General features: G+C 43.8%; 6 protein-coding genes, 1 long non-coding RNA gene and 3 pseudogenes across 17 annotated transcripts; 5 read left to right on the top strand and 5 right to left on the bottom strand.

Moving 5' to 3' along the window:
* Positions 1-5,042: 5,042 nt before the first annotated feature.
* On the bottom strand, positions 5,043-5,159 carry LOC136642253 (5S ribosomal RNA; annotated as a pseudogene).
* A 45,189-nt stretch (positions 5,160-50,348) lies between these two features.
* Positions 50,349-50,465, bottom strand: LOC136642423 (5S ribosomal RNA; annotated as a pseudogene).
* Positions 50,466-75,893: 25,428 nt separating this feature from the next.
* LOC136642093 (uncharacterized) lies at positions 75,894-77,910 on the bottom strand. Of its 2 annotated transcripts, none has more exons than XR_010793953.1 (3): positions 77,793-77,910; positions 76,610-76,768; positions 75,894-75,957 (listed from the first exon to the last, which is right to left on the bottom strand). It is a non-coding gene; the product is annotated as an uncharacterized lncRNA (long non-coding RNA). The 2 variants fall into 2 exon arrangements; XR_010793954.1 differs by lacking the exon at positions 77,793-77,910 and adding an exon at positions 77,143-77,379.
* A 3,944-nt stretch (positions 77,911-81,854) lies between these two features.
* RNF38 (ring finger protein 38) lies at positions 81,855-168,890 on the top strand. 4 transcript variants are annotated; one of them, XM_066616724.1, is made up of 12 exons: positions 81,855-82,473; positions 129,931-130,001; positions 150,570-150,763; positions 152,317-152,527; positions 154,624-154,791; positions 156,001-156,171; positions 156,707-156,868; positions 157,331-157,437; positions 157,977-158,061; positions 159,823-159,944; positions 162,713-162,812; positions 165,325-168,890. In XM_066616724.1, the coding sequence occupies exons 1-12, from the start codon at positions 81,957-81,959 to the stop codon at positions 165,385-165,387; spliced, it is 1,971 nt and encodes a 656-aa protein (XP_066472821.1). In that variant the 5' UTR covers positions 81,855-81,956; the 3' UTR covers positions 165,388-168,890. The 4 variants fall into 4 exon arrangements, with proteins under 4 accessions (XP_066472821.1, XP_066472822.1, XP_066472823.1 ...); XM_066616725.1 differs by lacking the exons at positions 81,855-82,473; positions 129,931-130,001 and adding exons at positions 140,898-141,141; positions 143,445-143,510; XM_066616726.1 differs by lacking the exons at positions 81,855-82,473; positions 129,931-130,001 and adding an exon at positions 140,898-141,058.
* Positions 125,306-125,422, top strand: LOC136642496 (5S ribosomal RNA; annotated as a pseudogene).
* A 2,664-nt stretch (positions 168,891-171,554) lies between the features above and the next one.
* On the top strand, positions 171,555-189,824 carry TRIM14 (tripartite motif containing 14). Its single transcript, XM_066617563.1, has 6 exons — positions 171,555-171,621; positions 174,870-174,965; positions 179,199-179,432; positions 182,756-182,918; positions 183,533-183,622; positions 189,289-189,824. Exons 2-6 carry the CDS (start codon positions 174,876-174,878, stop codon positions 189,822-189,824), a joined length of 1,113 nt encoding a protein of 370 aa, XP_066473660.1. The 5' UTR covers positions 171,555-171,621; positions 174,870-174,875.
* Positions 189,825-195,536: 5,712 nt separating this feature from the next.
* On the bottom strand, positions 195,537-207,320 carry NANS (N-acetylneuraminate synthase). The gene is made up of 6 exons (XM_066616794.1): positions 207,089-207,320; positions 203,658-203,873; positions 203,127-203,226; positions 200,969-201,123; positions 198,049-198,315; positions 195,537-197,884 (listed from the first exon to the last, which is right to left on the bottom strand). Exons 1-6 carry the CDS (start codon positions 207,218-207,220, stop codon positions 197,675-197,677), a joined length of 1,080 nt encoding a protein of 359 aa, XP_066472891.1. The 5' UTR covers positions 207,221-207,320; the 3' UTR covers positions 195,537-197,674.
* A 6,317-nt stretch (positions 207,321-213,637) lies between these two features.
* Positions 213,638-215,413, top strand: CCIN (calicin). The gene has a single exon (XM_066617828.1). It carries the CDS (start codon positions 213,638-213,640, stop codon positions 215,411-215,413), a length of 1,776 nt encoding a protein of 591 aa, XP_066473925.1.
* Positions 215,414-219,780: 4,367 nt separating this feature from the next.
* CLTA (clathrin light chain A) lies at positions 219,781-247,563 on the top strand. Of its 2 annotated transcripts, XM_066617829.1 has the most exons (6): positions 219,781-220,147; positions 232,320-232,357; positions 235,047-235,164; positions 236,536-236,647; positions 245,925-245,960; positions 247,112-247,563. In XM_066617829.1, exons 1-6 carry the CDS (start codon positions 219,946-219,948, stop codon positions 247,281-247,283), a joined length of 678 nt encoding a protein of 225 aa, XP_066473926.1. In that variant the 5' UTR covers positions 219,781-219,945; the 3' UTR covers positions 247,284-247,563. The 2 variants fall into 2 exon arrangements, with proteins under 2 accessions (XP_066473926.1, XP_066473927.1); XM_066617830.1 differs by lacking the exon at positions 245,925-245,960 and having other exon boundaries at positions 219,783-220,147.
* Positions 247,564-250,040: 2,477 nt separating this feature from the next.
* On the bottom strand, positions 250,041-288,097 carry GNE (glucosamine (UDP-N-acetyl)-2-epimerase/N-acetylmannosamine kinase). 6 transcript variants are annotated; one of them, XM_066617823.1, is made up of 13 exons: positions 275,669-275,753; positions 273,525-273,597; positions 265,813-266,021; positions 264,345-264,796; positions 263,200-263,352; positions 262,390-262,602; positions 259,815-259,902; positions 257,726-257,936; positions 256,299-256,428; positions 255,315-255,536; positions 254,118-254,300; positions 253,705-253,821; positions 250,041-251,988 (listed from the first exon to the last, which is right to left on the bottom strand). In XM_066617823.1, the coding sequence occupies exons 2-13, from the start codon at positions 273,546-273,548 to the stop codon at positions 251,753-251,755; spliced, it is 2,238 nt and encodes a 745-aa protein (XP_066473920.1). In that variant the 5' UTR covers positions 273,549-273,597; positions 275,669-275,753; the 3' UTR covers positions 250,041-251,752. The 6 variants fall into 6 exon arrangements, with proteins under 6 accessions (XP_066473920.1, XP_066473919.1, XP_066473922.1 ...); XM_066617822.1 differs by lacking the exons at positions 273,525-273,597; positions 275,669-275,753 and adding an exon at positions 288,000-288,097; XM_066617825.1 differs by lacking the exon at positions 273,525-273,597 and having other exon boundaries at positions 275,669-275,784.
* Positions 288,098-288,358: the final 261 nt, after the last annotated feature.

Raw genomic sequence — 288,358 nt, 5'->3', positions numbered from 1 at the left:
TTACTCACAGTTTCGTAGTTGTACATCCACCTTCTAAGTATCAAAGGTTCCTGATACTTTGGAGCAGAGAACCCTAGAGCTGTTGTCTTCTTTGTGGAAGTGCAAGGGAGGAGGTGGTGTGCCATTCTCTTGCTACAATGGCGTGGAAAGACTAGTGTGGAGAAGGAAGGAAATAGTATTAAGGATAATAGAGAGCAGGTAAAGGGTCTCGGGTGTCTGGATAGTGGACTGCCATCTGGAGTCCCACAGGTAGTGTTGCATCCAAAATGCCAACATTGGGGACCTGATCTCTGCCACATGCAAGTAGTCAATAACCACAACTTACCCAATTCCAACACCAACACTGCCAGGGTGAGTTGAGCAAGAAGAGGTGGTGGGGGCAGGTGCAGGTCCATTGAGCATGTCACTGCTGGCTTGATCAGCCCCCCCATGACCCCCAGGAAAGAGTAACACAGCAACTGCCACCAACCATAGAGAGATGCCCCCATGATACCCCAATGCACAACACAAGAATACTACAGCACCATCTCCTGCAGGAGTTACTGCGGCAAAGAAATAAAGGAAGCAAAGTAGAGCAACTGCCAAGCATTCCAGAGGCCAAGTCTCCTTCTGCCGCTCACACAAACACACACTTTCAAGAAATATCTGTGCAGAAGACCAAGGGAAGAAAGCTAGAAAGCTAGTCTCTCTCTCTCTCTCTCTCTCTCTCTCTCTCTCTCTCTCTCTCTTTCTCTGGAACTAAGTAAAATAAACACACAAGTCTCTCTTCAGCAAGGGTTTGAGTCCCTATGGGGCAGACCATCAGCTATAAGGAATACAAACACACTGCCCCCCCATGGCCAAGAGCAACCTCCCCCCAGGGAATGACTAGGACTCCAACCATTGGACTTGCTGGCCACTCACTAGAACCCCTCTCACCATGCAGAGGCTGAACAGTGATGCTTTGCAGAAAAGAAAAGATCCAAGCCACCATGCCCCCACCCCCCACTGGGTACCACTGCATGCGCACCCCGATGGCACTACACACTCTCCTAAACACCAAGCATGCATCTCAAGTCAGGGGAAAAGCGTGACAGATGCCATTGTCTATATACCTTGCTACTTTCTCTGTGTTTCTCCATGATCTCCACAAGCAGCTGTCCCACAGGTGAAGTCCTGTTCCCTGCCACTGAGATGTTCAACAAGAAGATGCAGTAGGACATAGAGGGCCGCAAACCCATGGCCATGCTGCCAAGCAGCCAAGAGGGTGCCCAGTTCCTGTGCCTGTGGGCACATGGTAAAGAGACTGATCGCTAGGGTTCCCTTGTATCTTCCTTTGCCTCTGTCTTATTCCCCTTCCATGAATCCCATCTGCAGCCTCAATGTGGCTTGGCAGTGTGCTGGCATGTGTCAGGGTGTCACTGCCACGTGCTTCAATCCTGCAGTCATTGGTGGGCTGCCCTGCAGCATGTGGCAGATACACAGGGTATCCTGTGGGTGGGGCTGTATGGGCACAGCAGTGTCTGCTGGGTTGTGGTCTGTGTGGGCCCTAATCTGGCTGCCTTCCTATGGGCATGGTGGCCATAGGTCTTGGCAATGGTGCATCTTCCCTGGTCTCCTCCGCCTAGTATTCTGGTGATGGCCACTGGAGTAGGTGGTTTTAAAGATGGCCACCCATCAATTTTTGCCACTGAAAATGGGTCTCACACTTGGAACATGGGCGTTTTTGGTATTGACACTCTGAAGACGTACTTGCCTGCAAGCAAGTCTTGGAATAAACAAAACTATCTTAGAATAAATAAACAGAACATGTGCAAATACTTGAGAGCAAGTTAAGAATCTCTAATTAATTCAGGAAGAAATGAATGCTGTGGGTTCTTAGTGGGTAAATAGTTCAAGCAGCAGGGGAAAAAAATCAGTTAGATCAGGAACACCTTTGCATTCCTACTGATTACATTTCACACTGAAAAGACTATAAAATGCCTCTCTGTGCAAACCTGCAAATTAATACGATGACTCAACTCAGAAATAGATGTGCAGCGGCAAGCACAAGGATCCCAAGCCTGCATTTGCCTTCAGTGTGCAAATAGGTGGGGGCATTTCCAGGGGAGAAGTTGTGGACAGGAGGAGTGACTTGACTCTTCCCTACCTATCACTTTTCCTCTGTGACCTCACCCGCCCAGATGCTTCTTCCCCACTTCTCCAGGAAACCCAGAGAAGGGTTGCAGACAAAAAGAGCAGGATAAGGGATAAAGGCACAGGAGACCAGCCACCCCTCCCCGTATTTGCACATTGGAGGGAAACATTCAAGAAGAAACAAATGTTCTGGTTCTAACTGGACAGTATTTCGAAGGGTGTGGGAAGACATTAATTAGATAAGGAACACTTTTTGCATTGCTACTGATTAAATTTCACACTGAACAGCTTATAATGTGACTTTCAGCATCAACCTGCAAATTAATATGACAATGGCCTCATCTACATAAGGAGCAGAATAAAATAGAACTGAGCCATTAAGGTACACTTTTGCACACTTTCATGGGAGTGAGCCCCATTCCATTCAATGGGAATGACTTTTGAGTAGATATGCATAGGATTGTGTTGTAAGAGCCTGAGGCTGCAATCCTAACCACCCTTTCCTGCAAGTAAGGAAATTGAACAAAATAGAACTTGCTTCTGAGTAGACCTGGTTAGGATTGTGCCCTGAAGACAGTAAACTAGACCTTTCTTTTTGAACTGTAGGTGAGAGAATCACACTACATTGGGGGGGGGGGAGTGTATGCAAGTAAGTGAAAACACAACAACAGAACAGCTGGGAACAGACTGGACTAGAACGTCAATCCCTGATGCATTATATTTTACTTTGAAGAACGTTTTTAACATCCCCTGACTGCAGTCTGAAGTGGAACAGTCACCTGGTATACGCTGTTAGGATTCGACCACCTAGTTCTGCTGCATGTATAGACCAGGTCTCCGTTTATAATTTATGAGGGTATACCCCCCCCCAAAAAAAAGAACAGATAAAATAAACAAAACTAAAATGATATACGAGTAGTAATTCATATTTAAAAGAATAATGTGTAATAAGATAGTTTTGAAAGAAAGTGTTCCAAAAGATAGTAAAGAGGAATCAGCTTCCTGTTAAATCCATTTATGTGTCTTCTTGGAATCATATATAGCGAGTCAATTCTGTCTTTAGCAACAGCCTAGGTGCTATGGAATCATTCCAGTGAGGAAGAAGGAATTTATACCTTCCAATAATAAAGTATAGCAGAGTCCTGCTGTCCTCAGCTGGCACAGGGACTGGATCTGGCCCAGGTGAACCAGCAAAGGTCTCTGTGATGGCCCAGTTGACTCCCAAGTCAGCACAAATGTGCTTGTTGGCACATTTGTGACACTCAGGAGCCAGTGCAGGGGGTCTGCACCAGCTCAAGTACAGGTTTGGAATGGGCCTCCCATGAAAGGGCTACACAGGCAGAAGGAAGCCTTGCAGCTCATCAGACACAATTACTTTAGCCTTCCCAAGTTTCCAGTGCAATCTCTCCCACCTGTACTGGCAAAATACTTCATGAAGAGAAGGCAGGCAGACAGATGCACATGACAGGTTACAGGAGACGATTAAAAATTAGTTGCAAAATGAGATGTGTTCAAATGTTGTGTGCACGTGCCGTGTGGAGATGTAACTGTATCTGTGAAATTGTGCTATCTTCATTCTTAGCTGTTTTGCTCAGATGTAATACATTTAATACAGGCTCCCAACTCATTCCAATAGAGGCCTGTAAGATGCAAGTGCATATTCTGTCACACAGTGCATAACAAATTGTGCGGGGGTTTTTTTTCTTATTGTTAGCTGCTATAGACTTTGTAATAGAAACACAGGCGTTGATGCACAAATTCCCATCTACCACGACAGATGCGAAATCTATACTATACTTGACACATCAGAGCTTTTCTACAAGGAAAAGATGAATATTGACATTTCATTTAGTGACCATCACAAATTTTTTAAATCAATAATCTAACTGGCTGATTGCTACCCATCATTGACGGGAGCCAAACTCAGCAGCTGCTGTTCCAATGGAATTGAAATCAATGAAATTTCTCTTGTTTAAATCTCAATACATTCCACGGGGGTTGTTCAATGTGACCATTTTACTTCAAAAATTTCCCAGCTTGCATATCTGTAGCTTCAGAATCAGGAGAAGCTTTGCAAGCATTCTAAGTTGCCTTAAATGGAATCATTTGGATGTATGGTGCTCAGCTGCAGCAACAGGGTGCCCTCAAGGGAGGGCACCAGGATGAGGTCTCTTGTTATCTGGTGTGCTCCCTGGGGCATTTGGTGGGGCTGCTGTGAGATACAGGAAGCTGGACTAGATGGGCCTATGGCCTGATCCAGTGGGGCTGTTCTTATGTTCTTATGACAGGCCAACCCAAGAGGCTGTCCTGAGAAGCCCAATTCAAGAAGCATGAACTGGAAAAAGCTTGAGTGTTAATACAATTTGCCCCATCCCTACACCAGCCACTGGGGACAAGAGGGTCTCTAGGACCAGGAGATCATGCAACCCACCGCTTCTCACAGATTGCTTCCCTGATTGCAGCCCCTCCCTATTACTCTGTTCACTTACAGGGAGCAGAAAAAGGTGACTGCATTTTGCAACACCCTCGAGAAGGGAACATAATTGTCTCCATATATAATTGTCCCATACAACAGTAAGAGAGGGAGAGATCGGCCATATCGATTGTCACCTGTGCCAGCCCGAGCCCAAGATGAGCTGCCTTGCCATAGGACAGCTTAGTAACAGTCTGTGAAGCAGTCAGGAGAATTTCACCACATATCTGGTGCAGACTGTGGTAAGAATATGTAGTTCCAAGGTCGTTCTGTATGGACTCTCTATTTCAAAGTTCTGAGTTTCATTTTATCTCAGACTGACTGGCCATTTCCCCATGATCTTGTAGATGGAGATGAGATCATACAGGAAAGCAGGCTACTTTTGAACTGTGTGAATAAGAACAGAAGAAAGCAGAATGGCTGGCAACCTTCAGTCTCGAAAGACTATGGTATAAGCCTACAGCACCCGCTATTCCCAGGTGGTCTCCCATCCAAGTACTAACCAGGCCTAACCCTGCTTAGCTTCTGAGATCAGACGAGATCAGGCATGTGCAGGGTAACAGTTGCATTACTGGATCAGGCCAAGGACTCATCTAATTCCAAATCCAGCATCTTGTGGGGTCTCCCACAGTGGCCTACCAGCTGCCTCTGAGAAGTTCACAAGCAGGAGAAAAAGGTATACCTCTCTCCCCACCATTGCTGCCCTGGATACTGCCATTGAACCTCAAGGCAGCACATAGCCGTCATGATAGTAGTGATGGATAAACGTATCTTCTGATAGCTTTTTAAACCAGGTAACGGTCACTGCTTCTCAAGACAGATGCCTCCCTTGCTGTTGCTATATCTTGAGATGCTCTGAGGAGCAGTCCCGCCAAGGTCAAGCACCTGAATGAGGCCACATTTCAGGGAGTTGCATCACCCCCCCCCTTTTCCCTTTAAGTATTCTGCTTAAAAGGGGCTTGGAAGGTCTCATTGGACATGGACCTGGCATCGCTGTAGATGGCTGCAAGCACACAACACAACTTGCCCATGAGAGGAACACAACTTGCCCATGAGAGGAACTTGCCCATGAGAGGAACTTGCCCATGAGAGGAACACAGGTATAGGATGAGGCAATGCTTGTTTTTGGAGACATCAGAGCCTTGTATTTCATTCCGTCTTTTGGGAGGTTTTGCTGGTACAGAGCTCATAAATCTGGTTTCTGTCTTCATTCACTGGTCTGTTGTTTCCATATCTACAATGAACGTCCATCTTCTGGCAATACACCTGCTATATCTATGTTCTCTTTTGTGATCAAACACTCTTAATTCCCACATTTTGGCTTGAAGTCTTCTGGTATTTGCATACTAGCACCTATGCATTGTGCCGTCTTTCAAACCAGCACTTGGAAACTACACTGCCTGTTATCAAATGCATACAATTCTTCCTCCAGCTTTGGTGTGAAGAGGGGAAAAAGAAAAATGATGTTTGAGTTCTCTAATCACTTCTCATTTATAAACCCTGGAGAGGGCCACTATGTTAAATAACAATTATAGAGGGGTTCCCAAATTGCAGCTGAGTGATCTATAATATTGTCACTTTCAAGCATCGACATTCATATTTTGCATGCTCTAAATGGAACTGTCAAAACATAGCAATATTATGAAATTGATTTGGCTAATCAACAGAATTTTTATGAGCAGAAGATCAGGAATCTGCAAATTATGAGTGTTTGGCATCAGCCTGATGATGCATAAAGCACGACAGCTAATAATGATTCATAAATATTTTCTATACCTGGGGCATGGAGTGAAATAATTTCCGGTAAATTGTAAGCCCTCAGCTACAATCAAAGACCTTGTTTCAAAACTCTAGGTCAGCGATTTTCAATCTTTTTCATCTCACAGCACACTGACAAGGCACTGAAATTTTCAGGGCACACTATCGGTATTTTGACCATTGCAAAGGCACACCACACTGCTGGTGGGAGGCTCACATACCCCAATGGCCCAACAAATAAATGACCCTCCCCCCAAATCCAGCAGCATACGTGTGGACCATGCACTGGTTGAAAATCATTGCTCTAGGCCAGGGGTGCCCAAACCCCGGCCCGGGGGCCACTTGCGGCACTCGAGGCCTCTCAGTGCGGCCCTCAGGGAGTTCCCAGTCTCTAATGAGCCTCTGGCCCTCCGGAGATTTGTTGGAGCCCACACTGGCCCGATGCAACTGCTCTCAGTGTGAGGGTGACTGTTTGACCTCTCGCATGAGCTGTGGGATGAGGGCTCCCTCCACTGCTTGCTGTTTCACATCTGTGATGCAGTAGCGCCAGCAAAAGAAAGGCCAGCCTTGCTTTGTGCAAGGCCTTTTATAGGCCTTGAGCTATTGCAAGACCTTCATTCATTCATATAAGTTCATCTTTAATATATTCATTTATGTAAACTTATGTAAACTTACTCAAATTTTAAATGTAAATTAATTATTTTCTTCCCCGGCCCCTGACACAGTGTCAGAGAGACGATGTGGCCCTCCTGCCAAAAACTTTGGACACCCCTGCTCTAGGCAAATAGATACTTGAGGGGTGATAAAAATGGTAAAATAGTTTTCTGAATGCTACAGTGAAATACTTTAGTATGACAGCTTCTAAGCAGCCTGGGAGGTTATCAGTAAATAATTAAATGTGAGCTTTAAAAAAGAAATCTGTTTGCATCTCCCAGTTCCCTCTTACAGATCCTCATACTTAAGGAATTTACTGCCCCTTCAGTTCTGGATAGCTTCCACTTTACCCTCAAGAAACCTAACATCAAACAGACCACTGCATCCTCCCAGAAATTCAACTGTGCCCAACCTATAATCACATATGAGGCACTCTCTCTCTCTCTCTCTGCCTCTTGCATGTTTCCAAGGGGTGCCAGTCCTCCCTTGGCATTGCTGGTGCTTAAAAGATGGCAAGAAACAGATGTGCACCAACTGTGCATCTGTCCATCTTCAAAAATGCTATCTGGATGTACCCATAGCATGAATATGTAAACATTACTGTGTAACGTAAACAGTTGGAGAGTCTACATTGTGAAGCAGGCTTGTCCGTTAAAAAAAAAAAATGAGCACGTCTGAGTCTCTGCCCATAACCTGCTCCATTCACAAATTTATCCACATTGAGAAGCACAGCATAGTTTGATGGGGGTGGTACCACCAGCCCAAAAAGGGCACACGACCTGGTTCTGAAAAAGACATGAAATTTTCAAGAGTGCTGTGGAAGGAGCAGTCTGTTTGTTGCCCAAAGAGTAGACGGCAGGGTCGGTGACAAAGCAGCAACCAAATGGAAATGCCATCTGTTGTGTAGCCTTTCGCTTCCTGCCTCTATCAAAGTACACATGAGAGTCTGCAGCTGTCTCTCTGCCTCAGCTCCCCAGAGGTAAGGTTAGAATGAAGGCATTTTTCCTTCCACACAAAGACGGTACAAAATTAACAGTCCAATCCTATCCTTGGCCAGCCTGTGGGACACAGCAGTGTTGACACAGCCTCCATCCTGTAGGCTGGCCAGGGACCACAGCATGATAGAGAGGTGAGTCAATGAAATTCTTACTTACCTATTCTACTGTGCCATAGTCCCCAATTGCGGCAGTGGCCCAGCCTTTGTGCCACCAGAATGCACCCTGTGCTGCTGGAACAGCACACAAGTTCCAGCAGCATGGGTCTAAGATAGGATTGGGTAGTCTGTGTATTGCAGCACAGTCCTAGGTGCATTGCCTCAGAAGTAAGTTCTGTTGCCGTATGGCCCATCAGCCATCTTCCCTGCCTGCCTGGTAGCCATCTTTTGTGCCTGCCAGCCATCTTCTTCCAATCTCTTCGGATAAAGAAAGCCGAGTAGTGTGAACTTGGGCTAGTATGGCTTCTCAAGAGCAGAATGAGTAGGACAGCATGCCAGAGGTCTCAAGCTGGGGCCTCCGAGAGGAATTTTATCAGGGGGTACAAAGTTTCTTTTGGGCCCTTTCCCAAAGAGGGGGCGAAACAGAATGGGGGAAGGGGGCAATGGGGGTGGGCAGGAGTGAAACAGGTTGGGGAGGGTGCTGAAGGTCGGAATAATCTTTGGAGTCCAGGTCTACTAGACTTCCCAATGCAGAGCCCAGGTCTACCTGCCCACATGGCATCTGCAGCTAGATACAGTAATATGAAAAACCAAACACACCACTAAGACTCCCTAAAATCATTTAAATATAGAAAATCTTTGCAGAAAATTAGCAATATCATATTTAGGTTCACACTAGAATGGAAAGTGTCCGTTGTGTATCAAAACTTACTTCTGCAGCTGTGTCCCTGAGCTCCTATAGACTCTTTCATGGTAAGCGGATCCACAAGCCAAAGAGCTATTGTAGCAGCCCAGTTTCCTTCCAAAGTTGACACTGCATTGAAAAGTGTTGTGTGTGCATTCCTTGCACCTGTGCATATGGCTTGCGAAAGCCACGTGGCCATGTTTACTCATGAGTAGGCGGACCTGCCTTAGTCAAGGCAGGCTGAGAGGCAGGCTGAGAGGCTCCAAGGACGTCAGAATGGTCCTGATCCAATGAATGCAGCCCCCAAAAACACAGAGAAGGAGGTCCTCCCTCCCAGCTGCGAGTCTATGGAGCCCTATGGAAAGTGAAGCAGCCTCATGTTGCATTTACTCGCGAGTAGGCAGACGTGCCTTGGCTGGTGGTCAGGCCAGACAAAGGGGAATGTGAGGACACCAGAATGGTCCCAATCTGATGGAACTGGAGTGCAACAAATGCTCCAGAAAGCAGCCCCCCCCCCACTAAAAAGGACAAAAAAAGAGGCTTCAACTGGTAAGGGGAAGTTTTCTATTTTGCACTTGTAAAGCCAGGTGGGTCTTTATCTTGATGTGCTTGAAATAGAAGAACTTTAAACTGGGCACTGGGGAGGGCTGGAAATCTCACTGATTCTTTTGGGGGGTGTTATTGCAGGCAGACTACAGAGTAAGCCCCATTGACCACTATGGGACTTACTTCTGAGTAGACATGCATAGGCTTGGGCTCACAGGCTGCAATTCTACCCACATTTTCCTGAGAGTAAGCCCCATTGACCACTATGGGACTTACTTCAGAGTAGACATGCATAGGATTGGGCGCACAGGCTGCAATCCTACCCACACTTTCCTCAGAGTAAGCCCCATTGACCACAATAGGACTTACTTCAGAGTAGATTCACTTGGTGGAACAGGACTGACTCCCCCTTATTTATTTCTTTTATTTTAATATAATTATTTATTTTAATTTGCTTGATGATGTCACTTCTGGCCATGACATCACTTCCAATGGGTCCTGGACAGATTGTCATTCTGAAAAGTGGGTCCTGGTGCTAAACGTTTGAGTACTGCTGCAATAAGGTGTTAGTAAGTTGACACATGTGTTTGTGTGTGTGTGTGTGAGAGAGACTCTACAAGTTTTCAAAATCACTAAAATCAGAATTTGGAGGAATAATACCATCATGTTATATAGCAATCAATGCATAATTTCATGCAGAATGCAATGAAGCAAACCACATTGAAATATCTGTGTTATAACAAAAGGTACAGCCAAAAAACCGGTGGGGGCGGGGCGATGGCACATCACCACGCCCACCAGGGGAGTTGCCCCGCCCACTACATGGGGTGATGCGCAGGCCTCCCGCAACGGGTGATGCAAATCCTAATGACGCCACTGCCCCCACCATCCCACGAGGGCAGTGAGTTCATATGAGATCAGAAAATGTAAGATCCCAGGAAATTTCTGGGCCCCCTCCTTTGGCTCCTAAGCCCCCTTTTTGACCCTGGGCCCAGGTACAAATTGCCACCTTTACCCCCCTCTCATGGAGCTCTCTCAAGCATTCTCTTGCTTTGTCTGCTCTTGATAGCAAAGCGAAATAGCCCCAATGACCACTCTTCTCAGGAGGCAGAGGATCCTGCACACTGCTATCCCAACTGAAGGGCCAAACAGAGCCAGCCCAAGGGCAGGTCATGCTTGCAGAGCAGAAAATATGCTACTGCCCTCCCTATTTATCTTTTTTCCCTTACATTCAAGCAGGAGGGGGGCAGCAGCATCAGCACCACCACTGCCAAGCACACACATGCTGGGAAAGCAACAATCAGCTCCCCCACAACCTTCCTTATGTGGTCCCGCCAATAAAACAGGAAGTGCAGGACATGAAGGAAACAATCCCAGCACATCCAGTGATTCCTATTTAAGCGGCCATCACCTCACAAACCACATCATTTACACCACATGGGGCTGGCCCTGGTGCCAAAGCGCACAATACTTTTGATGCATCTGCTGGGCTTTGTTTCTTTATTTTTTTTTTCTTTTTAAATAAAAATAGCAAAGGGGGACACCTGACATGGGGAAGAACAGCAGCAGGGGGCTGGGGGGACTTTAAGACATGACCCCTGCCATGGTTCCAATCCTGATCATGAATCCCCCATGGACTTACCAACCCCTTCAACCAAAAGCCAACTGACATTTCTTTCTAATTTAAGCAATGCACAGAGGGTTGCAATTGAGATCGGAACTATGGCATGGGCAAAATCATAAAGCCCTCCACATCCTCTGCTGCAACTTCACCCCTGTTTTGGCACACACAAGCATCCCCAGTGCTATATATATAAGCAAAGAACATCCTGTGGAACTCCTTGCCACAGGATGTGGTGATGGCATCTGGCCTAAATGCCTTTAAAAGAGGATTGGACAAATTTCTGGAGGAAAAGTCCACCATGGGTTATAAGCTATGATGTTTATGTGCAACCTCCTGATTTTAGTAGTGGGTTACCTCAGAATGCCAGATACAAGGAATGGCACCAGGATGCAGGTCTCTTGTTGTCTTGTATGCTCCCTGAGGTATTTGGTGGGTCACTGTGAGATACAGGAAGCTGCACTAGATGGGCTATGGCCTGACCCAGTGGAACATTTTCTGGTTGGCAACCTTCAGTCTCGAAAGACTATGGTATAAGCCTACAGCACCCGGTATTCCCAGGCAGTCTCCCATCCAAGTACTAACCAGGCCTGACCCTGCTTAGCTTCCAAGATCAGACAAGATCAGGCATCTGCAGGGAACTTTTTCTAATGTTTTTACATTCTTAACACCAGATCCTGTGAACACAGTTTGGTCCTCACACATCTATTGCAGCATATGCCTTTGTGGAAGACTTCATCTGGTGCAGTAAATAATGACGTCATCTCCCCAAAAACATGTGCTGCAATAAATCGGTTGGTCTCTAAGGTGCCACACAAATCTTTGCAGAAACTCTTCTGTTGGGGTAGACATAATTATCTAATGGAGAAAATGGGGGGGGGGGGGAGAGAGAGTAAATGACAGAGAGAGAATGTTGGGAGCTTATTGTTTCAGGCAGGTAGCTATGCTACCGCTATCCCCATTCAACAGAAGTGAAGAAACAACTCAGGCTCCCCTGAGTCCTAGCTTCATGCTTCTTTACCAGCTGCCTGGCTAGCTACCACTGTAACCTTGCAATGATGCTGCTCGCTTGGCATTTACATTTTCAACGAAAGCTCTGCATAAAATTTGTGAACAATTTCACACTTGCACAGAATGTGCTGTCAAAAGAAGCTATCCTCGTGCAAGTGCTACTTTGTCTGGATCAGAAAACAACTTCTATTTATTGATATATAAACAGACCCACATATACAGACCAAATGACAGCCAGCTGCACACGAGTGCATGCAAACCAATTTTCTTCAATATCTTCCATATGCTCACTTCCAAAGCCCACAGTGATGTGTGGGCCTTCGCATTAGGATTTCATGTTACAGGCTAGGTATCCCTTATATGAAGTGCTTGGAACCAGAAGCATTTTGGATATCAGATTTTTCGGTATTTTGGAATACTTGCATATACCTAAAGAGATACCTTGGCAATGGGGCCCAAGTCTAAACACAAAATTCATTTATTTTTATATACGCCTTATACACAGAGTCTGGAAGTAATTTCATACAATATTTTTAAGAATTTTGTGCATTTTGTACAACCTGTCACATGAGTTCAGATGTGGAATTTTCCACTTGTAGGGTCATGTCGGTGCTCCAAAAAGTTATGTTTTTTGGAATACTTTGGATTCTGGAATTCTGGATAAGCCCAACCTGTATATCACGATGGACTGCTTTTTCAATCTTAGTAATTTAAAAAAATTGTAAAGATTAAGCAGGAAGCTTACTTGTTACTCTAAACATAGCTCTCAAATTCTGAATCTGAGTTCATCTCTTTTTCTACTTCTTAACATTTGGGTTATCAGTGCATTGCTCATCACAGGCTTGGTTGTTACCACAAGAAACACAGGCTAATGAAAAGACAGTAAAATTCCAATAATCCAGCCTCCTATACTACAGCAATCCCAACAGTCTGGCATCAAACTGAACATGGAAGTGATTGAACGCCTGCAAACAAGTCCCAAGGCAGCAGCGGAAGCAGCTGAACCACAGAAAATCTGATCAAAACCAGATCAGCCTGCCACTGGAATGGTGTGATGACAGACAGTGCTTGTGCTTTCTCCAGCTGTTTCAATTCCATGACTGAATATATGCATTAAGGTATGCACCTCCCAGCAGTCTTGGAAATCCGATAGTCTGGAACCACCAAGGGCAATGCCAGATTATCCGAATGTTACTGTACCACCAACATGTCCTTTCTGGTTGAGCTAGCCTTTCATTGCTCGAGCTCCATTTAAAAGCATAGTTGCCTATTACAACAGTTTCTAAGAAGAGAGATATCAAAGTCAGTGCCCTTCAAGGACCATAGAACTGCCAGTTGCAATCGATTTTCTCAAGAGATAGAAGACGCTTGCCTATTCAGAATGTGCATGAGATAGCAGGACAACAATACGTTTCTGAAACATATTATGCACACGCAAAGATTTATAGCTTCTATTCCTCATAAGCGCAACTGTGAGCAAACATTTCTACCATTATTAAAGTTTCATGCTGCTGCTTGGGCCAGATAATGTGGCTTGGGGATATGATCCAGCCTGCAGGCTGCCAGTTGGCCACCCCTACTAGAAAGCATTAAATAGCCTTGGGCCTGACATCCGCTTCCTTCCTTGTACTCTGTTCTTATCTCAGGAATCAGCCTTTCAATGGTTTGCTCTGCACATTGAACACAACAGTGACCGAATGCTCTCAAGAGCATACACGTGTTTGGTGAAACGTTATGTGCCCCAAAGCCGTTGTTAAAGAAAAGGCTGAGTATTTTCAGCTCCTAGTGCTTTATGTCGTTGAATGAAGTCATGAAGCTCATGATAAAACCGTAGAAACATTAACCAAGTTGACAGTATTTTTATTTTGTTTTGAAAAGCACAGGTCCATCTACTAAATTTACGGTGTGCTGAAATTAACAGAAACTGGAAGTAAACTTGCCAAGAGAACAATTTATGCACCCCATAAATGCTGCCACATTGGATTAAGTTCTAGACCTTCTTCAGGTGCCAGATTTGCCTTAGTTCTTTTTCTCCAAGACTCTCATGCTGCCTTGAGACTGTGCATTCATGATGTGCCAATTTCCACCCTGAGGTTCTCCCCCCACTCCCCAAATGCTGGCATCAGAATAATGCAATGACACACAAGACAGGAGGGAATGTGTCCAAAGTAAGTATTTGAAATAACAAGGAGGCAAAGGCAAAGGAAGTAGTCAGAAGCCAACAGGCAAAAGAAGCAAAGAATAATGGGAAAAGGAAACAGTAAACACCAGACATCCTTGGTGGATATGCTCAATTAGCCTCCTTCAGGGCTAGGGGACTTCTTGACTGTCCATATTTGGAAATGTCTTCAGCATGGCCATCATACTTGGGTTTACTTCAGAACCACCAATTCTTCATATATAAGGCCACACGGCCTGCTCTTTCAGGTCCTTCAAGTGTCTTCACAGCTTTCCCTGTCCAACAGTCACACCCACAGACATATTCCTGACAAAGCTTTATGCCACAATCCCATACGCACTTTCCTAGAAGTAAATCCCATTGAGCACAATGGGGACTTATTTCTGAGTAGTCATGCAAAGGCCTGCATTGTTTGTCTCACTGATGAGACGATGTGCTTCCTATTCCACAGAGGTTCAGGTCTACCTCAGCCAGCTCACCTATCTTGAACTCTTTTTGCTAAACACAGCACACTTTGTTGCCCTGGTTATAGGAGGATCACCATTTACTAATAGGCAATAGGTGTGGGCAACGGTAAATATGAAATGAAACACATACATACCAACTACACAACAGTGATTACAGCTGCAACCCTAACCACACTTTCCTGAGAGTAACCCCCACTGAACAAACTAGGACTTACTTCTGAGTAGACCTGGTTTGGATTGTGCCCTACACTGATAAAAATGCTTTGAAATTGATTAAAATATTTTTAAAACGCTTTCACCAATTTTTAATTTTGCATAACACCGACATCCCCCCCCCAAATAAAACCATTTTAGACTGCCTCTAACAAGAGGCAATAATAGGCAACGTTTACTTCTGTAAAGTGTACATTGCAACATTACGTCAGAAAAAATAAAACAGAAATCAGTAGAGCTAGGACAAAGCCTACAGGGTCAATATGCTCAGGAGGATCATTCAGCAAATGAGGACAGGGACACCCTTGTTCTCCCTCATGCTCATCATTTGCATCAGAATAATAGTCTCTCTCTGAAACTAGGCTGAGTCCTTGAACAAGATATCAGAATGCCAGATGCGAGGGAGTAACAACTGAATACAGGTCTCTTGTCTTGTGTGCTCCCTGAGGCATCTGGTGGCAGGGTGACCAGATACAATGGAGGACAGAGTGCCTATACCAGCCATTTTGAACCACTGTGCCATGGCACACTGGTGTGCCACGAGTGGTCCACAGGTGTGCCACATGAATTTTGGGGGAGATCTTTCATTAGTAGAGCCAATGAGAGATGTGAACCCCCCCCCCCCCCGGCAGCATGGTGTGCCTTGTCAATTGTCAAAAACCTAATGGTATGACTTGACCATTTTAGTGCCTTGTCAGTGTGCCCTGAGATGAAAAAGGTTGAAAATGGCTGGCCTATACCCTTAACCAGGAGTCTCCAAACCCCAGCCCGGGGGCCAGATGCGGCCCCCAGCAAGCCTCTTTCCGGCCCGCAGCCAACCTCTTGTCCCCTGAAAGCCTCTGGCTCACTCAACTTAACATGACCAGAACTGTGGCCTGATTCTGTCTGGAGGGTGTTCTGAGGGCCAGAGAGATTGAATGAATGAGCCCATTCATTTGTTTATTCACTCATCTAAGTTCCAGCTCTAATTTATTTATTTAAATTTTATATTTAAATTTTTTTTTTCTGGCCCTCCACACCACACCAGATATTTGATGTGGCCCTTTGGCCAAAAAGTTTGGAGACCACTGCCCTTAACCATTGTATAGAAGAGGAAATTTTGGCAGGTGCAGCTTTTTAAACCCTTCCATGTTGAGCTGCAAATGCCAAACCTTCCTCACCTATACAATATTTAAAGGTGTAAGCACTCTGTCTTCCACTGTATCTGGTCACTCTGTCTGGTGGGCCAATGTGAGATACAGGAAGCTGGACCAAATGGGCCTCTGGCTTGATCCAGTAGGGTTCTTCTTATGTTCTTATGTCCTTATGGTGCAAGGACATGCACATTGCCTGTTTAGAGACACTTGTTAGCATCATAGAGAAAGATTCATTTCATAAATCAAACTAGACCAGCGGTTCTCAAACTTTGAGGGAGTTTTACTCTTTCAGTCAGTCTTTGTGGGGGAGGGGTTAGGGCAGTGATGAGATCCCCAGGATCACATTGCTAAGGGGGGCACTTTCCACTTATTTGTAAGTAGGTAGGGTTGCTAGAGGCTGCAGAAGGTGCGGGGAGCCCTTCTTTAAAAAAGAAAAAGAAATCAACATTTTCAAGGAAGCAGCTCACTAAGAATTACCCACTGGGTCAGGCCAAAGCCCATCTAGCCACATAACATAATGAACAAAGCGTTGAACAGTGTTGAACTTTCAAGCATTGAAAGTCCCTACTCAGCCACAAAGCTTGGGTGATTTTGGACTAGATGTAGTTCATCTTAAACTGTGGTTCATGATCCAGCAATGAATGATCAGGGGTGGGAAGGAAAGCAAGCAAACCCAACTTATTTAGCCCTCTCTTACCCCACCCCAGAGGCAGGTCTCCTGGCTGCCACCAAGTTCTCTCCACTAAGGCAGCCTGCTACACCTTGAGAAACCTTTTGCTTATGGTCCAGCTACTTTACCAGTACTGGTTGGGATTAGTTATTAGACATGGGGTGGGAAAACCTCAAACCCGCAACCGTCAAAACTAAGGTAGATGAACAAGAAAATAATTGTTTACGAGAGGTTTTGAACACAAGGGCATATAGAGTAAGAAAATGAACAAGAATAAATGGATCCAGACAATCGTAACTGGACTTGTTCCTTGCAGTAGCCGGATTGCAAACTCAAGCAATATTCATCCGTGATTCAGCTTTCAGTCCACCTTGCCCATTTCCAGCCATCTTCTTTGTCATCTGGCTTTTTCTTTTCCAGCTGCTTTGTGCTCCAGTTTATGCAAACTTGTTCAAGAAAACACTGATCCTTCCTCCCAGATGGTAACTGCTCAAGTGGCCAGTTTTAAGTTCCATTTCATTTTCCAAAACAGTGTTTTTAGCTTACAATTTCCCCAAAGTCTTTTTTACCCATTTTTCTGACCAATCCTTTCTGATCGAAATGCTGTTTCCTGGGCTGACTTATTAACTTCCTGCCTCCAGCTAAAGTGAATCTTACAAGAACACTTTTTTCCTCAGGCAACCATTTTTCAACACACTATATAGAACATAACACAAATACAGAATGAAGCAAAATTGCACATTCCTTCACAGGCCTGTAAGGAGAAAATGGGATGACACAACAAACACCGCCTTGAGGTCCTTGCGGGAAGACACACATTTGTGATAAATCTAGTAGTGTGTTTCCAATAAAAGTCTGCCAGATGACTCTCAAAGTTTGGCACTCAGATGGTTCTTAGTGAGGGCATCAGCGCAATGTCCTTCTCCTGCTGTTTCTCTTCAGCATTTGGTATTCAAAGGTTTACTGCTTCTGAACATGAAGGTTCCAGCTAGCTATCATGGCTAATAGTGGATGACAGTCATGAAAATCTTCCATGAATTCCCTTTTAAAACCATTTTAGGTTTGGTCTACACATGCAGCAGAATAAGAGCCTGATCCAATCCCAGGCAGCACCTGTCACCAATTCCAGGAGATGGACATCTCAAAAGTGCCATAAGGCACTTTGCAGTGGCCAGAACAACAAAGGCACTGGTGGGGAGGCCAGGGCAGGTGAGTGCTGCACCTTCACGCTGGTCAGAGGAGCCCCAGGAGCAATCGGTGGTAAGTATCCTGCCAAACATCAAGAAGGCATTCCAGGGTGAGGGCAGGGAGGATGGTGTTCAGGCCTGGGAGGGGGCAGGGACAGCAGCAGAGGCTGCCACCACATCTTATCCCCCCCCCCATGCCTGAAAGCCTTACACAGAGCTGGTCCAGATATGATTAAACCCATAGCTGCTGCCCACCTTGACACAAGGAGATCTGAGCTGCCTCCCTGGCCCTGCAGGATACAGCGGTGACCATTTTGGGGCTGCTGCACTGTAACACAGGCAGCCTGGATAGGATTAAAATTCTGATGTGGTAGAATGGTGTGCATCAAACTGAATATTCCGGCATGAAAAAACCCTGTGTGTGTGTGTGTGTGTGTGTGTGTGTGTGTGTGTGAGAGAGAGAGAGAGAGAGAGAGAGAGAGATTCCCCACCTGGAGTTGGTCTGAAGCGGTAGTCCATTCTGCTGCCTAAAACTCAGCCTTGTCAACCTTATCTCATTCTGCTACATGTGTGGACCTGGCCTCAATTTGTGGTTACCATCACACATTGTAGTGGTGAATTCCATAATTTAAAGATGAGTTGTGTGATGAAGCATTCCTTTTGTCAGTCTTGAACCTACCGCCAGTCTGTTTCACTGGGTAAACTTGAGAGGAGAAAAAAATTCTTCTCCACCCAGTTCATTATTGCAGTCATCTCCATCACATTCCTCCTTAGTCACCTTTTTTTGAAACCTAAAAAGGTCAAAATGCTTTCGTCTTTCCTTATTGGAAAGGTGATCCAAACCCCTTGATCATTTTTGTTGCCCTTTTTCTACCTGTCTCTGATGTGAAAAAGTTCTTGTACACTACAGGGTAACAGATTCACACAAACTGTGTGGTCACTTTACCCAGCTGATGGCTATGCTACAAACATAACCCTGGCCCTTTGTGCATTTGAATGGATTTTAGAGAATCTAGTAGCCTAGCCATGGAATTTTTTGCAACATGCAATAGCTGCAAGGAGCACTTTATATGGATAATTCCATAATGTGGTTCTGGAATCAGCTGCCAGCTATTAGTACATTTTGGTACATGTGCATTCTGAACTTCTGTTGATGGGGATGCTGTAAAAGTTGGTATAATAGTCAATTTATATATGTAATACTTTATATTATGCCTGTGATAATTAGTGTTATTAATGTTTTTTCTCTAGGTTCATTAAAACATATTTTATGCTGCACACGAGCATTTAATAGTATTTATGATGCTGTGGATTGGGCCACAGAGACAGCAGAAAAAAGATTTCAGCATAAATACAGTAGTTTTTATTTTAAAAGCAATAAGTCTCACTCTTTTTGGAAGATGCAAATTCTGTACTGGGTTGAAGGTTATTTGAAGGATGTAGTGGGAAGAGTAAACTTTACTGTCGAATGTGTACTACAGCCATGAAACTACATGAAACTAGCCGCCCTGGGTCCCTTTGGGGAGAAGGGCGGGATAAAAATAAAGTTTTATTATTATTATTACATCCTGTTGATTTTTTTTTTAATGCAAAAGAACTACTGAAACAGAGCTAAGGACTGGCTTCATGATGTAAGGAAACCTACTTCCTCACAAGAACTTGTTTCCTGAATCAAACAAGGTCAGTTTAGTCCAGGATTCTGTCTTCAACAGTGCTTCACCCATGTGAAAGACAGGAGGCTTGTGCGCTCTGCGCATCAGGTCTCCGTGTTGACTCTGTCCAAAGACTTGCATCTACACTTCTAATATAATGCTCAAAGAGGACACTTGCAGGTCTAACCCTCGGTACAGTCAGATTACTTTAGGTGACCTCTGGAGGTCAAGATTTCACTATGGTGAATCCCATTAATTACCTGATCTTCGTGTTCCATTAGAAGCAGGGGCTTCCAAGACCATGAAGACCTCTGCAGATCACGACTGAGTATCCAAAGTGGTTCTAGGATACTGTTTTAAAAGAAGAATACAAAAGGTATTCACTGACATTGCTGAACGATCTGTAACTTTTCTACAGCTCTGGCTGTAAGGGATTAGAGATATAGCTCGGTGCAAGGTCTTAATATCATTATGGAAACTCACCAAGAAGGCTCTGAACTGGTATTCTATGCACTTGGATCTCACCAATATAGCAAGATAGAAAGCAGTGCTGCAGCTTACTGTTCACTGGGTGTCAGGAGATGGAAACGAGTTCACCTAGCCTGGTATAGCCTCCATCGCTAGTCTAGGTCCTCTGTGTACTAATTGAAGGAAATTTCCTTTGGAGGAAAGGAGGTTGATTTGGAGTGAAGGATTTTTTTTTTTTTTAGGAAACCACAAGCAGGCAGCAGTCTAGTTTTGTCAGTTTCAAGATGGTTGTATATCCTGTTCCTATATCTACAGAAAGAGGCACCAAAATATATTCTGAATGAAATTTATTGTCCAGTCACAATGCACAATGTTTTCCTGTCCTCCCCTACCTACTATGCCTGGGCTCTGCTCATCTTGGATTGAGAGATTATATCATCAGATAGTCAACAATGGAAATTTCAAACAAACAGGTCAGTACATGAGCATGTGTAGGTACACACACCTTTGGAATGAGGGCATAAAGCTGAAATAATTATTCTTAGCATTAAACATCTATATTAAACAAGCAAAGAAAAGCTTGATCATAATTCAGATGTCAGTTCTACCAAATATCACCCTTAGTTAAAGATAAGTTAAAAGGTGAGAAATAGGAAAAAGCAAAGATCAGAGAAGAGAAGGAAAGGGTAAAATTACAGGGAAATCATAAATAACAGACCATTCATCTCTAGTTAATAGCCATTTCAAAACGACCCATTATCCCCTGGAGTATCTCTAGTGCAGTAAATTTGCACAGCCCGAGTAGCCTCTATGTATGAAGGATTATGTTCTATTATTTAATTTAAATTTACACATCATTAAATCCCTCTGAATAAAGTCATAATTTTCATAATAATGGAAGTTATGAAGAGGAAAGACTGATTAGCGTCTACAGTTCATGTCTTAGACTTTGAATATAGAAATTCATTTTTTAAAAAAGGAACAGCAGATAATGCATCGCTCTTTAAATTTCCCAGAGCCAGAGCTGTGGGTGGGGGAGTATGGGGGGGAAGAGATTCCAGCCCCTTTCCCTGAACTTTTAGCTTTTCTTAAAACAAAAAAGTAGGACTCGGTGTGGGGATTTAAGGGACATCCTCCTCTTACCTTCCCCGTTTCTGGACAAGCACTTCTCAAAACAAGGAAGAACAGTCTAACCACAGTCCATACCTGTCCTTATTGCCCAGCCATACCACTGTACTCAGATAAGTCACACTGTCTCTGTCAATAAATGTGACAATGTTAATAAAGTATATAGAAGGGAGGGGAATATGAGTGGCAATGACATTGAGTGAACTGCCTGCGAAGAATGAGTAGCCAAGGTGTGACAGACTTAACACCCCATTTGAAAGTCCTCATTTTAAATTTACATGTTAGCATATACATCATCATAATCTTAAATTTTCCAGCAAAAGTGTTATAGGAGGCTGAGAGAGAGAGAGAGAGAGAGACAGACAGACAGAGAGAGAGAGAGAGAGAGAGAGAGAGACTCTCCAAGATTAAAGACACACATCCATTTTTCCCCCACAATCAAAATGACTTTTGAAATTGACTTGCTGCAGAGCTCCCTGTGGAACCAAAGTCACATGAAAACCATTCAATTCATCTGAATTTTTTCCTCCAATGTTGACACAATCTACCCCTTCCTGTGCCTGCATGGGTGGGAACAAATCCCCATAAGTCATTACTGTATAGCAGGGGTCTCCAAACCCCGGCCCGGGGCCAAATGCGGCCCGCTGCGAGCCTCTATCTGGCCCACGGCCAGCCTCTTGTCCCCAGAAAGCCTCTGGCCCACTCAACTGAACATGACCAGAGCTGTGCTCTGATTGCATCTGGAAGGTGTTCTGAGGGCCACAGAGGCTGAGTGAATGAGCCCACTCATTCATTTATTCATTCTAAGTTCCATCTCTAATTTATTTATTTAAATTTTATATTTAAATTTTTTTCCAGCCCTCAGCACTGCACCAGATATTTCATGCAACCCTCTGGCCAAAAAGTTTGGAGACCCCTGCTGAATAGTGTTCTCTCCCCCTCCCTTTCTCCTACCAGTTCATGGTTAAATCTATTTTCTGCCAAGAGAACTGTGTCTATCATCTGCAGCAGGACAGAGAGTTGGGCCCCCTCCAGTAGTATGACTAAGATCACTCCAGCATCTGTGTCCACCTGCAGTAATGGTTGCAGCAGAGACAGAAGTCAGACAATGATTTTTATGCTATGTGATTTTATGATATATTATTTTTGCAAGCAGCTTTTAAAATCAGAGGGTAAAATAATTTTATCAATAACAACAATAACAACCACATAATGTATGCTATACAACAATGGCAGGCATGCTCCTAGTAGTTAGTATGTAGAATAATGTTAGCATTTTGTAAGTACCTTTTAGGGCACAATCCTGAACCACCCTCGGGCCAATGCAAATCCCTTGCACTGGCCCTGAGGTGTGGCAAAAGTACCATAAGGCACTTTTATGCCATCTTAGGAGTCAGAAGGCCAAATCTGCGACAGCTCAGGAGAGAGATATTGGGGTGCTGGTGGACAACTCAATGAAAGTATCGAGCCCCAGCCCCAACCCAATATGCGGCAGCAGTGAAGAAGGCCAATTCCATGCCAGAGATCATTAAAAAGGGGACTGAGAATAAAACAGCTAATATTATAATGCCATTGTACAAATCAATGGCACAGCCACACCTGAAGTATTGTGTTCAGTTGTGGTCACCACATTTTAAAAATGACATAGTGGAACTAGAAAAGATGCAGAAGATTGCAACCAGAATGATTACTGAACCGGGGCACCTCTCTTATGAGGAAAGGCTGCAGCTTTTGAGGCTCTTCAGTCTAGCTCCACTTCAGGAACTGGCACAGAACTGAGGAGACCCATTGGGGCCAGCGACGGGTAAAGAAACCGATGTTCCCTTACTCCGAGGAGACTCCGGCAGCTGCTCCAGCCCACGGGATATAGCAGCAGCCATTTTGGCATTGCTGTACCGCATGGCACTGGCAGCCCATAGAATTGGTCTGCCTTAAGGTTTGAGAATAATGGTTGGTTGGCAACCTTCAGTCTCGAAAGACTATGGTATAAGCCTACAGCACCCAGTATTCCCAGGCGGTCTCCCATCCAAGTACCAACCAGGCCTGATCCTGCTTAGCTGCCAAGATCAGTCAAGATAACAGCATGCCAAAGATCATTCAATTCTTCTGAAACAAATGCACTTGATGTGGGGATTCAGTTTTGCTATTACACTATGCTAACTTTCAGTGTCTTAATGTTGGTCTCGGATGAAGCCTAGCATTTGTAATAAATTAATTCCCGCTAAATGCCAGCAATTTCCTGAAGCAAATGCTCTGACAAGTTTTTTAATTGCTTTCACTATCGTTAGGAAAGTTTCATGTATTTTGTGTTTGTGCTCGGAATCCTCAGCTGAGAAGCCAGAACCCTCTTCAAATTGCTAATTAATAGAAAGAATTCATATCTTTAAAAAGTAGCTGGGATTGAAACATCTATCCAAAGCAATTTTTATCACAGGCTCTTACTATTGCTTCTGACCATTTGCCCTAGAATTGGGCCAGAAAAGAAATAACTGGCAGGGGAGGGAAAAAGACATTTTATTGATATTTTGAATCGCCTGTTTTCCCATACACTCCTAACTTGGAGGTTTAATTGCTCCCTGAACTCTAAACCCAATCCTCATGGTTATTAAAGATTTATGCAAGATAATTCAATATATAGAGTAACAAAATATGTTTTATTTTCACATCCAGTTGTTAATAATTTAGTACCAGATCCTCAGCTGGCGTGAATTATTGATGCCAATAGAGCTACACTGATTCACACTAGCAGATTAACTAGTCGTTAATGCCATAATATCCACACACACATAGGACACACAGAAGCGCTGTATAAATACATATTGATGGAGATCTGCCCTGGCAATTACTGCCGATCGAAAAAGTGCTACTATAAAGAAGGTGAGGAATCCAAGGTAACAACTTGAGGCATTTGAGTTAGAATGAATTGATCACCTGTCCAGTGAGGCACTTCCAAGATATAAGGTCCAATTACTCTGCACTATTGAACGACTTCTTAATTCTTAGAGCATGCCCAGTTCCTTTTTTTTTATTCACAAGCATGGATCGATCTGCATCCAGGTTCTTCTGTAGCAGAAGGGTCCCTACATCTCAGGCTATGACCTGAAGTTTCATTCTTCTTCTCAGGGTCTCCAGGAGGAAAAGCAACATCTCAGGAGGAAAGTCCAGGATCAAAGAGCTAGTCTGTTTTCTGAGCTTTTGTTAATCTCTATGCTCTTCAGAAATGAATCACAGCCAGTTTTTACCCCAACTCAGTGGAGTGCTATCTTCTGCCATCACTAGCATCCTAGCATCATGTCTGTCATCCCACCTTACAAACTCCACCTCTGATTTGCTAAGCACCACCCTTTCCGCTCCCAGTCTCCACCCCCTGGGCCTCAGGAAACTGAAACTCAACAAAGCCAGCAATATTGGTTGCTATCATTTTTACAAAAAGAATTACATTAATCCTATACAAATTTATCCTATACAAATTTATATAAATCCTATACATATATCCTACGTATCATACACAAGAAGAATTTACATATATCATTTTTAAATGACATATTTTAATTGTGGTGGTTCCGGGTGTTTTAATGTTGTGCAGCACAATCCTAACTTGCACTGGAACAGGCAAGCCAGGAGGCTTGCGCTGTATCCAGCGCAAGATAAGGCGGCAAAGTGGCTCAGTCAGAGGTAAGGATAAACTCTTCTCCTTACCCCCCGGGTAAGCTATTGAAGCCCCTATGGGTCTCCTCAGACTTGCGCCACCTAAGTCTGAGGAAAGCAGAGCAGCTTGAAGCTGCTCCGTGCTGCTTGGGAATGGGGGTTGGCATCAGGCATAACAGCCGGATCCCAGCCCCGCCTACCGCTCCCCACCCACTCGTTCCTGGGACCAGCTTCCACCCACCTTCCCCCCACCCCGGAAAACCTCCCTCCCGCTTCCTCCCTGCCTCCTTCCTGCCCACCCCAGAGCCTTGCATTGGCCGAAATCAGCGGATGCAAGGCTCACCCCGCAAGCCGCCACAGAGGCTGGATGCAGCCTTCATGTGCACGGCTTGCTCCCAAGGAGGCGCAAGGGACTTTGTGCCCCTCCTAGGCTGGGGAACTTGCGCCAGCCTAACTCATGGTTAGGATTGCACCCTTTTAATGTTTTAATTGTTTTTAATATATTGTTTTATTTTATGTTGATATTTTTAGCTGCCTTGAGTCCCCTTTGGTATGGGAGAAAGGTAGGATAAAAATCCTATAAATAAATAAATAAATATTCTAAAATTCGAAGTATCCCTATCCAAATCCTTACATTATATAAACCTGTTGTATCCTATATGGAAGTAGTTCTCACTCCTTTAGCACCGGGACCCACTTTTTAGAATGAGAATCTGTCAGGACCCACCAGAAGTGATGTCATTACCAGAAGTGACATCACCAAGCAGGAAAAATTTTAACAGTCCTCGGCTGCAATCCTTCCCACACTTACCCAGGAGTGTCCCATTAACTATCATGGTTAAAAGCATCTTCATAGTAGCGGGTGAAACATACAGATCTGTGACATTTTCCCAGATGCAGTCACTTACCAGGGTAGCATCAAATCTAATGTATTAAAAATAAAATATTGAAATGAATGGGGACCCACCTGAAATGGGCTTGTGACCCACCTAGCGGGTCCTGACCCACAGTTTAAGAAACACTGCTATATGGTTTTAAGTAAGATATTGGTACTGAACTATTGTATCTTTATAGCTTTCACCCTTTTCCATTTTTTCTCCTCAGAAGATTGTCCTGAGAGGGTGCTTGCAGAAAGGGAGAGGGAAGGAGGAAGAAGAGAAGCAGCAAGTGGAGATGGTGAACAGGGGGAACAGAAAGGAGTAAGGAGGCAGAAGTTGCAACCAGGTTCAATAATAATAACTCTCTTGTTCAAATCTTATCTGCTGCATCCTTCTTACCAGGAAAAAGGTACCAAGTAACCCTCATGTAGGTATTTGGGAGCAGGGTAACACCACATGTAAGCCCCTGTTCTGGTCCTGACAGATCAGGAGAGAGATCTTGGGGTGGTGGTGGACAGGTCGATGAAAGTGTCGACCCAATGTGCGGCGGCAGTGAAGAAGGCCAATTCTATGCTTGGGATCATTAGGAAAGGTATTGAGAACAAAACAGCTAATATTATAATGCTGTTGTACAAATCTATGGTAAGGCCACACCTGGAGTATTGCGTCCAGTTCTGGTTGCCGCATCTCAAAAAAGACATAGTGGAAATGGAAAAGGTGCAAAAGAGAGCGACTAAGATGATTACGGGGCTGGGGCACCTTCCTTACGAGGAAAGGCTACTGCGTTTGGGCCTCTTCAGCCTAGAAAAGAGACACCTGAGGGGGGACATGATTGAGACATACAAAATTATGCAGGGGATGGACAGAGTGGATAGGGAGATGCTCTTTACACTCTTGCATAACACCTGAACCAGGGGACATCCACTAAAATTGAGTGTTGAGAGAGTTAGAACAGGCAAGAGAAAATATTTCTTTACTCAGCGTGTGGTTGGTCTGTAGAACTCCTTGCCACAGGATGTGGTGACGGCATCTATCCTGGACGCCTTTAAAAGGGGATTGGACAAGTTTGTGGAAGAAAAATCCATTACAGGGTACAAGCTATGATGTGTATGTGCAACCTCCTGATTTTAGAAATGGGCTATGTCAGAAGGCCAGATGCAAGGGAGGGCACCAGGATGAGGTCTCTTGTTATCTGGTGTGCTCCCTGGGGCATTTGGTGGGCCGCTGTGAGATACAGGAAGCTGGACTAGATGGGCCTATGGCCTGATCCAGTGGGGCTGTTCTTATGTTCTTATGTCCTAGAAAGAGCAGACCTAGGAAAACATGAGTATTTATTTTTATTTATGTATTTAAAACATTTATGCCCCACTTTCCAAAAGCTCCAGGAGTAGAAGAGTCAGGGCCTGAGGAAAGCAAAGTTTTTAAAAGGCCATAGACCAAGCAAGCAGCAGCTGAAAGAAGTGTTGGAAGCAGTTCAGACAAATGAGGGGGAAAGACAAAGGCCAGTGAGAAGAGGGGAAGGAAAAGTGGGAGAGATCATGGATGGGGGGGGTCGTACTGCCAGCAGAAGCTCCAGAGATAAGATGGCTGAAGTGACATGGCAGGGAGGGCCAAATGCAGGCTTTGCCCTCAGACTGGTTATTTCAACTGGTTATTCATATGAATGAATAAACAACCCCAAGTCTTGTTTGGCGGCCCCCTCCCCCCCAACATCAGGTTGGCACTCATTTTCACATTCTGGCCTGATCTGTGGTACCTTGAACCTGACACACCCCTGTGACAGTCCATAGTCATTTTCTATTTAAAATAATTTCACAGTGTGGGCGTTTGGGCCAACTTTATTCTAAACAAACAACACTTTTCCCCATTATTGCCAGCTATAGTCTAGCATTCACTGTGCATGTTAAGTTGAAGTCCCCTCTGACTGACATCAAATGTCAGAAATCCCACTGACATTTTATCCCGCATTATCACTCTGTGTAGGTATGGGATTCTTGTTTTGCTTTTTCAAGATTTTAAGAGTTTAACTACACCTGCCCTGAAGAATAATCTGATGTTGTTTTCTGAAACATTTTTCCAAATAAGTGCCTAAGAATATACACACATACACAAAATCCATAGTGCATTCCCCCCAACTGCCTTTTGTTCCCAATCTTTGCTCATGTGGCAAAAAAAAAAAAAAAAAAAACTGTTTTAGAACCACATGGGGATCCAAGCTATTCAGATTAACAGTTTGCTATGTAGAAAAGTGTGTGAACCAGTTCTCAGTCTCCAGATTCTGCTGACTGTGTGATGGGGATTGTACTAACAGTCTTTATGAACTTCCCCCACCCAACTATGTTGAAGGAGAGGCAGACAGCCGTACCCTTAATGCAGCTGTTCTCACATTTGGGAATCCCAAGAGAACTCACTGCTCATGGATCCATTTTAATTCAACACTAAGGACTGTGCAGGAGGTAAGCATAAAAGAAATTTTAAAAACCACACAGTTGCCACTAAACAGACATCTTCTTTAAGACTGATACAATCCAGCTGTGGAGGGCGTGCTCAGGAAATGTGTGATACTATCAGGCTGAATAAAGTGCAAGTGTTTTGCATGAATAACAGAAAGTTCCCAAGAGGATGCTGAACTGAAGACATCCCACACCATTCCTCTCCCACATGCTATGGAGTTGAAGCCAGTGGGGGAGGAAGATGGAGGAACAGACCAGTGGAAGGACAAAGTGGGAGATTCTTGATGTTACTTGATGTGGGAGATTCTCAAGTTACTAAGGTGCAGGAGTTCTGCATTTCTCCATGTGGTAAGCCACCAAAAAAAAGAAGTAAACTCCTTTTGTAACTGCAATGTCATTCCTGCTGTGTGTGCGTGCGCGCGCACTTTTTTTAAACAGTAGCCACAACATTTACTGAAAATTATGTAGTTAAAAAGATGGCCAATTGTGGACAAGCTTTTCAAATCATTAATGTATATTAAGAGATCATCTTGTACAGTTCACATTTAGTATATTTTAAAGGTTGGTCTTCATAATCTTAAAGCCCAATTGATCCCTGAGGTGCTGCCTTAGGGAAGCTTTTATTGCAAAGTCCAGAGGAGGGGAAAAATCACTTTATTATTATATTTATGATGACAAATGTACCAAACAGAATGATGAGCACTCTTATTGAATAAGACATGTGTACCTATAAAATGGGTAAGAAAGTCTAACGTATTTCTTCGGCTGCTTGCTGATCATTCATTATTACAACAGATTTATTAAATGAAGCATTCCAGTCCACAAATTATATGTGGTCTCTCTGGCCGCAATCCAGCACTTATTTAGGTACTGTATACTTAAATCCATTGAGATCAATTGGCTTCAGCACATCTAACTCTTCACTGGGTTTTTATTTATAATATTTGTACTTTGGGACAAGGCAGATAAGATGATGGAGATCCATGACTGGAACTTTAAATACTAGCAAAGAGCAGCTGCAAAGGGGCTCAATCCAGAATGGGGCCTCCGCCTCATCCTAGAGGAGTAGGTTGACATCATAAAGGGTAATATAGGATGTGGGGCTTCACTATGTGGCCACAAGAAATAAAAAAGGACTTACTGTGATCAGTTTCTGAATACTCCTTCAGGCCCTTTTCTGGTCTTTGGTTTTCACAGCTCTCCTGGCTTCTTCACCATCACCCTTCAAGCAGAATTCCTTCACCTTCGCATGCAGCTGTTTGCTTTGGGGACCTTCTGCACCCAACAAAACTGCCTCAAGAGTGATTCAAGATCTGGCCTCTGGTGTACAAAATCTGGAAATAAATTGGGTTTCCCAGTGTTAGTGGCTGTGCATTGTGCAAAGGCCTTATATCTCCTGCACAGAGACCAGCTGTGTGCTGGTCAGGGACCCAGGGAAGGGTTGCCTGCTTCCTTTTCACCTAGTCCTGCCCCCCACTTCACAGTTCTTGCCTTTTTTCTCTCCTTCTGGAGATGACAGCTAGAAGGCACTTAGTGCTTCGCTAGACGCTGTTAGGATTGGGTCCCTAAGAGTGGGAAAGTTTTCTGTTTCACCAGATTTGTACAAAAGCAGGTCACTTGCCACCCAAATTGATCCCAGATCCAGATTTTCCTGTGTGCTATGTACCCTTTCTACAGTTCAATGGATGCACTTGGAATTAATCATCCTCTGCCTCATTATCTGATCTCTGAATATGATCAAAATATTAAAACCCATAAGAAAATGTGAATGCTTCAGCGTGTGCATTTCATTATGCATGCTGTATCCTAAAATCAATAGCTGGCAAAGGTACATTGTCAGGCTGGAAAGACATCTGAAGACACAAGGGGCACTCGTTTAATCAGATTTGTGTACCACAGTGTTTTTCCTCAGAAATTTCAGGCCTCAGTCAACAGTACACATGAACAGCATCCTGTAATGAGGCAACAGAAATAAGCCACTCCTTTCCTTTAGAAAGAGAAGTTTTAACAGTTGAGCTGAGCAGGAGGATTATTGTTGTTACTTCTTGCGTGCTTAGGACTATAGTGACACAACTCTGGTCCTGAAGGCTTATAGTCTACAAAAGAAAGACAAGACAGATGCTGTCATCTGATGGAAGGTGAAGTGTGAGTGATGGCTTGCCTATGAGGATTCCTCAGTACCATTAGAACATTATTTGCAGGGTTCTTTGAAGCAGTAGTTTTGAGACAATTTGCCCCCAAAGCAAATGGCTTTGAAGGAAACAGCAGCTTTGGGGGCAAACACCTGCTTGGAGGTGATCCATTTCCATAAAAAAACAGCAAAAGGGAACATTAGGCACACATGCACACCCCTGTAGTCCAGATCAGGGTGAAAGAAGAGGTATTCCGTTGGAAATATACCTCTTTAGCACACTGTGCATGTCTTGTTGTCCCTTGGGAGACCTGACGTTCCTTAAAAAGTGATCAAGCACCTCAGTGAGCAAGATCTCCTGAAAGACAACTGGTCCTTTGTTACTGAATAGCCACCATGAGGTAGTATTGGTAGGACGGGGTGATTACCAAGCTTTAAATGTTGTTTTTTTAATCTGCTCCCGGACAATCAAAATTCTGCACCAAGAAACAGATTATGTGACCAATATAAATATCCAATATAAAATATGGATATTTTCATTTTCTTATTTTCTAACATTCTGCAGTTTTCCATTTTTATGTAGCACACAGTGCAATCCTATCTTGTGCTGGAACAGGCAGGCCAGGAGGCAGGCGTTGTATCCAGTGCAAGATAGGGGCCCAAAGTGGCTCAGCCAGAAGTAAGGGAACTCTTCCCCTTACCCCCAGGTAAGCCTCCGCAATCCCAATGTGTCTCAGACTTGCACCATCTCTGGAGGTAGCATAAGTCCAAGGAGTGCGGAGTGGCTTGCAGCCGCTCTGCGCTGCTCAGGGAACAGGGTTGGAATTCAGCATAACAGCTGGGTCCCAGCCCCACCTCCCTCTTCCCATTCCCCCACCCCTAGGACCACCCTCCCCCGCCCCTATATGCCTCCCTCCCACCTCCTTCCCACCTCCTTCCTGCCCACCCCAGACCCTTGCATTGGCCGAGCTTGGCCGACGCAACCCTCCCCGTCAAAGTTGGCGTAGAGGCTGGATTCAGCCTCCATGGGCCAGCGTGTGTCCCTGCGCCAGCCCGGCTGACTCTAGGGGAGGTGCAAATATGCTTTACAGCACATTTGCAACCCTCCTGGGCTGGCGCAAGGGACTTGCACCAGCCCAAGGCGCATTTAGGACTATTCTGCAATGTTAATATTATTAAGACTGCAGAATAAGGCGCACTGGGCTCTTATTCTGCAATGTTTTACTATTCTGCATCATTTGGTTTTAGGGATCATGTGGAAGGATAGGAAGTTCAGCAGAACCCTGAAGTCCTCCTGCTCCTAGCCACTGGGAATCTGGCTTCGACAATTGTACTGAAGCCACCCACTTCCTTCCAAACATGTCTTGAATATCTAAATCTTTTCATTAACCAAAAAATTAATGAAGAAAAAAGAAAGTTGAGATTCTCAGCAAGCCAATGAAAATCATTACAAATCAATGAAAGCTTTTTCCTCTTACTAGAAAAAACACTAAAGACCACCTAGCCTCTCCAGCATGGTTTTCATGGCTTCCTTTGACATTGTTTGTCAAAACTACCCTACTCCTATTCAGCCATCTTATGCAAATAGAAGCATGTCTAGTTATTCCTGGCCTCTTCACCCAATACCACATTATCTGTTTTTATTTGATGCTCCGGGATCATGGTATACACACACAGAGGCAAACTCTGGGCACAATCTAGGATGTACCCTCCAATTTTCATTAGCAGCTGTGAGGCTCATCAAGCATGGCTGATGCTCCACATGAACTTGGAATGCACCCAAGAATGCACTTCAGAAAGGATGTGCACTTCAGAAAGGATGCACTTCAGAGAATAACTGAGTATATCCCACATGAATTGTGGCCCCACATGCACCCCACATTCTTGGAATGCAACCAAGAATGCACTTCAGAAATTTCTGCAGCGATATGTTATTGGGGTGTCTGAACTGGCCCCATGTTGTGCAGGCCACAGCTTCCTCAGAAAGAATCAGCTGGCATGCACACAAACCACATCTCAGCTGTCCAAGACCTCAAGAAGCAAAGGCTAGACTCCACACCTGGTGTACAGATGCATGCACAAAGCATTTATTTCTGGTAAGACACTTAATGTTCCACAGTGCTAAAAACAGCCCTGTGGCTGCTTTTCTGTGGCAAGATGTTATGCATAGTACTGAGAAGGGGAAAAAAAACACCCCATTGCACATATGGTAAGGAGCACCACACCAGCCACAATCTGTAGATGGCAGCATGATGCCCTGTGCAAGCTGTATCTCTTTCTGTGGATATATATTTTATCTCCATGATTTTTTGAGAGGGGTGAGGGTTGGGGATAACCATGTCCCTTTCTGGAATCTTGGTACGGAATTAAACACACATTGAATTATGATGCAGAGTTCAATATAACATTCTGTATTCCCAAGGTACCCAAGCATTGATTTTTCCAATAGATGAGGAAATGACAGATTTCTCTGCATTTCCTCTCAGTGAATCTCACAGAAATATCTCAGTGTAAAATTCCTTCCCTATTCTGGAGGGATGTGGTTGCGTATGTGAACTTGATATATCTTAGCTGTTAGGAGGCACTAGGAAGCACAGTCAATATTGGGCCATTGCTTCTTCATTTAACTGGGGAAGTCACATTCTAACAGGTATAGTTTTACCTCTGATTCATTTATTCACATTAGGACTGTATCATGAGTAAGAGAATGGTATGAAGAGATTCAGGGTGACAGCTGGGAAAGCAGCTGGGAAAGGCAGTGGGAAATTTGGGAGCAGCAAATCTCAGTATGGAGCCAGACCCTCAGTGAAGTTTGAAGACAACAAGTTTGTGGGAACAGACCTGGAACACAAACCTTTATCTTACTTCCTGTCTAATGTCTGCAAGTGCTTTATGCTAATGAAACCAGGCTGGTGCTGGATTGAAACATTTATAACCATAACATTTATAACCAACTTTGAACATAACATTTGTGTTGAAAGTTGGCAACCAGGCTAAAGTAATCCGATGAGCTTCATGGCAAAGTTGGGATTTGAACTCAAGTCTCTCTAATACTAAAATGGCTACATGCACATTCCCCACATCCAGCAGGGCTTAGGCTGCAATCCTATACACACTTACATTGGAGTGAATTCCACTGATTGCTGTGTTAGGGCCCAATTCTATCCAGTTTCCCATATTGAGCCAGATTTGGCCCAAACTGAAGTCTCAAAAGGCAACTAGAGCTGTGCTCTGTCTGTCTCTGAGAGTGTAGAAGCCTCCACAGGCCTCAGAAAGCTATCTAAGACCTCTGGGAAGCCTTAGAAGGCTACGTTTGGTTTTGAATTAAACCCAAGTGTGATGTTTTAAGGCCTTATAAAGCTTCATCCGCTTGCAGCGAGACCAGCAATGCAACACTACAAGCAGCAGTAGGAGGCTTGACTTGGTGGGCAGAGAGCCAGCATGCACTTTTCATGGGCTCAGGAAAGTCCTCCTGTCCTGAGCCTTACTGGTGTTCACTGTGTTGCATCTGGCTTCTCAGTCAGGAAGTAACTGGCGATGATATCACCACCAGTTACTGCTGGTGGTACTTCCAATAGGTGGACCATGCAAAGTGGTAAGGTGGGAGACAAACATTGAGAAATGTGGAGCCACAGTTGAGCAGTCCCATGCACAAGGCACAGTGGCATCACTACAGCTTAGAAGTACATGCCCAATAGCTTGGGTGTGTTGACCTTCAGAGATGGAGCTGGCCTTGTGAACTATTCCCAGAGATCAACAGGTTATATGAGTTTCAATTACAGAGCATACTAGGCTGAAGCAGGTTTTTAATGCAAATTTGCACCCTGATGAACTTTGCTTCCCCCAGCTTTAAACAGAACAACGTTCAATAAGTGCATTCTGTAGCCTGCCTGCTATCTCACTGATATTTCCTAAGTGCTTTGTTAGGGGATTGATTGACCTCCTTCACTTATGGGCTACTGGCCACAGCTGTGCAAAAGATAGGAGACTCAATGGTTCAATGGCCCCCCTTCACTGAGTTATATCCATAGTCTGCAGCCTCCGGGCTCCAGAATCCATTCTGGTAACTTTCACTAAACGTCTTTTAATTGCTTGGCATTACCATTTTGTGCTACTTTCTTTTTTATTTCGAACAAACACCTTCATTTTCTGGTACCTCATGAAGGACAGAACCTTGTTTTTAAAAACCAACAAAATTTGTCCATTCCCCTTGCTTGGTATTCCCTGAACACAGCATTAAAAGACTGGTGATGGATTCCTCCGTAGAGGCCAAAGACCATGACAGCAGTAATCCATTCCCTTCATAGTCCCGGCCCTAGTTACGGCAAATGACTTGACAACCAGTCGAAAGGCAGCTGATGATGACTACAAAGCCAGGCCGTTACCCCAGCCCAAACAGTATCTAGTTACACAGCTACAAAGGGGCAATGAGAGAGCAGCCTGTGTGAGAGATTATAAAAAGGAGGACTTCAGATGGGAGAGCTCCCAAGGACCCAAATGAGATCAAAGCGAACCAGCCAGAGAAAAAGAAGAGGCCTGAAAAAGCAACAGTAAAAAACCTCTTGAGAGAATGACTGAAGCTGCTTCCCAAGGGAAAGTCAGCTCATTGCAAAATTCAACCAAGCTATTTCCTACCCCGTGACTGTAACATCCTACAACTATTTGCCATTTTAAAAATAAAACAGGATAATAGAACAGTGTTTTTTTTTCCAAAAAGCCCTTACAGATGTGGCTAGAGAAAAAGAACTCTTTCCAGTAATTGTTTGGGATGAACGTCTGGTGGCAAATATGTCTTTTAAAGTGCAATGGAAAGCGTTGCATTAAAACATTGGCCTTCTATTGGAGAGTCATGACTGCATGGAGGGGGGAGATCAAACAACAAGGATCCCTAAGGAGGGTTGCTCCAGTTGTGCTACTACCATTAGGGGGAAGGGGACATTTTTTTATAAAGAGGAAGAAAAGGACACCACACAATAAGCAAGCTATGATAACAGCAGTTCGAACTGTACACTTTGTGAGAGGGAAAGCATGAAACTTGGGATACCCTATGGATCTCAAATTAAAGTGGGAAGACATTCCTAAGATTCTCAGAAGTCTTCCCAATAGTTTTGGAAGTTTTGCTGTGTTCTATAATACTTACTCCCAGATATGTCATGGACTCATGTCGTGGACTCTTCGCTCACAACAGGAGAAGAAGCTGAACGCTTTCCACATGTGCTGCCTCCGACGTATCCTCGGTATCACCTGGCAGCATAAAGTTCTAAACAACACAGTCCTGGAACGAGCTGGAATCCCCAACATGTATACAGTGCTGAGACACCTGCACTGGCTTGGTCATGTCATGAGAATGGGCGATGGTTGGATCCCAAAGGATCTCCTCTATGGAGAACTTGTGCAGGGAAAGCGCCCTATGGGTAGAACACAGCTGCACTACAAGGATATCTGCAAGAGGGATCTTAAAAGCCTTAGGAATGAACCTCAACAGATGGGAAACCTTGGCCTCTGAGCGTTCTGCTTGGAGGCAGGCTGTGCAGCATGGCCTTTCCCAGTTTGAAGAGACACTTTGCCAACAGACTGAGGCAAACAGCCAAATAAGGAAGGCCCATAGCCAGGGAGACAGACCAGGGACACACTATACTTGCTCCCAGTGTGGAAGGGATTGTCATTCCCGAATCGGCCTTTTCAGCCACATTAGACGCTGTGCCAGAACCACCATTCAGAGCGCGATACCATAGTCTTTTGAGACTGAAGGTTGCCAACAACTCCTCCCAGATAAGTGTCCTACCTTTTGAGAACCTTAGAAATGCTCCCTTACTTTAATTTGAGCTTCAAAGGGTACCCTTTGTTAACACTAGTTCTGTGCTTTTATCATGGGATAAGGGGTTGAGAATATTATATAATATAAAACACTGGTAATACTGTAACATTCCCATACAAATATATGGTGGTAATCACACTGGGAATATGGTGTAGCATTCTGGTTGCCACATCTTAAGAAGGAAATTGTAGAGCTGGAAAAGGCATAAAAGATGAACATCACAGTGATCAGAGAGTTGGACCACCCATGAGGACAGGCCACAGCACTTGGGGCTGAGCTAAGGTGGAACATATCACTTTTGCTTTTTATAGACATACTTTTTTGGAAAAAGAGAAAAGACAGAGGGGGAGAGAGACAAATATATCACAACATAAAAATAGATCCCAGATGTTGCAGGATGGAATGAAATGTTAGTAATGGAGAGACTTCTGAGTTACACTTCTGGGTTACGATGATAGTTTGCATCGACGACCCTACTACCATTGCTTGTTTGAGTTTCTTTGTAGGAAGGGTGAAAGGGGGGATAAAGAGAGATAGAGAGAGGGAAATACGGAAGCAGAGGGAAAAAAAGAAGCAAAGAAAAAGACAGGAATAGAGGCTCAGACAGAAAGACAGTGGCTCGAGGGGTAGTTTTATGATATCAGCATAGGGTGCAATCCTAACCCCTTATGTCAGTACTTTCCAGCACTGGCATAGCGGTGCCAATGGGATGTGTGCTGCATCCTGCAGTTGGGTGTCACTCGCTGAGGCCTCCTCAAATTAAGGGAATGCTTGTTTCCTTACCTCAGAGCTGCATGAGCAGCTGGAAAGCACTGACATAAGGGGTTAGGATTGTGCCCTTAGTTGGTCATTGGTTAAGGTCATTGACCACATATCAGAGGGCCTACTGAACCCTTGCCGGACTGGCCCCTGAATCCTTAGTACCAGTGGTACTGGTAGGACATAAAGCCCCATTAAGGATAGGTGGGGCTCCAGTAGGTTTCAGTAGGGTAGGTGGGGCTCCTGTGGTGCTCCAGTACAGAGCTTTACCCCAGGGTCCTCAGCAACATAATGTAACCGTTGCCTTACCAACGTAATGGAACATTACCATCCACACTGTTATATAACTCCTGCAGCATGATGTGCTGCGCAATCCTGTATCCAGCGCAAGATTGGGGCCAGAAGTAGCTCAGCCAGAGGCAAGGGGAAACTCTTCCCCTTACCCCCCGGGTAAGCCACCACGGCCCCAGTGGGTCTCCTCGGACTTGCGCCACCTCAGGAGGTGGCATAAGTCCGAGGAGAATGGAGTGGCTTCAAGCCGCTCTGCGTTGCTCAGGGAATGGGGTTGGGATCTGACATAACAGCCGGGTCCCAGCCCTGCCTCCCGTCTCCCACTCCCTGCCTGCCCGACTACCCCCAGGGACTGCCCTCCCCCCGCCCTGAATGCCTCCCTCCCACCTTCTCCCCGCCCTCCCCAGACTGAGAGTGACTCAGAATTTATGGCCACCTTGGCAGCCATGGGCCAGTCTCAACTAGTATTTGCTCCTACACATTCTGCAGGACAATTGTTGGACCTAAGGTTGACTACTGGGCAAGCAGATGGTGATCAGGTTGTGTGATGGTGGTGCTTACGGAGAGGGCCTTCTCCATGGCGGCACTCTGAATGTGGAAATCTTAACCATTTGATCAGATTGTCTTCCGTTTTGCCTATGTTTCAATGGCAGCTAAATACATTATCTATTTAGTTTAATTCTCTGCCTCTTGGTTGATCCTTGTCTGCTGTATTTTTATCCTCTGCTGCCATTGATTTGTTTTGCTCCCCTATTTTGTTGGAATTTTGGTTTTGCTGTTTTAATGCATTACTGTTATTGTTTGTTTGTTTGTTTTTAAGCTGTTACAAGTCACCTTGGGTGACTCTGTGGGAGAGGAAAAGAGGCTACAAATATTATTTATTTGAATTTATTTATTTTGATGGTCTGGCAATAATAAACAAAATGTCATTAGGAAAAAGTCTAATTTTTGATGTTGATTGAATTATAGCCAGACCATCAAAAATGGATGTAATGGGATCTTTATTTTTATTTTGAAAGTGGGGATTTTTGATCGCCTGGGCAATGGAAAATTCAGCTCTTGAGAAAATGTGATGGACTTGAGATTAGTTGTTACATCAGAAGCTCTCTAATACCACCACCATCACCATCCTGTGAAGACACATGTACCAAGCATCTGATGTGCAGCTTATTTAGTGGTTTCCCCCAATCTTTAATGGGATCCCACACAAATTTATGTGTTTCAGGACTGATTTATACAGATTTATTCAGATGACTCACATTATATAGAAACTGAACTTCTATGTCTGTGCTACTTTAGACCAAGTGAGGGATGGCATCTCTGGATGTTTCCTACTGTAAAATCTCCTCACCTGCATAACACAAAACTAAGAAATCAAAAGCACTGTTCTCAGACTTCTCTCTGGGCTTTTTTTTTTTTTCCCTTCCTATAAGCAGGAAGAATTTTCCCACTATGGGCAAGTATTCAAAAAATCATTAATCTCTTTTGCAATGTAAACCATTTTGAGAACATTTTTGTTTAAAAGCAGCATATTAATTAGTAAAATAATAATAATGTAATTGTTTTGAACCAAGAGAGTTGAAGTGGCTTGAAATTGACCTGGCAGCAGTGTGGATATGAAGGCCAAGTCATCGGAGTTTCCTACATAATGGAGGCTCTTGGGCAATAAGGAGGAGATGACTGTCTCACCCTGTTCATCTTCCTGTAGCAGCCTTCCAGGACCTCTATCCTAGCTGTTGGAGCCCTCAGCTGTCAGCTTGCTACTCTCCTCACAGGTGCTTGTAATGGGATATTTAAACCCAGTCTGTGCATTCACTGTTGTTCCCTCCACCCAGGGAAAGATCTGAATCAGGTGTCTTGCCTTAGCAATTGGGTTAAAGCAAGGCACTATTTGACCACATTTGCAATGCTCAGGTTCTGCAATGGGTGCCCAAGAAAGCAGCAGCCCCCCCCCAACCCTTGTCTGCCTGAGATTGGGGTGTCTCCCCAAGTGGCAATGATCCCAAACAAATAGTAATAATTCATGTGTGCAATCCCCCAACTGCAGTCTAAAATGGTACAGTCCCAGCACATGTTTTCTTGGCATGTTTGTATTAGCTGGTGGGTTTCCTCAGGACTCTTTTTGGATTTAAACACTGAAAAATTGCAGAATCCTTCCTTTAACAGGGTTCTATTTTAACTCATATATATCTGTCCTCATCCATTCTCCCCTAACTCACAGCATTTATTGATTTTTCCCCCAATTGTTTGCTCATAATTAAATTGCACTCTTTGCTATCAGTCTGAAAAGAAGATCAAGTAAAATCTTTTTTTTAAAAATGTCACACAAGTGAATAAGGGTAAGTTTATCAGACATTGGAGGGAAATCTACATTCATTGGCTTCCTCTGCCCCTTAAAATAATTCCTTACCTACTGCATTAATAACATTCACTTCTTGTTTTTCTGTAGTTTTGCAAGTAGCTAGGTATGTTATGTGATTGTAAAATCATGAACCTAGGGTTACCAGCTAACAAAGAAGTGGTCCTGGAAGATCTTCCTGTGCTTTTAATAAACTGGCAATTCAACATGAATGCTGCTGTCTAGAATCATTTGCAGAGATAACTGTAAAGCAGAACGCAATCCTAACCCCTTATGTCAGTGCTTTCCAGCACTGGCATAGCAGTGCCAATGGGACATGTGCAGTTGGGTGTCACTCACAGAGGCCTCCTCAAAGTAAGGGAATGTTTGTTCCCTTACCTCAGAGCTTCATTGCCCTTATGTCAGTGCTGGAAAGCACTGACATAAGGGGTTAGGATTGCACCCTAAGTGTGCATAAGTAGAACATAAGAAGAGCTGGAATAGGCAAAGGCCCATCTACCTGTATCTCACAGTAACCCACCAGATGCCTAAGGGAGCACACAACACAACAGGAGACCTGCATTCTGATTCTACTCCCTTGCAAGTTTCTACAACGGAATTGGTGAGGGGGGGAAGAGTAAAAAAAAAAAAACCCTCTTCCCCACGCCTTGATCCAAATCCATTTGCGTACATACATTTTATTTTTGAGAAAGAAAAAGAAAAAGATGGGAAATTCCTATTCCCATATTGCATCTATTTTAGCCCTCATTTAATTCATGAACCAAGTATCCGTGACCCCAGTAAGTGTCTTCTTAGCATCCTGTCTGTACACAAATCAGCAAGATGCTATTAGTACACAAATTGAACTGTGAATGGATTACTTACAATCTTAGCTTGAATTCGTAGAAAGAAGAGGTTGAAAAGACAAAACAAAAAGCAATTCAAAAATGAGAGCTTGGCCTTCTGCACTTAGCGAAGAGGCAGCGCCACTGAATAAAACTGAACTTACTTCTAAGTAAATATGCATAGGATTGCACTATGCACAATTTTGTTGCCCCTAAATCGTGTTTATAAAGACATATTAAAATGTAATTTTCTCATTTTTAAATGTGCCAGGCTTTCAACTTCCGTTTTCTTCATGGGCCACTAAATTTCACTGGCAATGCACATTTTAGATTCTTCTCCTCTGAGGGAAGACAGAAGAGTTCCATCTTTTAATTACACTATTGGCATATTTTAAAGGAAGAGAGCTAATGCATGCAAGATTTATTCTAAACTTTTCATAGGGAAAAAAATGTGGCAATGATTTGTTGCTTTGATTCAGGGAAAGAGAGAGACCGTCAAAGCAAAACTAAAAAGAATTGACATCTTTTCAACCGAAGTCCTGCTTTTCATTTCAAACAATCAATGTCACTTCACTGCGTTATCTGGACCTTTTTTCCTTCTCAAACATTTTAGTGGCTCAACTACATTCCTTCTGCTGATACTACTTGGGAGTCTCATTAATAAGTCATACCAAAATGCTGCTCAATAATTTCCAGTTTCTCATTAGAAAATCAGGATCTAGTGTTATTCTGCCCAAAGCAAAAGGGGGGGGTTGCCTTTGATTCCATGGCCTTTGGCAAATAAATCAGGCTGATCTTCAAAATGAAACCTGTAAGAGCTGCCAGTCACAAGATTAACATTATTCTGCATGCTGAAACCATTGGGGGGGGGGGGGAAGTCTAACAAGTCTTTGAAAATTAAGGTGGCTACACTACCGGGTTGAAATTTGCATTTTGCAAGGGATGGTGGGTGGGGAAGCCAGTAGAGCTGTAGAGACTGTATTTGATCAGCAGTTTGATAAGAAAGGTGGTGTATGAATACTGGGGCTCTTCCTCTGATGGAGAACATGGATGGTCTTAATTAAGGTAAAGTCACTCACAGCCCAATTCTAACCTTCGCAAAACAGGCAGGCTATCTGTCCTGAGCAGCATTGGGTTGGAGGTGGCTGTGGCACAACTTGGGGCAAGGGGATATTTTTCCCCTTACCCCAAGCACTGACCCAGCCACTGCAATGAGGCTACTCAGATCTGCACCAGCTAAGGCTGCAATCCTAACCACGCTTTCCAGAAAGAGCCCCATTGAACAAAATAGGACTTGTTTCTGAGCAGACCTGGTTAGGATTGTGCCCTAAATTACTTAGGGCTGCTAGGACAGGGGTATTAGGATCCAACCTGGCCAGTCCCACCCTTCTCCTGGGCCCAGCCTGCCCATGGGTCCACCTGCCCTCCCCTGCCCTCCCCAAACCCCTGCTCAGGCAGCCTGCCATCAGCATGAACTTACCTCTGCTGGGGCTTCTCCCAGAAGGAGAAGGCAAGCAAAAATGTTTGTAGTTGCCATTAGTTGAGAGAGAGGCAGAGTATTGTAGGAAGGAGGGCCTAGGAAAGGATGGGAAGGGCATTATCTGTGGGGCAACTGGCTGCATGCTACTTGTGTTAAGCTCCATTTGTGTATAAAGTGAGGGGGACCTACTCCTTAGTAGAAGATTAGTATGTAGAGGAGGGAAGCAAAACTTACTCTCTTCTGCATCTTGCTTTGCTGGGCTCAGTTGCTTTAAAGCAGTGTCCCATCCCCGCAGCTTGGCTCTGATACTGGGAAAGAGGTGGGCAGAAAGTAAATGGCTTTTAACACTATAAAATGTGGTGAAGATTGGGGAGGGGAAGGTTTGGTTCGCCTTGTCTCACATACATCGGTAAGAGTAAAACCCCTCCAGACTGTTTTGTGAAAAGGGCACACACACATTTAAAGCACCTGCAGTTACCCTGAGTTTGGCCCTGAGAAGCTAGTAAGCTAGCAAAGAGGAGAAGAACCACAAGAGCTGGGAAGAGAAGGAAAGCTGAAGAAGAATAAATAGGGCCATATGCATACCTAAGAACTGGATAAGTGAGACAGACTGCAGTTCTGCCTCCCTTCTGCAGCAAATAACCTGATTTGGGATTGCCTTTTCAGGGACCTACCCTACACATGCAGAAGAATGAGGTGATTGAATTCTGATGTGGGAGGTTGGGCTGCAGGCTGCTGGTGGGCAATCAGATGCTTAAATGCTTCTTTGCAATTAAATACTCTGAAAAGGAGAAATCTAGAACAGCAAGGTATAGACTGGGCTAGAATGTCCTCTCTGTTGTTCTGGGGTAGATGGCTTTTCCCCTCTTTTCTTTCTAATTTGAATTGTTTTGTGGTTGGTTTTGGTGTTTTTTTTACCTGAGGGAGCATTCAAAACTGCCCCTTCCCCATAATGTGTAATGATACTGTCCACCCTGTCTTCTTGGGATTCTACCATCTCCTGCTGCTGGACATGCTATTTCAGCACATCCAATTGCCATATTTATTTATTTTTCATGTTTTTAGACCACCCTTCCTCCAAGGAGTTCTGGGTGCCATGGTATACATAGCTCCTTACCTCCTTTTGTCCTCACATTAACCCTGTGAGTGAGGCTGAGAGCGACTGGCATGTGAAATGGAGGCAAGGAACGTCTTACATATCCTCCTGCCAGCTTATGACGAAGTGGGTTGTCTCTAAACATATTTTAAGCCTGAGAACAAGAGGGATTTCTTTGTGATAAGAGTCCTTTGAAATTGTTTCAGGGGCAAGCAATGAAAAATGTGCTTCCACAACTCATGTAGAGCACCGAGCCCTAGATGTGGAGTAATGTCAGGAGAGGCCTCAAAGAATTTCTTCGCATTAAGCTGAGGCCTTTGTCTGATGTTTTCATCCTTGCAGATTACTGTAAGGGGGGCCCATATCCGCAGATCCTGTATCCATGGATTAATTTATCTATGGATTGGGTTCAGGCCCCCCACCCCCATGCACACCCACTCTGGAGGCAAGTGGAGCTCAGGTCCCCTTACCTCCAGAGGGGAGTCTGAGCTGAGCAGAGGCCAGGGATGACCATCCCCAGCTTCTTCTGAGCTCAGAAGCTGAAAACTCAACTATCAATTTCACAGAGAAACCGGAAGTTACTTTTTAATGTCTTATAAGGCATTAGGAGACCTGGAGCAGCCCAGGGCTTTCCCGGGCCTCCCAATGCCTTATTAGGCATTAAAAAGTGACTTCCGGTTTCTCTGTGAAACCAGAAGATGCGTGTGTTCAGCTTCTGAGCTTGGCAGAGGCCGGGAACAGACATCCCCAGCCTCTGCTCATCTCAGACTGCTCCCTGGAGGGGGGGGGGGGCTGCCTCTTCCAGGATTGCAGGGACAGGCGTTCACCCATATTTGTAGTTTCAGCTATCTGTGGGGGGGGGGGGTTCAAGAACGGAACCCCACGGATAAGAGGGCATGCCTATAATTTGCTGTAACTTTTTTCTAAGGCAACAGAAAAAATATAAAAGTTACTGAAAAAATCACAACTGGGAACAAGACCAGGATATCTATAACACTAGGACTTACGTGACTGTAACTTTTCACTGTCATTCATGTTGCTGTTTCATTTTTTTCCCTTCCCCATGCTGCTACTTGTGCAACATGTATTTCAGTCTCAATGATGAGCTAAACTTTTCCTTCAAAAATAGTAGCTGTGCGAGCCCCTGATCCAGATCAATTGCAGGGGGTAAAGGCTTAAAACCAATGGGGAATGCCATGGCTGCTCTTTTTGGGAGAAAAGTTAAGCTTATCAGGGCTGATGACTGGCTGAACATAACATGCAGTTTAGCCTTTATAGGTAAAAAGTTTCCTAGTGTTGCAGAAGACAATTAGTTTCTAAAATCTGGTTTGCTTCTGTATGTGTAGTAGAATGTTGAAAGAGAAACTCTTTTATGTTCTTCTCTTTTATGTTATGCTCTGGGTGTGCCAGAAAGTGAGTTTGTTTTAAAATATTTATATTTTTTGCTTTTTCCTTCCCACTAGAGAGGCACACAAGGCGGCTAAGAACATACTGAAATAATACAAAAGATAGAACTCTGTCAGCTGGTTGAGTGGAGTGGAAGGTATGATGTTCCATCTTCTGTTTTAGGGCTTGGGGCATTCAATATGCTGAACTAGGAGTTTTCAGTGGATCATTTGCATAGAATGAATCTTAACATTAAGTGTTTTTAGATATATGGTATAAAAAGTGTGTGTGTGTGTGTGTGTGTGTGTGTGTGTGCAGTTGTGATCTGGCTCCTGTACTGCCCAGAGCCAAGACCACAAAATGCCATCCCACCCCAGAAAAAAATAATTAAAAATGACATTTTTAGGCCTTTCGAAAGGTAGAGAGGCCATGCATGGCGTCCCTGACTCACAATAGGCCTTCAGAAGGCCTAAACAGGTCACTTCTAGTTTTTGATCAAAAGTGACCCTTTTAGGCCTTCCAGAGGCCTCAGAAGGCCTTCGGGGAGGCTAGGGAGGATGTGCTGCACCCTGAATGCCTTTTAAGGCTCTTTAAAGGGGCTTTAAGATTTTTTTTTAAATGGGCAGTGATGGGAGGTGGTCGCGGCGCCACCCCTGCTGAGTGGCGCCCTAGGGCACTTGCCCCCCTAGGGCATTTGCCCCCCTGGCATATCTCACTGGTATGCCAGTGTGCATGCACATATACAGCAATCTTATCCAATATCATATATCACTTATGTCCAACCTTATCCAATATCCTGTATCACTTGGGTCCAACAGGATAGTCCCATGGTATGCTTTGATAAATATTCAACACAGCTTTGAATCCTGTTTGTTCAGCCTTTCCAAATTCTGCCTGAGGAAAAAGAAGTCACTTTACTTAGGGTTTGACAATTGCCACCAATGTTCTCTGAGGGGCATTTTCAGTCTCTGTCATTGCATCTCTGGAGAGAGTAAATATTGTTAAAATAAGGACATGTTTGGAGTAATTATTACAAATCTTAGACATAGATCAACCTCTCTGACATGCTAGGATGCTATCTCCCCAAACTGGAATTATTATTTGCAGAGAGTGAGGGCTGATAATTCTGTTGTGTTGGCTGTCCAGAAGTGATTCTGGTGTTTCGTATGGTTTCCATGATTATGGAGGCTTTCTAGTATAATTTGTATTCCTGTATATTCTGTTTTCAAATTTATTATGACTAAAACAAATACAAGTGAGGGTAAAGGAGCAGCAGGGTAATGGACCAGCTGGAGCCCTCCCCCCCCCCCAAACCACTTTGCACCCTGCCCGTGCAATTTCATGGGTCTTTAACTAGTATGTATGTATACATCTATTTCAAAACCACAGTTTGGACTTGTGGTCAGTTGAAAATGGTGATTTCAGGCTGCAGTTCAGAACTGCCCTTTACAAAAAAAATAAAAAGGTTGCTGGTAAATTGACAGACAGCTTCCCAGAATGGCAGGAAGTCAAACCTGGAAAGAGGGTTTATTTCAGCCACCTGAGGCTTGCAAATATCAGAGGTGTTGTCCCTTGTCCCACTGCACTCAGCGGGAGGAGGGAAAGTTTGATTTGAGTGGAGGTGGATTTGAGTGGAGTGTAGGATGGGTCACTTTTGAATTCAGCATTCTCAAATGTAGAACTTGCTATAGATCTCTGGGTCAAATCAAAGACAAGGACACTGCACTAGGAGGAAACTCCTACCATTCTCTTCTCCCAGGACCCTTCTTTCCTTTTGCCCCCTTCCTCATTTAGATCTTGCCCTCCCCCCCCACACAATCACATACTTCAGTTGAAAACAGTAACCTACCTTTGCTTGTCACTCCCGCCCCACTTGTTGAGCTGTTACTTGAGCAGTTTGCAACTTTTCCTGATTTCAGTTGTCAAAAGAAAGTACACTTATGGGGAAAAGAGCAGCATCACAGCGACAAGCTCCGTCGCAACCCTCTGCATGTTAATTGATCCCCTGGTTGGTGGAGGAGCCTGCAGCCATGAAGCAGGTCTTACCCACATGCATTCATTGTACCCCCTTCACATCTGAATAAGCTTGAATGATGTTCTGTTTTTTTGCTTCTTTCTACTTTCATCCTTGATCAACAAAACCGCTCTTTCCCTCTTAGGTAAGAAACTAGAATGGGAAGGGGTTTCTGATGTTCCGTCAGTGTGTCTTAGGGTAGGGTCCAATAATCTTAGGGCCCAATCCTATCCAGCACAGGAGCAGCACCACTAAATGCCCACTGCTGTATCCTGTGCTGTATCTGAGTAGGATGGAGGTCTCCTCAGGGAAAGAGGACATTTGAGTAAAGCCCCAGCCTGCTCAGAAGGACTCCTTGAATCAGCACCAGCTAAATCACTGGCACAGATTTGAGAAGCCCTATGTCAAACTTTGCTCAACACAGGAGACAGGATTCAGCAGAGGAGGTCTCTGCCGATTCCACCCACTCCCCCATTCTGCTCTCCCCCAATCCAGGAACCGACTTGCCCCATCACCCTCTCCATTCCCCTGTGCCACTTACCTCTGCTTTGCTGGTGGCCAGGGGTCAATTTGCTGTGTTGACAGGGCAGTGCAGGCCTTCCCATTGGTACTGTTTACTCACTGGATAGTGCAATCATGCCTTACAGCATGTTTGCAACACCCACTGCTTGTGCTGGGGCTGCAGCATGGCAGTAGAACAGCCTGGGATTGGGCTGCCTATTGGCCTTTTATAGTTGGCAACCTTCAGTCTCGAAAGACTATGGTATCGCGCTCTGAAAGGTGGTTCTGGAACAGCGTCTAGTGTGGCTGAAAAGGTCGATTCGGGAGTGACAATCCCTTCCACACTGGGAGCAAGTGCAGTCTATCCCTGGCCTGTCTCCCTGGCTATGGGCCTTCCTTCTTTGCCTCTTAGCCTCAGACTGTTGGCCAAGTGTCTCTTCAAACTGGGAAAGGCCATGTTGCACAGCCTGCCTCCAAGCGGGCCGCTCAGAGGCCAGGGTTTCCCACTTGTTGAGGTCCACTCCTAAGGCCTTCAGATCCCTCTTGCAGATGTCCTTGTATCGCAGCTGTGGTCTACCTGTAGGGCGCTTTCCTTGCACGAGTTCTCCATAGAGGAGATCCTTTGGGATCCGGCCATCATCCATTCTCACAACATGACCGAGCCAACGCAGGCGTCTCTGTTTCAGCAGTGAATACATGCTAGGGATTCCAGCACGTTCCAGGACTGTGTTGTTTGGAACTTTGTCCTGCCAGGTGATGCCGAGAATACGTCGGAGGCAGCACATGTGGAAAGCATTCAGTTTCCTCTCCTGTTGTGAGTGAAGAGTCCATGACTCGCTGCAGTACAGAAGTGTACTCAGGACGCAAGCTCTGTAGACCTGGATCTTGGTATGTTCCGTCAGCTTCTTGTTGGACCAGACTCTCTTTGTGAGTCTGGAAAACATGGTACCCAAACCGAAAATGGTGGTTGTCTGTTTGGACCCTGTCCCTTCCTTTCAGTTCCGTGCTATGCATGTTTGCTCAGAAGCAAGTCCCACTGTGTTCAATGGAGCTTACTCCCAGGTAAGTGTCAGTAGGACTGCAGTCTTGTCCTCTGACTTCATAGTGTGACTTGGTGCAAGACTGGAGATAGCCACTGCTTTCATCCAGCACTAAGCTTGGTGTTGGAAGGGGGCCAGGCAGAGTTCCTCCTTATGGTTGTTCTGGCTGCAGAGGGCCACAAGGGTTCAGCACAACTGTGAGAGCAATCCCTGCACTACCCCTCCTCCCAGATCTACACTTGGTTCTAGAGGGAAAGCAAGGCTGAGAATTATTGGGGGAACTCAAACTGTTCTTCAGATTCAGGCATTCCTTTTTTTTTGTTTAAATGTAGAGCTGGGCCTTGGGACTCCACTGAATCCTGGCCACTAACATCTCTGATCTCTGTGCCAGTATTTTGAAAGTATCCGGGCCAGATTACTTTCAGGACACATCCTCATGCAGGGTGTGCTTTTGCCTTAACATCATCTGCAACAGACGTTGAACTGGTGTCTGAGCATATCAAAGGCAAAGAGACGTTGTTTCCGTCACTCATTTGCCGCCAGTCTCTCCTTGTCTGAATGACAGAATTCACTCTTTATAACTGTTCTCACCAGTCTGACTCCATGTGCCACAGGAAGTGGGCGGGGGGGGGACAACTACTCTTCCATGAAATGTTGTGAGCAGTCAAGCAAGGAGACAAGTGTCACTGTTCAGATGATGCCTCAGTGGGTGGCTTGGATATTGGAGTTTTTTTGTTGTTGTTGCTTTTGTTTTCTTCTCTTCCCTTTGGCTGCACGAATGATTCGATTGCGACTTACGAAATATTTTGACTGCGCTAGCCAAGCAGCATGCGCCAATCTCCACTATTTAGTGCACAGAAATTCTGACTTACCTTGGGTGCCTTTTAAGATGGAAAAATTATTAATAAATTGTATATATAAAACATAGGAGCCTCACATATTCATGATCAATGCTTTGCAAATTCTGTCTCTGCTTTAGTTCAATGTAATTATTCAAGAAGGCATTTGTTATGGGGGCTGTTTTCCACACTGGGGTCTTTCAGGATTGCTGAGGTTATTGCTTTGCTTTACGTCAACTGATGAGAAACAGAATTTAAATGATGGTTCCACACAGCCCTAAACACTATAAGATTCATCCAGCAATGCCTGTCTATATATTTACCCATAAGTAAGTTCCATTTGGTAAATACTTTTGCAGCTCCTGCCCCTATTGCTTCCTGTTCATCATGGTGTGGGCATTAGTGTTGAATTGCTTTGGTCTGCCAGGTTCTGTTTCCCATGGGGGAGATTTAATTACTTTCATTATTTTTGCTTTCTTTCACTGAGACTGAAAGGTGACTTGAAATAATTTACAAAATTTAAAAAATAATTATTCTAGCAAAGTAACACTGGGCAGGCTGGCATTGCAATTTGGTTTTATTACAAAATACTGTGGATGTTGCCCATTAAATCATAAATCAATGGGAGGTTTGTCATGGAATACAATGGAAGGAAGACTGACTGCCTCTGGCACTTGGGTATAGAGCGACCAATAACCTGTGACTAGGACCAGAGAGCACTTTAGCTTCCCTCCCATCCTACTTTATAGGTTTATTTAACCTTATATCTAGTGCAGGGCAGGGTCATGCAGTGTGGGGATAGCAGATGAGGCAGAAGTGCCCACTCGTCGTCTGTGGAAAAGCACCCCATCTGCTTACACCTGAGGAAGCTCTCCTTACACCTGAGAAAGCAGGTGTAAAGAGAGCCTTCTTGGGTGTAAGAAGTACTTCCTTGGGTGTGAGCAGGTAGGGCAGCTGTGGTGCTTTTCCACTGACTACAGTGGGGCAGTTCTGCCTCACCCACCACCCCTGTATCACCTATCCGTGGTGTAGGGGCAATTAGAAGTTAGGCTAAGGGATGGCAAAGAGCAGGTCTTTTTCAGTGGTGGCTCCCATCCTCTGGAATTCCTTCTGTAGGGAGGTTTGTCAGGCTTGGCTACTGGCATTTAGGTTCATAATTAAGAATCATTTTGTATTTAGCAGCCTTTTGAGTAGATATGTTCTTTTGTTGCTCGTTTTTCATTTGACTGGATTTGATTGCATTTTTTAAAGTATTTTTTTTTCCTATCACTACCATTTTATTGTAAGCCACCTTGGACTAAAGGGAGAGCATAAATGGACTAAAGCTACAATCCTATGAGCACTTCCCTGGCAGTAAGCCCAACTTGAACACAGTGGGGCTTACTTCTGAGTATATGTCCATAGGATTGTGCTGTATATAAAGAGAGTATCTGCAACAAAGCATTTTCACAGGACTAACAGCCCAATCCTATCCAATTTTCCAATGCCGGTGCTGCTGTGCCTATGGAGGAAGCACTGCTTTCTGTGTTGGGGGTGCAGTCACAGAGGGCTCCTTAAGGTCTGGGAACATTTGTTCCCTTACATTGCATTGCGGTTGCACTGGTGCTGGAAAGTTGGATAGGATTGGGCTGTAAGTAGTCAAAGAGAAAGTGAGTCCCTATCTCCTTTAGCTCTCAAATGGTTGGCAACCTTCAGTCTCGAAAGACTATGGTATAAGCCTACAGCACCCGGTATTCCAAAGCGGTCTCCCATCCAAGTACTAACCAGGCCTGACCGTGCTTAGCTTCCGAGATCAGACGAGATCGGGCATGTGCAGGGTAACAGTTGCTGTCAAGATTTATTGTAACAAGGTCACCATATAAAGTTGGAACATGTCTCTGACTTTCTCTCTATTTTTATCTTCCTGTATGTAAAAACAAGCAGGAATTGTGGGGCAAACTGAAAATGGTCCACATGCCCTGAGTGATGTCCCAGCCTGCCCTATGAGGCTCCTCAGATCTCTGCCAGCTATTTAGCTGGCGTAAGTCCAAGTGTCACCATGTAAAGGCTGCCTGGCCCAGGAAGGGGGTTAGGATATGGTGGAGGGGGCCTCTGCAAATCCCACCCCTTCCAAGGCCTGATCCACCCTCTCTTCTGCCCTCCTGGATCTAGCCTAGTGAGTTCCCTGGGACTGTGTGAGCACAACTCTCGGAGTCTTCATCTGCTACCAGAAAGCAATTCCACAGGGGATGGGGGGGGCAACATCAGATCCTGTGATTGACAAGTATTATGAAGCCTCTAGTTGGACCAGGGCTAGGATAAACACCAGCTTTCTACCCTTTTGGGGTCAAGAGTGTAGTACCTTCCACCCATTTCCCTTTTAAGCTTCAGCCTCTGTAACCCTGGGTCTCAACCTTGAGGAGCCCATAGACAACTGAGGCAAAAATTGAAATCGTTATGGACCACATGCAACCCCCTAAATTTATTAGAGATTTATTATTTATAGAGAAATTTGTGGGTTGATCCTTTTGTTGTTGGCTGCAGCTGTGGGTAGTCACCTGAGTGAGTGCTCCTCCACGGACTACCAGAGAGGGTGGAGAACAGATCAGCCACAACTGCAGGCTGACCAGTTCTGAGGTCTTGCAGACACATCTGGTCTGCGGATCGCAGGTTGGGAACCAGTGCTCTATAAGCAGCACTTGACTTCAGGGGAACCCTGAGCTGGAAAACCTACCCTTCAGGTCTAGATTTGGGAGTGGCTGCCCATGCTAGGCAAATATATGTTTGCTGCTTGATTCTTCCTGGAGAAAATCCATGAATATTTTCCAACTAGCAGCATAAATTTTAGTTAAGAGGCATCTGCTTCACCCTGTGGTAAATCCCCAATCACGATTCAATATAATTTTATGTAGTGATAATAATGTTGAGATAAGAGAGAAACTCAACTGTGCAAGATATAGTGTCCCAGAATGCTGAGAAATCTTATGGCTTATGGGTAAGCACATACTGCTCTTAAAATAAATTGCTTTTTATGACTGGCAATACACTGTTTCAATATTTGGGCCATCATTTGTAGTAATGAGAAGGGACAAGCTCTAATAAAATGTGGTGTACATCATAAATACTGATTAGCTCTTGAATGCATTAATAATTATGACATTCCAATGTTACCTCAAGCTTGCTCAATCATACACTTGCTCAAATAAGGATCTTTTTCCTATTATGAGAACTAAAACAGACATGATGCTGTTATTCATGATCAGATTTGTATGTGCAACTTCCTGATTTTAGAAATGGGCTATGTCAGATGCAAGGGAGGGCACCAGGAAGCAGGTCTCTTGTTATCAGGTGTGCTCCCTGGGGCACTTAGTGGGGCCGCTGTGAGATACAGGAAGCTGGGCCTATGGCCTGATCCAGTGGGGCTGTTCTTATGTTCTAGATTTCCCAACTGCTTTTATTTTTCCCTTTAAAACAGTCACTGAGAGGTTCAAGTTTGATTAGAGCAGCACATTAGAGGAGGGCTGTAACTTTTCTCCTCTTTTTCAGTCTAAATTCAAACCTACCCACCCCAAGTACTTGGTTTATGTCCATTGTATATTTTTCTTAGGTGGGGCTCATAGAAGCTTCAAGGCTGTGATTTGTACGAGGGGAAATCAGCACTGGGTGAACTGTCGACTCACCCTTCCACAATGCTATTTTTCTGATAAAAGTCGGATCCTCTTATGACTTTTAATACTTAAAACATGTTAGAGACCCATGCTTGGGACTTCTGACATATCAGTTCAAGCCTTGAGATTCAAGAAGAGTTGAGGTATGGATATATATCATTAATAGACAATAGCAAATTGAATATTGGTGGTTTTTTCCATAAAGCTTCAAGCTTGAACTGGTTTTAACTAAAAAGTTTAAACTTTTAGTTGATTAATCTACATAGCAATTTTTAAAAATTGAGACAAAAATGTTCAAAGCTAAGGACCTGTGTTAATCCATGTAGAGTAAAAAGCATGCTGTTCATTTCTCTCTTTTTTTTTTTTACTATTTTGGATCTGATCCCTGTGTAACAAGGAATGAAAAATGTACTTAAAATGGTTTTTCCTTCAAACATAATACTGAGCATTTTGTATAACATTTTTTGAGTGTGCTAAGTGCTTCACAGGTATTAATGTATTTTCTTAACATAATTCTTGCCTTCTGTACAGACTTGTGTTACTATCCCACTACCTCAGCTAAGGCTGAGAGGAGGTGGCTTGTGCAAGACCACTAAGTGAGTTCATGGCACCAGAAAAATTCAAACTCATGAAATCCTGGTTTAGAAAATGAAAGTTTTTGTCAGAGAACCACTGCTTGTTGGCAGCCACTTAATGAGAGCTGGGATCCAGGAACAGAAGTCATGAACTAGGGGTCAAGAGTCACAGCCAACAAATACTGTACCACTGTTGCTCAAGCAAGGTCCAGCCTGAAGACAAAGACTTCACAGTTTTCCTAGCCACAAGAGCCAGTGACTTGGTGGTTACTCTCTGGAGCCCAAGAAGACCTTTGCTGCTAGATAATGGGCCAAATGACAACCCTAAAGGCTCATCACAGGGGACTTTGATTCACAGATCCATGACCACATGTTCACCATTAGAGTCCCAGCAGCTCCTGTTTATTAAATAACAACAACAACAGTATTTATATACCGCTTTTCAACAAAAAGTTCACAAAGCGGTTTACAGAGAAAATCAAATATCTAATGGCTCCCTGTCCCAAAAGGGCTCACAATCTAAAAAGATGCAACACCAGCAGATAGCCACTAGAAAAGACACTGCTGGGGTGAGGTGGGCCAGTTGCTCTCCCCCTGCTAAATAAAAGAGGAGCATCCACTTGAAAAAGTGCCTCTTAACCAGTTAGCAGGGGTTAAATAGCACTGATTTCTGTGAAACACTCAACCTAATTCTACCAGGTTTTATTCAAAAGAAAATCCTATTGCTGTCAGTGGGACTTTACATCTGATCAGCTGCATGGAGACCACATGCCATGCGGTCCCACACACCTGTGCAAAGGAACAGCTCTAGGTTTCCATGTTCTAAAGTCTAGGATATGTACTATCAAGCAGAGATGTACATGTTTGTGAACTGTAAGTAAAATATTTTTCTCTGAAACCTTTTTACTGCCTTTGCTCCCGTTTTATTGTTAGTGGGGGTTGGTGGGGAGCAAAGAGGAAAGAGTCTTCCACTATATGACTCTGTTTAATTTTTTCCCCCTGTTGGAAAAAGTAGCCTAAAAGTTTAATTCAAGGGAAACAAGCAGCAGCAGTCGGGAACAACAGCATAAGATAATTTTTTAAAAAAATGAATTTTTCACTATGCATTTATCTCAGAAAGTTCTACTCTACTGAAATGCAAGTATCTACATGCTCAAAATTGAAAGTGCTGTGTACCTACCACAGCCCTAGATGCTTGTCATTTAGATGATCGCTCACCATTTCTTGATGAAATCAAAGTTTTGTCTGGAATTTTAGAATGAGCTAATTGGGATCAACATGTCATATTTTATCAAATTTAGCAGGATGTAATTGGGTTTATTTCTGGTCATTTTACCAAGCAGGCCTTGCTAGCTTTTTAAAAACAACTTGCTTATATCTGGTTCCACAAAAAGTCTCACTCTATTTCCTTCCTCCTTTGTGTTAGAAACTGGGGGGTAAGGTGACAGGGTGATTGCTCTGCTCTCTCTCCTTTCAGCAGGGCTCCTTTTTCTGCCTCCCCTTCCCACTGGTCCTCTCCCTACCTGTTTGACAAGTCTTTCAGCGATGCTGCACTATAATGATTTTCCATCCCCACATCCATTCACTCGCATTGGGTAATCCACTTGGTGGGACTGTCACTCCTCCTGCACAACAATACCATGGCTTTTATAAACTGATGAAACACAATTGTTTCTCCCCTTTCGCTTTCTGGGTACCTTTTTATATCTGCATGCTTCATCTCCATTTCCATTTGAATAGTTAATTTCAATGCCTTAACGACAAAAGAAATGGTTTTTTAAAATCACCATTGCTTTTTTCCCCATTGTAGGAAGAATTTTTTTTACATCATAGGAGATGTTTTGATTACCGCAGTTGTCACAAGATCTATGATGCTATTTTAGAAAGCATTGTCTCCACACTCATGCAGTTACAGCAGCCCTCACCTTGCATCCTGTTCCTGCGTCTGTTTGTTCAAGAGTGGGTCGAAGGTAGATCACTGTCCTCCCATAGACTTCTGGTCAATTGCTGATGGCATGTGGCAGTACTTGCTAACCAAGAGAGAGTCACCACACCAATGCCACTTCCTGCCTCAGGACCTATTAGCATTTCCTAGTGGGGCACTTTGCCACCATATACCAGCATGGCTCATTGATGCCAGAATGCTTTGACAAATTGCTCAGAAGGGGACCAGCAACAAATTATCTGATTTTTTTTTTTAGGAGAGCCATTTGGGACAGTTCTGTGGGCATATGCAAAATTATGGGACAGCTTATCTTTGGTGCCTTTGGAGTATGTTGTCTTGACATGGTGCCACCAAGCCAGTGCCCAGTGTTTGGAGACTCTATGGTAAAACCCTGCACTGGGCCCCCAGGATGTCTCTACCTGGCCCCAATTGCTCATTTGGTGCAGCCACAGGTACTGAGGATTCAAGGGTTAGTCCAGCTGGGCAGGACCTCTGATGGGTAGGGATCCTCAACCAGCACATAACCTGGCCAACCTCCAACCTGCATTCCCTAGTCTAATAGTTTGCACCACTGTGTGGAGCCTTTCCATGGTTGTGTGGCAAATATTTATATGGTAAATATTTATTTTAAATATAAATATATCTCGCCTTTTCCCTCCTCATGAGGCCGCTTAAAGTCCAAGGCAGATTATTGTCATTATTCATATACATTAGTAGAATACCAAAGTAAAGGAGGGGTTGCCTCTCTGGCTTCTCCTCCTCTAACTACAGTTGGTTGTTATCTGCCAGGGAGGAAGGGCACAGTTCAGCTTCTCATTTGTATCCTGCTTTTCCTTTCCAAAGGATCCAACAACAAAAAGAAAACGCACTTAATACAAAAATATTGGGATAATCATCATTATAGTAGAGCATAGCAGAACAGAAACTCCCATTCACGTCAAGGCAGTATCAACAATACAAGCTTTCTATTTAAGTGTATTAAAGAAATAATTAATTTCCAATAGCAGGACAATTCATTTCAATTAATAGAAATGGAATCACAATTTCAGAACTCCATTGCAATACACAGAATATTTCAGAGTCACTCGGGCCCTGGTGCAGAAGCATAATAACAGCACCATAAGCATTCACAGACAGTACAACATTTAAACAAATAAGTAATGAAGCCAACAGCAGCAAGTGAAACAGCTTCAGCATAAACAGACAGCAAATAGGCGAGGCAATTCAGCATATTCCTATCCTCTCAAAAAACAACTCCTGCCATCCACAAATATCAATCCCAGGGAAGAACAAAGGCGAGGGTCAAAGGAAGAGAAAGAGTATTATAGCAAGGTTTGTTGTTGTTGCTTGGATGTTCTGTTGCTCACAGCAAGGCATGAAAATGGTCGGCCTCTGCTTGTGTGCATGAGGAAGACGTAGGTGGCAGTTGTGTGTCCATGCACAGCAGGGATGGCCCATTCATGAGGCCACCTGAGGTAGTTGCCTGAGATCCATCCATGAGGTGACCTGAGGCAGTTCAGGCAGCCGGTTGGTGGAGGTGTCCACCTCTGTCTGCCTCCTAGCCTCCACTACTCCTGCTCCTCCCATTCCCTCAATTGGAAAAGGAAGAGGAAATGTGGTGGGCAGGAGAGTGCTGAGCTCGGGCACTGGAGAGGGGGAGGAGCAGAAGCTGGCACAAAATCAGCTAAGGGGGCCAACGTTTGGCATATCATCTCAGCATCAGGATGGCTTGGGCCTGCCCTGATGCAATGGTACATGGACATCATAAGAAAGTTCCTTGCACGAAAAAACAGTAGGCTCTGTTCTGATGCAAAATAATGGTGGCAATGTCACCATGATCCTTGGCACTCTCCCTTATCCCTAACTGTTGCCTTCAGTATCTTTGGGATTCTTCTGTAATATATTGTTCCCACCATCTTCTTGCCTTCTTTCATTGGGCCTTAATAGCTCAATCCTATCCACACTTTCCTGGGAGTAAGCCCCATTGAACAAAATAGGACTTATTCTGAGTAGACCAGGTTAGGATTCTGCCCTAAGATTCATAAATATGGTGACTTTTCCGGTTTAGCAGAGCGGGGCGTGATCGCTCTGCTGTCACCTTTCCTGACCCAGGGAGCCCTGCCAAAGGTCACACAGGGCTCCCCGCACCCCTGGGGGGCTGCAGGGGTCTTGGGCAAGTGCACCAAGCCCCTGCAGCCCCCCTGAGTGGTGCGATCCTGGGGATCCCGCTGCTGTCTCCTCCCGGCCTCCTGGCTGCTCCCACCCCTTAAGGGGAAAGGGACCAGGACTCTAAGGCTTGAATCTACAGTTTGGACTCTACAGTCTGAATACCACTGCTGTAATCTGTTGGATACAGATAACCCCGAACCCTATGCAAACTGCTAGATACTTTCTAGTTATCAAGATTTGTTTTTTAAAAATAAAAGAGAACAATCACTTTTTTTGTTTGCAGTGTATAACATCACATCACACACCATCCTGTAGAAAACTCAAGCTCATAATTTGTAGCTGCCGCAAGTAGCTATTTTCTTTAAAAGCTATACTTTAAAATGCAAAGTGTTAACATGACAAGTGGGCCAAAGAAAATATACGTAACTTACAGATCCACTTATCAGAGAAAAAAGTTTCCCCAATGCTCTTCTTTGCCCCCCCCCCCCATTGTTTTTCTGATGATGCCACTGTTATATGCCTGTTCCTGGCAAACCTGAATGTTCTGAGGGGGCAGCAGCAATTCCACAACAACTGATCCAAAAGGTGGGACTAATTGCTCCATATCTCCATGCGTAAGCCAGAGATGTACAAACCCAGTGTGGCTTGACCCAAATCAAGTCACAAGTTTCCACTCCCTTTAACTCAACTCAAAAATGAGTCCTAACAGATGGACTTTCCAAGTCTCCCAGAGTGTTTTGGGGATTCTAAAAGACTCAAGTTCTGGGTCTTTTTGGCAAAAAAAAAAAAAAGTCAGCTGCAGCTCCACAGAAGAAAATACTGCTGGGGTGCGTCTGTGTCAGAGTTCTCTTTAGCCACTTCCCTGATGTCCCCATCCCATCTGTAAACAAGGTGGGAGCGGGTTGGATGAACTGTGCAAAAGCGGAGACAGAAGCAGCAAGAGGGAGGAGGGTCACACGCAGCAGGGGGGGCTTACCAGTATGACCTGATTCTTTGCAGCTCTACTCAGAAGTAATCCCATTTGTGCTGGTCATTCAATGAGGCTTCTCCCTCCCAAGTAACAATGGAGCCCATAGGAGCCATGAGGTTGGAAATTGTGATCTCTAAGAACCACCTCCCCCACAGCTTTCCCACCTCCTTTATCCCACTCCCTGGCCTTCTCCAGCCAATTCTAAGGCAAGAACCCGCTTGAGCTCCTCCTTCTGCCCTCCCTAATACAAAGGAAAATATCAGATTGCCCGTCCTTCATCCCATGATCACAGGTTCCTTCAGAGATGGGCAAGATAGCCCACTCCTGTCTCCCTCCCCCCACCTCCTGCTCAATGCAAAACCAAAACATTAACCCTTCCCTGCCTCTCAGCTAGAACTTTCCTGCAGCTTGCCCAGTCTGAATGATGGCCCCACGAGGTCTTTCACACCATGGAAAAAGTAAGCAAGCACACCTAGACACAGATGGACTCGAGTCTGCATGCATGGGGGGGGGCTGTATTGGAATCACAGAAGATCTGGCGAGGAGGTAGAGTGTGGTATCTGCAGTGGCCCCTAAGGCCTGGTCTTTCAGCAAAGGGTGTGCTGCACAGCTGCAGCCACTAGAGGCAATGAGATCCCTAAGGATATAAGGAGCACCTGAGGCAGGAAGTGGGTGTGGGTTGTAGAAGGAGTGCAGGTTGGAAAGAAGGATGACTTGGCCTATTGACTTTGACATGGATATTCTGTGTTGTAGACTGACCTTCTGGTAATTGACTAATGGGCTACTCAAACAGGCTGTGGAGAGCTGCTATACCTGGAAGGTCTGCTGCCTTAGGAACTGGGAGGAGGGGTCCCTGCAGTTTAAACAGGCAAGCTACCCTGGTGGTAGAGTCCAGCAGTACTGCTGTAGAGAACTGGGGCCATTGTTGGGGGGAACGAAAGGGGAGCTAATTAGCTTAGAGTGGGCATAAGTTCCCTAAGTGAGGCTTGGATTGGGAATCTGGCAGAACAGGGGCTAATTTCTGAGTCAGTGGCCTCAGATTCAGGTCAGTGCCACAGTCATTGACATGCCTGACTTGAGTGTACATGAGTCAGCAAAAACACATGTTTTTGTAACTCGGATTTGAGTCAACTGACTCACAGCCCAATCCTATGCATGTCTACTCAGAAGTAAGTCCCATTTGTGTCAGTGGGGCTTACTCCCAGGAAAATGTGAATAGGATTGGGCTGTCAAGCTCCTATCTCTGGTGTTAGCACATGTTAAGTGACTTGCTAATGGGAGACCCATGGAGGAATCAGTAGCAGTGCAGAGCTTCCAGCAGGCCTTCCCTAGGGAAGATGAGGCTCTGCTTATGTGAATAAGTAATAGGTAGTTAAAGTTAATAGCAAGTAAAAAAGAAAACCACAGCTTTAAAAATTACAAGAAGCAATTGGTGTATGGGGAGAGAATTACAATAAGGAAGAGAAGGGCAACCAAGAGGACACTACAATAACAGGAAGGAAAATGTTCAAGGCCCTGTACTTGGAGGCTGATTTCCAAAGTGCAGAAACTGCAAAAAGGAACAGCTAAGGTAGTAAATGAAATGAGAGAATCTGGGCCAATGATTGTAACAGAATCATCTGATTTGGAGCAAGACTATTAACTGTTCTTCAAATAAGACAATTAGGAGGTGTTGCAAACTAAATATTAAAATGAGCTGGTGGTGATGCATTGTAAAAAAAAATAACTTTATCTGTTATCAGGACAAAGGGAAGGTGAGTCTTAGAGAAGTAAGAATCACTGAGCTATTTTAGAGGAGGTGTCAGTGTGGAGCTGGCATCACGCAGTGGCTAAGCAATGAGCCTAGACATCCCTAGTTCAACTCTCACCTCAGCCATGGCCTTACTTGGTGGCTGTAAGTAAATCATAATTTTTTCAGCCTGGGCCTTTAAGCCAATTGGACTAATTGCTCCCAGTTGCCCCACCCCCAATCTAGTCTTATCAAATACACACAACACATTGCAACAGTGTTTTGCCACATTCCCAGTCCAAGCTCTGCCTGGAGAACCTATGCCTACTTTTAGCTAATTAGCTCCCCTTTTTACCCAGAGATGACTCTAGTTCTGCCGAGCCCACCTCCAGGGTAGCTCATCTGTTCAACCTGCAGAGGTCTTCTCTCCTGCCAGCAGCCTCCCGCCACTACAGCACTCCTGCCACTACAGCAGCCCCTTGGTCCTCAGCAGGTCTTGGGCATGGCAGCCCAAGGTAAATTGGGCTTGGGCACAGCAGCCTATGCATCAGGTAAATTTTATTTATTTCTAAGATTTATATCTAAGATTTATTTATATCTAAGATTCTGGGGCTCCACAAAAAATGTTTCCTGTTGGGCCCTGCAGCTCCTAAGGCTGGCCCTGCTTGGGAATGATGCAACATGGGAATGACGTAACTGAATTACTTCACTTGGTTATTGTAAGGATCACAGAATGTTAGAACTGTGAAAGACCTTCCCTTGCTCAGTGCAGGCAGAGTGGATGAGAAAATGCAGTGGGATAATCTGTGGGTTGAGACCCCAGTGGGGTTGTGAAACCTCATTTGGTGGTATCTGCAACCTTTCATAGTCTGTGCAGGAGAGGGCTTGGATTCAATCCAATATTACCGCCTTATTGAAACTGAGTTCTTGATATAATCCTACTGAGCCTCACGTTGTTGTCTTGTCTCCAGCTCCGAAGTCTGGGCCTGCTCATTCTGCTACCTCACGGGGTTGTGGTGTAGACACAAAAGGTAGGCGAAAATGGGAAGGGGCGGCAGCAGGGATGAAGGGATCGTGTCCCTGGAGGGGGGTAGAATTGATGGTGGGTTCCCAATCTCATATTATTTATTTGTTTGGGTTGTGGCACAAAAAAAGGTTGAGACAATGTATGCAAAGAGTTTTTTTGAACGTTCAAAAGTGCTACATAAATGCTGAGTTTCTACTGCTGCAATTCTATGCAAATTTCCCAGGGAGCAAGCCTCAGTGGACAGAACAGGACTTACTTCTGAAGAAGTATGCATAGCTTCCACTGTTAATGTGTTAGGTAAGGTTCCTTTCACAAGTTCAAGAAGTGTTTATGAATCTGACTGTATTGAGGAATGTTGGGCTATGTAGCAGGAGTCACTGAGTCTCCCTAGAAGGAAAGGGGGGCTGAAAAAGCCCATGTTTAGGTGACATCACAAAGTTTTCAAAGAAGACCCCAAAGTTTTAAAGGAGACCCTTTAAAAGTGATGTCTCCTAAATACTCGTATGGGCTGATGAAACTTTTTCCTCCTCGGCATGATAAAATCCTGTGGATAAATATAAGTGCAGAACAATTCAGAATGTATAACCTTTCATGCAGATGAGGACATGAAAGACCTAGGAGCTGTGGAACAGATTCCTATCTGCTTTGCTTTACGTCTCTCTTGAATAATCCATAGCTTTGCATTCAGACCTAACATGGAGGGAATATGTGAAGTTGGTGCAGGCCCCAGTTTCTTGGTCTTAATTGTTGGCATCAAAACATCTTACAAATAATTGAAATTTAATAGCAAATGAACTAGCTTCTGTTCATCTCTGCAGTACTTTCAACCTATAAAGTGCTGTGGAAGCCAAACTTCTACATGCTTGCTTAGAAATCTTAGAAGTTGTCTTCAGTGGAATTTATGTCCATGTAAATGTGCATAAAATTGCAGTTGCATAATCTTTATTCTGGTTGCCATAAGAACATAAGAACAGCCCCACTGGATCAGGCCATAGGCCCATCTAGTCCAGCTTCCTGTATCTCACAGCGGCCCACCAAATGCCCCAGGGAGCACACCAGATAACACTTGAAAGATAGGAATCTGAGAGAGCGATTTGCCCAAGACCACAGTATGAGCCAGAGTCAGCCCTTTTGTGAAGCTGGGTACTTCAGACAGTAGACTGGATCATTTCAGAAGGGCAGAATGGCAGCCCACCGAACAAATGCACACCCTGGCTAACTTGCAGAGGAAGGGAGGTAAAACAGTACCACTCCGCTTTCCCCCTCACTAACAGAAAAGGAAGGAATGGGAGAGAGAGAAGAAAGGAATTCGGATGTGATTTTAACAGAAATGCAGAAAGGGGAAGGAAAAGAGGGGGCACCATTTTGTGCTCCATCAGGTAGCAAAATGTCAGCACTGTCAGGAGTCCTTTATTGGACAATGCTGTTGATTTGATGTAGCAAATAACAGTCCAATCCTAACCTGTGCTGGAACAGGCCAGCCGGCTGGTCTGTGTTATATCTAGCACAAGGTTTGAGGTGGGAATTTATTAGTCTGAGTAAGGGAATTTATTTCCCCTTACTCCATGTCACATGGCAGCCACCTCAATGGATCTACTCAGATCTGCGCCAGCTAATTGCTGTCACAGATTCAGGCAGCCCAGGGTAATGCCAAGCTGCTCGGGGGGGGGGGGGGGGGGAGGTTAGGATTTGACTTGTGCCAAAGGCTGATCCCAACCCCTTCCTTAGCCGTGCCCACCCACTGGCCCACCCGCTGCCCATCTTTTCCCCACCCCAAAATGCCCTCCCCTTGCCTTCCCCAAACCCCCACGCTGGCAGCCCACTGATGGTGCGAAATTACCAGCACAGGTTCCAAGCTTGTTCAGGGAGGCCTGTGCGTATCCTTGTGGCAGCCACCTTGACTCCTGTGGTGGCGCAAACATGCTTTACAGCATGCTTAAGTGCAACTCAGAAGTACACTCTAAATCTGTCAAAAACTATGGTAGATGGAGGAGGCAGAAATAATTTTTGTTACTGATATAAAACTGATGTTGTGTATCAGTATATAACATATACCTCCAATATACATAATACATAACCAATATTACAAATATCTAATACATAACTAATAGTATCATAATGATATACATCAGGCCTATGCAACCTGTAAAACACATGACCATATATATTGTTCCGTCAAGGATCAAATGTACCTTCCATTCCCATAATGAACTTCCCAAAGCATTTTTGCTGCTTGACTACCAGGGACTTAAGACAGTGGAGTTGTTAAGAATGTGGGAGGCCTGAATACAAGGCTGGCTGACTTGGTGAGTGACAAGGTGAGCAGACCTCAGCAATGTACCTCAATGTGCATGGCAAATTGCATAATAACATAATAGGCAAAAGACATCCCTTGCCCCAAGGAGATTACAATCTAACTTTAGAAGCAGAGAGGAGCTAGAGAGATAGGTTAAGAGAAGAAAGTAAGCAGCAAAAAGAGATCATAACAAAAGATGAATATGATGAGATAAAAATTATATATGTTTGGGCTACATTACAATTGCTGAAAATGGAATTATTCCAGGGACTGTAAAGAGGAAAAGGCCAGTTGATCATCAAAAACAAAAAGTGCTCATTCAGGGAGTAAAAAGCATCAGGACACCAACAACACATCTTCAAACAAAGAAAGGCTCAAGGATTGTTAATATTACACTGGGGAAAAATGCAGTTATGTGGAGAAATTGCTGCAGGAATTACACATGCATAACATAGTTCAAACAAAGGGCTGGGGGAGGGTCCTAGGAAGTTGATGATGAGATAAGGAGCCTTTCACCTCTGGGTCACTGCCTTGAGCACAATCCTGACTGGTAGAATTGCTACTAAGCAGATGCTAGGTGACCTACACATCATTAACTTGTGGCCTGAAGCCATGACCTTGCATTACTGAAGTCAATAGATCTGCTGTTTGACCTCCATAACCAAAAGAAGAGACCCCAGTGCAGCCAATGTTTGCCTCATGAACATGATTACCATCATCATTTGCACTTGTTCAGATGGCTACTTCAGATTATTCTGAAGTATAAATCATCATCTTTGAAAAGTTGACTTGGCAGTATAGCAAAACCCATACAGCTTTCTTACATTAAACTCTTCTGGCCAATCCCAGTCTTGAGTGATCACTTCAATTCAGTGTCATTATCTAAAACACACGCATGTTTTTTAAAACACACATTATTTAAAACACACACACTCAGAGAAAGAGAGTCCCTTGTGCCGGCCCAGGAGGGTCGCAAACGTGCCATAAAGCATGTTTGTGCCTCCTCATGAGTTGGCAAGGCCAGCGCATAGAGGTGCACTGGTCTGTGGAGGGAGACACCGAGCGTTCTGGGGCGAACTCACCCAGGCTTACTGAACAATGTGGAAATGATTAATCACTAGCCATGTGCAAGGGTGAAGGGAGGGGTTCGCTTTTCTTAGAGCGAGCTGCAAAATAGCAGTTCTAACTGACTGCCTGACTGACTTGTATTTTGTTCTGTTCTGTTTTGTTTTAACTGCTTTTATTTAATGTGAGTTGTGATATCTGTGGGGAGTCCCAGATCCAAACCCCAATGGATGCCAAGGTCCCACCTGTATTCTTTTCTAACAAAACTGGTATTGATTAGCACTCTGTGTATGGGGATGACTGGACGACTGCCTTATTCCAAGTAAGACCACTGGTTCATGTAGAGTGCAATCCTAACCCCTTATGTCAGTGCTATTCAGCCCCTAGCCCCATTCCTGGGCAGCCTGGGCTACCTTCTATAGGTGTGCTGATTCAGGTAGCCCATTGGAGCTGCTGCTGTGTATCCGGGCTGAATTACCCAGGTTGAATTATTTCCCCTTGCACTGGGCTGGCCTGCAATCAGCCCCAAACTTGCACTGGATACAGCGCAGGCCCACTGACCTGTCTGTTCCAGCGCAAGTTAGGATTGTGCTCTTAGTGGTCTGACTGGCAATAGTGACTATGACCTGTTTAGTGCTGAGGCTGTTTCTGCACATTTCTGAGCTCATTAACCAAGGCATTAAAATAAATGCAATGGCAGACTCTTGGATTTTCTTAGCAATTAATCTCAGTGATTAAGGTATGCCTGGTTTATTCAGTAAGAACCAAACCACTGTACTTAATGGCTTAGTTTGGACTAGAAATGTATATAATGTATTGCATTTATTTAGCACAAAATGCAGTAGACCTCCAGAGTCGATGCTACTTAGCTGCTTCTTGGGCTTCTTAGTAGAGATTTGAATGGACACATCATAGAGTCACTGCATGATAACTAGATGCTTTCTGGGAAGCTGGCATGAAATCAGGGAAGCTTTGGCTTTGTTCATCAATCCCACCAGCTCAGGGTCACAGGGCCATGTTTTCATAACATTGCAGTTGTCTATTTGGTAAGGCTGCCATTGTTGAGTACTGATACCATGTAGTGGTGAAGACACTAAGCTATGAAAAATTATTCCCCTAGTGTTGCATAATTCCTCTGTTCTCAGTGGTGCTCTAGACCCACCTCTTTTGATCCAAGGTTAACAGCAGAAGAACATGACGTTTAGGCAGATTCAAAAACCACTGTTCTTTTTTCTTGTCCTTCTACCTACCTTCCTGCTTATGAAAAGCCACATGAGGATGGAATCAGTAGTGTAGCTAAGGGGGTGCAGGGGGTAGCAAATGCACCGGGCTACAGGGTGGGAGGGGCTACAGGGGGGCTACAACGTGTGGGCAACAATGCCCACACGACTATCGGGCTACTGCAAGGCATACACAGGAGGAGAGAGGCTTCTGCAGGCATGCAGCAGGAGATTTTGGGGGGGGGCAATAGTTGACTCACTCGCTCCTTGCTGCCATCCCCCACCCCCAGCGACTTAGATTGGGCTGCAGGTGTGGGGCAGGGCAGGGCAGCTGAGATGGCGGCGGCAGTGGCAGCAGGTGGGGACTGTGTGGTCTGCTGCTGCTTGCCCTCCATGAATACTGTGATGCCCATCAAGAAGATCGATCTCTGCTGCCTGTGGGGGCAGGGGGCGGGGCAACAATTTAGCTCCAGAACAGGCACACAGGAGAGAGGAGAGACTTAGAAGCCCAGCCCTATGCATGTCTACTCAGAAGTAAGTCCCATTATAGTCAATGGGGCTTACTCCCAGGAAACTGCACTGTAGCCTAGGTTCCCCTGCAGGCATGGACTGGCAGCCAAGAGGGAACTGCTTGATGTTGATCCTCTTCTGTTCTCCCCTCGCCTTCCCTCCCTGCCTTCCTGGCTGCTATCTTGCAGTGCCAGTTATGGTGGACTCAGGTGCCACAATCCTCCCCTCCAAACGTTGTCAGGCGGGAGGGAAGAGCTGGCAACCAGACACTCAGCGCTGGGACCAGTGCGAAGGAGGGGGGCAAAAGTTTAGCCAGTGCGTGCCTACAACTGCAGCCCAATCTAAGTTGCTCACCAGGGTTGCAGTCATATGCACACTTTCCTGAGAGTAAGCCCCATTGACTATAATGGGACTGACTTCCATGTAGGCATGCATAGGATTGGGCTCTCAGTTGGCTGGCTGGCTGTGATGAGTTCCCTACACAGGAACCTGAAGAGGAGAGCACGCAAGGCATGTGAGGCAAGCTGCAGGAGCAGTGAGCAGCACCTGGCACTCAGAGCAGGCCTGGCCTGGCCTCTTAGTAATAATCATCATCTCATCATTTATTTGTAATTCATCTATCCCTATTCTATTCCACTTCCTAAAGGTAAGCTGCTGGCTCTTATGATTTTCTCCAGCTCCCTACACCTCTCAAACTGTATATGCATACTTTCCTGGGAGTAAGCTCCATTGACTATAATGGGACTTACTTCTGAGTAGACAGGCACAGGACTGGGCTCTAAATTAGATATGCCTCTTAGATTTGTGGAAGTAAGAGGAGTGGTGGTTTGAAAGAGGGCCCCTTTGGTTTCCTCCCTTTTTAGAAGCCTCCAGTGATCTCTAAGAACTTCTCTATTTCAGCAAGCCTTCTAATTTCAGTCTTCTCTAGCACCTGACATCTGCTACTTTTATTGATGGTTTTATGATATATTGTATTTTATGTGCTTTCGTGTTCATCCTTTATGCCTGTGATTGTTTGCTGTTTTTTTACATTGCATTTGACAGTTTTATTTTAGATGTATAGATGTTCAGATTGCTGTAAGCCACTTTGGATGCCCCTCAGAAGACAGTGGGATGAAAAATTAAATAGGTAAATAAATAACTTAGTTTTAATTCATACTACTTATGGCCCAATCCTAACTTTCAACAAATGCTTGCTTTTTCAAAATATTAACTAACATTTCTCACTCACTTTAATTAATAAAAAAGACCCAATTTAATTAATTACTGTATTTTTTGCTCCATAAGACGCACCTGACCATAAGACGCACCTATTTTTTAGAGGAGGAAAACAGGAAAAAAATATTCTGAACCAAATAGTGTAATAAAATATTTAATAAACTATAACAGAATAACATTTGAACCATGTAAAGTGAACAGCAGTCAACAGTGGCATTAAGAACCATTATCACTGTCATTAACAAATGGAGAGACTTAAAGGTTTGAGTACTCTAGTTTTCTGGAAACCCCAAGAACTCATTATCACTAGAATCAGAATTTATGAAGCTCATTTGCTCACAATCACGGACATCACTTTCTTCGCTATCTTCATATAAGATACCGTCTTCACTTCCATCTAAGGCATTGCTAATGCCACATTTTTTGAATGACATTTTTTGAATGTGAGCATAAACTGGCATGAAGATCCCCCCTTCTTAGGGTGAATGGGATCATAAACTGGCATGAAGATCCCTCCCTTTATTAGGGTGAATGGGATCATAAACTGGCATGAAGATCCCTCCCTTTATTAGGGTGAATGGGATCATAAACTGGCATGAAGATCCCCCCTTCATTAAGGTCCCCAACGTGCACTCTTTTTTGCAGTATTCGCTCCATAAGACGCACACACTTCCCCCCCCCCACTTTTTTTTGGGGGGAAGTGCGTCTTATGGAGCAAAAAATATGGTAAATTTGATTTTGTTGCGGGGGGGGGGCTACAAAATGTTCTTTGCACTGGGCAGCAAATGGCTTAGTTACGCCACTGGATGGAATTTGACAGCACCTTATGCTGATGCCTTATCTGAACCCAAGTGTGGCTTGACTGTTGGAATATCTTGCAATCGAATGTAAATGAACTTTCTTGGACAAACAAAAGCCCCAGGGGTGCTTTCCTCAGTTTTGAGTATTGCCATATACTTGGCTTTGCTCCAGTTGCGGCAGCAATTAACACTCTTACCATGCTCCAGACAACTGCCATCTCCCAATCTACATCTCTTTGTCCCCTCTCATCCAAGATTTCATAAACAGGTAGAGGCAATCAGGAGCTTGGAACATCTTTGAAACAGGCAGACCTGTGAGCCTAAAATGATACACCTTGAAGAGGTGGGGAAGAGACCCTAAGTCCATCAGGACTTGCTCCCCCCTTTCAAAGAGACTGCAGTTGCCATGATTTGGGAGCCACAGTCTGAATTTTTGCTTCATTCAGAACTTGCATTGTTTCGCCTGTGCTTGTGTGTGTGTTACCCACTGTGCCAAGTTGAATCACCTCTAGTAAACCTACATAACTCAGCTGGTTGCCTTAAGCTTGAACTCTACTGCTGGCCTTTGAAGGATACTTGGTGATTTTGAGCATCCTTTCTTTGCCCATTATTTGATTTGGCCCCACTGCATTAAATCATAAGACGATCTCATCCTTTAAGCCCATGAGTTTCTTAGCTTGCTCGATGGCCACTTACTCCACATCCTCAGAGATGCACTGATTTGCAGGCACAAGGAAAGGTATTCTGCTTAATTTTTGTCCTGCCCACAGGTGTACACATTGATCCCTTTGTGTATATGCAATGCTGGGCAGAAATGGTTTAAATAGACTATCTTCACTTTTTCCAGGCAGGTCTATCCATCTGCTGCCTCCTCCTCCTCCCCCCTTTCTTGCTTTTTGTTAAAGTGTATGTGTGTGTGTTAGAACCCAATCCTCTCCTTTACACACACATATGTAGGTGCAGCCGCATTGAAAAAGAACACACTGTCCAGTGTGTGTGTGTGGCAGGGAGATTGGGAGGCTCCTGAGAGGAAAGGAGATTTAAATCCCCATACCCTTCCATAAGCCTCTTGCTCCACAATGGGTTTCCTCAGACCTGTGCTAGCACTTTAGGTGGTGCAAGTCTGAGGAGAGGGGAGAGGAGGCCACTGATTGTAGTATTATATGCCCAGGCACTGAGGTAAGATGTCTTAGCATATTTGGCATCAAGGACAAGTCAGGCACACCTGCGCAGTTTGGGCACACTCAACTGCCCTTGAAAATATGTTGGGTCATTGAACTCTGTGCCTGTGAGCAGCAGAATGCTAGGAAGAAGAATCTTATCTAGGAATGTGTTTGCGGTGAAGCTAGAACTAGCTAGTAGACAGCCGGTATGAAAAGTAGTATCCTTGTGGAAATTTCCCAACTACGTAATCTTATATCATGTGTTTTGAGACTTAATAAAAGGCTGGGTCAGGAGCTGGGAGGGAGCACTTCACTTCTCCCTTGATTTCATTCTTGCTCCTGCTTCCAGTACTTTCAGCCTCTCTGAAACCTGTGTCTGTTGTCTAATTCTTGCCATGGCTTTTCTGCCACACCAACGCAGCATCTCAGGCTGCTCCTCAAGTAGCACCAAAATGCTACAACTGATGGAGGGGATAGGATCTGGCATAAGCCTCCACTGCTGCCCTGGGTCAACTCAGACTTGCACAAGCAGTATCACTGGCACAAGTCCATGTTGATTGGTGAAGGTGGATCGGACCTGGGAAGAGGGTTAGGATTCAGTAGGTGCTAAACCCACCCCCCATGCTGGGCCTGATCTACCCTCCTCCCTTCCTCCATCGCCTCCCTGTTCCACCCCTTGCTGGATCCCTCCCAATTCTTGCATGGATTTACCGTTGGCGACGGGTATCTGGTGTCCATCATCACACAGACATCGCCGTTCATCACTTGCCATTCACCACCAGGTCATGCTTGCCAGTTTTGTTGTGCTTGTGACAGCCATAAAGCTGTTTAAACAGCCGGAACACTTGTTCTAGCAGCATAAATAGCCCATAGGCTTGGGCTTTTCTTTTCTATTTCCAAAAGTTTGGCTGTGTACTGAGACTTCCTTAAGGAGCTCCAAACCACTTTTCTGCAAGAAACCCACTTGCCTGCTGGGTAAATAGTCTCATTTCCAGACATGTTAGTGTGTTGTCTCCCACTCAGTTAACTGCTTCCAGGTGACAAAAGACTTGCCTGAACTCTTCCCCCTACCTTTCTTTAGTGATAGCCTGTCTTTGATAACTTCTGCTTGGCCTGTTGCAAAACACAGTGATTTCTATTTTATCCATTTGATTTTATTGTTTTTCTCCTCTCCTTGATATTGTAAATAAGCCATCTGTAAATTGGCATTGGTTGCTATCCCTTACTCTTGACTCCTGACTCTTCTGTTTGCCTCTCAAGTGCAGATAAATAGTGTGAGCCCAACATGAGCCAACAGTCAAAGACCCCTTCGCGGGAGTCAGATTTGCAGATACATTCCATATATGTGCCCTTGGAGAGCACTGTTGATAACATTGGGTTGAATCTCACTTCTGTCATGAATTTACTAAGTGGCCCAAAGGCAAGTTCAGCTCCCAAGCTGCAATATGGGGATATTAATACTCACTTATTTACCTCACATGGTTGTTGTAAGAATGACATCAAAATAATACTTGGAAAGCACTCAACAAATGCTAAATAGTAGTAGCAATATTCTATACAGCCTCCTAGCTGTTGAAAGCTTGAGAGAAGATCTCAGTTGTGATTTTATTTTGATTATACATGCCCGATCTCGTCTGATCTCGGAAGCTAAGCAGGGTCAGGCCTGGTTAGTACTTGGATGGGAGACCGCTTGGGAATACCGGTTGCTGTAGGCTTATACCATAGTCTTTCGAGACTGAAGGTTGCCAACCTAACCTATTTTATATTTTAATTGTGAGTCATCTTGGAGAGATTCAGGACAGAAATGTATTAAATAAGCCCATATGTGGGAATAATTTTATTTAACTAGGTCCGTTCATTCATTCTAAAGATTTATACCCCGCCTTTCGATCTAAAAGATCCCCAGAGTGGCCTACATTACATTACACAATACAGTGTACAACCAAAACCATACTTCTGGGAAGGCTTTCTTTACTTATTGAATTTATTGAATTTGGAAGAGTAAGAATTGCCTTCTGGATCAGAGAGAGCTGGGTCATATACGCAGACTCAGCAGGCCATTGATCCTGCTTTTATGGTGGAGTAAGCTGTGTGTGTCCCCCTTCCCACATATATAATGAATGTGCAACTGGAAGTCTTCACATGTACTTGTGTATGGATGTTTCCACCTCAGAATATAAGGTTGAGGAGAGATGGTGCAGACTGGACCTGCTCAAACACAGGAGTGAACACAAAGTCCTAATTTTGATGTCAGATGTTATCTGACATGCACATGCCTGCTCTGTACTTTCCCACAGATAAAGAATAACAAAATGAACAACAGAGAGAAGCACATGCAAGTGAAAGAAACAGTGATTTCTGTCAGAAGCAGAATAGAAGTGATACAATATGTGTGCCAGGTCTTTGTTAACCCCAGTGTATAGGCTATATATTTGGCAGACTGTGGTTGTGAATGTTTGAACTGCACAATCAACTGTACCGTGTGTAAGACCTCGACTCTATACAGGACCTTTATGCATCCATGTCCATAAGAGTGGGCCCCAAGAATGAGACCTATCCACTGTGGAAAATATGTAATTCGATCCCATAAGCAGGGACTACATGCAACACCATTTACACGTGTAAGTTCTGACTCATCTTCAAGGTTCTATGTGTTGTCCAATGCGATGAACAAGTAAACTCAATCTGTGTATAAACTGGTCCTGGGTATCTGTGAGGGAGTGAAAAGAAATGGGGTCATTGGGTCAATGGGAAGGGGTTTTGGCACTGGCTGGTGACATTCCTATGCTAACCGCTCAGTTTGATTGTGTAATTCCGTGCATCACATTTGAGGCATAACTGGTTACGCCAAACTGGCCAGAGGAGAATACAAAGTGGAAGGCAATATAAAACAGACAGCTTTCAAATATGGAACTTGTCAGACACAGCATGCAATTGCAGTAGGGTCTAAGATGACACACGCTTGGGTGATAAACATTTGTTAATTTGAGATTTTTGCCAAGTATGTCGTAAATAGTGTTGTGTTGGTACCAATACCATAACAAGGGGAATTAGCACCCAGGGCAAGGAAAAAAGAGCATCCTCTCTCCTGTAATTGGCAGAATTCAAATACCTTTAAAATGTGATGCCATCTCTCCATTTCGTTTAAAACACACGTTTTCAAATTTAGTTGTTGAATCACATACTTGGAATACATTTGGTATTCCAATTTTTATAGCAATAGTTTTCCTTTGCTATTTTGTCACGGGGGAAATAATCTTTTCCAGATTATTTCATTTATTACAGTGATTTCTAATATGCGTGCACAGCATTTCCAATACATGCGATCAGTTCAGTAACTACATACGACTCTCAGTCATATGTTGTATGCAGATGCACCAGGGCTGGAAAGTTGGATAGGATTGGGCCCTGCAGCATCAATCCAATCTTTTCTTCTATTGAGTGGTAATTTTTGTTTATTAAAGTGCAAGTTATGTCTCACTATGAACATTTGATGGAGCTGCCTTATGCTGAATGAGACCACGTGTCCATCTAGCTCAGTGTTGTAAAGGCTGGCATCTCAAAAAAGAACCTACAGTATATTGAAGTCTTAGTAATACTGTATGCAAATTTATTTCAGTTTAATATATTAATAAATCAATTGGCTATAGGCACACCTAATTAACTCAAAATATTTCACTGGTTTACTGTCCTAATTACAATACATTTATATCTCTGAATTATCCATTATCAATACATTTACCATTCCATTGTTTCTGATCCCTGTAGACTTGGCATGTTTGTTCTAAATCTACTGTATTATATTCTGGCCATGTGGTAATTGCTGCTTCTTCTGTGATCACACTGTGATGTTGTTTTTTGCCTGTTTTTTTATTATTTATTTTTATTTTATATCTGTTCGTTTTTAATGTTTATGCTGTCCAGAACGTTCTGTTGCTGAAGGGCAGCTTATTCGTCTGCAAAATAATTATTTAGTAAAATGTATTCATCTACTTCTGGTGTGTGTTTATTAACTTGGAACATCAACTGGAATCTAAGGCGGAAGTGAAAACCTTTACCCAAGCCTGTATTTCCCAATCTTAGAGAGTAAGTGTGTATATGAGCGAAAGTGTGTGTGTGCGTGTGTGCGCGTGCGTGCATATTATGTTGGAAAATATCAGGCAAGCAAGTTCATGCACTGACTGGTTCATGAGTCATCCACTTTCAAAGCCCTGCCTATACTTTACAAAATAAAACAATAATGTACCCTACAATTCACTGTAGGTATGACACACATACTTCCCTCTGTGTGCTAGAGAGGTGTACTTACTCGCTGGGTATCTGCAAAGTCCTTCCTCATAAACTCTGTGCGGGTTTGAAATACTAGCTGAGAAAACTGCAACAGCATGGGAGGAGTGGATATTTCTCAGAAAAATAACATGAAGCAACTCCCATTATTATAATGCACAAATAGCTTCTAGCAGTTGCTGGCTAAGAAATGACGAAGATCACAGAGGGACAGAAATGAGGCAAGAGTTGGGGAAGGGAAGGAAAACTAAATAATAATAATAATAATAATAATAATAATAATAATGACTAGGTATTTATATACCGCCTTTCTGGTCATCGGATTACTCCTCTGACTTTATTCAAGGCAGTTTACATAGGCAGGCGTTTCTAAATCCCTCAAGGGGATTTTTAAAATCATAGAGGTTCTCTCTTTCAAGAACCAACAACATTTCAGAATGGCTCTTCCTGGTTTGGTCTCACTTCTGGCCTCCAGTTCTCCCACGCAGGCTGACAAGCAGCTCCATCTCTCACGTGGAGGGCAGCCAAGACGCTTCCTCCTCACAGCAAGAGCAGGTGGAATCACTCAGCTGGGCTTGTCAGCTGCTTCAAGGTCTCGCCATTCTCAGCCTTCAGGGAGCTGCCGGTGTCCTCAAACTGGTGACCTTTTGATGTTGTCTTTGGGCTAACGGAGGCTCTACCCTCTAGACCAGACCTCCTGCTAAAACAGAATGTCCAGATTTAAGAGGCAGATGCCTCACGCTTACATTCATATTGTTTTTCACAATTCTATACCACTTCCAAGGAGCTCAGAGTGGTATACATGGCATGGCTTTCCCCCCTCCTTTTATCCTCATAATAACTCTGCGAGGTAGAGTAAAGATGGTGACTAGCCCAGGGTTACCCCATAAGCTTCATGGCTAAGCAGGGATTTGAACTTGGGTCTTGTTGGTACCAGTCCATTACTCTAACCCAGAGTTTCTCAACCAATGGTACGAGTACCACTGGTGATACTTGATGTGGTGTCTGGTGGTGCTTGTGGTACCCCCCAGACCCCCTCCACCTGGCCCCAAGACCGGCAATGCAACATGACAAGCAGCAGTAGGAGGCTCGGCTCAGCATGCATTCTGTGTGCTCGAAAAAGCCCCCCTGAGCCTCTTTGTCATGTTGCATCTAGCCTTCCAATCTGGAAGTAACTGGCAATGACATCCTTGGCAGTTATTTTTGGTGGTACTTCCAAGAGGTAGACCATGAGAAGTGGTACAGTGGGGGAAAAACATTGAGAAACACTGCTCTAACCATTGTATCACACTGGCTCTTCAGTGGCATAAAAGCATAATATGGCCACAGGGCAAGTGAGGATGGAGAAACCATCTGTTTTCCACATCAGGTTTGGAGTTCAACAACTTAAGGTGGGACTGGTCAGTTGAAATCAACAGTAAGACATTTCTTAAACCTCAATCATTCCCAAACTGATGGGTCCTGATCATCTTTAAACAATTTTGATGTTTGGGAGGTTTACTATAATGGGAAATATTCCCTATTTCTCAGTTTGGTTAAAAGGGAAATATGAAAGACGGCCTTTCTTTCCAATAGCTACATAACAATCCTTGCTTATTAAACGATAAGTTTCATCATTGTTAAGAGACATACAGTACCGTTAAGAGGCATGCATTATTAAGAGACAAACAGGTGGGCCCTCATTATCTGTGAGGGTTCCGTTCCTGGAATCCTCATGGATACTGAATTTTGTGCATAACCAAATCACGCGGGGTCATCTGAGCTCCAAGTGCGACCCGAGCCTTGCTCAGTTCACATCTAGAACAGTTCTGAGCACAACCTCCACAGGCCTCAGGACACGACTGGAGCATGGCTCTAGTCCCCTCTGGAGGTTTCAGAATGGGCCAAATGTGGCTTAATGGAGGTTCGGGGGGGGACACGACCCACGTTGAGCTAAATCTGAGGATACAAAACTGTGGATAAGTAGACTCAACCTGTATTGTCCTCTTACTTCAAAATTCAAAATCAAGTCTCCTTTACAGAGCCTTAATCATTTGCAGCCTTAATCAGTGCCAATGATTTGCAGCCTTAATGAGTGCTGATTTTAGTGGGGCTGCATAGCTGCACTGCATCCTATACTGAAATTGAGTAGGCTGGAGGTCTAGGTAAGAGGACATTTGTATCTGTTCCCTGGGGAAAGCCCCAACTTGCACAATGGATCTATTGGAATCCATACCTGCTAATTTGCTACCTCACGTCTGAGTTGAGTCGTGTCAGAATTTCAGGCCCAGGGAAGGGTATAGGATACTGCATGTGCCGCTGCCACTGATCCCTCCCCCATCCAGGACCCAATCTGCCCATTCCTCACCCCTCCCCCACCTCCCCCTGCCCTCCTACCCACCCTCCTGTTCCCCATCACTGCTCAGAGCAGCTCTTACCTGCATTTGTGTGCATTCCTTCTTGCAGTGGTGCCGGCGGAATGGCACAAGCTTCCCACCAGCACCCCTATCATCCACACTGCCACAACATGCTTTATACCACACTTGCGACTTTGTGCGCCAGCACAACAGTTGCTGCACCGACACTATGGGAGAACCAGTTTGTGCCGTAAATTGATTAATTGGTTAAAATCCAGAAAGTTAATTTATTCATCTCTAGTTAAATCTCATTAAAACTCACCCAGTGAATGAAGTCACGTTCATAAGTTTGACTGAATATCCACCACTAAGGGAACACAAATTTATGTCAGAGAATGTTACCTTTTCTTGTATTATGGCAATCTTGTGGCAGCAGATCAGGGAAATTTAGCAGTCTGTCATAGCCTGGCCAAACATTTTGATATTATGTGCCTAAGCAAAATTAACTGTTTATTTTTCAAGGCACCTTTTCTGATTGATTTTGACAGCATAACAGGGCATTGCTGCACTAATTAAACAACTGGGATTATTAACTGAAAATTAATCTTCATGCTCAGACTCTATATTGGTTGAACGTTGATCCTCAAGAGACCCCAAAGAAATCTCCATGGACATTCCAAGGATTAGAAATCCCAGGCTCTGAAGGCAACTAATTTGCCTGGCAGTCCTCGCAACAGTATCTGAAAACTAAGACAATTAAACAAGCTGAATTTCTGGGAAAATAAAAATAGCACAAATCTCACTCCCTGGTAGATGGTTCTGAAATCTCCTTTCACCTCTGACAACCAAAAAGCAACCCTATATTCAAATTATCTTACAAACAATCACTTCCAGGGCCAAAACTTCCTGATGTCTGAGATGGCATGCCAAATGTTGCTCCTCTTGCCCAATGATGTGCCACCATCCTCCTCTCCCACTCTCCAAAGTTCATGCTCATTATCTCCTCCCCTCCAAATTACCTCTTCCTCTTGGTTGCCTTCTTCCTTTTCCAGTGCAGGTAGTGGAAGGAGAAGGAAGAGCAGTGGAAGCGAAGAAGTCAGAGATGGGCACCCTCCAGCACCAACCTGCCACCTGATGTGTCTCCTTCAGTCGACCTCAGGGATAGGCCAGTCCAATTCCTAGGCAAAACTATAATTCTTAAACATCTTATTTTGCATTTTTTTCAGTTTCTCACAACAATCTTGTGAAGTAGATAAGATCTGCATGAATCATCCAAGTGAATATGTTCAGAGTTGGCATGCACCTCTCCTTGATTTTAATGTTGGTTTGCTTGCTCAGTTAGATCCTGAGAATCCCAACCAGTGAACTCTATGGCTGTGGTGGAACTTGAACCTGGCCTGCTATATTCCTCAAGGTATTTCCATACAGCCTAGTCATTATCCATGGTTACTCAGGCATACCGGTAAGTCCCAATGAGTTCATGGGGACTTCCTCCCAGGTAAATGTGCACATGACTCATGCAATTTATCCCAGTTATTACAATGGCACTTACTCTGAGAAATATGCTGAAATCTCCCAGATTCAAATTCAACCTATTGTACCAGACTTTCAGGCGGCAGGACTGGCGCAACTACGGACACTACATTACTTTTATCAAGGCTTTAAATATGTATTGACAACCCCCCCCCCCCCAACACACACATACACACAGTGTTTTTTTCAGAAGTTGCTGTCAGTGACAGGTTCCCCTGAGTCTGCAGCATGGGTGCCAGATGTCCAAAGCACTGACGGCCTTGCACAACAGACTCCATTCATCCTCCCCCCTCTGCTTCCCTTCTGGAACATGATGCCTTCTCCCGAGTGCCCCTGATTTTTCTTTTTAAATCGGATTTAGCAGCCTTGGTCTGAAGAGACATCACTAATGATCATACCCCAGCTGAGTGGGTGCATGATCTCTCTCTCTCTCTCTCTCTCACACAAACACACACACCACTCCAGCTGAGTTGAGTGCTCAGAGACACACATGCACATCATGCCCCAGCTGAGTTGTCACACACACAAAACCCCAACTGAGTTGAGTGGTCAGAGATACACACACACACACATCATGCCCCAGGTGAGTTGACTGCTCTCTCTCTCTCGCTCTCTCGCTCTCTCTCACACACACACGCACACACAGTGCAGTCCGCCCTAGGGACTAACTAGAGGAGCGATCGCTTTGCATGAGACAGCAGACTCTGCTGGTGTTCATCTTCTGCGCCGGTCAACAACTGACCGCCTCCACCAGTCACTCGCAGCTTTGTCCGGGGCAGCTCTTGCCTCCCCCTTCCCTCCACCGTCCTGGCCAGCCCCCCAGCGCCTGATGGATGGCGAGCCAGCCCGGGGAGCCCAGCCAGCAGCCACGCGCAATCGCCCAGCCGCCCAATCGATCGTAGTTTCACCACCAGAGCGTTTTCTTCCTTAGAGCCACTGAAAAGAGAATTCAATCGGCTCTTATTAATTAATAAAGAGACATCACGATCATGCACCCATTAGGGGGGAAAAATTAGAAAAGGCTTTTTTTACGCCAGTCTCACAAAATAAGTTTACCTTCAGTTCAATTCAATACACCTTTATTGGCATAGTAAGTTTATCTTTATTTCTTCTCATTACAGGGAAGATTGCAAAAAAATAAAAATAAAAAATGCAATTGCTCTCCTGCTTGGAAAACACTTTGAGCCCAAGCCTATGCATGGCTACTCAGAAGCAAGCCCCATTATAGTCAATGGGACTGACTCCCAGGAAAGAGTGGATAGGATTGTAACCTTAGAGCCCAATCCTATGCATGTCTGCTCAGAAGCAAGCCCCATTATAGTCAATGGGACTGACTCCCAGAAAAGAGTGGATAGGATTGTAACCTTAGAGCCCAATCCTATGCACGTCTGCTCAGAAGCAAGCCCTATTATAGTCAATGGGACTGACTCCCAGGAAAGAGTGGATAGGACTGTAACCTTAGAGCCCAGTCCTATGCATGGCTGCTCAGAAGCAAGCCCCATTATAGTCAATGGGACTTACTCCCAAGGAACTGTGGATAGGTGTAGTTACCTTTGCTTATATGATTCACTCCCCAAAGGAGAGCCAGACAGTGCTTAAGGGATGATTTTGCTGGCAGAAGCATAGAGATGGGTGCAAGGAAGGGCAAAAACAGGCTGATAATTGCACACGATCTCATGGTTGTTTATGGCCCCCTTCCTCTCCTCCCCCCTCTTCCTGAATCTCCAGGAACAAAGAAGGGGGGAGAAGGGGAACGTGGAAGGAGCTGGTGGTGAGGATGATTCTGGGCTTGGCTGATCTGGTCTGCCTGAGGCAGCGCTTGCCAGTGCTATTGATCGCTGCATAGAGTTCCACCCCTTGGTCCTCGTAGACAAGCGAGGTTTCCTGCGTGGAACCTCAGAGTTCGGCTCCCACGCGCCGGCCAGCTCCTTCCCCCAACTGCATTCGCCAAGCATTGGCCAGGCACATTCCTCCCAGCACTGTTTATGTACTGATTCCATACTGGCGTGGAATTGTATCGTCTGCATGAATGGAAACCTGTAAAGCACGACACGTGTACGACCACAAAATAGGTTTTCCTCTGTCTGTTAGAGCCCAATCCTCCTATGCATGTCTACTCAGAAGTAAGTTCCATTACAGTCAATGGGCTTACTCCCATGTAAGCGTGGATAGGATTGCAGCCTTACAGCCCAAAGCCTATGCACGTCTACTTAGAAGCAAGTCACATTATAGTCAATGAGGTTTACTCCCGGGTAAGTGTGGCAAGAATTGCAGCCTAAGAGTCCAAGCCTATGCATGTCTACTCAAAAGTAAGCTCCATTATAGTCAATGGGCATTACTCCCATGTAAGTGTGGATAGGCCTTACAGCCCAAGCCTATGCATGTCTAACCAGAAGCAAGTCAAATTATAGTCACGGGGTATTACTCCCATGTAAGTGTGGATAGGATTGCAGCCATACAGCCCAAGCCTATGCATGTTTACTCAGAACTAAGTCCCACTGTGTTCAGTGAGACGTATTCCCAGGAAAAAATGGATAGGATCGCAGCCACAGATAGCTATATACCTACATAAAAGTAGGATTATTTTACAGGCCTGGACAAGGCATGTGTCTTTCATGTGAGAACTGGACAGCTGTGATTCTTGAAACTTTTTTTTGTGAAATGGTGATCACACAACTTTATTATTATTATTCTCCTTATTCAGAATACGTATACACCACTTTTCAACACACAAAGCGGTTTACATAGCTAACTGTGAGCCCAATCCTATGCATGTATACTCAGAAGCAAGTCCCATTATAGTCAATGAAACTTACTCCCAGGTAAGTGTGGCTAGGATTGCAGTCTAACAGCTCAATCCTATGTCTGCCTAACCAGAAGTAAATCCCTTTGTAGTCAATGGGCTGGTTGGAATTGCAACCTAACAGCCGAGTCAACCTAACTTCTGCCTACTCAGAAGTTCCACTGTAGTCAATGGGGCTTACTCCCAGGTAAGTGAGGATAGGATTGCAGCCTAAATAAATGCTTCTATTTATACATACTCCTGGGAGTAGGGGCGTATATGCAGACCCTTCAATTGGTTTCCCATCTAATTCCCCCACCTCCCCGCCAGCATAGGATCAGGGGGGGGAAAAGAAGGGGCTCTCTGTTTTGTGGTACTTTATACACAACTCACGATTTTTTAAATCTGCATTAATTAATCCGGAACAAGTACTGCTCCCTGTCTGTCTATGATTACACAATCATTAATAGAGATAAAAATCGTGACTCCACCCATGTCGATTCAAGGGGGGGGGGGAAACCCCAGGGACTCTCCACTCTTGCAGTCACTCGGCTTGTGCATACGCCAGGATAATTAATAGGGCCCACACGGATGCACGTCAGGACAGGTGATGTTGAGTAAGGCGCCTTCAGTGGCTGCTGGGAGAGTTACAGCTTGGAGCGGATCGCCCTTGTCCAGCAGTCCCCCAGCCGTCATCATCACAAAGCATCCAGAGGCAGGAAGGCAACTGTGCTGCTGGGTTGCTTTGGGAACACAGAGCAGCCTCTATATGGTGATGGCAGAACCGCAATAAGCCCAGGGCTCTTCTGGAAGCCAGAAACTCTTTCTCACGGCTCTGAGCTGCCGGATTGGTGGGAAGGCAGCGTCGGGGCAGGGACAACAAAGACCAGATTCGGGAAAGGGGAAGTTTGGCTGGTTGGCAACGAGGTGGCTCTTGAAGGGGAAAAAAAGACTGCTTCCCTGGGAGGATCAGTGGCTGTCTCTGCACGAGTGTCCGTTCTGTCTTGTCTCTGCTGGATCCAAGTGGACGGGACTGGCACAGAGGTGGAAGAGAGGGGGGGGCTTGCTTGTTGCGGGCTGAGCTCTCTCCCCCCCCCCCCCGCTTGTGTAATGCACACTGCGCTTGGGAGGCCAGCGTTGTAGCCTGAGCCAGCGGCTGAGAGATGGGCGGGAGGAAGCAGGCGCCGCTGCTGCCGCCAGCGATGGGAGTTTCTTTTTGGGGGGTTGTCAAGAGGAAGCTGCGCTAGCAGCAGCCACGAGAACCAACTTCTTTTGCCCGGGAGGGAGGGAGGGGTGGTGAGAGGCCAGCTCCGGAACCCCAGCGCTGCTTGGACTTGGCTGGTGCTCTGCGCAAACACACACAGAGAGACGCACAAAGGAGGCTTTGGAGACGGCCACTCGCAGCCAACCCAGCGCACGCCTTGCTGTGTGTGTGTGTGGGCGCGCCTTGAGCAGCCTCCCTTCCCCGCGACATTGGATCTGACTCCGGATCAAGGGGAGTCGATCGCACAGCTGCTGCCTGTTCCGGGGTGGGAGGAGGAGAGCGTGTTTAGTACGAGGCTGCGTGGATGCCCTTCGTTCTCCCTTCCCCCTCCAACACGGCGTGCTGCTGCTGCGCTTGCAGGGAGGTGGTGCGACTCCCAGCTGCTGCTTTTCCGGAGGATACTACCTTTGTTTTCCCGATCGCACCCCCCCAAGTAACCCTTTCGGTACCCAGGCCCTGCAGGGGGGCAAGTAGGGGCTGGTGCTGGTAAGCGGTGGCTGCCTCCTCTGGCTCTCCCCCCGCTTTACTCCATTCCCCTCCCTTCCCTCCACCCACCCCCGGTGTACTTTGCTCGGTGGCTGCTGCTGCTGCTCCTCCTCTTGAGGAAGTTTCCACCCCCTCTCCTCTCCTCGCCTTCTCCTACCACCGCACTTCCCCATTTTTTGCAGCTCGGCTCGCCTGCCCCAACTCCTCGGGGGGGGGAGAAGGGCTCTACTCCTCCTCGCCCTTCTCCACGGTGGGGCTGGCGAGGCTGGGTCGGGCACAGGCAGCCCCCGAGCGAGGCCGAATGCCGGTGGCGGCCAACTCGCACCCCCGCGCGGTGCAGCAGCCCGACGCCCGCCCCTTCCCTGCCTCCGCCCGCCTCCGGGAACGGGACCCCAGCAAGCACCACCACCACCCCCCGGGGGCCGAGGAGCCCCTGCGCCACGGCCAGGCCGGCGGGGAGGCGGCGGGGAGGGCAGGCGCTGGAGGCAGAACGGCGGCCCCTTCCCCTTCGCCGCCCCCCCTGCTCGTCTTCTCGCCCTCCTCCCCCCCGCTGCCCCCCGGCGGGGGTCCCTCTCCGCCCTTGGAGCCCCCCAGGACTCGCTCCCGCTCCCGCTCCGGCTTCTTCAGCCTGCTCGCCATGAACGGCGGCGCCACCGCCACAGCTGCTGCCTCCGCGCACTTCCAGCCGCCGCCTCCCGCCCCACCGCATCTCCATGGGCCGAGCCTGCCGGAGCTGGGGGCCCGCAGCCAAGGCAGAGGGAGCCCCGCCGGACACGGGCACCCGCGAGCCCCGCCGGGAGCCAGGGCGCCCGCGCCAGGTAATGGGGCCCAGGAGGGGCTGGGGGAGGTGGTGGAGGGGCTGGGGGGGAGGAGTTTGGGGAGGTGGGGGGGCTGGTGGAGCAGGGGGGTTTGGGGGGAGACTGGGGCTGGGGGAGCAGGGGCGTTTGGGGTGGGGGTGGTTGGGACTGGGAGACCCCGCGAAGAGGAAGCGATCTGGGTGGTGGGGCAGGGGGTAGCGCGGGGTGGCAGGAGGCTGGGGGAGCACCAGGAGGAGGAGGAGGAGGCTGACCAGAATTGGAATGAGGATCCGGGCAAGTGTGGGAAAAGGAGGCCCCTTTGAGCACAGAGCCGGGCAGGAAGAGAAATGGGGGGGGGGTTCTTGGAAGCAAAGTCCCCCCCAGTTCAGGGGGACAACAACACGCAACTTTCCAGCGGGGTGCACGTGGGGATCATTGCCGCCTGTATCAGGGTGTACTGCTGCGTTCTGGTCTCTATGTTTCCCAGCCTTCTGGTGGCTTAAAAGAAGTTTCCACGCGACACACTTCTGGCCAAAAGCAGAACTGTTTTGAAGGGGGGTGGGTAGTACAGACAAGGCTAAGGCTGCCATCCTACCCACGCTTTCCTGGGAGTAAGCCCCATTGACTCATGGGGCTTACTTCTGACTGGACATTCGTAGGATTGGGCCTTCAGGCTGCAATCCTATCCACACTTTCCTGGGAGTAAGCCCATTGGCTATATAATGGGATGCAGTTCTGAGTAGACGTACATAGGATTGGGCTGTAAGTCGGAACTGATGAGAACCCTAGACTGAGAGACAGAAAGTGTGCATTCTCAGCTACTGAGAAGTTTGACTGAGGTTGTGTGTGTGTGTGTGTGTGTAAAGATTTACACACATCTTCCCAACCTTTTTGTTTCCCATTTCTGCACTACTTCTCCAAGAGTTGTCAAGCCTTCAGCCCTTCCCAGTATTACTTGGCTCTCTTTCTCTATGCTCACACGTGTTCATGATGGAGTGTGAGGTGTGTGTGTGTGTGTGTACATTATTTCCTTATATGAAGGGCATGAACCAGCTGACTTTTCCTGTGGAGGGGCAAAGAGTGGGAAGGCCTTGTGCATTCTTGGGAGGGGTTTCCTTTTAGTACTCTTCTCCTCCTGTCACATTGCCTGTGTTTGGGACATCTGCCTTAACCATTGAGACTAGGAAACGGTCCTAATATTGAACTACCATAATCGGCAATCTGTGTGGACTGTTAAAACCCTGTTGCCCTCCAGGATTGGGCCGAGCTGCCTGGGATGAAGTGACAACAGTATACACATGGAGAAGGGGAGGAGGAAGTGCCCATTGCTACAAAACCAGTTCAGTGATGATAATCCTGAAGGGTCTACAACTGAATAAATAAAGATGGGGAAGCTTCTGCTGAAAAATTTTTCAGCTGGTAATTTTCAGAACAGCTGAAACTTTTTAAGTGCACTGGACCAGAAAATAGGGTGTCCTAGTTCAGTATGGTGTTGAACTACTTACTTAACAGGATCATGAGAGTCTTCTTATTTTCTCCTGTTCACAGATATCAGCATTTGTGATGCTGAAATAGCTACCAAATAAAGCTCTTGCACTCATTTCTCACTCATTCATTCCCATGGAAAAGCTGCTGTCGGGTAATCTGTATTGTATACAACAAGTGTAGAAGCAATCATATTGTTGAGTTTATTGTGTTTTGCTCATGCCACAGGCAGAAGTATGAAGTATGTCATTGATAGCAGAGTTGTGGTTGAGATGGGTCATGTCAAGAAAAGGATTGCAGTAGTGGTCCCAAACCTTTTCAGTTGGCGGCTCCCTTGACCTACTGGGCCTTTGGCTGTGGCTCCTCTTTAGGGCTACAATCCTACACATTGTATAGGGTGGCAGGTTTTTGTAAGGTTTCTGCAGCTCCCCTGGCTGGTGTTCAGGAACCACAGCTCACAGTTTGGGAATCAGTGGATTATGAAGTCGGAGTAATACTACTTATTTAAGGATATATGGGCTTTCTTTTTACCTTCTTTCATATCAAAAGGAGAACCAATATGTTTAGGCTTCTTTTGGGGTGTTTGAACAATCACAGTAATTTAAGAATAGAAAATAAGCACAATAATAAAGACATTTCAAGGTGCTCATGACTAATATCATTCTAAGGTACCAATACAACTTTATACAAAATGGAATTACTAGTTGTCTGAAGCAAATGAGGAGTGCCATGGCTTTAAGTCTTCCTGGAAGTCACACCCTCTGCCCTGGAAGATCTTACTCCCAATTCCAGATGTGTGTGGGCTGGTTGTGGTTACTCAGTAGTGAAGGAAAGGCAGTCTGCAAGTTCCCAAAAAGACTTTTTACTTTATTACATTGCCCTCCAGAACCCCCTTTTTTCAAAATCAGATTTTGGAACTTTCAGATGAGTCCTATATCAAATCAAGGTCATGACGTTCACAACAAAGTTTGTGTTGAATATATTTTTCTTTCTTAATGTTAAAAAACAATCAGTGCTTTCATTGAGTATTGGCTTGAGGTAAAAACTAGCCACTATTATACGATTGGCTTAGGAAATACGTTTCTATTTGTAAATTCTAAGAAGCTTCTGCTTTTCTTTTAATTTTTGACATGGAAGTTATAGCAACTGTTACCTTGCACATGGATGATCTTGGAAGCTAAGCAGGATCAGGCCTGGTTAGTAGTTGGGTGGGAGACATCTTGGGAATATAGGCTTTTATACCCATCTTGGGTGCTGTAGGCTTTTATACCCTAGTCTTTCGAGACTGAAGGTTGCCAACCAAGCGTAGCTGTTGTACTAGAATGAGCCTAAAAGGTACGTAGTTCAGTTTTCTGTAGTATCTTGTAGTGATGCACTGAAGGTTCTACTCTTAAGCGGAACAATTCTTGAGTGTACATACAATTTTTCAGTGGGGCAAACTAACTTTTTGCGTTTTCCTGACCTGAATTTCAGATAAACAGAGAAATGAAAACACTGCTTATTTTCTTGAATGATTTTTGTGTCTAACAATTGATATCCATTTTTGACCATTAGGCCTGTTTCCTGGTGCAAGGAATTATTTGCAATGTCATCCCATAAGACAGTCTGTGACAGTTTGTAGGCATGCCTTGGTAATACTGGTACTGTTTATTGAAAGTACACAGTTTTGTTTTATATTGGAATACAGTAGTTCAATATAGTTCTAGATTTTTTTTTGTGAGTTCAGTTTTTCAGGTCTAGATACATCCTTCCTCTTAAAAAAATTCTGATTTGCAGAATCATTATCTCTTGGCCTAGCATACTTCACAGGGTTATTGTGAAGATACTATAATGGGGAGGAACCATGTACACTGCTCTGAGCCCCTGGGAGGAAAGGTGGTATGTAAATGTGAAGAACAAAATAAAGAACTCTGTCCTCCTCTGCTTATTTAAGCGGAGAAGAAAAGAGGCATGTTGGGATGGTGTGCTATCAGTCAACTGGTGGGGACATGGCCCATTTGTTGGTCCTGAACAATACTCTGACAATATTTCTGCCCAGGAGATTGTGTGTATTTACACTCCTTCAAAATCACTCCCACTATTAAGCATCTCAGAGGAAACAGCAGTACATTTCTCCTGGTCTTGTACAAACTGCAGTGGTGGGAACACATCTAGCGAGTCAGAGTGCCACATCCCTGGTGGATAAAATTTGATGCTTGGGGGTTTTTTTCCCCATAATCAAACTTAATTTTAAAAGCTTTAAAAAACATTTAAAGTAGAATTGTCTCCTTAAAAAAATACAAATGACATTGTAATGACATTTAATATAAATAAATCGGGTTAAAGCCTACACACAATTATAATCCTGCTGTAACCATGACCTTTTTATTGGACTGAGCTGAAACCTGTGTTCTTATGTAAAACAGAAAGTTGGGGGGAAAATCTGACTGAGATTAAGCATTATAAATATAATTGGTCACATTTTTATTGTGAGCTTCGTTTTGGACTTGAAAACTGGCAAATCATCACAGGTGCTAAGATCTAGGAGATTATATCCTGCATTTCTCAGAATTTTCTTCTGATCCTTCCTGGCTGATCTTGTATTTCTGTTTTATATTGTAAATATCTGAACTCTGGAGTAAAAGTCCTTGGGTGCTGAATATTTCTACTAACAAAGCAAGATAGATATTTTTTAATTCCTGGAGAAATGCTGTTTTGTCTACTAACTACCAACTCTTTAGGGGAAAGGGGAAATGTCAATCACTTAGATGTCAACTTTGTGATCTTGTCTGGTATCCATCCACACGTGTATGCAGAGACCATTGAACAAAAAGTCACATTTTCCTCCTACCCTATCTCAAGTTCAAGTTAGTGTAATTCTGTAGTGCAAAAATTCTGTTGTGATCATATGGGTTCAAACACTTGAATCATGCTTCCAGGCTAGTATAAAGGCACAATTTACTAGCAAACCAATATGTTTAATTGTTATAGCAACCAATTAGTATGCATACTTATTTAGGAAATATGTCTGACTGACATTCCAGATGTGTAGCTGTGTTAGTGTGTTACAGCAAATGCAAAAATGTGGCACCTTAAAGACAGATTTATTGTGGCATAAGCTTTTGTGGACTAAAGCCCACTTCATCTGGTGCATGGAAGACTTGATTTAAATCAAATCTACCCTACTCATATGTCTGAAATGGAGAATTAAATCAGCATTGAAAATAGCCTCAAACCATACATGCTTCTTTAAAAATTGAAGTGGCACAGTCTAATTTGGCTCACTGTAGTTTACATTTACCTTGGAGGGGCAGGTGAGCCAAGAAAGTGCCAAAATGGTTTTCTGAATAGTCACTCTTTGCCATCCCAAATCATTCATTTCAGCTGCAATCCTGTTTGCAGTTAGCTGAGAGTAAGTTCCACTAATCACAGTGGGATTCACTCCTGAGTAGGTATGCATAAGATTCTGTTTTCAGTCTTTGGTATTAATACATTGAAGTTGGAGGAGGAAGACCCTATAAGCATATGTTTAGAAATATAATTGCTGGATCAAAACGTACATGTGTTCTTATAACTTGAGTTATTCAGTATTCCTTGGCACCAGTTGACCAGGTAAGCACTGATGGAAGGATACAGTGGGACTGTGTGCATTTGCTGTGCTCAGTTCCTTTTGTGGTCTTGGTAAGACAGAGTTAAGTTTTCCTGACAACTTGATTCTTCAAATTCCTTGTCTTTAAACATAGTTTGAAACAATCATCATGACCATTGCATAAGGCACTTACTTCTATACCACTTTTCAACAGTTTACAAAGCAGTTTGCATAGTGAAAGAAATTAGACGATTTCCTGTCCCAAAAGAGCTCAGTATCCAAAAAGAAACAAGGGAGAAACTAGCAACCTTCTGAAAAAAATGACTCTGCTGGGATGAATAGAAACAGTTACTCTCCCTCTGCTAAATAGAAAAGAACCATCACTTTAAAAGGGGCCCCTTTGCCCAGTTAGCATATTAAATAGTGACTCTTGTGTTACTTATCTAAATACTGTACTTGACTGTGACTGGGAAAATCTGGGTGATTTTGAGCAAGTCATTCTCGGTAAGGAACCACTAAGTACCTACTTTACAGAACTGATGTGAGGATTAATAAGGTGATTACTTATAAGACATTTTGAGATCAACGTCAGATCTAGATTTGAAAATAGTATGTGTTACAGTATTTTGTACAAATGTTTATGCTAATAAACATTATCACCAGTGTATTATTCACAACAGAATAAGTGCAGCCCAGCCTGTGTATGTTTATTCCTAAGTAGCAGGCATAGGATTGCCCCCTTGGTAATTAGATTTGCAAGGAGACATGAAGAAGGGAACTGTGGGAAAGAGAAGTTGGCTGTTCCACAGGAAATTGTCCTTGAAAGTGATATTGAGTTAAAGCCAGAGAAAGGCACTTTACCCTTATAACCATATCTGTACCTTGTAAGTTAGACACATGGTGAGGAGCAGCTAGAATAAGTCTGCACAATCTGTGGTCCACCAGTTATATGTTGTTGCCTGTTGGGCACCTGATAACTCCATTTCCACCCCACCATTTTTGCAGCATAGGTGGGCAGAAAAAACAGGAGGTTGATCAAGCCTGTATTTTGTGACACCTTACCTAGCTGGGCTGTTGTATTTTACTTGAAGGGTCTGAAGTTGAGCAGCTAGAGACAAGATTTTCAGTTGAGTAGGAGAGAGCATAACTGTAGTGGAAAGTGTTTTTTTTTGTTGTTGGTCCTTAGAGTTCCAGTTTCATGGGTTCTACCCTCCACAAATTAAACTGCAGGAAGTTTTATTTGTTTTGAATATGTTAAGGCATTTTTCAAGGGTGACCTTGTATTTCATGAGCTTTAAATTTTTCAGAGTGTCTCTTGGGTTATTTCTTTAGCTCTACTATTGCTACAGTACAGTTTCAACAGTACTTTCAGTTTCCTTGTATCTCTCCTCCAACCCCTAGCTATAAAATTGTACACAATTCTCTTGTACACAAGAAAAGCTATAACATTGTACGTAACATGCTGGAAAAGTTGTATTCATCAAGGTTTTAGTATCTACTTCCCATAACCTCTCAGCATACTATCTGTCTTCCTCAACAACTCCTGTAATTTGAAAATGTTTGGTTGTCTCGAGGATCTTTGCCTCTGTTTTGAGTATAAAAAATGCGGAAAATAAAGGTTATAAACCCATCTAAAATGCAATGAATGAAAAACTGACATTCATAGCAATCCTGATGATTCTGTAGATTTTAAACAGTGAATCTTGGGTTGATTAAGCATTTAAAAAGTACTGTTACAGTATGTTCTGCTTTGTAATTGAAAAGCAGGTATTTCAGTTTTATGGTAAGCAGCATTCTTAAATTTGACATCTGTAATGTAGATCTCCAAGGTGTTCTCAAGCATCGTAGTAATTCTTAAATAAAAAATACAAGGTTATTTTCTGAATTCATTACAACTAAGTACAGTTAGTGCCTGGGTAATTTTAAGGGATTATGGCTTATTGTTGGTAAATGAAAATCTCATGAAAGCATGAGATTTAAATATATATGGAATTAGTTTGGTTTGCAACATGTCTTTAGTGAGAGTTTGTACAGCAGAAAATTCACAATATTTAGCTTAGTGTAAATGGGCTGCAATAACTTGTAAGCTGTGCTAAACACTTCTTCTTGTGTGTCCGGGTTAGATTGTTAAATACACATTGACTTTTTTTAAACAAAAGAATTATGTCTCACTAAATGTGCATACAGACAACAGAAGTTAACATTCAGGGCATACCATATATAAAAGTTTCTCTTTTACATAAGCTAGTATGATATGGTTGAAAAGAGGTCTGAACTTGGACTGGGAAGAACTGACTTCTTATGGCTCACTGATAGGCCTTCGACCAGTCAGTAGCTTTCAGTCCAATACACCATTTCAGAACTGAGCTGTTCTGAAAACATAATGTCTGTTGGAGAGTGGATTAAATACATACTGTACATGGATTACTGTGGATGCAGTACAATTTTTTTGAGCGGCTCAAAGGGCTTGTTAACACATGCATGTTGCATCCATCACTTGATTACTGCAGTCACTTTAAATGGGACCTCCCATGTTCATAGCACTTTAAATGGGACCTCCCATGTTCATAGGCAGTATACCTTTGAATATTAGATGCTGATGATGGTTTTCACCTCACTGTGGTTTGTGGTGTTTTCCTGCTCTTATTGTTGTTCTCTTTTGTTGGTTTTTTTTAGTTAGGTGGATTGGTATTTGTGTATGATTATATTTTATTGTATTATTGCTTTTAATTGTTGGCACCTTGGAGGTGTCTTCGAAGGCTGAAAGGCAGAATACAATGCCTTCATGTTTTACTCTCTTTATTCAATGGGGGAAGTACCCTTGCCTTAATGTTTGGTTTTTGAGGATTCCTGACTGGCAGGATTCTGAATTAAATACACTTTATCTGATTCAGCAGGGTTTTTGTTATATAAACTGTAAGACTGCAATATTGTTTTAAAGTTCATAATGGTCATGCAGTATAAAAGTAAAAGAACAAAACTGCTTCTTTCCCAATATTTCCACAGAAAAAGCCAAGTGCTCCTGGGATCCAATACTCATATTTTTTTTAGTGATTTTTATGTGTGATAGATACGCAGGTCTACCTTTATAGAGACAAGCAAAACACTCAAGGATGAAAGTTAGCAAACCATTGAAATAGTTTCTGTGTTCACCTTGTGTATGGCTAATGTAACCAGTTTAGGGAGTGTGCTCCTACAAATGAGAGCATGTGTTGGAGACTTTAGGTTTTCAACAGATGTAGCATAAATTGCACTGTTAAACTAGCTGTGTCTATGAATAATAACCTCTGCAAAAAGAAGAGTATTTCATAATTGAGGGGAAGATCTATTTCTGTATGGTACATTAATATGAAATATTGTGGAGTGAGAGAATTATTAATTTATCTTTGTGTATTGGGATTCCCCTGTTTCAAATATCAACTTAAATTGTGTGAGTGATTAGTCTAGCAAAGGCATTGTGAGTCTGCAGTTTCTATTGATTTTAAATGGGAGCTTAGTATCCATTAGCTTGCTTAATCAGCCTTGGGGCAGTTAGGAGTACCAGCCTTCCTTCCTGTCATGCTTTGTTCAGAAGCAGAACAGACACTTTTAGAGCTAAGGGTCCATCTGGGTATGGCACAAAGTCATCAGCATGTGCATACACCCAGAGGTCACCTACCATGGAACCTTATTACAGGTAGCCTGGGCATTTTAGCAGCTGTGCAGTTAGCAGAGTCCCTGAAGCAGCCGCTTGCCTGAAGTAAGCCAGGACTGTCCTGGGGTGATTGGGAAGAAGGGTTTTTCTAAATTGGACTGAAGTTTTTTTTAGGCAGTCTGTATCATAGTTGACTGAAGCATGTACGATGTATGCTGGTGCATGCTGGTGAGCTAGTGATGCTTTTTGTGGGTTGCTAATTTTGTAATATTTGCAAGGCAGAATTAGTCTTCAGCTTGGCTCACTGCCCCTTGTTGCATAGCAAAACAGCAGCAGTGTAGCTGCAAACTTTGACTAGATGCACTTTAGCACTGCTAGTGTGCCTATAAGCCCAGCTCTCCTGACTTTAAAGTGATGAGAAACTTGTTTTGTCAGTCACAACTACTTTTAGATTTAGAGACCTTTATTAAAACTACTTATGACCCTTTGGAACTGCCAGTGACACACAATGGTGGTTTAGTTAATGGAAAAGTGGTGTGTGTGTGTGGGGGGGGGAATGACAACAAGACAGGCTCCTAGTTTAAAAGCCTATTTAAAAAATGTGTCAAGTGACAATGAAAGAGTTTGGTAATGGTGAACAAAGTGATATGTGCAGATTGTTACCGTTGGCCATATGTGATGCAGGTGATTTGTTACATGCATGTAAGAACATAAGAAGAGCCCTGCTGGATCAGGCCAAGAGCCCATCTAGTCCAGCTTCTTGTATCTTACAGTGGTATTGGAGATATGGTCACTGCCAAGGCACTAAAAGGAAAATAAAAAGATGTGGGGGTGGTAAGAGTATGCTTTTGGAAAACAAACACAAACTGAGAGGTTGAAGTGTTCGTCTGTTTTGAGCAGGGTCAACCCATCCATGAGGCCTACTGAAGGAATGGCCACGGGCATCAGGTTGATGGGGAGCATCCATCTCTGCTGCCTACTTACTTCCACTGCTCCTCTTCCTTCCGCCACCCTGGATAGGAAAAGGGGAAGAAGACATGTGGAGGGGAGGAGCAGCGGCTGGTACATCACTGGGTAAGGGGGGGTGGGTCAACATTTGGCATGCCACATCAGGAGGTATTGGCTGGCCCTGGTTTTGAGAACATTCAGGCATAAGCAGCAGCACATGAGAATGGTTTGAGCAGCTACGATGCTTTGAGGAATTGAGTGAAGTTAAACTGTGCAAAAAAGGTGTGTAACTCTAAATAGGTTCCCAGAAAACGGCTAAGTAAAATAGTTAAAATTACAATTTTGAAGCATGATCTCAGTGTGAAGTGTAGTGTTCATGAAATAAAAATGCTGGAACTGGAAACAATAACTTATCTGGTAAATGTTCGGCTAGTCATACACATACACTGAAGATTCCAGCTTCAGTAATTAAGAAATGCTGCTTATTCATAGAACTTGATGTATAGTTAAAATAACCCTTGCAGCAATGTCATAAGAGAAGCTAGAAGTAGTATTCCCCATGTTGCAGATAGGGGCTAATACTGAACAACTGATCTAAAGTTGCCCAATAATTTAATGGCTAAGATGGTAATGTTTAATAGGTAGATTGAGTATCTGTGTTTAAAAACAAATTGTTGTTAAAATCTGCTGCTTGAGTGAGGTCACCTTCTAATCAGACTGAAGGTGACAGATACCATCTTCAGTGTGGCATTTTTCTTTGTTGTGCACAAGAGGAAAGGTCTCTTCTAAGATGGCACTATTGTCACCAGTGGTGTCCTTAGTGAGGTGTAGGGGGTTTGGACCACATCATGTGACACCCATGAGGGTGTGACACCACTAATGCCAAAATTTTAGAAACCTTTTGGGAAAACTTGTGTTTATGAATAATACAATATTATATAACGCTTGTTATATATTATTGGAAAGGGAATTTAATGCAGAATATAATGAAACAGTGTCGAATTATCTGTATTCTATCAAAAATTATGGCCAATTAACTAGAAAAAGAAAACACAACTGCCTTGTGTAACCAAAAGTAGATTTCTGTAACTCAACTGACCAATGAGACTGTTCTGAGAGCCAATGAGGAGGTGTTATGACCCAGCAGGGAACCAATAATGTGTTGGTATGAGTCAGTTCTCATTTCCACATACCAGAGCTAATACTAGAACTCTTATTCAGTTGTGTGAGTGTCGTCAAGTTGGCCGCTGACTTCTTGTTGGTTACGGATGTGTTGGGTGACCTGTACTGTTATATATTAAAATAAAGTCAATGAGGTCACCAACCCTAGTTATGCCATTGTGATGAGGCTGTGCATATTATATTGTAATTCTGTATGTTCTGGAATGGTAGTAGGTCCATAATGGGAATGACGCAATGCACTTTCTCACCAGGTAACATAAACCCTAGTGACACCTCTGGTTGTCACAAAAGGTTGATCTAATACTATACACATTCAGATTAATAAACTGGGGTGTTATAAACATTTTTGTGTGCATGCACTTATTATAGCAGATGATATCCTAAGAGACTCACCACCCACAAATCCCAAAATTCAAAAGGCTGATTTAGTAACATGTACAAATTCAGTTTAATCACACTATCTTTAATATAGTAGTCATATACATACAAATAACTGAAACTAAATCAAAACTAGTTTTTGAAACAATGTACAGATTTAAAAAATCTCACCTTCATTCAGTCATAGAATTTAAAAATGCAAGCATCGTAAGTGAATCAAATTGACTTGACACTAAATTACTTTGGCTGGAATTCTGTATGCACTTACCTGAAAGTAAACCCCACTAAATAAAATGGAATGTACTCCAGAGTAGACATGTGTAGGCTTGCACTGTCTGGAATTGCTTATTTTTAGAATTGCTTCAAAGAGTTTATATTTTGAAATTTTCCACTGTTGATAGATTTTACTCTGTTTCAACTATATGTTCCTGTATAGATAGTGAACTGCATCCTATCTATTAATGAAGTGTTTCTCTGTCACTGGAAGCACTTTCTGGGAATGCAAAGAGTAGCCTTTAAAACTAAGAACATAAGAACAGCCCCACTGGATCAGGCCATAGGCCCATCTAGTCCAGCTTTCTGTATCTCACAGCAGCCCACCAAATGCCCCAGGGAGCACACCAGATAACAAGAGACCTCATCCTGGTGCCCTCCCCTGCATCTGGATAGATGCAACTAATAGTGTTGCATCCTAAACTTTTGTAAAGCACTATCCTGTCTTCAGAAGCTTCTTTTGGGAACAGAAGGATTGTTATGCTCATAATAGTACCCCTTGCATGATGACTACTCTCTTTGCCAGTTAATAGTATAAATCATATGTAAAATTTAAACAAGAACTTCATGGACATCTACTAGCTCCAGAATTGTCAATTTCTTTAAAAGGCTTTAGCATCCTGGATTAGAGAGCAGAGAATTGGGTTCAGGGGTGGCATTGTACAAGGCACGCATCTCCTGATTCAAGTTTCCACCTCAAACTCTGCCATAAGCTGTGATAGGGGAGAGGTAACTATCCCTTCCCCCTCATTCATCCTGTATCACCTAGATTTGGAACTAGGTGAACAGCTACCTACACATCTATTCTCAAATCTCAGCAATCATTAAAGGGCAATTGCACCATAGTACTAGCTTGCTGAAGTTCAGAGCTCAGCAATTTCTCACTATTGAGAGGACAGGCGAAGGAGAATTTTCCCCGATTACTATTTTCATCTCTATCCCTCAGAATTCCTCACAAGCCCATCACTTGTGCCTAGGAATTCTAAAATGACAGACAACCTTGGCCAACACAATGGCTGAATTACAAGCAAGAAGCAGTACGGAAGCCCAAAATAAATGACACTTTTGCATGAAGTAAGTATGAGGCACTTGCAGGCTGCTCATACAGGCCACAGCTGTTCCCAGCACTGGAACCAAAAAGGAAAGACTCTCCCTTTTAAAGAGAGAGAAAAGTAACAGGACGTGGAACCCATTAGGTCAGTGGATCTGACACATTTAGCACCGGGACCCACTTTTTAGAATGAGAATCGGTTAGGACCCACCGGAAGTGATGTCATGACCAGAAGTGACATCAAGCAGGAAATTTTTTAACAATCTTAGGCTGCAATCCTACCCATACTTTTCCAGGAGTCAATTCCATTGACTGTCATCATTAAAAGAATATACGTACATAGTAGCACGTTAAAAGTACAGGTCTGTAGCATTTCCCCAAATGCAGTCACACACCATGGTAGCATCAAATCTAATATATTCAACATAAAATGTTGAAATGAATGAGGACCCACCTGAAATTGGCTCGTGACCCACCTAGTAGGTCCCGACCCACAGTTTGAGAAACACTGCATTAGGTGTGTCAGAGAATGCAGTGAATCCACAGTGAGAAGAAGCAAAAGGCTGTGAGGGGTGGGAAGTTGCATTTGTGGCTAGTTCATCACAGGAAGTGGGGGGGGAGTGGAGACAAATGAGGGAACTGTGCCTACACCACAACTACTTTCTTCTTCCTCCATTTGTATTATCTCAGGAGAGGACAAGGAGCAGTCTTCCCTATGAGCTGTGCAGCTGTTACCAAATCCCTGTGCAGTTTCTCTCTTGGCACTCTGGTGCTTGGCAATGACATCGCCTAGTGCTCTGCCCCCCCCTCCCCACAGCCACATAAGGGCTCTGCACTGCTGGTAAAAATTGGAAGGAATTTTGACAGGGAGCCATTATGACCAGGGCCCTCCATCCTCTCTGCATACCCTTCTCATTGCTAGGTAGAGAGGTCGACCTCTCTGTTCCCTTCTTCCTCACAATGACTATGCCACTTTTACCCCCTGACTCTCCTCTGCTGACCCTCACCCACAAACACCATCTTCCTTTACTATATGCCTGGCTGCTACCCTGTACCAGAAGGAACTTGATCTCTTTCCAATCGCTGAAAAGAAGTAAGGTGTGTGGTGCTGGGGCTTGTCAATTGATCAGATCATTTCCTGTCACCGCGCGGTATTTAAATCTTGCCACAAACCATGTCATCGTAACTTCAATGCAGACTTCTCAGAGAAGCTAACATGTGAAGAATCTAAATGCAACTCACTTTGGGAGGTGGACAGAAAAGATGAAGCCACGCATGTTGAATGATATGGGGGGGACACTCTCAGATTGAATACAATACATAATACTGGAGCTATTCATTTTGAAAGTAAAATGAACTTACAGCTGTGTATAACAAAATGTTTGAGCAGTGGGGCCACTCTGGAAGGACACTTTTTGTGCAGTCCATTCAGTGAATTTTCTCTCTTGTGGCGCTCAGGGGAACTGTTTATACAAGTTTGCAAAAGGAGATGGCTCTGCACAGCACTGATTGATGCCCTCTGATGTTAAGAGTCCACCTCTTTCCTTAAAAAAATAAAAGCACAACCCACATTTTTTAGGTGACCAATGAACCTTTAATTGAATAAACATACAAGTAGTGCTTTTAAAAAAAAAAAAAAGTTAAAAGCTGCCTGAAGTGTAGAGAGTGGGGTAAGACTGCTACTTCAATTGCATTTGAATTGCTGGTATAGTAATCTGAAAATTACCTTGTGAAGGTGGAAAGAAGCTGGGCTCACCCTGTGGAATTCTGCTGTGACCCTTGGTTTAATGTTTCATCTGTGCGCAGCTTTTGAAAGTGTAATTTGAATTACAAATTAACCGCTTCCAGTTTCACACCAATCTCTTGCTTTTGTGTTTATGGAAAGAGATAAAATTTCATTTGTAATATACACTGTTTTCTCTTATCTACCATAGATATATTTGAAGAAGTTGGCTGCTTGTTATGCAACAGAATGCAAGTTTTTGAGAATGAACTTCCATCTTATTGTGGAAACTATTGTTCCATAGCTATCATACATACATGTCAGAGGGTTGTCAAGGTCCAGCTTCCAATGGCTTACCTACCGGACAGTTACCCAGACAAAAGAAGTAGACCTTGGAGCTGTACAACAGGCAGTGCTACAGGATTGATTATCTGGGATTAACTGTTTTCAGGACCTGGAGAATTTTGGTTTGATGTATTTCCTAGTTTGAAGTGCCTGCAGGTCTTATTTCCAGTCTTTAGGGCATAGAAAAATCTGTACATGGCCTCATGGATGAGCTGACTCTGGTCAATTGACATGGTAGCCTCAGGCAGCAGATTGGCATGGGGTCCCTTCTATGTGCCCACTTGTCTCTTCCTCTTCCAAGCTAGGGAGTAGAAAGAGAAAAATTAAGTAGAGGACAAAGCAGAATTGTCGAGGAGGACAGCAGGGCTAGAGTGTCGGGAGCAGAAGCTGGCACATCACCTGAGAGGCAGCCTTGTGCATGGTGCCACAGGTCCAGGAGGTCTTGGGCCAGCCCTGATGACAGGTGTGTTATGTGTGTGGCTGTAACTGGGATGCTTTGAGGTAACGTCTTGTACTCACCCCCTTGCTTCCTTCTACTTTTTGTCTCTTTATAACAAAGTTCTTCTTATTTCTGGGCCTGCTCCCTCATCCAGTGCTATTCATGATCAGGCTATATAGCATTTGGACATACCTCTCTGCTGGAAGTCTTTGTGAGCATTGGCAAGCATGGATGTAGAAAGCTTGAACAGAAATCTTCCTTAGCTGTTGGGCTATACTATTTCCTGTTTAGTTAATGGCCTGCAATTTCAAACAAAGCCAAGTATTAGGCCTCATCTACAGTTGGCTGGGAAACCTCCAAGGGTAAAAGGTCTTGGGTTTGATGATCAGCTCAGTAAGACAAGGTTTGTTACTTTACATCTGTGTTCTTGTTTAAATGCAAGCAAGAGGAGTTCTGTTTTAGCTTTGGGCTGCTCCTCATTGCATTCCTGTGACTAAAGCTGGTAAGTAGTGTAGGAGGATTTATACAAGTGTCTTGTTGCTCACAAGTCAGACATGGATCCCTTAACCAAGTCATTTCCAGAATCTCTGCATACTCATGTATGACTAATAGATTTGAAACTGTTTTATTCTGCCTTTGTCACAAAGGCTCAAAGCAGGTGCAATCATTTTATGTAATGATTTGTAGTCATTTGGTGTTTCTATAAATGAAAACCTGAATCATGTCTGAATGAGTTTTAGTGTTGTGGAATAGCATAGATATTAGTAAATAAATTCTAGGTTCTTGCAGCACGATGGAAAGGCACTTACTCTATTAAAAATGCACAACATGTAGCATATTGCCATAATTTAAAACAGTTTTGTTGTGAAGTGCCCTGTCTTAATGCCCATGCCCATTGCCATAATGCATTACAAATGCACACTCTAAACATGAAAGCTCACATGATAGATGGATATAACCTGCTATGTCATTTAGATACACGGGGGGAAATGTTGCATACCTTCATTGTGTCTAGTTAAAGACTTGTTGAGCAGATTAAACTGTAATGGGCAAGAGGTGGAATGACTGGCAGTACCCTTTTAAATATGACTAAAGGCAAAAGTGAATGGGAGGTTCTTGTGCATAAACCACAATGGAATGGAAGATGTGCAGGTGAAGAAAATGGAACCTAGCAGAGAAGTTCTAGTAATGGAGGTTGTGCAGAAAAGTCATCATGCTTAAGATCTGCAAGAAGAGAAGAATATTTCTGTAGAAAACATCTCCAACTCATTGACTGTTCTAGGTGGATATATTCTGATTTTTATTTTAAAATTAACAATGACAATGAATTGTATTGAGTAACCCATCAGTGAATGCAGCCACCTTCAAAGAATGGAACCATTCCATTCATGTAAAGTGCTCCTTCCAGTTCCACTGTACAAGTGGAATCCTCCTCCCGTTCTTGAGCATGCTGTACAGTGTTTGTATAGTACTTGCAGGTTTCCGAAGAAGTATAACACAAATTATATCCCAGTAGTAGAATGCTTTCCTTTTCTTCACTTTGTTTCCTTACATGCACAAATATGAGGTATGTGTTCTATAAACAAGGCAGGCACTTTGGTTTGAAGGAGTTTTACTGTTGAAAAATCTAAAGTGCTGGAGAGCTTGTGGACCAAAAGATTAAAATTTACATTAAATCTTAGAGAATTTTTACAAAATGATGTATAGATGGAATATGACACCAGCTAGATTAACAAAAATGTTCCTAATGGATGTTGGCAATGTAGACAAGAAGGATTGTTTTATCATATGTGCGCATGTACCAAAGTAAAAATATTGGACTTTGATACACCAGAAATGCAGTTGATGTTTAAGGTAGAATGGAATGAAACCAGAAGCTTTTCTGTTGCAAATATTCAATAATTGGATTAAGAAAGACTTTAAAACTATATTTTATGTATGACAACTGAGACCAGAATATTATATGCTAAATGTTGGAAAGTTCCAGAGATACCTTCAGTTGAAGAATGGTGGGTCTGCTGTTGGACTTAGCAGAAATGAACAAACTGATAATTTTTCTTAAAAGTCAGTAAAGACTTTTATGGACAATTGGAAACCATTCATGGGCTTCCTGCACGTGAAGGGAAAAATGGGTCTAGTGAAATATGGATTCAATGAGGAGCTGATATATCAATTTTTTGTTTTTGGTTGAAAATGTATCTTAGAAGTAATCAATATACTCTTTAGATGGGATACCTAATATTTGATTTTGTAGAAGAACAAAGAAACATAGATTTAGAACTCGCCCTTGTCACACAACTTTGAGTATCTGCTTTCATTTTTACTTTTATTTCTATTTTTATTTCTAATTTTCTGAGTTTGTATTTTTTGGTGGTTTGAATTAAAATTAAAAAAAAAATTTGAAGTGCTAATTTTGTTTAAATTCTTCACCTAAATAATGTTCTACAAAATAATGGTTGGAGCATTGCTTTTTAGTCTTGGACTATTCTAGCATTTTTAGGCTAGAATTGTCAAGGATTTGAGAGCATCTAAATTTTTTAATACAGTACTTGCAACTTACATTGGCTAGCTTGGGTGGGAGGAAAAATTTAAAAAAAAATGCAGTTGTAAGGAGACTTGTATGATATGGGAAGTCTAATTTGACAACCCCCGGGACTTCTGATTTCAAACACTCCACAGTTGTGATTTGCATTGTTCTAAGAGTGTTAATACAAATTTAGAATTTCTGTCCTTTAGGACACAAGTAGAAAAGTTTTCTTTATAGTAGTGAGCAAGGCTATCCTCTTCCCTTCATTTGGTGAACTATTACTTTTAATAGCTTCAGAAGATTGTGTTCACCTCATCTTGTTCTGAAGAACCTCTATAGTTGGCTTTAGTTTTCTGGGACTTCTTTGGAGTAGGAAGAGCACAGTTGTCTGCCCAATTTATTCTCCCTTTGTCTTTTCCCTTCCCCCTGTATTTGTTATGAGTGGGCACTTACTGTTATTGAAGAGGGATTTGTGGCAATATTTCAGAAGGCTAAAATGTGGTTTGAGCCATTGGGAGCGTATGGGTACTATAGCTGTGTTCGTATGGAAATGCCATTTGTGAATCAGTGCTTCCATGTGGAGACTATATGTAGCTACTGTATTTTAGTGCTCCTAAGTGTTGCTGCCTATGATCGTGTACATTCTAGTAAATGCACAGTGTGGAGATGCAAATACTAGGCTATGGTACTTCTGCATAAGTGCTATCCTGCTGCAGTCCCCATGTGCTTGTGTAGGAATTGATAAGTGTAGCCAAGCCAGAGACAAATTATTTCTAACCTAGCTCTATTCATGATATGCTTTTGTTTGTTGCTTAAACTTGTTCTTTAAACATGGAGGAGCATTTAAGCATATATTCTGCACATAGCCCCACCAGGTGACTCTTCTGAATTTTGTAGGTTGGCGCTACCAGAATCGGGCATTATTTTTTCTTCTTCTTGTGAAACTGAAAATTACCTATCAATCTTTTCCCCATCTAGTCTACTTGACTCATGAGTAAAACCCAAAAGACAGGTATGCCATCATCCAGTCAAGAACTTGTTGGTGTCAAAACAGGATCTCAGAAGGACAAACAGCAAAGTACTTAATGTTAATGCTAGCTGCATTGGAACAGTTGTAGAGCCTGATCATTGCTATATTGATTTAGTAGAACTAGAAGTCATAATACAAACTTCATAAACTGCTTAGATCATGTTGGATTAAGTACACTTTCCAAATCATGTGGCATTTACTGTGTTGCTTCTGTTTAGAGGTCCTGTTCAAATTGTTTTGGCCTCATTTATATAACTTGGTTAAAAGTAGTGTATTTGAAGGAGGAATAGGCAGCACAAAGAATGAATTGTAAAATGTTGGCAAAATATGCATCAGACTATTGATTCTGTTCTGTAACTTGGCAAAAGATCTTTCTTTCTTCAAATGGAAAGTTGATGTTGTAGTGTTTGTCCCAAATCACAGATACAGTATTCCAGACCTGTGTAATGGAAAGGTAATTATTGAACTGTGTGTGCGCGCTTGCATCACTAGTGACACCCTTTTCCACCAAGGTTAACTTTTAAGCCCAGTGTAAATGGGGAGATGGGTGGGAGATCATGTAAAGAGCCAAAATGAAGAGGATGGAAGTCCTCCCCCAGCATAATGAATGTCATATGAACTGTTAACTAGTGAGTAATAACTGAAACCCTGAGAGATGAAGAGAAGAAAATGTAAGTGTATTTTTGGTAGTAATTTAAAAAATTGCTGCAAAGCATGCATGGGGACGGTGGTGGAGAGTTCTAAATAATGTCCTGCAGTTGTCTGAAGTGGCTTTATCTAAAAATGCATGCTAATACTGTTGTTGGTTAATTGGTTTCATGTAGGCTCAAAGAAGTACAGTAGCAGGAAGGAAGAGAATGGTTGGGGAAGCAAGCAAACAAATTTTACAGGGTTCTGAATTCCAGACTAAAAATGGGGCAGGGTTTGTGATGGCACTTTAAAGACGTGCCCAACAGGATACATTTCATTCCTTAACTCTTACAATGTTTTCCTGAAAATGTGCACTACAGAGAAGAACTCAAGCTTAGTGGCAACATGAAGGAGATCGCTCTCTCTCGCTTTCTTTGTCTGTGTGTGAGAGAGACTGAACAAAACTTCTGTTGCATCAGAGAAGGTTAATAGAATTCTAGAATACATCAAAAGTAGTATTATCAGTAATATACAGTATTTTAAAAAACCATTATGCTATTGTACAGAACCCTGGAGAGGTTTCGGCCTTGGGCTATAGGAGGATGGCCAAACTTTGGCTCAAGAGCAACATGTGGCTGTTCGACCTATAATGTGCAGCCCATGGAAATACGTTGGCTGAGCTCCTTTTTGCATCACAATTAATACAAAGATGAATAAAAATTTTCCAAGCGTTAATTATTTATTGGACATAAACTGAGAGTCCACTAGATTAAGTTTAATGCTCATAGTGAGTAAATATATTTAAGAATTTAAATGCTAATTTTAATGCTAGATTTGAGATGGGGATTAAGGCAAGAATATTTGTTCATGTTTTGGGGTTCTCAAGCACCTGAAGCTTAATGTAAAAGCCTCATATGGTAAACAAGCTTGGGTTATATAGCATCTAACCTGGGGATGATAAACTCCCATAGAGATGAACAAAATTAGAAGAGTTTGACTTACTGAGGTCAGAATATCTTGATTTTAGCCTTCAGAAAGCCTGAAATCTGTACAGTTGAGTCAGTTTCATCACTATCTCCAACAGGGCATAAGAATTAGGGTTCTTCTACAGGAGTATCAAGTGCAAGTGGTGTAATGGTTCGGGAGTTAGACCTGGAAGTTCCAAGTTCAAATCCCTACTCAGCCACGAAGCTTCCTGGGTGAAATTGGGCCAACCTCACCTACCTCACAGGGCTGTTGTGAGGTCAAAAGGAAGGGAGAAACTATGTACACCACCCTGAGCTCTTTGGAGGGAGGGTGGTACAAAAACATGAAAAATAAATAAAAATATAAAATTAAAAAAACAGCAGGAAGATAAAATAACTTAAAAGTGGTCATTTAGCTTTGAATTCTGGATTTAAAAGGAATAAGTATTTGTTTTGGCAATCAGTGTGGCATGATAAGTTAGGAGTTTTGTGTTGTTGTTTTTTTTACATTATCAGTGCACCATAGTTTAAGCCATATGGTTAAATTTCTTGCTCACTTCTATTTAGGCAACTTTTCTACCTATCCTTAGTGATTTTTTTCCCCTCAAGAATTGGGACTGAATCCTAATGAAAGATTTCCTGCAACAGCAGCATCTTTGTTTCCTCTTTGTCTCTCTTCATTTGTGCACCATCCGTTGCCTGTCTTCTCCGGTGAATTACCGATTACCTGTCGTGGAGGGGGATGTGCTAATGGACTGTTGGCGGTGCAGTTCAGCTTTATATGCATCATTTGCATTGAAGAGGAATATTGCTAAGACTTGTCAGTGACTGAGTTCTGAACGTTGTCAGCAACCTGCTGAGCTTCCAGCACATTGATTTCAGCACACTGATGATGATGCTAAAAGATCTAGCTAGTGGCTGACTTCTAGAAAAGCAATACTGATCTGATGGTTAACTTCAATTGCACAGCCAGCAGAGGGAGTTGTGCACTTTAAGGTTAGTATATCTTTCACCTAAATGGATATGAGTTTATGGCTCACAGCTATATATTGGCTCTCCTTCTCCTCTGCCCCTTCCCACTTCATTTTAAATGAAAAGAGGAAGACTTTAAAGGGAAGGAATCTAGGCCACCCAGGTACAGAGAGGCTTTATTAGTTGAATAAAATGGACAATGCTCAGAATTTTATTTTCCCCTACTAACGGTTGAAATATTTAATATGCATCTCTAAGCCAGTTCTGCTTTTTAATATAACAAATCTCAATTCTGTTCCCCTGAATAGTTGTTCTGGCCTGTTTGAGAAGGGTCATTTAAGCCTATAGACATTTTAAATTATTCGTGTAGAAATGGGATGACTCGGACAGACCTAATCAGAAATAACCATGACTCTGATCATTGCTTCCTGTGACTTTTTTCCCCCCACTGAACTCTCTAAAGAGTATCTAGGAATGAGAGTCTATGGCATAATAGCTAGTAGCTTGGATCAGGAACCAGTAAATTGTTACAATTGCATGTGTGGGAAAAGTAGCATTTCATGTGCTATGAGCTCTTACTACTATGTTAAATGCATTATTTTTCTGTAATATAGAAGTTAGTCTTGTATTAAATGTTTATAAATGAAATTATAAAATAGCAACTGTGTTGGTTTTGTATTTTTTTAAATTTAGGCTGTATTATAAGGCTTGTTATCACTTCCATTTTTGCTTGTTTGACAGTGAAATTTGAGTAGCAGCTAACTACTTAACTAATGGGTTAAGAAGAATTTTTGCTGGAGCTGCAGAGGGAATTTATAAGGCTAGAACTGGGAAGTGGTTTAAGACAAGCATCTCTTCCCATGGTATGTATATGTTTCGTTTGTTGAATTGTCACCTTTAGTCAAACAGGTTTTGAAATGATATACAACTCTGCAAAACCTGTTTATCAAAGGCAAAAGTTGGATGAATGTACATACCATAAGTGGAAATCCCTCCTTCAAACTGATTTTCACTCTTGTGGGCATGCACATCTGTTTCCCGCTGCAGGGGGAAAGGAACTGATAGGAACAGCAAAAAAGGAAAGTAGTTTTTAGAAATGTGGGTATCCCTAAGACGACTTTACAGCATGAATCTAATAGAAACACTGATTTCTCTTACCTCTGCTGTTCTTTTTGAAATTATATAAACAGTTCATTCCTTTGGCTTTTATGGAAGAAAAGAGGCAACAAGACTGTTCTGTACCCAGCTCTCCTGCAGCTTTAATGCAGAATTCACTTAGTATAGATCTCCTTTGGTCCTGAGATATGACCCTTGGGGGTTAGCATATAGAAACTACCATAGGGGAAGAAAAGTAAAGGATAGTGTGCAGAATGAAAGATTGATATCAATAGGTCATAGGGCCATTGTTTTGCTCAAAGGCTGCTTTAAGTATACATTTACATTTCTGTTGAATATTCAGTAAGCATTTTCCTCTGCTTTTATGTGCGTGTTGCTAGCAACCTGGTGCTCTGAAAGAAGGGTTAAGAGTTCAGAACATGAGCAATTGATAAATTTCTGCTTCTTAGAGGTCTGGGGTCTCCTTTCCTCACATCTGTTTCTATTGATGCATTCCTGGTAGAAAACAAATGCCTTCTAGTATATAGAAACATTTGCAACATTTGGTTTCTCCAAATTTCTGCCACCTTTGAATCCTTTAGAAAGCATATTTTAGTTCCACAGTAGTCATATGCTTTAACTTTTATTATCTTGGATACATTACTTAGGGTCAAACTAGAATGTGATGTGGGAGATTTGTGAATAGAATCACCCACGTTTTTTTAAAAAAAGTGTTGATGAATGCGCTGCCAGAGTGGAATTTGAATTGGGTTTGCAGTGTTTGAGAATGTTTTTAAATGCTTTCCCTGGCTTTATTTTCTGACAAAAATGCCACTCCCTATTGCTTTTAGCCAGGTATTGAAAAACATTCAGGTGCATGCCTATTTGTGCCCCATGGGACAAATAGCAACTTTGGAAGGGAAATTTGAATTAAGAAACCATTTCAGGGAAAGATTAAAACTTCCTGTCCCCCCCAATACTGTTGTGCCAGTTCAAGTTATCCCCCAACACTTCTAAGAAACACAGGAGATCCTAGTTACAGATAACTGTGTCACATCTAGTTAGTTTGACCTTGAACAGATTACAGTAGAAAAAGTGAAGGGACTGTGGAACTTCCACCTAGGTTCTCAAACTCTTATGTAGAGTTTGAGCTGCTCTAAGTGTTTGTGGGGGTAGGGGGCGGAACGATTGCGCCGCTGGTGGGGACCCAGGGACTTGGTTTTTACTCACCCCTGTCTGCTGCGGTGTTTGGGGGGGTGTGGGGAGCCCTGCAAAGCCCTCTGCATGGCTCCCTGTGCCTCAAAACCTTGAAAAAATGCGATCGTGACCCACTTCTGGTTTCACGATTGCAACCTAGAAGTGGGTTGCAATTGCATTTCTTCAGTGTTTTGAGGCGTGGGGAGCAGTACAGTTGTCCCCCCTATCCATGTGGGATATGTTCCTGCTGCTACGTGGAACTGTGGAAAGTAGTGAATGCTATACTTTCTGTTGCCCCATGCATGCCTTCTAGACTGCAAGGGATAACAGGAAAGCACAAAAAGAAAGCAGTTTGAAGGGCTGCAAACACTATCCCCTCCAGCAGAAGTGACTGAAACGGAAAGCAGACAGCACAGGAGACAGTGACGGGAGAGCAAACAAAAATAGATGTCATGAGTGCAAGGGGGTGTGTGAGTTTACGAATGGTGGATAACAGAAACAGTGGAAAATGAGTCTGCAAATATGGGGGGGGCCTTACATTATAAACTTTACAGGGCACCCCAGTTTGTGGCCTGTAGTTGTGTTTGCTGTTGCTGATAGTACAGGCAGGCAGATCTGAATATCTTTCCACAGCGCTTTCCACATGTTCTGCCTCCGACGCATTCTCGGCATCACCTGGCAGGACAAAGTTCCTAACACCACAGTCCTGGAACGTGCTGGAATCCCTAGCATGTGTGCACTGCTGAAACAGACGCCTGCGTTGGCTCGGTCATGTCGTGAGAATGGATGATGGCCGGATCCCAAAGGATCTCCTCTATGGAGAACTCGTGCAAGGAAAGCGCCCTACAGGTAGACCACAGCTGCGATACAAGGACATCTGCAAGAGGGATCTGAAGGCCTTAGGAATGGACCTCAACAAGTGGGAAACCCTGGCCTCTGAGCAGCCCGCTTGGAGGCAGGCTGTGCAGCATGGCCTTTCCCAGTTTGAAGAGACACTTTGCCAACAGTCTGAGGCAAAGAGGCAAAGAAGGAAGGCCCATAGCCAGGGAGACAGACCAGGGACAGACTGCACTTGCTCCCGATGTGGAAGGGATTGTCACTCCCGGATTGGCCTTTTCAGCCACACTAGACGCTGTGCCAGAACCACCTTTCAGAGTGCGATACCATAGTCTTTCGAGACTGAAGGTTGCCAATACAAGAGCTGAATATCTGCAGATTCAGTTATCTGCTGATCCGGGAGTGCATTATACAGTAAACCCCTGCTTTAAACAGGGTGCAGGGGTCAAGCTGGTATTCCAAACTGAGATATGTGTATGTAGAATTGTGCCCTGCATGTTTATACCACATTTAATTCCACTGTTTCAATTTGTAGTGTTAACATTGTATCAGTGCAAAGATAGCAAGAAAAAAAAATGCTTTTCTTAGGCTTGAGAAAGACAGTTTTAACAAGTTGGGGCTCAAGTGGACTTGTGGCAGGGCGTTCTTTCTTCAAAATGTTGGTTGGAAGAAGAACATGGTGGTGGGAAGGATGATAAATGCATACCCCAATCTGAACAGTATAGTGTGGAGGTGGGGGGCTGAACCTTTTCTTTGCTTACTATATTGCCTGCACTACCGTACTGCTATGGAGTGTAGGTTTGGGAGCTGCCTGCAAAACAGGTTGCTCAGTTGGCCCCACCTGAACAGTACAGGGCGGAGAGAGGGAGGTAATCCCAACTGTATTACTGAGTTTTTAGGGCTGGATGTACAATAAGGCGTGTAATCAACTCCTAACCAGAGGACTGTAGATTGGCCCCACAATAAGTTGTGCAGCCAGATCCTTACCTGAATGGTACAGTACATGTGGAGGCATTTCCCCTCCCTCCCCGTTGGCTTTGTGAATGCTCAGCCCTTATGGAGATTTTCTCTTCTTCTTTACAGTTTTTTTTTTTTTTTGCAGGTTAGGAGGGTTCTACCTATGCTGTGAGTGGCCCTATTTCACTATCCTACTTGTTGACAAAGAGCCACGAATACTGCAGTTTTCATACTTACCTAGGAGCAAGTTCTTTCAGTGGGACTTCTGAGTTTTTTAAATATATATAGTTGTGGCTAACATACATTGAGGATTCAAAAATTATTTAATTGCAAGAACTGCCAAATTCTCACATTAAAACCATACATGGTCTTATTGGATATACAACTCTACCAGTGAAGTTGCGTATGGCCAGAAAGATGGCCTCATTTTCTGAACAAGACGGGATTTAGTCACGTTCATTCTTTTACTATTGGTTCCAAGTTTTTTGGTAGTTCTACCATGCAACTACAGGGGCAGAGTTTTCTGGTGAATTCTGAAAATTCTGTGGTGGTCCTTATTTGACCTTTTCATTTTTATCTCCTAGTTTGACTTGCTTTATATCATAAAAAAATAATTTTGTGCTTTGCTACTCGTAATTTTTTCCATTATAGAGAAAATATTTTTCTCCATTATGTAATTTGTCATCATCCCAATGAAGGAGTGCTTTTTGTCTAAAAATTTTTGCAGAATAAAATGGGAAAGCACATTTCATTACAACTTTATACTGTACTGCTCTTCCTCCAGAGTGCTTAGGGCAGCATACATGGTCTCTCCATTCCCAGTTTTATCCTCTCAAGCCTGTGAGGTAGGTTGGATTGAGAGATTGTGACTTAGCCAGAATCAAGTCAACTTCATATCTGGGAGAGCAGAGTTTTGATTTCTCAGCCCCCGCTCTCCAAAAGTCAGTCTACTATATACATCAGTTTTGTTGTTGACCATGGATTCTAAATGTGGCTGAGTTCATTCTGGAAGGTTTAGGCATGACTTCAGCCAACTCTGTCTACATCATCAGAACAGCCACTTTAGTTCATATTTTATTAACGTTATGTCACAAAATTGGCATGGAAATAAGCTATGAATAAGAATTTTAGACTTATTTGTGGAAATTATTTGTGGAACTGAATAAATGAAATAAATAAATGAATTATTTGTGAAAAAGTCACTTAGCAGATAGTAGTCTTGATTTCTGTATTTTCAAGAGAGATCCATAGAATTAGTAGGGATGGGGAAGACATTGGTTTAAGAACATAAGCAGAGCCCTGCTTTATCAGGCCCAGGGCCCATCTAGTCTAGCTTCCTGTATCTCACAGCAGCCCACCAGATGTCTCAGGTAGCACACACGAGACCACAGAATACTTGCATCTTGCTGCCACCTCCCTGCATCTAGCATTCTATTTACTTTCACACACCCCCAGCAAAGTTTCTGTCTGAGTGAATGGGCTTTGTGTGTTATCATAATTCATTTTATCTGTGAATTTGAAATGCACCTAAACTAAGAGAATGTGGTCTGTGTAGTGTAAATATATTCTTGGAGTGCAGACCCCATAATTCTTACACAGCTTTGCAAGCCCAGCAGTTGTATCTGTTAAAATCTGGCATGAGTCAGTATGAACTTGTTGCCAAAATTCTTGAACTAAAGAGCCAAGATTCTGATGGTACTCTTTTTGTAAAACTTCTTGGTAACATAATTCTAGTCCCAGCAGTTTATAGTATAATTCCTCCTGTGATATGTCTTGTATATCTGTTGCCAACCCTGGGAAATAACAGTTTCCTGTTAATATTGGAAGAGTTTCCCATCATGAGAATTTCTAATATAAAAATAAAACTGGGTAAAACATTGGCAAATAGACAAGTTACGATCTGGGGATGCAAGAATATTCAAACGTGCTCTGCTTTGTATAGTTTCTATATTCTTGATAGAATTCCTCTATGACCCCACCATCTTGTGGTAATGCAAGTGGTATCTTGTGGTGTATATATATGCAGGTGGTATCTCTGCATCTGTGGAGTTTCGTTCCCAGAACTCCTGCGGATGCCCAAACCTGGAGATAATGAAACCCATGGGTCAGGCACCCACATCCCCCAAACACAACTGGAGGGTGTTCTGATTGCCGGGAAAGCCTCCCTGATTATCAGAATGCCTTCTGAGGCCTCTGGAAAGCCTAGAAACATCTCTTCCAAAATCAGAAGTGATGTTCTCATGTCTTTTGAAGGCATTCTGAGGGCCAGAGAAGCCACACAAATTATTGACTCATCCTGATAGCTAGAAAGTGATACTTTAGCAGTAGAATGTGACTGATCTAACAGTGCTGCTACTGCAGTGCTCCAGAGTTGGGTTAACTATTTTTCCACCGTTAAAAAATGAAAGAGTAATATATAATGGTGGTGGGGAGAAGTATTGTTTAAGGACATTGCTGTGGTGTGTGAACTCAGTAAAAGACACAAAATGATTTCATGTCAAACTAATTTCAACCAATGATGTGAGTTTTTCAGAAAAATTTCTGATGCCCTAAATAGTGTGATCTGACTTAGCATGTTTGTTTGACTTGTATTGGCAAGCAAAACTAAGAAAGTACCCTATGTTAATGTCATGTGCAGAAAAATATAAACCACACTTGATGGGTTCAAACAAATTCAAAGCTATATGTGGAAATTATTTTTATTGGAATAATAATTTAAAGACAACACATCATGTAGTTCCCTTATATTTAAGTGTGGGGGAGGAAAGGACACAGAAAATGGTTGGTTGACTCATTTTAGCATACTTAAAGAACTGCCGTTGCTTATTTAGTGTGGCAAATCTGATTCAAAACTACTTGAACCACATTTTCTTTCGCTGATGGATGGTTTTACCAATGCATCTTTGGCCAAGGGCATCTTGTTGCATGCCACCCTCTTAGCCAATTGTGCTTGTGACGGATTCTTCAGAGGGGTGAGATTTTGCAAAACAGAAACAAGCTTAGTGGCATAGTTTTTGTTCCTCTTTTTTTATCTTGATCCAGTGGAAAGCATTGGGGTTCTGTTCACAATAAGCTGTTGATGAAATGCTTGGGGTAATCCTGGACAACGGTGAGCCTTTGTCCAGGTAATCCTGGACAACATGGCATCCTTCTGCCATGTGAGAGGAGAGATGTTCTCTGTCTTTGCACCAACTTTTTGCATTTGCACATTACTCGTTAGTGTCTGTTTTAGTGGATGTCCTGAATACAGTGCAATCCTGTGTCTTTGCACAAATAAGTACATTAATGGGACTTCTAGGTAAATATGTGTAGTGTTGCAGCCTCAACTACTTCTTTGATTGTATTGAGAACAGTATATAATTCATATTTTGATAAGCTGTCCACTGTGATGAAGATCGAAATGTTGTGCTGCCAGATGAACAGAGCAAAATTCAGATCTCTTAGTAAACATTTACTATTATTTTGGATGGAGGTGAAGAAATCAAAAACTCAGTTAGATTTTCCTTTGACTGTTCAAATATCTCTGGAATTTTTGAGAGGGTAGATAGTAGTGAGTTGAACGCTCCTTGAACTCAGACCCGAACACTTTGTTGAGAGTCTGCTTTTGAATGTTCACAAGAATAAATTGAGCTACTGTCTAATGCAGGGGTGTCCAAAGTTTTTGGCAGGAGGGCCACATCATCTCTCTGACACCGTGTCGGAGGCCGAATTTGTTTCAAATTTGAATAAATTTACATAAATGAATATATTAAAGATGAACTTATATGAATGAATGAAGGTCTTGCAGTAGTTCAAGGCCTATAAAAGGCCTTGCACAAAGCAAGGCTGGCCTTTCCTTTCCTGTTGCTACTGCATCACAGACGTGAAACAACAAGCAATGGAGGGAGCCCTCATCCCACAGCTCACTCGAGAGGCCAAACAGTTGCCCTCACGCTGAGAGCAGTTGCATCGGGCCAGTGTGGGCTCCAACAAATCTCTGGAGGGCCAGAGGCTCATTGGAGGCTAGGGGCTTCCTGAGGGCCACATAGAGAGGCCTTGAGGGCCGCAAGTGGCCCCCGGGCCGGGGTTTGGGCACCCCTGGTCTAATGCATTGAAGCAAACAGGTTTTTTTGTCTGCTGCAAACTACATAGGCAGTTTGTACTCTTAAGTTTTTCTCAACTATTACACAATTTATTTAAAACTATCAACACAGCAGAACTTAGTCTGATGTCAGAGACCAGAGTATGCTTCCCTTTGGCTTTGCGGTCCCAGGACTATTGGTAGTTGACCATCCATGTTCTTTCTGGCACTTCTCTGGCTGATATCTAAACTAAAAAAAAAATCCCTCCTCTCCCCCCCCCCCCACCGAAACTTGATAGTTCAAGTGAAACAGAAGATTTGCCAAAGGAAAATGTTGAGATGCCCAGGTGTGGAGGTGGAAGAAACAAGATTCTCACTTTCAAGATCAGTGTAACTAGATATGCGATCCACCACAAGTAGCTGTTTGAGACAAAGGTTTTTAATCAAGCTCTATGGACAAAATGTCAAAAGAAGAAAGAACAGGCGAGACACTAGCTGGAGCTATATTTGCAAGTAGCACACCTCTTTCCATAACTGAAAATCTAGACCAGAAGGAACATTATAAACTAATTTCCCCATTACATGCATTAGCGTCATGTTATCGCTCTGAGATGGAGAGTGTGACAGAGCTCAGGATTACTGACTCTGGGATCAGATGAATGGACTGCTATACAAGGAGATGCTTTACTGAACATTATGTTTGCAATACCTGAACCAATACTATATCCCTGAAAACAATTACTGCCTCATCTTCTCATCATAAAAGGTGAATACATAGCCAATTTACTGAGTGAAGACATGGAAAGTGCAGGTCCCTTCAAGGTACAAGGCCTTGTAACTGATCATCTGAGCAACATGCAAGCGGCATAGCAAAAGTAAAGTATCTTCATTTAGTACTATTTGGCCATTTTGCTCCTGGGTTAAAGCTTCTATACAGCAAGTGTGAATACACTTAATACTGGCAAGCTGCAAACCAATTTGCAAGTTGCAAACCAATTGTGTTCAACAATCATCATGATGTTAATCAGACTCTGAAGAAAGTCCACTCTTATTGCGAACAGAAACTAGATGAAGCTTACAGGTAAAAACATTGAGAATTGGGTCTCTAACTGTCTTTAAAAGCTTATTTTTGACCTTGGGCATTCTGAATGTCACTGACAATTAAGGGCCCCTTTAAGAAGGGAGGGTGTGCTTATGTGCCTACTTATTTTTTTCTTAAATCACTTGAGTAGGGTTGGTGAGAAACAGGCCAACACCTTGGCCAGTGGGTAGGGGTAGTTTAGCACTTTGACCCTGCCATGGTTTCTGTCTTAATTATGTGTACCTCAAGTGCACTATTTTAATTGGGAAAAGCAATCAGTTGAAAACAAATGGAAAGGTATTTTTTCTAATAAAATGGTGCATGGGGTATGCGTGACTAGAATAAGAAGTACTACAGGAGCAAAGTGCTAAAGCACCCCCTACTCTCAGGGCACCTGTTACAGCTTTGACCCATTTAGTTCCTCCATGAGATTTTTAAAAATAGAGGGAAAAGAAGCTGGGTCAATGTACATGTTCTTAGTAGTGCGTACTTTGGTGCTAATAGGGTTCTTATTGATTATTTCTTCCACACTGTGTCCACTTGGGCTTCCTGCATTTGACAGTACCAAAAAGCATGCTTGTTCTTGCAATGCTTAAACAATTGTAGTGTAGATATAAACCAGATAATTGCCATGTTTTTCCCCCAAGGAATTCTGGAAATTGTAGTCCTGTGAGGATGCTTAAAATTCTAGATGCCCCAACACCACCTTATAGATGTACTGTGTAGCTCCCAGAATTCCTTGGGGAGAAGGTATGACCATTAAACCACTTTGTTCATAGTGTACATACATCTCTATATCCTCATTGGTGACTATTTCCTAGGGCCCCACTGACATTCAAGGGCCCAATCCTATCCAGCTTTCCAGTGCTAATTTCCAGTTGTGCTGCCATTAGGGCATGTGCTGCACCCTGTGGTGGTGGGGGCAGTCATGGAGGTCTCCTTAAGATAGGGGAACATTTGTTACCTTGTCTCCGGTTGGATTGGTGCTGGAAAAGTGGTTAGGATTGGACCCTAAAGTAGCTTGTTTAAGGTGCTGCACATTACTAATAACTCAAATTTAGTCTTATTGATTTATACCCACTCCCTCCTGACAGTAATTATAAACCCTAATGAGTGCAGTATGTTTCCCTGTTGGAGAAGAACCAGGTCACCTATGTAGGATAGTGCAATGAAAGGGATGCCCATCTTCTAATGAAATTACAAACTACTGTTAGCTAGTTTGGTACATAATACTTCCTTGCATGTGATAGACCCATGGTTTTTATGGATAGTGTTGTGCTGCAGTCTTGCCCTCTGCAGTTTCATGTGGTTTTGAATTGTGTTTGTGCACAAAGGCAGAGGAATAATGCAACAAATCAAAAATGTTAACAGTGAAGCTTGTGAAATTTTTAAAAATTGAGCCCCTCAATACCCCTCCTGCAACCATACATTATTACTAGAATGTTTTTTCCCATTATAGTTTGATCCTTAAAGCATAATTTTCAGAAAGTCCTAGAATGTGCCAATTTTGCTTAGGTGACTGATAAAATTCATGTTACACTTAGAGTTTTACAGGTCACAGAATTCATGTGTGTATAATTGATGAAAAGGTAGCTTTGTGAGCAAACAGAGCACTATGATTGATTTGGCTTGGGCATTGTTCTACCAGTACAGAGAGAGGGCAGCCAGATGGCACAAGTTTAAGGTCTTGGCTAGCTTTGACCCTTGGGGGCTGGTTGTATATAATTTGCAAGAGTCTTGGTTTGTGCTTAATTAGTGCATCTTGAAATGGTGATAGTTACTTTGTGAACAGTTCATTCAGTAGAGTACAGGGATGAAAGGCCTAAAATCAGAGCGCTGTGTGTAGAAAATAGAACATTTGTTAACTAAAACAGCAGATCTAGATGTAGAAGAAGGCTATATGCAGATCAGAAAGGAAGCTGTGTAGTGACTTGAAATTGGATGGTGGTAATCCAATTAATTGGGAGAAATTGTTTCCAAAGCAGGATATAATCAAAGTTAAGCCATAATCTTGAACTGTTGAGAGCTTGGGGGGGGGAACGACAGTGAGTCAAATGGGCTTTAGAAAATGTTACCAAGGTAACTTGTATAAAAAGTACATATGGGCAAGCAGGCTGTTAAAGTTTTTACTATCATGCGTCATACTTTGTATGTATATATTATATAACCACACACTACATGGCTATAAGTAAATGCTTAGCTTGAATATTGCCCTTCCTGAAAACATGACTGGGACAGATGCTCAGTAATTGGAGCTAGACCAAGACAGAGAGTAGAAGTTAATTTATGTTTGACGGGCCATGAAATAACTTTTTTGTTTTGACCCTAAGGACTTCCATATACTGTAAGATTCTCAAAATGATTCAACAAATGTGACTTGTTCAGTGTTAAATCAAGTATACTTCCATTTTAGGGTGTAAACCAACTTAAGTGTATCTGACCTGAGGAATTTTAGTAAAGAATTCTATATTTTTGCCTTAAATAACCTGCAAGTGTCATGAAACCAGTACTTGCAAAATGGATACATATTCAACAACGACTATATATATGATATTTTTAGGTTGACTGCACTTGAACATAACAATCTGTGTTGTAGGAAGTGATGTGGAGTAAAGCATTTTCCAAAATGGAAAACTTTCTGAAAAAAACTCCATGATTATATTTTTTTCTACTGAAAGTTTTCCATTTCTAAAAATGTGTCACTTTATAAAATCAACTGGTAACATAATAGCAAGATACAAATACTAGTCAAATCAGGCTGTAATTAACTTTTTCCCCTCAGATGACTGTATCAAGAAAATATCTATACATCTGATGTGCAGTTCCTTGGGCATGCTAAAATAGTGCATTAAAGGTTTTCAATAGCTTCATTCCCACCCCCCTAAAATGTAAATGATAGGGAAATTCCCGATATTGAACTGTTATGCTATTGAATTGTAAATTTTCACGTAAAACTTTGAGTTTGTTTTAAATACAACAAACTTAAAAACATGCTTCATTGAATATTTTTACTAATAAGGAAATTGAAGACAAGGTTTGTACGTCCATATTTTCTGGAAAATATCTGTTGTAGGTTGTTTCATTTATGTGCTAGAAAAAGAACTTAAGAAGCATTAAAAATGGGAAAAATGGGTTAGGTTTTTTTGTGCTGAATTTATGCATTTACGCAACTAGGGGCCAAACCTACACATGATGGTAAATGTGTCAGTGTGTAGTTAAAGGCTTAAGGGCCCAATCCTATCCAACTTTCCAGCACCCTGAGGTAAGGGAACATTTGAGGAGGCCTCCATGACTGCCCCCCACCCGGTAGGATGGAGTGCAAGCCCGTTTGCCATGGCTGCATCAGTACTGGAAAGTTGGGTAGGGCTGTGTGTTGCAGTCCAAATTATGGTTCCATGTGGCTGTTGCACATGAGCAAACTTAAGTCTACTGTGTAGTTTGGTTGTAGTGCTTAATAGGTTAGACTAAAATATTGATTGGAAGGAATTTTTTTTGTCATAACCCAGTTTTAGTTCATTTTGAGAAATTGAGAAGGCTGAATTGAGACGGAAACATGTCATGAAACATGTACAGTGAAGGTGTTGGATAGGTGCATGTGGGCAGCTTGTTCAGCAATATGAGCTTCTATCTAAATCTGACATGAGCTGATGGGCTGCAACTAATGGGCATAAGGTTATAAACACATAACAGTGTTTGCCAAATGGGTGTAATGTATACTGTACAATGTGATGTAACTGGCATGTGAAACTTCCTCATACTTGATTGGTGTCTTGGATATTGATTATGCTGGTGGGGGGGGGGGTTGAGGAGGATGCATAAACAAAAAATGTGTAAAGAATATCAACAACCCTGATTACAAGCTTAAGAATATAACAGGCTTTCATTATGGGACTTCCAAGAGCAGAATGTAGTGGCCTTAATGAATGGAACATCTGGAGTTTTGTATTAACTCTGAAGGTGAATTCTTGCTTTCTTTAAGATCTTCAGTGAACTTGAAGAAGTAATGATTATGGGCAACACAAACAGCTGGTTGCTTGGTTTTTTTTGTTATCCGGTACCAATATGGCGATAACAATAACGATTACCTTGTAATGAAAGCATTCAAACAGTTGGCAGTTTGCAATCAGTTGCTCCATTTATTGCAAGGAACAACTTTCACTATAAGTTTGATTTCACTTGGTAAGGGAGAGTAACTAGCAAATAACAGGCTGGACAGCCTAGTTCTAACCTGAGCTTGCACAGTCAAGCTGCATGGCCTGCACTGTGTCCAGTGCAGGTTAGGAGGTGGCTAAAGTTCTTCTCAGGGTAAGCGAACATTTCCCCCCCCCCTTACCCCTTGTAATGTCCCACGAGTCCTATGGGGCTACTTGGATCTCTGCCAGCTATATAGCTGGAAGTCAAATCAGCCTGGTGTAATTCCAGCTGGGCCAAAGGGGGGGGGGTTAGGATATTGCAAAGGAGGCCTTTGCCAATCCACCCCTGGGCCCATTTTGTCCCCAACCTAATAATGCCCCCTCTCTGCCCCTGAACCACCCTCTTGCCATCCTCTCCTAGCCCCTGTGCCACTTGGCAGCCTACCTATCTCTGCTGGCTGCCAGCGCCCTGCTGGTCAAGATACAGTGCCACTGGGGTGGTTCAGGCCTTCCTGCTGCAATTCTCACTCCCAGGGTGGTGCGAAGTGTTTTGCAGTATATTTGTGATACCCTTGACCAGCAGAGTGGCTGCTGAGCTGGCGAAGCGCTTGCGTTGGTTACTCTGGGAGTTTCTTAAGCAGGATGTGTAGAGTGCAGCAGGTGTTGTGTGATGTGCAGAAGATGCTGAGGGGGGCAAAGAAAGCTACAAGGGTGCTAGAAAAGGTTCATATTCAAATGTTGGACGTAACTTCTATCCCTGATCCAAGCCTCTGCTCTGTAGTGCAGTGTTTTTCAAACTGTGGGTCAGGACTCAGGACCCACTAGATGGGTCACAGGCCAGTTTCAGGTGGGTTGTGTAGCACTTAGCTTAGCTGCCACTGAAAATACAGAGTTGAAAATACAGGGTATAGAGCTGCTGGGCAGGTGGGCTTCTGGTGGGAGAGAGGAATGGTGCTTTGCCCTGAATAGTGGGAAGATGGGATGCTGGAAAGGGGAGAGGGCTGTGTGTGTGGAGAAGGATCCAAGTCTGTGTTCTGCTTTTGACTTCCAAGTTGGATTGTTTGAATTTCAAGCTATGCAATCTAATGGAATGAGTAGGCTGTGCAGTGGGACCTTTGGCTGATTGTGGCTTAGGTTTGAAGCCTGAATTGATTATGTCACTTCTGGCCTTGACATCACTTCTGGCAGGTCTCAACAGGTTGTTGTTCTAAAAAGTAGTTCTGGTCCTAAAAAGTTTGAGAACCACTGCTGTAGTGGATTATGAGTAGTGCATGTTGCAGTATCTGATTCTGGGCCCAATCCTATCCAATATTCAGTATCAATGCAGCTGTGCTAACAGTGCATGCACTGCATCCTGAGTTGGGCAGGGGCATCCCAGAGGCCTCCTCAAGGTAAGGGAACCATTTTGCCACACTACCTCTCATTTCTGGGCAGGTCTAGTCTAGTGACAGTTATCCATGTTCTGGCCACTTCCACTTTAGAGTAGTGTAATGTACTCTACATTGGGCTGTGCGTGATACGCATTCAACAACTGATGCAAAATGTGGCAGCCAGACTTCTAACCAGAGCTGTTTAGTGGGGTTACTTCACCCCAATTCAGCATGAATTACATTGGTTACCAATTTATTTCCAGACTCAGTCAGTTCAAGTTGCTGCTATGACTTTTAAAGGCTTAAATGATTATACCTGAATGCCTCCTTTCCTGAGACTTCATGTTAAAAAAAAAAAGTTAAGATTCTTAGAAAGCTGAATTCTTCATGTAGTGTTACACTTTTTCCACAGTGTCATAGCATCGCAGCATTCACACAACCCTGTAAATGTTCAGTCACAACTTATTGTTTTCGACACTGCAGTTTGTCAGAACTCTTATTTCAAGTGCACTTCCTTGAAAGCAAATGGAAATTCTGACACTGAGTAAAACTCTGTACCATATTTGGTTAGCGTTTTGTTGTGTGAAAGATTTTTATATATCCCATACCTTGATAGCCTTGAAAAGTAAAAATGGCAAATGATGGCATGCAAAAAAAAAAAGGCAAGTGATGATGATGGCACTATTATGGCTGTGGTAAGTGGTTATTAATTTAACAAAGGATTGATGATGTAGCACTACATTCTCGTCCTAGACAAAATCTTGCTGAATTGATGCCTTAGAGTTGGGCACCAAAGGAATAAGGTGATAATTCATTTTATCAAGAGTCTTGTTGTGGTAAGAAGTTTTTTTTTAAAAAAAACACAAGTGCTAGAAGTATACATGAAATGAATTTTAAGAAGCTTGTCTTCAGAGTTCCAAAACACAGAAACAGCTGTTATTTTAAGACTATCTTTGGCATGAAGAGAGCTTGATATAGTATTTTGTTTTGCATATTGATGTTAAATGACAAGTAAGAAGAGGTGTCTGAAAGTTAAAAAGGTACCATTTAGCATGATTTTCTAGAAGACTCCTTATGCAGACAAAGAGGTTCTCGGGAATTAATCTGACTGGTGACAGCCCTGACTTTTAATAATTCTTTGTGGAATGCTCTTGTTTTCTCTTTTTTTTCCCTCTCTCCCCACCCATTTTGACACTGGTGACTTTGCATTGATGCCCTTCATAGGTGCAGGTTTTTATAGGTGTTACATATAAATTGTGAGTGCAACAAGCTACAAAGGTGTAACAAATTAACAGTCTGCCAAGTTATATCTTATTCCTAAAATGTGCTGCAAGTACATTTTAGAGTCATATTGTTTTGTTAGATAGTCTTTGGGAAGAAGATATTTTTTTTACCTACAGTAAGTCTTTTTCCTTACAGCAGCACATAACCCAATTATCTCCCCTTGCCATACTAGTGCTCACCAATTCCTCTGTCCTTGCACTCATTGAGTCTAGTACATGTTAAGAATACCTTGCTCGCTTTCCATTCATACACCTGGTCCCATGTTTACAGTGAAAATAAACTTTGCCTATGAAGCCATTTTAGTTTTCTACACTTGGGGAGGATTGTAGCTTGTTTCCAGAAATGGATTGGCTTGCTGTGACAGAGTTAGAGGCCTCCTGAGCTAATGTTATGACTTGCTAGAAGGGAGGCCTGTGTATCCTGATAAAAATAATTGGCAGTTTCCTGTTTTGAGCTGTGCATGCTATTGCTATGGCATATTTTGTCTGGTCCGCTTGGCCAGGATGCTCCTTTATTAGGAATGAGTCCCCTCGCGGGGAGGAGCTGTAGCTCAATGGGAGAGCATCTCCTTTGCATGTATGATCCTAGATTCAGTGATAATTGTCTTCAAGGTAGGAAAAATTCTGTCTGAAACTTTGGAGAGCCACTGTCAGTGTCAACAATACTCAGCTAGACAAACCACCAGTCTGACACTCTGTAAGGCAGCTTTCTGTATTCCTCTCTGGACCTTAGGAAAGTGTTCAAGGGAAGGAGTAGATTCATGGAACAACAGGAAATGGTTCTGTGGCAAGTTTTGTTTTGTTTTTATGAAAAGTGGCAGCAGTTCTACAAGCTTGAAATGTCAAGTGGAGAAATAATTACTAGAAAACAGAAAAAAATCAAACCATAATAAATTGTTAATTAGGATACAGGCTAGTTACATAGGACATAGATCTGACTCTCACAATGATGGTGTAATGGTGACTGGCTAGTTTGTGTGCCTGGGCAATGATATGAATCTGCTTTCCCTTCCAGTTGAGATAAATTATTTTAAAAGTTGCCATGAATTTTCTTACCTAAAAGTAAATTTGCAGCTAGGATTCAAAGAACTGTACAACTGTTTCTGTGCACCCAAGGCGACTTTGGATGCACCAAGGAGGAGTTAGTGTTGTATGGTAAAGCTGTGATTGAAAACAGAGGGCGGTTTCCAAAGATAGTTGTGGTATAAATGGGGGGGGGGATGTCTGTTCTTCAGAGAGAAGTCAAAAATCCGACCAGGAATCTGCAAGCGCTAAAGCAGCTTTTTGGATCTGAGCCTTCAATTTTTTTTCCACCTTTACACACAGTGTTTATGCTTTCTAGGGTTGTCATTGTTTTCTTTTGAAAATCACCATGTTCTATATGCACACCATTCTCCTTACTGAATACATTTTTGGGGGTAATGTACTCATTGTACTGCATTTACATGAGACCTGCCTGCCCTTCTTTGTGTTGAAGCTTCCCTCCTGGGGCACTTTGAAGAACTGTGTGAGGGGGAGGCAGGGAGGGCTGAATCCTTCTGGTGCCAGTTGCTGCTCCTCCTGAAAGCACCCCCCTCTCCCCCCCCCCCAACCAGCTATGTTTATCTCTATTAGTGTGTTAGATTCCTGATTGTGAGATAAATACTAGTCTGGAACTCCTGGAGGGGAGAAGCAGCTCCTGAAAACCCATATGGAGTAGAAAAGATGGGTAAGTAATCAAGAGTGCTTCTCCTCTCTCCCCCTCTCCCATTGGTTCCTCCCAACGCAATGTTTGGGTGGGACAAAAAGATATTGAGGCTATTATGCATTTGCACACTACTGGTTTGGATCTTTAGTTCAGATGGAACTAGTAGCGCCAAATACAGTGACAAATGGTAGAACCATGCAGTTTTCATTCATCTGAAATCCAACCCTGCTCTGATAGAAAATAAAGGATGACTTTGCTATGTTATCTCCTATAGATCACACAGCAGTATACGTATATTAAAATGACTTTGCATCAGATTACATAATCGGTTCACAGAGATCTTGGTGTCACGGCAAATTAGCTGAGAAATGTATATGGGAAGGGGAGATTACAAAAGGCAAGAATGGCCAATTGGAGGCCAGATCTAACAAATTTGGCTTTTGGATCATTTTATCTGGCACCTGGTGGCTTGACCGAATGCTCACCAAAGTGCAGTAAAAAAAAAAACAACTGTTCTTAAAACTTAGGAGAGCTTATATGCTTTAATGTTGCTCTATGCTTAAATGTACTTATACTGGAGGATGCCCTTACCACTAGTGCTGACATCACAAAGGGGTTGGTTGTATGTATGCAAAAATCTCTCTTGCTTCCTCCTTGTCACTCTCTGGATAATGTGCAATTTGGCCACTTTTGTCCTTAAATGATCTGAAAATGGACTGCTGGCACCATTCAAGATGTATCCTCTTTATGTAACTGTAAAGGGGGTGAGTCTTTGCCCCCTTTTGTCAATTGCTTATTGTAGTTGTTTGTTCTAGGTCTGATGCTGGAGTCCTAGTACAATAGGATTTACACAATAGTTGTGTGTGAATGAACGCACACTACCTGACATACGAACAGTAAAAACTTAGCATTTCATGCTTCATGAGTAGAAAATCCAGAAAGGATAGGCTCTTCATGTGGTGTGCATTTTAGCTGACAGGTCTCTTCTTTCATTTGTCTTATTATGGCCAATGTGGTTGCCATTTATTTACAGCTGATATGTGGAAATAATCTTTTGAAATTAAGTAGACTGGTACAAAAACAGTGGCTTGTGCTACCTTAGCAACTAACAGTTTTATTGTTGCTTTAGCATTTGTGGGCCCTCCTACTTCATAAAACACATGAACTCCGTCAGTCATGAGGTGTCTTGCTTCCGGGTAAAATGTTACAAATCAATGCCAGTACAGTGTACAGCAATATCTTAAGCTGATTTGTAGAACTGGGCAAGTGCCAAATTGACTCTAACCATTTCAATTTCAATTTTAAAAAAGAATAATTTTACCATATTTGGATATTTTGATATTTAATAAAAATAACCTATTTTTATCTAAACTATACAAATAGTTACTGTTCTTATAATCTTAAACTGGTGGTGACTGAATATTTTTGGAACGGGTACCTCAAGTCAATTGTGAGATACTGCTCTGATATGAACAGCCTGTATGGCCACCAAGTGCCTTGTAATAATGTACTACGGCTTGTCTTCTGAGATGGGGAGCAGGCAAGAGGATGGGTGCCTTATTGAAGATGGAGACCTTTCTTATTTTGCATATTTCAGTGTCCCAACTCCCACTGCCTGCGCTTTTGAGGCACCCATCTTTTGGCTGGCCACCCTCTTACTATCCTGTATAAAGGGTAACAGTGAATTTTGCAGGGTTTCGCAGGGTTTGCTACAATTTAGAATTAAATTTTGTTTCTTTTTAAATCTCTGATTAATGCATTAGTCCCATTGGTGGTTTCAGCCATATTTCTAGCAACTGCAATTATATGGAGAGCAATAGAGTACGTATCTATTATTGTGCTGTAAACATTTTAATCTAATTTCAGAATTGGGAATTAGTTTTGTTTAGCCTGTGGATCATAAGAGCCAAGTTACATGAACAGCTGCATTAAAAAAAGAGATAATTGGTTATCATGATGACCATCAATTTCATGGTACCCAAGACTAATCTTGAATTAGTTCATTGTTTACAAACAGTGGCGAGAAATGACCAGAAACAGACATGTAAATAGATTTGTTTGAATATTGGTTTAAAAGGGTATGGGAGACGGTTATATTTAGTAAAATTAACATGTATTTAATTGGCATTAAGGGAGATGGGGAAAAATAGGACAATTTCTTTTTAAAATTGGAGCAGGATTGCAATGTATTTGAACAAAGGCACTGTACTAATCAGAATGTATTTATAAAACTACAGCTGTTCTAGCCTGTTACAAAATAATAGTTACTTTTTGAGGCTAATTTTCATTAATCATAAAACTTATTTTTCTTTTCTTACTTATATGTGCATATATCTTTGGGATACAGAATTTATGCAGTGAGGTGTTTTTGTATTTATATATGTATATATAGATCTCTCTTTTAACCTTAGCGTGTATGTTTATCAGTGTGAGAAAGTATACACTTTGGAGGTTACTATAAAGACAAGGAAAACAATATCTGCAGCAACATCCAAATTACTGTCAATTTTTTGTTGCTTAAACCACTTTGTAGTCTTTTTCACAGAATATGTATCCAAACAGTTTACCTACCTAAGTTTCAGCAACCATTATCCCATTTTATTTTTCACACTTTTATAGCACCCTTCCTCCAAAGAGCTCAGGGTGGTGTCCACTGCTGCTCCCCTCTTAGGAGAGACTGAGAGAAAGTGACTGGCCCAAGGTCACCCAGGAAGCTTCGTGGGTGAGGGGGGATTTGAACCTGAATCTTCCAGGTCTAAGTCCACCTCCCTAACCAGTACACCACCCTTGCCTTTTTGTGAGTGCTTGCCAGTTCACAAATTGCATGATATGAAATCCATGCATCTTAAAGCTAGGAGGAGGTGCACCAATGTTTACCATGATACCTGTCATTCTGTCAGTTTATTGTGCAATTTTATGGAAGTTGTTGACATAGAGGTCATGGCATTTAATGCTATTGCCTTGTCCTTTAAAACTGCTTAACAAAATGCAAAAACCTAAAGATTCCGAAATAAGATGGGAATTAATTCCCTGGATATGAACTTTTCTCCATTCATAATTTGGTAAATTCAGTGGTATTTGCTAATCAAAGATAACTGTTCTGAAGTGCAATAGAAATCTTCAATTTGTAGCATGGCTGCTGCAGAAAACTGAATCTGTGCAATGAGGTCTCCGTGTGGAAACAGTTTAAATCCATGTGGAAATGTTTTCACATGGGTCTACCAGTGCTGCAGGGTCAGAAGGCACAGGTATGGGTTACTTCCCACAATTTCCCACATGTAGGAAGGGGATTTAAGCACTATCATGGCCACATAGAGCTCCCAGCATGCAGATGTAATTTGTAAACCAATGTTTTGAGCTATGTCTTTTTTCTATAAAATACCAAGAATTAAACACCATGAAGAATAAAATTATGAACCTTTGATAAACTTCCGAGGCTGCTTGTAAAAGTGCTTCCGCACAGATGAGATGGGTATCCTACTGGCATGGGAAGTCAGGATAATGTGCTGCTCCCCACACAAATCTCTGCTCAAGTTTGCTGATTCATTATACTCCTGTCTGCAAAACCCTCCACTTGGAAGTGCCATAACAGCCAATTGAAAGATAAACTCTTCATAATGCCCTTATTACCCTGTGTGTATAGAGTCACTTGTTTTCAAATTCTTTCCCAACTATCCTTCCCTGCACCAGGGTAGCTTGCATGTCAGGGAGAAGGTGTGCGATCTTTTGAGTCTACAAATGAAGCTAAGCAGAAATTACTTTGTGCATTTAAGAACTGAATACAGTATTTGCCTGCCTCATAAGGCATTTTCAGCTGTCAGTTATAGATACTTACAGAGTTATATCGTGAATTAAAATACGGTGCTGCTGTTGTGCAAAGATTTTTTTTAGACAGTAAGTAATGCTGTAGCAACATTAAACAAAACAAATGAAAAAGGCATCTGATTAAGAGGAGACATTCATTATCTCTAAAATATGACTTGGAAATTTTGGTGAGCTCTACCACAGCAACTGTTACCCTGCACATGCCCAGTCTCATCTGATCTTGGAAGCTAAGCAGGGTCAGGCCTGGTTAGTACTTGGATGGGAGACCGCCTCGGAATACCGGGTGTTGTAGGCTTATACCATAGTCTTTCAAGACTGAAGGTTGCCAACTACCACCATAGCTAAGTCCAAAGCAGATGCAATACTAAAATTCTTTGAATGCTGTGAATTATGGAAAGAGAAGATGGAGCATGCTGTGGGCTTGTAGGTTTAGCGATAGGTACCATTAATGTCTGAACTGGACCCATACCCCCTTTGAAACAGAACAATAAATTATAAGCATAGCATGTGTCTATATAGTAGCTTGCCTTGTTTAAATAAAGAATAACTAGTTTTTGAAAATCAAGGAGAGAAAGTGCTTTAAAATTGAGACTGACAGAAGGGAAAAAAGGCATTCTAGCTAGAAGATTGGTACCTACTGTGAGACAGAACTAGCTTTAACTGTAAGGACAGACAAGCATCTTGTAGCCTTCATGTTAAAAAGGTGTATTCTGAATGGAAACTTGTGGAATCACACTCCTCACAGATGAAAGGTTCCAGGGAATGTGGATACTCATTTGCTATACTCACAAAGCATATTTCCCAAACTGAAGCCCTCCTTGTTACAGATCAAACTAACTGACTTCTCATCAGCAGCATGTGGTATGGCATAGGAATTGGCTGTTCAAAGAAAAAGGCCAAAATCCCACTGGACATGTGCGAGCTCTTGGGCTTGCCTGAAGAAGTTCATTGTATACCAGCCAGGATATTTGTGCAGCCATGACATGAACTGTGTTCCAATGGCTGTGGTAAAGCCAGCAAGTTTGCCTGTGGAGTGACTCAGGCCTTAAATGATGTGAATTGGCTCTAGTCCATGAATGAACAGCATCCAGAGGCCAAATGCTGGGTAGGGCTCAGCATGTTTTCACTGAATGCAGAGTAGTGGCTTCATAACAGAACACTGATTTTTTCCATATTTTATGCTGATCATGGAGGAAAAGAACGGGCAGGGAAGAAACAGACTGGGAAGTTTATGTGACTTCAGACCAAGAAAGTTCTTGTGGCATAATAAAACTAGCAGCAGTTGCTGAAGAACCTTCTACAAGCTGTGTTTTCAGCTTCGTGGACTACAGAGGCATTAAGTGTATGGGTGGAGAAATGGATGAAAGGTGGTCTTTGAGAACTGTGTAACTTTTCCTCTTCAGTAGTTGGAGGCAAAAATGCAGAGCAAGTCAGGCAATATTACCGGTTGAGCCTCATTATTCCTGAGGATTCCGCTCCAAGCACTCACATGAATGGCAAAAAAACGAACCATAACAAATCAATTTAAAAAACAAAGTTTCTTTGCTCTGGTGATTTTAAAAATAACCTTGCTAACCTTTGAGATGTAAGGTAAGAGTCATTAAGAAGACAATCCATCAATCAGTCCTCCACCAAATGCTTCACTCAGCCCTTCCCTTCACCAATGCAAAGTGATGACCTTTCTTTCACTGCTCAGGGGGAAGGGAGGGGTCTCTGGAGAGAGAAGGATTGATGGACTGTCAGTCAGCTGCCCCCCCATTAAGGAGGCTATTGTTAAGACTGTTCAGTTTTTAAAATTGATTTTAAAGGGTTGCATTTTCCCCTTCTCCAGGGATCAGCACATTCCATCTCATTTGCAGTGGCCATTCGTGTTGAGTCAAATCCGTGTATAAATAGGCTGGACCTGTATATCAGACTTTTAAAAGTTCTTGTATAAATGAAAATTTTAAAAAAGATTACTGTAGATGACACCTTGGTAACAAGTCATTTAGAGCCTTAAAGTGTAATCCTGCATGTCAACTTCGCAATAAGTCCCATTGTATTCATTGGGCTTACTGCCAGGAACATACGTAAGGATTGCAGCTTTAATCCAGTGGAAAGGACATATTAGTGAATTGTTGCCTATTTATATATTAGTCTGGTCTCGAGTATTCCTGCAGGCTCATTACATGTTTGTGGTGCGATATGAGGTCTGACATTTCATAATACTGTGGTTTGTAGCTGATGGTGTTTACATCTTCAAGGTATAAACATACATATGCCATTTTAAAACTGCCTTTGGTCTTTTGGTACATATTTGTACATGGGCAGAGAATAGAATGCTTGGGTATTAAGGTTTTATGTTTAGTTTTCTAATCAAGTTGTATATTTTTCAGTTCTAGTTACCATTTTTAATAGCCCACTTTGCATTGGATGCCTAACTTCCGTGAACTGTGTAATCAAAAAGATGCAAAATTGGCTACAATAGTCCTCCGGCATGTGATCACATTTTCAGTGTGACAATGATGCTGTCCATCTCAGGCTGATTTATCTAAAAGTGAACAGATTTCATAACATTAGCCTACTCAATTCAGAAGTTACACTTTATATTTTGAAGGAACATAAAATAAGTGTATGCCAACTGTCTCTCTCTGTATGCTCACACACCACCCGTGACTCAACTGCCTAGTTTTGCCAAGCTGGTTGCTTTAGTGCAGGGGTGCCCAATAAGTCGATCGCGATCTACCAATCGATCGCCAGGCAAAATGAGTAGATCGCAGGCTTCTCTCCCGTCCACACATTCCTGGGAGTGAGCCCCGCCCTGGGAGTGAAGCATCCCTGGGAGTGAGCCCCGCCCTGGGAGTGAGCTCCTGTCCACACATCCCTGGGAGTGAGCCCCGTTGACTCTACTGGGGCTGACTCGTGAGTAGTCCTGGAGAGGAGCCGCTGGTAGGCTTCTTTCCCGCCCACGCATCCCTGGGAGTGAGCCCCGTTGACTCTCCTAGGGATGACTTACCTTTCCTCTGTTTTTGCACTGGTATGTATGGAGATCTGCCCCCCCCCCCCACTTCCATCTGTTGGTTCTGTGTGCAGGGGGTTTTGCACTGGTCTTGCTGTGATGTCTATACAGAGATCTTCCCTCCCCCACACCTTTCCCTTGTTTTTGCACTGGTCTGTATAGAGATCTGCCCCCCCCCCATTTGTATTGGAATCAAGGAAGATCTGGTAAGGAGGTAGATGTGGTGTCAGCAGTGGCCCCTTTAAGGGTAAGGCCTGGGCATCCAGCAGAGTGTGCTGCACAGCTGCAGCCACTTGAAGGCAATAGGGCCCTCAGATATAAGAGCACCTGAGGCAGGAAGGGCTCCACTTATTTATGTGAGTCAGCCTTTTCCTACATGAAGATCATTAAGTTCCACCATGACTGATGACCATTTGGAAGTGTGCTTGAGGCTGGCTGTCAGCAGCTACTGTCCGGACTATGCGTCCTTGGCTGATTCACTTCAGTGCAAGTCATCAAAGTAAACTCAAGTAATTACAAAAAATGTTTATAGTTATGTTGTGTTGTGCAATATTGGCTCATGCGGTTATGCAAGGTACACCAACATATATTGTACACATAAATGTTATGATGGCGCGAACATTGTAAAAAAACTCTGGTAGATCTCTGGGCCTTGCTGGGTTTCAAAGTAGCTCTCGAGCCAAAAAAGTGTGAGCACCCCTGCTTTAGTGCATCAGGTTGAAAAGTGATACTTAAGAAATATAATAGATTTTATCAAAACATTTCAAGGGATTGGAACTGGCAGAATTACTGGAATTTTTTTAAATTCTTTGGGTAAGTAAGGATTGGGTTGCCCATGTACAATCTTGCACTGGAGCAGGCAGGCCAGTGGGCCTGTGTTGTATCTGGCACGAGTTTCAGGCAGCTTGTGAGTCAGCCCAAGGCAAGGGAATGCTTTCCCCTTACCCTGGGGAGAGCCACAGCAGCCCAACCTAAATCAGTGGCGCAAATCTGAGCAACCTGGGAATGGGGCTAGGACCTGGCCCAAGTGCTGGATCCTGGGCCCGCCTCCCACTCCCCACCTACCTGCCCCTGGGAATGTCCACTGCCTGCCTTGCCTCAAAATGCCTCCCTCCCACCTCCTCCCCATGTCCCCCCAGATCCCTGCGCTGACCTAGCTCAGCTGATGCAAACTCACCTTGTCCCGGGGCCTGCCTCAGTGCAGGAAGGCCAGTTCACATCTGTGCACCGGCCAAACTCCGCTTATGTCAGCAAGAAAATGCTTTACAGCACTTTTGCAACAACATTGGGTTGACGCGAGGGACTTGCGTTGGCCCAGGGCCCCTTTGGTTTGCACAACTAAAATTGACAATGAAAATACAATATTTCATTTCTACATATACAATAAAAAATATTTTCCAGAACATTTGTAATGGTGAAACCTAAAGGAGGTATGTTTCTCTTCTTGATTTGTCTAATTTTTGTTACTGACTTTCTCTGAGAAGCTGACTTGTGCTTTAGTTTGGCAACAACCCAGAAAGTTAGAGATGTTTTCCTAAAGTCACTTGGTGAACCTTCATAACTAAGTAAGAAGCTGAATTTGGGGTTCCTGTATCTCAGCTCAGCTTACTGCACCACATACTCTCTTCACCTGCATATGGATATCTTGTTGAACTGCAAAAGAAAAGTGTAAATTGTGAAACTGGAGAAAGTGTTCAGCCATGATTCTGGGACAGGGAAGATGCGTTAAAGATATGTGTCACAGCAGCTAAAGCTTTAGTATACTGTGTTCAAATATATTCATTTTCTCTCCACTTTCCTTGCAGGCGGTGTTGGTGCTTCCTTCCAGTGCCAGCTGATCCATCAAGACCACATCTGTACTGATGACAGTGACAAGGTAAGTAAAAAAGTGAATTGTTTCAGATATGGAAGTGACAGTGGCTTTCTCTGTTTGCAGATCAGTAAAACATTGAGTTATTATTTAATATTTACACACTGACTTTCACCAGAAAAAAGTTTACGGAATGGTTTGTGAATCTTTTCGTTATATAATCTGAAAAAGATTTTAGGCATATGCCTGCAGTGGCCACTGGTAAGGATGCTGTGGTGAAATAAATAGGAGTGGTTGCTTTTTCACTGCAAAAGAGAGTCACCACTTTAAAAGTGCCTCTTTTCCCATTACCAGTTTTTCTAGCAAAACTACAATTTGTCTTATGTAATAATTGATGAAAGAGGCATATAATGTAGTTTGTTTGAAACTGTTGATTTTTTTTTCTAAGCAGACCCGATTGGCGTCCACTAGATCGGGGTACCCAAACTGTTGGCTCAAGACCCACTAGGGGAACTGAAAACAGGCTGCTGTGATTGTTGTGGTGCCGCTGCCCCGCAAATACTTACAGGGTTCCCAACTTCCTTGTAGTGGGAAATTGCTTGTACTTCCGAAGTACAGTGTATCATTTGGTTACCTCTGCTTTGTAGTAAACCATGAGGGAATGCTGGAAACAAAATGTTCAGTTTCTGCTGTGAATCTTCCCCATGTTTCAAGAATGGAGCTAAATGTTTACACCACAAGACTGTGTTGACTAAATTGCTGTTTTGAGCATCAAACATTTGAAGACATAATGGATATCCCAGGCTTCATTTGTATGCATGCGTACTTCTCCTAGGTTGGGTGAATGTGGATATATCTCAAAAATGCTGTGTTCGTTTCTAATAGTGGTGTTTAAATTGGTCAGATTATAGGCCAGATAGTAGATGTGATTCTGTAGGGTGAAGGAAAGTACAGAATGTAGCAATGGGCCAAAAACTTTGTTTCCTAAGAATAGCACCTATTGTTTTGAAATAGCAAGGTTCTAGCTCCGATTGATTATGAAGATTATCTTGAAAATGTTCTTGTAATGATCTGAGTTGGTAGTAGCATTTGCAGCAGTATGAAGGCCAGAGCCTTCCTGTGCATGTCATTGGGGAGAAGGACATCCTCCGAAGCAAGTAAGACTGGCACAGAGGCAGGGTAGGGGTTGGTGGACTGGGTCAGATAGGCCGTACCAGCGTGTGCCATATCCTAACCCTGGACCTGATCTGCTGACACAGATCAGCACTGACTTGTGCCAATGATATCACTGGTGCAGGTCTGAGTTGACCCGTTTCGGCTGCTAGGGCTTACCCCAAGGAGACCTCCACCAGCTAAAATTCCCCTGCAGGTTGCAGCAGATCGCTGCCAGTGCAGATGCATTGGCACAGGGGAATTTGGTTAGGACTGGGCTGTTCAATATTTTTTTGGAAATAATGTCTGGTTTAATTACTGTTGGACCTGGACCAGGAAGATCTAGGTCTAATCCCTGCTCAGCCATGAAGCTGCCTGGGTGACTTTGGGCCAGTCATTCTCTCACCTAACCAACCTCACAGGGTTGTTGTGAGGACAAAAAGGTGGGAAGGAACCATGTACACCACTCTGAGCTCCTTGGGGAAAGGGTGGTATACAAATCTGAAAAGTAAAGTAACACATGAGATTATGTAGGACCTCTCTTTCCCTCATGGACCGAAGAGCTGTGGAACCTTATTTAAAGTTGTTTGTCCAGTACCAACACAACTGTGTTTATTTTCTTGGAAAACAGTAATGCACAGTGTTAAATAACCCTTCTTGAAATACTTACCCTCTTATGGATTTTTAGTCTATTCCTAGTCTACTAGAAGTGTTTGGGGCTTTTTCTAATTGCCAGGAGTAGAGCACTCCTTGAAAATGCTTTTGGAATTTAGCAGCACTGTATTTCAATACCTGGAATGTTTGGACCTGATTCACTTATTTGATACAGAACCTGGTGTGATTTAGGAAATTCTACAGTCTAGTTCCTAGTATTGCAGGATTTTTCCCCTTGCATTTGTTGTGATTCTATATTGTATCTAAGACTACGGAATGTGATAAATGTTTACAGGTGGATATATGGAATAAAATACCCTCCCCCCCCCCCCCAAAAAAAAATTCCTTTCAATGAAGGGGAAAATACGTGAATACCTGGAAAGGTATGATGGAAGACTTGAAAAATTAGCTTCTTCATAACAGCTGTATCTTCCGGCACTGTATATCTTCGCTTGACTTAAGTGTTCTGACATCTCAGTACAGTGTAGAGCTGAACTGTTATTGCTCCATAAAATAACATAGGCCCTGTAAATGAAAAGGCTGTTGTGTGTATCTTTTTAAAATTGAATGACTTCTCGATGTCAAAGAGCCAGGTTTGATTGCCTTCTCTTTCTGAAAGGTAAAGACATTGTAAAAATACTGTTTAGTAATGTTCCCCCGAGGTGTGAAGAGATAGGAAATGATTTTATAAGGCTAGTGAAACCGCATGTTTTTTACATTAGGCAGAAGTATATTCTGAACATGGTATGCGTGCATCCCATGTGACAAAATGGATATGTAATCACTGGTTTGATTATTCTGCAGTAACATAGATCTGCTGAATCTAGATGAGGGCAAAATCAATGTTTTTCTAACCTGTTGGTCTCAGACTATATTCTGGGGAACCGTGGGCTTTCTTGGATGCTTATCAGGAGCTCTCAATGAGAAGATTAGAAGGAGATGACAGGCTCCCCAGAGACAACTTGCCTGCCCACTATCTATCTTCCCCAGCAATGTTATAGCAGCAGGCGAGTGTGGGGTGTGTTAAAATGCATACTCGATTCATGTGGGGGTGATGCAGGTGATTGAAGGACTGAGCGAGTGTATCATGTCAATTGAGTATGCAGTTTAGGGGCCAAACTTGCACAGCCCTGCATTTTACAAGCTAAATGTAGCTGCTGCATAGATCAAGACCATGGTGTGCAGGGGAGGGGGGAATTTAACCCTCTCTCACTACACTGCAGCATCTACAAAAATTGCATCCCCTGAGCTGCTGTTAGTCCCGAAAGAGAAATTTCTGTCAGCACCAATGGAATGTTCTGATCAGGAGAGTGATTTTCATTAGGACCATGGCACAGTGGAATTCTCTATTTCTCTGTGCCACCAGCCTGATTGGTCCTCCCACCATTGCTATTTAAAGTGTAAAATAACTGCATGCACAGACACAGGGTCATACAGGCGTGCCCCGTATCCATTCCAGAACTCTCTATAGATACATGGGATGCCTCCCCCCAACCTCTGGAGGGGAGGGGATGGTCCTCTGAGGGCTCCAGAGGGACTTCTGAGCCCCAGAGATGCCACACATGTCTGCTTGTGGCCTCTGCTGGGCTCAGAATGACTGTAACAAGGGGGAAAAATGTCCCTGTTTTGCTGGAAAAACTGGAAGTGATGTTTTTATGCCTTTAAAAGGCATTTTGAGGGCTGGGAAGCAAGGCAGATGTGCATGGTCTCTGTGGGACTCAGAAGACCCTCCCTTCTGAGGGACCTGAGGGCTCAGAGGGAACTTCCTTCACCTCCAGGGGCCCCTCAAAATCCAGATCTGCAGATATGTGAAACTGTGGATATGGGATCCATGGATATGGGGCCCGGGGGCCCACCCTGTACTACATGTTTACCAGAGCATATAGTTAAGCTCTAGATTGTGTTTCAGAAGATCCTGGGTAATGCACCAGGACTCTGTAGCAGTTGTTAAGAAATCCTTCAGAGATAAGTTGATGTGGAAAATGGTCCTTGAAATTAAAACATTTAAGAACTCTACCCTAACTTTATATCGGAAAGTTCCCAGATGTTCTGTATTGCTTTCCCTACCTAATCTATGCAATCAGTCCTCTACATATTGTTATGCACTCTACCCTTCCCCAAGTGGGATTGGTTTCAGGGGCAATTTAACCTGCATTTGGAGGAGATATCACTGGATGCTTAACACACTACTTTTTTTGTCTGCAAATATACCAGCAGAGCAGAGGCCCGCTGCATGTGGACTTCTGGCAGCAGACACACCACCTCACATCAGTTCACCAGAAAGGCCCTGGGATGCTCTTTTCCAAAACTTCTTTTTCTTCACTTGCATTCCTTGAGCTTTCTTTTGGGGGAGGGGGTCAGGTCACCTCATTCAGGCTGTAACTGTAACACTCAACACAAGCTGTCCACATTTCCACCCAGTAACTCCTGTTGAAGAAACATCCCTCAAGCATCCTGGGCTAGTAAACCAGTATCCATTGCAAAAGAAACTTTGGCCCTCATTCCTAACAATATTTTTGCACATCATTCTCAGCCTCCTCTTGCAGCATTACTTTGGATTATTATTTTGGTTCTGTTAGATTCTTTGCTGATAGGAATGAAAACTAGAAAATACAATATCTGTTAAAGAAATGTAAGGCTTTCTTGGAGTTGTTTAGGAGCAAGTATTGTTTTTCTTTGGAGTCTATATGCTCAGCAGATATGGAGAAGGTGAAATGATGATGATACTCATTATTGGCTTCTCTGCTTTGCCACCCGAATCCCTTGCCACTCTTGTATATAGGAAGTGAAGATGTCTTTGGTTATGAGTTGACTGTTCAGGGCTTTTTCCAATTAAACTACTCTTTCCTCTGGGGATGGTGGTGCTGTTTCATTGCACTTCACTAATGCTAGCCACACCGTGGAGCATTTCCATCCTCATAATGATGGGAGATAGGTTTTGTGTATATGGCTGCAGGAGAGCTTTTCTTTTTTTAAGCTTTCAGAGGTATAGCTGTGTTAGGCTGTGGCAGCCAACAGTAAATATTCTTGTAGCACCTTTAAAGACTAAGGGCCCAATCCTATCCACACTTGCTGGGAGTAAGCCCCATTGACTCTAATGGGACTTACTTCTGAGTAGACATATAAGAACATAAGAACAGCCCCACTGGATCAGGCCATAGGCCCATCTAGTCCAGTTTCCTGCATCTCACAGCGGCCCACCAAATGCCCCAGGGAGCACACCAAATAACAAGAGACCTCATCCTGGTGCCCTCCCCTACATCTGGCATTCTGACTTAACCCATTTCTAAAATCAGGAGGTTGCGCATACACATCATGGCTTGTACCCCATAATGGATTTTTCCTCCAGAAACTTGTCCAATCCCCTTTTAAAGGCGTCTAGGCTAGACGCCAGCACCACATCCTGTGGCAAGGAGTTCCACAGACATGCATAGGATTGGGCTGTAAAACTGATTGTAGTGGGTGAACTCTGAAGCTACACTAAATTTGCTGGTCTTTAAGGTACCATAAGATTCTCTGTAGTTAACATCAGGGATCTCCAAACTTTTTGACCAGGCCACATCAAAAATCTGGCATGGTGTTGAGGGTCAGAAAAAAAATTTAAATATAAAATTTATTTAAATTAGAGATGGAACTTAGATGAGTGAATAAATGAATGAATGGGATCATTCATTCAACCTCTCTGGCCCTTGAATACCCTCCAGATGCAACCAGAGCATAGTTCCGGTCATGTTTGGCCAAGTGGGCCAGAGGTTTTCAGGAGACTAGAGGCTGGCTGTGGGCTGCATCTGGCCCCCGGGCTGGGGTTTGGAGACCCCTGGTTTACATTTATCATGTTGTAGCATTGAAAGGGGGAGTGATGAGTCGGACCCTTTTAGGCACCAGCCAATAGTTACTTGCAGTGCTGGTGGAATTGTACAGCAAAATTTTTGCTCTAGAATTTGCACTTGAAGGGCCACAAATCAGGGTTTGCCAGCCACCTGGACTAGGACTTTGAGTGCTGTGGCAGTGCTTTGCATGTCATTTGGCTTGATCAGTGATGGCTCTGCATTACATATGGGTGCACATATACCCATGCACATACACACACCCAACTTCTGCCAGTTGGGCAGATTTCAGCATCTGGAATGCCATAAATATTTTGTGTGAATGGCTTTTTAAAAATCAGCCAAAGCAAACTCTACACCTAGCTTGTATTCTGTTGAAATTTCCCCTGGGTTTTTAGTATTACTGTCACAATTCAGCATTGTCTGATCTGATCCGTTTCTGGTCTTTCCTTGTATATGCCATCCACTAGAACTTCTTTCTACCTGAACTAATATAGCAGCTTGTCGTTCCCATGGTGACTGGCAGCAGCATTAGATAATGCCATGCTCTGTAGCAGCTGCCAGCAAAAGCCAGGCAGCTACCCTGGTATTTTTGGCTGGGTCTCTGCTCTGTCTGGCTGCTATTATGAGGTATGCTTTTGTGTTGCATATTTGAAGAGGTACAATGTTCAGTTTTTTCTCCCAACTCAGTAATGTAATTTTGAACTACATGTGTGTGAAATGTGTTTGCTATTTTTGTGTACATTAACAAACATTGATGTCCCAGTGAGGCGTTGTTGTTGTTGTTGTTGTTGTTATTATTATATATAGTGAAACAAAGATGTGTGTGTATTGTTTTTAATACGATCATTACAAAATATACAGCATATTGTTACATGCAGCATATGTGACATTAGGTAGTATTTGGAATAAGTTTAGCATTGAGAGGACACAAACCTTTGCATTGTGTCAGTGCTCTGACCCATCCATTTAATTTAATTCTGTTATGATCATCCTAGGGAAGTTGTCACTAAACAGCCAGTAAAGTCAAACTGGAAGTCAGAAGGTAGTAGCAGGTGGAAAAAAAGGAAGTTGCTCACATTGCATTGCTGTATCTTTTTGGAGGGGAAAACTTCAGCCACTGTGTGTTTAGATATATTTATTTCTGTGTGTTCAGATTAAAAACCACTGGTTAATTAGCCTGTAAAATTAACTTTAAAAATAAGGCAACCAAACTACTTGATCATCGTAGCTAGTAGCAATTTTACATCTGTTAAAAGTGGCCTCTTAAGTGGTGCAGTGTTCTGAGCTCAGTGGGTGAAATGATCATTGGAAAATAAGTGAAACTGACAGCAGGAAGTATTTCTCTTGTATTTGCTCTGTAGTCTTTTAAACCAAGCTGGTATCACCTGAATATATGGACATCTTGTCTGTGTTGGAGAGAAGTCACATTTGTTCTAAAGATCTGTCCCGCTATCTTGGCTCGGTCATGTCGTGAGAATGGATGATGGCCGGATCCCAAAGGATCTCCTCTATGGAGAACTCGTGCAAGGAAAGCGCCCTACAGGTAGACCACAGCTGCGATACAAGGACATCTGCAAGAGGGATCTGAAGGCCCCTCAACCTCACAACCTTGTTGTGGACCTCAACAAGTGGGAAACCCTGGCCTCTGAGCAGCCTGCTTGGAGGCAGGCTGTGCAGCGTGGCCTTTCCCAGTTTGAAGAGACACTTGGCCAACAGTCTGAGGCTAAGAGGCAAAGAAGGAAGGCCCATAGCCAGGGAGACAGACCAGGGACAGACTGCACTTGCTCCCAGTGTGGAAGGGATTGTCACTCCCGAATCAGCCTTTTCAGCCACACTAGACGCTGTTCCAGAACCACCTTTCAGAGCGCAATACCATAGTCTTTTGAGACTGAAGGTTGCCAACTACCAAATATTTTTAATCATTCTGTAAATAATTTTCAAGTTGACTTGGATTCTGTTATGAACAGCTCATCTGAGGAAGTTATCCCACTTAACCTTCCATGCTTTGGCTATGGACCTTACCGTAGAGGTAATACCAGTTCGTAAACTGCTATTTCTCCTTGAAGTTGAGGGGGTTGTCTTTAGAGGAAGTGCTTACCTAAGGTGCACCCCTTCGTACTCTCCACTTCTGTGCATTTTTTTTCTCAGCTTGACCCAGAATCCGCCTCTCTATCACGCAGTGACAATACTTAAGTAACTCGGTACATGGAGTTATATTGGAGCTTGCAGAATTGCATTAGTTCTCAGAGCATTAATTTTTTTAAAGTTATTTTGGTGTAAGAGGGGAAAACATAAATGAAATGAGGAATAAGTAGCTTTTTAACTTTTTAACTTCTGTATTCTGACTCTTGAATTGATGGTAGACTTTGCAGAGCCAGTCAGAAAACATAATTAGGCTAAAAACATGGCATGTGCACTATTGCACTGAACTTCTGATCTATAGCATTTGCTTACCAGGAATTTGGAAAATGAAGGTGTCCTAGGATACACTGGCTTGTGTATGTGTATTTTGGTCTCAATTTTTAAAATGTGTGTTAAGTTTGATTAGGCTACCGTTGGCAGCCTTGTACACTTAGTGAAATGCAGGATAGAATTGGAAACAAAAATGTCTTTTTCCAGGTGTATCTGAAATTGGCCTGCCTCATGCCCTCCCTTCATGCCTCTGGAAAAAAACTTTCCCACCAAAAATACACTTTAGGAGATACAATTTTGCTTTGAGGCTTAACCAAATGTGGTGCAAGGCTCCTCGTTGGATGCTAATTTGAGTCTAGCTAGCCAAAAGTTAGCTTCAGAGTTGGCCCTGACCTGTATGGGCATTAATTGCTAGAAGCAAATGGGCACTCATCTCTTTTCCAGTTATATCAGGACAGAGATTGTCTTTTAACAATTGTTATTTTAGGTATAATATCAGTCAGTTGCCCAGTTAAACTGGTAGGATTCTGAGTCTGGAAAAACGAGTATGAGACAAACTGGAGTATAGCTGCAGTTTTCTGGAATATGATTAACCTAGCATGTTCTCGTGGCTGTGTTAGTTCAGTTTTAATTTCTGGGTAGCTTTGGCATAAAAAGTATCTAAAAAATAGTTTTTCTATCAGATTTTTAATATAGTGAAGTGACTGCAAGCTAATAGCTCTATAGGACTGGTTTCTTTTCTCCCCTCCCCACAAGATTAAAAATGACAACCAGAACTGTGTGCTCAGGGAGTTATTTAAGATTTCTTATGCCAATAGCAACACAGTTTTATAGTCACTTTAATGCCTCTCCAAAAGATGGAACATCCTTATTCCAAAGCACAATTTTTGCCTACTTGATAATGGAGCAGAAAGTAAATCAATGCCTTCTCATTTGCTTTTAGATGTCTGGGGTATATTTGGGTTTGCATGAGTTTATTTTTCAGGGCAGGAAAAGATGTATAAGATCAAAGGAATGAGAATAGTCTCAAAGTGACACAGTCCCAAGTGTGAACTTCTTTTTACAGATCAGCATTTGCAGGCTAATTTTAAAGTGCAGCTTATGTATTGTCCAGTTACTTAAAAGCATAATTCAATTGGTCTTTTGTTTAAAGGACTAGTGCATGTCACTAAGCAGTTGTTACAAATATGATGTGATTGCTTGGACTACATAAAATGTGGTGATTGAGCAATAATGTTCTTTAAAAGAGGTGCAATGGAAAGACTGTTTCCCCAGAAATCTTCATCAGGCTGGATGTTAAAACCGCAAAACAAACCAAAAAGTGAGCTGCATATGGTGCAATAACCTTAAAGTCTGCAGTTCATAACAAAATTGTGAGACTGGTCTGAATATTTCCAGAATATTGGGGGGCAGTCAACACTTTTTATTCCTTTCTTGAAGCAGGCCTTTGTGTGTCCTGAAGTTGTCTTGCAACCTTCAGAGGCTGTTTCAACTGTGCATGGAAACCTCCATCTTTTGTTTACAGGCTGCAGCTTCTAACCTGATGGAGACTGTTATGGGATTCTGAAAGCTTGCTGTTTGATTGATCCCGATAAAAACATTTCCCTACTTCAGGCTGCCATTTATCACAGTTGCCTTCTCATCAGTCCAGTATGGAGCCAGAGATCAGTGTCTAGCCTAAATTGGGCGCTGACCAACAGAAGTCTACTCAACTTGTCCTATAACTCCATCTTCAGATAGTTGTAAACTGCACTGTTTCAAGGCACCCTGCCCAGCTACCCCCCCCATTTTGCTTGTCAGCACCCACCCTGTTGCAGTTGTTTAGAGCTTCAAAAGCCTGCTGAAGAGTTTTGACTTCCTGATCTGTCCTAATAAGAATGTTTCGAGAGTGTGGCTCTTGAATGGTGTTGTTAGTCTTCAGCACCACGAGATTATGGATTTGTGCTTTTGCGTGACCTTTCTGTGTGTGTACACAACACACCTGAAATGCGTATGAACTTGACCTGCAGCTCTCTTGTGCCTTTTTTAAAGCATGCTGAAGAGTTTTGACTTTTGATCAGTCCCAATGAAAATGTTTCCGGACTAGAGTGTGGCTCTTGAATGTTCTGTGTTGTTAGTCTTCAGCCCCACATGATATTGCTGTTTATACAGATTTGTGTGTGTGTGTGTGTGTGTGTGTGTGTGTGTGTGTGTGTGTCTCTCTCTCTCTCTGTGCCTGTCCACCTCTGTGTCTGTGTCAGTCACTGTGTCAGTCAGTCTTTGTGTGTCTGTGTGAATGTCAGTCAGCGTGTGTCTGTGACAGATTGACTGACACACGTACACTGACTGATCATACAGACTGACGGTGTGAGTCTGTGTGTGTCTGTGTACACAACCAATCCTGAACACGTGTGGACTTGTACCACCCGTCCACCGTAGAGAGTCCCGTCCAGGCAGGGCCGGGAGGGCGCCAGGCGCTGCTGCTCTCTGTGCCCAGCAGCACCCGGCTGGCAGGGGAGGGGCAGGAGGCGGCCGTTACAAATTGAAACTAAGAACGAGGCTTCCGCCCCCCCTCGGAGGGGAAGGGGCGGGGCTCCCTCCAGCCACGTGCGCAGGCGCCGCACGCAAGGCCTTGAAAGCGTCCCTCGTTGGCCGGCCTCCCGCGTCACCCCGCTGACGTCGAGGGTCCCGCCCCCGTGGCGGTCTCCGCGTAACTGGGCGAAAACAAAGGAAGGCTGCTCCGGTAGGCGGGGGCGCGAGGAGGGAGGAAGGGTGCCTGGAAGGAAAAGAGGAGGCGGGGCCTAAGGGCTCCTCGGCCGGCCTGGCGGCGGCGATTGGTGTTCCGGGAAGGCCTTCGTGGTGACGTCAGCGCCCCTGCCGGCTGAGGGGAGGGGCGGGGCCAGAGCATCATGGAGAGCGGCCGGGGCGTCGGGCGGCGTCCGCGGGGGGAGGAGGCGGCGGGGACTGTGGCGACGGCGCGGCCGGGCTCTCGCTGAGAGCGGGGAGCGCGCCGCGGCCGGGCCCCTTCCTCCTCCACGTGATGGGCGGATGGAGTCGCGCTGACGCTGCCGGAAGCCGTTGCGGGGGGCGGAGGAGGTGTGTGGAACGCGGGCCTGCTCGCGCAAGCCGTGGCCGCCGCCGCCCCCGGGGAAGGGGAGGCTCCCCGCGCCTCTCCCCAGGTACGGCTCAGCCCCCCAGGCTGCCCGGGGGGAGACTGGAGAGGACCCTCCGCGGTGGGCTCGTCAGGGCTGTTTTCTCGCTCAGTGCCGAGATGGGCATGTGGAGGAAGGGGGTCTCCCCGTGCCCTGTGGGCGCTGAGGTGTGGGGGGAAGGGGGGCCTTCCTGTGCCCTGGTGGGGGTGCTGAGATGTGGGGGAAAGGGGGCCATTCCAGTGCCCTGATGAGGTGTGGGGAGAAGGAGGTCCTTCCTGTGCTCTGGAGACAATGAGGGGTGAGGGGAAGGGGGTCCTTCCTATGCTTTGGGGGTGCAAAGATGTGTCCTGACGCAGTATGGTGGGAAGGGGTCCTCCCTGTGCCCTGGGGATGCGGAGATGTGGGGGGAACAAGGGGGAGCCCTCCCAATGCCCTGCCTGAGTCACACTTTTTTGGGGATTCCCCTAAACACACAATAACAATAACCCACATCCAGAGTGATGAGATGAAGACAGAAGGCAGACCTAGTAAAAGTGACCAATATCAAGAATGGGGGTCAGAGGGTGCTTTGGATTTTCTCAGTAGTAACCATAAGAATGATGTGTAGGAGTCTCGCCTTTTGTTTCTGTAACTTCAGCACCCATTGATGGTATATTGTCACTTGTGCCTCATTCCAGAAGGCTTACTGTCGTTTAGTGTTCCTCAACCAGTGGTGCCACCAATGGTACTTGAGATGGTGTCTGGTGGTATTCTCGGGACCGCTGGACACCTGGCAGCGAGACTAGGAACATGACCAACAAACAGTGGTAGGAGACTCCAGAGCATGTTTTTCTGCACTCAAAAGGCTTCAAAGTCCACCTTGAGCCTCTTACTGGTGTGTGTTTGTGTCACATCTGGCCTCCCAACTCAGAAGTAACTGGCAAATATGTCATTACCATTTCCTTCCTGGGTACTTAAGATATGTGGACCATGGGAAGTAGTATGGTGGAGGACAAACCTTGAGCAACACTGTTGTAGATTAAGTATACTTCATCTCACTGAGTTTAATATTTTCCACATATTTTTGAATCTAAACACTGTTGTTGAATCTGGTGCATTCCTAAGCAACAAAATTGACAGGTCCCTGTCTTGTGGCACCTTGAATCCAAATTTCAACAGTGGGGGAGTAAAGGATAAGACTCCCCGGATGCACACAGATGTCATTAGTTTGACTTCCTTTCAGTTTGAAGTGAGGTCTCAGGTCCAGAGTCGTCTTCAGTTGTTAATTTCCATGGAATCTTCATTGTCCCTCATTTTTCCCTTTTAGCTTATTTGCTGTGGATTGTCTAAACCAAGGGTGTCAAACTCATTTCATGTTGTGGGCTGAATAGATTCATGGCACCTGCTGAGGGCTGGGAGTGACATCATTAAGCAGGAAGTGATGTCATTAAGCAGATGATGGCTAGGAATAGGCATTTTGTTGTCACCTAGAAACTCACTGCAAATGAAACAAGAGAAAATGTGCAAATCTTGATCACATTTTCAAGATATGGGAGAGCCCAGTCGTCATGTGGGCTGTCCTTTCAGCAGTGCTGCTTTTGTCTGTCGAAGTTGGCAGCTGAGAAGTGGTCTGTAAAGTGATGCCTGAGCAGAAGCAGAGCTGCCAAAAGGTTGGTTGGTGTGATAATTAAGCTCTCCTTGCATCTTGGCAGCATCTTTCTCACAGCTCTTGGTCTTCCCCTTCCCCTGTAGTGTTTCTTGTTTTCTGAGGACACCTCTTCCATCTCTCACTCCAAGAGGCTTGGCAGAAGTGGTGCTGCTGAAAGGATAGTGATGGGAGAGCCCAATTATCACAGAGACTAGATAAAGAACTTCTTGGGGCTGCATCTGGCCCGTTGGCCCTATGGTTTTCACCTGTAGTCTAAATTGATATAGCTGAATGCTGTAACCAAAAAAGTGGATACAGAAAATTAAGCCACTGTGGCAATTTAAATTGATGAAGGACATGAAATAATGATTTTCTTTGTTCATTGCTGTTGAATGATGCTTACAAAATATCTACAGAACATTTCCTTAATATTATCCAATAAAGCATCATGTCAGTGCTACAGTGATACGCATTATGAAAATGTGTGTAAACATCTCATTGTTGCTATTGTTACAGCCTTCCACCTCAAAATTATGACTGCTGTTCTCATGTGCTTTGAAGGAAAGTGTATTAAGAATTACAGGGAGCCTTCTTCGTGAGAAATTTTGGGATTTCATACAGCTCTTGTTTGTATTTCTGCCTTTGTAGTATCAGTTTTAGTCCAGATGCAAAACGCATTTATACGTTGTTCCTTCTGAATTAGGTGGAGTGGACAGAGAAAACATTGGAAGGGAGAGGAAAAAGTGTTCAGTGAAGAATGAAAAGAAAGGTTGGTGTAACAGGAGTGTAAGGAATTTTATTTCAGTGTCCTACATGGATGATGGGAAAGCTGTACAATTTATTTAATTGCATACTTGCCAGTTTTCCTGAAGACACATTACATACGTATAAAAATTGGATCAAGTTTTTCAAAAGTTAGATGTGACTAGTTTAGGTGGCACATTGTATAGATCAGCTCTTGGATTTTGGTTTTGAAAAAAATTAGCAGAAAACCAACTGATGCTTGGCAATGCATGTTTTCATGTTCGCAGTTTTCTAAATTCAAGACAGAAATAAGCTGTACAACATTCATAATCTTTGCGTATTATGGTACATACCTTCAATGCTACATCTTCTGTCTCAGTCTCACTCTTTTTCATTTTTGTGTTTGAATGCTTGTATTCTGCCCTACCTACAAAGAGTTTGATCATGTCATATGTTCAGTGTTTTTTGTTTATCTACAAAACATTAGTAGCTGTGTAGAGATGAGAAAAATGTCATTCCTGAAGCTGCAGGCATCCTTCAGTGCCATATAGTTAGCATTTTCAGGCAGTCCCCCATCCAGATTTGGTGTGGATCAAGCCAGAGCTGCTTAATTGTAATTGGGCACCTTCAGTTTATAGTGTGGGTCATGTGAGAGAACCACTGTAACAATTGCTTTTCTGATCCTGGTAGAAAAAACATAGTTGGATTTGTTACTGAGTAAACATGTGTAGGAAAGTTATTTCTCCAATTATGTATAGGGGATTGGAATTTTGAATAAGTAATAGTTGAAGTTTGGGTTCCATAACAATGTTTTTAAAATAGTCTATTGTTACTGTGTGTCTTTGAGGAATAATTCTTGGAGGTGTCCTGAAGAACATAAAGCATTTGTTATTAAATTGCTATTTTGATAACATTTAACAGCCTCACAAAGAAAACTGGAGGCTGCAATCTAGTAGTACCTGCAATAATGCAAATGCTCAGATATTTAATCTGGACATATGGTGTATAAAAAATTATGCCCTCGCGCCACAAAAATGTTTTGTGAAGCATGCTCTTATCTTTTTGTACACCATTTCAGGTTTGGTTCAGTTTATTGTATGTCTAGAGATTAAAATGAATTTGTTAACCACTTGTAATTCAGAATGGAGGATCTGAAACAGTTAATGAAGCATCATTAATTTACAATTGGTGTAAAATTGTGTTGTCTATGTATTTCTAAAATCAGAAGCTTCTTGATGGAGGAGTAGATAGGATGGCCTTTTTAGTGTTTTTGTTCTTGAATAACATACAACCAAGTACAAAGGATTACCAGTTGATTACTTAAGTGTATGTGCCCTCCTGACAAGAAGCTTGTTGGTGGAAAAACAAACAGAAGCTGTGTGTCACAGTTTTGTAGCACTAACCGTAAGAAGGGATCCTTGACAGACTGTGGAAGCACTTGTGGGCATTTGGTGGGTTAAGATAGTGATGGAAACTTTTTATTGATTTATTTTCTGCTAGATTTCCTACTTTAAAAATTTATGCTTTTTAAAAAGCACTACAAATAATAGAGAGATGAGTTGAAAATGGTAGAGATATAAGGGAAAAAGTACAAGCTTTCTAGCAAATAAGGAAGTAAATTTGTACCTCTAAGCACTCTTTATACATAGAGGTGCTTGTTTCTGGTGAGTAAGATAGGATTGCAGCCTAAGTCTTACTGAACACAGTGGGCGTACTTCTGAGTAAAATGACACAATTTTCAAACACGTCTACCCATATAGGATTTTGAAGTTGTTGCTTTATGAAAACTGAAATTGAAGAAAATATTACCCTTCCCCATATGTGGCCTAGTTGACATACTTGAGCTCATCTCTTCTGCTCATTCAGATGCATTATTTTTATTATTGCCATTATTATATAACGGACTGCTCCTCGCTCGCTCCTAACTTTTTAAACTGGAAAAATGCTTATCTTCACTTTCAGGTGGGTAGTAAACTGACTAATGTCCATGGAAAGGAGGTGCTGCAAAAAGGAGAAATAGTAATTTTTGAACCTATGTATGTTCTGGTGATATAGCACTTGTTCCTGTATAGCATATACACACTAGTGTTTAATAATGTGTTGGAAGGGGTAGATGAGGCTAGAAAACAACTATAATAGGATGTGTGCCGTACTGGTTTAAAATCTGCACTGTAAGAGTAATGGAGTGGTATTCATCCTTGGAACAGCAAGAAGTTGTCACCTTTTGATGTTGTTGAATATCTCTTCTGTTTGGGTTGCAGTCATAGAAGTAATTTGTGCACAGGTAAACCCAAAAGGCTATTATGGGCACTAGTGAAATTGCTGAGTAAGGCTAAATTGTTTGAACTTTGCCATGAAGCTCTAATGTACTAACAGTTGGCTGTGGCAAAAGAAGTTTTTCTGGTGGATGGTAATTCCTGTGGCTTTTCCTAGTTTAGGACACCAGATCCAAATGTGTGGGTTAGTATGGTGCAGGATGCATGTATGAGGTTAGTTGTTGATTATGAATATATACTGTTTTTCAATAAAAGTTTACAAAGTGGTTTACAGAAAGTAACATAATAATAATCAGTATTAAAATGACACATAAAATACATAAAATTACATTTTGTTTATTAAAATTATAATCAAAATAATGCATAGTGCTTGAACTACGTCAGATTTTGTTTTGCATGTTTTGCTTTACTTGAGAGTAGTAAAAGGTGGCAGTGTTTTGTTATTTTGCCTCCATTCAGAGCCCACATTTTCTCTTACCATATTAATGCTCCCCAGTGTATTGCAGTATCTCCTCCATGTGCCCAATCGGACTTGGCCATTCTGACTACTTCCTTCAACTTTGTTTCCCTTCTGCCTCCAGGAATCCCCAGATTTTTAATGTTTAACAATTGAGCTGTTCTTTACCCGTTACCACATTAAGGTGTCACTATTTTTAAAGCTTTTGAGTTGCTCTGGTTGTGTTCAAGCAGCTTCTGTTTTTTGCTTCACAGCTGTGCTTGGGTCAAAGCCCCAGCAACCCCTTTGTAAGTCAGATGTTCGTAACTCAAATGTGATCAAGCTCTTACGCTTTCTCCTGCCAGGTATTTTTATAACATCGTTATTCCAAAATTCAGGATTGCTTTTAGTAAAGCCAGGTGCAATGCACTCCTATCAGCAGTTCTTTTGGGGCATTACGCAAAGCGTCCTTATTCAGAGAGACTGTGCCCCTGCCATAATAATGTGGTGGAGACAACTGCCCACATTATTCTGCAGTGTCCAAAGTATGATGATTTGCGATCTAAATTTATTTTCCCGATCTTTGGCGCTGTAACGGGGATGCAGGTGGAGGAGCAGCTTGCCTTTCTGCTGTCTGATGTAAATCCTGATATATCGTTCAGGGTGGCCCGTTTCTGTCATGCTGCACAGTTGATAAGAAAGAAAATTGAGAGTATAAATTGATGATTTTATGATTTTATATATGTGTAAAGGGATGTTGGTTTTAATTTTGTGTATTTTGTTGTGTTGTTTTGTGACTAGCTGGTCGGATGACCGTTAATAAAGTATCTATCTATCTAACTCAAATGTCAGATCAGAGACCTTCTATATTTAAGTTCACTAAAAGATTTGTTAGCCTAGGAACAAACTTATATTTGTAGCTGTAGTACCTGGGCCCAATGTATCTGTATATCTGGGATCTGTAGATTTCACTATCCATGGGTCCCAAACGCACGGGGTTGGCCTTACATGGACCCTCCGGTGGCAATGGTAGCTGTGCTCTGGTCACCTCCAGAGGGTGTTCTGAGGCGCGTGGAGACTGAGCAGGGCCTCTCTGGCCCTCAGAACTTTTTCTAGAAGTGACCAGAGTGCAGTTACCATCGCCTCCAGAGGGTTAGAGGAGCCCCAAGACCCGCGGGTTTCTTCATCTGCAGGTTTCAGTATCTGTGGGGGTTTCTGGAACAAAACTTCCCACGGATGATGCAGGGCGCCCCCCCCCCCGTATTTCAGAATTAGCCTTGAATTCGATGCAAATTCACCTGTTCTTCAAATTCATTTTTCCTAATAATTTCCTGGCTTTACCCATATTTTCCCCAGTTAAAACGTTGCACGTTCATTTGCTGGTGGTTCTTGTAGTTGTAGAACTCCCCATGAATATAATACTTAAAATAACCCGTTTTATTTCTTCCTGTTTTAGCATTATTGTAAATTGGTTTGATTAAAAATAAAGAACGTTAGATATTTCTATATTTGAAAGTCAGGATTGATTGTGTTTGTGTTGCAATTTTTATTTTAAAGGAATTCATTCAACTCCTTCATTGACATGCAAATATGACTGCAATTCAGTTAAAAGAACATTTGAAATAGCTACTTCCAAATTAATAGAAGCTGTTTTCGTGTGCTAGTCAGATGTGATTGTATGTTTTGCACATTAATTTGAGTATTTAAGAGGAGTTATTAAAGCATAACCATACTGATCAGAACTTCACTTCCTTTGCTACTGCTATTGTTGTACTGATAGTTTTGATTTTAATATTTCTTAGTAGCTTTTTTACCTGGTGTCCAACATTAAAATACCACACACAATAGTATACAATAAATTAAATCAAAGTAAAATATATTAAATGTAAGCAACAAAAATGGCAATCAAGTAACTAAGCTAGTTAATAGCTTTCTTAACAAAATGTTGCAAAATCTATAAAGTGCGTGGGGGGGTTGGGTTCTTGAGGGAAAGAGTTCTGAAGCTTGGGCATGTTCAGTAAAAATACTTGCTCAGTGTCCTCTGTACCTGTGTTGATGGGACCCCATGATGGGCCTCACTTACAATCCCATCATGTAGGCAAGTACAAGTGGCAGGGGATGATCCATCAGATATTGTTTTCCTATTCGTTGCTTGAATTGGCTTCAGAAACTGGGAGCTTAGTGTAGTCTGATCACAATGGAATCTCATGATTCATTCCATGAGTTTCTGATAGCAGTCTGGTTGCAGTATTTTGTACCAGTTGCAGTTTCTGAACACTTTTCAAGAGTAGCTTTATGTAAAGCACATTGCAAACTAGGTGTTACTATGGGGAGGGTGTGACAGTGGGCAAATCTTCTTTCGTCAAGAGAGATTGCAGCTGACATACTAGCCATAGTTCTTCAAAAGCACCCTTAGCCATGGCTACTGTCTGACCATCCAGGAGCAATCTCTTGAGCTTCAGAATATAATGTTCTTTAATGGCAACTGTGTATGTTACTTAACCATAGGATTGAAAATGTCTGCAGCTGAATTTTTTTATGCACTAAGTTATAATCTGGACTGATGGAGAGTGCATCTTTAGCAAGATGCAAAGAGCTACTCTGGCTCATCCGAGGAACTTGTATCAGTCCAGTGACATTTTGGGGGTGTGTGTGTGTGTATGTTTTGAACAACGGATGCCTCTAGATATCTAGCTAGCTTTTGCAGATAGATAAATGAAGATAACACAGGCCTACAAAATTGAGGGACAGGAAAGTTTTTCTCAAACTTTATGGTGGTTTGATATGAATTTGGGGTGCTGATTCCAAAAATGGCATCCATTTTGCCCAAAATGTCTAGTTTTGAAGATATAGTATAACTTCATTCATTCATTAATTCACTTCATTCATTCACTAACCATTCATTAGTGAATGGTTCAAGCAGCTTCCTCATGAGGAAGCCTACACCATGGCTTCCTCATGAGGAAGCTGCTTGAACCATTAACTAATGAGGCTATACTATATCGGCAAAACGGATGCCATTTTTGGAATTGGCACCCCAAATATACACAGGAATTGGTGTAACTTTTAAGGAAGCAAAATGTGTGTTGGCCTGTGTAATGAGTATGGAGATAGGGTTCTCTATTATCTGCAGTTTCTGGTATCTGTGGGGGGGGGTATCCCCCATGGGTATCTAGCTAGCTATCTGCACTCGTTATCTTCATTTATCTGCAGTAGATGACTGGCTAGCTATCTATCACAGATAGATAAATGAAGATAATGAGTGTGGAGGTAGTGTTCCCTATTATCTGCAGTTTCTAGTATCTGTGGGGGGTATCCCCTGTGGGTACCGGGGGGGGGGGGGTCACCTGTACTATATAGACCTAAAAAACATCCAGGAATTTGAAATATTTGAGCCCTGCTAATAATTTTTTCTCAAAAATAATAGCATGTATGAGACCCATGAATTTTTTTCATGTTTTAATAAAGTAGACTTAAGGCACTAGTCCTTCAGCATATTGCATCTGCAGCATGGAACCCATCTCTAGATTATGTTCTGTGCTGTCCCTGCCACGTGGGTTGGTTACCCTTTTTTTCTCTTAAAAACCTTAAGAAAATGCTGATCCACTATAGGTCAGAGTGAAACCTACTGGTAGGTATTAAACTAATGAGCAAGACAAACAAAAGGTCTATGATAGCAAATGGCAAGTAGTCATTACTTGTAAGTAATGTAGTATGTCCTCTAGAAATGTGGATAGTACTCAGTTTAAAAACTGTTTTGGCTTGCCAGGGATGACCTCTTTCAAATGCATGAGAACTAACTTTGTTTGCATACTTTTCAAAAGCTCTAAATATTGTATTAACAAGGAAATTTAATGCAAGGGATATATCTGAACTAACTTAGCAGAACAAAACTTGGCTGCAGTAAATATTGCATGTTTAACGGATATTGGGCACACATGTTGAGCTGGAACTCTATCTGGCTGCGGCTTTTTAAATTCAGAAACCTAGAACTCATTGGCATAAAATTTGTGCTTATGTAAGCACCATTAAAAAGTGAGCAAACAGCCTTGTTTCCTCATAACAACTGCTGCATTTATATTGTGTTTTCTTTGCTCTTGCAAACAAATTCTTCCCTCCCCCAGAATCTGGGTGGGAAAATTCTGTGCAAGATGTTGTAAGGGAGATAAACTATAATATGTTACATTTGTAATTACTACTTATACAGCTACTACTAACAAATGCTAATGTTGTTGCAATGAAACATGTAGACCTTGGTTTGCTGTCCTTTGGAAATGTCTGTTACCTTTGTTCCCATCTTTTTCTGTAGCTATGCTGTACTGGAATACCTATTGCTTGTGAATTTATCAGTATATTTATTACACTGACACAGAGTGAAGACAGCCCAAGTCCCAAGAGACAGCGCCTTTCTCATTCAGTCTTTGACTACGCAGCAGCATCACCAGCCCCATCACCGCCAATGCGACCATGGGAGATGACATCAAATAGGCAGCCTCCTTCAGCTCGATCAAGCCAACATCACTTCTCAGGGGAACGATGCAACACACCTGCGCGTAACAGAAGGAGGCAAGTATGCGATGATGGCTTGTTAAGCTCGAGTCTTCCTGATTTCAGAAGTGTAGCTCTCTATCTGCAAAGCTGTTAATTTTTAAAGGTTTTTTCTAATTAGTCAAATACATTATTAATAGAATTAAATAGTTGCCTGGAAGATAATGGTACAGATATTTCCAGTGCTCATGTCTGTGCCTGCTAGTTTACTCAAAATTATGAGAATTCTGTCAGGATTGTAGTGTCTTGTATTGCAACCAGTGAGTTTCCTTCTTTTTCTCCCTATTCCACCCTATTTTATCATCACAGCGATAGGTTGGGCTGTGAGAGAATGACCTGTCCAAGGTCACCTAGTGGGCTTCATGGCTGAAATGTCACATACAAACAAAACCCTAAAGGCAGGTATCGCATGTCGGTCTACTATTGTAGTGGTAGAATGGCACTATGGCTTTCAGTGGGTGTTGAGGAATCTCCATGGCTGCAGTTGTACTGTGTATTAGGGGCTCTGGTAGAATGTTGATAATCTTAGCACTTCTGCTTAAAATGCAGCCTATCTCTGGCCTTTAACTTTAGAGAAAAGACTGAGAACATTTTGGTAGTGTTTGCTATAAAGACTGAAGGAGGATAGTCTCTGTGAGGTTTCCAGTAATAGAGGGCAGGGTCTTTTGTCCCCAGTAATGTTTTTTTTTAGTTTACATATCAGTCTTTCTACTAGGAGTTCAATGATAGCAAATACTCTTGAGGTATTACGTCATCACTACAACCTGTAAGGTAGATTAGTTTCAGAGGGAACAACTGGGCCAAGGTTACTCAGTGAACTTTGGAACCGAACAAGAATTTGAACCCAAGTCTTTGTAGTCAATATTTTCCATTCTCTCCACTATGCTACCCTGGCTTGCTGGATCTCTTGAAAATGTTCCAAGGTCTTATTCACGCGGTCATTTGAACTTGTTAGCTGAAGTTTTGGTTCATCTCAACCTGATTTTCCCCAGTACTATGATGGGTTTAAGAGATTACATGAAATCTAACAGGGCTGTGCTGAGTTCATGTCCTGCGGCATTGGCCAGACTACATGTGACCTTTTGAGCCTGTGATGATATGAAGGGAAAATTAGCCTGGCCAGGTCAAAAACTGTGGTTACTGCAGGTTTAAACAGCCATGTGATTAAGCTTGACATTCTGCTTTGTTGCCAATAATATGTGTATTCCTCCCTTCATATTTCCCCTGCTGCCAGTTCAGTTACTGCTAAAAATGCAACTTCTGTGTAAGAACACACTGGAAGTTTAATGCTATATTTACATGAAGGTTAAGTTTACCAGGTTACTCTGTTGTTGGAGAGTATAGATGACTTCCTGTCAATGCTTATAGCTGTGATATAGTAAGTTTCTGAGCAGCTGTCATGTGCTTTCTGATCTTCTGTTCACACCTTAAAAGTGACATAAATGTATGCAGATTATATTATTCCTGATTACAGAAATATTGATACGCAGCAAGAGTGTCATTTGAGGTTTCTAATCTAAAAGGAAAAATAGCTCAGTGTGTGTAAAATGTTCTTATGTGATCATTTCCAGTCCTCCTGTTAGACGCCAGAGAGCAAGGAGAGATCGATTGTCTCGACTAAACTCTATTAGTCAAGATGAAAACTACCATCTCCCCTATGGACAGCAACAAGCAATAGAAGAACCTCGAGCCTTCCATCCACCGAATGTATCTCCCCGTATGTTGCACCCAGCTGCTCATCCACCACAGCAGAATGCAGTGATGGTTGACATTCATGAACAGGTATGAGAATGGCTAAAGCATTAGAATAGCATGTTCTAGACATGTGGAAGATATTTGTTCCCCTTTCCAATTCAAAATTGGGGCCATGTTTCACTCACACTCAAAAAGCGTAATCTTAGAATAAAATCTATTTTAGAGTGTAAGTAAGAATTAGTAGGCTATCCTCAGAGAATCGTCTCCTGTCTTTTGGGTGAACCACCTCTGAGGACAGGTGACTGTGTGTCTGCATTGGGAGTATTTGGATGGTCCATTCATCAGCTGCAGACACATGGCAGAACTGATGTCCCAGAGGAGGCTCATTGGAAGGGGATGAGGCCATAGAAGTGCAGTGCCTGGAGACATACCTCTGCACATGAGTTTGTGGTTTGAACACTGATTTATTTCTCATAGCATACTAGTTTGCAATTGCAAACCCTGCCCCTGTGCTGCCCAGGCCACAACTGCTAAATGCTGCCCCCCTGCCCAAAATATGTTCCTTATGATTTTCTCTGAAAACAGAGTGCTGTGTTTTGGCATTCTTTAGGTCTCAGAAGGCCTTCTGGGGACCAAGGAGGCAGTGGGCAGCCTCCCTGGCCCTTAAAAGACGTAAGGCCTCAAAAATGGACCCTGGCTCTTAAGACCTTCTAAGGCCTCAAAAATGGGGCCAAAAACAGACCTGGTTTTTTAAAAAATGACTGGGGGGGGAAGGGTCATGGCACAGCCCTCCATCAGGTGGCACCCCAGGGCATTTCCCCCAACCCCCCCCCCCAGAACCCCAGTGCTAGTTTGCCCCGGTGCAGAGTTGAGGCATTATAAAGAAGGAGCGGTTTGTCCTAAGGACACCAAATCTTTCTAAATTTAAGAGGAATTTTGATATTGTGTACGCTGCTGCTGTCAGTGTTTAAATGTGATGGGTATATTCAGTATTTAACATACATAAAACAGTACTTCCAATTTTACAGTGCTATAAGAGACATCTTTTTTTGATGAGAAAGGAAACTGGGGCTGATTGACCTCATAGTAACCTAAATGTGCTGTTGTTTGTTGAGTAGCTTGTCAGTTACACCCAGGACAAAGCACACTAGAAAAACCATGCTAAAAGATGTGGTGTTAAGAGAGGTATTGCTATACATAAATGCCCTAAGTACATGTTAAATACAGTATTTCAGTGGTACGAAAAGCTATTCACTCATGGGTAGCGCAATCCTAACAATGAGTTAGGCCAGCCTAGGGGGGTCGCAATCATGCTGTAAAACACGTTTGCACCTCCTCAGGAGCAAGCTGTGCTAGCGCACAGAGGCTGAATCCAGCCTCCAGCCTCTATGTACACATGTATACGTATAAAACATGTAAACATGTATACGTATAAAATCTTTAACATACTGTCATCCTCCCTGAACCTGAGAAGCCATGCATATTCTAAAAAAAAGAATGAGTTAGTTCATGTTGTATACAGATGTGCACCATGTAACGTCGGGGGATATGTTTTCAGATCTCCATTGTTATGCAATTATGTCATTAAGTGAACATTCAGCGAACTATGCTCCAGTCTAATGCCTTTGTTGTGTAAACAGACACTCCCTGCCATAAGCTAGCTGGCTGAACAGGCTAGTGGAGATTACCTCTTCTTTGGATTAAGAGCCTCTTTGTTCTGTTAACACACTCTGCTGCAGGCTATGGGAGACCTGACTGCCTCATTAAGGGCCTCTTTGTTGTGCTTTGGCCACTGTCGTATATTCGGTCTGTCATTAAGTGGAAGGTTGTTAAGCAGCGCATGCCTGTATTAGCATTCGCATTAGTCAATCTTACTGACTGGGAAAGTGGGAAAAGAGACTGGCCTGCTGGGTTTGGGGGGAGAAAAAATTAAATGTCTTGGTACAGTTACTGCATCAGGAGAAATTTTAGGCCTGTGAATAGACCAGCTTTGGTGATTGAAGTAAATTATGAGATCATACTGCTAATTATAGAGATTAACTGAGAATTTTACGGAATTTTTGAAAATCCTGTCTTTTTTGTGGAGAAGATGTTCTAACAGACTTTGTACTGTGAAAGTGAATATCTGCTTGAGCTTGGTCCTTAGTAGACTTGCTGAAAATGCTTTGCACTTTACTTCACAGATCCACCAGGGCACTGTCCCAGTCTCGTACACAGTGACTACAGTGGCACCACATGGGATTCCACTTTGCACAGGCCAGCACATACCAGCTTGCAACACGCAGCAGGTCCCAGGGTGTTCTGTGGTTTTCAGTGGGCAGCATCTACCTGTCTGCAGTGTGCCTCCCCCAGTAAGTAGCTTCCCACTTTGAAGGAAAACAATTAAAAATGCTTTGGAGGTTCCATAAGGAGTGTTCTTTGCTCCTAATTCTGTCAATATTTACTTGGACTTGTGTTTAGGAGTGCAGCTTTTGTGTAAGAAACTTCAGTAAATGTTGCAGTGAGCATTACCTATATTCCATGAATATAAATTTTTATTCTGACTCTTCTGAAAATGGAAGGCCCTTCCATTTGTGTATGTGGGGGAGGAAGTGTTTATCTCACCTTTAGCTCTGTAGTCTTCTGCACCCCATACAGTTTTTCTGAGGGGTCTGCCAGTCTTCTGCACCCCATAGGGGTCTGCCAACCCTGTAAGATGAAAGGAGCAGAATTTTGATGGTGCAGATAAGTTATGCAAGTTTCCATCCATGTGTGCTGCCTATGATAGAACACCTTGTGTCATAAAAATAGAATCATGTTTTTTTGAATGTTCAGGTGACTGTTATCTGGTTCTGAAATGCATCCCATCCACTTTACATTTTTACTTGAAAGGGGGATTTCCCCATGTTCCTGTGCAGCTACTGTTCTGGAGCCCAATTTAAGACAGCCTAATCAGATTTTCTACAATATTTGCCTCTCTATGGTGGTGGTCTCTATTGATGTGCGCTGTATCATTCAGAAAGATTAACTAGCCAGTAGTATTAATACAGATGTATATTGATTTTTTAAAGATTAATATATTTTGCTGGTCAGATTCATAAGGAACATCCAGATGGAGAGGAGAAAACATAATTTATTTATATAGGTTTCTTCCCACAGAAGAGATTAAATATCACAGAATTTGGGAGGGGTTGCTGAAAGTGATAAAAATAAAAGTAACTGTTGGAGGCAATTATCCCTCAAAATTTCTAAACTTGTATTAAGATGTATAGTACATGTGAGCAGAGTAGGCAATAAATTACTGTGGATAAGTTAAATCCTGTGATGTCTACTTAGGAAAAAAACTTCATTATATTTAGTAAGGTTTATACTTAAATTATATAGGATTGCAACCTAAGCACCATGGGAGGGGGGCGGGGAGCACTGTATTTTGAAGATGGGAGAGGCAGATGCTCTTTTAAGAGAATAATACTACATAAATTGTGCTTTGCTGTTGCCCCTTATAAATGTTATAATCTTCAGTATACTGTCCATGTGATAGTATAAAATGATGCATGAAATGAATGGTTTTTCTTTTGCAGATGCTTCAGGCATGTTCTGTTCAGCATTTACCAGTTCCGTATGCGGCCTTCCCACCTCTTATTTCTAGTGATCCATTTCTTTTGCATCCTCCACATCTCTCCCCGCATCATGCTCCACACCTGCCACCTCCAGGTCAATTTGTTCCCTTCCAAACACAACAGTCGCGTTCGGTAAGTCATATTTCAAAAAAATTACTTTGGCTGTGCCTGTAGTCATTGATTCTAGAAAATTGGTATTCTTGGGTAGACTGTCTAGAAGGGGAGATGAGCAGGTTCCACAAAGAAATCTTGTGGGGTTTTGCAGGGAGAGCATGGCTGCTAGTACAGGCTTCCTTGGCCTGCAAAATCTTATCTAGGTACTGGAAACCTTGCCTGTTTTAATTCTCAGTCTGTCAGATAGCAGAAGAAAAATTGAGATTCTTTAGTGCAGCTGTAATTTTGAAGAAAATGAATGCTGTAGTCATTTCAGAGAGAGATGAGAGAGGGGGGAGGAAGATGACTTGTGTGAGTGCACCATTGTGGATGCTAAATATTAATGCTGGAAGAAGTGCAATGGTTTTTTTTTGGGGGGGGCATGATTCTAGAAACAAATTATGCATTGTATAAAATGCTAGAACATATATTTGTACTGGAATAGACAGAAAACCACACATAGAGTAGTATCTTATAGTTCTCAAATGTTAAAAACAACCTTGTTTGTTCTTAGCCTCTTCAAAGGATAGAAAATGAAGTGGAACTGCTTGGAGACCACCTCCCTGTAGGGGGGTTTACCTATCCACCTTCAGCCCATCCACCAACATTGCCTCCTTCAGCTCCTCTCCAATTCTTAGCACATGACCCTTTGCACCAGGAGGTGTCTTTTGGGGTAGTAAGTGATGATATTCATTGTTTTGCCTTGATTCTTTATGCATGTTTGTGTAAATTCTGCTGCTTGTATTTGTTTTTTTAAACCTGTTTCTGAGAATTAAGTACATCAAGATGCACAAGTGTTAGAAATGGACAATACTGTCCTAATATTTCATGGAATTGGAACAAGTTACCAAACTGACTGGTTCATCTACTCTTGAATGCCTGGAATGGAACTGTTGAATCAAGTAAGGGAAGAGCCTCTATAACAGACTCTTCTGAAATCCAGGAAATTTTGTTTTTTTTCCCGATTCCAGTCTATAATTATACACACTCTGTGTACAGGGTTGTTGAAAGGTCAGTGCTAAGATATACATGGTTTTGAGCACGCAAGTGCTAAATCAGTGTTAAAACAGTGTTACTGACTTCATTTTACAAATTATTTGAATATTAACACGTGGAGGGCTTTTTTGCTTCTTTCAAGCCTTATCCACCCTTTATGCCTCGAAGACTCACAGGTCGCAGCCGATACCGATCCCAACAGCCAATACCTCCACCTCCTTACCATCCCAGCCTGTTGCCATATGTGTTGTAAGTATGCCCTGCCTTTTTTAAAAGCCTGCCTTGTTTCATGGTTTTAGAATGGGTGTTGCCATTTTACCAAAAACACAGGCTTACAGTTGGCCCTAAGCGTCTCACATTCTGTTTCAGTGCAGATGGCTTGCAGAGGTGTTATCCAGCATTTGTGTACTTTAGGACTTTTATTATGATCACACACAGTCCCCTGGGACTCTTGAAAGAAATGAAGCTAAAAAGACATTTTAAAACTGTGTTTTTACAGTAACAAATCAACTTTGTTATTCTTGTAATGTAAATGTGTACAATTGCAGAGGAGTCATTTTTACCATGTTTTTTCAAAAATACTGAATTGCACGATTTGCATGCATCGGATAAGAATGAATTTGAATTTAAGTTCTTGTAAAATCCTTTAATTGGGTGAGTGGAGGTGAAGGGTGTACTCAAACTTGATTAGTTTTATCAAACCTGTGGGCAGAGATACAAAATGAGCAGCCTTGGACAGACTGACTTTGCTTGTATTAAATCCTGATGCTGAGTTGATCTTTCTCTAGATCAATGCTTCCTGTGCCACCTGCAGTTGGACCAGCTTTCAGTTTTGAATTGGATGTAGAAGACGGTGAGGTGGAAAATTATGAGGTTGGTTAATATTATGCAAACATACAAGGAAGAGTATATCATAACACTTCAGTTGATATTTCTTAATTTTGTTTCATTCTCTTACTAAAACTGTTGACACTAGATAACAGTTGGAGATTTGCTGCTTCTAGAAGAATGCATTTTGGTATGAAATGGTTTCGCATAACTTCGTCCAACCTTTAGTGTGAATAGGATTATGTTGAGGATTTTGTTTCTGTTAGCATAAGTTACTGTAGATACTCGCCTATAGTATGTGAAATTTTTGCCAAGTAATCAAGCTCCAATTATTACTTCGCCTTATCTCCAGGTCAATCAGAGGGCAGAGCTTTTCAGCTCTGAAAAGTTTTCGTTTCTGGCTCAGGCAGGCACCTCTTGCCCATCAGAAGCAATACAGAGATCATTGCTATAGTAACTTCCCTGGGAAATTCCAGCCAAAATTAACATTTTATTCTCCTCTGTTCCCTTTTGCTGCTGCAACCTGGTTCCTTTTTGCAAATGCATGCATTTGGCAGAAATCTTTTTTTTCAACACCAGGATGGGACCCTCCTTCCCAGGCTACAATTCAGTGCACCGTTACTTAAGAATAACTCCCATGGAAAGCAGGGGTTGCAAATGTATGCAGCTGCATCTCTCTGCCGTGAATTGAATTGCACACTCTCAGTTATGTGTTACGGGTTGTATGTTATATGTAGAGCTTCTGGCTTAACACACCAGACACCTTAAAGGTGGATTTGATTCATGGTTCAACTTTTCTCACTTGCATATCCCTTGGCCGCCCATTTCCATAAATCGTACCCTTCATATTAGCAAAATGTTTGTAATTAATAATACAAGCCCTTATCTCCTCACTATGAAAACCCAGACTTCATGTATTAATCACATATTTTCTCTTTTCATCTGTTTGAAGAACAGAAGACTCTGCCTTTGCACTGTTTTGCACCAGAAGTGTGCTGAGAAATTCTGGGTGATTGATCACTTCCTATATTACGTTTCAGCTTTTTTACTGTGTTGGTTTTCAATCACTGGTTCTAGATGAATTAATGACCAAAAACTAGTTATTGGTGGGCCTTTCACAGCCAACTAGCTACCTGCCTTGCTGGTCCTTGCAAGGCATTCTGGAGCACGACCTGCCTTTTTCTGCCATTATGCCATTCTTTTTCAAGTACTCCTAAAGGTCCTGTTGAGTGTCCCTGGGAGTACATGAATCCCAGGTTGGGAAGCACTGTTTTACTGGCATGTTTACAGTGCACTTACTCAGATGGTGTTTACAAAAAGGTGGTGAAGACCAGAATTTAAAAAGAATAAAAATGTATTTTATGATCTTTTACTATGTTTTTAATAAATTAGAGACTACAGTTCTCAGGTAACAATTAGTGGTAGGTTATTTTTCAGTATCTGGCCTTGGGTAAAATCAGACAAAACTATAGTCAGACCCCCCCCCCCAAGTTTAACCCCTGACTTACCCCGGGGGTCATAGAAAATACCATGATTTTTCTCAAAACCTGCCCTCAACTTATCTGTGGGGGGTCGACTTATAGGCTGGTGTCTGCAGTGATATGCTGCTGCTTGCTAGGCCTTGTGATTGGAAATACATGTATGTCTGTACTTGGGACAGTTGAAATCTTTGCCAAGGATAGTTGAATTCAATGTCCTACATAATTATGCATAAAACTTCGCTGGTCAGTCCTGATAATGATGTAATATGGAAAGAGCACTTGAAGTTAAACTGGTGGGATTTAAAAGGATGAATTTATTTCATAGGCACTGCTGAACCTGGCAGAAAGACTGGGAGAGGCCAAACCAAGAGGACTAACAAAAGCAGATATTGAGCAACTTCCATCTTACAGATTCAACCCAAACAACCATCAGTCAGAACAGACTCTGTAAGTACTACTTCTCTTGTTTCATCTTTAATGTGAAATCTCTCAGCCCTGATTAGCTGGAGTCTAGCAATTAATTATAATATGTAGTCACTCTCCCTTTTTAAAATTACTTCCCAGTTCAGATGTATGTTAAGTTGAAGCGGAGGGACAGTTATGTAACTTCAACATGGGAGACACCTTATTTAATAATTGGGCTGAAATCATAAACACAGATTTCCTGGGCCTAGATATTTTGATTCAGAAGAAGGGTCTAGCGAGCTTCATGATGAAATAGCAGTTTGGATGTCCCAGATTTAGCATAATTTTCTGCTTTTCAATTGCTGGAGTTAAATTGGAATAGCAGGCCTGAGTTCTAGGAATCGCACTACTCTCATGAGAACCAAACCTTACTTCTCCGCTCTTGCTTTTAAAAGTACTACAATAACTGCCTAAAGAGTAACTTTTAAAAAATGGTTTCAATTACTTTAACTGCTTTTCTGATGACTAAAGTTAAGACATTGTTAAATAAATCAAATATCAGAGGTTACTGGAGTTTGAGGACTGTAAGCAATTGACGCAGGCCCATATACAGACTCCATGCAGACCTTCCTGTGATGCAGGTGCTTTCTTGCTGGACCAGAGTGAACTGCTAGAAAATTCTGTGTGCAGCCAGCCTCCTTAAAAATACTACACCCTGAAAATTCTTCTAGTAACTAGCTGTAGGAATGGATGGATTTCTGCACCCTCTGCTAGTAATGCAGGCATGCCTGCATTGTTCTTAGTGACTGATGTGGTATTCTGCGGGTATTTATATGGAATTTTCAGTGTGATGAATAACGAATTAATTTTTTGAGTGGATGAATTAACTGTTTTAACTATGTGAAAAGTAGTACTTTTTGTTTCATTACTGCCTATTATGGCAGTGTGTCAGATGTAGATTTGTACTTGTACAGGTGGAGCCTCTTTATTCACGATATTTTTAACCGTGAATCTGACTCAACGCGGGTCCGCAGGACCTGCATGGAGCCAGACTTGGCCCCACCTGAGCCTTCTGGAGCGACTGCAGCTGTGCTCCAGTTGCCTCCGGAGGTGCTTCTGAGCGCAGCCTCCACGAGCCTCATGGTGGCCTCCAGAGGTCCTAGAGAGGCACTTCCGGTTTTTGGCTGAAACTGGAAGTGCCTTTCTAGGATCTCTGGAGGCTGTGGAGCTGTGGAGCACAGCTCCAGTCGCCTCCGGAGAATTGGCCTCTGAGGCATTTAGAGGCCTTTCTGAGGCCCACAGAGGCTGCGCGCAGCCTGCATGGGCCTTGGAAAGGCCACTAGAGGTCCTAAAAGGGCACTTCCATTTTGGAAGTGCCCTTCTAGGACCTCCGGAGGCCATTTTGAGGCCCATGGAGGCTGCACGTGACCTCCATGAACCTGAGAACAGCTCCGGATGTGACCTGAGAGAGACTCTGGTCGCATTTGGAGGGGAGTGGAGCCCAAATTTCACGTGACTTGGTTCCATGCGAAATTTTGTATTTGCGTGGGTTCCAGGAATGGAACCCTCGCAAATAACGAGGCTCCATCTGTATATGCACTTTATCCCAATGCGTATAGGGCTGATGAACTGTTGTAGATAACCTATCCCAAGGTACTGTTACGCATCTGGCTCCAGTTGTTTGAACTTGGGTTCTAGTAAAAAAAAATTAAGTACATCTCTTAAGCCTGATATATGTATTGTAAGAGCACTGGACCCTTCAAGTACAGTTGTGCACTGCTTTGTTACAGGGTTGCAGACCAGCATCCCATTGCCAAGCAAGGCTTGACATTATGTGAAGCCTGCAAAGGCGAGGGGGGCCATGCTTCCCTTGCCTCCGGAGGCTTTTCTGAGCCTTGAAGAGGCATCGCGTATGTGCGTGCTATCTCTACGAAACTTGGAATCCTTGTTTGGGGTGAAAATATGCCACTTCCAGTTTTTGACCAAAACAGCCAGCCTTGTGGAGGGAGTGTGTGGACGTGGGCTGCCTCTGTGAGGCTCCGTAAAGCCTCTGGAGGCAAGGGGGAATGCGTCTCTCCATAGCTTTGGAGGCTGGGGGGATGAACAGGGACCAGTGGTGGCTGTCGCATATGCGGGTGATCACTAGTTGGATTTGTAATATACAAAATTATCAGAAAAAATTTATTGTAAACTTGAGATTGTTCGTGGTTTGTTTAGGTATTTTTATGCAGAGCAGCACTACAGCAATTGGTTCTTAAAAGAATAGTATAATACTTAGTACTGCATCTATGGTGTTTTGGGGCGCAATCCAGAGAAGTACTTGGTCCGGCACAAGTCCCTTGCACCAGCCCAGTAGGGTCGCCAACAGAGGCTGAGTTCATGTCAGTGAACTTGACATGGTGGGGGGCCCCGGGGGTGGGCCAGGAGCAGGAGGTAGGGCTGAACCTGACAGCCATGATGGATCCCAAACCCCGTTCCTGGGGGTTTGGTGTGGCTTCAAGCTGCTCCGCTCTCCTTGGACTTGTGCAACCTCTAGAGGTGGTGCAAGTCCAAGGAGACCTATAGGGGCCAGGGTACCTTACCCAGAGATAAGAGGTAGAGTTTCCCCTTACCTCTGGATGAGCTACTTTGGACCCCTATCCTTCACTGGATACAGCGCAAGCCTGTTCCAGCGCAGGATGGGATTGCGCCCTAAATCTCATTCAGGTATAATCACTTGCTTTTGTAATTCTATAGAGAAGGTTTTTAGTGATTTTATTAAAACTACTGAAATATTATTGTTAAAAATTTTTCTTCAATATCTTTTATAGGTGTGTGGTGTGCATGTGTGATTTTGAGTCAAGGCAACTGCTTAGAGTCTTGCCGTGTAACCACGAGTTTCATGCCAAGTGTGTTGATAAATGGCTTAAGGTACAGTAATTGTATACAATTCCTATTTGTATTACGTCATCACTTCTGTTTAAAATTAGGCATGTCAGTAAAGTACTCTTAACTTTTGCATGAATATTTCTTGGTGCAGGGTAGTAAAATTTGGGGAAAAAAGAGAGGCTATGCACATTGACGTGAATTGTTCTCATTGCTTATAGGTATTTAAATGGAGTTTCTATTACATGATAGTACACAAGATACTACTTAATGAGCATAATTGAAGTAGGAATTATAGTTTTCAGAAAATCTCTTTTACTGGAGAGGTGAATCTTGCACTATCAAAACCGTAGAATCTACTCACACTGCTGCAATTAAGATTGTTAAATTTGGTCATTGATTGTCCATAATATGCCAGCATGACAGTTTTGTGGATTTTTCACAGTTCATACATGATAACAGAAGATGCCAGAATTTTTCTACTACAATAGTAGTAGTAGTAGATTTATTTATTTATAGAACATTTATTTCTACAGCAATAAAGAACTTCTAGTAGTAGAGATCTATATCTTGGGCCTCACTGTAACTATGCCCAGAACACATAATAATTAACCTCTTTTATTTCTGACAACTTTCTGTTTTTCCACATGAACATGTGTTCTCACTCTTGTGTATATGAACATATATTCCTGAGCATGCAGGAACTAACAGAATTGTAGAAACCACATCCCAAAAGTATTAGAACACTGCCCCAGTGTGCTGGATTGCGGATGTACTGTGTCTTTGTTTATATACAGGATTGTATATAAATTGCATGTGTAATTTTCTGCATGTGATAGGGGCTTGTATATGCAAAAGCAGTGTTTTCCAAACTGTGGGTCGGTGCCTACTAGGTGGGTAGTGAGTCAATTTCAGATGGGTCCACATTCTTTTCAATGCGTTTTATTTTTAATAGTCTTCCATTCCATTCCATGGTATGTGACCACATTTTGGGAAATGTTACAGAGCTGTACTTTTAACAGGCTACAATGTATATATTTTAACAATGATAATCAATGGGTCTTACTCCCAGGGTAAAGGTAGATAGGATTTCAATCTTTGGGATGTTTGGGGAGTTTTTTTTAACTTTTCAGCAACTGCTTGGGATAGGAGAGTTTTTTTATTTTAAATAAATGTTTAAACTTGCACTTATTTTAAGCTTTTAATTTACTTACTTGATCGATTTGGTTTTATTGTTTAGAGGTGTTAAAAAATTTCCCTGCTTGGTAACATCACTTCTGGTGGGTCACAACGGATTGTCATTCTAAAAAAGTGGATCCAGGTGTAAAAAGTTTGAGAACCACTGGGCTAAAGCTATCATGTGATGTTTTTAACATACAGAAATTAGAGTAGAATTCTGACTTGGCTTTGCACTTGCACAACACAGTTTTTAGTACCTTCTAGTAGTGCCATCGCTTCAACATGTGCTCATGCAACCATGTCCAGAACAGCGTATGTCACTGTGTGCTCCTCATGCTGTAACTCACAGTGTAGAGTCTGACAGTCTTCAAAAACTAAAGGGTTGGGTATATAAGATGCTCACAGGTAGAGGTGTGACTTTTGGTTTTATTGTTACGCAGATTTCATATTTTGTCAAGAATGAGAAGTGCAGAATGCAATGTTTTTATTTCATTATCACCAAAAAAAAAAAAAATCACACCTCTACTCATAGGTTCCTCATAGAATTTGAAAGATGTTAAAACTCTATATTTTTGCTGAAACATCTAAAAAGTATTTGGACCCTTTTTATGCTTTTCCAAAGGGAACTTGAAGCAATTTTCTAGGTTTTTTTAATTAGAGGAGCAGGATGTTTCACATACCACAGTGACTGGCTGTTGATATGTGAACTGATTTATTTATTTTTATACCACCTTTTCTCTAAGGAGGTCAGGGAAATGTACAGAGTTCCTCTACTCATTTGTCTTAACAACCCTGTGAGGTAGGGGAGACTGGCCCAAGGTCACTCAGATAGCTTCATGGCTGAGCAGAGATTTGAACCTGGATCTTAACTTCCAAACCGTACATACAGTATTGGAAAGTGTTGTGTTTGAGGAGTTGGATGCTAATGGAGTTACGCATGTATGAATAAGCCACTGCAGACAAACCGTCCCATGGAGGTATAGTCAGTGAGATTAATAGGTCTATGTGAATTGACCTTTGGTGGTCTTCTCCTGCTTTGTGCTGATATAGAATGTATTGTGCAGATAAGCCTATTATCCACGATTAGAGATTACTTCAATTAATACCAAAAGTACTTTATTGCCTTAAGTCATTGCAAAATGAAAAGTGTAGGTGTCTTAATATTAAAAGTCACGTGACTGGTCTTCTGGAAGGACCATCACTTATGCTCAGGGCATAATCTAGCTAAGCAGTCAGTTTCCTTGCTTGGGGGTGTGTACGTGCTGTTGGTATATTTGGCATAGTTGCCGCCTTAGAAATTTAGTACATTAATTTTTCTACACTATTTTATGTGATTTTTGTGTAGCCAATTCAGTGAAGCTTGTTTTTTGTCTTCTAGGCAAATCGTACCTGTCCTATTTGCAGAGCTGATGCTTCAGAAGTGCATCGTGATTCAGAATGACCAGTCTAAGAGCACAATTCTACTTTGGGTGTTCCTAGTCACATGTGTATATATATGTATGAACTGAACCCGTGTGGCTTTCAGCCTTCCCTTTACACAAAAAGGGTCAATGGACCTTCCTTTGCACTGTGTGATTTAATCAACTATAAAGCTTATAATTAGTCTTCACAATTATGGGATTGTTATACTAACTGTGTGATTGGAACTCCAAAGATTTTTTTCTTTTAGCTTAATTTCGTGTGTGCACTAACATTCCCTGGTTTTTGTGTGATCATTCCGACTGTTGCTGCGAGATTACAGTGGAACGTGATCTTCTAGCATGTGCTTTTATATTAAAAAGAAAAAAGTGGTAGCTCCAAACAATATAGCAATCTACCTTTATATAGAGCCTTCAGATACTGTGAGTGGGAATAAACAGTGCGGGTGGGTGCGTTGATCGCAGGGTGTCTGAGTGTATGCGGGCGCGCAAGTGCTTGGGTGGAAGTGTGTGAGGACTTATATACCAGCATGTACTGAGGACGTATGTGTGTAGTATTAATTATGCTGCAATGTATAATCTTGTGTGTTATTTAAACAGTACTAGTACTGTACACTGGTTTCTTTCCTTGCGTTTGCAGTTGCACACTGAATGCTAAGGGTGCAGCGATTATAGGCATTTAATATTTCATCCCTGCCATGTATTTAATAGTATAAAAGGCCTTTTTTGCTTTTCTTCAGACAACTATTATGCTTCCCATTAATTGGAGATCATATGTCTTTTGTTTTATAGAGTGTATTGAATCCTCAGTTCATTACAAATACAGAAATAGCCTTGTTTTTAGGCTGCCAGAATTTCCAAGTTTTCAAACTTGCAGCTCATCCTTTAACTTTTTAAGGTGTTGCAAGATTGCACAGTCAGGTAGCAATATTAAAATTCTCAACTGATTATTGAAAGTTGATGCTGTCCTCTCTTCCTTCTATAAATTCTTCCAGCCAATACTAGTCTTTCAGTTGAACTTTGGATTTTTTTATCCGAGATCCAAAACGTCATTTGTTTCCATGGAAATGGAAACTGAGGGTGTCTTAGAGTTCTGTGCAAATGCTTCTTGTATTGTTGGCCATATACCTGCTAAATATACAATTTAGATAGCAAACACTGGCACTGATTTCACATTCCTTGTCACATGCAAGCAAACTTAAATACAGTTAAAGGTTGTGTTTTTCTCCACCCTTCCCCAAAAGTCTTCAACCTCATGAACAAAATTAAATTTTTTGCACTTTGTTAAAGGTAAAACATGATCCTGTCCCCCCAACCTCAGTCATGGTGCCCTATTAACACTTTGTTCTTTACTGCCTGGCTAAAATGTCATAGGATACAGTTTTTAGCCTGCTCTGTTTTCTAGCAGGCTCTTGAATGCTGTTCAGGCATCCTCAGTGCTGTATGGGTAGTAGGAAGAATATTCATATTCAGGAATGGGCTGGCATATGAAATAAAGGAAAAAAATTTTAAAATGCTGTGAATCTGGAGTTGACCTCCTTTCAACTGCCTTCTGAATAATGTTGTATTGGAAAAAATAATTGGCATAACTACATTTCAGACTGTTAGCAGTTAACCTTTTTCCTCAATACACAAATGCCTCCATGTGGCTACCATAGTTCTCTAAGAGATGATGCATGGTTGGTTTTGATTTTTTCTGCTTTCTTCATGTTTTTCAGTTGCAACAGCACAAAGCACTGCAGCTAACAATACTGCTGCAACCTGTTTCCAGTCAGCTTTAAGTTCCTTTGGTGTCCTTTCTGATGCTTTTGTATGCTGCTATGTGCTAAGTTTGTTTCTCCAGACCAGTGTTCTCTGTGCTGATTGCCCTTCTTTCTGATGGCGCCACTGACCAATCACAGCTTGTGGTTCTGCAGAATTTAAAAAGCACAATTTTTTTTGTTCTTGTTTCTGATACTATTTTCCTCTGAGTAGCTAAGGCGCCTTAGTCTGTCCATAGTGTTAAGTACTTAACACTAGCAAAGCAGATGAAGCAATTTAACATTGTGTGCAACAGATTTACAAATGTTAACAATTCTCCCCTCAGTGTGCTCTAAGGAATTGTCTCAGCATGTCAAAAACAGGTTAAATTGCACATAGTAAACTTTATTTTTTTAAGCAAACAAAATCATGGGTTGGGAGGGTGGGGGGAACGTACGCCACACACGTTTTACAATATGTTGGGTCTTTTTTATATTGCTGGACAAAAAATGATTTTTACCTGTACAAATCTTAACCATAACAGTACACTACTCAGTGTCCATTTTTGTCAAAACATAGAAATACAGCACTTTCTTTAACAGACAGAATGCATAATTGACAAGGCACATAATACCGAATTCTGAGAAGTAGCTCTGTGGTGCTGAATCTGGAACCACCTTGCAGCACAGCATCTATTCCTTGTTTCCCAGCATCAGTTGAATGAGGCTAGAGTGGCAGAAGAGACTAATTTGGTGATATACTTAATTGTTGCACTCCTGTGGCTGATCTCTTCTTTGAATGACTTTTGTTTGCATGGGACTCTTGCAAATGTGTGCAGATTTTGCTTCCTGTGGTTAAGTGTGTATAGGATGCACACATGCACATGGTCTGAACTGGCTCAGGCTGGCTGCGATGGAATATACCGTTGCTGCTGATGGAAGAGGGGAAGGGGATTCATGCTCAGCTGTAAACTGCCATGTGTTATGCACATTTATGTATCTAATTCCACAGCCCTCAACGGTGTCTGATGGCACCAAATTATGTTGAGTACCCTTCCCCCCCTTATCCCTGCCTCTCCCACTAAAGGAAGAAAAAAAAAGTTGACTTTATCATGTTGGCACTGCTGGGTTTTTTTGCATGAATTGTCAACTTAATTTGGTTTTTAAAAAATTGGGTATAAAGGCCTTACGGATATCTGTGAGGTCTCATTTTGTGACTTTCTTTACAAATTATTTTGTGCAAAGCAATTTCTTTTGTATAGAATTTTTTGTACAGTCTCCAGAATGTGATATTTGTTGCAGCTCTTATAACATGTACACCTCTTCTAATACTTGGGATTTACCAACTCTTTTTTAATATTTTGCTTTCCGAAAACACATTACAAACTTGGTTATTGTTAGGCCTTTCGAAGAGAGCTGTGGTTCTCGGTCTCTCCCCGTGCCCCCTTTGGTACCTTCAGTTACCTCATTTTGCTATTTTATGTTGCAAACTTGCTAATGATTATGAAAGCTTATGGGTTTTGTTAGAATCATATTTGTCAAGTGTTTTCCTTAAAATCATAGTCCATGGTATCATTTTAACATGTAGTTTTAAATGTATTATAAATATCTGTAACCAAATCATTTGAAGGCTTGATAAATTTTTAACAAAATTTGTACATTTTTTATGAGAGTTACTAGTAATGCTTTACTAAGTAGTGCAATGAATTTTTATTTTTAATCCCTGTGCCCAATTTTGGAGTTGAGAGGGTTGTTCAGTAATAAATGTATGATGTACACTTATACAACTTTTGTGTTGCTTCTTCTCACACTTGTGTGCTGCTCTTGTGCTGATTGATCACGTTCGGTTAAGCACAGGACCTTGACCTTCTGTTAAATTGTATGATATGTACCCTACTATTTAGGTAATTAAAGATGGAGAGGTTGAGTAATCCACAGCTACCACACTAAGCCCATGTTTAGAGTTAGCTTCCCACATTGACACCTGTCTTCATAGTCCTATTAAGATTCCTTTTTAAAAATGTTCTTTAACATATTAAAAATCTCCCTGCATATGGTAAAGCAGAGGATCAGAATGAGTTTGTTACAATCCTCTCCCTGTTGTGCTAGTTTACTACCTGTAGGAACCTTTTTATGTGACAACCTAAATCACTAATCTCCAGTTCAAAGTGATACAGTGCAGAATTCTACCACTTGAGTATGAAAAAGTGTAGACGAAGAATCAACTATTTGTTGGAACTACATTACAGTTCAGTATTCAGGTTCCTGAAGGGTCTACCCAACAGGAACAGTGAGTTTTATATAAAAGCAGCAATACAGTGTGAAGTGTAAAAGATTGTGAAGCCCTTCCCCACATTGCCTCTCACACACACCCCAGCACAGTAGTCACCTGCAAGTTCAACTACAAGAGACCTGAATTTATCCACATGTGGGAATTTTATGCAGTGCCCACAAATCCCCACTCCTGGCAGATGAGTAGAGAACTATGGGCAACATGGATACTAATGGGTTTTTTTCCCCCCATCTCTTGCCTCTGTTTTGGAGCAACTGTTGGCATGGAGGATTTATTCATGATCTTGCCCCATTCCCCTCTACCAGCCCGCTTCCTATACGAGCCCAGACTCATTTCAGTGCTGGTCCCCTCTTCTTCCTGGCTCCCTCTCCTTGGTTTCCAAAGGTTGAATTGAGTAGAGGTCATGGGAAGAACTAGTCTGCTAATCTCCCTTCTTGCTACTTGCTTTTGAGCTGGGATGCAGAGGAGGGTGGCAGAAGGGGCAGACTGCTGGCCTGATCCTGTACCACTTCATAAAAGCAGTTCTTGCGCTTGTCATGGGCATTGCACGTCTAGGACAAACGAGTAATCAATTCTGTGTTGGTCAGGCCATTCTGTTTAGGAAATGTGTCTCTCTTGTGGGCTCTCCATGATAGGATCAGTCTGGAACAGGTGGGCCATTGCTTTGCCTGGAGGCATTGAGGGTCTTGGGGCAGGCAATGAGTTCTCAGGGTAGCCATTGCTGAGGCCATGCTGGCAGAGAAGGAGGTTTGTACCATGCTTTGGATGATGGCAGGAAGGAGCTCAGGCAAGTGATGGTAGGCTCAGTGGGCAGGGAAGGCATGGAGGAAGCCTCCTTGGTGCAACTGGCCATGATTACTCCCCCTCTTTAATAAATTGCTTTTTTGGAGGAAGAAAATGGGGGATGGCTGGGGGGGAACAATTGGTGCAGAGAAATGGTCCAGACGGACCCTGCCATGGAGTCCACTAAGAAGGGAAATTCACAGGTAAGATCAAATTTCCCCTTTCCCTGAGGTCAGCAATCTGACTAGTGATGAGAGGTGATCCTGGGACTTAGGTGACTCATCCTGTGTGAGAGTGGAAGAGGAACCTCTCTACACATAGACAAGTGTGTTGCCTCTAATGTAGGCTCAGCTCACCTAGACTAGCACCACCAGGTCAAGTGAGAGGCACCTGGTGTACCTTCAGGTACCAGGAGACTGTGTCCCAGTCCTCAGGTTCTTAGCAATGGTACCAAAACTGTGCCAGGCTTTTTCTGCTCTCTCTCTCCAAGAAGAATATTTGGCTATGGTGACCAGTGTTGGGAGAGTATCACAGGGCAGGGAGTGGGTGGATAAGGTCCTGGGAGGGAGCAGCGGAATCGACGGTGGGTCCCCCATTTCTTTATGTATTGGGGTTATGGCATGAAAGATTGAAAACCTACCCATCTGGGTTAGGGTTCTGTTCCTGACATGTGTCACCTGTGGTTTTTCTGTTAAATTCCTGTGAGGGAGATTGTTGGCCAGCCGTCATTGGAGCTGAGTGAGAACCCCATCCTATGCATGTCTACTCAGAAGTACATCCCATTAGAGTCAATGGGACTGACTCCCAGGAAAGTGGGGCTGGGATTGCAGCCTCAGCCAAGAAAGCTCAGCCAAGCAGTGGGGGGCGCCTTCACCCCACTGAATAGCCCCAGGCAGGAGGTGCTGGGCGGGAAAGGCTGGCCCTGCCCTTTGGCCACCCTCGGAGGTGTAGTGTGTGTCCCTCTCCACCAGGGGTGCCAAGCGGCCTCCTGCCTGCCTGCCTCCCTCGGGCCACGTTGGCAGCCCTCCCAGCGCCCGCTTGCTTTCGCTTTCCTCTGCCTCGGCTGAGCGGGCGGCTGCAGGGCCCTCATGGCGCGGCGGGACGCGCTCTGCGACTGGTGCGCGCCGGAGGCGGCGGCGGCGGCCTGGAGCTGCCTCACGTGCCGGAGCTCCTTCTGCGGCGCCCACGCCGGGCCGCACCTGGCGGCGGAGGGCGCCCCTGCGGCCGCGTTCCGAGGCCACCGCCTCTGCCCGGCTGGCGAAGCCGTCGAGGAGCTGCGCGCGCTGCGGGACCTGGAGCGCTGCTGCGCCCAACACCGCGGCCGCCCGCTGGAGCTCTACTGCGAGGAATGCGCCCTCTGCGTGTGCGCCCTGTGCCCGGCTCTGGGTCCCCACCGCGGGCACAGCGTCAGCCTCCTGGCCCCGGCCGCGCAGGCCAAGCAGGTAGAGACGGCAGGAGCGGACCTGGATACTCTGGGCCTTCCCGCTGCTCAGGGTTAACGCCCCAAGCCTTCTTGGGGTCCCCAGCCGGTTGGATTCGTCGGCGGAACTCCCTGCAACTTGATTTTGGCCCACTTGGACTAAGGCAGGGTGATCAGATCCAATGGAGGACAGAGTGCCTCTACCTTTAACCCTTGTATAGAAGAAGGAATGTTGGCAGGTGCAGCTCAACTTGGAAGGCTTGGAAAAGCTGCCCCTGCCAACATTTCCTCTTCTACACCGTGGTTAAAGCTGTGGTTCCCAACCTTTAGGAACCCTGGGGCAAAAATTGGCATAATTGTGGACCACATGTGGCAGTGGGGGTCTGGTCAACACCCTCTCTGGTGGTCTGTCCCCCAGCGCTCCCCCATGGTCTGTCAAAGAGGACAAAGAATGAACCACCCACAGCCATAGCTGACTCTTCAGTCATAGCTATGCGCAGTCTGTTCTTTGCCCTCATTGGTGGTCTGTGGGAGATAGCTTGCTCAACGAGACACTGGAAGTGATCAAAGGTGATTTTTTCCCCCCTGAGATCTTGCAGACCACAGGTTGGGAACCAGTGAATTAAAGGTATAGCCACTCTGTCCTCCATTATATCTAGTCACCCTGGACTATGGACTCTTCTCTGGTCCTTCCTTCTGACCATTCGCAGGCTTAGCTCCTCAGGGTGCTGTCAGTGGATTCCCTGCTCTACTACAAATTTCTGATATTGCTGTGGGCATATCACTTAAATCAGTGTTTCTCAACCAGTGGTACTCGAGGTGGTACTCTCAGGATCCCCAAATCCCCACTGCCTGACAGGGAGACCAGCAAAGCACTGCAGCAAACAGCAGTAGGAGGCTCAGCTCAGCAGGTAGAGCTTGAAAAAGCCTTCACACCTGACCTGTGCCATTTACTGGTGTTTGTTGTGTTGCATCCTGGACTCCCAAACTAAAAGTAACTAGTGATTACATCATCACCAGTTATTTCAGGTGGTATTTCCAGTAGGTAGATGATATGAAGTGGTACAGTGTGGGACAATCTTTGAAAAACACTGCCTTAAAATCTCTCTTTTCCTATTCCCCGGATGAAGTGGATTTTTTCATCCATGAAAGCCTTGACCACAAAAAAAAATCTATTTATTTGTGCAGGTGATGCCACTGTTTGTTTCCTATTTCAAACCATCATGGAGGAAGCTCTCTATAGTTTAATTGGTTTATCATTGCACCTTATGCAAAAGATCTCCTGTTATAAACAGGCCTCTTCTGGCAGAAGTTAGTTCCTTGCTCCTGATTCCCAGTTCTGTATTCCTAGTTCTCCATTTTGTCCCCCCTTTTTGCTTTTGAACTGTGGTGCCCTTTGACTGTAAACACCTCCATAACTGGGACATGCGGTGCAGGGGCAGCAGGTGAGGCAGAACTACCCTGTCCAGGAAAAGCACTGCAGCTGCTCTGCCTGTTTACTCCTGAAGAGTCTCTCCTTACTCCCAAGGAGGCTCTCTTTATACCTGCTTTCTCAGGTGTAAGTGGATGGCTATGGTGCTTTTCCACCAATGAAGCGGTTCAGCCTCACCTGCCACCCCCTCCACCACGCGTCCCTGCTCCCTACCTGAGAGAAGCCACCACTAAAATTCACAAGACTCTGTGGTCCAGAGTCTTGTTTTTGGACAACTTGCTTTAAGCCATTTCCATCCAACATTGCATATATGCAACAGGGATCAAATGTGTACACCTGTGGGCTGGGCAGAAATGGGTTAAATGTGATCCCCCCCTGTCTATGTTTTTCTATTTCCAAAAGGTGATTTTTCATTTGATCCTCTGAATGGATATTTGTCTTGGCACTTATTAGAGGTTGAGAGACTGAGGGCCCAATCCTCTCCAACTTTCCAGCCCTGGTGCAGCTGCAGTGCAGCCCCGAGGTAAGGGAACCTGTTCCTGTACTTTGAGGAGGCTCCTGTGACTGCCTCCCCACCACAGGATGTAGCGCACATCCCATTGGCACGGCTGCACCTGCACAGGAAAATTGGATAGGATTGGGCCTTGAGGCTGTGTGCTTTCCCCAATTTTATTTTATGAAATGAGGTTCAAAAAGTATCTTTGTTGAAATGGCATGTGTGTCACTAAATGGCCAGATTTTCCCCAGAAGAGGGGCAAGGTTATTTTCCTATTTCCACATTTATTGCAGTGGGATTGTTGACAGTGCATGTGGATCTTACTGTTTAAAATTTGGAATATTTTTTGCGCTGGAGTTGAAAAAGCCAGGAATCTCTGTATTACGTTTTGCCCAGAAGCATTACTATCCAAACAATCTAAACTTGTGACGACTTTCTTGCTTCCTTCCAAAATTTTAACAGTTCATTGAGAGGGTGCACTCTTAGGAAGGCAAATGCCTCTTATTTTCCTCTGTGATTCAACTATGTAAATTTTGAGCACTACACCTTAATCGTATGGACAGAAGTGTGAAACTGGAGATCACATTTCCCAGAGGTTGGGATCTGGGTTGGCCGCTATTGGAAAGAAGATACTAAGAACATAAGAGCAGCCCTGCTGGATCAGGCCGTAGGCCCATCTAGTCCAGTTTCCAGTATTTCACAGTGGCCCACCAAATGCCTTAGGGAGCACACAAGACAAAAGAGACCCACATCCCAGGTGCCATCCCTTGCATCTGGCATTGCTGAACCAAATGGAACTTTGGTGTGGTCCAGCAGAGCTATTCTTACTGTTTGTATTAGTTGTAAAATTCTTACTGTTTGCTGTCTTACTGATTGTAATAGCCATGCGGTGGGTGGAGAAGCGGTTGGAGAAGCAGGTGAGGCAGAGCCTCCCCACCGGACTCCTTTGAAAAGCATCGCCACTGTGTGAGGCACCCAAGCACCCACAATCCACGTGGGTTGTGGGTTCTGGGGTGCCTCATGGTGGAGAGTCACTGCCTCACGTGCATTCTCACCGCATGTCCCTGATAGCCATGATAGTTAAAGCAAAACCTCCATGCATGGAAGCAGGACACTTCTGAACTGCTAGGGACAAACAAGAGGGAAGGACTTTGGCTTCATGACCTGCATAGAACTCTCCTGTAGGCCTCTCATAACTGCTAATGAACTAGTTGACCTTTGGCCTGTTCCAATAAGGCATGTCTTATCAGTTCTTATTAATAAAACTGTACTGAGTGCAGACTTTCCAATAAGTGTTCACAATTGATGCAATTCATCATGTGTTTTCTTATGTGCAACACAGGAAAACATGGCATTGCACTTGAAGCAGTTAGCACTAAAGAAGCAGCAAGAAGCTGACAACGTGAAACATATAGAAGACACTATTAATGAACTTCAGGTAAAGTGGATGTGGGCACTTTCACTTGATGCCATTATCATGTGGTATTAATATAGGACCATAAATGGCACTTACAAGGTGACATGATCAGTGTTCCCCCCCCCCCCAAGCTGCACAGCTCAAAGCCAAATTCCTTATACTTCCCTTGTCATCTTGGGGGGGGGGCACTTCCTTCTTGAGTGTTTTTGGGGGCCTATGTTCATTGGATCAGGACTGGCGGTGTTGCGTTCCTCTTGGCCTGCCCTTCAAAGTGGACTGAGGTGCAGTCACCTACTCTTAAGTAAATGTGGGCTTATGGCTCAATTTCACTTTCCATAGGGTTCAATACATTTTCCTTGTCAGCTGTCAGCTTCTCAGTCTCATGATCCACCAGCATTCAGGTCACAAATCACAGGTGGGACCCGGCCCATAGTTTGGGAAACAATGTCTTAGCTCCTTTGACATTGCCAAATATAGCAAGTGTGATCAAGCACTTGAAAATATCAAGGCCAGCAAGAGACCAAGGAAAAATCAAATACCATTCAGCCCCAAGAGTAATACATTAGCAGACTGACGAACAAATAAAAGAGTGGATGAACCTCAATAGTTATGTTGCCTTGTCTAGTGATTTATGAAAAGGTTCCATAGTGAGTACAAATTATAATCTTTTAATCAAGGATTTTCAATGCAGTTCTATGCATGTTTACTCAGAAATAATTTCAGCTGTATTCAGTAGGACTTGTTCCCTAGTAGGTGTGTTTACGATTGCCGCCCAAGTGTGTCATGAATATAATGCATCAATGTCTCTGGCTTTGCTGTGCACTTTACTTTTTTACCCATTCGCTTATAGACGGAGCGCTCCATAATGGGAGCGCAAGTATGCAAGCAATACTGTTGTCATATCTTAGTAAAACAACATCCACATTAGGTGATATGGTACACCCAGTTATGTACCAAAGGATGGAACCTGAAGTTATAAGGCAAAGACTCCAGTTGTTGGAGCAGAGTTGAAGTGGAGCAGAGAAAACTCTCTCACCATGTGGGGCCAAAGGGGTGGGAAGTATCAACTTTTCCACATTTTTCAATTCTCTCATAGGAATGGTCTCCCGGACAGTTTTGAATGGGTTTTTTTTTTCCCTCCCGGTTGAGGTTGCAGTCCTATTACTTACCTGGGAATAAACTCCATTGAACTTACTCAGTTGAGCTTACTTTTGGACTAGATATGCATAGGATTGTACTGTTGTGTAACCTGGTATATGTCTGGGCACAATCCTAACCAACTTCCCAGCCAAAGGCATAGTGGGGCTGTGCCAGTGGGGCATGTGCTGCATTCTGCAGTTGGGGGGGGGGGGCAGTCACAGAGGCCTCCTCAAACTAAGGCAATGTTTGTTCCCTTACCCATAAGTTGCATTGCTCTTATGTCGGTGCTGGAAAATGGGTTAGGATTGCGCCCTAAGAGAAAAAGGGGCACTTGCAGATGAGAATCAGCAGGTATAGGAAGAATTAAGTACCCCTTCCTTCTGCCATTGTTTCTTCCCTGCAATGCCCCCTCCCCACATGTCTGTTATTTTGATCAACAACAGATTTTGGAACAGGAGCTGACCAATCCAATTTTGTCCTAATATACCTAATGTCTGTTCAATAAACCAAAAGATTAGGGCAAAGGTGGATGGTGATTGGCTGATGGGAGTTGCTTAGCCAGAACTGGTGGAGTGGGGGAAGAATGTTCTGCCCCACAAGGGGTGATAGTTGACAGTTGGAAGTGGGATTTGGAGGAGAGCTGAAGATTGTAAGGATTGGAGAGCATAAAATATCTAAGAGAGAGAATTTGCCTGAAATTGCATGAAGTATATGACAGGCTCACAAATATGAGCCTCTCCTATGCACTGTACTTTATGAATACTTTATTTGTACTTTATGTACATAGGTACACAAAATATTTTATGTGCATTCAGCTGTGATGGGGGAGAGAGGACCGTTAGCCTTGGTTGCTTACCTGTTCACTGTGTGAGAAATTAAAGTAAGGAAAAATGTTCTTTTCTGTACAGTTAACAAAGAGGGGCAATGTGTGTGTAACTGATACGTACCAATAACTGAGTTTTGTCAGTTTAAAATGTACATGGAGTTCTGGTTTCAAAAAGACCTGTGCCTGCAGCCACATCTCTCTGCCAAAAGACTGCAGCAGACAGAGGGGACTCTACAAGGAAGAAGTCTTTAAAAAGTGATGGGTGAGGGGCAACAAGGACTTGGGTGGATTGTAGCCAAAGGGAAACGACCACTGATTCTTTAAATTAAAAAAATAAATAATGTGGGAGCAGGGAGGTCAAATGGCAGCATTGAGAATATGAAGAGGTAAGATCTGTTGGCCCTTTAAAAAAATAAATAAATAAGGACTTGGGACCAGTAGGATGCCGTAGAGAAGGGGTAGCTAGCCTTTCAACTTTAGCTCCTGGAGCTTTAACAATTGTGCAGAGGAGGGAAGATGACAAGTTGCACCTGCTGTAATTCCCTCTTCTACACAATGGTTAAAGGTCCAGGGACCCTAAAGTTGAAAGGTTGGCCACCCCTGCCATAAAGGAAGATGTGGTATCTTTAGTTGTCTACAGTGATGCCTAGTCGAGATAAGAAACTGGAAGAGGGAAGACTATTTTTGTTCCTTACCTTCTCTAAACTGCAGTGCAAGTGAGGTAAGAGCACCACCTCTCTGCTATACACTCTGGCTAACTTGAGAGAGACAGGCCACCACACCACCATGGGTGCTGGATGTTAGGGGGGCAATAGAAGAGGCAATAAGGAGAGGCAATAGAATTCCAATGAATCCCCTCCACACCCTTGTTAAAGTGAGAAAGATGTGTTTTCCACCCTTCCTTCACTATTGCGCTCCCTGCATTGGCTGAAGTGAGTTGTGCTGCTTGCTGAGCAGGCTGCTGAAATGGGTTATCAAGATCCAGCTGGGCCACTCCTTCTGATGGCCAAAGGGCAGGAAAGAGCCAGGTAAACAGTTGGGTAACCAGAGCTTGCCATCTGAGGTCCCCCCCCCCCTTGGCAGAATGCCATTGCTGTTGTTGGGCTCCAAGCCTGTTTGTGCAGGTGTAGCCATCTTCGAGACTCAGGGCCAAACTACACAGGGGGCTTAGTAGGGTGTTGTTTTTCCCTAACCTTTTAAAAAAATAATACATGAAATGCTACCATAGAGGCTGTGATCTGTGATAGAAGACTAGCATACGGGGTGTGTGCGCTCACACATGAGCACCTCTCACAACTCCCCATATGTTGTCCCGGCTCTCTTTGTTTCTGTATTGAATTGATATCCCGTTCTTCCTTTAGAAAGCCCTGAGCCACTTACACAAGCGTCCGAATTATTTCCCATCTATAGACCAGTCTGATCCACACCTTCATTGTAAGCTAACTGTGCTACAGCATTTGATCCTGTTTCCTTCCTTAGGCCAGCCCTCAGCAAAGGATAAAGCTGTGGGCAGGACAAAATAATCTCCAAGAGGCACATGGGAAAGCAGTCTTTCAATTTGTGTGCGTTTTTCAGTTCAAGCCATTTCTGTCCAACATTGCATATATACAACAGGGATCAAATGTGTACACCTGTGGGCTGGGCAGAAATGGGCTTTTAAAAAATCCCACACTGCAGTCTTATACACACTTTCCTGGGAGTAAGACCCATTGAAAATAATGGGGCTTACTTCAGAGTAGACATGCATAGGATTGCACTGACAATTTCCATTTCAATGGAGAAACAGCAAGGAGCCTGCAGCTTCACAACCCTCTCCCCTCCCCTGTTAGTCTGCTCAAAATTGCCCTCCTCCAGCAAATTTATTCCCTGAAGTGGAGACTATATGGTACCTCCATTTTTTTTCTCTCACAGGTGGGGGAACAGCAGGACCTTGGAATAAGAGGAGGAAAATGGCAGGAAGGGAAAGAATTAAGCATCTGCTTCCTGCCCCCCCCCTTCATCCACACAGTTGCAGCCCCTAATGCTGTTTTTCAAGGGAGTCTCTGAACATGTCAGTTCAATGCTTAGCAGCATCCTTTGGGGGAACCAGAGCCTCTTTTGTCCGCAGTGCTGTCCATGTGTCTCCCGCTTATGCCTGGGTCAAATGTGAACTGAGACTCTGCTCTCTGTTCCCGAGCTGCTTTTCTTTCCAGAGACTGTATTTTAAAAAAGAATGTCACCCTTTTATAAAGGCCTCTAGGAATTGGATGTTCTGTTTTCATGGTAAGTTGTGTCTTTTTTCCCCACAGAATCATACTTTGGCAAGTAGGACCTGGTTGACTGGGAAGTTCTGTGAACTCCGGCTACTGTTTGATGAAGAGGAAACTTCAACCAAGAGATACTTGGATGAGAAGGCTCAGCATGCCCTGAAGACATATGGAGAACAGATGGAAGCTGGCGAGGGACAAATTAAGATCATAGACAGTTTTGCTGAGCGGATCAGACAGATCCAGTTGCGACCTGACCCTCTTCATTTACTCAAGGTAGATGTGTGTGTTCTCTTTCTACCTGTCAAATAGCATCTTGTCAGAGGACAAGGTGGGTGGAAAGCAGATTCAGGGTCCTCTCTGTAATGTTGGTGGTGCCATAAGGTGTCTAGTGCCATAGATGCACATGCTGCTTTATAGATGAAGATAAACAAAACAGGTAGGTTCCCTTGCAAAGGACAATCTGTATTCTGACATAGAGGAGATAGGAGAACCAGGAGATGGGGAAGATGGAGATGGACAGGGAAGAGTATGCATGAATGCAGATAAACATGTTTGGGTTCTGTGTCTGTGAGGACTAAAGAGCTAAGTTAAGCCAAAGGTATCTCAAACCTGAATTTGATGGAGGGATCTGGAGGGAGGAAGGCAGAGATGTGACACCATATAGGTATTCTGGGAGGGATTTCTAGGCATAAAGGGCATCAAGGGAAAGTGGAGTTGTTTTTTTCAGTGAACACCTGAGATGTCTTGGAGGAATCCTTTTGCTTCAAAAGTCTCACTGTAAGCTAACTTGATCAGGGAAACACAAGAGTAGGGAAGTGAGTAAAAAGAGCCTCTGTGTCTATCCATCCCTAGGTTAGGAAGCCTTTGCAGAGCTTACAGTCCAATCCTGAGCTGCCTGGTGTGCGAGGCTGCTGAACGCCAAAATGGCTACTGGGCAGCCCATAGTGGCTCCACAGGGAAAGGGAAGTAGCCCCGCAATGAGGCAACTTAATTTTGTGGTGGCTCTTGAGCTGGTGCAGAATCAAGGAGTCCCATGTTGGGCTGCGAGACCCGACACGGGGCTCAGGATCCGGTGGAGTTGAGCTCTGCAGGTCCTGCCCCCTGTCACCCTGCTCCCATCCCCGCCACGCCCTCTCCCTACCCCAGAATGCCTCCCTCCGCCTCCCCCATGCTCCCACTCACCTCTCCGCCACCCAGTGGTTTGGGCAAGCTGCAGGGCTGAGGACTGCCGGCCCAGCACTGGTTGGCCCAGCACGGGCTCTCACTGGGTTAACTCCAGCACTGGGCCTGCTGTAACGGTCGCAGACGTGCCTTATGGCACATTTGTGATAGTGTGCGCCAGTAGTAAGCTGGTGTGCAGTGCTCTGGATTGGGCCCTTGCTTCTGAGGTTTGGAAGCTTCACTGGCTTTCTTCCCGGTGCTTAGCAACTGGTATCTAGAATTTGGAAGAGTCGGTGATGCTTGAACAGAGTTAAATATAGTGCAACCAAAATTTTGAGTTCATTCAGAACTTGGAAAGGGTGCTAAGTTTTAGTTTTTTCACTCAATAATTTTTAAAGATTAATCTTAATAAGTAACTTTAAAACACCCAACTGAGAGCACTCTGCCTATCACTACTTATTTTATTATTATTTTTTCACATTTTTATACCATCCTTCCTATCAGGAGCTCAGGGTGGTGTACACAGTTCCTCCCTTATGTCCTCACAGCAACCCTGTGTGGTAGGTGAGGCTGAAAAAGAGTGACTGGTCCAAGTTCACCAGGAAGCTTTTTTGCCGAGAGGGGATTTGAACCTTGATCTTCCATGCCTAAATCCAACTCTTGATCCAATAAGCCATTGTGGCTCCCTTTTGGTGTTAAAATCAGATCTCTGCCCCCCATTTCTGCTTTATATATGAATGGCACAGCAGCTCCATCACATCTAGATTGGCCTTAAGTTCCACATTCTAAATGGTATGATTGTGGATATGTGGAATCTCTGTGCTCTTCTAATATGTCCTTCTTTGTCCATCCGTCTTTCATATTTGTATTCCACCCTACTTTCATGGAGATCAGTACCGTATTTGGCAGTGGTTCTCACACATTTAGCACCGGGACCCACTTTTTAGAATGAGAATCGGTCAGCACCCACCAGAAGTGATGTCATGATTGGAAGTGACATCATCAAGCAGGAGAATTTTTAACAATCCCAGGCTGCAATCCGACCCACACTTACCCAGGAATAAGACTGATTTACTAACATTGTTAAAAGAATATACATAGTAGCTTGTTAAAAGTACAGGTCTGTAACCTTTCCCCAAATGCAGTCATATACCATGGTAGCCTCAAGTCTAATATATTAAAAATAAAATATTGAAATGAAGGGGGACCCGCCTGAAATTGGCTCGAGACCCACCTAGTGGGTCCCGACCCACAGTTTGAGAAACACTGGTATATGGGGTTTATCCCTTTCCAAGTCAAAAGATTTCAGGGGGTGATTGCAGTTTGTTAATTCAACATCCTTTTGTTCCTACAAACCTAAAATCACATCTGCGATACAAAAGTCCACCATTAATTTTTAAATATATGTGCTGATGGGTTATGACATCAATTCACATGTAGTCCTTGTGTGTTAGTTACACATCCAGTGGGGTGACAGAGTAAACCTTGGATTTGCACACCCTCTCCCTTCACGTACGGGACTTGAATGTGAACTGAAGCCTACAAATCTCCTGAGGGCTACACATGCAGGCATTGATGTACTGATGCATACTATGAGTAGGAGAGAACATGTGAGTCTTGTTTGCACACCCTTTTGCATGTGTAACCAATATACCCAGGCCATGCATGAACTGGCTTTTCATCCTGCTAGATTTTAGAAGGCACCAGTGACCATCTTTGTCTTAAGGGTTGCTTTAACACAGGCTACCCAAAATATCTGAGAATTAACTGGAACCAGTCATGCATTTCAGCCTTGTTCTGCAAGCCCAACTCTGTGTATGCTTGTGTCGCCCTTCATGAATTATGGCAGTGGATCCCAAACTTCCATGAGCGTGTCATCGTGCCCCAGGATACTACGGGGAATTCACAGGCTCTCCCAGGTGCAGCCATCTTGGCTGGGCCAAGATCTCCTGAGATTTTGCATACTCTCACAAGATATTGCACAATCTCAGGGGACTGCTAAAAGCTGTCTCATCCTCCCATGGCACAGTACCACTGGGACAGGGCCCCATGAAATAATTCCTGCAATACGAAGGTCACCTTGACCAGGTTAAGTTTGGGAACACTGTGTTATGGTATCACCACCAGAGCCATTTTGTCCTGGGTTCATCCCATGCTGTTGCTGATACATTTGAAGGCTGATTGTCACTGAGATGGATGGTGTTCAGTCATGTGGGTCCTTCCCACCGCAGCTAGTCGCCAATTGTATAAGAAACCCACTTGACTGATTCTTCCCACTTGAAGTTGGGCCTTGACATGGCATGGCAGCAGGGTCGGATGAACACGTATCTAAGCTGATCCTGAATCCCTCTATGAAAGGTGCATCAGTGGAGTGGCTGGTGTTTGGAAACCACCAAACGTGGCTATAGAGAAAAAATTAATTTCTCACTCTGCAGGACTACAGTCCAATTGAAAAAGAAATGGTGAAGCAGCGGATTCCCACAGAGCTGCGGGTTCCAGTGCCTGTGTCATTTGAACACGTTACAAACCATTTCAGGCGTTTTGTGGAAACGATTCAGTCCATTGTGCAGAAGCCACTTGAAGCTCGGCTCAAGGAAGGTACATGGAACGCGCCCAGCGCCTTGCTACAACATCTGCTTCTTCTGTATCTGCCAGGAATGCTGTTGTGCTCTTGGAAGCATATCATGCTTGTTGCAATGAGCTGATTCCTAGGCCCTCAGTATGACCCTAGGTCCTCAGTTGTCATGTGAAGAATCACCAGGGATCACCAGTACTGGCTTTGATGAACATGACGTGTGTGACTTACTCAGTCACACACAACATGACTTACTCAGCTTTTTCTGAGTAAGCTAGATTTCCACCTGTGGGAAACTTCAAGCATGTGCTTCTCCTCCCTGCATTTTGATGTGATTATTCCCAAGGGGAAAGTGTCACCCAGCCCAGAGTGTCTTTGGAATGCATAGCTACAAGAGGTGCGGCCAGAGAATTTTACTTTAATGCCCCCTCTGGTTTCATATTCCAATAGGCTGCCTATAACTTGGGCAAACAAGATGTGAAATCCAGACTTCGCTTGCTATCATTCCAGGTTGCTATGGACCCTGAAAGTAACAACAGAAGTTATATTTCTCTTAATCTGTATTTAAGCAGCAAGTGCTTTCTTGTCCCGGAAGAGCATTGACTAAATAACTCTCGTTTGTTTTTGGTCTTTGAAGATGTTTTCAGCAGCCTTAACAGCACCTTGAAGAAGGAGCCTTGCGTTTTGTTGACGACGAAGTCTTGTGATCGGTCACTCTTCTTAAAATGTATGTATTCTTCTGCGACACTGGAGTATATTTTCCCATCCTGCCTGTCTTGGTTAGGAACTCAGTAATAGGAATGGTTAGCCCAAATTGGGCTTGTAGAGCTGCCTTTGTAGGGAAATCATTGATCCTTCTAGCTCAGTGGTTCCCAGCCTGTGGTCTGGGGACCACAGGTGGTTCATGACACCCTAAGAAGTGGTCTGCAAGGTCTCAGGAAAAAAAGATGACCTTTGATCACTTCCAGTGTCTCGCCAAGTGAGTGTTTAGCTGTGGCTGTAGGTGGTCTGTTCTCTGCCCTCTCTGGTGGTCCAGCACTTGCTGAAGTGCCAGCTGTGGGAAGATCCATTCTCCATCCTTTCAGTAGTCTGTGGAAGAGCGCTCACTCCGTGAGATGCTTCCCCATGAATCGTAGGCTGGAGAATGGACACAGCTGGCATTTTCAGTGTCTTGCTGAGCACTCCCAAATGGGCTACCAAACTGTATTTTTGTGTGTGGTGGGGATGGAAGGGGTTGCATGTGGTCCACAACAATTCCAATGTTTGTCTCAGTGGTCTGCAGGCTTCTAAAGGCTGGGAACTACTGTTCTAGTTCCATATGACTCCCACTAGAGATGGGTGAGCTCCCCTTCTTCGATTTGAATAGGTCCACAGATGATTCACAGTGCAATCCTAATGTTCCCTTATGCTGGTGCAGTAGATCCTGGGCTGGCATAAAGTGTTGCAAATGGGCAGTAAAGCATATTGGCCATGACTCGCGGTAAGCTGCTCCAAGGGGAAGTCCTGCACTGTAGTGCTGGTGCCAGATCTGGACACGCAGCCACTGGAGCAGATGACTTCTGCACTGAGTGGTGCAGGGGGAAGGTGGAACAGAGGTGGGGAGGGGTGTAACAGGGTGGGGGAGAGTGGAACAGTGGCTGGCTCAGGTCCAGAAGAGAGTGGGATCAGCAGAGGAAGCATATCCTGCCCCCTTCCTGGGCCTGAAAGCACTACACGGGGCTTTTCGGACTTGTGCAGCTATTGGGCAGGCTGGGGCTTTACATGAGGTAAGGGGAATGTCCCCTTACCCTGAGTGGACCTCCAGCCTGCTCCTCACCAGTGCTGGATATGACACGGGTCAGCGCTTCTCAAACTCTCAGGGAAGTGGAGTCCTGCCTCCAGAGGGTCCTCTGAGCCCCACAGAGGCCACACCTGTCATCTTTCTGCAGCCTCTGTGGGCCTCAAAATGATTGCTAGATTTAAAAAAATGTTACTTACAATTTTATTCTAAAACCTCAAGTGATGTTTTTATTGCCTTATAAGGCATTCTGAGGCCTGGAAGCTTCAGAATGTCTTATAAGGCAATTAAAAAAATAATAAAGGTAGATGTAACTTTTTTTCAATCTAACAATCATTTTGAGGCTCACAAAGGCTGCGGGAGGACGTGTGGCTTTTGTGGGGCTACAGAGGGGGCATGCGGGATGAGTTGTGGATCTGATCTACGATTAACTGAAACCGCAGATATGCCCCCTGCCCCGTAACTGTATTTTCAACATTTTCTTAAAAAAACCTTATGGGCAGCATGAAGCCAATGTTACCAGTGTCATTTAAATGGTGAAATTTTGGGAGCTTATAAAAGTTCCCCCTGTCAAGGCTCCCTCGGTGAGTTCATTCTCCATTTCTGACTATGTGCAAATTGCACTTGCAAAGGGATCTGAGAGAGAGTCTCTGGAGACAAAGACCTCGCTTCCCACTACCTCTGGAGCACAAAGCTTATTGCAGTCTCCATGCCAAGGAATGTTGGAGGCCATCTTTTGAGGCTCCGAAGAAACTCACTGTGAAATTAAGGGATGCAAGCAAGATCATCTTGGGTTGCCTACAAGGCTCATTCCCCACTTAAATTCTTGCTGAAAATGTAGAGCATTTTTGTCTTGGAAAGGTTTCCTAGGACTTGATTGGACAAGCTCTTGAATTGCACCAATTTCTTTTTGCTCAAGGCTTGGGAAGGACTTTTGTGTGTTCTCTTGAAGCCTTGAAAACTTAAAAAAACCATATTTTGGCTGTTTGTGGGTTCTAATATCCAATGATACAGGCTGATAGTGACTTGTTAATTAGAAGAAATTGTGTGTGTGTGTGTGTGTGTGTGTGCGTGGTGCTTTTTAATATTGGTTAATGTTAAGTTCTCTGAGTTGGGAAAGATTGAGGTATTTTAAGAGCTTGTTTCTATTTATATGTTGGATTTTTTGTACCTGAGCTTGGGGAATTTTGCTAACATCTCTAGTGTATTCTAACTATGCCTTGTTTTTGAAGCATTGTTCCCAGTCTTCAAGCAGCTTGGCATGGGGAGGGGTTAGAGGGGCTGTTTCCCAGGTTGAAGTCATGGGCTCACCCTGAGGTGGACCACCCCAGTAGAATGACCGCTTTTGGAGGGAAACTAAACAAGAAAAGGGATACAAGATGAGAGAACATGTGCAAACCTGAATTTTACTTTAACACCTCCTCTATGTCCATTCACTCATTCACTCTTTTGTGCATACACCCCACTTCACCTATAACGCTCCAGGAACTAGTTACACCCCTCAGTCTATCAATGGTGCTTTTCTCCTCCCTTCTCTCCTCGCATTCTAGCAAAAGCACTGTCTGCCCCTAGGTGATGTATGCAAACAGGGTTGTGCTCCCCCACCAACTTCCGGGCATTTGGAATGTTGCTTAAAGTATATTCCATGATATCTAAGAAGCCAAGCCAGTAGCTAGAGAGGGCTTACTTGAGTTGGCGTGACATAGGGCTCTCACAATTGTTGTAAAGGTTTCAGGCAATGCAACCCATGCAGGACTGGCTCAAGACCTCCTGGCACCTGAGATGGCATGCCAAATGCTGTCTCCCTTAGATGATGCTGTGTCCCTCTAGCCACTGCTTCTCCTCTCCTCCACAGTTCCACTCTTCTCTCTTCCTTTTCCAATTCTGGGAGTGGAAAGAGGAGAGGGATCAGTGGAGACAAGTAGGCAGACACATACGGTTGCCACTGCCAGTCTGCTGCCCAAGGAGATTGCTTCATTTGGCTTCATGGATATGCCAGCCCTGAGCCCATGTGTCCCTCAGATTTTCTTGTTCATTGAGTTTTTCTGATTAATGTTTCGGCAAATTTACCTGTCCTGTGTTTTAGTTCAAAATTTCATTGGTTTTTCCATTGCCATGGCAGTGTCTTGGCAAGTTTATCTCATCTCATGCTGCTAGCTACATTGATTGTTTTAATATCGAATGGAAAGGTGGGTCACCTTGCACTTACTCTTGCTTTAGCTGGCTTTCACTTCATAATTAGATGTACAGAAAGCCAATGCACCAAGGGGGCAGTGAGAGGTCTGCCTCAGTTGCCAGCCATAAGGGAGTACTAAGGGGGTGCCAGTGTTGCATGCCTTTTTTATGCCCGGCTGGCTGGCACAAAAATCACAGCACTTGATTGCTTCTTTCTGAGATACCAGCAAGAAGGAAGAGGGGCTGCCCATGTTGCTTGCCTGTTGGTCCTTCTTTCATTGCATTAAAATATATAAATACAGTGGATCCTAGCAGCCGAATCCTGGCCCCACCTCTTCTGGCTGCAACTAGAGGCATCTTAGGATTGCTTGTGCTGGGTACGCTGGGCAAGCAGTTAAAGAGCCATGTGAAAGACAAGTTAGTTGAAAGAGTCAGTAAGGGGGGGAGGAGGGGAGTATCAAAAAATTATCAGCTCCGGGTGTCAATTGTACTCGATATGCCACTGCAGAAAACAAAGGTAAAAATAATATTAAGATTTTCGTTAAAAAATTAAGTGTGTTTCCTTTTACATAAGTTAGGTCCTATATCTGGAAGCACTGAAGGTCACTGCTCCAAAGTGTGGTCCAGTTGGGCTTTTCTGTTTACTGCGTTCAGCCTGCAGCTGCCATATGTAGAAACGCACACGGCCAGTCTCCATCAGCGTCTCCTTCCTGGCAGCCATCCCTTGCTCTGGGAAACTGGGCATAATAAGTCTCTCATGCCACCTTGTGGCAAGATTCTGACTGAACAAAGTGGACAAAATATGGTCCTTAAATAAAACCTCTTCGGTTTAGTAAGATGTTTGACAAAATGCTGACTGCAAACTAGAGAACTTTTATGTGAAGACAATATTCATCTTGTTTATATTTCAGTCAGTATCTAGTCACCAGCTATCGAGATTTCAGAGGTGGAATCTGCCTTGTAAGTGCTCAAAACTGCCAACACCACTTCACATTTTTGTAGCACTTGGGAGCATCTCAGGTGTTTCAACTACATTACATAATAATCCTCACGACAACCCTGTAAAGATAGGCAAATGTTTTCATCATCTCTGTGTGCCAGATTCTAAGAGAAGAGTTGCTTACCTGAGACTACTTTGTGAGGTTCTGGTAGATGCGTGGGGTCACTTTGGTTCCCAGTAGTACCTGAGCCTTGATGCTTTAGGAACGTGCTTTATTATTTACATATTGATTTTTCTAGCAAAATGCCCAAGGTTATGGTAGGCAGAGTACATATCCAGGTAGGATTTGTATGTACCACAGACTTCTAGGGACGTACAAGGCACACATTGAACCTTCTTATGGGATCCCTCTCAGAGTGAGGGCTGGGCCACCCAGTGTCGGGGATGGAGGTCAGTTTTTGCTATCACTGCCTCTCCAAGTGCATCATTTTCCTTGAATCCCTGTAGGAGTGAATGGCAGCCATTTACTTATAAGGAAGACATTAAAGGGAGAGGCACTGTGGTGGCGGTAGTGGCAAAATGTTGATGACCCGGCTGTTGAGAATCAAGACACCTCCTGTTTCCACTGTCCCACCTCTCTTCCACATAGTTATGTGTTTGGTTTGCTGAGTAACATAGTCAGAAAAAGTGTAAATATGTAGGCATCTTTGTGTGGCGGGATGTTAGTGGTATTAGGAATCTGTGTAACCAGCTGCCAAGAACATTTCCTTGTATACAATGACTTGAATGGATTTTTGGTTGTTGGTCAATATGTTTAGAATTGAGAAATTGGCTTCAAGGGCAGAATGTGTTGGACAATGCTATCAAAAACAGCCTCCCTGTGTCTACTTTTCCAATGCATATCTAGCAAAACTTGCCATGTGGTGTAGTGTCATCACTCTGTGAACATGTCCACCACCTGCTCCACATTTCTGGCTGCTGCTGTCAGGAACGGGGAGATATGCAACATCATGGTCTGTAGTTTCACCAATTCTTGAGGTGGAGAAGTAGACAAAAGAGACTTCTCATGAAATCCTTCCATCATTCAATAAGTGGGGGGGGGGGCATGATTGCACTTGCTGGCCCTTGATGCTGATGCTCCTGGTGGCCACATGTTCAACTTTTATGAGAAAGTGCTGGTACCAAGGTATACTTTGGGATCAGAAGCCTTGGCTTCTCTTTTCTACATCTATAGTGTATGCTGGCATGACCCCTTTCTCTTGGAAGTCAAAATACAGCCACTAGATGGCACAGGCAGCAGCCATGTTGAAGGGTGTGCCCCCCCCCCATTTCCAACATTTACTGAACATGGAGTGGATGTTGTGAGAAAGTGGCTGAGGATGCTGTTTTCAGTGATAACTCTGTGTCATGCATTAAGGCTAGTTAGTCTTAACCCATCCATCATAGATCTTCAGGCTCTTCTTTATACATGAGATGTTACCTATGAATGTTTTTCCTGCAGATGCAAGATCACCCACTCTGGACCTCAGTAGTTTGCACCCCAGGTTGATCTTGTCTGAAGACCTCCTTTCAGTGAGCTGCTGCTGGAGGAGAAGGTTTTATCCTTCGAGCCCACAGAGATTTGACAGACTCTGGCAAGTCTTGAGCAGGGACTGTTTTTCTGCTGGGAGTCATTACTGGGAGGTGGATTTGCTTCAGGCAGAGGAAGGCTGGTGGATTGGGGCAGCTTATCCCTCCCTCAAGAGAAAAGGAGAGTCTGAATTGTGCCGCCTGGGGTGGAACCGAGCATCCTGGTGTCTCAAAAGGTTTGATTTTGAATACTGGGCATTCCACAATGGGGAGAGAGTTCAAATTCAAACAGAAGTTGATCCTGAACAAGTTGGGGTTTTCCTGGATTATGAAGCTGGGATCCTGTCTTTCTATAATGTAACCGATGGGATGGCACACCTACATACATTTCGCTCCAAGTTCACTGAGCCAGTTTACCCAGCACTGAGGTTGTGGAAGGGGACTATAACAATGTATCGGTTAACTTAAGGCTGATGACAGGACAGTAACATAGACCAGTTCCACATCAGGATCTAGATTAAGCAGCCCCATCGATAACGATTGCAATAAGTATTTTGAAAAGAAGGATATCGGATGATTTCGGAGTTGACAACTCTTTACTTAGAATGACTGTCAAATATAGGAAGTAGTGTGTGTGTGTGCCACAATTCCTCACACACAAAAACTTTGGCACTGGGGACAGGGTTTAACATTCTGAGAATCTTCTTTTTTCTGCCCAAACACACTGTAGTATATATCAAATGAAATTTTGGAAACTAGGGTGAGCAGCTCAGTAGTATTTCCAGTGATCAGGGACTGAAATTTGTAGAAATGATTAAACTTCCTGCAGCCTCTAGAGCCGCTGCTCCTGGTAGCTTCCATTTTCGCCCCCCTCCCAATAATGCTGTAGCATCAATGTGATGGAAGTTTCTCGGTTACATAATTTTTAAGAAGCACTGGCAGGGAGGTGTAGGGGTGTGTGCACATTTTTTACCCAGAAGCCTCTTCTCAGTGATGCTACATCATCATACAACATTGTTTGGGGGGACTGAATGGCAGCCACCAGAAAAAGCAAGTTTCCCAACAAATCCTGGCCTTGTGAATGGGTTAGACAAGTGGGGGAAGGCATTTCAGGCCAGCACTAATGACCTTCTGACCTGTGGAAGGCAGGGTTTGTGCAAGGATCTTCTTGCTAGACTGAGGTCTAGTTCAGGGTTTCTCAGACTGTGGGTTGTGACCCACTTGTTGGGTCGCGACCTGATTGTTGGTGGGTCACGAAACTGCAACTGACAAGCAGACAAGCAAAATGCATTGAGACCTATGGAAAGTGAAACAGCCACAGTGCACATTTACTTGTGAGTAGACAACTGTGCCTTGGTCCATTGCAAAGGGCAGGCTGAAAGGAATACAACACCACCAGAATGGTCCAGATCCAATAAGCACAGCCCCCCCCTTAAATACGTAAGAAGGAAGTCCCTCCCTCCAAGCTGAAGAATGTATTGAGCCCTATGGAAAGAAGCAAACATGTCTTAGTTCATGTTGAAGGTCTGGTGAAGGGGAATGCAGGGCTACCAGAATGGTCCCAATCCAATGAATGAGGAGCTCAACGAGTGCTCCAGAAAGCAGCCCCCACCACCATAGTACAGTAAAAAGAGGTTTGAGCTGGTAAGGCTTTTTTTCTTTTTTAGTCTTGTAAAGCGAGGTGGGTCCTGATGGTGTGTAATTTTAAAAAGTGGGTTCCAGTGCTAAAAGGTTTGGGGACCACTGCTTTACTAGAAAGGGTTGTTGTCTTTTTCCAGATTCCTCCCCCCCCCCCCCCAGTAGAGCCTCATTTTCTCTCCTCATCACTCTGGGGTTTCTGTGCTGTTTACAGGGAAACTTTGAATCTCAGTCCAGCCCAAACAAAAAACATGTTGGATTTAAAATTGATTTTGTCCCAAATCATACTGAACTGGTTTAAATATAAGAACTTAAATTGAACTGGACATTTGGCAGGGCTGAAAATCTTATGGTGTTTTTTTTTGGGTATTTTTGTGCTTACGGGGGAGCTTGAGATTTTTGCGGACAGAATTCACTTAGTGGAACAGGACTGGCTTCCCCATCTCATCTTTCCTTATTTAATTGTTTTACTTTAATTATTTATAATTATTCATTTTAATTTATCTAATTATTTATAGCCTGTCTACCTAGGAAAAATGGCACATTTCAGTACTTGCCATGGGCAATTTCAGTGCTTGCTGCATTCTCAGGAAAGCACTTCCTGCTTGATAATGTCACTTCCGGTCATGACATCACTTCCAGTGGGTCTTGGACAAATTGTCATTCTAAAAAGTAGGTCCCAATGCTAAAAATTTGAGAACAACTGTTTTAGTTTATGTCATCTAGACAAGTCAAATTCTTCAGCTATCTTGGTGCAAAAACACATGGCACTGTGTGGTTAAATGCCAATATGATTTTTTTTTAAGAATAATTTTTGATTATTAGGTTTTACTGTGCAAAAGGTGCTGTGAGCAAGCTGCCTTACAACCCTAAGAAACCGCGTAGTTCATTGTGTCTAACCTGGGAGTTTTATTTAAATCATTGTGGATTTGGTGGAAATCAGACTTAGGCCAATCCAATGTCTGGGTCTTATTGCCCCCCCCCCCGCACTTGTGATGGAAGTTATGTAGTAGAGGGCTGTTGGGAACAAAATTAGAAATGTAAAATCCTTAGAACATTAACAGTGCAAACTTATGCATGTTTACTTGGAAGTCACTCCCACTGAATTCAGTGGATCTTAGCCCCTACTGTAAATGCGTTCAGGAGTGCATCCTACAAGAACTGTAGTAATATTTAACTTGAAATGCTCTCAGATAGCTAGACTTCAAGGCCATTGGTGTGCTTTAGGAAGACTGTCTTTTAACTCTCAGGTGTGTTGAATTTTTGTGAGAAGCGGTTTGACCCTCTGGCTCTATGTCCGTTATATGCTGGTGCACTGGGGTTCAGCTGTGATTGAATGGAGCGCTAGCACACTCAAAACAAACAAGCATGGGCCATTTTCCAATCATAGAAGTCCTCGGGTGCTTTGGCAAATATGAAGCAAGTATTTTAAGATTTTGCTTTGTGATAATGGTTTATAAAAATAACTTCCTTTGTTAGACCCTATGGAAAAAGAAATATTTGAGCTGGTGACTGGCAGCCTGCTTCTAAAGGACACACAAAGTATTTTCATAGCTTGTGAGCTGCCAGAGATAGGGGGAACTTGAAAGAACCAATACTAATGCAACAGCCCCCATTTTTAGACATCTCCATTGGTCAAAACTGGCTACAATGTCCAGTGTTTCTTTACATACATCCTCCTCTAAGATGGTATAAGGGACAAGAGGTGTTTCTTCTCTTCTGCCTCCCTGTTCTGCTGCCTTTTTTATGTAGTGTTTCAGCTACACCCATTTGCAGTCTCTGTTGCCTTGCTCACAAGCAGGCCTTTTTGAGTGTTGAGAGCTCAGAAATATTCTGGGCCACAGGGCTTTGCGATACATGGACATTTTCACTGTGATTTCAACCACCACTTATATAAAATCAATATTCTTATAACTTCTAAAAAAGTTATTTTAGGCTGCAGTGTGACATTTTTAGCAGTTTGCCAAGATTTTGTCACTTTGTTCCTGCTGTGAACTAGACTAGAGGAACCAAGAAACCAGCCAAGTTGTCACCATGAATGTGGGAGAGAAAATATGTATTTCTGGCTGACAAACTTTTCTGTAATAAAAAATCCAGCTATTATTGTGCAGCCATCTTTATTTTGCATGTAATCTTTTCATTACAGAATGATCATGAGTCCAGTGCAGATATGTGATTGAATGCATACTGGGGGATCATGATTGCATCAGTTTGCCCACCTGGTCTTCTGCTGCAAGAGAACATCATGCCCAAAACACAGTTCTGCAGTCTGGTATATACATCATGTGCTTTAGGTGCAGAAAGGCTTATGCAATGTCATGTCACTGTGCAGATATTAGAGGAGCCCAGGGGTGGTGCAGATGAGCTAACGTGATCTTGATATCCCATCTTGCTATGTTTAAAGCATGTGAATCAGCAATGAAAATCCACCTGGACTACAGGTGGAGCCTATTTATCCACGTTAGTTCTGTTGCGTGACTCAGCACGATTTACAAAAACGTGTTGTGCTAAATTCCATAGAGTTACGCAAATACACTGCAGCCTAACACTTCCAGATGGAAGGAAACTAAGGCAGCTGTTATCAATCCCCTCCCCTCTGTACTCAGCCCTCCCCGTTGCCAGCTGCCTGGCTTCTTTCACATGGGATGCTGATCTTTTAAGAGTCCAACTCTATGCGTTTCTACTCAGAAGTAAGCCCCATTCCAGTCAATGGGGCTTACTCCCAGAAAAGTGTGGAGAGGATTGTAGGCTAAATCTCATGCTTTGCTTGGTGGGAAGGCTTGATTGTGTTGGTGATTGCCTGCACCATCTCAATGGGGGGGGGGGTGAATTTGGCAAACACTCCCTGGGTTTTTTAAAGCAATCTCCTCTGTTGCTACCATACTTGCCCCTGTGTGAGTGAGAGTGAGAGACAGAGCTCCACCTTGCTGCATGTGTTCTGGCTACAGAGATTTTTGGGCCCCCCTTCCCTGGCTCAGGGGCTCCAGGAGTGTTACTGTTCCTTTGTAAGGAGAACCTCTTCCAGGGCTCCAGCGCTATTTCCCTGCCTGGGTGAGGCAGAGCCTTTTTGCAGTGTTTTGGGCTGTCTGGAAATGGAGGGAGACACCAGTGCAGGGCAAAGGAGGCAAAGGTGTGTGTGACTTTTGGTTCCCCCACCCCATTCGAATTGAGACAAATCTGCAGATAAAAAAATCCGTGGATAAATAGGCTACACCTGTACTATTTGGACCCATTCTCAGACTCCTCCATCTTAAATAAAATAGATTCCAGGTGAATTACAAGCAGACCGCATAAGCTTGATCATGCTGTATAGCCCATGATCAGCGCTCCACAGCAACCCCTGATGCGTCTCTTGTCTTTGCTGGCGCAGGAAAGTGTGGGGCTTGATTGCACTCAGGTAGCTAGGAGACTTTCACTGATGCCAGACCAACTGCTGTGACACCAGAATTGTGGACACCTGCCCATAATGCAGCTGAGAAAGTTCATATGATATGTAGAATCTGGATAATTTATTCCCCAATTCCAAGTATGTTTGCTTAGGAACAAACCACTCTGCATGTAGTGGATCTACAACCAAATAAGTATGCTAGACTGCAATCTTCATTTTCCTTTTTAAAACAGTATGTTTCTGGTCTTCATGCTGTAGAGAACAGCGGTTATCAAACTCACCAGAAGTTTGAGAACCCTGTTATTTATGTGGGTGGGGGGTGGAGGGTGGCTGCGACATGAGCGGCAGGACCATGCCACTGCCAGGAACCAAGAAGCTTTTTAACAACTTACCCTTTCTACGCTGGCCTCGTGAGGAGCCGCGAGGAGCCCTCTGCAGGGCTCCCTGCCCCTCAAAACAATGAAAAAATAATATTGCAACCCACTTCCGGTTTCATGTTCAATGCAGAGAAACAATTGTGAACGTACAGGCAGTGTCTTTCAAGGGTTACCAATCAAAGTGGCAGCCTATGAATAAATACAGAACTTTTCTTTCTGTGCCTTCCCTTAGGCCTTCATGTTGCATATATTGCTTCCTTCATCATCACTATCCTGTATAGCAGTGGTTCTCACACATTTAGCACCGGGACCCTCTTTTTAGAATGAGAATCTGTCAGGACCCATCCGAAGTGACATCATCAGGCAGGAAAATCTTTAACAATCCTAGGCTGCAATCCTACCCACACTTACCCAGGAGTAAGTCCCATTTTCTATCATGGTTAAAAACATTTACAGAGTAGCCTGTTCACAGTACAGGTCTGTAGCATTTCCCCAAATGCAGTCATGGTAGCATCAAGTCTAATATATTAAAAATAAAATATTGAAATGAATGGGGACCTGCATGAAATTGGCTCACGATCCACCCAGTGGGTCCCGACCCACAGTTTGAAAAACACTGCGTTATATGCAGAAAAGTGTTGCCTTAATTCTATGATCATGTTTCCATACTTTCAAAAACTGGTACACTTATTCCTAAATAAAAGTTAGAGAAACATTCCAGTTTTACATTCCCAAAGGTTTACTTTCTGATTATGGAAGAACTTTTTAAAATGTATCTTTTGTGAGAGAAAAAGATATATTTAAGAAACACAATATGAATACAAACGAATCAGTTGCAAACTGAAATTGAGATCTGTTTTCAGGACTTTTACAAAGAGAAACTAAGATGAACCTGTTTACAAAAAGGTGGGCAAGGACGGTAATTAAAGATACTTAAGCAATCAATACCATTGCATATTTCACATGCTATATCTATCTATAAGAAAGGCTTCCAAATTACAAATATATCCATTCACAGTTATCATTTGTAAGCTATTTACTCGAAAGTTGATACAAGGTCTTCAATCCAGTGACTAATCCTTCCAATTTTTCAATATCCATCTTCTTGCTACCATAAGGGTTACCTGCTCTCAGAAGAGCTTATAACCTGTACTACTGCATGAGACACTGTTCTGAGCATGCTTCCTGACTGGAAGGAAGTGAACCCAGAGCAGTGACTCATTCAGAGATGCAAGAGGGTGAATACTGTTCTATAGCAAGCACAGAACAGATTATGCACTTGAAGTTGTTGTAAAAAAAAATAATCTTTTGAATGGCAAGGGAGGCTGCTCATTTGAATTAAAAGTTTCAGTACAGAAATGAAGACACCCCCAGGCAAGCCACTGCCATGTGAATGACATACTGGTGCCATTCTGTTTAGGCTGATAATATGTGCTGGTCCGAAGCCTAGTTGTGTCATATGTCTCTTTTTGAATGCCCAACACACTGCACCAACATGCAAAACATTTACTAAACTTGGTAATGTTTGAGTAACTTCCAGATGCAACAATGGCAACATTTTCTGCAACAGGAACTGGAGCTATTACTGAGAGAGGACCTGGGGAAATTTCTTTCCATTTAGAACCCAGTTTGTACATATTAGCCATCCGACCAGTCAACTAGACCACAAACAGTAGCTTTACAAACAAGATCTCACAAGACACTGTCTCACATGGGCTTGTTTTTTGTTTTTAATTCAGCAGACCAATCGCCTAAGCCAAAGGTTCGCAAACTTGGGGCACTGTGAAACCCCAGCCAGGGAAGCCCCATCTCTGCCACTTTAAGTGCAGTGGCGCGATTGCCACCATCCTGTCATGGCAGGGGCCAAAAGTTTTTTTTGAGACTTATCCCTGACAGCAAAGGTCTTCTGTAGAGCTTCCCAAGCCTCAAAAAAGCTAAAAATAGCTATCGTGACCCACTTAGGTTTGTGAATGCAAAAATAAAAGTGGGTCACGATAGCTATTTTTAGCTTTTTGGAGGCTTGGGGAGCTCAGCAGAGGAGTCTGTGGTCTCCCTGCACCATCTGGAGAGCTGGCACTGACAGGAGTAAGTCTAAAAAACCACTTTTGGCCTTGGCAGGGACACAAACACATTGCTGCCTTTGCCCCTCCCCCTAAAAGCACTTGCCCAGATTCCCAAACTCCTGGAGAGTTTGAGAACCCTGTTAAAACTCCTGGAGAGTTTGGGAACTGCTGACCTAAGCCTATCTGTACTGGCCATCTGTGGCACATTCATGGCCTAAAAAGGGTGGGTGGAACCCCAAACTATTCTGATGTGCAACAGTGGTAACCCAGAGGCACTGCTTATGGCTAGTAGCCATTCATGAATCTGATGCACGGTCTGTAGCCATTTAACTTTTCCCTTCACACCAAACTTTAGCAGAGATGAAGAAGATGAGAAATAGAATGGTAAGGCATAGAGGCTACTGAACTGTATTTCCTGAGGTGTTCCAACTGGTACAACAACCAAGCCTGCTCTTACCCAGAAGTCTCAGCACTAGAAGACTGGAGCTGAACGGTCTGCACCAAATCAAGTCCTGTTCAAAATGTTCTTCAGCAGTCAGCATTCACTGTTGGCACTACATTTCCAAATCTCCATACTGCCCTTTAAAATCTAACAAAATCTCTCTGGAAAGTTATGTCAAGTTTTACTAAGAATTTTCAGCCATGAACAAAGTCCGTTTTCTGAATCCTGCACTACCCAAACGCTATTTCAGTCTTGTGTCATACTGGCATTTTTTTGACCACCTAAAAAGAAAGATCTCATGGAGGTTTGCTTCCCTAAAGCCATTCATTCTAACAGAGTGCTACGATTTCAGTGTACTGCTAAAGAGCATCCCAAGGTCCCATTTCACAAACCATACAGAGCCAGTCCATTTAGCATTTCACTTTTTTCACATCATTTTCAATGGCATCTTCAAGGATGGTCTCATCTTCATCAATGTTCACCTTAACCTTCTTGCCAACCAAGTCAAAGATGTCTTCTGGGGGGTATCCCTTGGGTTCACCCACCTTTACTGTGAGCATGTCCAGGGTCAGTGTGGTACCTTCAGGGATTCTCACTTTGGCAACTACAGACTTCCCCAGCTACAAGAAGAGAAGATGGAGGGTAGGTCATGGGTGCTAACTGATCTACAGTAACAGGCATGTGCAAGTAGCCAATCTCTGTGGCTTTCCTATGATGCAGACATATGTATGCTGTTGTCACAATTAACCAAACAAAAAGGAAGAGTGTAATTCAAGAAAATTACCTTTTCATTGCAGGCCACTTCACATGGCAAGAGCTGTTTGAGTGGAGACCCCATGGCCGCCTCCACCATCCGAATACTCCTCACCAGTTCTGCCAACTCGTTTGGCTCCAGGGATGCCTGGTGATCACTTCCTTTCCAGGTCTTGTCCAGTGTGATGTGGCGCTCCAACACTTTGGCACCCATAGCAACTGCTGCGACAGAAATGGCTATCCCGGTCTCATGACCAGAATAGCCAATAGGAATATCGGGAAAAGTTGATTGATACTCCTAGAAGGACAGAGAAGTTGATTCGGATTACAAAGACAGTCATCTTCACAGGACACAACTAACCATGCACAGGCTGTTAGGATAAGACAGTGGTACTCAAACTTTCCTGGCCAGTGGCTCGCTTGACCCCCGTGGCTGTTGGCCATGACTCCCCATCATGTTCCTGAGGGCTGGAAGTGACATCATTAAATAGGAAGTGGCCAGAAATATTGACTATATTAAATATAATATTATATTTATTATAATATAATAATAAATATATATTAACTATATTAATTATATTAATTAAATGCAGATCTTAAAAATATATTAATACACAGCAATATACATGCTTTATAAATGATCAGCTGCTGATCACTGTTGGAGACAGGGTGCTGGAGTAGGTAGATTTTGTCTGGTCCAGGAGGTCTCATTTTTTCAAACTTTGTAAGCATACCAATAGAATTGTTTTATCAAATGAACTTTGTGAACAACCAGTCTGACCAACATTACACACACCCACCCCTGTGGACCCCAATCCAAGTAGTCATTTCTCCCATTCTCCTTGGATAGGATTGAACTCTTTATGAATTTAATGAAATTAAATTTTTCCAGCAGCTGGTGAGGAAAACAAAAATAGACCATGAAAATATATCATAGCTGATAAGGATTTGGTTAGGAAGCTGATTTGTCTCCTGTACTAGGAGATGCACAACTGAAGCCTGTGCATGTCTACTCAGAAGTAAGTCCCACTACAGTCAATGGGGCTTACTCCCAGGAATAGGATTGGGCTGGCAATCACTTCCTCAATGGCTGATAAGTATTCCCTTCAAATAGCAAGATTCATCACTTTAAAAATACAGCCGCTCCTCTTCAGTCAAACAACAAGATTAATAAATCACTTTTAAAACTGTTCCCTTTTTCTGCTCCTGGCCAAGTAAAGTGCGTGCTTCTCTCCTCCCCCCCCCCCTTTGCCAACTGCATGGAAACAACTTTAAGACCCCTGGTGACTGGTAAAATAGGAAGCATTTTATTTGGGGAGGGGGAGGAAAGCAGGAAGGTTTGCAGATCGAAAGGGGGAGCAGAAGAGGGAGGGGGTTGAAAAGAGAGATTTCACTTGGATGAGAAGCGATCCCAGGCTGGGAACTAGGAACCAACCAGACAAGGATCAAGGAGGGTTAAGGACTGCAAGCTGAGCATGCTTGGTATTTGCCAGATGAGCTTTGGAAACAACATGCAGCAAACACAGAAGGCAGCAGCCTCGGAGTGGAGGGGGAAGAGGGCAGGGCAGCAGCAGCCCCTCTCGCAGCTGAGCAACTCCCGTTTCTTCTGCTTTAAAAAAAAGCGCAGAAGATGGGCTCGTATTCTGCCCAGGGGTGCAACTGTATCGCTGCAAGAGGACATCCTGCCTCTCCTTTGAGTTCCTGGCACTTCCCTAAGGAGCCGCACCTCAAAGTTTGAATAACACTGGGATAAGATATAAAATGGGTCAATTGTGCTTATATGCAAGATACTCCAGCCACAGCAAAGTTAGATACACTGACAAAATAAATGGATTTAAGCAGTTTTAATTATGTGCTGGAACGAAGCCTCCGCTTATAATTGAGAGAATTTCTAGGATCAAGATAATTTCTATTATCAAGATAACCGACAGCCCAATCCTAAAAGGCAGCCCAATCCTGAGCTGCCCAGGTCGCCCCTGCTTGGCGGCACCATGAGGGCTGCCGCCGAATCCAGCACCTTCCGTGCTACTGTGGGAGGTACCTCGGGAGCGTCCCCTTCCCCCGGGTAAGGGAGGCAGCCCCGCAATGGGGCTATTCTCTTTAGCGGCGCCCAAATGGCACCACTAAAGTAAAGGCACTCGTGTAAGGCACGCAGCCTCCACGAGCGCCTAGGATCCAGCAGAGCGGAGCTCCATGGACCCTCCTCCTGCCCGCCCCCAGGCACGCCTCTGGCACGCCCCCCTCCCCGCGTCATGCTGGCCTCCCCGCCCCATCCCCAAGTCATGATGGCCTCCCCCTCCCCAGAACGCCCCCGTCCCTGCCCCATTTGCCGTTCCGCAGCCTGGCGGTCACAGGCACCACCGAGCTACGGAACGCAGGCGCCCGCCGGGCAGTGGCTCAGCGCCGGCCGGAGCCGAGCCACCTCTGGTGGGAGCCCGGCGGTAAGCCCCGCAAACATGCCTTACGGCACGTTTGCAACTGTGGTCTGCACCGTGGAGGCATGCTGCGGACCATAGGATTGGGCCGTGAGTGAGGGCCCAATCCTATCGAACTTTCCAGCATCAGTGCAGCCACATTGCAGCCCCAAGATAAGGGAACAAGTATTCCCTTACATTGAGGAGGCCTCTGTGACTGCCTCCCCACCACAGGATGCAGTGCACGCCCCATTGGTATGGCTGCTCTGCCATTGGAAAATTGGCCCTCAATCTGTTCTCAATTGACTCCAGAATCAAAAGGAGACATTTCAGGACAATGATTACAACCTACTATTGACCTACGCTAGGCACAAATGTTTTTGTCTAGTTTAGTGTTACAGGTTTTTTTTTTGTATTTATATATATTGTATTTTTAAAATATTGTCAGCACCCTTTTGTGCCATTGGGGAAAGGCAGGATAAAAATTCCTTAAATAAATAGTATTGTCTCACCCATCAACCAAGGTGGTTCACTGACCTTTATGACCCGAAGGTTGACATCTTCAGGCTGAAGAGGGTAAGCACTGGTGCACTGGAGAAAACAGAAGTTTGGGTTGATGGGCTTCACAAGCTGGTACACCTGTTTCATTGTGTTCATCGACTGCATTCCACTAGAAATTACCATTGGGCGACCTGGATGGAAAGGTCATGGACATCTGTCTTAATTTTATCAGGTTTGTTGTTTGATCTTATACAACTGCATTATAACAAATTGGCAGATCCCTTGCCAGTTCACCTGTGCTCTATATTATCTTGCAAAACCATAACCAAACACATGCCAGTTCTCCAGCTGCCTATCCCTCCTCAATAAGAACAAAAGCTATTTGTGTTTATATCATCTGATTCACAGTGCTGATGTGACTTCAAATTCCCTTTGGAGTGTGGGTCCTGTACACTTGAGGGAACACTTCTATACATTCTCCTGTCCCTAGCTTCCTGCCCCCTAAGATAAGTAAAGGAGTCCCTACTTGTGATTCCACTGCTATGTTATCACCCAGCAGGATAAACCTGGAATTTTGTTAAGTAGACCCCAACTTAACAATATTCAAGTTGCTTTTTATTTAGGACATTTATGGCATTTAGGAGTCAGTCTACTTTATTTAACTGTCATTGGGCCAGTTCAGACAATTCTCCTGCAGCCCCTCCACATTCCATGGTGAAGGAGCATAGGAGTACACTTCTCCAGTTCACTCAAAGTGCTGTCCCACTGCCACACAGTTTCATGGAGAGGGGAATTAATCATACTACATATGACAGGGAAGTCTTGGCTGCCACTGAAAACAGCTATTGCTATTCGCTCTACCCTCTAAAATGTAGAGTAGAACCAACCTGGTGCTGCAATAATAAATAACAACAACTCAGTATTTATATACTGCCTTTCTGGTCATCGGATTACTCCTCTAACTTTATTCAAGGCGGTTTACATAGGCAGGCATTTCTAAATTCCTCAAGAGGATTTTTACAAACATAGAGGTTCCCTCTTTCAAGAACCAACAACATTTCAGAATGGCTCTTCCTGGTTTGGTCTCACTTCTGGCCTCCAGTTCTCCCAGGCAGGCTGACAAGCAGCTCCATCTCTCACGTGGAGGGCAGCCAAGACGCTTCCTCCTCACAGCAAGAGCAGGTGGAATCACTCAGCTGGGCTTGTCAGCTGCTTCAAGGTCTCGCCATTCTCAGCCTTCAGGGAGCTGCCGGTGTCCTCGAACTGGCGACCTTCTGATGTTATCTTTGGGCTAACGGAGGCTCTACCCTCTAGACCAGACCTCCTGCCCAATATCGTAATATTTTCCCCTTCCCACATCATTGGCAAATGGATACAGAGAGCGGAAGAAGACATGCAGCATGTCACAACAACACACCAATATCACAACACAGGGTAGGTTCCAAGCTATAGCTGGGTATTTGCTATCATGTCTACTTGGCCATAGGAAACTGCATATGCAGTGGCGGACCTCCCCAGCCCCGTGCTCCAGGACAAAGGTTCACAATGGTGTCCCTTGCAGGCTGTCGTCGCCCCCTCACATGCAAATCCGTCCCGTTCCCCCACTCACTTGAGGCTCACGGAGCCTTGTGTGATCCAAGGCTGTGTTGGGGAAGCCTCTCTGAGGTTCCCTGACACTATACACTGTGCTTCTGGGAAACTGCAAGCACAGTTTCCGACCCCATTGGGAGCCTCAGAAAGGCTTCCATGGGGTCCTACAGGCTTGCACCTGGGGCATTTGCCCCATAGAACATAATGGGAGGTCTGCAACTGGGCATATGTTCTCTCATATGGAGACATACCACATGAATGGTAGAGCAATGATTTTCTATAGCAATGATTTTCAACCTTTTTCATCTCATGGCACACTGACAAGGTGCTAAAATAGTCAAGGCACCCCATCCATTTGTTGACAATCGACAAGACACACCGTGCTGACGGCAGGGGGCCCCAAAGGCCCTACTAATAAATGACCCTCCCTTAAACTCCCTTGGCATACCTGCAGACCATTCGTGGCACAGCAATGTGCCATGGTACAGTGGTTGAAAAAGAAAATCACTGTTCAATAGCTAGATTATCTGCTGGGATTTATTCAAACAGAGACATGCATTACAAACATTCGACAACAATCGTTAACACCGCTATTTAAAATTACCTTTTCTGGCTGTCTTTTCCAAGTACGGGAAATTGTTTGTGTCCCCTGATCCTACTTTAAAAAACGGAACAGCCAGTTCATGCAGAAACTCTACAGCCATCTAGGGGAGAGACATTTAAAAATAAAAATACAGAAATTGAAATCCCCATCAATAAAGACTGCTGAGTGGATGAATGATCCTCCCTCAGAAACAAGCAGCAGTGTGAACAAATGACGATGGCCATATTGAAGAAATTCAGAGGCATGTAGATTTCAGGGTTCATTGCAAGCTCCCCTCTATTTTTTGGGATACTGGATGGCAGGTGTTCAGCCGCACTTCAGGTCAGTGTCAGCAAGTTGAGAGTCTGGAGTAGAAACAAAGAGCTTGTGTCCCTAGTGAGCATCTAAAAATCCCAGTGACTTTGGGGCTCATCCAGAGTTGTGCTTCCAAGCTGTATTTACAGCTAAAGTCCATCCCAGGTTGTAGGGGCCTTCCACAAGAAACAGCTTCCTTTTGAAACAAACCCCCCCCCCCATATACATCTTACTTACCTCATCCATGCCTGATGCGGTGAAGAAAATCCCAATCTCCTTCGCGTATCTCTGCAATTCCCTGTACTGGTCATGACTTAACTCCAGGTGGCGCTTGTGCTCGCCATAGGTTTTCCCCCAGGAGTGCTTGGATGTGTATGGTCTCTCCAGAGCTCTCTTATTGAACTTGTGCTCCAGTTCACTTTTCTGGAACTTGGCACAATCTGCTCCACATTCCTATAAAAGACATGACCACAGCAATAGTTGCACAAGACCAGGACTACTGAACATGTCATCGCCAACCAGTGCAAACAGCAATATTTAATGCGGAATAAGATATTTATTGTGGAGTAAGACCTGATCTACACATCCAGCAAAATGTGGTGGTGGGAGTGCCTTGGACAGCGGTAGCAGATTGTACTAATTAGCCTTTAGGGTGGTGGTACCATTTTTTAATATTGGGGGAAATCCTGCAATATGAAAAAACCCAATACATTCATGAGAAAATTACATGCAGCTCAAGGTCAATACACACACAGTGATGCACACTAGAACAAAAAAATCCCAATTTTATGTATATATTTTATATATGCACTCTCAGCTGTGGCAACAAAGCAAGAAAAAAATCTTGGATTGTGGTGGATTGCTCTGTGATAACACTGACTCAATGTGTAATAATTGTATAAAAGGCAAATTCCACACTAAGGGATCATTAGGAAAGGAATTAAGAATAAGACTTAATATTATAAGTATTCCTATACAAATGGATGCTGCAGCTGTATTTGGAATACTATGTACAATTCTCGGCACACCTCCAGAAGGACACTGTACAGCTGGAAAAGATGCAAAAAGAGGATAACCAAACCGAGCAGAGGGCTGGGGCATCTTTTTACGAGAAAGGTTTGAGGCTTTTTTGGCTCAAGAGAAGGCATTACGTGTCAGTGACATGATTAAGGCTTAGAAAATTGTGCATGGTGTGGAGAGATATTCGGAGGGATGTTTTTCTCTTGCAATATAAGAGTTTGGATTCATCTAATGAAACCAGTGGAAGATTAAGGTTAGGGAAAAGGCGTGACTTCACATAGCATGTAATCCATCTGTGGAATTCAGTGCCATAAGATGCAGTGATGTCCACTAGCATGGATTGCTTTCAAAGGGGATAAGACAAATTCATGGAGGTTTAGCAATGCCCCCTAGTCAAAATGGCCATGCACTATTTCCAGGTTCAGTGGCTGTATCAATGCCAGTTGAAGGGGAGCAATGACAGGAGAGAAGGGTGCCTTTTTGTCATATTTGCGAGTTTCCCAAAGGCAGCTGGTTGGTTACTGGGGGATGGAGACTAGATGGGTCTTTGTTCTGATCCTGCAGAGCTTTTTTTCCCCTGAAGTTTTATTTATTCACTATAATTGGACATACTCCCAACAGTGTACAACAGCAGCCTTACAATCCCATCCTATGCTTACTTTATTCAGAAATAGCACTGAGGTTAATGGAAGTATGCATAGAATTGTGGCTTTAGTTTCACAGAATGGAACTTAGCCTTGATGCTGGGTTTAGCAAAATAATTCACACTCTGCACTGTAAATGGTAGCCTTTGATTTCAATCCCACCTGTGGCATATACCATCAATTTCTCTTTACAGTCAGTCTGATGTAGGGGGCAACATGTTGGGCTTGGGCTGTAACCACCAGGGCCTCAAATCAAATTCAGAATACTCCATTCTGAAACTCACTTTCCTTCAGCCTAACATACTTTGCAAGACCACTGTTCACAAAACCAAATGGGCAACAATCCTATGTGCATTGCTCTGAGCTCCTTGGAGAAAAGATGGGATAGACATGTGATAAACTAATTCTCAGTAATGTGTTTTAAGGACTAAGATCCAAGTACTCCATCTTAACTGCTTTGTGAATCACAGCTTATTATCCCCATCATTTATAGAGAATTTCTCCAAGTATGAAGCAGTTTATAAGCCTTATCCCATCAGTCAGAATTTCTCCTCACTACCACTGTGGGATGCTGTCCGGGCAACCTACTCATTTCAAAATTAAATTCCAGTTACTTAGACAATTTATACCCCATGTTTCAAATTTATAATGTGGCTCACAACACAATACAGAAAGAACTCCAAGCACTGCATGCAAGGGGAGACTCGGATCTGTGTGCAGTTTTATACAGGTAGATTACCCCTTATCCAGACCTCTGAAATCTGGGCTATTCCAAAATTGAGACATTTTTGTCCAAGACTTTCTTTTAAAGCTTTCTGTAGATCTGGAAGATCTTGTGCTCATTTCCCACAGTGCAGGTACAGGATGTAAATTTACCCCTGCTAACTGGGTAAGAGACACTTTTTCTAGTGGGTGCTCCTCTTTTATTTAGCAGGGAGAGAGTAACTGGCCCACTTCACCCCAGCAGTGTCTTTTCTAGTGGCTGTCTGCTGGTGTTCTTTTGCATCTTTTTAGATTGTGAGCCCTTTTGGGACAGGGAGCTGTTAGTTATTTGATTTTCCTCTGTAAACTGCTTTGTGAGCTTTTTGTTGAAAAGCAGTATATAAATACTGTTAATAAAAAAATAATAAGTTTTATTCTCTGCTCTGCAGTGTGTCCCTATTCAGACACTGTTGAAAAATCTCAGAGGCCAGCAGACTCCCATATGGTAACAGTGAAGAGCAAGAGGAAGCATTTCTCATTGTATTTATGCAATTATTCCAGAATCCAGACGCATTCCCTTCCCAAGCAGTCTGGATAAGGGATACTCAACCTGCATCCACAATGGCTTGTCTGTGCGTAGAAGTCATCACTTCATGCCGCAGTCATCAAATGCCCCAGGGTGAACCAGTTATAGGGCAGTGGTTCTCAACCCTTGTCCTCTGCCATACCCCTTCACATGGTCCACCTATTCAAAGTATTATTCAAAGACATCATCACCAGTTACTTCTGGGTTGGGACACCAGATGCAATGTGACCAACACTAATAAGAGGCTCAGGGTAGACAGGAGGGTTTTTTGAGCATGCAAAAGTATGCTTTGGAGCCTCCTACTGCTGTTTGTCGTGTTGCGTCCCTGGTCTTGTTGCGGCAGGTGTCCAGGGGTCCTGCAAGTACCACCAAAGGCCACTCAAGTACCACTGGTGGTACCCATACCACTGGTTGAGAAACACTGGTATAGAGCCCAAAAGGCAGCAGGACCCTGTGATCCAAGTCTCTGAGCCAAGCCACATGGAAAGAAAGCAGTGATGGGGGGGGGGAACGACACACGCAGTGCATGCACACATGAAGAGGGGTCCCCAAAGAAACCATGCTCAGCCATGCCTGCAGCTCATTGCACGTTTGCTGCCCCACCCATTCACAGAGCGACATGGTGCGCAAAGCGAGAGACAGGCGCAGGCAGCTCTTCCACACGTCACCGACACTAGCCAGGCTCGCCCTCCCCGGCCACGCATGCCCCGCCGCACCTTGGCCACCCGGATCATCTGCTTGGCCACCTCCAGGTCTCCCTGGTGGTTCTGGCCGATCTCGGCGATGATAAAACAGGGGTGGTCTCCACCGATGCCCCGGCCCGGGCACAGCTCGAACTGCAGCGGCATCGCGCTTGGGCTTGGAGACGGGCGCACAGACCGGACCAGCTCCTGCTGTCTCCCCACCCTGCCAGCGCGCGTGCGCCAGGAACCAGCAGCGCTCTTCCCAGGCTTCAAGGGTGAGCTGCTCTTTGCAAGATCCCGGAACGGCGCTCAGCTCATTGGCTGGGGAAAGAGCTCCGGTTCTCCTCCAGCCAATCAAAGAGAGCCCATTGGAAGCAGCCTAGCCAGTCAGCACCCGGCTTGGCGCAGACCCTACTGGCGCGAGAGGCGAGGTGGCAGGACCCTGTGATCATTGAGTCCCACTGTGCAGTGCAAGGAAGGGGGAGCTGGAGAGTAGACCCACAGCCCAAGCCTATGCATGTCTACTCAGAAGGAAGTCCCATTAGAGTCAATGGAGCTTACTCCCAGGAAAGTGTGGACAGGATTGCAGTCTCAGAGCCCAATCCTATGCGTGTCTACTCAGAAGTAAATCCCATTAGAGTCAATGGGGCTTACTCCCAGGAAAAAGTTGGATAGGATTGGGCTGCCAGTCGCCTAGTTGTTGGTGATTCACCCTGCCCAGCCCAGATCCTGAAAAGCCTCTTTTTTTCCTTCCCACTTTGCTTGCCAAGTTTTTATTTATTTAGCAACGTGGCACAGCATTCCTCCTGTATAATTCACAGCCCACGCCTATGCACGTCTACTCTGAAGTAAATCCTATTATAGTCAGTGGGACTAACTCCTAGGCCCTCCAAAATACTGCCAGGACTGGTGACAGGCTGCTGCCCTCCTGATCAAGAAGATAGGGCTGATCCTCATTTGGAGAAAGAGGGAGGCACCCAAAGGGCAAAGTGTGGTCGGAATGGGTGGTATTTTAGAAATTCCCCTATGAGTCTGACATTTTCGACTGGAGAGGAAAAAGGAAGTTGGCAGGCTTTGCACACTTTTGCTATCTGCATACTGACATATTATCTCCTTTTTAAAAACAGAGATTTTCATCTCATGGCACACTGACAAGGCGCTAAAATTGCCAAGGCACACCATGAGTATTTTGACCATTAACAAGGCATGCCATGCTGCTGCTAGAGGGCTCAAATCCCTCAGTTGCCCTACTAATAAATGACCCTTTCAAACTCCCATGGCATACCTGTGGACCATCCACAGCACATCAGTGTGCCACGGCACAATGGTTACAAATACGAGCTCGTAGCTGTTTCAAAACATTGTGCAAGAACTTCCAAAGTGTCTTGTTCCCCAACCCCACCATACAGTATTTCAGTTATTTCATAACAGCAACTAGGTCTGATCAACAGCAACTAGGCAGGAGGTCTGGTCTAGAGGGTTGAGCCTCCATTTGCCTGAAGATAACATCTGAAGGTCGCCAGTTTGAGGCCACCAGCACCGTGCGACCTTGAAGCAGCTGACAAGCTGAGCCGAGCTATTTCATCTGCTCTGAGCGTGGGAGGATGGAGGCCAGAATGTGCGGCCAGATCAAGAAAGAAACACCTGAATGTTGTGGTTTCTTGAAAGATAGAAACCTTCTTTCAAATTGTAAAAATCCCTACGGGGATTTAAAAATTGCCTGCCTATGTAAACTGCCTTGAATAAAGTCTAAGGAGAAATCTGAGGACCAAGAAAGGCGGTATAGAAATACCTGTATTATTATTATTATTATTAACTATAGTTTCAGATAAACATTGTACCGACATCTCTACAACATCCAAGTCACTGGCTCTCCCCTTTAAAGCCCATCGTGGCTGCTTGGGTCCCAGAAGGATCACCTTCCACCTAAACCTGCCTGTTGCTCATGTCTTCCTGGGAAGCCCTCCTCCAGGTTCCCCTGCCAACTGAGGGAGGGGCCTTTTCAGCTGTGGTGCCCCACCTTTGGAAGCTCCACTCAGAGGGGTTTGTGCCTGGCATGAAACGTGGTGTCCTTTTGATGCCAGTCTTTTTCATCTTTCACTGAATTTGATTTTATGCTGCTTGGTTAGTATTGTACTTGTGATTTTGGCTGTAATCCTAACCACACTTTCCTGAGAGTAAACCCCATTGAACAAAATAGGACTTACTTCTGAGCAGACCTGGGTAGGATTGCACCCTTTCTTTTTTTATCATTGTTACAGTTGGAGACACTCTGGGAATGTTTGTTCTTCAATATGTTTATACTATCTATAAACCTGGGGCATATTTCCTACCAAAGTTGAACACTTCACAAAATAGCACTACAGAAGACATCATTTCCTAAGAGGCAGGATGGGTCTGATGGGCCCCATGCAATCCACTGCTCCCACAGGCTTCAATGCCTATCAATCACAGCTATGACAAAGAACATGGTAATGAATCCACATTAAAGGAAGCAGCATTATGGGAGGTACACAGAAATATGATATAACCTCATTATAAGGCACAATGCTGCTGAATGGAAAAAAAATTAAAAATAAAGTTTAAATCAGGCACAGAGTTAGTTAAATTGCTTTGCAGCTTCTAGAAGGATTCCAGTGTGTCTTTGCTATATATTGTCCTATCCTAATTTTTGAATCCTGCTGACTACACCAATTTGTCCTGTCCAAATATCTCAACTCTCTCCTAATGCCTGCTTTTTGGCTAATTAACACCCTCTTTATCTCTAGAAGAACCACTGTGGTGTGCAAAGGAATGAACACAGAACTCCTTATCTATAGCAACTACCCAAATTTACTACTATGAACAGAGACACTCCCTGCAAGTCTTCTTGTCTAGAGGCTTTCCCTCCCCAAAACTCCACTTAACTCAGTGGGTAAAGTCTGAAGCCTCCAATTCAAGTCCAATCCGGTCTCCAAAGCACAGTCCAGTCTTCCGTGTCCTCCAGCAGAGTCCTGGCAGTCCCCTTCTCCTGTAGGTCTGGGTCAGGTAGCCCTCTTGGTTTGGTTCCCTCCTGCTCAGGTAGCATCTCCCTCTGGGTCAGGGTTTATCTCCAGATCAGTATCCTTTGGGCCTTCTGAAGCTGCCTTTTATCCTTTGTGTCCCATTAAGTGCAAATGCAGCTCAGCTGTGAGTTACCTCCTTAGCTCATTCAAAGCCCCATCAAGGTCAAATGAAGCTCAGGTGTCCAACTAGGTCTCCATTGGCCTTGATTGATTACAGCTGTGGAGCCAGCCCTGCCCTTCCCTGAGCTGTCAACTAGCTGTCAAAACATGGAATTGCTGTCAACACCACATCATCCACCTGATGATCTTCTGATCTTCCATTACATATATAAACAATCCTTCTGTGTGTTACTAATGTACCATAGTAATCTGTAATACATCCAAGAGAAATATTACATTAACCACAGGCTGAGTGTTGTCATTTGAAAGAGGGGGAACAAACTGTCTTTTTCAAATTTAAGAAGAGCTTTTAGATTCAAGAAAAACAAATTATTGTCACCAGTTAATGTCAACTTAGGATTTGGTGTATCAAATAACCTGTCTGAGTTCTGTAGTTATTATTGGTTATTAGTTGACCAAATGGAACCACTGTTATTTAATTCTCAATAAAGTTTTAGGATTGCAATCCTAAATCTACCTACCAAGAAGAAAATATCATTGAATTCAATGGGCCTTCACAACAATTCATCCACCAGTAATGACCCCACTATTTAGGGAACAGGAGATGCCACAGAATCAACAAAAAAAAGCCTGGGGTGTGATGCAATTCTGTGTTTATCTAAAAGTAGGTTCCACAGCATCCAACAGGATTTATTTCCACATAACTAAATATAGGATTGCAGCCTTACAGTTTCTCATAAAATACCACTACTGAGATTTTGAGTTTCAAGATGCTATTTTGGAGCCTCTGTACTGGCACCTGTGGGTGTGGCTAGTGTTGCCACTTTTTTTTAAACCACACTGAATTAATTAATCAATCAATCCTGTGCCTTTTAACACAGCAACTTAATCTGCAGGCATTAGCAAGTGATTCACAACCCCCCCCCCCCAGTGGAGCTGGATTATGCCCTCCACTTCCCCTTGCCCCCATATGTCTGGCTGGTGGGGAAAATGTGAATAGAGCTAATTATCTCTGTGCTGTGTAAAGTTTTACTGCTGTTAAGGTCACAATAATAGACAAGTCTGTTTTTATTCTGGTCAGTTAGCAGCTCTGTCTGACAGTGTGATATCCTCTGCTTCAATGTGTTGCTTCTTGGTTCCTTTAATGCAAATATTATCAGAGCTATTATTTGTGCTGTTGTTAGGGGGGGCAGTACATGACTGTGACAAGAAGATGAGAACATCTGGAGGATGAGTCAAGGCAACCACCCTTCCTCCTACGAGATTCTAGTTTCGCCCACAGATTCTGGAAACTGAAGTACTGCCTCCTAATAGAGAAAGCTCTGCACAACAACATACTCAATCAGAAAGAGAAAGAATGCTAAGACCATGGTGCTACAGAGATTTCCTTGGGCATCAGTTCCATTCAGATTAGTAGGATTTCTAAGAAAGCATGCATCAGATTGGACAGCACGTGATATTCTGCCTAGAAATGGGAAATCAATCTAATTTGGTTTATTTGATCAAGTCTTCTTGAAGCTCAGATTGGTTTACAGGAGGGAGTGTGAGCAACCTACTACAGTCAAGTATAGACTAAGGTTTAGCAGTGGGTACAACAGCACCACCATAAGCTTACAAGCTCCACAATCATATCTGGTCTGTGCTTTTGGAATGCCACCACGCAAGGCACAGATACAGCTTCCGTTCTAAGAAAATAAGTCTTGGGTTTCAGATCTGCCTGGGAGTCTACCATCTGTTTTGGAAGAAAGCCTTGCTCCTTAATCCTAAATATGTGAAGATCAGCTACAGTTGCTTAGTGGCAGGGAAATGGTGCTCTACACTTGCTCAAAGGCATCAGTTGTCAATATATCTTTATTTATTACACTTGTACCCTTTTCTTCTTCCAAAAGAGCTCAAAGCTGCTGATCTACATTCTACTTAATTAGGGATTTCTTCAAAGTAATGAAATGGCCACAAATGGCAGGGGTGGTCCTATATAGAATTGACTAAAAGAGAAAGAGGAGGTGCTGGAAGACCAAGATCAACAGGATTTGAAAAAAAAAAAATTTTTTTCTCAGGTTACCCAACTACTCATTTCAGATTTCAGAAGAGGGAGAGGGTAAGAAAGACATTTAAATATTGCTGGGGACTGAGAATGTCCAGACTCTTTGAAATCTTGTTCTTGAATATGTGTGAGATTAATTTCCAAAAAAGCAGTGCATTTTGAGATCATTTGATGGAGTGACATAGAAAAAAAACAACCCAAAAGGGATTTGAGCTTTTGGCATGTGTATAGTAATGTAATTGTTTCTCACAATAGTTGCTCACTGTGTAAAACTAATAAGTTGATCAGAAATATAGGTGCAGTTGAGTTGCAATAACATTTGGTTTGAAGTTCAAGGAGAACAATGATTTCCCACCTACAACACCCCTGTTGCTGGTTCAACATGCAACAGAACAAGTTCTTGCTGAGACTTCTCCTCACCTGAAGGTTCTTCCCCAAATTCTATGACATTCTTGGACCAACGGCCGACTCCAAATCAGCACTGGTACAGTGGGGCCACGCAGTCCACACTGTATCCAGTGCTGGGAAGAAGCAGGCTGGAGGTCTCCTCAAGGTAAGGGGCCGTACCCCGTGCAAAGCCCCATTCTGCTTAATGGGGCTACTTAAATCTCCGCCTGCCAAATGGCTGGCACAAGTGCAAGAAGCCCTGTGTTGGGCTTCCAGGTCCGGCATTTGGAATGCCAGTGCAGATAATCCCACCCTGCACCTGGGCCCCATCCACCCTGTCTTCGCCTTCCCCCTGCCCCGCCTGGCTGCTTGCCTTCTCAATGTTGCAGACTGCTTTACAATGCTTTTGTGTTCACCCTAGGCTGGTGCAGCGGTTGCTATGCTGGCGTTCATTTAGATTACATTGTGCCACAAATCCCATAAGTGGACTGTCTCCCCCATCATGGCACTATGAAATTGCAGATACCAAAACTAGTTCTACTTCTGGGAATGGTGCATGTTATTAAACTGGATTGTAAGTAGTCAAACTAAATAAATTAGATTGGAATAGATTTCCAGGATGGCCATCACCAAAACATGCTCCTCTAACTGTAGCCTTCCCAAACCATAACATTTTCTTAGTAATAGACAATGCTTATGCCGATACACAAACACACTGAATAGTTAGTACAATTGTCCTTACTTTGGTTCATGGTGCTTCTTTCTCTTTTGTGTTGGTGAAGCAGAGATTTTCCGTCTGAATATAAGAGAGGTCATTTGAAAAGGCTCTTTTCAACCCATGTCACAGGTAATTGTGACCTGGCAACTATTTGATGTCATACTGAAGGCATCACTTCTCTGTACCCAGTGTGGAGTTTTCAACATCTAGACAAAGAGTCCTCTGTGCTGCCACCATCTTCCTTCATTCCAGCAAGCCTGGCTACAAAAATGAGGATGCAGTTTACAGAAAAGAATCACAACAGTTTTATGATGCAAGCTCTCAATAATCAGCGGAAGAACAAAGAGTTTTGCGATGTCGCCCTCTGTGTGGATCAGAAAGTCTATTACGCCCACCTCAATGTCTTAGCAGCTGTGTCCTCCCACATAAGGAATCTGATAGTCAGCAATGACATGAAAACCGACGATGAGCTCTACATCATCATCGATGCCAAGTTCTTGAGCGCAGCCTTGTTGGAGCAGTTGCTTGACTACTTCTATACTGGGAAGGTTGTGATTTCAGATAAGAATGCGGAAGACTTGCTGAAAGGAGCCAAGTACTTCAATTCCTTGACTTTGAAAAGCCACTGCTCGGACTACCTCCTCCGGTCCCTCAAGAAGGAAAACTGTCTCTACTACATGCTTCTGGCCAACTCCTATGAAATGAAAGAGGTGGCCACTGCAGCCTATGAGAGCATAAGGGACCATTTCCACTACTGGGCAGGTCCTGAGGGCATGCTAGACCTTGTGTATTGCCCTTCCAACATCTTTGGCAGGCTCCTTAGAGATGATAATCTCCATGTGGAAGATGAGGACCAGGCCTTCCTGGCTCTCCTTCAGTGGGTGAAGCACAAAAGGACTGAAAGACAGAAGATTTTTAGGAAGTTTTTTGGCTACATACATTTAACAGCCATCTCCAATAAGACACTGCTTGCCGCGTGCCAAGAAACATTGCTCTTTGAAGAGCATGCTGGCCCCCTGTCCCGGATAGAGAGTGTTTTGAATGATCGTAAGCATGGAAGTCCTCAAAGCCTGATGCTCTACCAAAGGAAAGGAGCACTAGTGGAGTCTGTAGTGGTTTTAGGAGGACAAAAAGAGAAGGGTAAATTCAACAATGGGGTTTTTGCTTACATCACTGGAGAGAACATCTGGCTGAAACTCACAGAGATGCCTTACAAAGCAGCTGCTCTCAGTGCAACATCATTAGGGAAGTACATTTATGTGTCTGGAGGAACAACAGAGCAGATCTCTGGGTTGAAGACAGCCTGGAAGTTTGACCTGGACACCAACTCCTGGATCAAACTTCCAGATCTACCAATAGGTTTAGTCTTCCACACCATGGTAACTTGTGGGGGGGCAGTGTACTCTGTAGGAGGGAGCACCGCTCCAAGAAAATACATTTCAAGTATCTACAAGTATGAGGAAGGGAAAGAGAAGTGGGTTCTTGCAGGGAAGATGAGTATTCCTATGGATGCAACTGCCCTGATCACCAAGGAAGACAAGACTATTTACATTGTGACAGGGAGATGCCTGGTGAATGGGCGCTTCTCCCGAGTGGGTGTAGTGGATTGCTTTGACACTCAGTCCAAAAACGTGGTGCAGTATCTCACATTTCCCATCCAGTTCAACCACAAGCCCTTGCTGTCCCTCAATCAGGGGAACACCTTGTGTGTCCAGAGCCACAGGGAGAGCGTGGAAATAAATCTGCAGAAGATTAAAATGAAGACGTCCAACAGACTGGTGCCTCTTTTGCCAAACAACTATAGCTTGGATCTGTCACATGCCATCTGCTCTGTTGGGAGTAACAAGGTGTTTGTGTGTGGTGGACTCATTTGTCCAGGCGATCAACGTCTAGGGGACTATTCCATCAATCGACAAGCATACATGTTAGATCAAAGCACAGGGGAGTGGAGGATTTTGGCCGACCCTCCAGAAGCTCTGGATTGTCCTGCTTGTTGTACAGCTAAGTTGCCATGCAAGATTCTCCAAAAAACAGTAGTCAATTAATTTGGGAAGACAAAAAGGTACAAAATTTCTAGCAATAAAAAAATAACTGAACTGCAGATGACAGTTAAAGAGCAAAGTTGCATCTATTTTTGTCTCTTTGTTACATATTTTGATGCAGTAGCATTGCTAGGGTGGGATGATAGAAACAGCTGTTCTGGACACTGCCAAGTGGATGCAATACATTGAACAGTGTCAGTATCAGCATGCCCTATCTTTTGAATAGATTAGCTTGAGGCCAAACTGCACGTTGTGTTTAAACCTGTACTTTGGGCTGTGTTTATTATTGTACTTAAATAACAGTCATCAGGGAGGAGTGATCAGGATTGGGCCTGGGAAGTGTTGGGAGGGAATGTTTAACCCTTTCGCAGTGCACCAGAGCCCCAATGGACTTGGTGCCCCTGAAAGTGCTACTGGCCCCAGGATGGACACTTCCACTGGTTCCAATGGATGCTTCCCTTTTGTGGCTAATAGCATCTTCTGGGGTGTGAGGCTTGCTGGGACCGTAGTGCACAGGAAAGAGTTAAACACTGGCCCCCTGTGCACTGATGTCACAATCCCGATCCATTCCAAGGAGCTGCTATTTAAGTAAAAAAATACAGGGCTGTAGGGCAAGATTTGAGAAATACTGCTTTAATGGAAAGTGGAGGGTGTTTCTTTCATCACTGATATCTTCCTGGGGGGGGGGGTTGCAACAGGAAATTAGACAAGCTCCTGGCCAAATCAACTTAGGATTCAGTGGACCTCATTGGTACAATGATGGTACAGTATCAGAAAAAGGCAGGACCTTCTGACCCGCTCCATGCTAGGAGATCTCAATGAGTAGCTCCCACTAATGCTACTGGCCATGGCTTGACTTGTCTCTCCCACTGTCAGGTCTCTCTTTGTCCAGTTGCTCCATTCATCTTTCCATCTTCTTGCTTTTCTCAGCTTACATGCAATAATCTTGAAAGTGTCTACTATTGCAAGGCAGTATTTTTGCCTTTTCAACCTTTGCCCTTCTTAATGAACTCTAGTTATTTTTACAAGTCTCCTGCCTGTTTCTGACCAGAGCTAAGAGCTGCAGCCTCTACCTCCAGATAATTCCAAACTGATGCGGGTACAACTGATGCAGTTGGCCAAGTCAGTGACCCCAGGAGCTCCTCTGGCTCCCAAGCTGAGGGAACTCTTGCGAATGAGTTCACCCCCAGACAGGAGGGAATGGGCATTCCAGAGTTGATCTTTCCCTTTCCTGGTAGCAGCATCTACTGGACAGCTCCCAGCCAGCTGGAAGGTACTCAAGAGTGCATGGGAAGGTCAGGTGCAGGGCTATTACCACATGGTGGGCCACAGTGGCCACCCTGGGCACCATCCCCCTTAATACAGTCAAGCTTTGGATATTAAACTGATAAAGTTTTACGATTGTATAATCACAGTTAGGAGATGAGTTGGCAACTTCCTTAGAAGGAAGAGGAAGTGAGAGACACTGTTGCCTCACTGAAGCTGGCTACGGAGAAGTCCTGTAGGGCTCTGAGAAAGCTCACTATGCACTTTGGCCAACACTAACAGGAAGGATTGTTGTCTTGTCCTGGGTCTGATCCAGTGCTTTCAACAGTATCCTGCAGGAGCAGAAGTTTATCACCTTGTACTGGCATGTCATGGGAGACCACTGTATCTCAAGGAGTTAGTGCTGTACCACATACCCCTTTCAATGACCCTTCAGGGGTTAAAAGCCTATTGGGAATATATTGTCATTAATTTGTAGAAGCATACGATGAGCACTGTTTAGCCCTTAATTGTGTGCATCTTCTAAGCCATGTTGGTGTTCCCAAGCAAGGACTGGGCAGCTGGAAGGGTTTGCTTATCTCATTTTGGAAAGTAATGGGCACCATTTCAAGGTCAGACACCTGGAGGAGATAATTACAAGGGCCTGAGAACTAAATGAGTATGGCCTTTTCCAGCTAATTAATTAAATTATCTCATTAAATGTAGCCACCTAATTAGCTGCAAACATGTCGTTTCAGGGTATTTAAACCCCTCCAAGGGCTTTATCAGGTGGACATCTGGGTTGCTATTAAGTTTGCTTAAACATAAGGGAACTGGTTTCAGTAAGGCTGAAAATTTATACAAAAATACAGGCAAGCGTTCCCAAATGGTATCCTTTACCAGCAATCTGGTGCAGTCCATTCTACCACCTCAGGCCCCCCTCACTTCATTCTGTTGCACACGGAATCTAACAGGGAGCTGTTAAGATAACAGGGGATTTCTGGCTCAGAGAACAGGGCAGTGATATTTTCTAGGCCAGTTTCTGCCTGAACAAGATGACAACCTGAAAGACAGCACACGTGAGTAGATTATCTCCACATATCCCACCTGGCCATAATTGCATTCAGAACAGATAGTAAAAGGACTTTCCAGGACTTTCTGTTGGAGTGACCCACCCTAAAATAAGAGACCAATAACAGCACCCATTAATAGAAAGCCAAATAAAATTGCATGTGCCAAGGCAGATTAATTGCAGTGCTAAAAACTCCATGTATCCTGAGCCGTGTTCAGCTCTTCACCCAGGGAAGTTTCCATCACTATCTCCTTGTCAGAGAAAGCTTCACTGGAGATGTTTCTGCTTGCCACCCAACTTTTAAAGGCACAGTGGCCTAGGAGACCTGTCAATCAAATATATGCCATCCTGTGGGAGGCAGGGGGGCTGTAGGGACCCAGTGCAGGGCTTGACTTCAGAGCCCCCAGCAGCCTGGCACCAGCATCACACCAGCTCGTGTCTTTATTCGCCACCACACAGTGTCGTTTTTGGAGGTTGTTTGCTGGTGTCTTTTTTGTGTTTGTTTTTAGATTCTGAGTGCACAAGGTCAGAAAAGAATTTTTTAAAAGCTGCATTTTGGGGCAACTGATGTTTCTAAATTCACTTCAAGAGAAGCCCGATATAGGCCTTATTTCAGTGACAGGCAGACCAATCCTATCTCTCACGGCTCCATCCGGTGCAGGGGCACCGAAATAGCTACTACTGCATCCAGTGGCACTGCTGGAGGCCTCCTGGGGGGAACAGGACTTTTGTCCCCTTCCCTCAAGTAAGGGCGCAGGGGCCACAGTGGATCTCCTCTATTCTGCACCAGCTATTTTGCTGGCACAGATTGGAGGAGCTCCATGTTGGGTTTTTCAGCCTGATATGGAGCATAGGATGTGGGCTCTGCTGGTCCTACCCCGTTCCTGCCCCAGTTCCTCCCCCCACCCCGGAATGCCTCCCCCTGCCCCCAATGCCACCCAGAGCCCTTATTGTGCTTTTGTTGAGCTCAGTGCTGACTGGCACTGAGCTGGCGCTGTAAATGTACTTTACGTTACTTTCACAACACCCAGCGCCGGTGCTAGGCTCAGTTAGGACTGGGCCCCTAAATGGGAAGGTTCAGGGCATGTGTAACAAAGACAGGGTTTTTCTTTTCCAGGAAAGGTGTTATCAGCTGAAGCGAGCAACAGCCACACTAGACAGATATTGAGGAGCAGATCCATAAAAGGAAAGAACACAATTTTGCTATGATGGATTAACAGTGCTATTTTACGTACTGCATATCTACTCCAAAAGCAAGCCCCGTTAAATTCAATAGCAAGTCTTATTATATAGGACTGCCAGTTAATAATTGAACCACTTTTCTAACCTCACCTTCAGCCAATATGCAGAACAATCCTATCTACAAATGTAATTGAAAGCAAACCTGAATTTCCATTGAGTTCAATGGGTCTCAGGCATTCACAGGATTGAATGTATTAAGAAATCTGTATTAAGAAAAAATAATTTGTGCCCTGTTTCAAAGCTGAAGTGCCTGAGAGCACAAGCCTATCCCTGTCTACTCAGAAGTAAGTCCCATTGTAGTCAATGGGGCTTACCCCCAGGAAAGTGTGGATGGGATTGCAGCCTCAGAGCCCCAACCCATGCATGTCTACTCAGAAGTAAGCCCCATCCTAGTCAATGGGGCTTACTCCCAGGAAATTGCAGAGAGGGCTGCAGCCTTAGAGTCCAGCCCTATGCATGTCTACTCCGAAGGAAGTCCCATGAAAGTCAATGGGGCTCACTCCCAGGAAAGTGTGCAGGACTGCCGCCTGAACTCCCTGCCAGTCCAGCCTTAAACCACACCCCCTCTCCTTCCCCCCAGCATGGCCTGCAGGCACAGTGGACTATGGAGGGCTGGTCAGCGGAGGGAGGGAGGGGAGAGGCATGGAATGCGTGCGGATTGGCCACAACGCCTCTTCAGCGCGCGCAGGAGGGAGGGAGGGGGTCACGTGGAGGGTGTCCGCTCATCTGGGTCTACTTTGAGTCCCGCCCCCCTGCGCGCTGATTGGCCCACGTTCTCTCGAGCTCACCCAATTGGCGGATCTGCAGCGTCACTCTTTCCGTGCGAACTGTGTGTTGGGGGAGAAAAAGGGGGCGACTGCCTGAGTGAGTAGTTCGAGGAGGCCGGAAGTGTCGGCTGGTTGTGGCGGTTGGCGGACCGGAGTCGTCGCTCTCTGCTCTCCTCTGGTGACCGTTGTGTCCGTTGGCCCCTCCCCCCATGGCCGAGTTCGATCTCTTCGGCGCGCCGCAGCCGGCGGCGGGCAACGGAGCGCTGGGCGGCGGCGAGGAGGACCCGGCCGCCGCCTTCCTGGCCCAGCAGGAGAACGAGATCGCGGGCATCGAGAACGACGATGGCTACAACATCCTGGAGAACGGCGAGGTGCCGGCCGCGCTGCAGGGCCAGGAGGGGCTCTCGGCGGGTAAGGGGGGGCCGCGTCGCGTGCTCGCCGCTCACGTGACGCCCCGCACGTGCGAAGGGGCCGTCGCAGCTGCGCTCTGGGGCTGAGCCCCCCCCCACGGAGCCTGCTCGGCTGTGGTGCTGCCTGTCAGGAGGTGCTGCTGTTACTGGCTGGGTTGTCACTGCCCCCGCCCCACCTGCTACAGGGGGCTTTCCTTGCAGGGCAGGACGGTGCCCTGAGGTGGTGGCGCCTGGGAAGCGTCTCCTGCCCTCCCCAGTGCCACAGTCATGCCCCTTCCTCATTAAAGGAGTGACACACTTCTGTGTGGGAGCAGTGCAGCCTGCCCCTCTGGTGCTGCCTGGGGTGCTGGCCTGCCTCTCTGGTGCTGCCCAGGGTGCTCATGGGACTCTCCCCCTCAGACCCCACAACACCTGCCAGCGAGACCAGCAATGCAACATGACAAAAAGCCATAGGAGGCTCTGGTTGTCTTGGCTGGCAGAGCTTAAGTGTGAACTTTTTATGCTCTCCTGTCCACCCAGAGGCTCTTACCAGTGTTTGTCATGTTGTGCCTGGCATCCCAATCCAGTGGTAACCAGCGATGACATCATCACTGGTTACTTCCAATAACCGGACCATACAAAGTGGTACAGTGGGGGACAAATGCTGGCCTAAGACATTTAGTGCCTGAGCCAGAAAACTCAGACTGTCTGCCCCCATGGTGCAAATGCAACTGAATTAAGCCCAATCTTGTCCAATTTTCAGTGCTGGTGCAGCTGCAGTGCCACCCCAAGGAAAGGGAACAAACATCCCCTTACCTGGAGGAGGCTACTATGGTGGACCCGCTACCACAGGATGCAGCATGTGCCCCATTGGCATGGCTTCACCAGTGCTGGAAAGTTGGATAGGATTGAGCATTTGGGCATTTGCTGCCCATTAGTGGAAAACAAAACAAAAAAAAATCTGCTGCCTCATTCTGCTCTGTGCAAGCCTGGCCCTAAACCAAGCCATGAAGAAGACAGCGTGATGGGGCTTCAAAGTGGATCTGTGACAAGGAGAGTTTGTGAGGAAGGGATACCTTGTATGACAGGTGACATCTTTTTTCTTTTCTTATCACAAGGGCTATCTTGTGCATGTTTCCTGGGAGTAAACTCCATTGAGTACAGTGGCACTTACTTCTGAGCAAAGAGTGTATGAGATTTAAACTGTAATCCTTGTTTTTTTCCTGCTCCCCAAATTCTATTTCTATATTGTTTCCTACCCCACCTGTGTTGTCTTAGTGGAGGAGATTTTCAGTAAGAATTTACTTCATTAATCAGACCAAAGGCTGCTTACTTTGTAATCCAGTGTTCTGTCACCATCAGGGAACCTTTAGGAGCTTATAAGTAGGGTAAGATGGAAATGACCATCCTGTTTTGTCTCTGGTATAGCCAGCAACATGGAACTGTTTAATCATGTTTGTGATGATCCCTTTTAATATAATTTCAGATGTTTAGAGTGCCTTATATGCACAATCTTAGATCTTGTACAACACCCCAATAAGACCACAGTTCAGTATGACTGCCTTGTATGTGAAGCATTCTGAAAATACTTAAGTGTGATCATCTGTGTATGGGTGGGTGCTAAAACTATGGGTGGACCCTCGTTATTCATGAGGGTGCCCTTCCTGAAACCCATGCAAATACCACATTTTGCATGAAATGAAGTTATGCAAAATTTGGGGTCCACCCAGCTCCGAACACAGCTGACACCTTCCTCTGGTCGTGTCTGGAGCTGTTCTGAGGCCTGTGGAGGCCGTGCGCAGCCTCCATGAGCCTCAGAAAGACCTCTGGCGGTCCTAGAAAGGCTCTTCCAGTTTTTGCCTGTGTGCAGCCTGCACGGGGCTCAGAATTGCCTCTGGAGGTGACTGTAACAGCTCCTGTCTCCTCTGGAGGGTTCAGGTGGGGCCAAGTCTGACTCTGCTCAGGTCCTGGGGACCCGCATTTAGCCAGATTCATGAATAAAAATTTCATGAATAAAGAGGCTCCACCTATATAAGGGTTTGCCTAGAGTTGGCTAGCAAGTTTGTGGTTAACAGGAGACTTTGAACTGGGTCTTCCCAGATTGTATTCTTGGCCCCTTGCTATACTAGCTTGCTCTGAAATGAGTTGTTGGCTTAGAAAAAAGTATTTTAAAAATCCTTACAGATACCCAAAATATGATCTCTAGCTGTGTCTGCTCAGATGGTGTTCAAGGTAGCTGAGCTCACTTGTCCTGCATGTGTACCGTCTAGTTTACAAAAATCAAAACCTCAGCAATAATGCCCTGTGTAGTGGCTTCCTGTTGACTTTTTTGTTTCCACAATATATGCCTGTTCAGAGAAACTGCTGCCATAAGCATGCAAACTAAACAAAATCTGAGCAGAGTTGCCCTCATGGCAAAGAGGGCACACAATTGCTTTCATCAGAAGCACAGCACAGCTGTTCTTGATAGCAACTGGCTGCTTTGCAGATGTTTAAAGACAGAAGTGAATTGGTCTTCCAAAGTGGTTTTTTGTCTAAAGCCTCAGCTAATTTGCTCATTGTGCGAGTTCACTCTGGACCTATCGCTCTCCAGAATCTGAAAACACAGCATGTATACTTAAGAAGAAGTGCAGGGGGAAAAAGTTTGAATGAGCAGTGGCATTCTGAAACTGCTGGGTTTCCAGTTAAATTGGAGGTTATATTGGCTGTCTTCCTTCAGGAGGAAAACGGCAGCATTTATCTAGGCTGGAAATGAAAGTTCCAGAAATACAGAATCACTAATTGTCCAGGACTACTTCTATATGTGTCTTTGGCAACATGACTATTGGGGTCTGTCGTGCCTTAGAACAGCTACATCTCTGTGTAGGTTTCACATTGGTGCACTCTTGAAATGGGCCTTGTGTATTCTAGGTTTTGCTACACTTCTGGTCAGGGCAGTCAGATGCATTAAATTTACAGTGACATGGTAGGCCTCAACATTCATTCTGTCAAGATCAGAAACTACACTGTACTAGTCTCTGTGTATTGTAAGGTGGCAGCAACAGCCTGGTATCTTGGCAAGAAGTGCTATTGACCCTGCAGTTCTTCTCCTAGGTGCTGTTCTCCTTACTTTGATACTGTAGCCCAACTTGACAAAAAAAGTAATATTGAAGGGCAGACTGAAGACCAAACTGTTATAATGTGTGGTTTGTCCCATATGCATTTTGAGCATGTTTTTTGTAGATGAGAGCTAGCTGGGTCAGCAAACGGGATTAGGTCTCTGATATGAGGAAGAGAAGGAGATGACTTTAATCTTTCAGCTTGCCATGTTTGAAATTGGGATCTTTCCTGCAGCTGCTTTTCCTGGAAAGGGAAGCTCTCCTTGGTGCTGTTGGAAGCTATGTGAGGCTGAGAGGGGAACAGTCTAGATTGGGACTACAAGGCAGGGTAGGGAGCCTGTTTTCCCTCCCAATGGTCCTGGTCTATATTTTTAAAAAATGCTTAAAGGGTAAAGTGTGTATTTAGTATAGTTTTGGTTCTGAGAGGGGGCAAAACCTAGGAGAGGGAGAATATACTACCCCATCTTGTATGCCTCTTGTTCTTAAACTGTGACTTTTTTGTCTCCCTACAATTCATAATCTAATTTGGGCAGGTTCATAGTTTAGATCAGTCTCCTCCAAACTCTGAGCCAGGGCCCAGATCTGGGATTTGGGGGAAGCCCTCTGTGCTGTGAGCAAAGCTTACCGTTCACACCATATTCTTTTCCAGTAGATCTGGGCACTGGGGCAGTCGTATCTGCCTGGACGTCTTGTTGCACAGTTGTCTGGGATACCGGATAACATATGCATCTGCCCAGAGCATTATTATTAATAGTATTTATATACCACTATTCAACGGAAAGTTCACAAAGCGGTTTACAGAGCATCCTGGTGCCCAGTTCTACTGGGAAAGAACACAATGCGGAGGTGGAACTGTAAGCTCTGGTTTGAATGGGAACTGATTTTTTGGTACACAGAGGTTGTGAGTTTGGCGACTGCTGGTTTAGACAGATGGATCTGCCTTTGTGTACAGTGTTTTGTCCATGACCTAATTTATCATCATGTGTTGCTAGACCTTAGGGAGGCCTGCATGATCAAAAATCTATGTTTTCTGTCTATGCAGGAAGGTGTTGTGTCCCTCTTAGCATTGAATGCACTTTGCCCCAGGACTAGGAATGCGCTTGGTAAGGAGAAAAGGAGCCAAACAAAACATTTCAAAATTCTATAGTTCTGCACAATACAAAGAAGTTTTTTCAAATTAAAGGACTGAAGGCTGTTAACCTTATAGAACTGTAGACTTAATGCCAAGGATTTGAGAGTTTAGAAGTTGGTGGGAAGAGGATGTTTGAGATGCATGTTATTTCCTTGTTCAGTGGTTTTGAAATGTCTTCTTGGAAAACCTGGTTTTGGCACTTTGTTTGCTGCTAACATTTCAGAGCTTGGTGCTGACTTGCACTCTGGCCCTTGACCAGATGACCCCCACCCATCCAGCTGCTCCTTTAAAGCCAGGAAATAGCAATGTAGTGATACCAGTCTGTTGCAGAACACTGGAGATATCTTTCATGCTACTATTGTCTGGTTTTTGCAACGGAAGACACGACAAACTGATATGTAGCCTTCCTTGGATTAACTCCTAAGAAATCCTTTGCCAAATCTTCAGAAATGGATATGACTTTAAATGGGTTTTCTTTTGTGAGTTTATAACACAAACAATAGAGTTGGTAAACTATTAAGTTTATAACACTAACACTTTTAACAAACCATGAGCAGTATTATTGTGGTTGGCTTCTCTCCTGTGCACACTTATCTGGGAGGAAGCCCCTTTAAACTTGATGGAAACATGTAGCTTCCAGCTCACTTCCAGGTGCAGTTCAAAGGGATGCTGATTACCTTTAAAGGTGTATCAGGCTTGGGACCAAGGTACTTATAGGGCCACCTCCCTCTGTATGAAATGACCTTGCTGAGATCAGCTTGAATCTGATGCAACCTGAGGCTTGGAGGGCAGTGATCAGAGAGGGGCATTCTCTGTGATGGCATCATAGTTGTGGATCATCCCACCCCAAAGCTAAGATGGTTTTCATTATCATTGCTGATGCCTCAAAGCTGCCTTATTTTTCTGGATTTGAGGCTGCGGGGTGGGGGGGTGGTGGCAGCTGATGCTGGTAGGTTTTGATGTTGTGTGTTTGAACTGTTATCCATTTTTTAGAGGTAAAATGTGAATAAAATGTGTGTTCAGTTTAAATGTGGTTCTTGGGAATTGGGATGTCTTCTCTCTTTGTTTTTTAAGAAATCTCTGGTGGTGGGACAGATGTACATCTGGATGCATTTAAGGAATGCTAATTTATTGCATTCTGAATAATAGCATATGCTTAAATGCTTGTGCTGCTTTCACTTATGCAAATTCTTTCCTGCAGGTCCCCCCCCAAGCAGTGTAACTTGGGAAGGGGGAACCACCAGTAGAATGAACCCAGTGCTATAATGACAGCCCCAGCAGCATTAACTTCTAAAAGCCTAGAAAAGAGGCTTTTGACCTGTGCCTGAGAAGAGTGAGGGCCTAGCAGGCTTCATTAGGGGAGGCTGTTCCGCAGTTGTGGTTTTGCTACTGAGATCTGTGCTCACATGCAGCCTTATTGTGAGCTAGCATGTTGCACTGAAGCATAGAAGCGCCAGTCGACCTTGCAGTAAAGTAAGGTGCATTGTAATAATTCTGGACTTAAGCCATGGATGGCTTTATATTCAAAAATATTTTGAGCCACCTTAATACTATAATTCAATACTGTGGGATCAGAAACCCCCTTTTTCTGTGTCTGAATTCAGTGTTTTGAAATGGTGCTCCAGGGAATCCTTGGATTTTTTTTTTTTGCAGTGAGCTGTTTGCCCCCATTGCTAATCATTCCTTAGTCTGCAGCTACAGCGGACATTTGGCTGTGTTTCAGGGAACACTTGGTTGCTGTGGGGCACCAACATGCCCAGCCAATCAAGCATCCTGCAATGATCTCTGCAAAGGATTTCCAAATCCTCTGCAGTGATTCCTTAGCTGACATAAAGGGTTCTCTGAAGGTATTGGTAATAGTATTCATGGCACTATAAAATGTTAGGTCTGAAAACTATTATTCTAATTTACATGGAAGTTTTGTTCTGTTGTCCTATTGCACAAGTAAGAACTTAACATGCATGTTCAGTGGCACTCAACAGCCCTTTGCAGTTTTGAAAACCTGCAAGTTTAATGACTTTTTTACCCTGCTTCTCTAAAATATCAAAGTGATTTACAAAAAGATTAACAAATAATTTTGTGCTTGGAAGACAGAGCATTAAGCAAATGCGGATTGCACTAGCAATGCCCAATAAAACAGCAGCCTGTAATACCTTGAGTACAGAGTTTAAAATCTGGATAAATGAAAATGGCTTTTCCAAATGCTGAAGAACATGAACATAGGTGCTAAGTACATGGCAGAAAAGACGCATCCACAACTAGGGTGTTCCTATAGGTCAGTGGTTCCCAAACTTGTTTGAATGGCAGCTCCCTTGAGATGCTGAGCTATTAGCCATGGCTCCCCATTAGGGCTGCAACCCTATACAATATATAGGGCAGTGCATTTTCCACAAGGATTCTGTGCCCCTCCCCGGCTGATTTCTGTGGCGGCCTGGGGAGCCACAGTTCGCAGTTTGGGAACCACTGCTATAGGCTGTGTATCTCTGTATCTGAAATACTCCAAAATCCATAACTTTACTATCCTGCAGGGGTTGTCCCACCTCAGTGCCCAAAGCAGAGCTTGCTTTCCTGTGCCTGGCTGAGTGATAGCAGTGCCTCTGGATGCCTTCTAATGAAGGAAGAGGCAGAAGAACAGTGTGCACTGCTCCAAGGAGAGGGAGAAATGCTTGGCTGTTTCAGGAACTCTTATAAAGGCAGCCACAAAGGTGGAAAGCGAAGGTTTACATGCCTAGGTACTGCTCCTTGGCAGTAAGTCTTGTGGTGCATGGCTACCTCAGAAAGAAGCCCTGCCAATGTCCACAACTGAAACCTTGCATAAGCTTCCAAAATTTTAAAAAAATCCAAAACGCTTCTTGTGTTTCAGTCATTTTAGACAAGGAATACTTGACCTGTACTGAAAATGCCCTTTCTGCATGCCCTGTTTTATGGATCTCTGTAAGGGGACCCAGAGAAGGTCTTAAGATTGTTTTGTTAGGAGAACAGGCCTAAACAACTGGCACATGGTACAAAAGTCTTGTCAGGGCCTTAAAATTATACTTAGAAATGCAAGGGAAAACCAGTGAAACTGTTTTCAACATGGGTAAGATGATTGCCCTTACCCTGTGCTAGCTTTCAGCTCTACTGCTTCATTTTGAACCAAGTTTAAGAGCAGCCCCATGTTGGGTGACTAGCCCATTTACTTTACCTATTTGTGTCTGGGATCCATAGACTTGCTTGCCATGACCTTTCCCTCCTTTGGCAAGTGTGAGCCATCACCTAAAGCTGAAGATTTTCCCCACAGTGAATGTTCTGTAGGGTACAAACTGTGCACCCAAAACTAGAATCGGACCACAAAGGGGTTCTTTTGTTTCCTCACCCCTCCACAATGGTCAGTATCAACCTTGGATAGCTACCAAGGCCAGGCAAAACTTGTGTACCCTACCTGCTTGAATGGAAGTAAAATTGAATGGAAGTAAAAATTAACTTGCTAAAGCCTGGGCTGACCACCTGAGGTAAAATTAACTAGCTACATGTAGACAGACTTCTTTTTTGCACCTTTGTTAATTTGTGAGCACTTAAGCAGGGAGAGCAGCTGGGGATTTGTGGATTTACTTTTTATAACTCTAACCTTCTGAACCATCTTATTTAGTTTGATACTATTAAAACAAGTAATTTGTGTTGAACTCTGTTCCGTCGGAACAAAATATATGGTATTTCTGTGGTAGTTGTGACATCTTGGGTGCCTTTGTGAAACTGAATACTATGCGAGCACAATTGCATAGTAAAAATGTCTGGCTTAAAGAGTGGGAGTCTCTGAAAAGATGCCCTGGAGTATACTGTAATAATGCTGATGATTCATTCTTAGCAGCTTAGCTGGTTTATGAAAATGAAAAGAATATTAAGGTGCCTTGATCTAAGGAACTAGAAAAAAATGAGTGGATGTTTGAATTTCCTAAAGCAGGTTGGCCTTGCAGCATGATACTGCACATATAACTTTTCTGTGCTTAAAACCAAGATGAGATCCCTTTGTTAAAGGAACATAAGAACAGCCCCACTGGATCAGGCCATAGGCCCATCTAGTCCAGCTTCCTGTATCTCACAGCGGCCCACCAAATGCCCCAAGGAGCACACCTGATAACAAGAGACCTGCATCCTGGTGCCCTCCATTGCATCTGACATAGCCCATTTCTAAAATCAGGAGGTTGCACATACACATCATGGCTTGCAACCCATAACCAATTTTTCCTCCAGAAACTTGTCCAATCCCCTTTTAAAGGCATCCAGGCCAGATGCCGTCACCACATCCTGTGGCAAGGAGTTCCACATACCACCCACACGCTGAGTAAAGAAATGTTTTCTTTTGTCTGTCCTAACTCTCCCAACACTCAATTTTAGTGGATGTCCCCTGGTTCTGGTGTAATGTGAGAGTGTAAAGAGCATCTCTCTATCCACTTTATCCTTCCCCTGCATAATTTTGTATGTCTCAATCATGTCCCCCCTCAGGCGCCTCTTTTCTAGGCTGAAGAGGCCCAAACGCCGTAGCCTTTCCTCATAAGGAAGGTGCCCCAGCCCGTAATCATCTTAGTCGCTCTCTTTTGCACCTTTTCCATTTCCACTATGTCCTTTTTGAGATGTGGCGACCAGAACTGGACACAATACTCCAGGTGTGGCCTTACCATAGATTTGTACAACGACATTATAATATTAGCCGTTTTGTTCTCAATACCTTTTCTGATGATCCCTTTTCTAATGATCCCAGCTAGCTGTAGGGCTTTTTTAAGTTTCATATTGGAGTATAACAGCATCTCACCAGTTCATATCTTGTCCCATCTTCAGAAATACGTCTGGGTTGGTGCCTTGGCTCCAGCCTGCTGAATTACATACAAGGGGTAGATAGCTTGGGAAACCTAATTAAGCCAACAGATTTTCTGCTGGGTCTGCATTATTATAAGAGAAACTACTGGGTACAGAGTGCTGGATAGTGAAGCTGCTCTTTAAGCAATTTTTCCTGTCCTTGGAAAACTGTCTGATAAAATCAGAACTAGGAGGGAGGACTGTAGTCTGAGTTATCAACCTTTCTTGAAGTGTTGTATGTCTTATACCATAAATTCTGGCTTTTCTGTCTTTCTGCCCAATCCTGTTGAGGGCATGCACCAATAGAACATGTGTTCCACCAGCATGCACTGTTGTAAGTGCTATAAAGTGCTTTGCTAGAGTGCAGGGCCCAAGAATACTGGTGGGAAGGCCAGAGCCTGCAGCTGTCAGGATGCCCTCTGGAGCAGGTCTTTAGTGCAGGGGGAGGGGTTGGAAAGGGGAGGAGATGGCAGAGGATGGGTGAAACATGCTGGGGGGGGATTAACTGCAGCAGTGCATGCTGTAACCAAACCCCCTTCCTAGGCCTGATCTGCTTGCATAAATCAATGCAGACCTGTGCCTGAGATAGTGCTGGCACAAGCTGACCTGTTGTGGCTGTTGGGTCATACTCTGGAGCAAGGAACAAATGTCACATTATCCTGTGAGATACAGCAGTAGCTGAGCTGGCACCATTGTATTGTTGTGCAGGGATTTAGATAAGATTGGGTTTGTTTGACAAGAGTTTATTGTAAATTCTACTGGTATTTTTGTGTATGTTGAGGACCTACTTAGCCTTGCAGGTGTAATTGAACTCAAGAATGTAGGTCTACTATTAAGGAGGTGGATACTTCTCCCCTGTGCTTTGGGCTACAGATAGTGGTTAGTGTAAATAGTGAATACAGTACTCTTGAATGACTTAGAAAAGGGTATCTTACCCCCTCCTTGGTGCTAAGGGCTGTATCACAGCTGATTATGGCTTGGTGAAATATATTTAAACAATTATCATTCACTTGGGAATACAAAAATGCTGCCTTTTTCATATGTTGGAATTCATACATATGAAGCAACCAAAGCTATTCCTTTGAAAGACTTGGAAATGTAAAAATCAAAATGAACTTGTATTTCTTCCTTGCCTCTGTGAGCATTTTCATTGGTGGTGTTCAAAGTTGAACTGTACTATGCAATCATGAGGACCAGAAACAGATGTGTATGTGTAACTTTTGGTAAGAATTAAAAATTGTCTTGAGCAAGTGACACCTGAGGCTGTGTGTGTAATAGCCAGGATGTTTACAAACTGATTTGCAGCTGTTTGTTTGTTGTTGAGAGTCTGTAAAGGAAGGAGATTATCAGGGAGAAAGAACACTTCTATCCTTCAGCATCTGTGTTCCTGCCAGCTGCAACAGAAATCTGATTAGTATGCAGTGTATTTAGGGTTTTCACTAGTGCTGAATATCCACTGTCTTGGCCATCTTGGTATGATTCATGATGTGCAGAGCCAAATGCAGCAACTTAACTATGTATTGTCTCTTGTCAGATGCTTGATAGCTCTCCTTATATTTACAATCCCAGCCAAGCAGCAAAATCCATTTGAGTTCTTGGTGGATTACCTTGCATGGTTATTGAGCTGTGTTTGTGAATTTGGGCCTTCCGGGTTTAGAAGCATTACTTACAAGGAAGAGGTTACTACTCTTTTTAAAAAAAATATACAGTATGTCCTTATCTGTGGGTTTGGCAGGCACCTGTAGATTAGAGTCAATGTGGGTGCCAGTCCCATGACTGGAGGGCCTTGGACACAACTGCAAGTACCCTCTAGTCACATCTGGTAGTCCTTGAGGCCCTCCCTGCAAATTCCTCTATCTATGGAAATTGGTATATGTGGGGTTTAGGGACAGATCTCTCATGGATACTGATGGCCCACTGTATAGCACTTTCTGAAAGCCGTTCACGTGTGTCTCAGTCTGGTCCTTCAGCAACCCTGTAATGCGAGTACAGTTATCCCTGTATTGAAGCTGAGATGGAGCAACTTGCCTCAGGCTGCCTGGTGAGTTCACGGCAGAGGTAACATATGAGCTAGGGAAGTCTTGGCTTACAGTTCAGTTCAGTTCAGCAAGTATGGTGGCCAATAAGGCTTTGTGTACCATAGACATGCCTTTGCATTGTGCTTATAATATAAGCATATGATTCCCTGTCCCACTTGACAGGGAACTCTGCTTTTTTCTAGGGTTTCTGATCATGAGATGCACTGGCAATGCATGGCGGCATGTGACGTATAGTTGGGGAGGGGGGGCAAGAGAATATGGTCTCTTACCCTGTTCATGTTCATTGTAGGTATGAAATTAGCTCCCTCGTTTTATGTTAACAGGGCTTGGATGTTTGTCTGAATAGGGCTTGGATGTTCCCAAAGTAGAAATAATGAAATAAGTCTTGTTTAGTGGAAACCGGTTTCTTCTAGCTGCTCTGGCAGTTGCTAGCCTCTGTTTGTTTATGGCGATTGGAAATTGGCTTTGCAGAAGATCAGTATATAACAGATCTCTTTTTTTTTTTTTTTTTTACTTCTGGGGAACTATCTCCCTTATTGCCATCCACACACCAGTTTAAAACCATAGCTGTTGATCGTTTCCCAGGCTTCTAATACTGAATAATTCAGGCACTTCAGGCCTATGTCATTGAAATATATATGATACCAGGCATTGTGTTACAGTTTGTGTTGAGGAATGCAATACCTGGCATCCAACATGATTCTCATGGCCTACGGCTGAATCTGTTGAGTATACAGAGTAGCATTTATATTTCTATTCAGTTTGTATTTTATGTAGTATTTGAGCTAAGTTCCTGAAATGGTAATCTCTGTAATAAACCTTTGAGCAGGTTGCTACTGTCCACATCCCTGGAGTGCAGAGAATGGCTTGCCTGAGATTGCTGGCTTGTTTGTGAGCAAGAAGAGCCTCAAAACTGGGGCTTTCTGGCTTATATTCCGTGCTGTTAGAATTCATCAGCTCTTATGTCTCCTTCCACATTATGTGAAGAAGACTACATACAGTATGCAGAACATCAACCTTTCATTCCCTTCCAGTTGCTTATTGAAATGCTTTCTTACTGAAATCTAACGAAGATTCACTTTTCTTCTGCAGATACCATTGATGGAGTGACGAATGGTGACATCTACCAGGTAAATAAAAGTTGAAAATGAGCTTTTTCTAGAACAGCAGATAGTGATAAAATATCTTGCAGAGCCATTTAATGATCTAAATAGTGAATTCTAAGCATTCTGACTTCCCCCTCTCCAAACTGTGTTGGTACTCCCTCACAGTTCACAGGGTAACAGTGTCTGTAAAATGTATGCCAGTGTTGGGAGTTGGCAGTGGACTTAATGAGTCCTGATTTTGGATGGCAAATAGTAACCCATCTTCCCCAATGTGCGCATCAGTGGAGGTGCTAAGAAGTTCTGTTGCTGTTCCATGTGGGGGCGGGGGCTAAAGGACTCTTGCCTGCATCTAGACTTGATGGGGGGGGGAATGCCTGATTCAGATTAAATGGGAGGTGGGTGAGGGTGTCCAGGCTCAAGCAGGAACTTGGGAACCCTACCTAGCTCCCAGAATTATTAATTGCCAATCCCTGCTGTCAAATACAAAGAAGCAATGTGAGGTTTTTAAACAGGTGGTCAACTGTGCTAGGGAACGTTGGCTAGTTATCATGCCTAATGAAATGACCTTGTGTACTTGCAAACCCTTTTTTCCTCCCCTTGATGCTTTTATGCAATGTGCCTCTTCAAGCACTGCTGTATATGTGTGGGGGGGTTTCATACTCAGGTTTGAATTGTCCCTCAGTACTGAAAAACTGAAGGATACTGTGCATGTGGTGAAATGGGTTATGCTTTTTATAGAAGTGGTTAAATGAATCCACAGTATTGGAGTTGGCGGATAATGAGGATTGACTATATATGAAATGAGTATTTGGAAGCCTGTGGCAGAAATGGAGGAATGGCTTCACCAGGAGATCAAACTACATGAAAAGTTGCAGTGTTCTCAGTCTATTTCAGAACTAAAATTGTCAGTTCACAGACCAGTGAGTTTGAAGAGCTTAGGGAAACATGTTCGTTTCTTTCCTCCTGCCTTAATACTTCATGCAGGCTGCTTTCTTTAGAGATGGTCACCGAGTTTTATACACTTTGTTGTTGGCATCCTTCAGTCTCAGAAGAGTGGTATCGCGCTCTGAATGGTGGTTAGTGTCCTCTCGAGTGCACGAAGCCTGGGTAAAGTAGATATGGAGGATAGACTGTTACCATGCAGCAAATCCCCCCTCTCCACATCACTGAAATGGTCCAGTGGAAAGGCAGAAGCCAATACGGTTGGTTCCAGCGGCGGGCATTGCAGGAATTGCCAGAGCATGACTGTATACAGCCGCGAACTGCCTCAGGGTCTCTGGCTCCGGATTTTGCCTCGAGGTTGTCTCCTGAAGCCTTTTCCATAACTGGATGTAGCCCCAAGGCAGTGGAGGTTTGGGATCAGAGTTTTCCTTCTCTCAGATGAGCTGCCTTCCCAGGCTAACGAATCCCATCTACCCGGTGGCTGTTTAGTCGCCTCTTACGACAAGTACAGCCAAACTGAGGGCCTATTCTTATCCCCCAGCCCCTAGGGGCTATACACTTATAGATGATCTATTTAGTATAACCACACATCTTGTACTTGGTACCAAATGAGTGATTCTCCTCTTGGGGAGCCACTGATCTCAGCAGTCCTAAGCAAAGCCAAGTACTAGATGGGCAAGAGTTTGGGGAAGTGTATTTTCCTTCTTGTGCAGGAAGGTGAAAAACTTATACCCAGATGAGCACTGTGAACATGCCAATTTTTTTTTTTTGGGGGGGGGGGGAAGTAAAATGATTACTGTGCTGAATACATCTATTTAATGTTCACTAATGCTGTATGACTAAAGATAAAATTGTTTCTGAGGTTATTGCCCCTGCTCTGCAACAGGAAGGCACAGCACTACTTGAACATAGCAAATGATGAGTCTTGGTGCTTTTTTCACCCCCATTTTCTACAGATTAGTGTTCATAAGAAGAGCCCCACTGAATCAGGCCATAGGCCCATCTAGTCCAGCTTCCTGTATCTCACAATGGCCCACTAAATGCCCCAAGGAATGTACCATTAGCTCAATGAGTTCAAATGTACTTGAGCTCAATCCTGGTATTTTGCTGCCTTCTACTAGCAGATTAGCATAGTGAGAGCTGACATGTTCATAATCTGTTATGGGAAAAGAGTAGTATCGTGTCTGGCTTGGGTTTACTGGCTCCTTCGCTGTCCAGACTGGTGGCCAAACAAGACTTCTAGAAAGCAGTTTTTGTTGTTACCAGTTGGCAAACTTGTTCTTGTATCCTCTTCAGAATTTTTCACCTGTGTTTGAAGATGTTTCTCTGGCTTATAGAAGCTTCTCTGGGCTTCTTACCTGCGGAATATCTGGGCATGCCCCCATATCCATGGGCGTTCTGTTCAGGAAAACCCTGTGACTAGCTGGATACGAGGGAATGCCCCCAGAGGGTGTTCTGAGCCACACAGAGGTTGCGTGTGTCTGCCTTCAGCGTCTGCAGACCTCACAATAACTTCCGTGAAAAATACTTCCGGATTTACGGAAAAACCAGAAGTCGTGTTTTATTCTCGGAATCATTCTGAGACCTGGAGAGGCCGCGGTTAGGCATGCATGGGGTGTGCATAGGGAAAAGGCTGTGGATCTGATCCATGGATACAGGGGCCCCCCTGTATTTATAAAACTACTACTGCAAGAGTAGGACTGCTTTGGATAAACAGACTGGTGTCCATTGAAGATGGTAAAATGTCTGTGGTTTTTTTTATCTGGTTAAGGAGAGCAACGGTCCAACAGACTGCTACGCTGCTATTTCACAAGCTGATCGTCTGCAGGTAGAACCAGAGAGCCTCCGCAAATGGAGAGAAGAGCAACAGGAGCGCCTAGAAGTACTTGGTAAGAACTGGGGCTGTTCCTGCTGGAGCAACTGATTTTTATTAGGTACGATGCGCTAGAACTGAGTAAGGCTAACACTGCTGCTCTCAATCAGCAAGGGCTGACCTCTCCCCCCCCCCCCCCGCAAATAGCAGCATAGGCTTTGAGCTGAGATCTCTGAATGTACCTCAATTCCTTTTAGTTGTGCCTTCATTCACCAGTAGGTATGGGCCTTAGTTGCTCTTTGGAGGGAGATATTTGCCAGAGCTTCTGTTACTGTTGATGCAATGGAGGTGTTAAAAAGCCCCTATGTATATTACAAAGGAGACCTTGTTTAAAGGTCTTGGGAACAAGAAGTGGCATGTGTGCATGCAGGAAGCAGTTATAATAGGAACCAGATTGGGGAAGTTGGACCTGGCTGTTGGTTGCCTAGCTTCTGAGGGTCTAACCTTAAGAGCTAGTGATCTGTGTTTGAAATGCATGGGAGCGGGTGCTAAAGGACACTCCCCCATTGGGTCCTGTATGAGACTGGGACATTGTTTTTTGTGAGCAGAGTTGTGTACTCCATCTAAAACTTCATCATTTCTGATTCTAGCACAGTATTTGATTGTCTACAGTCATGTACAGATGCCATCCTTGGATGACTAGTGGAGTGAGGATTATGCAAAGTAGGAGTACAGTAGCATGTAACTGAAGCTCTTGACTAGACATCTTAGCCAGCTCCTCCTTTAGCTTCTGAGACTGGCTTCAGCAAGCATTGCTCACATTCTTTCAAGAATATCTTGGCAACTGTAATGGGTAGAATCATATGGAGTGTGTTAAATGAAATCCAAGATTCTCAGGAAGCCCATGTCCCTCTCTGGCTTCACTGCACTTCTGTGGAATAGCTGCTGTTTTGGCCCATAGCCAGCAGCAATTGCCAGACTGCATTGGCCAAAATCTTCTTGGATGAACCATCAGTGTACATGGCACAAAGAAGAGAGTTGTCCTTGCCCACATGGGGTCTGCAAGTTAAAATGGACACAGTGGAGGAAGGGGAGAAGGAATGGTGCTAGGGAAGAACGTGCAATTATGTCATGTATATGTGCCTAAACATGGGAATAGGGTAATGGGACTAGTTGGTGCTGCTTACTTAAGCAGCTTACTTAATCCAAACCATGGGAGGCAGACTACTGGGTACTTCTGGAAATACTGTCCCAATATATTTTGTGTTTAACTTCATTGTTAACATGTCAGCAGCCCCATCATGGTTTCTGTTGCTGTGGAGATTTTGCCCCTCAGCACTTTGAGGGCATTCCAAGGCCAGGATTCCTTTTAGATCAGCATCTCAACCATGTTGAGCCTTTATGAGCAAATGTTTAAGCTGCATTCTGGTATCGTTTGCTTTTTTAGATGCAAACTCTCGGAAGCAAGAAGCAGAGTGGAAAGAGAAAGCAGTAAAGGAGTTGGAGGAATGGTATGCAAGACAAGATGAACAGCTACAGAAAACAAAAGCTAATAATAGGTAAGAATGTACCACAACTCTTGTACTGCTTGGTATAGAATAGCCTGTCAGCAGCAGCATTTGTGTCTCCCAGTGCAGGTGTAACACAGACTTGCGAAAAGAGAAGCAGCCTTTTGTTCTCCTATTTTGGGTATGAATTGCTTCCCACCACTTGTCAACAGGAGTGGTTAAATCTTCCTTCTCCACCAGTGGTGACTGGCCGAGACTGGCTTGAGGTTTTCTGTGTTAGCTTTTGTTGCAAATGTAATGTTAAACCATGGAAAAAGTTGATAAGAGAAGTAGAGGGGGCACTTCACCCTGCAGAGGTGGGCGGCAGACATGCTAAGGCTGGCAACTGATTTGCAGGGGATGCATGCAGTAATAGAAACTAAGCAGAATTCATTGAATTTGCCTAGTAGAAAAGGCTTGGCTATGAGGATTTAATATATGCAAACTGAAGTCAAGGCAATCATTGCGTATTAATGCCTCGAATCCTTTTCAACTTAGGGAAGTTGCTGTCTTTTTTTTTCTTCACCTGGCAACGTTGTATTCCTTCCCCCCCCCCCCACATTACACGAGGAACATGCAAGGTAACTACAGTTACTAATTCCATAAAATAAGAATTGGAGTTACTTGTAGAATAAAATGGGGAGGGGAGCAAAAGGAATGCCGTGCTGCCGAGTGCAAGAGGAATGGCAACTTACTTGCCTGAGTAGTAATTAGAAAGACAGCTAGTTGTATCCGTGGATGAAAGAGCTGCATAATCTAACTTGCCAGCTTTGTTCTTGTGGCAGTGGGAAAAGACACCTGGAAAACAAAGGGGCAACATGCATAAGAGTTCTCACGACTATGACTTGCAGTGACTAGACTTTATCTGGTAATCCACTACAGTCACTGGGATCCAGAGGCCCACACAAACTAGTTCTGAGACTTGGAGACTAGACTTCTTTCAATACAGAAACCTGCATAGTTGGTCATTCCTGAAATGAAAGTAGCTTGTGCTGGGACTTGCTAATTGAAGGGGAGGTAGTTGAATTCCCTTGGGAGGAATTATACACTTGGGCAGAGCTAAAAGTAGCTGTCTGGATCCCTGGTCTCCAGGGATCATGTTGCAAGTTCTGTTGCTAGTCATAATGTGTAATGTAGGAGTTTCCTTTCCATGCAAACGGAGTTCAGGGGCTCCCATATCCATGGATCCCATATCTGTGGTTTCACTTAACCATGGATTGGATCAGTGAGCCTCCCAAACGCCCCCTCCAGAGGCAAGGGGAGCTGGGCTCACCTCACCGCCAAAGGCTTTCTGAGGCCCACAGAGGCTGTGCATGACCACCCACGGCCACTAGGGGCATCAGAATGGCTGAAAAAATGTCCCAAAAAGCAACTTTTGGTTTTACGATAAAACCTGAAGTGATGTTTTTAGTGCCTTACAAGTCATTAGAAGGCCTGGGGAAGCGAAGGAGGCCCAGGAAACCTGGATATTCATGGTTTCAATTAACCATGGGGGTTCCGGACCTGAAGCCCCACAGGTATCAGGGTACACCTATACTCGAATGTACAACCTAAGCAGTGACAACTAGTAGTTGCATCAGTGAAGGCATAACTATCCCTCTTTCTGGGTTTCCTAAGCTGATGGAAATGTTAGATTGTTGATGAAACTGGGGAGAACCCAATACAGTGGCATAGCTGAGGAGGTGCAGGGGGTAGCAGTTGCACTGGGCATCAAGCTTTAAGAGGGGCAAGAAGCTGAACTTGACACTAGTGACCAAAACTGAAAATTTTGGTATGCATGAATAATACTATCATGTTATATATCACTGGAAAGGTTTTTTAATGCAGAAAGCAATGAAACAAAAGGTATTGGAATATTTGTATTCTATCTAAAGTTATGGCCAATTAACCAGAAAATGAAAACACAACTGCCTTATGGAACAAAAAGTGGATTTGCTTAAATCAAAACTGACCTATGAGACTGATTGTTACGATACAGCATGGAACCAATAACTTTTTATTTATTTACGTAATTAAATTTGATTTTGTCATGGAGGGGGTGCTACAAAATCTTCTTTGACCCCAGGTAGCAGATGGATGCCTTAGCTATGCCACTGACTGGGGGGAGGCAGCAGAGCAAATGGGTGGTGTGCTGCTGTGGGGAGCAGGTTGGTTTCAATTTTCACTTTTTAAAAAGCCCAGGCGTGATGTCACTTCTGGTTGTGACACCACTTCCGGAGCAACATTTTGAGCTTGGCACCAGGCTACATGATCATTAGCTACGCCACTGGCCCAATGAAACCTGATGTATCTCTTATAATACTCTCCTGGAAAAAATAACCATGCTTGCTATGCTTACAGCATTGGCCACAGTCCAGTACAAGAGTTAAATATACTTCAGCCTCTGATTTCATGGGGATGGGGCCCCATTAGTAAAACTAATTTACTTGGAACTAGCTCCCCCTTCTGTCTTTGGTAGATGAGTAGAGGGTCTAGGCCAGTGGTACTCAAACTTTTCTGGCCACTGGCTCCCTTGACCCCCGTGGCTGTTGGCCATGACTCCCCATCGTGTTCCTGAGGGCTGGAAGTGATATCATTAAACAGGAAGTGGCCAGAAATATTAACTATATTAAATATATTATATTTATTATAAGATAATATTAAATAAATATATATTAACTATATTAATATTAATCATATCATTAATTAAATACAGATCTTAAAAATGTATTAATACACAGCAACATACAGGCTGAGACTAATTATTCGTGTGGGTTCTGTTCCAAGCACTCACCTGGATGGCAAAAAAAAACGGCACTATAGCAAATCAATTTAAAAATCAAAGTTTCTTTGCTCAGGTGATTTAAAAACTGGCCTTGCTGACCTTTTGACTCTAAGATAAGAGTCATTAAGAAGACAATCCATCAATCAGTCCTCCTCCAACTCAGCAGACATGGTTGGGGGAAGGGAGGGGCTGCTGGAGAGAGAAGGATTGATGAATTGTCAGCCAGCTGCCTCTCTCTCATTAAGGAGGCTATTGTTAAAGGACTGTTCAGTTTTTTTAACTTATTTTAAAGGAATGCATTTTCTCCCTACTCCAGGGATCAGCACATTCTTATTTGCAGGGGCCATTCGTGTTGAGTCAAATCTGTGTATAAAAAATCTGTGTATAAATAGGCTGGACCTGTACATGCTTTATAAATGATCAGCTGCTGATTACTGTTGGAAACAGGATGCTAGAGTAGGTAGATTTTGTCTGGTCCAGGAGGTCTCATTTTTTTAAACTTTGCAAGCATACCAATAGAATTATTTTATCAAATGAACTTTGTGAACAACCAGTCTGACCAACATTACACACACACACACCCCTGTGGACCCCAATCCAACTATTCATTTCTCCTTGGATAGGATTGAACCCTTTATTAATTTAATGAAATTAAATTTTTCTAGCAGCTGGTGGGGAAAACAAAAATAGACTATGAAAATATATCAGAGCTGATAAGGGTTTGGTTAGGAAGCTGATTTGTCTCCTGTACTAGGAGATGCACAACTGAAGCCTGTGCATGTCTACTCAGAAGTAAGTCCCACTACAGTCAATGGGGCTTACTCCCAGGAATAGGATTGGGCTGGCAATCACTTCCTCAATGGCTGATAAGTATTCCCTTCAAATAGCAAGATTCATCACTTTAAAAATACAGCCGCTCCTCTTCAGTCAAACAACAAGATTAGTAAATCACTTTTAAAACTGTTCCCTTTTTCTGCTCCTGGCCAAGTAAAGTGCGTGCTTCTCTCCTCCCCCCCCCCCTTTGCCAACTGCATGGAAACAACTTTAAGACCCCTGGTGACTGGTAAAATAGGAAGCATTTTATTTGGGGAGGGGGAGGAAAGCAGGAAGGTTTGGAGACCGAAAGGGGGAAGTGGAAGAGGGAGGGGGTTGAAAAGAGAGATTTCACTTGGATGAGAAGCGATCCCAGGCTGGGAACTAGGAACCAACCAGACAAGGCTCAGCGAGGGTTAAGGACTGCAAGCTGAGCGTGCTTGGTACTTGCCAGATGAGCTTTGGAAACATGCAGCGAACACAGAAGGCGGCAGCCTCGGAGTGGAGGGAGAAGAGGGTGGGTGGCAGCAGCCCCTCTCACAGCTGAGCAACTCCCGTTTCTTCTGCTTTAAAAAAAAGCGCAGAAGACGGGCTCATATTCTGCCCAGGGATGTGACTGTATCGCTGCAGAGGACATCCCATGCCTCCCCTTTGAGTTCCTGGCGCCTCCCTAAAGAGCCGCACCACACAATTTGAATAACACTGGTCTAGGCATTCTGCAGATGTATCTTAAACAATTGCACTAATTATTGGGGAACTTAAGAGTGGAACAGATTTCTCCTAGCATGTATTTGGTGGTCTGTATTCTACATATTACACGGGTGTCCAAACCCCAGCCCGGGGGCCACTTGCGCCTCTGGGGACTCCCAATATGGCCCACAGGGAGCCCCAGTCTCTAATGAGCCTCTGGGGATCTGTTGGAGCCTGTGCTGGCCTGACACAACTGCTCTCAGCTTAAGGGCAACTGTTTGACCTCTTGCATGAGCTGTGGGATGAAAGCTCCTTCCACTGCTTGCTGTTTCATGTCTGTGATGCGGCAGCGAAGGAATGGCCAGCCTTGCTTTGTGCAAGGACTTCTATAGGCCTTGTGCGATTGCAAGACCTTCTTTCATTCATGCAAGTTCAATCTCTAATATGTTCATTGATGTAAAGTTCTCCCCCCCCGACGTGTCAGAGAGGTGATGTGGCCTGCATGCCAAAAAGTTGGGACACCCCTGACTTATTACATAGAATAAATATACTAGATCAGTGGTTCCCAAATTAGTGGGTTGTGACCCACCAGCCAGGGAAGGAGTTGTCCCTGCTTCTTTAAGGAACTGGGAAAGTGGGAAGGCAGCAACACGTTCCCCAGGATCATGGTGTTGCTAGGGGGGGAAGGGGGTGTTCATTTTTTTCAGAGGTGTCTGCAGGGCTCCCCATACTTCCCCTGGAGGTTGGCAGTACCTTAGGTAAGTGAAAACACCCTTTCTCCCCCAGCAGGGCTACAATCCTGGGAATTGTGTTGCTGCCATAGCCCCTTTCTACACACAGTGCTCCCAACTCCCTCAACTCCCTTGCAGGAGTTTGGGAAAGACTGTACTAGTTGCATTCTGAGGATAGATGGCCTTTGTCCTTGGTAGTGGTTCCCAAACTGTGCGTTATGGTGCCATGGCGAACTCGCAGGGGTGCCCTGGGATGTCCCTGGTTGCCTCTTCTTATTGGCTCTCCTGATGCCACCATCTTGGGGTGGCACTGCTGTGATGGGCGTCATGGAGGAATGGTCAGTTTGGGAACCACTACCTTAAGGGCTTGTCCAATTTGGTTGAATGAAATTGCTTCATTTCCTATGGAAAGTTACAAGCTGTCAAAGGAAGAAACAGATTTAGTTCTTGCATTTTTAAATTCTGCCTTTTCTTGAAAGAGCCCAGGGGAGTGTATTTGGGAGAGAAAGAGGAAAGAGTTAACCCTCTTATTCAGGAGGGTCTGGTCTCCAGGAGGTCTGGTCTAGAGGATAGAGCCTCCGTTAGCCTGAAGATAACATCAGAAGGTTGCCAGTTCGAGGACACTGGCAGCTCCCTGAACGGCTGAGAATGGCGAGACCTTGAAGCAGCTGACAAGCTGAGCTGAGTGATTCCACCTGCTCTTGGTGTGAGCAAGAAGCGTCTTGGCTGCCCTCCATGTGAGAGCTGGAGCTGCTTGTCAGCTTGCATGGGAGAACTGGAGACCAGAAGTGAGACTAAAACCAGGAAGATCCATTCTGAAATGTTGTTGGTTCTTGAAAGAGAGAACCTCTATGATTGTAAAAATCCCCTTGAGGGATTTAGAAATGCCTGCCTATGTAAACCACCTTGAATAAAGTCAGAGGAATAATCCGATGACCAGAAAGGCGGTATATAAATACTGAATTATTATTATTATTCCCACAAGGCAGAGAGTGAATATTGAGTGTGACTTCCCAAAGGCTACCCAGTCACCTTCATAGCCAAGCAGTTATTTGAACCTGGGCCATTCCTCCAGGCCTCAACACTGTTCACCCTGGCATAAGGGGTATATGAATGTTCTTATAACAGGTTTCTAAGGGTGTGTGGCATCATGATCAGTTCCTAATTCTGCAAATTGTGGTTTTCAGGCATGATGTTCCTTAACTCTGCCATTCAGCGACTTAAGCGTTTCTCTTCCTTCTCTAGGAATGTCATCTTGGGTCAGAATAACTTGTTGCATGTTTTAACACATTCAACCTTATGCTACCTTGGCTGTGTTTCTTTCTACTCACTCTTCTTTTTCTTTCCTCCTGCCTGCTTACCTCTTCTGTGGACTCCTTGCCACTCAGGGTGGCAGATGAAGCATTCTACAAACAACCCTTCGCTGACGTGATTGGTTATGTGTATGTTGCCTAACTACTGGTTTTGTCTGATCCATTCTCCATCTCTGATTCTGTTATTAATCCATAAGGCTTACCCTGGAGAGAGTATTATGAGATACACTTCAGGCAGATAGTCTCTGGTAAACACTTTCTGGAAGGGAGCACAGAACTTCTCTGCCCAGAAGGCATGTAGGTTAAGTGCAAAGCAAGATCTACGCTCAGATGGCAAACTGGAACCTTATTTCACGGGCCACATGTGGTCTGCAATTTTAGGTGGTTCTTCATTGCCTAAACTCTTCATTAAGACTTAGAACCTATTAACACATTTGCCTTTGTAAAGAAGGAAGATTTTGAAAGTTGGCGTGTTGAGATGTTGCTACTCCCTTCTGGGTTTTAAGTAATGTTGAAGACCTTGCTGCCAGTTGCGCAAGCTGCCCAGTTGTCCATGATGAGGTTTAGATTATGCACCTGATATTGCATGCTTGGTCACCATCTTTTATTTCTGTTGTATGGCCTCTTAGGAATACTGAAGGTGACCGTTCCTACTGTAGCTGAAATGATAGAGAATGCAAAGTGTTTACAGTCTTAGTAAAGTTCATTGTTGGAGTCCATAAGCTTCATAGGATGCAAGGTTCTGTTTAAAAGGAAATCAAAGATATGTTGGAAAAGAGATGCTTGGGACAGTGGAGTTGCAATTTTTGAATTTGGTTAAGTTGTTGGCTATTGGGAAGTCTGTAGATCAAATAACTGCAATGCATTGTTCTCTTTATCATTGACTTGGGTGCTATCCTCCTTGTGCTGTGCAGATACCTGGCTACTTAGAGTCATATTACAGGAGCATCTAAATCTAAGAGGGACTCATTCAGTGTGCTACAAAAGGCTGCCCTCTGAAAGCTGTTCTGGGAGGGGAGAGGCAGGCATCTCATGCAAATACTAGAATGGGAAGAGTCATTTGAAAGTGTGTAAGGCTTGGCAGCATTAATCAAAAGAATAAGTGAAACATTCCATTGTTTAATGCTGGTTCAAGTACTGCAGCATTTCTGGCAACAAATATGTAGACCACCAAAGGCTTCTGGTTTCAGGGAGTGTCTGCTGTTTTTTACTCACAGGTCAGATATTCAGAGTGGCTTTTTCATACTCTTCTCTTTAATTCCTGTGCAGAATATGATTGTTTCATGGTTACTAATGATCAGCTTGTGGTAGTTCTTGACTGATTAGTGCTTTTGAATTTGGTTACCTTTTGACCAGTAAAGGAATGATGCCCATACTGGCTAGATGGGTGGCAGAACTTCTGTGTTGCCAAAAGAGTAACCGTGGCTCCTTACCCATAAGGTGGGGCTGAGGGAACAAAGGCAGCCTCTGTCTTACTTGCATTTTGAAAGCATGGCAGTGTCATGCTCCCTGTAGCAGAGGAGCCTCTGTCCCATTGCTGTGGGGTAAGCATGATTTGCCTAGCAGATCCCACTGGGAGGGCACTACCCAGATGGCTGCAGGTTTGAGAAGTATTTCCTCCCAGCTGTATTGGGGCTGGGACTGCTTGCTCTGACCCCACAGGAAGAAGTGCCCCTGGAATTGGTACTTCCTGCTTCACAAGCCTGACCACGGTGATATGTGGCAGCAGCTTAAGAGGCAGATGGTTCTTGTATGCATGTGTCTGTCATGAGAAAACTAGTTGCAAATGGAGAAATTGAGTCATGCACATTGGGGCAAAAAATCAAAACTTCACATATAGGCTGATGGGTTCTGAGCTGTCTATGACAGATCAGGAGAGAGATCTTGGGGTGGTGGTGGACAGGTCGATGAAAGTGTCGACCCAATGTGTGGCGGCAGTAAAGAAGGCCAATTCTATGCTTAGGATAATTAGAAAAGGTATTGAGAACAAAACGGCTAATATTATAATGCTGATGTACAAATCGATGGTGAGGCCACACCTGGAGTATTGCGTCCAGTTCTGGTCGCCGCATCTCAGAAAGGACATAGTGGAAATGGAAAAGGTGCAAAAGAGAGTGACTAAGATGATTGCTGGGCTGGGGCACCTTCCTTATGAGGAAAGGCTATGGCGTTTGGGCCTCTTCAGCCTAGAAAAGAGGCGCCTGAGGGGGGACATGATTGAGACATACAAAATTATGCAGGGGAAGGATAAAGTGGATAGAGAGATGCTCTTCACACTCTCACATAACACCAGAACCAGGGGACATCCACTAAAATTGAGTGTTGGGAGGGCTAGGACAGACAAAAGAGAATATTTCTTTACTCAGCGTGTGGTCAGTCAGTGGAACTCCTTGCCGCAGGATGTGGTGACGGCATCTGACCTGGATGCCTTTAAAAGGGGATTGGACAAGTTTCTGGAGGAAAAATCCATTATGGGTTACAAGCCATGATGTGTATGTGCAACCTCCTGATTTTAGAAATGGGCTATGTCAGAATGCCAGATGCAAGGGAGGGCACCAGGATGAGGTCTCTTGCTATCTGGTGTGCTCCCTGGGGCATTTGGTGGGCCGCTGTGAGATACAGGAAGCTGGACTAGATGGGCCTATGGCCTGATCCAGTGGGGCTGTTCTTATGTTATGTTCTTATGGTTCTTGTCAAACCAAGATGCGTGAAACGCTGGACTTACAGGTAATGGATGGTTTAGGTAGTTTGGGAGTTGATGTTGAAAGACTATTTTCCGTAGGCAGTGGGAAAGGGACATGAATCTGCAATGCCACCACTGTAGGGTAAAACTGGCAGCATGTTTGCTGGACGTAGGAAGTGCTACAAAATGCATGTCCAGCCAGCTTTACTTATCATCTGCATTATGCTCATTTTCATTTTCTATATCTGACTTAAACTCTCTCCTCTGTTTTTGTTTTTTTCTCTTCACCTTTAAGCACAAACATAAACCATCCTTGCTACAGCCTAGAACAGTTAAGTAAATTCTTCACTGCCCCTTAAGTGTCTTGTCACATGAAATAGCAGTGTTGTAGTGACCCTTTGTCATCAGTGGTGTTTTGTAAATGACAGTCATCCTTGTGATCAGTGCTAAATCTCTCCATGGGATCATTCTCATTGCTCTTTCTGTACTGCTTGTTGGAGCAGATGAAGTCCCCTCCTACCAAGTGAGGAGTGCTTCTCAGGTGTGGGTTCCAGGGCCACCCCACACCAGCCATTGGAACAAATTGCTTTTCTGCTCAGGTACTGCAGGTAGCACACTAGTGCTGAAAGGATAACATTGATGCTCACTGAGCACACTCTCAGGATGACATGAATAAGCAAAGTGACCCTTTTGGGCTTTCATAAATTCCCATGCTCCAGCCTAGCTTGTGCAAGTCCATAGCACACATTAGCATGAGGGTTATGACTTAAAATCCTTCACTGATCTGTTCTGCTTCTTCACAGCACCTGAAATCGTCACTGTCTTAGTTTTGGTTTGAAACTTGGAAGTGCTCCCAGAAGGCACTTATTTCATACTAGTCCTTAGCACATGTGTCCCGTGTGGATGGTGACTTTCTACTACAAGAAACTGATTCATGCCCTACACAGACACTTGAGGGTTACATGTGGTAAGGAGACAAGGATCTTGCCTAGCATGCCAGAGTTCTGTGTATTGGGAATCCATCTTTGCATAAGGGCCTGTGTCCATAGAGCCCAATACATGTAGGCCCCCACTGTGTGACTTTTGTAATCTCCTTGCAAGGTGTATTCCTCAAATGTCTGCATAGGGTATTGTGGCTCTTAAAGCACTTTTGAGTTAATGCCTGACTTGCTGCTTTTGGATGCCATAGGCAGAGATTGCAAAGCCCCTCTCTAAACACCTGTATTCCAACACTATCCACCTTGGCTCTCAACAGGTGAGCACTTCTCTACTCATAGCACCTACTCATAGCACTTCTCTGCCCATGCAGGCTTGACTGTTGGTGAATCTCACCTGTTGAGAGCTGAGGTGGATAGTGTGGGAAATCCTCAGTGTTGCTGGATTTATTCCAGCGGTGTTGGTAATAACAGGAAACAGTTAGCTCACAGGGACCGGGGAACCTGTTTGTGCCTGAAATTAAATGTGGTGTTGCATTGCTTCTAGGGCAGCTGAAGAAGCTTTCGTGAATGATGTTGACGAATCATCCCCTGGCACTGAATGGGAACGTGTGGCTCGGCTCTGTGACTTTAACCCCAAGTCAAGTAAGCAAGCAAAGGACGTGTCCCGCATGCGCTCAGTGTTGATCTCACTCAAGCAGGCTCCGCTGGTTCGTTGAAGGGAAAGCACACCGGCACTACAAATGCAATATCTTTAACTTTACTCAGAGAAGCTGTGTCTGCAGTAATTAGATTAATTATGTTTCAATGTTTTTTGGACCAAACCTCATTATGTATTTAGAGTTTGATCATTGTTTTGTGATTGCATGTTCTTCCCTCATATGTGTCCTTCCAACATCCATACTGGGAGGAAACTTCCAGAACTGTAGTCTCTATGCTTCTGTGCATTGAGATGTCATTTTTCAGCTATACTTGTATTAAAGGTCTGTTTAAACAGCTCTTTTGGAGGGGGCTTCTTATATTCACAAGAAGGACCTGCAAAAATGTTGCATCTCAGCTGTGGGGAGGCAACCTGAAGGTCATCAGGAACTTGTAAGCTTATAGTGACCCTGTTAAGCAAGACTTTTTTGCTGTGGTAAGTCTGTTAAACCAGTTGATGGGTGTGGAGGGACACCCACAGATAATTGAAGCTGAGGAGATGGGATTCCTGGATATAGGGGGTGGGACCTGCCTACACAATCCTGTAGAAAGCTGTAGTTTGTTCTGCTCTTCTTGGAAGTACTGATGTGGAGATGGGAGGAAGGAGGGTAGGAGCAGTTAACAGAACAGAGGTTGACTAGAACTGCGTGAAGTTGGGCTGAGGAGAGACCACTGATAGAACTGTGAGATCTAGAACATAAGGGCGCTTAGACCTGCATTAAGTATAGAGCTACACTGCCATAATGGGATGTTTTCGAAAGTGAGGGGGAACAGCTCATTTTCACCCCAACTACAGAAACCCCATATATATATATAAAAATAAATAAAAAAAATTTTTTTTTTCCTGGAAACTACTTGGTAAATGTAAAGAACCTCAAGTAGCTGGATAAGGACCAAGCATGCATATTTCCCTCCAGGGGTTATGGATCAGTGAGGGCAACTGAGCATCAGAAAGATTCTGGCCTGAATAATCCAACACTTAAGGGTGTGGAATAAACACCATGAGGCACACCTGCATCTCTCTAACTGTGGCTTCCCATCAGTCTTGGATGCTAAACATTTAAGGGCTTTGATCATTTTAAAAGGAAGAGGTGGGGGAAGGAAGAAAGACTAATTATGGTGTACATAATAAACACAAAGTGTTTAATCTAATCCAAATTAATATTCCTCTAAAGGAATTCCTTTGCCTGACCTGCAAAAGAGGTAGAGCCTCCTACCAGTTTAAAGCAGTGGTTCCCAAACTCCAAGGGGGAGTTTAGAACCTTGTAAGTCTTTGAAGGGGTAGCAACAGCACTGCAGCAGCCAAGAGGCTTTGTACAGTACCTGGGGGTAGTGCTGGCTTTCAGTAGGCTGTGGGCCTCCCTGCTTCTCTTATCTCCAATTGTGACCCATTGCTGGTTTTCAGTGTCCCCTTGGGGGGGGGGGAATGCCCTGCTTCTGGTTCCCCTGCTGTTAGACCCATCAGTTTGGGAACCACTGGTTTAAAATATTCTAACAGAAGTGAAATTAGGAATGGAAGTGTACAGTGAGATGTGCATTCTCTCACCCCAAACCCCCATAGAGTGAAGATAAAATAGCACTTCTCCGCACATGCCATACTATGTTGGTTTGGTGCTAAATAAACTTCGGCACCTAGCTTAAGTTTATTTAGCACTCATCTAGCACCAAACCGCAAGGGTTAGCCTGAGACTGCACCACTCTATCATGCATTTATTCCCCCAGTTCCTTGCAGATCTCCAATACATACAACATTTAAAGGAAGAATTGTAACATTACAATGTGAAATCTGTCTACAGTATTCCAACCCCCATCCTACAGTGGCTTAATTTTTGATGTATTTGGTATGGTTGCTAGAGTCTAGACCAAACTGTCAGGTTAGGCATGCATAAGTGTTCTGTAACAGGATTCCAGCAACACTTGGGGAGAAGCACCATAGATTGCCCCAGACAAACGCCATAGCAGAACTGCTAAGGAGACTTTTTCCAAAGTGTTCCTTATTACTGTTCTGTAGCATTAAGCTATTGGACAGACTGACCGGCTGTTCTGGCAAGAGCATTTCTTTGAAGAGAGGGACTGATCCTGTGCCAAAGTAGCTATCTGCTTTAGCATTTAGCACAGGCCTGCATAAAGTTGAATGTAGGTTCCCCAACCATAGTTGGGGCTTGTCAGATTTGTGGCAACACCCCTGCTGTTGCTGGCAGGCAGGGTGCCAAACAGAAGGCTTGTCAAATCCTTGGTGGGTCATACTTTGTGCAGTAGGACTTAAGCTATAAATATTTTTACCAGGCAAGAATTTTTGCTTGATTATATTTACATCTGTTTTAAGAACTGGAAAATTTGGGGAAGGGGTTGGGGAGTATACCTGAGAGTATACTTCATTGAATCAAATAAGCCTTCTGAGTAAAGCATGTCTAAGACTGTGCTGCAGATCTCTTGTCTAAAGTTTTCCTCATCCCTTCTCACTGAAGGGTTATCAAATCCTCATGCTAATTAAGCTCTCGGTCAGATCCCCATCTTTCCAGAAGAGTGGCCATTTAACAGTCTGCACTGAATTGTTTGTTTCCTCATAGAAAATAAGAGGAAGCAACTACTTCATGTTAATTGCTATTCAGCTAGTTAAAAATATAGACTGAAATTGAAAAGTGGTGTAATTGATGTTCAGGTTTCATTAGATAGAAAGACTTTAAAAAGTGGTTCTGTATAACTTTTGAAATGACACTCTTCCAGTATTAAAAATATTTAACTGCTTTTCAACTGAAGTAGTTTTACATAGTAAAATAAATCAGTAAATGGTTTATTCATCCAGTTATATCAACAATCCTGTATCATACTGAATTTTAAGAAACAAATATTTTAAAAATGGAATGAAGAAAACACAAGTTCTTTGGTGGCTAACAAAGACATGACTAATAAAGACCTTAGACCTGGCACTCCCCCCCCCCCCCCCATAAATAACAGAACCACAAGGAAGGGAAATTTGGACAGGAAGGTGGGGGGCAAGATGAAGAAAAAAACCCTTGCCCCAATTTGGAATTCAGGTCCCATGCCCTGCACATGCTATTTACAGAAAACAAGCAAGAACACCAGGGGCAGGAAACAATCAGATTTGAATCTACTTTAGTTCTGAGTTTTGCAAGACTTGGTTCATGCATTACAAGATACTGCAGGTACATCAGGCTTTGCTACAGTAGGAAGGACAGAATTGCATCTTCTCAGTGCAACTCGTTGGCGGGAGACTCAGCCATCCACAGCTCCTCAAACTTCCACTTGAATATCCCTGAACATTTAGGGTCATATCTCTCCTTCATATGGCAAATACCAGTCAAACACTGGTGCATCCATACTGCTGTAAAAAGCAAGGAAGAATGGGCTGCTTCTAGTTAGTGTGTTTAGGAGGGTAACCTGAAAGTAGCAACATGTACAGGATGCCACTGACACCAGCATCAAAAGGCAACCTAGCAGTTTACCTGTTCAGACTCTGGAGCTTAAAAGAAGATACACAATGTGAGCACAAATGGATTTGTATTTGGGCTGTTAAATTATGTGTCATCTTTCAAGTCCAGTTCAAGTGTTAGACTTAGCTTTCTACTCACAGTATCTAGATAACAAGCACAAAGTAGACATTATGTACACCCACACTAGCAAGATGCCTAGCAATCTGTAGAAATGAGTGAAAACAGCCTGTCACACAAGTGATTTGTGAGATTGCTTGCACAACATGACCCAATGAATAGTCAAACCAAAAAGCATCTCCTGATTAGAGATGATTTTTTTAAAAAATGTGATTCAGTCAAAGTTAGCATTGCAATCCAGTTTCTTTCTCATCCTATTGTGTTCTATAAGCCCTTGAAAGGAATCTTTTAAATACATCACAAACTCCTCATTGATTTCAAATACTACTTTAAACAATACAAATGGGGATCAATGCATACTGCTGGACATTCTAGCATTAGACAGTTGTCTCTTTGTAGGTAGAAATTATAGCTGTCTATATTTTAGTCTCCACAGAGGCAGGAATTTTTACATACACCTGGAAAAGGAGATTCTTTGCTTATTTAGTGACCATGTCAGTTTTGAACTTCTGGGATGACAATGCAGTGACATCTGGAAATCCCATGCTTACGGAGGAGGAGGACACTCATGAGTCCTGTGTGTGATTCAGGCAGTCAAACAGGAATGGTTTACTTTGGTATGCTTCATCCATAAGAATTTAAGAGGTCGTCTTCTGAGACACCTTTGTAAATCATATAACCACTTCTGAGTTTCCAGTCTACAGCAAAGAGCAAGGGAACAAAAACGTCCTAGTTTTTCAAAAATGAGATATATTTAGAAGGAGATGGCGAAGAACCTGCTAACTTCCCTGAAAACCATTTGATTTTCATATTCAAAACAAAACAAAACAAAAGACAGAAAACTTGTTTGATCAGAACTTTCTTCCCAAAGATCCATTTATAAACTATTAAAAATTCCTGTTTTGCTTTGTTAAAATCTAGTATATCCTGCGCGTGGTATAATCCAGGACCATACTCGCTGCTCCAAGCAAGGCTGGATCTGTCAGGTTGGAGACAACCACGTCCACTGTTTGTACAGAGAATAAGGCCCGCTGGCGGATCACATCTTTGACAATGTTGATGTAGTGACTGGCCAAGACACCAGACAGGATCACAAGAGAGGGGTTAATAGTGTGCAGGATGTTCACAACTCCAAGACCCAGAGCTGTTCCAGCTGTAAGGAAAATGGGGAAAGAAATCAGAGAGAATAAGAGCATCATTTTCAAAAACAAAAATGCTGTGATGGAGGCAGCATTGCCCTTTGTGTGAACTGACATGCCTGCCCCACTGTCCTGCCTGATTAAAAAGATGTTGCAACACTGCAACGTCTGTTTAATCAGAAGCAACAGTGGGAAAAAGCATCCAGACCATGCATGGCTATGCTCTCATAGCAATTTCAACTGCCTGAAATGAAAAAATAAAATAAAATTCCAGCCAGACTCCATGGAATTGTGAATTCATTCCAATGGGAACCAGAAGTATGTTATGTATAACATATACTCATAATCCATCCCCTCTTACACTTGTCCTGCTCATTCCTTCCCACCCTTTCCTGTCCCCATAATGGTGAAACTTAGAATGTAAACTCTTCGGGGCGCAGACCAAACTGTTTTTGGTCAGCATGTCTTTATAAAAGCACCATTAACAGCCCAATCCTAACTAACCCCACCCCCCGCCAATGCAGTGTGCACTGTATTTTCTGTTGAGGGGGGCAGTCATGGAGGTCTCCTCATGGAAAAGGAACTTATGTTCTACCCTCGGGCAAGGCTCCACTGCCTGAATGGTTTTCCTCAGATCATGGTACTGCATGGCACGTAATCATTATGGATGACATTAATAACATGATATAAGTAAATAATTTTGTTCAAATTTAGCTTCACTGTGGCTACAATCCTCAGCGCTGGCAGAGTACATGATCCACCAGTGCTAGCTGTCGCAAACATGCTGGAAAGCACACTGCAACAGCAGAAGAGTTTGAGGTGCTGGCAGGAAGGCCTGTGCCGCCCTGCCAGGACCCAGAGAAGACCAGTGCATGCCAGCGCAGGCAAGCTCAGCATGGGCCAACCGAGGGATGAGGGGAGGACAAAACGGGGGGCCATTTGTAACATAAGCTACAGGGCCTGCACTAGATTAATCTGGCCCTGCCCACCACCAGACTCTTGCATTGGCTTACCTGTGCTCTTGTGGGTTGCCAGCTATGGCTGCAAGCTACTGACACCACTGCCATTTGCAGGTTCGAAAATGGCCACAGTACGACCATTTACGACAACAGAACAGTGGTTCCACTGTTGTAAATCTTCACTTACAACTCAGGTTGAGTTGTAACACAGATAATCATAACAGCAGCAGCCACATCATATCTATCACTAGGTTGGCATCCTTCAGTCTTGGAAGACTATGGTATCGCGCTCTGAATGGTGGTTCTGGAACTGTCCTCTCCAGTGCGCAAAGCCTGGGTAAAGTAGATGTGGAGGACAGACTATTTCCTATGCAGCAAATCCCCCCTCTCCATGTCGCTGAAATGGTCCAATGGAAAGGTAGAGGCCAATACGGTTGGTTCCAGCGACCTCACAGGAGTTGCCAGAACGTGACTGTGATCAGTCATGAACTGCCTCAGGGACTCCGGCTCCGGATTTAGCCTCAAGGCTGACTCCTGAAGCCTTTTCCATAACTGGATGTAGCTACAAGGCAGTGGAGGTTTGGGAACAGAGTTTTCCTTCTCTCAGATGAGCTGCCTTCCCAGGCTAATGAGTCCCATCCACCCGGTGGCTGTTCAGTCGCCTCTTACGACAAGTACAGCCAAACTGAGGGCCTATTCTTATCCCCAGCCCCCAGGGGATTATCACTAGGTAGGATTCTAATAAACACGTCCTTATGTGCACAGACTTACCTGTTCTAACAATGCTCTCAGCTTTTGCATTTCCCAGCTTAGCTGCTTGAATAAGATGTACAGCAGTTACTGTCTCTTCCTTCTTCACAGACATCCCTCCCAGTAATAATGAATCCTCTGAGCAGAAGGGAATGGGAGGAAAACAAAGCAGAGGTGAACAAGCTGTTGCAACTGAATAACATATTGAGCAGACTAGTTGTATGTTACTTTTAAGCAACTATTCAATAACTTTCACATACAGAAGCTAATGTCGGCAATATGCATGCTGGGCATGAAGATTAATTTTGTTGTAGCTATTTACTTGACACTTTAAGGGCACTATCCAGACGTGATGAACTGCTTTCAAATTACTTCCATTTTCCCAGCACATCTTGTAGCTAATAATGAAGAAACGGGTTGAAGACTAGGCCTACCATCATGCAATTTCTTAGCTTCTCTCTGCAATGCTATTCCGGATGCATATGCTTCTATACAGCCATGGCTCCCACACAGACATTCTGGTCCATCCAGAGCGACCACAATGTGTCCAAGCTCAGCAGCACAAAAAGAACTACCGTGAATCAGTTCATTTTGATGAACGATTCCACCACCAATGCCTGAAAGAACAAGAAAATAAATGATAGGAAAATCACCCAGCCATCAAAGGGCACCAAAACATGAACATGTGTAGAAAAATCCATATGTTTTAAATGCTATAATTACAGCCAAGAGAAAGAAAGAGTACATTTTCTTTACTGCTTATTGCACAAAGAGAGATATGGTAATGGTGACGGGGCAGGCTGTTACAGGAGGAGGGTTGTTCAAAGGCAGACCATCACTCTCTCTAGCCCTTCCTCCTGCCTTGGGGTCCTTTGTGGCCCTAGTAGTTGTCCTGCTGGCTTAAAGCTGCTGCTGTTGAATGCCAGATCAATGAATAGGAAGATCAGCTGGATCTACGATTTAATTCTGGAGGAGGGTGCTGACCTGGCTTGTATCACAGGTTGGCTGAGGCGGGTGGAGGGGCTATTATCACTCAGCTGTACCCACAGGTAGCAGCCTTGGCAGCAAGGAAAGGGGGTGGCAGCATTGCATTAGTCTATTGGGAGTCCACCTCTCTTACTGGGTGCCCTGCCTGGCAGTGTGTGGATGTTGAGTGCGTGAGTGTGATGCTGAATGGAAGGGACAGGGCAGGATTCTGCTGATGATTCCCTTGTTTACACAGTGGATTACCTGCCTGGGCCGACGTGGATGGCTTTGGCTGTGGTGTTGGAATGCCCCAGGCTGATTGTGCTGGGGGATTTTAACGTCCATGTCGAAGCTCTCAAGGTAGGCCCAGCTCAGGATTTCATGGTTGTCATGACAATCATGGGCCTGTCCCCGCAAGTAGAGGCCCCACTGCACTAGCTAGATAGATAGGGCTTTTGAACCTCTGCTAACAAGTCTCCACTCCACATTCTACAGTTCTTGCAACTGAGAAAGACTAGCAGCACAGCCAACAAACACTGGCACACAATGTATTAAAACACACACTTGAAGGTCAAGAACTGTGATCCAACACAATAAAGCAAGCTTAAGATGACCAATTCAACCATCTACTTTTGTGCAAGATATTGCCCTGAGCACACAGATACCTGTGCCAGTTATGAGAGTTACAAAGCTTTCCACTCCTTTTCCATGCCCAAATTTTCGCTCTGCCAGAGTGGCACAGTTGCCATCATTGTCTACCCACACTGGAAGATGTAGCGCATCAGAAATTGGAGTCCGAAGATCAACAGAGCTCCACTCTTGAATGAGTTTTGTGGAATGAAGAACAACACCTTCTCTGGGATTTACTCGTCCACCTGTTGAAATGCCTGGGCCCCAACACAGAGGTCAAGAAAGGAAAAAGTAAAACAGAGAATGCAGATCTGTTAAGTCAGCAATAAGAACCTAAGGGAAAACCATGCTAAGCATCACAACTTGCCAGAGGTTTAAAAAAAGAAAGAAGCCCAAACCAATTTTTCACAATCAAAAAAGAGCTTATCACACACTTGATTATCACACACACAGTACTGCACAAGAACAAGTGGAGAATTGCTATCAGTAACCGATTTAAGACATGTTCATTCATCTTTGTACCTATGTACTATAAGGAAATTCCTTAGGCTACACCCAGGACATTGTGTCAGTCTCAGTTGGACTGGTGCCTCATTGTTCCCTGAACATTTCCAGAACACACAGGAAAAGGGAAGTGAGAGACTTTAAGGGACTTATGAGAGGCTGGTGACATTTTCTGCATCACCCACTTCATTCCTGCCTTTGGAACTATCAATCACTGCTTCTGTCTTGAGGAAATCTCATCACCTCCTGAATGTGCAAATCCAAAGTGTAAGTCAACAACTTATCCTGAAAAGGGCCAAGTGCGGAATTATAGAATTGTATATCAGAATGAATGCACATTTTCAGTTTATAACCAAAAACATCCTTTACTTGAGCTACTTCCTATAAACTGCCACTTAAAACTGCACAAGCGGTTAAAGTACTCTTAATATAGCTAAAACTATAAAGAGCTATAAAGTGCACAATTTTTTCATTCATTTATTGAGGCAGGAAAATGCACAACCCATTAAACTTACCCACACCCAGAATTCTGCAATTCAGATTTACCGCTTCCGAAGCAGCCTCTACACACATTCTAAGGATCAATTCTATTCTGTCCTCATAGGTTTTGGGGTTGAGTTGAGTATATTTCTTAACTATTTCACCCTAAGTGAGAAGAAAAACCATCAGGCTTCTTGAATTAAATCTGCCCCACCCCCTTCACCCTGAAAAGCAGTTTCTCTGCAAGCTCTAAAAAAAGTGGCAACCTGAGCCAAAGAACAAGACAGCACACACAGGATCATGTAAGTTATTTGTATTTGGTTAGGAGAGAGATGTATACATCTTAGTATGAATGCCTGGACCTTTGTTTTAGGGACTGGGTGTGCTCGTGAAGCATACCCAATTCCTACGAGCTGTACAGTATCAGCCTGTGCTTGCTAGTCACACACCTGTCTGCACAGCAGATGGGAGGAAAGAGATGGCGTGGGGGGCATCAATGCAGTTCACACAGCAAGAAGAGCAGTGCTGGAATGGGAAATCTACATCACACCATGCCTTTCATTTCAGGGCAGAGGAATTAACAGTCTCCTAAAAAAGCTTCATGTTTTATTTAATATTTATTATGACAGTTTGCATATAGCCTTCATCTTGTCTGAGTTGGGAATTGTGCACATATGTGAGAGATCCACATTTTGTTTTGTGACAAGCACCAAAGCTTGTTCATTATTCTCCTGTGGATTGTTCAAATATATATGTATATTCTCCTTCGGGGGGGCGGGGCTGCTAGGACATCCATTACTGTTATGTTTGCATATTGTATATTGTATTGGCAACCTTCAGTCTCGAAAGACTATGGTATCGCGCTCTGAAAGGTGGTTCTGGCACAGCGTCTAGTGTGGCTGAAAAGGCCAATCCGGGAGTGACAATCCCTTCCACACTGGGAGCAAGTGCAGTCTGTCCCTGGTCTGTCTCCCTGGCTATGGGCCTTCTTTGCCTCTTAGCCTCAGACTGTTGGCAAAGTGTCTCTTCAAACTGGGAAAAGCCTGCCTCCAAGCGGGCCGCTCAGAGGCCAGGGTTTCCCATTTGTTGAGGTCCATCCCTAAGGCCTTCAGATCCCTCTTGCAGACATCCATTACTGTTATGTTTGCATATATGGTTTGCTTTATGGTTAACGTGGGACAAAGCGCACTTTATGCCTTCTATTCAAGCTGTTCTCTTTTTTGTCTCCATGGGAAATCCACTACAAATCATGCCCTCTGCTTTCAGAGGCTTCCTCTTGCAGCATCAATCTCGTGAGAGCACGTCAACAGTGCATACAGATAGCCCGTGGCAGATATGCCCTGTGTTTTTGTGAAACTGTGAAAATACACAGTGTGAATCCCTTTTGTGTGTGTGAGAGAAAGTCTTATTTTAAACCCCGATTCTAAATATTCCCACCCCCTGAATTACAGGGAATTTTTACCTTCATGCTGACAATTGCTACCCGCAGATTTGTTCCGCCCAAATCCACTGCCAGTGCACTCTGGGTTTCCAGGATGTGGTCAATATCTTGAGAGATGTTTTCCTTTACAGGAGGGAAGCAGAATTTCTTCTGAAGGGGTTCTTGGAGATCAATAGACTTTAGGAACTTTAGGATTCTAGGAACAGCATTCCCATCTCCATATATCTTTGAACTACAACATCAAATAGCAGGAATTGTAAAATGTGAAGAACATTTACATAAACAAACACATTCTAGGCTGTGCTTATCTTACTTGCAAAAGCACCACCACAGTCAGCTAACAACCAGGAATGCCTTAGAAGCTTGTGTACTCGCAGAGAACATAAATTTGACATGTTAGGGTGAAATTCAGTTAAAATCAAGAAGTATTTTGTAAGTCCGGCTGACTTCACCAGGAGCTAGCTTAACTGATCCTTAACACTCATGCTGAAATCACTGTACATTTGATAATCAGCTTGCACCTGGTCATGGAGCCATCTTACATTTATAATCAGTGGCATCGCTAGGGGGTGCGGGCCGCACTAGGTGATACACACAGGGGGGTGACGCGCACTGGGGGGGGTGACACACTAAAATCGTGGTGGTTAGGAGTAACCCCAACATATTATATACTGTTGGATGTGGAAATTCGAGCAGAATGCAGTGCAAAAAACCAGAGTGAAATATCTCCTTTCTATCAAAAGTTATGGCCAAAAAAACCGGAGAACAAAAAATGTATGGATCCCTATGGAAAGTGAGTGTGTTTACTCACGAGTAAGCGACCTTGGCATAGTCCGTCGGAAAGGGCAGGCTGAGAGGAATCCAACTACACCAGAATGGCCCTGATCCAATGAATGCAGCCCCCAAAAACACCTGAGAAGGAAGTCCCTCCTTCCAAGAAGACGAATGTATTGAGCCCTATGGAAAGTGAAACTAAGCCTCATGGTCGCGTTTACTTGTGAGTAAGCAAACGTGCCTTGGCTGGTGTGGAAGATCAGGTAAAGGAGAGTGCAAGGCTACCAGAATGGTCCTGATCTTATGCACCTGCAGCTAAACAAGTGCTCCAGAAGGCAGTCCCACCCTATTAAAAAGGATCAAAACAGAGGCTTCAGCTGATAAAGTGAACCTTTTGAGACTTGCAAAGTCTCAAGAAAGATCCACTGTCAGGTGGATCCTGACAGTGGTCTGGTTTAAACAGAAGTTCTTAAATTGAACTGAGCACTGGGTAGGGCTGAAAACCTTACTGATTGGGGGGGGGTGTTATTGCAGGCAGGTTGCAGAGGAAATTCACTTGGTGGAACAGGGCTGGCTTCTGCTTATTTAATTATTTGTTTTACTTTAATTATTTATACCTATTTATTTTAATTTGCCTGATGCCACTTCCACCAGGACATCACTTCTGGTGGGTCTTCGACAGATTGTCATTCTAAAAAGTGGGTCCCAGTGCTAAAAGTTTGAGAACTGCTGCAATAAAGTGTTCATAAGTTGACACCCAGGGGGGAGTGTGTGTGACACCATTAGTGACCAAAATCACTAAAATCACAGTTTTGAGGAATAATACCACCATGTTATATAACAATCAATGCGTAATTTCATGCAGAGTGTGTTCTATCTTTGTTCTATCAAAAGGTACAGCCAAAAAACCAGTGGGGGCGGAGTGATGGTACATCACCACGCCCACCACCTGAGGTGTTGCCCCGCCCATTGCATGAGGGGTGACGCGCTGGTATCCCGCACTGGGTGACGCGAACACTAGTGACGCCACTGTTTATAATATTCAGACAGCACAATCCTATGCATGCCTACTCACAAATAAGTCTCATTGTGTTCAATAGGGCTTACTCCCAGAGAAGTGTGTATAGGATTGCCACCACAGTTTCTCTGTGTTCAAGTTCTGAAGTTCTTGAAGCATTATCCTATATACATTATCTTTAGCTTTGTTCTCCCTTTACTGCAGATGGGTGGTAAAGGGCAACAGCCAGTGGCTTATCTAAGGCCACCATGGCAGAGAAAGAATTTGCAAGATACAAAAATATTCCCTGGTGCCTTAGTATCTCCTGCAATGACTTACCAAGGATACTGTTTGCCAAACTGGAGCTGCAGAGCTTGCAGTATTTTGTCCTGGGTGTCAGCATCACGAACATGAAGGACATTCTCACCTTGATACATTAAAAAACAAAATGAAACCAACCGCATTACAGTATTGTGCTATTTTAGAAGCTATTACAGAAATAATTGAGTTCAAAATGAGAAATACTTGCCTTTTAATGCCGTTTATAATTTATTTATAAATAAATTATTTAGCATTTATAATGAAAATAAGGATGGCATCTAGTGCTGTATGGCCAAATAAATTACAAATGCTGACTCTGCACTGATACATGGAGGTTACACCTGCAGTACAAGCAGATCCATTGTCTGTACTGTAGGATATTTCTATTTCTGCTTTTAGTACTTGTTGGCAATAATAGTTTGTGCATTACATGTCAACTGCAGTGTAAACTTCCTGAAACTTTCAAAGAGTCCCTTCTCAAAGGTTCCCAGGTAAATTTAGCAATCATAGGATAAAAGGCTGGGTCTTCTTATGAATAAGTAGTTGGTTAAAACCACAGGAAGCAGTGAGTACAAGAAAAGAGGCATTTTTCATAATGGAGGGATGCAAGTGAGTTCCTCCAAGAATCTGCATCGGAACCTGTGATATTTGACTTTTACATAGACTTGGGCATGAGCAGAGGAGTGGCCAGGTCCATCAAAGACACCAAGCTATTCAGAATGGTGATAACTCCAAACAGCTCTTTCCAAACTGAGTGAATGGCTTATAAAATGGCCAATGAGATTCAGTAGAAGATAGCGTAAAATTATGCAGCCTTTGCACTGGCTTATTGCCGGCACGCATTGTTGCAAACCTGCCATAAGGCAGGTTTGCTAGCTTTACCACCGGGCAAGCACCCGTGCTAGCCCAGTGCTGGCCAGTGCTGCCTAGTGCCAGGCGGGCACCCAGCCTCCACCACTTGGCGGTCAAATGGACCACTGAGCTGCAGCACAGTAAACTGGGGAGGGGGGTAGGCGGGGAGGAGGCGTTCCAGGGAGCAGGGAGGCAAGCAGAGGACGAAGAGAGGGTGGGGAGGAGGTGTGACGGGGAGGCAGGAGGCGAGGAGAGGGAGCAGGGAGGGAGGGAGGCGGGTTTGGTGGAGCTCTGCTCCACTGGATCCTGTCCATTTGTGTAGGGTTTGGCACCCTACACGAATGCTTTTACCTTACCACCAACATTTTGGTCGGCGGTGAATTGAGTAGCCCCAATGCAGGACTACGTCCCTTACCTGGGAGAAGGGGACGAAAGTCCCCTTCTCCCGAGGTGCCACCCGTGGTAACCCATGGCGCACAGGATCTGGCAGCAGCCATTTTTGGTGCTGCCGAAGCTGCATGCTATGGGAGCTCAGGATTGGGCTGTGAGACAAGAAATTCCAGCTTTGTAGATAGTATTACACTTGATATCCCATCAGTGTGACTGGTAGGAAAGAGAGAGAAGTTGTGGTGATATTTCAATAAAATAGTCAACTTGGCATGCAGCAGCAAAGGAACAGTGATTGCCTTTGAAAATGAGGAGCGGAATATTCCTGCTTCTCTCATCCTAAGACCTCTAGGGTCAGTCAGAGTGGGGGGGGGAGAGTCCTGGTGTTTACTCTAGAGCAGTGGTTCTCACACATTTAGCATCGGGACCCACTTTTTAGAATAAAAATCTCTGGGAACCCGCCAGAAGTGATGTCATGACTGGAAGTGACATCATCAAGCAGGAACATTTTTAACAAACCTAGGATGCAATCCTACCCACACTTACCCAGGAGTCAGTCCCATTGACTATCATTGTTAAAAGCATATTCATAGTAGCCTGTTAAAAATACAGAGCTGTAACATTTCCCCAAATGCAGTCACATACCATGGTAGCATCAAGTCTAGTATATTAAAAATAAAAAATTGAAATGAATGAATGAAATGAATTTCAGCCACCTGAAATTGGCTCGCGACCCATCTAGTGGGTCCCGACCCACAGTTTGAGAAACACTGCTCTAGAGGCACCTTGCTTATGTTGCTTGGCAGAATTATTCTGGATAGGTGGGAGCTGGGGGGGGATCAATACCATTTTCTGCCTGCAGCAGGGAAAGGGCTACATTTCAGTATAAACTGCTTACCCCCATAAGAATAAGAACACCACCATTTCTGTCCAGTTCACCAGGCTTCCCTGGTTAGTGCATATGTAACAAAATACAAACAATAGTATTGCTTTATGGTCATTTTAGACGTGGTTTACACACAATACATCTTTCCTCCTTCTCATTGAGCTACCGTTCAGGATGCTTCTCTATCAAAACACCAAAACAAAAACCAAAAGGTCAAATGCTCCATTTCCATTCTAGATATTAACAAAGCTGGGCATTGCACCTCAGGAAACCGAAGCAAGGCAAGTCTGCAGCACTCAGACACAGAAGCATTCCAATTCAGCATAAGGTAGAGTCCTATGTCACTGAGATATACGTGCCTGTCAACTAAGGACAAATCATGCATCAGATGGTGGGCTTCTTCACCAGCTTACATCACATCAGTCTTTAAAGGACCACTGGGTTACATTGTGGTTGTCAGTACAATACCTGTTTCTCTCCCGATCTGGCGTGTTCCAAGATTGATGACAGGGGTACCAAATGCACCAACTTCCCGCACACCACAGCTGCTGTTCCCAATCATACAACCAGCATGAGCTACTAACTGGATGAACTGGTCAAATGGAACATGCTTCACAGCCCGGAAGTTTGGATGGTGCTCAACACCCTTCTTTCTCATTACCCGAACCATTTCCTTGCTCCCTGTGGTAAAAGCAACAACAGGTCACTTAATAGCAAATCTTTTAATTTTAGTTACAGACACACACTATATACTGTATATGGGGCAGCTGTCATTATGAGTAACACTGTATATCACCAAGAAAGGAGCTACTATTTTCACAGTCTTACCATAGCTATGGATGGATGGTTCTATCTTACCGCTGTAGGACAGCAATGGGAAGGGAACAAAGCTCCTATAGAATTCATTTAACTCTGTTTATGGCTTCCAATAATACAATGAATATCAGAAAATCTCCACAGTTAATGCAAACTGATCTGACAAACACAATGCATCTATCACACACATTTAATATTCATGGATTTAATGGAAAGTTAAAGACATTCTTAACCTTCCCCCACGGGAACAAAACTGGACTTAAGAGCTTTGCTTTGAATAGACCAGGAAAATGTATTTCACACAAAATAAAGCTTAGAGTCAGGACTAACAATGACTGTCATTTGGAAAAGCTAGATAGCACCAAGTATTCTTTAGGTGCAATACAAAGACGTGACAGATGAGAACTGAAAAACGGTTGTGTCAATTTTTAGATTTGTTTGAAGGAGAATCCCCTTGCTTACCTGCATCAATATTTGGGAATAAAACCAGTGTCCTCTTGTTAAAGGAGATGAGGGCATCCAAAGTCAGTTCAAACATCTTTATGGAATGTTTAATATCTGTGGTCACAGGGTGCTGCAAAGCAACTATATAATCCTTTGGTTTAACATCTTCGCCTGGATAAAAAAAAAAGACAGGGCTTTTTTTTATATGCAACCTGGAGAAGTTGGGCTGGAGAAGTAAAAATCTACAGACAGACAGAAAGTACTGCATTCAGAAAAATCTCTCAAAATTTATTTTACTATTAAAAAAGAATTTTGTTGCAGATTCATTAAACATCTGCACCATTTTTTTCCCCAGTGTTAGCAAGCAATACAGAAGAAGCATTTGGTCAGATAATAAGACATTCATAAGCAATAAATTCCCAAATGACAGGAGCAGATTTAAAATTTCCCTAGATGCATCATTTAAAATGGTGTCCTCTTTTATTTAGCAGGGGAAGAGAAACTGTCACTCTTCACCCCAGCATGGCATATTTTCCAGTAGTAGGTGTTTCTTTTGCATTTTTTTTTAAAGATTGTGAAACCTTTGGGGACCGGGAGCCATTTATTAGCTATGTAAACTGCTTTGTGAACTACTTGTTGCTGAAAAGTGGTATACAGATATAATAATATTGTTGAATAAATGAATTCGCTAAAATGGATTATTATGATAAACTGGAATTATCTGAACAGTGCCATGCTGCTACATTTTTATTGTACAGGAACTAGTGTAATAAAATTCAGAATTCCTTCAGGGTCCTAAAATAGTCCATGCAGTACACACCCAAGATTAACAGGCTCCAACGTTCACTCCTTAATGTCTAGTTATAAAGCTATAAATAGCAATCTGTTTATACAGATATACATTTAATCTGTACCAGAGAATGGCCCCTATTTCAACTATATAACTGAAAGCACGCTTGCATAACTGGTGACTCAGCAAGCCAAATGCAACCCTCCTACCATAACAGCAGGGTTCCTAAGGACTTAACTCTTTTTGCCGTATGAGCTGGGATAGTAGCAACAGGAAGCACTGCTAAGCACCTGTGCTTCATTCAGCTTGGTGGATCACAAGTCGCATAAGCCTCCAGTACGTTCATACATAAAAGTGTACACAATATGCTTACCTAACCACATGCGGATAACACTCATATAATCCTTATTTTTGGCAGAGAGTAGCTTATCATATGAAGGGCAGCCTGCCAGGAGGATGCGATCGTGGTCCTCGCACATGGCTATCAAATGCTGCTCTGCACTTCTTGTGCAACATACATGGTAATGAGCCAGTTTAGTGATGGCGTGCCTGATGGAGTCATCTATGGTCCCGCTGACTTCTCCACCTTCAATGTGAAGAATTCGAATGTTCATTAAGGCTGCAGATGTGGCAAGCGCCAGGGCGTCAAACCGGTCTCCGTGGACTATCACTATATCCGGCTTCAAGCGATTGAGGACATCTGGCAGCTTGACTAAGGCCAGGCCTACAGATTCCACCATGGCTGCCTCATCCTCTCCTCTCACTATGGTGTGCAGCCTTGTGTGAATATCAAAATCATCCTGTTCAATCATACGGTAAGTGTTTCTGGAAAAAGGAAGAGAGAAGAGTATTAGGCTACAATGCCACAGGCCTTCCAAACAATCTCTTTTCCCTGACAAGACTAGCAATACAAAATATTACCAATTTTGACATCAGACCTCTAGCTTTCTTTCTATGGAAATTTCTAGACTTTCCTATGGCCGTATGTAGTTTCAAGAGTGTCTCATTTATATGTATCGTTACATTACTAATTATTGATAAAGGTACTCAGCTCTGTATACATATGGTAATCAAGCAAATGTTTTATATAAAGCTGGGAAAAAGTCCTCCAGACTAAAGTTACCACCACCAATGGGTCCAAAGACTATTTATTTTTGCTATGTAAACCTCATTGTTCCATGTTAGGCCGCGTGGCCCAACACACAGCTCAGGATCCAGTGGAGCTCAGCACTGGTCCCGCCCTCCTGCCACTCTGCTCCCTTCCCCCCAGAACGCCTCCTCCCCGCTCACTACCACCCCGAATGCCTCCTCCCTGCCTCCCTACACCCCCCACCTCTCCACTGCCCAGCGGTTCAGGAGACCAAGGAGCAGTGGAACACCAGCTTTCCACCAGCACTAGCCTAGCGCCAGCACTAGCCTGGGACTGGGCTAGCTCTGGTGCTGGGCTGATGCTAAGCCTTGCAAATGTGCCTTCCTGCACCTCAGGAGGTGGCACAAGGCCGAGAAGACCCATAGGGGCCAGGGTGGCTTACGTGGAGGTAAGGGGGAAAGTTTCCCTTACCTTTGGCTGAGCCGCTTTGGGCATCTATTCTGCGCAAGATACAGCACAAGCCTCCTTGCTTGCCTGTTCCAGTGCAGGATAGGATTGCACCCTTAAGAGCATTTAACCTTTCCTAGACTTTTCCCATTAATTCTGCAGTGAGTGCTTATGAACAGTACCAGGAATCAGTATTTACTCTGGATTAATCTACCCAGAATAGTAGAAGGAAATTGAGGGTGCCTTCTCCCCATTCATTCTCTAAATCAAATTTGGCCACAGAAACAAAAATCACCCATCTTACCCATAATCATCGATCAGGTGGGAGCCCAGAACCACAACATCCAGCTCAAAGAACTGTGGTTCTGCTTTAATGCCGAACATGATTGGGGCCAATTTGGAGTAATCGGCCCGGTTGCAAGTAGCAACACAAACACGAAGCTTCCGGTTGATTCCATTCTTCTCCATTACTTGCTTTTGTTTCTGTTTAGAAAGGTTGTTGAAGTATAGTTCCTGAAATGTGGGGAAAAAATCAAGACATAATTCACATAATACTATATGCTACTTGTGTACATGGGGGGGTCAGTGGGTGTAAGTGCTCCCGGGCACATGCCTGGGGGGGCACCACTGCCATCCAATGCCCCCTGCTGCTCCATACCACTTGGAGTAGCTACCAACTTCTTTCACTTGAAAAAAATGCAAAAAAGCAGGCAGCACTGCTTGGAGTTGTGCGCAACCACTCCGAGCATGTGTATTGCAACCGCAGAAGATCTGGCGAGGAGGTAGAATTTTGACTGTTTTCCAAATCCTGCACCACTTGGTGAGATGGGTCAGGCATGGCATCCTCTTCCTTCAAGAACTTAGTACATCAAGTAGGGAGGGGGCTGAGATAAAAGCTCTAAGAGAAGAAATAGGCAAATCAAAAGGGGCAAATAATGTTCAGCTAAGCTCGGAGGAGTTGCAAGCACTGGGGGCCCTATCAAGGGACATAATGGTTAATGGGTACTTACGGGGGGCAAATGGCCCACCTTCTCCACTAGCTAGCTGGGTCAGTTTGGCTGTGCGGGCAAGGTATCTCTCTGCCCTAGATTGGGAGGAAAACCTACCAGGGTGGCACACCATAGCAGAGGCAATGAGCCAGTTGCGCATGATGGCCATGCAATCAGGCTTTTATATGGCCAACTTCATGGGACCCGATGCTGTAACCTTCTCTCCAGGAATGAGGTCACAGTTAGTAAGGGGTGCCCCACCGCATTTGAAGGGTGCAGTGGTGGCCATATTAGGACCAGCCCAGGGACATGATGTTGGGGATGTAGTTCTCCTGCTAGGGCAACTACAAGATATGCCCAAAGAAAGCCTCTCCCGGCCAAGGGCCCGGAAAGTACAAGATGAGAGGCATCCCTTTGAGTCTGAAGGGAGGGCGGCCACTGGGAGAGGTCGTAAGGGGAAGGTGTTGCCCCAGCCTGAACAAGCAGTTCCCCGGTGGAAACTCTGGGCTGACCTATTAGAACAAGGAGTCCCCAAGGACCAGATAGATGGTCTTTCTACCATGGAGCTACGTAAGCTTTGGAAAGACAAGTGCACCAAGGGGAAGAAAAAGCCCCAAGTGAGGCAGGCAAGTCCCACAGACCTCATGATGGAAGTGCACCACAAGGATGAGATTTCTCCGGCTTCCTCTGAGGAGGACCTCACAACATTTGGGTGGGATATAGCCCAACCCCAGGAATAGGGGGGTAGGCGGGCTCCAGTGGTAAGGCCAATGAAGACAGTGATCCCTGGAGACCCACACCCTCACATCCCCCTAACCATATACTGGGCCAAAGGGAATATACAGACGGTCCTGGGTGTGGGTTGCAGAAGGAGTGCAGGTTGGAGAGAAGACTGATTTGGCTTACTAACTTTGACTGACTTAGCTGGAATCTGACCTCGGACTGTGACTTGGCTTATTGACTCTGGACTTTGGCCTGGATACTCTGACTGACTTTGTGGCTAACGGACCTACTGGACTGTTGACTTACGGCTCTGCCTTGTGGACTAAACTTCTAGTTAATTGATTATCTGGCTCACTAACTAATGGACTGACTAACGAACTACTTGAGCAGAGAGCTGGAGAGCTGAGGTGTGCTGCTATACCTGGAACTAGGTGTGCTCCTATGCCTTAGGAACTAGGAGGAGGGGTCCCTGCAGTTTAAACAGGCAAGCTACCCTGGTGGTGGAGTCTAGCAGTACTGCAGTAGAGAACTGGGGCCATTGTTGGGGAATGAAAGGAGAGCTAATTAGCTTAGAGTGGGCATAAATTCCCTACGTGAGGCTTGGATTGGGAATCTGGCAGAACAGCATGTCAGAAGTAATTATGGTAACATCATCATGTCACCGCAATTTCTTCCACGATGGGGGGATAACATTTGTGTTCCTAGTTCCTGGGTGACAGAAGAACCAGGAATGCCCCTCCTATGTGCAAAGTGCTTTACAATTGAACAGAGGCAGGTCCTTGACTCAGGAGTTTTACAATCTAAAAAACAAACACAAGGGAGACAGAGGAGAGGAACTGAAAAAGAACTGGAGGCAAGATAAAAGGGAAGAATATGCAAAACGGATGATACATATACAGTAGGCTAACTACAGTAGAGAATTGTGTGAAAGTCTTCATAGATAAGGTTGCTTTTGAGGAGGGATATGATGGAAGTAGACCAGGTGGCATCACAGAGGTGTTGTGAGAGCTCCAAGGACAAAGAGTAGCAAGAGGAACAAAGAGTAGTTTGAAGCAGGAGCTATTTAGATTGGCGGGGGGGGGGGAGTTAAATGGAAGACTAGAGAAGAGTAAAAAAGAGAGATGACCAGAATGTGAACCAGAGTTTTTCACCAAAGTGACAGAGGAAAAGCCAAATTTTTACTATGCTGTGGCTTCTTCCTTTACAAGAGATATTACACAAGCATTATTGTACTTGGAGAGCCGGTGCGGTATCTTGGATAGACTACTGAACTTGAACAGGTCATTTAATGGCAATTTCTCAACAATATTGCAACAAAAATGTCTTTTCAGACCCAGAAAGGAAACCGGATGGACACACCAAAAGTTTACTAAAATTGAAGACTAGAAAGGCTGCCATTTTGAGATAACATAATTGATTTTAACTCCAACTGACAAACTTGGACTCCAGAAGTGGCTGAGGAAGCAGAGACATAATAGTCTCTTACTTCGCTTTTTTTTTTTTTTTTTGGGGGGGGGGGTACCTTTACAATCTGCTGCAGATAGCAGGGCAGATGTCTGAATATAAACTGACCTCTCACTGTCTTGGATTCTACAGACAGATCACTTGCACTGGTTCCACAGAAGTGAAATTAAAGTAAAATGAATCCACCAGATCTCTTGAAATAAATGTTTATTCAAAAGGAATACTTAAAAAATCAGTACCCACAACAATGGAGCTACCTATTTAGTGTTTCAAGTAGGCATACTATTCTTCAATAACATCCACCTCAAGAGCTGGGTCAACATCAGAGGTAAATACATAACAATAATGGATTATCTCTCTCTTAAGCATTTATATCTTGATACTTCAATTTAAAAAACTTCACTGATATGGAACCAAACTCACATGGACTACTGTACTTATAAAATCAAAAAGGTAGTTTAAGTTCAGTTTCTACATTTTTTTTGTTTGCCAGCAGATGAAAAAAAAAACAACTTGTTCATCATTTCTGCATATTTCTAGAGAAAACCATCCAAGATAGCTTCTGAGGTACAGTCAATATTTGCTCACTGTTAAGTGCAAGTTTTAAGTGGACTAACAGCACAATACTCTGCATGTCTACTCAAAAGTTAGTCCCATCAAGCTTAATGAAATGTACTCCCAAGTAAGTGTGTACAGGATCTAATAAAGTTCCAGTTATATGCATTTTTCTCCGTTCAGGCCGGTTGGAGTAAAATTCAACCATGGCATCTCAAAACGGCAGCCTTCCTCCACTTTACTTTTGGTAGACTTTGGATACATTGATCAAGAGACAAAATAAACACATACACAGCAAGTGAGGAGATTCTGTTTATAGACTTCTTGACCCTGGGTGTCTGCAAAAGAGAAAGTGCAGGAAGAAGAGGGGAAAGTATATGAGTCAGAAGGGGTACAACTACTGCCTGGAAATGCAGGTGAGAAAAGTTTCTTATGGACTTTGTTGCCTACCTGCGCCTTGGGGCGTAGGATCAGGTGCTTATAACTGGTGCATCCCAGAAGCCTGCTATAGATGCAAAAGAGGCTATTTGCCTTATGACATGTCCTGTGTAAAATGATTGGGGTGATGGACAGAAAGGAGAATTCAATCTGCTGGCTGGAGCTGATTAGCCCAGCTGCTCCCAAGCAAAATACAGTACCTCTAGTACTGCAGAGTGACTCAAAGTACCAGTTCCAGGGCAGCGAGAGAAAGAAATGAAGAAACTTTCCATAATTTGCCACTGAGACAATGTGACTGCAGTTTGCAGTCAAAGTCTCTCACAAGAAGTTTTAAAATATATGGAGTTTGCATTAAGTTCAAATTTCTGTTTTTGTTTTTTTTAAATAGCATAAATATTCAAAATACTTTTAAAAATCAATTTGTATCCACCCCAATTACAGACACGGAAGATTATCTTTAGTCCTCCAAGTTTACTTTTCCCATGAGTCGAAGAAAGGCAGCCTTGAGCATGGAAATAAATGTGAAGCCAACTTGAACATAGGCATTGACTGGCCAACACTTATGACATACACTGCCCAGGCGAGACTTTGTGTCACTCAAGACAACGCAATTATTTGCTATTAAAAGAAGACAGAAATAGTTAGTCACACAGAAGTCTGGGGAAATCTAAAACTCATTTTTTCCAGTTTAACCAAACCAAAGTAGGCTAATCTAGTCAGACAGCTAAATAATCAAGTTATTTTTCACTGGGTTTAAGCACATATTACAACTCAGAAACTTAAGTTTTCCTGAGGTGTGTTCATAACAGATTTCCAGTTGGTTATGAACTACAAGAACTGATTGTGTTCTGTAACTATATTTTAATCCTTCCAAATAATAAAAAGGGAACTTTTCTCTACTTTATTATTAACACCTTGGGCTATCATTCTGAGATTGTTCTATACACTCCTCATTCTTTTTCCTTTTGCTTTGTACAGAGAAACCTTACCTTCTCCTGACTTCCTGGACACCACAATGAAGGATTAATTATTTGCTTTTACTGATATTTGCATTAGACAGGCTCTGCTACCCCCTTCCACAAGAATGAGTCATAATTAACTCTTCATCTCCTCTAGTAAGTTCATTTTCTCTCAGGTGAAATAAGAAGCATGCAAAACAATTAAGCGGCAAACACTCATTAAGTGGAATGTTAGGGCACAAGGTGGGGCCGATTTAAATGCCAGAGCAGCAAAGGAATGCAAAAGTGATCAATTTCAGTGGTTAGAGATGCAGCCTGAATACAGAACACAAGCTCTCAAGAGCCACTTTTCACAACCTGATCACTGCATCTGGAATCTTTCTCCATGCAGCAAATGCTTGTGTGTACTAGTTTGTTACCCTTGCAGATTGGTCCCCATGGTGCAGGGACAAACCATGTGGTAGCACCAGTCCATTTTTGGCACTCACACAAAGATGCACAAAAAAGCTGTTTCAAGCAACTTCTACAAGGTTTCTCAATCCTTCACTGCTGCCTAACTCCAAATTCATAATCTTGTGATCCAGTCCAGAAAATACTTCTTCCCACGTGTCCCTGTTTATGACTTTCATTCCTGCAACTCCACTGCTCTTAGATTCCAGATATTTCCCGTTATCTTAAAAGCTATCTTTCCTTCTCCTTATACTTGGACTCCTACACAGATGTGCTCTCTCTCCCTTGAAATCTTTTCTCAAAACCTGCATCTTCTATGAATTCTTGGCTTAACGCATAAAGAGCCCAATCTTTAGGCATGTCTACTCAGAAATAAGTCTCTTTAAAGGGCTTACTCCCAAGTAAGTGTGGATAGGACTGCTGCCGGAATCCAGCAAAATACCTGTAGCTAAGCAGCACATATTCTTCATTTCATTCAGTGGTGGGCCTGAAGGCTGGGCAGGGGGGCAAATGCCCCACTGCGTTTGTACAGAGTTCCGGACCACACAGGAAGCCTTCTGAGACTTCCAACGCGATCTTAAGCAGTACTTCCGGTTTCCTAGAAGTACTGTTTAAGAACGTGGGAAAGTCTAAGAATGCTTTCTGAGTTGCTTCCAATGCCACGCAAGGCTCCGTAGCACTCGATAAGCATAGGGGGGGGGACCGCATGGTGCAGAGGGACCCTCGCGGACCTTTGCCTCAGGGCACATCAAAGGGCAGGTCTGTTCCTGATTTCACCTGGGATTGTCAGAAGTCGCATGCAACTGTCAACTTTCACCAAATCTGTGTTCCGTACGGTCATCATACGCACATCCACACAACACAGTATTAGTTTCTGATATTTCACAAGCAATGATTACAGCACAGCACAACTCAGATGAGCATAAGCTTTCACTGTTGGAAATATTTATAAGAAAAAGACCATTCAATTCTGAGAGGTTAGATATAAAAAGCAACTTCCAGACATATAGACTGAAAATGTAAATGCCCCATGGCCTAAACTTAGGGATAACATATAGACTGTTTCATGCATTTTAAATTCTATTTAAAAACCTTTCTTGCACACATATATCACATAAAAGTCACTTTCCTGGGAATTTTCTCCATCCTCAGCATTTAAGAACTGTCACCTTGATTTCCATTGCCTGTTTTGAAATCTAACACACTAACAAAGGCAAAAGCCAAAGCATTTCACTGAACGGTTTTATGCTGATTTCGTCAGCCACATACTTACTTAGACATTTCTGCAACTGATCACATCCTGGTATGGATCCAGAGTCTTGTTTAATGAAGTGCTGTTTACAGAGTGGGCCCATCCATAAGGCAAACTGAAACAGTCACTTCAGGCAGCAGATGGGCAAGGGGTGCTCACTTCTATCCCCCCACTTGGCTCTACTGGCAGGAGCAGAGACTGGCACACCACCTAGTAAGGGTGGGGGGAAGGATTTGGCACACCGCCTCAAGTGCCAGAAAGTCTCGAGCCAAGTCTGACTTTTTGTTTTTCACATAGTATATAATTCCCTCAGGTAGTAAAGTAGATTATCCTGTCCAGCAAAATAGGACCACGCACACACAAGGGGAAGGAGTTTTATCTATCTAGGGCAGTGGTTCTCAAACTTGTAGCATCGGGACCCACTTTTTAGAATGTGACTCTGTCAGGACCCACCAGAAGTGATGTCATGACTGGAATACAAATTGAATGAACAAATAAATAAATGAATGACATCATCAAGTAGGAACATTTTTAACAATCCTAGGCTGCAATCCTACCCACACTTACCCAGGAGTAAGTCCCATTGACTATCATTGGTAAAAGCATATACCAGCATACCGGTACCGGTACCAGTACCAGCATACTGGTACTGTACTTTTAACAGCATAAAAGCCTGTTAAAAGTACAGATCTATAACATTTCCCCAGAGGCAGTCACATACCGTGGTTGCATCATCTAATATATGAAAAATAAAATATTGAAATAAATGAGGACCCACCTGAAATTGGCTTGCGATCCACCAAGTGGGTCCCGACTCACAGTTTGAAAAGCACTGATCTAGGGTATTTCATGCATTCCATCAACCACACATCAGTAAGTAGTAGGACATGCAGAAATAAGAGCCTCACTAGCAGTTCACAATGGTTAGGCATATTTGTACGAGTGGAAACAGTTCTTTAGATATCCAGGTCCTAAGAAAATGACTTCTGAGGACTTTATATAAGATAACTGGTGCTTTGCACCCAGAAACAGACCATCAGGTGATGTTGATATACAAAACAGTATCTTTAAAAAAAATCCCACCCTAACACTGTTCCAGACTTCCACAGCTACATTTTGTATCAGCTGAAGTTTCTGCAATGTATGGTCTTCCAATGCAGTCACACATACAATGTGTTATACTAGCCTTGTCTAGATATAATGAAGGCATGAGTGGTCATGGCCAGGTCCTTTTTCAACGTCAGCCACACAGCTGCCACCTGGGAAGACAAAAGCACCCCAAACTTCAAAGGGTGTGCAACCCTAGAACACATTACTGCCATAACACATGTTCACGGCATAATCCACTCTTTCGTGGGGCTAAAAAGAAGCAGGGGAGTCTACAGAAGCCCCAAAGCAACCTGCCCATATCTAGGAGTAAAGTCTATGGTTGAGTGAAGTCTATGGTTGAGCCACATTATGTGTCAATTTCAAAGATGGAGGGAGAAGGATGAGGAAATTGGCCTCTCTGAGCCTCTGTGAGGCTGATGGTATCCTGGAGGTTCACATTAAAACTGGTGGGGGGGGAGGGGAAATAGATACACATCAGAATGCATGCTATATATGCCAACCTGGCAATAAAGCTCAAGCATACAAGGCTCAAGCTAGCTCTTTAGCACTACAGTACATGAAGGTGGGGGGGAAAGACAGGTGACCAGATGTCATGACTGCAAATGAGGGCAAAGCACACAAAAATGTAGGACATCCAAGAAAAATGTAGGATATGACAAAATAAAAGCTAAAAACACTCATATTGATTTCATGTGCTTAAACACTATATTACTTATTATTAAATTTAAAACTTACATATAATTTATTAATTTCTAGAAGGCTATGTGCTGCCTGCAGGGGCCTGCTCAAAGGGAAAAGGAGGACATTTAAGTTCTTTTCCAGGAGGCTAAAAAAGAGGACATCACTAAAATTGAGTGCCAGAAAAGTTAGAACAGATAAAAGAAAATATTTCTTTACCCAGTGTGTGATTAGTCTGAGTAACTCCTTGCCACAGGATGTGGTGATGGCATCTGGCATGGATGCCTTTAAAAGGGGATTGGACAAATTTCTGGAGGAAAAATCTATCACAGGCTACAATCCTTGTTGGGTATGTGCAATCTCCTGATCTTAGAAGTAGACTACCTCAGAATGCCAGGTGCAAGAGAGTGGCACCAGGATGCAGGCAACTTGTCTTGTGTACTCTCTGATGCATCTGGTGGATCACTTCCCACCAGCTTCCTTTATCATATCACAGAGGCTCAGGGAGGCCAATCTCCTCATCCTTTTCCCTCCCTCTTTGAAACTGACACATAATGTGGCTCAACTGCCCTCAACCACAGACTTAACTCCTAGATATGATAAAGGAAGCTGGACTAGATAGGCCTTTAGCCTGATTTAGTGGGGCTTTTCTTATGTTCTTATTACTCCTCTTGTGGGCGGGGAATACACTGCCACATTTCGGATCCCCTCTTGTCTTATAAGAACATCTGTTGGGCTATTAGAAACCCTCTTAAATGATCCTTAGATTTAAAAAGGGGGGAGCAGAAAAATAAATGGGTTATTATGGTTAAGTCTAATGCAGCCTCCTGGAGAGGCCAGTGCAGGATAGGCTCCTGAGGAGTTACTGACTTATGGCCCCATCCGATCCCACTTTTCAGTGCCAATTCAACAGCAATGCAGCCCCAGTAAACGTTCCCTTAATCTGAGGAAGCCTCCATGACTGTACAACCACCACAAGATGCAATGTATGCCCTGCAGGCACGAGAAAGGCACTGGGAAGCCGGGTAGGGTTGGGCTGTTAGAGCCCAGCTGTGTGCCTGTCTACTCAGATGGAAGCCCCATGAGAGCCAAGGGGGCTTACTCCCATGTAAACGTGGCTGCAGCCACGGTGAGTCGCGTGGCGGGCGCTCAGGAAGCGGTCCTCGGTGCCAAACGACGCGCCTCCCTCTCCGTCGGCACCGGATGCGGCTGCTCCGCGGAAAGCCCGCTTCTCCGGCTGGCTGAGAGCACTGACAGCGCAAGCCTCTGCGGGTCTACTCAGAAGTCAGCCCCACTGGGTGGAATGGCGCTTACCTCCCAGGCTGCAATCGTAGCCGCACCTGCCGGAGAGTAAGCCCCATGGACTAGACTAGGGCTTACTTCTGAGTAGACCCGCAGAGGCTTGTGCTCGGAGGGGGGGCAGCCCCGGGAAGCAGAAGGGCAGAGCCGCCGCTTGGGGCGGAGGGACCGTCTCTGCAGCGGCGGCTCCTTCCCCACAGAGCCGACCCCAAGCCCCCTTCCCCACGCACGCCCCCCGCGTACCTGCTCTTGTTGCCCCCCCCCGGCCTGGGAGGGACCCGCTCCGGCCCGCGCGGCCTGGAGGAAGCTCCCCAGCTGCAGCGCCGGCCGCACACGCCTCCCTCCCGCCGCAGGCTCCGCGCAGCTGCATAGGCGACGCGCAGAGAGCAGTGCCTGTCGCGGCCTACGCAGAGCGGAGCGGAGCACGGTGCCGGCGCCTCTGCTGGCCGGGCCAGTCCTCGGCCTCCCGCTGTCGCCTGGTGCTGCTGGTGAGGTGGAAGGCAAAGGGAGGCCGCTCTGCCTACTCAGAAGGAAGTCTCATTACAGTCGATGGGGCTTACTCCCAGGAAAGTGTGAATGGGCTGCAATCCTATCCACACTTCCTGGAGAGCAAGTCCCATTGACTACAATGGGGCTTGCTTCTGAGTAGACCTGCAGAGGACTGGGATCTCTTGGAGGATGTCAGTCTCTTGCCCTCTCCAAGCTGCTTTACAGCCCAATACTATGCAGGCCTGCTCAGAAATAAGTTCCATTGGGTTCAGTGGGGCTTACTCTCAGGTAAGTGTGCAAGCCTTAGGCTGCCTACTGAGAGCCCAAGCCTAGGCATGTCTACTTAGAAGTAAGTCCCATTATAGTCAATGGGGCTTTCTTATAGGAAAGCGTGGATAGGATTGCAACCTAAGGGCCCAGTCCTATCCAACTTTCCAGCACCGGTGCAGCCATAATGCAGCCTTGAAGTAAGGGAACAAGGCCTTGAGGAGGCCTCCATGACTGCATCCTCACCACAGGATGCAACTCACACCCCATTGGCATGGCTGCACCGGCACTGGAAAAGAGGGTAGGATTGGGCCCTTAGGCGACAATTCTAAGCATAGTTTTTTGGAAGTAAATCCCATTGAATAGAATGGAGCCTACTTTTAAGTAGATGTGCATGGGATTGTGCTGTTAATTGAGAGCAAGCCCCTGCTGAATGCAGTACAGTAGTTGGGCTTTACCTCCAAGTAAACAGGACTGGGCTCAAATCCCCAAAGTAAACAGGATTGGACCCTGGGATGGAGGATGGGCCCATCAAGAACTCTTAGTCATTATAGCCCAATGGAACCTCCATGTGCAGGGGCATGTTCTCTGACTGTCAGTAACCAGGTGGAGCAGCAGCAGCATGAGGGGACAGGCCTATTGCCTGTGAGTACCACTGAGAAACACTGGTTTAGGAAATATGCCAGTAAAGCAGCAACCTTGTGTCTAAGGGAGGCATCTTGTTGGTCACCATGGGAAATAGGAACATGGACCTGATAGTCCTTTATTTGGATCCAAAAGGGTTCTTCTCACATTCCCCATTTGCCACAAGGTTGCTGCTTTACTGGCATATTTCCTAAACCAGTGTTTCTCAACCAGTGGTACTCACAGTGGTGTTGCTAAGGGAGTGTGAGCTGCACCAGGGGATATATACAGAGGGGTGACAGCACTACTGGCCAAAATTTTTAAAAACTTGGTGTTTTTGAATAATTCCATCTTGTTACATGTGCAATTTCATGCAGAAAATAATGAAGCAAACCATGTGGAAATATTTCTATTCAATCAAAACTTATAGCCAAAAAGCCAACAGGAGTGGGGCAATCGTGCACCACCACCCAGGGCATTGACCTGCCCACTGCATGGGAGGAAGTCTATCATGTGGATGATGGTCCGGTCTCCTGCACTGGTTGATGCAAACCCTAGTGACACCACTGGGTACTTGTACCACCATTGGTACTTGAGAAAGTGTCTGGTGGTATTCACAGGACACCCAGACCCCCACCACCTAGCAGTGAGACCAGCAACAAGCAGCAATAAGAGGCTCAGCTTGGTGAGCAGAGCTGCAGCATGCACTTTTCACATGCTCAAAAAAGCCTTCCTAATTGCTTTGAGCCTCTTTCTGGTGTTTGTCATGTTGCCTCTCAGCTCCCAATCTGGAAGTAACTGGCGATAACATCATCACCAGTTACTTCCAGTGGTACTTCCAATAGGTGGATCGTGTGAAGTTGTTTGATGGGACAAACACTGAGAAACGCTGACTTAAACAGGCAACTCAGTATCAAGCAAACAAATAGTTGGCCGCAGTCTTCCAGGCATGATGGATGGGGGCTGAGCCCTACCGAACTGATAACCTGGTGTGGATCAACACTCTGAGGTAAGTCCCACTTATTTCAACTGGGCTTCCTAGAAAGTAACTTAGGCTTGTGAACTGTACTCAGAAGTCAGCCTCACTGAGTTCAATGGGTAAAGGTTGGCAACCTTCAGTCTCGAAAGACTATGGTATAAGCCTACAGCAGTCGGTATTCCCAGGCGGTCTCCCATCCAAGTACTAACCAGGCCTGACCCTGCTTAGCTTCCGAGATCAAATGAGATCGGACATGTGCAGGGTAACATTACTCCCAAGTAACTGTGCACTGGATTGCTGCCTTAGGGACTATTCCTAAACAGTAGTAGTGCCAGAGCTCAGCTGGGTGTCGTAAATGTAAGGTAAGGCACATCTGCAGCACCTGGAGAGAAGGGGCTACCAGCGCTGAGCTTCAGTGCCATTTGGAATGCCTGTTGACATTCCAGCAGCACCAGCGGGCAGGAGGAGGCAGGGAGTGGGCAGAACAAAGTGGGGGAAGGGGAGGAACGGGTGGGAGGGGGCAGAATTGGCAGAACTCTATTCTTACAGACCCTGAACTCTGTGTCAGGCCAGAGGGCCTGACACTGAGTCCCTCAAGTCCGTGACAACAAAATAGCTGGCTCAGACTTGAGAAGCCCCATTGCTGGGCTTCGGCTTTCCTGGGGGAGGAGACCTCTGGCAGCTGCTGTGGTGCCACAGGATGCAGCAGTAGCCGCTTTGGCGCCACTGCAGCGGGCTGCAGCACCGCTTTTAGGATTGGGCTGATAGTGGGAACTATTACCCAGTAAACCCACATAGGATCAGACGCTCAATTTTCTTCATAGAAGCTGAATTAATTTCTTTGTCCTTAGCAAAAAAGAGGAAAAACGTTACTCCAAACATGTGCTAAAAGTTAGTGGTGGAAAAAAGCGGTGTTAATTAAAAATGCAGCTTGGGCATAAGAAAAAGACCAGTACAGTTCCGGAAGCATTGCGGTGATTGGAAGATAGTTTCTGCTGTGTATATAGTAATTGATGAAATAAGTTTGTTATGTTGAAACTTGCAAATTCAGGGCACTGTCTGTTTGTTTCTTGAGAAACTCCCCTCAGACAAAATTTCCTTTTTCCTCTGATCAACATTTCGCTCCACCTCAACTTGATTTAGACACACACTGTGCCTGCTGGCATCGCTGGGGGGGGTGAGGGCTGCACCGGGTGACGTGTGCTGGGGGAGGACGTGCGAATATCGCGGGGTTAGGTGCTACCACGTCATGCTATAGACCTTTGAATGCGGAATGGCCAGCGGAGTGCAGTGCAAAAAAACAGAACTGAAATAGCTCCTTTAGTTCAAAAGTTATGGCCACTTGTGAAGCCAGGTGGGTCTTTATTCTGATGTGCCTGAAATAGAAGAACTTTAAACTGGGCACTGGGAGGGCTGAAGAGCTCACTGATTCTTTTGGGGGGGGGGGGGTTGTTATTGCAGGCAGACTATAGAGTAAGCTCCATTGACCACTGTGGGACTTACTTCAGAGTAGACATGCATAGGATTGGGCTCACAATCCTGGCTGCAATCCTACCCACACTTTCCTGAGAGTAAGCCCCATTGACCACAATAGGACTTACTTCAGAGTAGATTCACTTGGTGGAACAGGACTGGCTCCCCCTTATTTAATTATTTCTTTCATTTTAATTTAATTATTTATAATTATTTATTTTAATTTGCTTGATGATGTCACTTCTGGCCATGACATCACTTCCAATGGGTCCTGGACAGATTGTCATTCTAAAAAGTGGGTCCCAGTGCTAAAAGTTTGAGAATAGCTGCAAAAAGGTGTTAGTAAGTTGACACGGGGTGTGTGTGTGTGAGAGAGACTCTACAAGTTTTCAAGATCACTAAAATCAGAATTTGGAGGAATAATACCATCATGTTATATATCAATAAATGCATAATTTCATGCAGAATGCAATGAAGCAAACCACATTGAAATATCTGTGTTATAACAAAAGGTACAGCCAAAAAACTGGTGGGGGTGGGGCAATGGTACATCACCACGCCTACGTGGGGTGTTGCCCTGCCCACTGCATGGGGTGACGCGAATCCTAGTGATGCCACTGTGTGTGCCTGTAATGGAAGATCAGAAGATCATCAGGTGAATGATGTGGTGTTGACAGCAATTCCATGTTTTGACCGCTGGTTGACAGCTCTGGGAAGGGCAGGGCTGGCTCCACAGCTGTAATCAATCAAGGCCAATGGAGACTCTGATGGACACCTGAGCTTCATTTGACCTTGATGGTCCTTTGAATGGACATGGACTGAAGGGATGGCTCACCTGAGCCTAATTTGGACTTAATGGGACATACAAGGATAAAAGGCAGCTTCAGAAAGAACAAAGCTACCTGACCAAAGGGAACCTGACCCAGAGGGAGGTGCTACCTGATCCAGAGGTACCCAGGACCTACCGGAGAAAGGGACTGCCAGGACTCTGCTGGAGGACACAGAAGAGAGGACTGCCAGAACCCTGCTGGAGGAGACACTCTGCTGGAGAGGCCATTGCTGGAGAGGCGGGACTCTGCTGCAGAAGACTGAATTGGGAAGACTGGACTGTGCCTTGGAGATTAGACCATGGACTTGGACTGGAGGCTTCAGACCTTTACCCACTGAGTTAAGTAGAGTTCTGGGGAGGGAAAGCCTCTGGACAAGAGGACTTGCAGGGAGTGTATGTGTTTGTAGCAATAAATTCTTGTTAATTGCTCAACTGATAAGGAGTTCTGTTCATTTCTTTGCACACCACAGCTGTAGTTCTTGGAAATGGAGGGTGTTAATTAGCCAAAAAGTGGGCATTAGAAGGAAGTTGGAATATTTGGATGGGACAAATTAGTGTAGTTGGCAGGACTAGGAAAATCGGGATAGGATAGTGACCCCTGCAGTTGTAAATGTTTCAGTGAAGCTGAGAGCTCTCTAACTGGCTAAAACAAATTTCACAAAACCAATTCAAAGCACTTTTGAGCCTCTAACCTGCAATTGATGAACATGTGCAAAGGACAAATACAATTTTAAAATGTGCCTTTCTTAGGTTTTTAAAATTGGTTAATGACCATACTGAAATGTGCTCTGTTACCCTTAGGCTGAAGTGATACAGAGTAGGCCATGTGATTTTGCTGAACAGAGCAGCTCAGCTCTGATATGGACAGGCGCTTTCCAGTGGCTAGGTACTTAATGCAATCTTGTTGTCTGTTTACTTTTTAAGAAAGGGACAGTTCTTGGTAATGATCAACTCTGAGCATGTTTGCAGAAGAGTACCTTGATAAGTGGTGCCATTTGCACATAGTCAAAAGCAGGGAGTTAAAGTGCAGGTGCTCAAATATCAATTACATAAATGTTGTTTAGGCGCAGCAAGATTTATAAATATATTAGGCAAGAATTATAGCTTTCAAAAAGAGTATTTTCCTACATATGTATACATATATATCTTTCTAATATATGCATAATGCACATTTGTTAGACGATCTCATATTCTTTCATCAGAAACTGACAAAGCTTGTGCTTGCATATTTTAAAAAGAGTAGAGATCATGCGTGTAACAATTCAAATATAAGGTATAAATCAACCAAAACCTAGGGATGTGTGTAAGTAAAAGTAACACTTTTTGCATTGCATTTTCCTGACCTAAATTGCCCATCCCCATCACTATTTGTTCTGCAGGAGAAAAATGTATCAAACATCAGATAATATCATTAACCTTTGCCTGATATATGATAAGCTTGTCTTTAAAATTATGACTTGAGACCAAAATGCTGATTGCACATAAAGCAACAGCCACTAATTTCCTGGCAAAGAAGTCATTTTTCATATGTCTTAAAATAGACACATGGGTATACTTGCAATTAAATGTGCATGTAATGAATTTGTAAATACAGTATATTTTAAGGTTAAAGTTGACTCCTCTTTCATTGTTTGTCAAATGGGAACTTCTTGAATGCCAAGCATTAAATTGGCAATCATCCTTTGTGCTTCAACAGAAATGAATTGATGATTCAAGACTTAAGAGTTGCATTCTGCAAACTGAGGCTCACTACGCAGAAAGTGGAAAGGCAGCTGGCAAATGAATACTTCCCCTGCTGTTATTGCTTCCTAAAATACACACAAGTGTATCTGAGATAATACACACAAGTGTATTTGAAGTGTAGGTTGAGATAACAGAAACTTTAGTGAGGCAGACTCTCCCCCATCATACTGTTTGCCTTGTTTTTAAGGCAATATGTGCATTTAAGTCTTGTGTAGGCATATGTGTTCTCTTAATCTTAGTTGAGAGATGAGAAGTGGGCCACATGCTCATGCTTCTCCTCCTCTGTCCCATTCAAATTACCTTACTTTTTAGTATCAGCCATGATGTGGCTTTATATCTACACCAATGATAATGCTGAGCATAATTTCTGTGGTTAAAGGTTTTGCATGCCAGTTTCAAGTTCTGGTTTCAAAATCTGTTTTAAAGCTAACTGTGTTTAGTGTCACTGCAGATGTCAAACATAGTTAATACTGAAAAAAAGGGAGGGGGAATTTTTGTCTGCAAGAAATTGTATCCATTTTAGAATTCTTGCATTGGTTTTATATATTTCAATAAGGCCATAGTGTTCTCTCTCAGGTAATATCCAGTGGTATATCAGTACATAGTACAGTTTTGTGGTTGGGGGAAAATATAACATATTTCAGATAAGGGACATCAGGACAGAACTACATATGATGATTGGTGATAGAATCATGCTATTGAACATGGTTCCTCAGCAGACACATATGAAGTTGGAGAGGGAACGGGACAGTATTAAGTAAAAGAATGATGGATAGCCCTTACCCCTACACAGTATCCCATTGCACCTTGGGACTCACATAGGGTTGCCCTGGCCATTCTCTCAGCTTCTGGACTCCTGGAAATGACATCACCAGGTGCATGGAGTTGGCGGGAGATGGAGACAGCCGGCTGTCTGAGCTTGACTGTCAACTCAGTCAAGGCCAGACTGACTGATAGCCAGCAGAGGTGGCTGGTATTAAAAATGGCTGGAGCAGAGATGAAGGGGGGAAAGAATGTGGGTGTAAACAATTGAAGGAGCAAGCCAAGGACATGGAGGGTTGAAAGAGAGAGGGGGAGGACAAAGAAATAAAATGGAGAAAGGTACTGAAGGGAGAAGAGGGAAAGCAAGAAGGCAGAGACCACTGTGGGCTTGTCAGGAATGAAGAAATGGGCAATATGGAAGAAAAGAAGGGACAGAAGCACTGGAAGAGTATAGGGATGCCAGAAGCTAAAGAGCAAATGCAGGAGGAGGACATTGATGGTAAAAAGGATCTGCATACTAGAAACCCAGACCCTAGCCTTTCCCAAGCAGCCAAGTGCTAAATGTGTGAGAATCACTGGCTTAGACCAGGGGTGCCCAAACCCTGGCCCTGGGGCCACATGCGGCCCTCAAGGCCTCTCAATGTGGCCCTCAGGGATTCCCCAGTCTCCAATGAGCCTCTGGCCCTCCGGAGATTTGTTGGAGCCCGCACTGGCCCAAAGCAACCACTCTCAGCGTGAGGGCGACTGTTTGACCTCTCACTGTGGGATGAGGGCTTCCTCCACTGCTTGCTGTTTCATGTCTGTGATGCAGTAGCAGCAGCAAAGGAAAGGCCAGCCTTGCTTTGTGCAAGGCCTTTTATAGGCCTTGAGCTATTGCAAGACCTTCATTCATTCATATAAGTTCATCTTTCATATATTCATTTATGTAAATTTATTCAAATTTTAAATGTAAATTAATTATTTTTCCCCCCTGGCCCCCGACACAGTGTCAGAGAGATGATGTGGCCCTCCTGCCAAAAACTTTGGACACCCCTGGCTTAGACCAAGGGATAACCAGCTTCTTGTTCCTGGGAGTCCCACATTTTCCCTAGTCGAGTTGCAGAGAGACCAGATCCCTTCCAGGCCGCATAAATATCCTGTTTTCTCCAGATAATTGGTAAGATGAACAACTCCTATATATACGTGATAGGAAAATTGACTGTCTTTGTAGTTGTATATCTGACTTTGCTAGGGCTGTTGATCCATGTACAGTATTACAAAGAAAGAGTAATTGTTTTAAATGAACAGGCTTCATAATACTTTCTTCGCATATTGATCCAGTATGGCTTGGAATGTTATATTTGCACCAAGAAGTCTAGGATTCAGATTCTAAATCAGTGATTAAAATCCTTCTGTAGCCTTTAAAAAAAAAAATCCTGTTTCCTCCTAGTAGTTTGGTCAGCGCCAAATTAAACCCTGATGTTGAAAGGAAGTCAAAATGCAAAGCCAAGGGAAAGTTTTCTTTGCAGGCAACCCATTGAATCTTAGGTAAAATATTAAAATAGTCCACCCTCCATCTGTTTCACAGTCATATAAAACTGAGCTTTCCAGTCATAGGCTTCTGTTGTCACCCGAAGCCTATGCTAGTTTCCAGGTCTCCCTCTAATATCCCTCTTTACTCCTTGCTAATTCTTCTAATTACTTCTAGGAGTAGAAGCAGTACTTGCTGCAATGGGAGTGCACATTCTCATGGGTGGTTTCCACTTTCTTAACCACAGCTATGAGGAAGCCAGTATTAATGCCAATGTAAACCCAATGCATACCTACACTGCTAAATAATGACCAAGAGGAAGAATTAGGATTTGAAGATTGTAAATTGCAAATCCTGTCTGAACTACCACCGATGGCATAGCCGTAGTCAGGTTTGCATTTTAGGAATTTCATTGCACTCCAGCTCAACTTTTATTATAGATCTGCATCATGTTAAGAGACATGAAGGAGGAAGTTCTATCATTCAGAGCTGAAAAATAAAGGCAACAATTGTCAGGGTTTAATTTGTACCAGGACGCATCAGGGCTCTGTCACAAAATATGGAACATTACTTTAAAAAGTCAGTGCTAAATATATGCAGTGCTCCTTTCCTTCAAATATGAGCAAGCACAGGCAACTTCCACATAGTTGGGATTTGGGAATAGGACCTTCAAGATCAGGAAGTAGGACCCCTTTATCTCCTGCATTTCTGTTTTCAAAGACCAACCACAAGTCTTGTTCTTGAAAAGCGTATGCACTATAATTCTAAGCACATTTATCCAGAGGGTAGGTTCTATTGAATTCAATAGGACTTGCACCCTAGAAAGCGTGCTTAGGCCTACAACCATAAGGGCATGCCAAGCACTTACTTTTTCTTAGCAACTGTCATTGCAAAATACTTGCACTGAAGAAGAACTGTTTACAGAGTGATCTCACTAAATGTCAGTTTCACATGCTCAAAACAGAGGTTTCAGAAAATTGGTAAAACAAGAAGCACAGGAAATGTACAGAGTAAATGGAAGTTGCCTAACTGGTGCCTTCTTGCCAAGGATGTAGTATGCTTTTCAAACATAACCTATATGCTGACGTACAAGGAAAGAAATATAAGGAAATGGCAACATCTCATGCTTGCGAATAAGGTTACATTTTGTGCATGACACGGTGGCAAACTTGGGAATATTCACCAAGCTGGAAGCTACCCATGGCTCCCTGGCACCTGTAGAAAGTGTGACTGATCCACACATCTGCACTTGACATATTTTTGTGTGTACTTTGAACACCTTAGTTGCACAACTAAAGGTACAGGCAGTGAAATGGCCCTGTATTAACAATGAGCCCAGCATGAAAGTTCAAAGAGACACTAGATAAAAATATGTGTTGGGTAAAGAAAGGGCTAGAATATGCAACTGAAGTTTGAATCAATTCTCAATGGCTCCCACTGAATTCTACGGGGCAAGAGTAAATGGACAGTGACTAAGGGTCCGATCCTATGCAGTGCATGCTGGCTTACTGCCTGTGTGCACTGTCACAAACATGCCATAAGGCACATTTGCAGCCCTCAGCACTGGTGGACTGCCGGTGCTAGTTCAGTGCTGGCCAGTGCTGGTGTAGCACCTGTGGAGCACTGGTGCCCCCCCTTAGTGGTCATGTGGACCACTGGGCAGTGAAGAGGTAGGTGGGGGCGTGGGGGGAGGAAGGGAGGAGGTGTTCTGGGAAGGGGGGAGGCAGGGAGGAGGCATTCAGGGGGATGGGGTAGGGTGGGAGGGAGGTGGGACTGATGGAGCTTCGCTTCACTGAATCCTGTGCCTCTGTGTTGGGCCGCCGGCCTGACACAGAGGCTCTTAATTCTATGCTGATCCTTGATCACTGTAGAATCAAGTAGCCCCATTGTGGGGCTACTCGCCTTACCTGGGGGAAGGGGACAAAAATTCCCTTCTCCCAATGAGCCACCAGCCACTGAGCACACAGGATGCAGTGGTAGCCATTTTCGGCACTGCTGCAACCCCACACTCTGGGCAGCTCATGATTGGGCTGCCCAGCTACAATCCTATACACACTTAACTGGGAGTAAGCCTCATTAACTACAATGGGGCTTACTTCTGAACAGAAATAAATAGGATTGGTCTCCTAGTTCATGTAGTATATGGGCCCTTCCTCCTCACATTTTGTGAGGAGACCAGCAGGACATTTAGCTAGTCTCAATCATTCAGTTTTATACACAGGCAAATATTAGCAAATGGAGTATGCATTCTGCAAGCCTGGAGCTACAGTCCTAGTAACCACCTGCTATATTGTTTGTGGATCCCCCTAAATCCACAGCTGAAGAAGCAACAGAATCCCCACTTCCCAGTTTTCCTCCCTACAAGCGGCTTGCTTACCCTGTGCTGAAATCCTGGCCTCTTCAGTGAACACCACATCCCATGTTTTGACAGCAAAAGAAAAAAAAAATCCAAATTTTGCCAGATTTTTGTAGTAGTATGTGCCAGATTCCAGCTTTCTGAAAGACTTGGAATAGCCTTACCCGTTTGGGGGCACCCTTTTAGCTCCCTATCTTGAGGGGCATATATGTCTCCCAATTTTGATAATAAACAGGGTGTCTTGAACTGAGGCTCACCAAATTTCAGGACTTAGGTTCACTGAGAAGTAATCTGACAGTTTTGATCTGCTGCCAGGTCAGTAGGTCAGTGAAGTCCAAATACCTTTGATTTCACAAATCTTCCAATGTTCCATCACACTCCAGTGTGATCCAGAAATGGAACTCAGAAGGGGGCTATTTATTTATTCATAATGGTTGAACAGAGAGATAGAGAGGATGTTTAGCCCCCAGTCCAGTGGCATCCCCAATCTCACCTCATGCATGTATACATGTATGTATAATCTGCTCTTTCAGAGTGGAAGAGATGGACAGAAATCCATCCCCTTGGAAAGTCCCCTTGGCGGCTGTAAAGAGATATTGTTTTGCCCTGGGAATACTCAGTTGGTTTACTGCCAAACTTTTAAGTGTGATCACGATTTAGCTCTGTATTCTGCTTATTTACAGGACTTCATATTTAAAGGACCAGGTCGACAGGACTGCAGGAGTCTCTCCAACTCACAGAGATGAAATGGGAGGGATGCACAGTCAGTGGGCCCCACTCCTTGCATATCTCTCTGTTCCAGCCATCGCTATGACAGGCATTTTGCTACTTTTTAATCAGATAGTATAGGAATAAAAAGAGACTTTTTTCAGATGCTCTTTGAAAGGAAAACTGGGGAACTAGTGAGATCATGTGCACTGCCCCAAATGTTCACTTAAGGAGCAGAACAGAGCCTACATGTACAACTACAGTGCGTGTGCATCAGGCTGTCCCCACATGGTTAGAAGACAGCCTGGTCTAGTTTCCAACTTTAAAAAGGAGGGCGAGGGGTGGTGGTGGTGGGGAAGGGCTTCCCTCCCTTCTCCAACGTTTCCAGACCCAGACAGATTTGAGCCGCCAAGTGGCTCTGGGAAAACTTACTTGCCCGATCGCTGCCAGTCATAACATGTCTGGAAACTGACCCCCTCCTCCTCCTCCTCCTCCTCCTCCTTCGGCATGAATGAAGAGCAGGGAATTCTGAGCCAAGCGGAGAAGCGCTCTCGGTTTGGGAACTGCGCGCAGAAGAGGGTGGGGGGCTGGACTGGGAACCCTTTGTGCATCTCCAGCCATTCCATCCCGGGCGTGGAGGTGGCACGGGCGCTTGATCCCACGCATCACACACACAGACACGTCCACCAGCGGTCGTGGCACAACAGGGCGAGAGCTGAAAGCCACCCCCCGCCCCCCAAAGCACACAGATCCTCCTCTCCGAGGCTCTCTCAGCCCCCTCTCGCCCCCCTCCAGCCTCAGCAACAAAAGGCTCTCTGTAGAGGTCTGGCTTACATGAGGACCGCGAAGATGCACGTTGCTCCCCATCCTGCCGAGCTGGCTGCTGTGCTTCCTCCTGGCTTATGCAGGAGCAGGGCGCGTGTCTGGTCGCCACGGGAGAGGCTTCGATGGGCATCTGAGTGCCATTCTTCGCCCCCAAGCCCCGCCCCTTTCCATGAGAAGAGGAGGGACACAGGCACAGAGCACCAGATCTGACTCATTCTATACCTGCTCTCCTAGCACTCAGAATGCCCTCTGAGTGGCTTGTTTTTGTTTCTTTGTTTAGTTTTCCAAGGTGGAAAGGAAGAGCTGGTTTTTACTCTGCTACTATCTCACACACACACACACACACACACACACACACACACACCCCT

Source organism: Tiliqua scincoides, chromosome 2 (assembly GCF_035046505.1).
Source record: "Tiliqua scincoides isolate rTilSci1 chromosome 2, rTilSci1.hap2, whole genome shotgun sequence".
In the NCBI taxonomy this organism is placed as follows: Eukaryota; Metazoa; Chordata; class Lepidosauria; order Squamata; family Scincidae; genus Tiliqua; species Tiliqua scincoides.
Note: the sequence above shows the minus strand (reverse complement) of the source record. Positions and strands in the feature narration are given on the sequence as shown.

What these genes read in the sequence shown, in the direction of transcription:
- CLTA (XM_066617829.1), top strand. Translation starts at nt 219,946, where the DNA reads ATGGCCGAGTTCGATCTCTTCGGCGCGCCGCAGCCGGCGGCGGGCAAC. An exon ending in CGAATGGTGACATCTACCAG is followed by an intron (nt 232,358 to 235,046) that starts GTAAATAAAAGT and finishes TATCTGGTTAAG; the next exon opens with GAGAGCAACGGTCCAACAGA. An exon ending in GGAGCGCCTAGAAGTACTTG is followed by an intron (nt 235,165 to 236,535) that starts GTAAGAACTGGG and finishes TTGCTTTTTTAG; the next exon opens with ATGCAAACTCTCGGAAGCAA.
- TRIM14 (XM_066617563.1), top strand. Translation starts at nt 174,876, where the DNA reads ATGGCATTGCACTTGAAGCAGTTAGCACTAAAGAAGCAGCAAGAAGCT. An exon ending in ACACTATTAATGAACTTCAG is followed by an intron (nt 174,966 to 179,198) that starts GTAAAGTGGATG and finishes TTTTCCCCACAG; the next exon opens with AATCATACTTTGGCAAGTAG. An exon ending in TCGGTCACTCTTCTTAAAAT is followed by an intron (nt 183,623 to 189,288) that starts GTATGTATTCTT and finishes TTTTTCCTGCAG; the next exon opens with ATGCAAGATCACCCACTCTG.
- GNE (XM_066617822.1), bottom strand. Translation starts at nt 288,032, where the DNA reads ATGGGGAGCAACGTGCATCTTCGCGGTCCTCAT. An exon ending in ATTCCCAAATATTGATGCAG is followed by an intron (nt 262,603 to 263,199) that starts GTAAGCAAGGGG and finishes CTTTTACCACAG; the next exon opens with GGAGCAAGGAAATGGTTCGG. An exon ending in AACTCTCATAACTGGCACAG is followed by an intron (nt 254,301 to 255,314) that starts GTATCTGTGTGC and finishes TTGTTCTTTCAG; the next exon opens with GCATTGGTGGTGGAATCGTT.
- CCIN (XM_066617828.1), top strand. Translation starts at nt 213,638, where the DNA reads ATGAGGATGCAGTTTACAGAAAAGAATCACAACAGTTTTATGATGCAA.
- NANS (XM_066616794.1), bottom strand. Translation starts at nt 207,220, where the DNA reads ATGCCGCTGCAGTTCGAGCTGTGCCCGGGCCGGGGCATCGGTGGAGAC. An exon ending in AGATGATCCGGGTGGCCAAG is followed by an intron (nt 203,874 to 207,088) that starts GTGCGGCGGGGC and finishes TGTCTTTTATAG; the next exon opens with GAATGTGGAGCAGATTGTGC. An exon ending in GGAAAAGACAGCCAGAAAAG is followed by an intron (nt 201,124 to 203,126) that starts GTAATTTTAAAT and finishes CTTTCCATCCAG; the next exon opens with GTCGCCCAATGGTAATTTCT.
- RNF38 (XM_066616724.1), top strand. Translation starts at nt 81,957, where the DNA reads ATGCCGGTGGCGGCCAACTCGCACCCCCGCGCGGTGCAGCAGCCCGAC. An exon ending in TCTGCAGTGTGCCTCCCCCA is followed by an intron (nt 154,792 to 156,000) that starts GTAAGTAGCTTC and finishes TTTCTTTTGCAG; the next exon opens with ATGCTTCAGGCATGTTCTGT. An exon ending in GTGTTGATAAATGGCTTAAG is followed by an intron (nt 162,813 to 165,324) that starts GTACAGTAATTG and finishes TTTGTCTTCTAG; the next exon opens with GCAAATCGTACCTGTCCTAT.